Source organism: Wyeomyia smithii, chromosome 1, assembly GCF_029784165.1.
Source record: "Wyeomyia smithii strain HCP4-BCI-WySm-NY-G18 chromosome 1, ASM2978416v1, whole genome shotgun sequence".
Classification (NCBI taxonomy): Eukaryota; Metazoa; Arthropoda; class Insecta; order Diptera; family Culicidae; genus Wyeomyia; species Wyeomyia smithii.
In genome coordinates this window covers 73,679,060-73,967,417 of record NC_073694.1, presented here as the reverse complement: position 1 = coordinate 73,967,417, position 288,358 = coordinate 73,679,060, and the positions used below count along the sequence as shown (strand labels likewise).

Genomic DNA, 288,358 nt, shown 5'->3' with positions numbered 1-288,358 from the left:
GGAAATCTGACTGACGCCGGTACACTGGCAGTGTTGGCAGAAAAAATGGTTTGCAACATAAATTTCGACATACTCAACTTTGAACAGCTCTAGTATTTTTTTGGCTCACCCTAGCTCTTTAGTGTCTTTGGCCAAGTTGTTAGGCATCAAAAAACCTACCATTTGAAGTCATAAAATCTGTTGGGCCATTTTGAGCCCTTTAGAATGGAAAATGCAAAAAAGTTGGTTTTTCCATACAAATCTCCATATTAATTTAAAATGCAATGCGCCAAGCGGAGACAAAACCAATCGACTTGCAATAAATTCAGGATTGTTTGGGGCCCCAAACAGAACAAAAAAAACTTGGTTCTGGCTTTCTGTTATCAAATTTCGTTTTTTCCATATAACGATTCCCCACCCTAATACCCATATTTGTCTCACCGGTCTCACCACTTTTAAATCACTGCTCTCATTTGCCTACTTTCAATGCTTCCACATTAACCCTACTGTATTTTACTCTATACAAAAAAAAAAAAAAAAAAACTAAAAGGTTCACAATACTTTGGGGCAATAATCCAAAGGTACAATGATAACAGAAATTGCAATTGCACAGTGGTTATATGGAGTGGTACTCCATTTATTTTTTTATACTATTTCGTATAATTACGGCGTAAGCGCAGGATTACAGAGTTCACTTTGTCTTAGGACTTTGAGATTATTCTTAGGCCCCTTCCTTACACTAAATACTATAATCGCTTGGTGTGACTTTCTTTCAACAAAATAAGTTCCTCTTATAATACAACTGGTCAGAAGGATGCCCAACGAAACATCTCCAGGGAATTATAATTGGCGATATGTTAGTGTGGTCCCCGTGGCTCTGTGGTTAGCGATGTCGATCGGCTAGCTCTCCCACACGTTTGTGTTTGTTGTGTTGGAAATTTTTCCGACTCAGCACTGCGGCACGGTGTGTATCGTTGTACTTATCTTACACATGCAAAATGTGCAAATATCGATAATGAATTCTCTCAACTAATCTCAAGTTGATCAAGACTGCTATTAGCCCACAGGCTAGCGTGCGATATTGTTTTAGTGTGTCAAAGGAAGTGAAAACACATTTACACACAAACACGGATGAATAAAATGTATGCCACTTCTCATTAGCGGTATTGCCAATAACAAAAGTGCGGGATACAGCAGACACCCGGGCAAATCTCACAAAAGATCAACGATTCGGAAATCCATACAGGAATTTCGAAGAATTAAGATAGCGAGCAGGTTTTGATGTTAAATAAGTAGAATTTGACACATGAAATCACCTATGTCTTCTTAGAACCGGGTTCTGGTTCATGAGAGAACTATTTCACAAATTTATAAAAATAATTCCAGACTTGTTTCAAAAGAAACGAATATGAATATGGCTTGAGTGTGACATCACATTTCAACTCAAAAAAAAAGACAAACAGCCGTACCACAATGTTCAACTCAGAACTCAGAATTGCATCATTCATTCATAGTTCTACGAACACTTTTTCATGAAGGTTCACTTGAGATAAACGAATTAATTTTTTTTAAGTTTAGAAAACATAATGTTCGTTAGTTCTATTTTGCCGTGCATGTTCGTTTATGAATGACAGTGCAATTCTATTCATTTTTAAGTTTCTCTCAATCCCACAAAAATTGTGACATAACGTGAATAAGAATGCTTGGTTATTGTAACATGTGGAGAAAATTTCGGATTGCGAATTGTTTTAAGAAGAGGAACTAAATATGGATGGTCTTTTAGGAATCAGCAATGATATTGCAGTTACTGCTCCGGTTGTATATGCCGTCGATATGCGACTCCATCAACAAAATCCTGGGACTGAGGATTGAACGCCTTTTTTAGTTATCTTTTATAATCTTCTGTTTCTTTCAGTTTTTTTAGTAAAATCGTTCCGAATTAGAAAAAATGCATTTATTACAAATTACTCACTTTTTAGTTAATTATAACCAAGGAAGGAGGGGGGAGGGGAAAAAGTGACGTTATTGAGAGGTGGGGTCAAAAAAGTTATGATAGTTTGTGACAAGGGGGAGGGGGGGCTTGATTTTTGCCAAATTTTGCGTGACATCATCAAGGATGGTCCCTTACTCACCTGCAACGCGAAATGCGAAATTTGTAAGGTACGTCAAATGCCTTTTGGCCGTGTTGCCAACTGCTGCAAATCTGGTTTTTATCGGATTTCGAACATTGTATGGGATATCAGGTAATATGGATGGTGATATGGCCTCGATAGCACGAATCGCCTGATATCAGGTGATATGCGGTGTAGTGTGAACGGGGTATAAGGCAGACTGGACAAGATGTTTTCCGTTGGAATTTTTGGGAAACTCTCTCGCCCCTCCGCATGAATTGAGTTAACCCTCTAGCGCCCAGTGCCGCCTTGAGACGGTTTTCAGTTATTCCTCTAAACAGCTTCAATCAACTGTAAAACCAACGTTGAAAAGAAATAAAAAATACAATCAAATCTTTATAAAAATTCACAGTGATTTTTTCAAAGTCCGTCTGAAAATTAACTTGGGCACTAGAGGGTTAATCTGGCGAGTGTTCCACTATAGGATAATTTACCCTATCATCCGGTTCATTGTATTTCATTTTGAATTTTAGTTTTCAAAGTTATTGCGATACATTACTAGAAAAAGGCAATAAACGAAAATAGAGGAATTATTCATATTAACTCAAAGAATTATTAAAAATTTATGTACGTTTTAGCACGCGAATTGGGATTTTTGGAGTGTAGAAGTTATTTAATTGCATTGAAGTTATAATTTTCTAATAATAATTTCTAATAGTACAGTTTTCAGCAACAAAAATAAGCATTTGTTAACAAAATTATCAGTAATTAGTAGAACTATGGTCGTTTTTCCAAAACCCTTTTTTTGAAGAGGCTTGCGCTGTTTACGATGGGGACAAAAAGATCAACTAAAATCATAAAACCTACACTATTTTATCAGTATAGAGTTGTACCGGGTATTTGAACGATCCTTCAAAATATTTTGTTTTTATTGCAAACGGGAACGTTTTTTTCTGAAAACTTCTGTTTGTGAGTTCTAAAAATTGTACTGAAATTTTTTCCGGCAAAGAAGAACTTTGTGTATCAAAAAACGATCGTTCAACGACCGGTGACGTTAATAACAAACATTTCAGAACAAAGATCCAGAAAATCGTTCAGTAGCATTTCAGGGATCAATTGTCAATTTTAGCCTTATTTATACGATTTAATGATTGACGATTTTACGATTAAAGAACTCAATTGTGGGTTGACCCATATTTTGACTATTTTTGTTACTTTTGCATAATAATGCATCAAGACTGAATGAAATAACTTGTTTTCAAGCAGTTGCAACAATAAAACACTTTTGTGATGGATTTTGACGATTTTTAGGCTAAATGATCTTGAATGCCAAAAGTGGCCCGTAATTGTGTCTTTTGCTATGTAGGTAATTAATATTTTTTCCAATCGATTCATATACGTCAGCTGTACTAAAACTAATTGCTGATGGAAAGTACACATCAGAGCACAAAAAATGGACAGTAAAACATAGGCAGTTGATTATTTTTCCGATTATGACTGATCCATAATTGTAAAGTAATTGTAAATACACTAGGGAAAGTTTAGCTACATTTTTTTTTAAAATATTTCTTTTCAACATTGGTTTTACAATATCCCAGATACGGATACGGATGTTCCGCATTTACGGATGTGGATGCGAATATCCAAAACATCGCTATGTCACAACAAAAATTTCCTACGTAGAAGAACAGAAAATTATGCTGAACAAAATCTGTTGTAATTTTAAATGTTTTTTATCATTTTTGTTTTATTTTCTTTCTACACGCAAAAGTTAAGTGTGAAACTCCATCTATATTATTCATAATTAGAGCAATTTTTGATTGGGTAAATCTGGCTAACGAATATGTTATAGCTATGAGGCATTTGTGCTTTTTCCGGTGTTTTGATATGTGAAAATCACTACAATAACAAAATATTTATCAGGAGTAGTATTGTCTTATCTGCTTCGAACTAGTTCAATGCAATCACTGGATAAACAATGTGTTATGCTTCACGCTCAATTTTGGTGCGCAATCAGATCAAAACATAAGCAAGGTCATAATCATGAGAAATATTGAAAGTTTAATTTTTTAAAACGCATGATTTTCTTCGATCTTAAATTTTAGTTTTGAAAAGAAATATATTTAAATAAATTCATTCTACGTGATTATTGCATTTTTTTTTGTAAAATCAGCAAGATGTACATATTGAATTCAATGCAAATTAACAGTTATTTGAATGTGAATGTGAGATGTGTATTGAAAAAAAATTCATTTGCGGTTTTTTCAAAGCGTATAATTTTTTTCTTGAGTTGGTCATGCAAAGTATTCCCGTTTATTGTTATGTAAACAAATTTTAACGAAAGCCCATTGTTTGCATGAGAATGTTCCGAACATTGGACGTTAGACTCCCAACGACTAGTTGACTACGATTAGCGCGCCTAAAATATGACGGTTAGAACGACCAGAAACATTTCAGCACATTCTGCAGACGACCTCACACTGATTTATTGACAAACAATTGAACCGGGTTTGCCACCATATCGCTTGAATCGCTACTCCCTTGGGGGGTCATTCGTTTTGTCGAACTATTATTCCCGATGTCGAACAAATCTCCACGGGGTGGTCGTGTCACAGTGACGATCGACGAAAGGGTTGCTCCGATCGGTGAACTGTGTACCTAAGAAAGGCAAAGGACTCTGCAAAGTCAAGCAAAGAACTGTCTTTTCCCGGCAGTTTATAGACGCATTTGATGAATTGTTCAATGTGTCAAAAAGAATGGAAGTGAAGGGGCAAGGAGTTCACACCGTTTGGATGGCGCACGCACCACCTGAAGTGAGAATTGACTGTTTATATTTTCGATCATTGCTGGTCGCTGGTATTGTTCCTTCATTCATACCAACTTGAGCGCACAGAACGTCGCCCAAGCTGCTCGCGACAGGAGTCATGCTGGATCAGCCTCCTTATATTAAAAAGGCCAAAAGCCGCAGCGCACTTCTTCCCGGTTCGCCGGCAGTTGCGAGCTCGGTTTCCACTATTGTTCAATTAGAATCGCTCTCTATTCCAGAGTGAATACGACCCGTTAAAAGAGTGAAAAATTGATTGTTGGTACAAAATTACATCAAAGAATGAGAATCCTATTTCTGTGCTTGTGGTTCGTCTTTTGTGCGCTCTTTCATTCAAATCTTGCTCGGCGGGCTGCGCACGACGCGGGGAATGATTTTCGGCTGATTAATGATTTGTTGACTCGAATTAATTAATGGATTGTGTACACTTCTTTGTTGTGCGTATAAAATGATTTTGATGGCTGTAGGCGGCCAGCAGAACCATTCGACGATTATCTATGAGTCCGCTGAGTCTTGCTTTCTTGAACAGAAAACACTATCCCTGGAAACCTAGTACAAATTTACTATTATTTGTTATCAACATTTTTACGAAAACATGATGATGATTTATTATATACAACGATGATGATTTATCCGTCAAATATTTTATTTTTTAGAATCTGTTGCAGAAATGAAAAATAACAACAAAATGTTTATGTTTTGCATGTGCTGTAATCAATTGGGTCCTAAAGCTATACCAGTTTTTATATATCATTTGAAAAAGCGATTTTTAAAAAACGTTTATCGTTTTCCTTCGACTAAATAAAGAATAAAAAAAACTGCTCGAAAGGTCTTAGATGACGTTCCCCGCCCATGCAGGGGCGGATTTAGACGGTGGGAGGCCCGGGGCAAATTTGTTTGCGAGGCCCTCTTTTCTTAAAACATTTACAGGTAACGTTCTGGATGGTGATGAGCAAAAAAAAAGCAAGAAAAAAAAGCAACTAGGGGGGCCCCTTGAATCGGGAGGCCCGGGGCATTTGCCTCCTTTGCCCCCCCTCAAATCCGGGCCCGCGCCCATGTACGGTATATGAGAGAACTGTTATTTAAGGCATTTCGAGCAGATTTTTATCCTTCATTCAAAATCAAAGGAAAATGATAAACATTTTTTAAAAATCACGTTTTGCTCAAAAAATTGCACTTTTCCAGCTGGTATATAAAAATCAGAGAACCGTTTAAAACTTTAGGACCCCATTGGCAAACATGTGAACAATTATGTTATCCAATAATGTATTTGGTTCTGATAGAAGAATTTATTATTGAAATAATTAACCATGTTTTTACAATTATCAATTATACTACTGCTATGGTCAAAACCGGTCCTTCTACCCTACATTCAATCTAATAATATCATATTCGGCATTACGTTGATTGGGTTTCGCCTCACTTTACAGGCAACATTTATTTATTTATACTACATCAATAACAACGAAACTCATCATTTCCATCGTGACAAACGTAATAGTTTTTCGGTCCTGCAATAATGATAAAAAAGGCTAAATAAGATGAGTCCACAAAAAAACTAGTACTAGAATTTTACAGCTTACATATAAGTACCATAAATCTAAATGATTGTTTCATAAAACGGAAATTTGTTATTTTAATTTCCTCCGGGTTGACATCTTAACGTTTCATACGTTCAGGAATATCAGTTAGGTATCTTATCACTTCCATTACCTACGAGTTTATTGAATATCTTCATGGCACTCACATCAAACGCACCCGACGCAACCCAACAATAACAATTATCATTAGCTACTGAATTCTACAAACCAATAAACTGAGACCAGCGGGAGTGCTCCATAAAAAAATGTACTCACACTGTTCGGTGACAAAGAAAAACTCAATGACATTGTCCTGTCTCTGGTACCGACACAGGGACCAGAACTTAGCGCAACATTTCGACCGGGTTCGGCCGAGAAATGGACAACAAAAGTCACCCATTTACTACAACTGTTTTCACGCACCTTCCTTCGCCTGGGCCACGCGGATTGACCGTGTGCGTAGTTAAGGTGCTACTTGCAACGTTACGAATCTTATCTGGACGGTTCTGCGAAATGAAACACTAGTTTTGTCGGTCTTTTATCGATTTGCTTGTGTTTCTTCTATTTTCCTAGACCGCTTCTCCAGTCGGTCGGTCGGTCTTTTTGCAACCTGTCACTTGGGTCGGATCTTTCGGTCGAAGGACCGATCTCGGAAATCGGAGCAAATTTTCGGTCGGTCATGGGAAAAAATTTCTGAGCAGAGCGTAACAAATAATTGTCCGCCTATGCATCAGTTATTCGATAGAACAAAAGAAGATTGTCAACAAGTCATAAAATATGCAGCAATCTGTGTGCACAGAATTCCTTTGTTGTATGCCGACCGGTTACGGGATCTTTTCCCTACGTCGCTCAGCTGTGGAAATTATGCGGACCGATTACGTGATCACAAATAGCCTAACGTATAGTTTTGGTTTTTACTTTTTACCTTTCTTCTAGAAAGGTTAAGTAATTATTGTGAAAACGAAAGTTGTAAATCGATTTTTCGAGACGAAGTTACTTTCGAATTTCAATGTAATCGTAAGTAACACGATTTATTTTGAAGGTGACAAAACACTGTCTATTTTTGTTTGAAAAATACTAATAATACATATCATAGGTAACCTGAATTATGATAAATTAGACGTCGAAAGTAATGCAAGCATGAGTATTTTTTATTATTCAAAATCATCGAAAGGCTAGAAAAAGTTTGTTTTACTATTACATATAAGTCATGACAGAGAATTTCAAGTAAGTTACAGTTACAGGAGTCAACTCAAGATAACCTATTGACGAACTTTATGCTACTTCGATTAAAATAAAATTTTGCACACGCATTTAGCACGGATTGAGAATTTTTCATACAAGCAAGAGTAGTACAGTTCCAAGCAACATCCTAGATAGGAAAAATATTTTTATCGATCATTTTCGATTTGGCTAAAACTTTGCATCGATGTTTCTATGGGCTAAAGATGTCATTTTGTGCTCTAGTATTTTTTTTCCAATCACAAGTAAGTTTTCAAAAAAGCTTGTGTAAAAATAGTATTGCTAATTAAAAGTATGTTAAGTGCCAAAATGGTTGTTTGGTTTGTGTGATGTCATCGGCACAGTTGTATAAAGTAGTTCTGTCCCTCCAGAGAGAATATATTGTAAAAAACCTGAATTAATCCACCTAGCAGTCAGACCCAGCCTTTCTCATTAAAACTTATTATTTGTAAAAATAGCTTTACATGAACGCTTCATTCCGCGTCGAACACTCGACAGAAACGGACGTGCGAAGTGGTCGTTCTATTACAATCCGGTCCGTGTGTACGAATAGCCAAACAAAAGAGTGTATTATTCGCGCTAAAGGCCAACTAGATTGTGAGTTGTGTCGCTACGTTCTGTACCCGGCTCGCAACTTTGGCTGTATTGGTGCAAAATACCAGCTGCAGTTTTGATCTGTGCACAGTGAATAGATCTTTCTAATTCAAGGCCATCATTTGACAGTCGAGTCGTGTCGCTGTGCTTAGTGATCTCACACCCGGCTCACTGCTGGTGGCTGTATTGGTGCTGCTGTACTGGTGCTGCTGGCTGCTTTGGGTGCAGCTTCGAACGATCGGACAACCACTGCTGGAAGGAAGAAGTAAATAGGTACGTGTTCTTGTCGGCGCTAGTGCGCTAGTGCACTACATTTAGCGCGATGGATATAGATCCCTCGCCTCCCGTGCCACCATCCCCGAACCCCCTTGACCCTGACCCTTCTGTTACCCCCTCCCCTGTTCATTCTCCAGTCCCCCCTCGCCCCAGGCTTTACCCGGACGGATCTCAACAGGGCAGCTATACTGTTTATTTTCGTCCAAAGGCAGGAGTGAATTCAAAGCGATTAAACATACTGCAAATTTCTAAAGACCTGACGAAGGGGTACAAGGCCGTGACCGAAATTTCCAAGGTCCGACCTAACAAGCTCCGTGTCGTGGTCAGTGATCTGGCACAGGCCAATGCTATCGCTTGCTCTGAGCTCTTCACACGCGAGTATCGCGTTTACATACCCGCACGAGACGTGGAGATCGACGGTGTCATAACCGATTCGAGTCTGTCTGTCGAGTGTATCCTAAAAAGCGCAACCGGTTGCTTCAAAAATACCGAAACACAGGCGAAGATTTTGGATTGTAAGCAATTGCGGTCCATGTCTCTCGTCGGCGGTAAAAAAGTTTACACTCCGTCAGACTCGTTTCGCGTTACGTTTGCCGGATCTGCACTCCCTAGCCACGTCTCGATCGACCGGGTTCGTCTGCCTGTGCGATTGTATGTACCCCGTGTTATGAATTGCACCAATTGCAAGCAGTTAGGTCACACAGCCGCCTACTGCTGCAATAAGGCACGATGTAGCAAGTGTGGGGAGACTCATGCGGAAGATTCTTGCAGTGTTAATGCTGAAAAATGTATTCACTGTGGGGAAAACCAGCATGAGCTCTCCACATGCCCGGTGTACATGCAGCGCAGAGATAAAATCAAGCGGTCACTTAAGGAGCGTTCAAAGCGTTCTTATGCTGAGATGCCGAAGAAGACCGTGACCACTTCTACCATAACATCGAACCCCTTTGATCTGTTGTCCTCTGATGAAACCGATTCTGACGATTCATCAGCGGGAGCATCTTATGCCAATCCTGCGGAGTCTAGGAAGAGGAAAAATGTTTCTTCTCCTAAACTTCCCCGTAAAGGTCCTAAGATTTCCCAAAGTGTAATGAAAAGTACGAACAAACCAAACAGTGCTGCGGAAAAACCGAAGCAAACTCCTCCTGGGCTTGCAAATTTAAAGTCCCAGAAGGAGTTCCCAGCACTGTCAGGAACATCTAAAACCCCAGTTGTTCCTTTTGCACATCCAGTTGATGAAACAAACTCTGGATTAGAGAAATTTTCTGACATTGTGGAATGGATTTTTGAAAATTTCAATGTACCCGTCCAATTAAAATTTTTCTTACAGCATTCCTCCAAACAGTTAGATCATTTTTGAAGCAGTTGACTGCCCAATGGCCCCTCCTTGCAGCGATTGTATCCTTCGATGCCTAACTCAACTGCGTATATGAAAGATTCTATCTCTGTCTTACAGTGGAATTGTAGAAGTATTTTACCAAAAATTGATTCGTTTAAAGTTTTGATAAATAAAAACAAATGCGATGCATTTTCCCTTTGTGAAACTTGGCTTACTTCAAATATTGATCTCAACTTCCATGATTTTAATATTATTCGCCTTGATCGAGACACCCCATATGGAGGAGTACTTTTAGGGATTAAAAAGTGCTATTCTTTCTATCGTATTAACCTCCCCTCGATTCCAGGCATCGAAGCTGTCGCATGTCGATTGACAATACAAGGTAAAGAGCTTTGTATTGCCTCAATATATATTCCTCCCAGAGCACAGGTTGGGCAACGGCTGCTCTTTGATTTAATAGAACTTCTTCCCTCGCCACGTTTGATTTTGGGAGACTTCAACTCTCATGGTGTGGCTTGGGGTTCCCCTTACAATGATAACCGCTCCTCTTTAATCTATAACCTTTGCGATGACTTCGACATGACTATTTCAAACAACGGTGAAATGACACGTATCCCGAAACCTCCAGCGCGCCCAAGCGCTCTGGATCTATCCTTATGTTCGACGTCGCTACGGTTGGATTGCACATGGCAGGTAATCCTCGATCCTCACGGTAGCGACCATCTGCCTATTCTTATTTCAATTACAAACGGGTCAACTCGCATGCGACCAATTGACATTCCGTATGACCTCACACGGAATGTCGATTGGAAGTTATACGAGGAAATGATTTCAAAAGCGGTCGAGTCGATTCAACATCACCCACCACTTGAAGAATACAACCTCCTCGCGGGCTTAATCCTCGACGCCGCGTTGCGAGCCCAAACGAAGAAATATCCCGGCGTAACGATCAAAGAGCGGCCTCCAACTCCGTGGTGGGACAAAGAGTGCTACGATGTCTACACGCAAAGATCCGACGCGTTTTTGGCCTTCCAGAAGGGAGGTATACCCGACGACTATATACGGTATTCGGAGCTTAATACCAAGCTTAAAAGCCTGGCTAAAGCAAAGAAACGCGGATATTGGCGTCGGTTCGTGAACGAGACGTCGAGGGAGACATCGATGAGCACTCTTTGGAACACAGCCCGAAGAATGCGGAATCGCGTAACGGTCAACGAAAGCGAGGAGTCTTCAAGTCGGTGGATATTTGATTTTGCCAGGAAAGTATGTCCGGACTCTGTTCCTGAGCAAAACATTGTTCGCGAAGCGTCTCCGGGCCACGACACGATAGAATCACCTTTTACGATGGCAGAATTTTCAGTTGCCCTTCTGTCCTGTAACAATAACGCGCCAGGGTTAGATAGAATCAAATTCAACTTGTTGAAGAATCTACCCGGCAATGCCAAGAGACGCTTGTTGAACTTGTTCAATAAGTTCCTGGAGCAAAACATTGTACCGCAGGATTGGAGGCAAGTGAAGGTGATCGCCATCCAAAAACCAGGGAAACCAGCTTCTGATCACAACTCTTATAGGCCGATTGCAATGCTATCCTGTATCCGGAAATTGATGAAAAAAATGATACTCCGTCGTTTAGACCATTGGGTCGAATCAAATGGTCTACTATCAGATACTCAATTTGGCTTCCGCCGTGCCAAAGGGACGAATGATTGTCTTGCGTTGTTTTCAACAGATATTCAGCTGGCGTATGCTCGCAAAGAACAAATGGCGTCTGCGTTCTTGGACATTAAGGGGGCTTTTGATTCCGTTTCAATTGACATTCCTTCGGGTAAACTTCACCGACAAGGATTTTCTCCAATTTTGAACAATTTTTTGCACAATTTGTTGTCCGAAAAGCACATGCATTTTACGCACGGCGATTTGGCAACTTTTCGCATTAGCTACATGGGTCTTCCCCAGGGCTCATGTTTAAGCCCCCTTCTTTACAACTTTTATGTAAATGACATCGACGAATGTCTGGCAAATTCATGCACGATAAGACAACTTGCAGACGACAGTGTAATCTCTGTTACAGGAGCCAAAGCTGCCGATTTGCAAGGACCATTGCAAGATACCTTGGACAATTTGTCTGCTTGGGCTTTACAGCTAGGTATCGAATTCTCTCCGGAGAAGACTGAGATAGTAGTTTTTTCTAGGAAGCATGAACCTGCTCAGCTTCAAACACAATTAATGGGTAAAACGATTTCTCAGGTTTTGGTACACAAATATCTTGGTGTCTGGTTCGACTCTAAAGGCACCTGGGGTTGTCACGTGAGGTATCTGATGAAAAAATGTCAACAAAGAGTGAATTTTCTTCGTACAATAACCGGACAATGGTGGGGTGCCCACCCAGGAGACCTTATAAGGCTTTACCAAACAACGATACTGTCTGTTATTGAGTACGGGTGTTTCTGCTTCCGCTCCGCAGCAAACACACATTTGATCAAACTGGAGCGAATACAATATCGTTGTTTGCGTATCGCCTTGGGTTGCATGCAATCGACCCATACGATGAGTTTGGAGATCTTAGCTGGAGTACTACCATTGAAAAACCGCTTCTGGAGCCTGTCTTCTCGTATTCTAATCAAATGTGAGGTCTTGAACCGTCCCGTGATTGAAAATTTTGAAAGGTTAATCGAACTTAATTCTCAAACCCGTTTTATGACATTGTATTTCAATCACATGTCCCAAAATATTAACCCTTCTTCGAATATTCCAAATCGTGTCGACTTATCAAATACTTCTGATTCTACTGTGTTTTTCGATACATCCATGATAGAAGAAACTCGTGGAATCCCGGCTCATTTACGCGTGCAGCAGATCCCTAAAATTTTTTCCAATAAATATCGAAACATCAACTGCGACAATATGTACTACACTGACGGATCACTTCTTGATGGGTCCACTGGCTTCGGTATCTCCAATAACAATTTAACCGTCTCCCATAAGCTCGATAATCCTGCTTCTGTTTACGTCGCAGAATTAGCTGCAATTCAGTACACCCTAGGGATTATCAAAAAAATGCCCACGGACCATTATTTCATCTTTACGGACAGTCTCAGTTCCATTGAGGCTCTCCGATCGATGAAAGATGTTAAGCACTCACCGTATTTCCTGGGGAAAATATGGGAACAACTGAGTGCTTTATCCGAAAAATCTACTCAGATTACCTTAGCGTGGGTCCCTTCTCACTGCTCGATACCGGGTAATGAGAAAGCGGACTCTTTGGCTAAGGTGGGCGCAACAAACGGTGGAATTTATGAAAGACCAATTGCCTTTAATGAATTTTTCGCATTTGTACGTCAGAATACGATCATCAGTTGGCAAAATTCTTGGACCAAGGGGGAACTGGGAAGGTGGTTACATTCCATAATCCCCAAGGTATCGACGAACCCGTGTTCCAAAGGGTTGGATGTAAGTCGGGATTTCATTTGCGTGATGTCCCGGCTTATGTCCAATCACTATAGATTTGACGCGCATCTCCGTCGTGTTGGGCTCGGGGAGAGTGGTATATGTGCCTGTGGTGAAGGTTATCACGACATAGAGCACGTTGTTTGGTCATGCCCTGTACACCGTGACGCCAGGTCTAGATTAATAGCTTCCCTGCAGGCCGAAGGTAGGCAGCCGGCTGTTCCTGTTCGTGATGTCTTGGCGAGCCGTGACCTATCCTACATGTCCCTTATATACGTTTTCCTGAAATCCATCCACGCCCCAGTTTAGTCCTATCCCCTTCCGCCTACATCCAACCAAACGACAAGAACACGTTAAGACCCCGGATCCGGAAACAGCAATCAGACCCGCACGATACTCTCAAGGCCCGATGGAAACAACCCAATATGCCAGTCCGTAATATCTTGGCCCAGCAGCGGAACAAATTTAATATGCTGCTTACCTATGGCAACGAAAACCATCAAACAGCAAACCTGTGCTTTTAATGCAAAATATTCTAGCTTTAAGTTAGATTTAGTTTCAGCTCGTAGTCGGCAGCGAGGATAAAAAATTTGCTTTTAGTTATTAAGATACTTTAGAAAGTAAGCTACCAGATATAATTGGCGCCGTTAAACATTGAATTGTATTTGTGCCGTGTCAAATAAACTATAGATGAAGAAAAAAAAACGCTTGAACCCAATGAAGGTATCCCAAGTAACAATTTAAGTTGTATTACACTCTTTTAGCGGTTTTCATGACCAATTTCGTAAAACTGCTTTTAAAACTAACAGCACCATCAAAACCTCCTGATAACCGCTATAAATTTGCTACACAGCTAAGTGGCCCACACTTGGAAAGGTTATCAAAGCAATTATAAGAATAACAATAAATCCGCTTTAAAACCAACTGAAAGTTTGTTCGCATTTTTTTAGCTGTTAGCATTACCGCTTTAAGAATGGCATCAAGTTCAAGCAGACTTATTGCGCTTTGCTACTAGCCGCAATAAGCTCAATCCAACTTTTCATTGCTTGACAGCAACCACAATAAATTAGTTTGTTATGCTGTTCCACACAAACCATAACAGCCAGTATAATTTCATTTCCATATGGGAATCTCTTGTAGAAAAAATCCCATGCATTTGTGTTGGTGATAATCGTGAAATTCAATTTGAAATAACGCCATTAATTAATAAAAGATGTTATGTAAATTGGGACTTTAGAGCAGTTTCACCAGTTCTCAAGGATATGCGCATAAAGTTTTGTCGAGTATTTTTGGAAAATAGACGCATAAAATTGATGCGCTCTTGAAATAGTACAGGTTTACAAAAAAAAATCCAGGATTGGAAAAATGTATTCGATTCGATCATCTCAGTTTTCCAGAAAATAAATGTATTTGTATTCTCTCATATGGAAATAGATCAAAATTAACGTTGGGTGTTACATTTCAGTATTAGTTAAATACAAAAAGGGGTTTTAATTTCAAGGTCATAAAAAGTTCCAATGGTATCAATATGGCGCGGCAGGTTAATTATTGGTACACTGTAAAAAAATGTCACGATTACTGCAAGTGTTTTTGCACTTAACTCAATTCGTTACATCCCAGTAAAAGTGATTTAGTGTTGATTTCTCGATGATTAACACTTTCCAATGAAATAATCTTGCGTTGAAAACTGTTTAATGAAAATCACCATCGTATTATAATAAATATCTCTTGTATTATCACCTCTGTTCAAATCAATTGAATTACAGCTGCAATTCCAACTGACAAACGTTAAAACCATAAAGCGAAACAAAAATAGTGACGATGGCGAACGGCGCATGCATTACATTTACCCATAGATCAAAAATTTATTTGAGCCCAAGTTTTATTGAATTCTTCAAATTAAAATAACAATAAAACTACTTTTTTACATATCCTGAAATCGATTGCATCGATACAGTTACAGGAAGCATTTCTGGGATAATCTTGTTATTAAATTAAAAATCAAAATAAAAAGAAGACTTTTGAATTTATTGTGAATTTATATAATTACCGACAACTGACCGACATTCCGTATCTCAACATAAGCATATCAACAAAGAAGAACATAACAACAGAAAATAAAGTGATTTGCTGTTGATTTCATAGTTATTTGCATTAATATATTTCGAAAGAAAATATCGAAAATTAATATATTTCGATTCAACTCTGAAATGTTAGGCAAGTAGTGCAAATTCAACAACAAATCACTTTACTCCGACGTGATTGTTATTTACAGTGTATTACTCATAGCTTCAATAAGTTTAGTTGGCCGAGGTTTCCACCACAGACAAATGAACATGACACTCGACCACATCTTCCACACGCTTTAACAATTATGTTTTTTTTTTGTCTATATTTTTGAGGCTTTCAGCCGGCGGCTGGTTCACCTCATGCAATTATGTGGTTTGAGTTTTTCCTTCACTTTGATTTGGCCGAAAAAGTCAGTTGTTTGGAGACGACGGAAAATCCTACCAGAACGACAGCTGGGAAACCGCAGTTGTGTGCTGAAGCGTGAGTTTATTTATTATGCCGAAGCTTAGCAGGAACAAGAGTTTATGAAATCGAACACTGAAATAGAAGTGGATGAGCAACCGAAGGCAAGAAAAGGCTTGTCGAAGGCAAATTGTAACAAAACAGTTCAATACGCAGACCAGAATTTCTCTGGAGCAGCTTGGGAGAAATAGTTAGCAAAGACTTGTAGTTTCGTTCCATAGAAGCTGTCCGAGGTGACTAAAAAAGCCAAAAAAGATGAACTAAAAGAGAAGTAGGTTGTTAATATGTCTTTTTGTGATTTTTAATATATGTTTAAATCTTAACCTAAGAGCTAAATAGTATGAAGTAAGGGAATAAATACTGTATTTGGTGTGTCGTCTACTGGAATGGGTATCATTTTACACTTGATATCACATAAAAATAAATATATAGCACATTCGATCGAATAGGGGTCGCGAAAAATGAATCCAGGTGCTTCAAGCAATTGCCTTTGATTTTTGTTTCTTCATTTCTGTTCTTAACGACGAAATTCATCGCAACGACCTCGTGCGATTTAGTCAAAAACCATTGGTTTACAAAATTTTTACACAATGAAAGTCGCTTTGCTATTTGCGAAAGTGGATTCCTTCCTGATCTGATCAAGTTCTTAATTTGGAATAATTTATTCTCGAAAGGATACGCACTGAATCTTGACAAAATTCCAAACCGTTTGACGTCGTCAATCAAATGGGTCAAATTGTGAACATTACTTGAAACGTAATCTTCTCCATATATATCTTTGAAGTGATCATGAAAGTGCATGAGCAGCATGTCAGCCAAATCCAGTAGGTGAGTATAACTCTCTGAGGAACAAATAGTTATGGCACAAAAAAAAGAAAGAAAATGCTCATAAACCTCCGAAGAGAGGATTGGTTTAAGTACCACTATCGAGACATAGTTCAGGAAGGTACGAAACTCGAGACCTTTCCAATGCCCTATGCAATCCACTCCTCGAAGTGCTCGATGAATCTCATGTGGCATTCTTAGCTGCAACAGTCTTTTGGAGAGATTAACTGTAACATTAGCGGGCCACTTTGTGTTGTAGCTTCCAAATTTGCCATCCCGCCATCCCAGCAAGAGCTTCTTCATGATACCCAAATCTATAAGGTGAAGAGAGTCTCCAACTGCAAAATCTTTTATCATGTCTATGTTGAGCCTCAACAGCGGGGAATCATTTTTGTGATGACTACCATACTTTTTATTTCGAAAGTCCCAATCTGTTCTTGGAGGACATCTTGCTCGAGGGAAGTAATTAGTATGAGAAACGTAAGAGTATTCTCCGGTTGTGGTACATTTTTGACATCCATTTTGCGCATTGAAATAGGCAGTTCCTAAAATTACATTACGAATAAAATGTATACCCAAAACTACCTGTTAATTACCTTTTATGAAAGCTCTTGCTGGGGAATCACATACAAAACCTTTAATTGCCACTGACACTTTATGACCATTAACGATGATTCCATCTTTGCACACTATCTCCATATCATCAACAAATGGTGTCAAAAAGTTCACGACGCATGCGGGTTTTTGTTTGCCAGCATAAATACCAACGATCATAGGCTCAACTTGGGGGAATTCGTCAATATTTATTAAAATTGGCCAGAATTCGTCCTTTGAACTTTTGTATACTGGCAAACCATCGATATTGACTTTCACAGAGATAGTTAACGGTTCAGTGATTTCCGGAAGCATTCTATCGATGCAGGTTTCGATGCCTTGGTGCCAATATTGTCCGTTATCCATTTGAACAAGCTTTACAGTTTGTACCGTTTTCAATAATGTTCTCGGATCGCGTGGCAAGATGTCAGATAAACGTGTGTTTAAAATCGTCAGCAGCTCTTTCAATGCGGTTTGGCGAATGTTGTATTTAACTGCCCACGACTGTAAATCTGTTAAAAGACGCATGTTGGCAAATGTTTCATCTTCTAACTCCGGTTCAGCAAAGTCTTCCTCGTTGGATATGGTATAGTTGGTTGATGTATCTGTACAATCTGAGGATGGTTTAATCCGACTCGATGATGAGCACTCTGGAGTTATCTCATCCACAGAAAACTCTGGGGTTGTTTTCTGGCTGGAACTGTCAGTGAAGGATTTCAGCGGAATATTTTTCTTATACAGCTGCGGATTTACATTATTTATTTTGTTGAAATTTTTCTTTACACTTCGCTTAAAACTGCCAGAGGTCTTAATTCTTTTCCACGCATCCATTTTTGTATACAGCAAATGTGTTCGAACTTTGCACCTATTACAATCTTATGAGAGATTTTCCACAACCAAATTGCTAATTTTTGAATTTTAAATAGCCACAATAAGATCAGTTTCTAGGTTTTGTAACAGTATGATATGTCGATTTTATAAGAGTCGTGTTGGCTGTAATAAAACCACTAATAAAGCAAAGAAGCATTCGCATCTGTTGGTTTAATTACATGTTTCATTGACTCATTTTTTTAGTGTTATTGAATGCTACAAGTATTTCTTACGGCCTACCTCTTTCGGTAGCGAGGCGGACCGTCATAAGACCTACATCGTCATAGAACTACATCGAAGGGTTCCGAGAAAACATACACGGACTCCGTTTGCTGTGGGATTTCTGAAAACTGAAAAAATAACATTGAATATTCTCGGAAAAATAGTGTAACAGAAAGTCACAAACCTAGTTTTTTGTGCAATGATAACGGAAAACGAACATGCCTTTTTCCTTACGTTTGCAGCTATCACCGGTCATGACTTAATTGATAGGTAATTGTTCACATTTAACATTTTTTGCCGGGTCACTTTTTTCCCTCCGAACTCCTTACGTTTTCATCACTGCACCCGGACAGGATTTGATTGATAGACGATTGTTCATTGCTTATTCACTTATTTCTCTCTTATTTACTTATTTCTCTCGGAACTCCTTACGTTTTCATCACGGCGCATCTCATTAGTATTACCCTGAAACAATCGAATCCATCCGATTTCTGAAAACTGAAGAAAAAAAATATATTGAATGTACAGATAATTGATTAGGTAATCTAGGAAAAATAGTGTAACAGAGAGTCACTACATTTTCCTGAAAAGGTTCGCGTAGAACAAACATACCTCTTTTTTCACGTTTGCAGCTATTGCCGGACAGGATTTTACTGATAGACGATTGTTCATTGTTTATTTAAATACTTTTTCACTTTTTTTTCCTCCAAACTCAGTTGACAGTTATCGTGCCCCGTGCTGCCAAAACAGCAGATAAGGGGTATGACTGCCAGAAAAGCTGAAAGATTATCTTTTGGGGAATATGTCTGGTAGGTGTCGTACCTGTTATTCTAAACCACGTAGTATCACGAACTTGATTAACAAATCGAATATTTGTTGATATTGAACGATGCGATGTCATGCTTATTTACTACACACAATTGAATCCACTTTTCTGAACAACCGGATCTTTGAGAAACCTGAATAAAATTAGCTAAATTTCTAGAATCAATCGTAAATTTGTCTTCTTCATTAACAGAAAAAAAACAGTGGAACAAAAATACATTGATATTTTTTTCAGCACGGCTGGCACCCACTAGCAAAAAAAATCCACAGTGTGTCAAAGCAAAACAACCAATCAGATGGCTGTTAATTTGACAGCGTGATATTTGGTTCTCGTTGCACATAAAAAAAAGTTACAAGTTGTCCACCCTTCTCTTAGAACCAGGGATACCAGATTAGCAGATTTTTTTTTATTTCTATTTTTATATTTAATATATTTCTAAATATAAATATATAGATATAGATATATATTTTTCCGTCTGAGGACATATTATTTCCGAGTTATCTTACATTTGCGCTGATTGTTATTAAGTGTGCAGAGTATTTTTTGTAGACTTTTATCGTAGCAACCTTAATTTTTTTCAAATTTAAAGTCAACATTTGCTGAATTTTTATAAACACATTTGGCATCTTTGGAATAAACTTTGAAAACAAAATAGGAGTTATTATATTTAGAATTCACGTAAATATTTTATCAAAATGCCGTTTAAAATTGTTCAAACAATTGAAAGTAACGAGTTGTGCTTGTGTGTTGTTCCATCGCGCTGGGAAAATGAAGGAACTTTATTTTGGCCAAAAAAATCAGTTGTTTGGAGATTGTGCCACGATGAAAATTCTCAGCCTAGTGAAAACTGGGAGAAAATTAGTTGTGTATTGAAGCGCGAATTTAATACATATGCTGAAGCACAGCAGGAATTGGATTATATGGAACTGAATACTGAGAATGAAATGGATGAGCAACCTGAAGCAAAAAAGGTTTGTCGAAGGAATGCCCCAACATCCATTGAAAAAGATTTTAATGATCTTGTCACTGATCCACAAGAATTGGAAACCGTTACGGTAAGCTACATCGAATGATATTAGAATTGTTTTATTTATCGAATAGCTTTATTCGCATTGCAGGTAATTTCAGGAGAACAAATTGCTTTACCCAATGTTGATGTATCGGAAGATGAACAAAGCGCCATGGAAAAAAATATCACTGAGGCGCATTTAACAGAAATTGAAATAAATGAGATTATTCCAGAAGCTTCACTGACGGCAATTGTTACGAACCAGGTTCTCATGCATAATAACATACTTAAGATAATGATAAGCTTAGCAAAACTGACTGCTTCTATTGAAGTTCTTAACCAAAAAGTTTTGTCAATGGAAAAGAATTATCAAACAGAGCCACATGCTTCAACCAAAGACGTGATGATTAAGAAAGTTAACTCCATTGAAGATCTAGACCGTTTGGAAGCAGAACTGAGGGACGAAAATAACATGGAGCGATATATTTCGAAATTAAGCGCTATTTGTGGAAAAACTGGCAAATCCGATGGAGTCACCAGCGCATATCGGCTGATTGATCATCTAGTGACTCGCGAGATAATGAACAAATGTTCCTGGACGGGCTTAGCTCGGGATATCGATCTGCCAAGCAGTTCTAAAGAACCATGTGCAGGTACACCCAAAATTCCATTGAAGTTTAACGCAAAGTTCCGAGAAATGTTTTTGAGAGTTGTTAGGCTAGCAGACCAGGATTTCTCCGAAGCCGATTGTGAGAAATTTTTGAAGGGAATTATGAAAAACAGCAAACAGAGGTTGACCGGAAAGGTTGTATCGACGCATAAAAACCGACCGAAGAATTTGAAATACGGAGACAAGAAAAATGAGCTAAAATAGAAGAAGTATGTTGATATGCGATTTTTTGTGATTTTTAATATATATTTTTTTAATTCTTAACCTAACTTAAATGGTATGAAACGAAGGAATAAAAACTGTATTTGTTGTATCGTCAACTGGAACGGGTATCATTTCACACTTTATATCACACAAATCGTATTATTAAATCGTTGTTTCTGAACGCAGCGAGCGATACATATAAATTTCTGGAATCTGTTTGTCCATAAGCTCTTCTTTCGCTATCGAGAAATAATTCCTTTTCTCTGACATTAAAATCAGGTGATTGTCGTTTCATAGAATCTGGTTGTTGTTTTTATCGAACCTAAACACGTTCCGAACTCCTGAGATCCTGAGATTGTTTTCTGGCTGGAACTTGCTGTGGAGGATTTCAATGGAACATTTTTCATAGCTTTTCCAATATTTGTTATTTCCATTATCCTTATATCAATTCTTTTGTTAAAATTTCTCTTCACACTTCGTTTAAAGCTGCCAGAAATCTTTATTCGTTTCCGCGAATCCATGTTTGTTTACAAATTTGACAAATTGAAACTGAACACTTATTACAATCTTATGAGATATTTTCCATAGCCAACTTGCTATTCTCAATTTTGAAATGACTGCATTAAAACCGGTTTTATAACGGTTGGCTATGTCGATTTTATAAGACTCGCGCTAGCTGTAATGAAACCGCTATTAAAGCTAAAAAACATACGCGCTTGCTGGTTTTGTTATTGGTTTTATAAAAGTTTTATTGACAGCTTTAAGTGTTTCTTACGGTCCGTTCTTTTAGGTAAGAAGGCTGACCGCCTTAAGATCGTTGGTAATAGCAGTTACCGCAATAAAACCGTTAAGAAAATTGGATAAGGGCAAATAGCTATGAAATTGTTACTTGGGATATTCACTCTTTGAGTTTTAAAATATTGATGTTGTAATTGAAGTATACCCAAGTAACAATATTAGTTTTATCAAAGTTTTATAGTGCATAATACAGCCAAAACAGCGCTTTAAAACTTTGATACAACCAGTTTTGTTACTTGGGATAAAATATGAAATTTGACGTAATGTTAGTGCTTAAGAAAAAGCGAAATAGAAGAAATAACTCTTAATTTCGAACAATTTAATCACGAGCAATACCGGGAACGTTCAAATACACTGGATTCTTTTTTAACGCGATTGATACGTGCGCGCATAAAAAGAATCACGTAAAAAAAATCGCGTAATTTGGAACAAATCGTGTGAATAAAGCTCGCGTCGTTTCGACAAAATCTTTCGCCATGTGGTGTATGTGTGTGTGTGTGTGTGTGTGTGTGTGTGTGTATGTATGTATGCGTATATGTGTGTATGTATGCGTGTATGTGTGTATGTATGCGTGTATGTGTGTATGCGTGTGTATGTGTGTGTGTACGTGTGCATATGTGTGTATGAATGTGTGTAGGTGTGTATGTGTGTATGTATGTGTGTATATTTATGTGTGTGTGTGTGTTATATGTTGGCTCATATACAAATGTTTCCCATGTCAAAAATCGTTAAAAAAATCGCGTAATTTCGAGAAAATCGCGTAAAAAATCGTGTAAAATAAAATCACTTTAAAAAAAGTCGCGTAAAAACAGAATCTAGTGTAGTACGATACCACATTTGTGTCGAATTCGTTTTTACGGCAGGACTATCCTGTCCCGGACAACGCTTTGCAACTGAAAAAAAAACACTTTCCGAGTAATACCAGAGGTAGCTGTCACTTTTGTTTTGGTCATTATCGCCATTGTCTTTTATCGCGTTTGTGCTACTGTACGAAAAATTTGCCAATTTACTGAAAAATGACAAAAAAAATAAAATTCAACCTGATGTTTGACACGCGAAGAACGATAATCAAAGCAAACCGATTTTTACACTTTTTTTTCTTTGATTTTGACACATACGTGTGAATGTGTTGGTGTCTTCAAAACTGCACTCTGTTTCTTGCGCGGACTGTCCGGGACAGTAAAAGGGTAGTCCGGGATAGTCCGGAAAATGTAAAAAAAACAGTGATAGGACAAAGTGTAGTCCGCGGGGTAGCTACACCGCAAAAACGAAAACGACATTAAATTATGTTGAGGCCACATATATTGATCAAAGAAAATAAATAGTCTTTGGTATTCTTTACTTTCCATAACTTTTGAACCACATATCCAATTGTTATGAAGTTTAAAAAAAGCATGCCATGGCCAGAAACGGACGTCAAAATTTTCGCTCGATGAAAATTTGTGTATGATGGAAGAGCTTGTAAGTTATAAGTATAATCGCGAAGTGAATAAGTGTTTTTGTGCTTATTGTTTATTAAAGAAGTAACTGACAGAAGAAAAAGCAACGGGATTGGACTCGCGGCTTCGAATTTTCACGACGAAGCAGCATTACTGAGAAATTCTAGCCTTTAGCGACTACCCGAAAAAATTTAGAGTTGAAGTTTTGAAAAGAAGAATTGTTGAATAGAACTGTTGAATTGTGAAGGCGGCTCGATCGAAAGAATCTCGTTATTTGTCCACCAGCATACGATGTCGAGCGGTTTCGAAGCTTGAAGGAACTAAACTGGAGCTTTTAGTGACCAGCGTTTCTATATTTTATCATTTTGGTTTGATTGCCGAAAATTTGCAAAAGATTAGTGCTTTTTGACCAAGTAGATTTTATATAGTGTTGTGTATTTCAGAGCAAGCGCGTGTTCACTAGCCATTTTGATGTACTTGAAGCATAACTCGCTGATATTCTCTAGATTAGAAGATAGGAAGCTAAGATTGGTAAGATCGTTCCAAAATTTTACCAGATTTTGATCATAATCATCAATTTAACAATACTAAATACGCGTCAGACTAATCAAAATTAGTCTGGATGGGTAAATGTTAAGGGTACTAGAGGCAAGTCCGACCCCCAAAGGAAAAATGGTTTCGAAACCCGAAGATTGGTCAACAAAGGAGTGTACTTTCTTAGCTTTGTCACTCCCAACGAATTATATTACTTCTTACATACGGATCGGTTGGTACGGATTGTCCCCGATCTTAGATTATATTGTATTATATTGCGCTACACAGTAGGCCTGGCCGTTGACAAGAAAAATGTATGGAAACCAAATGGTGGATATCATTTTCCAAGATCCTTTCAAGTACTGGCTGTGTTAGTGTTGACTAGACTGACTAGACTAGACATATCAAATTGTTATGAAGTTTGTTATTTGTAAGTTTGAGAGATGACTCGTGCGTATGACACTAGTTATGTTCAAATAAGTCGTGTAGTCTTCGAGATAATAGACTTTCGTTGTTTTAACAATTTAGTACATAACGGTTGCTTAAGTTCGATTATAATCAAATGAAATGGGAATATATAGGGCAGCCAAACTTTGAAACCACGTGTTCAATCACAATTCATCAGTTAACCCTCAACTAGCCCATTCATCTGATATCAATATTGTTCAAACCGGTTTCTGAAATAATAAAGTTTCGTGATTTTCACATTTCGACACATTTCAGACGAAGTTGTATGGTTCATGATTTTTACATTTTAATACTTAACCTCTGAACTAAAAATCCTATTACAATTAAATGGAATAGGGTCTTATGGGACAACAAAACCTTTCATTTGCAATGAATTTCATGAAAATCGGTCCAGTCTGAGAAAAGTGAGTTAAAATAAAAAGTTGCACATACATGCACACACATACTTTTTATTGTGCTGTAATTTAAACAAATCAAAAATGCCACTTTAGCAATATATATCTAAAATTTACATTTAGTGTCTCTCAATTCCTATGTAGCTGCTGATGATGGTTTAACGTGCGCCACGGTTTCCTAATTCAAGCTAAAGTAACAGTGATTTTTTATTAATACAATTTGATCTACAAAAAGCAATAACATTTTAATAACTTAGCTAACACTTTCCATAAAAAACGACTGTGTTCGATGTATTTATTTTTAAAAAAAATTCATAACTTGTAAACCAGTTAATCGATTTTCGATCTTTTTGGGTCAAATTGAAGGTAATTACGTCTAGTTATAAGAAAAAATACCAAAAAATAAATCTGGGTGCTTTTATATGCATAATGTATAAAATCATCGAAATTTTCGGCTTGTTTTTAAATTGAATTTACTCAAATTTAAAAAATAACATATCTCTAAAAGTTCCTCCATTTATAGTGTCAAGTATGCCCTTCAAAATAAAACTAAGAGATATTTTTTATGTTTGCCCCAAAAAGAATGACATGCAATTGAAAAACGCATATTTTTTCATGAAAAATATTAATAACTTTGAGTAAAATTGAGATATTTACGATGTCAGCATTGCAAATTGTTTCTCTTAAAAAGCTCTAAAAGTCGTTCAAAGACAGTTTTGAGATGAAACTTGAAATGAAAAAGTTAGAGCGTAAACTATGTTTTTTTAATATAAATCGGTTGTTTTCAAAAATAGAGAATAACTTTTTTTACAAAGTTACTTAAAATTAATGGAGCTATAAAATTATAGAACAAATTTTTCTTCTATCTACAAAGATAAAAAAGTTAGATACTTGATTGCATCGAAAATGTTGGTCACCCTAATTTTTGATAATTTTTCAATGAGCGTTTTATTATATGTAACAACTTTGTAGAAGAAAGTTTTTCTCTAAAATGTTGTTATAGAGCTCTAGACCCAAATTTCTCCCTAAATTTGGTTTCTGGACCATTGTGCAATGCGACGCGATCATTTTTCGGCGGTAGAAAAAATGCTTCACCAACATGGTGCGGCTCAAAACAGCAACTGTTCTCCATGTTAGGAGCGGCTGAACAGTATCCTGGTACGATCGTCCCGTGGCGAAACAAAGGGTTCGGGGAAGGCCCAGCAAACCAACCCGCTAAACATCAAACGTTGCAAATATCGAAAAAGTCAACACGAATCGGAACAATCAGCACAGACCTAGGCGACGAAATCGGGACTACGATTGAAAACTCGGTACATGGAACCGCAGATCGTTTTGTTTTTAAAGCTGCGACAGGAGCATATATGATGAGCTCAATCCACGCAACTTCGAAATCATAGCGCTGCAGGAACTTTGCTGGTGGGGACAGAAAGCATGGAACAGTGGACATCGAGAGGCTACATTTTACCAGAGCTGTGGCACCACCAACGAGCAGGAGACCAACTACATAGTGCTGGGTAGGATGCTCTAACGGGTAGCATCCGTTCAGTGCGGAGATGTGTAAGTTGAGAATTAAGAACGTTAGAACCATTTTTCATATAAGTGACGTTAAGGTATGAATTATAAATCGCTCCTGTAGCGTTTTTGTGCTTCTGGCACATACGTCGAAATTCCGGTCCAAGACAGGGCTGGAAGAGATGTTTGATAGCTAACCACAATGGGACGTTAAGATCGTTACCGGTGCAATTACCATTCAGGAAGAAAGGGAAGCAATGTACAGACCGGTTATTCTAATTGACGGTAAAATCTGGTTTAACATCATCCACGTTCACACATATCGCATTGCGAATTCAGCTTTGCATGCGCTCATAACTCTCGACGATGCGCAACACGCGCCAAATTCGCTCTTCGCGATCAACATCGAGCAACTACAAAACGCCGTAGTTGCCCAGGAGTACGCGCAGTAATTGATAGCAGCACTACCAACAGAAGAGCAACTTGGTGTAACTACTCTTAAAGATGGCTTGCTAAACATTCGATCAGCCGTAGGTAATACTGCTGTCGCAACACTGGGTACAATGGCATCGAATAGGAGCAACAGTTGGGTTCAACGGGTGTAAACAGTTAGTGGTAGAGAAAAATGCAGCACGAGCGAGGACACCGGATGAGGGTGAACGTGGTGCGCTACCGATGCGCACGAAACAGGCAAAACTCTGTTTTTCGAAGAAGAAACGACAATAGAGTTGAGTGCGTCTTGAGCTGCCCGACAGATCAGACGTATTTTCGGTTGCTTGTGGACTGGTCTTTGACTGCCTATAGCTTCAAAGTTTGTGTTTTGTCAGTGTGTCTTTTAAAGATTACCTGGAAGTTAACTTACATCAGTCTTTCTCAAGACTACCTATTTCTTTCTTTCTCAATACTTGCAATTTGATATTATTTTTGAACTTTTTTCGTGTCACCTGAAATGGCAGGACGAAAAAAGAAACCACGCATCGCTACGGGGAGGAAAAGAGAGGCATCTCTTTCTGAAACTAGCTTATGCAGTGAAAACTTATATGATATTCTGCCTGAGCAAGAAGCCGGCGAAATTAAAATGTTCGAAAGTAAAACTATTCAGAGTGAAATTTCTGTAAAAAGGAGAAAGTTCCACCTATTGTGGTAACTATTGCTTCTGAATTTAATATTTTTAAAAGAGAACTTTCTACGTTTCTCTCCGACGTCAAAGTTACTTATCAAATTGGCCGAAGAGGCGAATGCCGTTTACTGGCCCAAACATTGAAAGATTGGAATCGTCTTATTCAGTATTTAACTGAAAAGATGTATAAATTTTTTACATATGATACGAAGAGCGCCAAGCCGTTCACGGTCGTATTGAAAGGTCTCACCAACGATCAAACCGTTGATGAGATCAAAATTACTTTGACAGAATTACTTGGTATAGCCCCTACCCAAGTAATTCTGATGAAACAAAAATCACGAGGCGGAAACAGTCAGCGAACTGGAATTTCCCTTGTAAATTATTTCATTCATTTTATCCGCAGTGAGGTTAATTCTTTAAATTTTTTTGAAAAAGCACATGCTTTGTATAACGTGCGTGTAAAGTGGGAATTATATCGAAAGTTTGGCGGAGGTGAAAAGCATATCACCCAATGCCGTGTTTGCCAACGTTATGGCCATGGTTCAAAGTTTTGTAACATGGACCAAAAATGCCTCATTTGTGGAGACTCTTCTCACAAAAAGGATACATGTCCTGTGAAAGAGAGTAAAAATTTTCGCTGTGCGAATTGTAACGGCAACCATATGTCGAATTTTTATCAATGCCCAGCCCGTTTAGCAATTGTTAAGGCAAGGCAAGGTAAACCAACTTCAAAACAAAATTCTCCAAGCGTACCAGTGACGCATAGTTTACCTACTCCTTTGCATACCCGTTTAACTTATGCACAGGTTACAGGTAGTTCGAACATTATACCGCCTAGTGGTGGTAGTTCGAAAATGACCGTTAATATGGGTAAGCAAAACACGCTAGAAAATAATTGTACACCTATTACTAATATTGCTGCCGAAAATATTTTTTCTAATGTCAACTGCCTGGGGCCTATTACGGCAGGTAAACTTTCTTTTTTGCAACAGGCAATGTTCGATCTTATGAACGCCATGTTGCAGGCAAAATCAATGTTTGAAGCCATTCAAATAGGCACAAATTTTACTATTAAAATTGTTTCTAATTAAAAATTTAGCAATGATTTTAAACAAAACAATTAAAATATTAAATTGGAATGCTCGCTCATTGAAGGCCAATGAGAATGAGCTTTTTAATTTTTTAACAGTAAATAATGTGCATATTGCAATTATTACTGAAACATTTTTGAAACAAAAAAATATGATCCCAATTACGTGGTTCATAGATATGATAGGATTCAGGGTTCCCGCGGTGAAGTTGCAATTGTTATTCATCGCCGAATCAAACATCGTGCTCTTCCCCATCTTGAGACGAAAGTTATTGAAACTTTGGGAATTGAAGTTCAAACTAAACTTGGGATTTTATTTATTGCCGCAGCATATTCACCATTTCAATGCACACGCGAGCACAAAAATTATTTTAAAGGTGATTTACAAAAACTCACCAGAAATCGTTCGAAATTTTTTATAATCGGCGATTTTAACGCTAAACATCGTTAATGGAGTAATTCCAATGGTAAAATTTTATTCAATGATTGTTCTTCAGGATACTATTCTATTTTGGCTCCGAATAGTCCTACATGCTTTTCTTCTGTAAGAAACCCTTCAACAATTGATTTGGTGCTAACAGATCAAAGTCATGTATGTAGTGATTTGATCACACATACTGACTTTGATTCTGACCATCTTCCAATAACTTTTTCTTTTTCACATGAATCAGTTTTAAACCCTATGAGCTCTGTTTTTAATTATAACAAGGCTAATTGGGAAAGATACAAAACTAATATTGAGAGAAATTTCAATAATGAGCTTGTTTACAAAACGAAGTGAATATTGATTCCGCTTTGGAAGCATTAAAATGTGCAATTGTTGATGCCAGGAATTATTCTGTTCCAAAGGCTCAAATGAAATTTGATTCACCAATAATTGACGAAAATCTTCAACTTCTAATTCGTTTGAAAAATGTCCGCAGACGTCAATATAAACTTTATCGTGACCCTGTTTTTAAAACTATTTATAAAGATTCACAGAAAGAGATTAAACATAGATTTACTCTTCTGAGAAATCAAAATTTTGAGACTAAAGTTGAAAAATTGAAACCATATTCAAAACCTTTTTCGAAGCTGTCGAATATTCTTAAGAAACCTTCAAAGCCTATTCCAGTTTTGAAAGATGGTGAACGTTTTCTCTTTATCCAATGAACAAAAGTCTCAAAGACTTGCTCAGCAGTTTGAGAGTGTTCATAACTCAAATTTGAATTTTGTTAGTCCAATTGAAAATGAAGTCACACGTCAATTTGATTCAATTTCTTCCCAGAATTTTTTACCTGCAGAAATAATTGAAACTAACTTGAATGAGATTAAATCAATTATTAAAAATTTCAAAAATATGAAAGCACCTGGTGACGATGGAATCTTTAATATACTAATCAAACATCTCCCTGAGAGCACAATGGAATTTTTAGTGAAAATTTTCAATTGCTGCTTCAAAATTGCATATTTTCCCAAATTATGGAAAAATGCAGAAAATTACTCCAATTTAAAAGCCGGATAAGAACCCAGCTGAAGTTTCAAGTTACCGACCAATCAGTTTGCTTTCTTCAATAAGTAAACTGTTTGAGAGAATTATTCTTAACAGAATGATGTCACACATCAACGAAAATTCAATTTTTGCAAATGAACAGTTTGGATTTCGCCATGGGCATTCCACAACTCATCAATTGCTCAGAGTTACTAATATGCTACGAGCTAACAAATCTGAAGGTTATTCCACTGGAGCTGCTCTATTAGACATAGAAAAAGCATTCGACAGTGTTTGGCATGGAGGTTTGATTGCGAAATTGCAAACTTTTAATTTTCCAATTTTCCTAATCAAAATTTTAAAAAATTATCTTACTGATCGAACTCAGCAGGTTGTCTATCAGAATTCAAAATCTGATAGATTTCCTGTCAGAGCAAGTGTGCCTCAAGGTATAGTCTTGGGTCCAGTCCTGTACAACATATTCACTTCAGATCTGCCTGATTTGCCTCCAGGATGCACAAAGTCATTGTTCTGCGATGACACAAGCATTTCCGTAAAAGGAAAAAGTCTTCGTGTCATATGCAGTCGATTGCAGAAAAGTTTAGATATTTTTTCTTCCTACTTGCAAAAGTGGAAAATCTCTCCCAATGCTTCTAAAACTCAAATGATATTTTTTCCGCATAAGCCTAGAGCTTCTTCCCTCAAGCCAAACAATAATCACGTTGTCAAGATGAATGGGGTTATTTTAAGTTGGTCCGACAAGGTTAAGTACTTGGGACTAATTTATGATAAAAAACTTATTTTCAAAGAGCACATTGAGAGTATACAAGCCAAGTGCATCAAATATACGAGATGTTTATATCCTCTCATAAACAGGAATTCTAAACTTTGTTTAAAGAACAAACTTTTGATTTACAAACAAATTTTTAGACCAGCAATGCTTTATGCAGTACCGATCTGGTCAAGTTGCTGTTCAACAAGGAAGAAAACGCTCCAAAGGATTCAGAATAAAATTCTGAAAATGATTTTGAAGCGTCCTCCTTGGTTTGGTACACTCGAATTACATAGACTTACTGGTGTTGAACCATTAGAAACTATGTCAAATAAAATTATTAACAATTTTCGACAAAAATCGTTGCAATCCTTAATTGCTACGATAAGCTTCCTTTATAGCCAATAAGTTAGCAATTAAGTTAGTTGTAAGTTTACTCCCCCTTTTCTGACAAGTAGGTTTAAATCCCTACGAATGATAAGTCCTAATTGCGAAAGCAAACAAATCCTAACAATTAAAATTACAAATTTCTAACAGTGTTGAGAAGTCACCATTTGTGATTGGACACACATACTCATTATTTACTAATATTTATCATAAATACTTAAGCTACTAACAAACCCCCCCTTAAAAAAAAACGACAATAGAGAGACCGAGATTGTGAAGCGATGAAGGAACTGTGTGCAAACGACATACGAAGGTTCTTCAAGAAGCTGAGCAGCATTTGCAAAGGCTATGACGACGACGATGTGGCAGTTGATCTTGGTGTATGCGCGGATGACGGATGAAAATTACAGCCGCCCCTAACATCCAGGAAATTAAAGAGATCTGTCAGCTGAGTGCTGACCAGCTTCCCAGCGACCTGTTGAAATAAGGTTGCAAAGCACTGGGAGATTGCCAAGATTTGGGAGGAGAAGGTATCACCGGAGGAGTGTGTCTCATCTACAAAAGGACGATAAGTTGGATTGCTGCAACTACCGTGTGATCACGCTACTGAGTGGTGTACCTTCATGCCCTTCCAAATTACATGCCGTCGACTATCATCAGATACGAGGGAGTTCATGAGGCAGTATCAGGCAGAATCTATGGGTGTCCATGCCACCACGGTCCCGCAGAAATACTGTGAATACAACGTGCTCACACATTGTTCGTTCATCGATTTTACGTCGGCGTACGACACAAATGATCTACATTAGTTATGGCAGATTATGCACGATAGATTGGGTGATGTGTGTAGTTCGAATTTCGGGGACACTCTTCAGTCCCTTAGTATCTCGAAAAAGGTTACGGAAAGGTGATGGACTATCGTGCTTGATATTCAATAGCGAAAGTGCAATACGAAGCGCGGCTATTGATACAAGTCGCACGATTATCAGGAGGTTCGACCTGCTGTTTGGCTTCTCCGATGACATCGACATCGTAGCACGAACCCTAGAGAAGATGACGGAGTCGTACATCACACTGCAGGCTGAAGCTCGCCGGTAGTCCTCTACGGTCACGGTGTTGGAGGACTAACACGCACTTGGGGTTTTCGAATGGAAGGTGTTGCGGACCATCTGCGGTGGAGTGCAGATGGAAGATGAATCGTGACGGAGGCGGATATATCACGACTTGCATAAGCAGCTGGGAAAACAACACATCGTTCAAACGACAAAAATCTGGAGGTTACGGTGGGTTGGGCATGCCGTAAGGATATCGGAAGAGAGCTCGGTAAAATAGGTCTCGATTACAGCCCGATTGAAACGAGGCGATGAGGCGCGCAAGGTGCCTTGATCAAGTAGAAGACGACCTGCGGAATGATGACGTGTTTGGTAAGCTGCAGCCACAAGAAACACTTCGATCTGGAACTTACTGGTAAAGTAAGTAGTGCTCGATCTGTCCCTTGAAAATTCGTGCTATTGTCGCTAAAAACACAGCGGGTCTCTGCCGCAGGGATGTCATGTAGAAAACTCCATGTAGTTTTCGACAAGTTTTCTACGTAGAATACCTCTGGTAGAATACCTAACCAAAAACGAGTTTTCTACGAAAACCTGCAAAGAGATTTTTGTGGTAAAGTACATGAAGAATAATCGAAATTTATGTTTAAAAATACTATTTTTTTTAACCGTGATGATTATTTTGTGTGAATTGAAAACGAATTTTACATTTAAAATCGTTGCTTTTAATCTCCGTCGATTGAACTTGTATTTGATGTGTTTCTTGAGTTTTCGTATTAGAAATACCTCCCGTTTCCAAAATATTCTAGGGCTTTCTAGCCAGTACAAGCAAAAAACCCCGGTATGTTTAATTTTATCTTCGAAAATTTATATAAATTTGTAAATTAAATTAGGTAGCAATTCAGAACCCAAAAAATGAGTAATTACTTAATTCAAAACTAATGTACCCAAAAAGTGAGTAACTATCACTCAGGTTTCAAAACGCCTTTTTTCTCAATTATGCGTGTTTACGGAGATACTCAGTTTATGAGTTGTTCCAATTTTTACGAAAATGCGTCAAATCTTACTCATTTTAGAGTTATTTTTCCCGAGGGTGTAAGGAATTCTTCCTGCAGCCGTTCAAAGTTGCATGGAATTTTTGGTAGGCTTTTTTATATACGCCAGGGGAACCATGAACCATTGAGATGTTGGGTAAGCTCTAAATATATAAGATTTGACAGCGGTAGCGTAGTTCTGTAGGAATCAAGTATTAGATGCGCCTTTGCTGTTGCACTAATTTGAATGTGACGTATATTATGCGATTTTGCTCTCATTAGCATTTTTTTAAGACAACAAATATGTTGTTCAACCGTGAATTACGATTGAAATTATTGAGTGAAAACTTTGTATGCTTTTTTTGAACTTAAATACACCTTATCAGCGCAGCGAATGGCATTTTACGATTCATACTGTGAATTTTCGAATGTTTGAGAGTTTTCTACTTGCAAGAGGTTTTCTACCGTAGAAAACGTAGAATACAGTTTTCTACGTAGATTACTTACGAGTCCCGAAAAATCGCGTGGAATACCATCTCTCCCATATAACAAAATAGGTTACATCTAAGTTCTTTAATGCTAGATACAACCAAAACATAAAACCTTCAATGCCGACCACGCGGCTATAACAACCTATTAACAACAGCTATATAGACCGTTCCGATAATTATAAATACACTTAAGATCAACCGTCATTTCAAATAACGTGCAGTATTCAACCAAACGTTGGCTGCGTCCTGTTGTTTACATCCAAAAGAAACAGATGCTGTCATTTTTTCTAACATTTAGTGCGAAATTTTAAAAAGGCGTGGCCTTTCTCCCGAGCAAAGAAAGCGAATTGTGCACAAATGGGGCACCGTGAGTGGTCTTTCTATAAGAAAGTTAGCCAGAGAAGAAGGTATAAGTGTCGGAGCAGTTCAAACCGCAAGGAAGTATTGTGAAGAGTGCATATTTACTGATGCCCCAAGACGTGGTAGAAAACCCGGGCCTGTTGATCCCACAATGGACAAAAAGGTTAAGGAATAATACTACAAGCGGCATCCTTCAGTATCAGTACGAGATGTGGCGAGAAAGCTTGGAACCTCGGCGAGTAACGTTATGCGTGCCAAGGGAAGAATGGGTCGGCAGACCCGTCGGAAGCAGAAGCAGCCAAAACGAAATCCAAAACAAGCTGAATCTGGGAAACCGAGAGCTCGGAAGCTTTATGACAAACTACTGACCAAAAAATGGGGTGTGTAATCATGGATGACGAAACCTACATAAAACTGGACTAGATGACTCTGCCAGGACCGCAATTTTATACATCACCGAAGGAAAAGGATGTCCCTGGACCAGTGAAAACCATTTACACCGAAAAATTCGACAAAAAGGTAATGGTTTGGCAGTCCATTTGTGAATGCGGGAAAATATCGCGTCCATTCATTACGAATGACACAATGAATGGTAAAATTTACGTGAAAGAGTGTTTGCAGAAAAGGTTGTTACCCATGGTTAAGCAGCATAACAATCCTCCAATCTTTTGGCCCGACCTTGCTTCCTGCCATTACTCTAAGGATGCACTAGGGTGGTATAAAACAAATCATGTCACATGTGTCCCAAAGGAGATGAATCCTCCAAACTGCCCTGAAATTCGCCCTATTGAAACTTTTTGGGCTTTGACCAAGGTAAAGCTGAGGAAATATGTCAAACCAGCGGACAATGTTGAAAAATTTAAAAAAGATTGGCTTAAAGTGGTAAAAATGGTCGGAGAACACACTGTGCAAAAGCTTATGAGTAGTGTTAAGAGAAAAGTTAGAGAACTCGCGTATCCTACGAAAAATAATCCCAACTTGAATTGAAACTGGAAAGAAAACACTTATTATCTATATTTTAGAATAAAATGACCCGAAAAATCCTGTATTTTCTGTTATATTCAAGAAAGAAGATGTATTTATAATTTTCGGAACAGTCTATATACATTTGTCATGGCTAATTGGCCCAGGTTCATTGCAGTCATAAAATCTTCATATGCGCTCCATCATATGACCAAATGATTTCAACAGGCCGATTTGCTTGCCATAGAATGGCCTCGAGATTTTAACTGAGATATATTATCCAAATTAAGTGTAAAGCAATAAATTTTATCTTGGTTTCATTTTTCAATAACAACATTATATTCCGACAGTGCCGTGAAAACAAAATAGTGTGAGTTTTCTTTCTATAATGATTGATTATTATTGTCAACACATGCCGTGAAATATTTATGGTGAAACCGGCCACGAATTTTATCGTAATTACTGCGCGCCGCCGTAATTCTGTAGACAATGAATATTTAATCAAAATTTAATTCCTCTGAACGATGGAGACGATTGAATAAATGCCATGATTTGTCATATTAAGTTAAATATATAGTTCAATCTATCATTCGGTTTTCAAAGCTACCCTGTGGTATCGGTAATATCGTTAAAGAAAATGGTGATTTAGGATTGAATTGTATAGTTTTGCATTATTTTCATTCAAGGCGACATGTTGTTTTCGGATAAACCCTCGAACGCACCCAGAATCCTTCATCATAACTGATTCTCTTAATTTGATTAGAACGTGTCATACATTAAACCAAACAAGCCTATCATGGTATTCATCTGCCTAAGTTACGATCCTCAAGTTTTATTTTAGCCACAATTATAGTCTGCAGGTTTCTAGTTTCAATTGGCCATCAGAGCGACTATCATACAACATCATGCATATGACGGTTGGCATAGGATGGCTGTAAAGAATATTTGCGGATCATATTTTATGGCTATCAAATAAAACCAAAATATGAACAAAGACTTCAATGTAAGTTAACATAAAACGAAAATAAAACAATCCTAAGTCTTTGAAGCATTTTGATTGTTACTTGGGCTGTCTCTGCGTCTAACGAATCTACGAATGCAAGATAGGCAGGATTCAAAAGACAGAGCGCATGCGGTAACAGCTCGTACCGTCAGGCAGATAAATAATGCGAACCACCGTTTAACATTCGATCTTTCCAGTTCCAATAACTGCTAATCGCGCTAATTGTAATGGAGCCATCGGTGGAATTCTTGGCCAGACGCGGCAAATTTTACAGTGTGGGTAACGACGTTGAATTTTCTTCACTGCTACGCGAAGATTTGAAATACTGAATAACTTGCGCACTTTGTTGACAACCGTTTCATTTTTGCCATGCTATAAGCAATGATTCCTATGAATTAAAAATTCCGTAAGTCCATGTTTCCTGGCAAGATTAGAGGGTGACGTCTCTGCTGCCGGTACCCGCATAACTGTCCCATACTGATTTTGGTCACTTTTGAGTTATCATAGGGAATCGACTTAATTGTTAACATATTTTCTGGAAAAAAATTGAAATTGATACTTTTGTATGGAACAATGTAAAAAATACCAAGTTGTTTTTGTCCCATATTGAAAGTACCCGCATTACAGTCCCACTGCATAGTGGCACGAACTGCAAACATATAATTTTGCTCCAGATTAGTGTATATCGGATTATTTTAGGCATATAGAAGTATGTCATTTAATTAACTAGACTAAAGTTGTTTTTATGTAGTACAATCTACTTTGCCAATGATACTACCGGTTGCTGGCTGAATTTATATGTGATGGGACAAAATATGCGAGTAATTTTAAAATGTACCCGCTTATTTTGTCCCATTTTGTGTTTTTTTTCAAGTTATATCAAGTAAAACCAATTCCATCCATGGTTTTTTGTTCTCAACGATAAACTTGTGGTGCCATGGAACTGTTATGGTTCTTGATGTGATTGCTGGAAAACCGAAAATTCACGGATAATATTAAATCGCCGTTTTCTCAACATGTTGTTTTTCATTATGGGACAGTTATCCGGGTACCAGCAGTCTGGGACGTGAACACTCAGCTTCCAGTACCAGCAAAAAGTGTGGTCCTTGAAACCATTGACTATCGCGGTCAAAGTATAAACTACTGCCCCATTCCGTCGTTTCATTTGCAGGATCAAGCCTCGATAGTACCCAGTGCCAGTTACCAACTGATGTGTGCTCGAACATTCTAGATCTAGAATTTCACCTATTCTACAGAAAACGAACTCCCGATAGTTGCGAAGATCGGCTTTTATCCAAGATAAGGTCGTACTGGAATCGCCCCAAATACCATTCCAGAAACAGCGACATCATGATTCTCTCGAACCAATTTTCACCGCTGCATATCTAAAATGTATGCAGTTCCAGTTGCGGAATTGACAATAGGTTTTTTTTCGTGTTGGGTATTTTCGTCACTGCGATCAATATCTTGATATTTTGTGACATATTCCCCCTTTTTTAATCTTGCTAAGTTAGGATAACGTATCACTATTGGAAGTGGTCGTTATAGTCTGGCCAATAGAATTAGTCCAGTCCGGTATTCTTCGTATGCAGCGCACAACCGCACTGGGATTTGGTCTCCAGATTTCAGAGGGTTCCAGTAGACCTCTTTCGAAGAACTTATATATTTTAATAAAAATTGCCGGACATCGGCATAACAGATGGTCCGAGTCTTCTTTTTCCATGCTACATACTCGACATGTATCATCTTGAAGTTTTTTCATAACCTTCAAATTATAATGGCTCGGACAATGCCCTGTTATTAAACCAGTATACGTGCTTAGATCTTTTTTTGAAAGATCCAGTATTTAACGAATCATAGAAACGTACGGTGTGATGAAACGCTTCGACTGACTACCGATGAAGGTGTTTGTCCAGTTGGATTCCATTTTCAGAATTTCCCATGCTTTTAGTTTCATTCTAAGGGAACAAGCGGATAGCCCACAGAAGGGTTCTGGTCCTATGAATTGATGAGACGATCCAAGTCTTGCCAGTTCATCGGCTCTTTCGTTCCCATCTATTCCACAGTGACCAGGCACCTGAATAAATCTACTTGATTATTACAACCCAGTGTTTGGAGTGATTGAACACACTCCCAAAAGACAATGGCATATGAGGAATGACCTTCGCCTTGGCGGTTACCAGACTAATCTGAGGTTGGCCGGCTTGGTTGGACATTCGTAGGTATTCAGCACAAGAAAATACTGCCTCGATTGCATCCACGGTTTCCGAGTGACGCATGAGAAGTAGCATTTTGGAATTCTAATCATCAAATATTCAATCTGTGAAAGCTGAGATGGCGACCACTAGGAATGTTGGACCGGGACGGAAGAAAAGTACAACTGGGCACCCGGACAACGCAGAAGACATAGTACCAGTGCTTAGAATATTCACTGTCATGATATTCAAAAGCAGCGATTTTTAGCCTTCTTTATATTGATAATCAGCAGGATCGTAGCGCTAGCCCCGAAATTGTCCCGTACACTAAACAGTTGGCTGCGAAGTCTGTGTATGATAAACAGAAGGTCGAGTTCCGAATCGGAATGTAGCACCAAGGCTTTGCTTTGCTTATATTGATAATCATACCACCCATGTGAACGTTGATATTCATATTGATACCAAATAACCGATAAATACCGACAGGATGAACCATAGCGCTCGAGTTGATATTTTGATCAAAACTACCTCATTCGACAATTTATACTGTACTGTGCGGTGTACAGCATCTGAACAGACTTTCACTACTTGGATTGATAATTACCGAAGCTGTAATTGAATATGATAAACGATATTCATGCATCGTCGCAATGAGCATAGGTTACTGAGTTGCATCAGGAAATAAAAATGCTGACACTGAAAACAATTCAATTCATCAACTCGTAGATAAACATTGATATTCTAAGGCACTGCATAGTACAGTGTGACCGTGACGGTTATTTGAACAAGATTTTTTTTAGTTTTTATACAGTGTCTGTAATTATTTTTTTTTTTTTGTTTAAATAAATGCAATCTGCCATTTTTAGGTCATAGTTGCATGTTGATTCGCCCATTTTACAAATATTTTAAATCATGTTCTGAGCTATGCACCCTTTAAAAAAATTACTCATGAGTTTAAAAAAATTCTCATCTGTATAATATACTCCGTTTACTAAACCACAACGTGTGTGCATAATTTCATTCAAATAAAAAATGATCGATTGAAATTTTGCTTATTTTTTCGAGTTATTTTTACTTTTAACTCAACTGGTTGACACTCTCTACGACCTCAAACTAAATTAAATGAGCCTCAACAGTTAGTGTCTTAAAAACATTTAGTTTAGTCTTGAAGAAATGTTCTAAATATTGTTTGACATGCATATCGGGAATGCCATATACATGAACTGTAGACATACCATCTTACACCTGATCTCAGTACTCTACCTTCCAGCACGGTCCAGTGGTACGAATCAGCTTGATTAGCTTATGCACAATTTGCAATACCTCGCTTAATTCAATCGTACGTCGCCTTGAAGTTTATAAACCGTTGTTGAACATGTCAAGGATTTGACGCATGGTGGGGAATTGCTGCAATCGAGTTGGGAGCCCTTTTGGTAAACTGAACGAATGAGTTTGTCTAACCAGTCCATTGGAAGTTTACTTTCACGCACAACTTTTTGAAAGCGACTTTCAAACGCTGGAAATCTCTTATTTCCAGCGGCTTTGAGGTTATGCATCTTGACACAAACTCTCTTGACCTCGTTCTCGGTCGGCCGATCTACAGCTTGTCCGTTGTCCTCAATTACACTCTTGTTCTCGTCTATGACTAAACTCTTTCAAACGTTCAACAATACATTTATTGTACATAGTACAGTCAAACCTGTTTTTGTGCGAGGGATAGGGACCGCAAAATAAATCGCATAAAAAAAATCATTGGAAACTTCACGTGCAGCTTCAAAACAACATTTCCACAAAATTATTAAAAAAAACTTTTTTTATGCGGTGGATAGGGACCGCATAAAAAAAAATTCTCAGTTATAAATAATTCGAAAGTTGTTGATTCTGATTTAGAATACCTATGAGAACAATTTTAAAACATCGGATTGATAAATGTAACTTTTCTAAACATGTTAATCCTTTCAACCGCTTTCCTTCGTAGGCTAGCAATTCGTGACTTTTCCTACGTAAATCTGGCTCAAATAGTATATTTTTGACGCAACACTTATGTAATGCATTGGAATTCATTCCAAGAATCGGAAAAACCATTTATTTTCAGCCATTTAGAAAATGTTGTCGAAAGTGGTCCTTTTTCATATACCGCACCAAAAAAAATTCGCACAAAAACAGTCGCACGAAATAAATAATCGCATAAAAAAGTCGCACAAAATAAATTTCCCACAAAAAAAGTTTGACTGTATTACAGAATTTTTTTGATACCGTAGTGCCCTCTACTAATAGAAGTGCAACTAATTTGAGCGAAATTTCAATTCTCACAGTTTGAATTTATTGATATGTCGAGGTTCATACGTACAAATTATGGTCACATCACAAAGTGGATTTATTGATGTTTTAAAGGTCGCAATATAGTCACAATTAGCTAAATCATTTGCTCGGTACATTATGATGAAAACCATCCAGATTTGTCATCCGCGAAATGCCAATGCTAAGCTCGAATTTCAACATTCATCACACACCAAAAAGTCGAAGTCGTACGAAAAATCTCAGCGCACCCAAACAACCCGCCTGATGATTAGATTCCGCCAGGCGATGCTGTACGTCGGGGTGGAAATGTTACGCTATAAATTATTTGCGCGTGTGCCAGCTAAACCCACGCTGCGGATCGTGAGTCCATCCTCCTACATATGTCTGGTCCATCCATGCTGGAGTGTTTTGCCGTTGTGAATACAGTCAGTACTCCGCTAGTACATCATTCTTACTTTATTGGGCGTACGAACGCAAGATGCAGCATTATTTTATTTGCCGCATATCAAGTATATTTTCGCCAAAGGTTACCCTTTCTGCACACATCCGACCTCTGAATCCAACAGCTCCAACGGCTTTCTTCGATTTGGTGTGTCAACCAGCATATTTTTCTCTTGACCCTGCTTCAAGCGCGGCAAAAGACCGCAAATGTGCCTCGGTCCGATTCAAACGGACGACATGCATGATGCACAAGAACGATGGCAACCGAATATGGTACAGTATTATGACAACTCCATCAGTAATCGGTCACTGCCCACGGAAAACGCCCCCAACGAAGGGTTTGCTTTCCACCATTTAGCAGTGAATCAAAGGGCCAAACCCTGTCAATCGGCGGCCGCCTGTATGCTGGGAAAATTCCATACGTACATTTATTTGCAGTGTACCTTTTAGGAGGCCGAACCGCTCCGGCCTGCGTCCAACTGTCGTCACCCGCTTTGTTCAAAACGAACAAATATCGGCATAAACCCTGAACCGGTAGGTGGACTAAAAAATTAACCTCGTTTTGCAAAGAAATTAGGTGCACAAAAACTGAATTTCTTACCTGTGTGGTTAATGGGGAAATTTTCGAACTACATAACAAGTGTCCTTGGTTCGTCATTTGGGTAAGCCACCGGCTGCATGACATCTTTTTCAACGGACATTTCTCGCTAACAAAAGACCATCTAATCGTCCAGATTCAGTATCTATAAACTGTGACGGATTGTGATCTGGATTTTTATTGCATCTTGCTGTACGGCGGTAACCGTTAGGTTGCTAATCATCGACAGAACCAACAACAAAATGTCTCCCGTCTATCCTTTTTCTCCTGGCGGAATTCGCAAGCATTTTTACAACTTAATTACTTGCCGGTCATAAACGCCTGGAAGCCAACGCGTCCGAAACTGATGCCAATTGAGGGTGAAATCGAGAATACGACCATTGCAAAATGATAATCTGTAACGGTTTTCCATTGTTTGTGCAAAAAGGAGTGACGCGACAAAGGCAAGTGATAGGACAAACTAATAACGGGCAAACTTGAGTTGCGAATAACGGTTAATATTAGTCAGATAGTTTGAATATTTGTCAAATGTTACGAAATAGAAACTCCTTTATGTTCGAAAATTTTCATTAATCAATAGGCAGAAATTGGAAACCAAATATCAGACCACTTACGCTGAAAACATGACCAAGTATTCGTTTATTTTCAAATTGATGAGGTTCAGATCGGTGCCTTGACACCATATACAATTCAAATAAGTAATTAGTGTGAATAGTTAAATCAAGGCTCCAAATGATTAAAGTGAACATAGTCATTCGTAATTACTTTTCGTACTGAACAAGTGTAACGATCAGTACAAATTTGTAAGAACATCTGATCAGATATCTCCAGAGAATAGTTTTCCAAAGAATAGGTATCGCCCGTATCGCCAGAGCATAGTTATCATCACTGACACATGAGAAGTGAAAAAATGGTAAGAAATGAGGGATACATTTGACAGATGTTACAGGTCGACAATAGGAGACTAAAATAAAAGATAAAAACTTTCATTTATGATTAACTACGATGAAGCTGGTTTCCACAAATACCATAGTACTTTTCAGCAACTCAAAAAATGAAGAGAACTTTATAAAAATAAAAAAAAAAAACAGAACGTTGGTTAACCAACTTTTCTAATTTGACATAATTCTCCCATGGCATTTAAAACCCAATGCTTGTTGACAACTGTAACTAATTTGCCTCTTGAATATTCCCGCAACACTGTGAACTTTGACATCAATTGAGACCTCTCTTTCCACAGCAAAGTAACAGATTGCTCGAGGTATTTAGTTTTGCTTTTGTAAAATGATAATAAAAAAAGACTGTGAATTGTAAACGTAAAATGTAAATAAAGTCTAAATTTATATATTAATTCAAGTAAAAATTGTAGAAAACCACAAAGAGTACAAGATATCAAAACTTTTAAAGTATTGGTGAATAAGTTATTGAATGTAGAACGAGTGGCGAATGTTATGTTTTGTTCCGTGGTAAACCAGCCTATGGCTGAAAACCGCTTTGGTCGAAGAAACAAAAAAAAGTTCAATTTATTCTTCAAAGCGTCGACAATGTATTGAGCACTAGGATTGTTATTCAGCAAAGAAACTGACAAGAAGCTTTCTATCTCGCGCGCTAACTGGTGCCAAAATAATATTTTCTTCTTTTCTACAGTGTCATTTCGAGTCTTACGATGTTTTTTTTTTTTTCAAAATAATGGAAATCTGCCAAAAAAAAATATATTTGTTTAGGGTAGAAGCACCAATGTGTTTAATTACTCCGATTTCAGAATCTTCTATTTAAACTTCCAATATTATTTTACAAAGTTATTACAAATTTCTGCAAAATGCTCTATTCGCCTTTGTTGAAAAACAAAACCTGTTCACTGCACAACGATTAGGTAACACGCAACCTGTTTTTGATAGAGCATAACTTTGTTTGAAATTGTCTATTTCTACATGATTTTTCATGGCCAATTTGCACAATTTGCTGCACAACCAGTTTAAGAAAATATATTCGTTATTTGCTTTGCAATAAAGAGGGTTTTGATTACAGCACCGCCATTTATTATAAGAAAATAAGAAGAACAAGCATTTGCGCGTCAGTTTTTGCGTTTTTTGTAATTATAGCTGTGGAATGAAACGATATGCGACAGCAACAACTCCTGAAGACTCGTACCATCGTACACACTGCTGTAATCTCTTGCTTCTTGTCGTTAACTCGGCACGAAGAAGCATTCTCTTGCTGATTTATCTCCCAGCTGTATGCAAACATTCTCTCCTCACACCACGCAATGTGTGCTGTTAGCTTTTGTTAAACAAATGCTTTTTATAATTTCGTTTTGCCAAACCAATAGTTTTTGTTTCAATCAAAACGGTGTTTAGAAACTACACTCAAAATATATTTCACGTTATAATTACCGGAAAAGTTATGAGAATATTTTCCACTATCATTTTTACGTAGATTTTACGGGATTGTCATTTGAGTTCATCATGAATTGGTGAGACGATTTATCCTGTGAATCTTATTCAGCAAACATACATATGCATTTCATGTGAGTTTCACGTAAAATTCAACTACCGCTAAAGTGAAAAGCATTTGATTATCTGATAGCTGCTACGTTTCATACAACGTATAATTTTCAAATGTGGTTTCCCCAATTCTTAAGGTGAAACGGGACGTGGTCGCGATCAACTCGAATTTTGCAATCTAATTTTTTCTTGATTTATGAAGACTACGTACATGAAACTTTGATCAATTGTTTTCACAACTGTTGCATGCCTGAAGTAGCAATTTGAGTGCTGTTTATTTAGTGATTTAGTGGAAGCCGAATTTTTCACGATCAAAATACAGAAGTAAAAATAACTCTAACCTCAAAATTGTATAGGAAAAGGCCACAATCCCGTTTCACCTTAAGAGACAGAAAATAATTTTCAGAAATCATCGAAATATGTTGCTTGACAAATCGCACGGACACGCTTAATCGTCAATTCGAGAATGGATTAAACGACATGAAAATTGATAAAGATTACGACATTTGGCGACGACTTTCACTGTTAGCTGCAATTGTTTATGTTCGGGTAACCTCGACCTTTGAACCTTTGAACTAAGTCTGTGTGAAATCCGTAAGCTGAAGACTCGATGTCAAATTCTTCTGGTTTTTCAAAAGCTCACTTATTGGCAAGTAATCGGGAAATTCGATGTTATGTTCAGAGACTGAATCAGACAACATCTTCACCATTTTGATAAAATATAGTATACATGTGATTTTCACGTAGATGTTATGTATGTCACATAAATCATGCAAAATGACAGAAAATGAGTAAGTACAGGAATTTTACGTAACAATAATGTGAAAAATATTTTGAGTGTACCTTCAGTAATGTAAAAGAGAAGCTCTGTAATCCATTTTGTCATAAGCCCAAATGGTAGTAAACATCAAAGTATATAGTGCAAAGTAAATGAAACACTGTGTTTATATTATTATTTAAAGTTACTAACTTTCGAACAAAAGTTGGTGATATGTTTGAGATAATTTTATTTTCGTATTTTTAATTCACGTAAAGAATCATAATCTTTTTTGGTTTGTTTCTTTGAGCTTTTAAAGTGCTTCCAATTATTGCAGGGAGCGTTTTGGAGTGTTTCAGTTAAGTTAAGTACATTTTTCATGGCTTTATTGTTAACGTAGGCGTTTTTATGCTTTTGAGACTTATTGGAAATCAATTTTTTGTTTACCATTGTCCCTTTAATTTTTTTCCCATTTTTGTGTTAATTCTGGGTCCGAAGCCACTTTAAGCTAGATGCAGTCCATTTCTGCTTTGGTTTATTTTTTCCTTTAAATCCATTTTGGTGTATTTCAGGCTGAATTGTGACCGTTTTAATTGTTTCGTTCTTTAAGATGCCTTTTGGTCATTTTCAGTTGAACATTAAACCATGATGAGTAGAACATGGTGTAACGGTTTGATCAAAAAGTAGGCGCGGGGTGAGGTAGCGTTGTTAGGGGCCATCCACATTCCACGTGGACAGCTGGGGGGGGGGGGGGGGGTTGATGTCCACGGTCTATACAACTTTTTTAGAACTTATATGGGTAGTTGTCCACGGAAGGGGAGGTGGGGTCAAAATCGTTAAAAAACTGTCCACGTGGAATAAGGATGGCTTTTAGGGAGGTTGAAGACGAAGTATCACTATGCCACAAGAAGAAATTTTTCCTTGTTTATTTATGATTCCTTGCTCACTTTGAAAAGCCACGTCCCAGTTTTTAGTGTTTAACTTGTGAGTTGCTTTCGAGAAGCACAAATATTGGTGGCAAGGTATGTAGCATTGTTACATTTACAATATAAATGCATCTAAATGATAACGAGGCGAAATTGTTTTTCCATAGGCTGTTTATAAACATACTACTTTGATATTTTAAACACATTGGAACTTTGATATATCAAAAAAATTGGAAATGACAATGATCTTCCATTTGTAAATTATATGTAAAATTTTTTCACTTTGAAATTATTTTCGTTTTTGGATTTAAATAGCTTTTCGAAGAATTTTTAATTTCTTGGACTAACAACAACAAAATCGCACGCTTAGCCTTGGGGCTAATAGCGGTCTCGATAACTTGATTAGTTGAGATAATTTATTATCGATATTTTTTTTTCGGCACATTTTGCATGTGTAGGATAAGTATAACGATACACCGTGCCCCAGTGCTGAGTCGAGAAAATTGCCAGCTCGAAGAGATCTTTGACTCGATCGGGAATCGAACCCGATATCACAACCGTGTGAGAGAGTTAGCCGACCGACATCGCTAACCACAGAGCCACAAGGACCACTAAATTTAGGTCATATTTTTTGTTTGGGAAACGTTCGACCCGGTTCGAGACAAAATTATAATTAGGTACTTCCATTTTCAATTTTTGTTACCTTTAGAAGCGTTTTTAGCATTTTTGTTTTACCCCTTAACGTGTTTTTATATTCATTATTTTTTTCTTCTCTTTGGATTTCAAAGATGTTTTTCAGTATTGACTTTTGTATACTTTCTTCCTATCTTTTGAAGACATTTTAAAGATTTTTAAGGGTAATCTGATAGTAGCTTTCTGTATTTTCTTGATAAAAGGTAAACTCAAGCCCAATTTATTGCATTTCTCTCTTTTCCTGAAAGCTTGTTGAACTGAAGCTGAAGTTTTGAACATTTGACTTGAGACACGTCTTACATTACACGTCTTATGGCATGCTGTGAAAGTGTAACGAAAATGTGCCCTTTTAAAATGCATATTATGTTACTACCCCTGAACGGATTATAATCGCCAATGTCTTGATCAAAGGTGAAGGTAAAATGATGAAAAGCTGAGTTAAAAATCAATCATTTTGGTTTATTTTCGCAGCATTAGACCAATCAGCTCGCTTCTCTAGATAAGAACAGGATGATTTAGTGTATAATCGCACCTGCGATGTGACGTTTCGATTGCATACAATGTTACATCCACTAAACAGATCCTAGACAGTAATCAATAGCTGAAGTTATTCTCAAACTTTTGGCATAATTGGCATATCTTTTCCATTAAAAACCAGTAAAAAAATTTACTGAAAATCAATTGAAAAAGTAGTGGCTATCTAATCAAGAGCTCGCTTTTCATTCCTGACCGAATAGAGCTTCCACAAACGCACTATATAACACGTATCAAGACGTGTTGCGGCTAGAAAGGAATACAATCAAATTGTTCTCGTGTATGATGTTAGCAGATACCTAAAGTGCAACGGTTGCGTGTTGCATATTGCCGATGTGCGGGGTGAAACCCGATCAGAAGAGCTTAAAAATTACAAAATTCTATCAACGCGAGATACAAATAATATATTTTGATACAATTTTGTATTCTTCCATATAATTTTGATAAAAAAATTGAATCTGAATGAGTTATAATAACAAAACCTGAAATGAAGTAGTTATGAAACAAGTCTAACTAATTTTTCATTTTTATCATAACCTGTTGTTTCTAACTAATGTTTGTTATTATATTGTTCTATATACTTTCTTATTTTGTTAGAAAGCTGATACATTAGTAACAAATTTTGACATGTGTTTGATACTAGTAGAATCATTTCTGTTATAATTTCTGTTATTTTAACACTTAACGGGATCAAATTGAAAGCACCGCCTGTAAGATTTTTCCTGTAACAAACTAACAGCTTCTGTTACAGTTTTGTTTTTTTCTTTCTGATCGGGAATGGACAGGTGCTTTATCTCGGAAAGTATGACTTTTTTGAGCTCCATGTACTACATTGTTTCTTTGAACTACTAAACCCCAACTTACATCAAAATTCCAGGATGTGCTGTGATAGATACACCGCAGTGCCAATGTAAACAAAGGAAACATTAAAACTTGATGTTGCTGTAAGTTTTACGCTCGTGCATTTAAGATTTTTAAGAAGTTCTACGATGTTTTCTATTGTAGTGTCTATTCAGCTATGCAGCCGTGTTTGTCTAGTAACGGGTTACATTTTGATTAAAGATTACGATAAGTTTGATCGAAAATAGTGCAAGAAATTGCACGTCTCAAAACATGTTTAAATTTAATCCGTATAACCTTTAGACAGAAAAGCCGGACTGTAGTTTGGAACAGAAGTTTGTTGGTGAGAAACTAAATGTAAGTTGGTTAGTGTGATATTGTTTTGTGGTTAAGTACAATTTATGTTAATAAATCTTAGTTCGAGTATTGGGAAAACCTTTACTGTGTGGAATCATTTCTCCGAATCGAAGGATCGAAGCAACATTCTCGAAATTTTTAGAAAGGCATCCTGTTTGGGGTAAAATGTATAATTTTTTCAGGTGAGTTTGATGTAAATTCTATTGTCTGAAATGATTAAAGTCCCCGCGGGCTTACAAAAACGGACGGACAGACGGCGGTGTACAAAGGATAAACTGCAAAAAGTATTGCACACAATCCGGGACGAACTACCTATCTGTACACAAAGTATCGAAAGTGTTTTCAATCCCACGCACAGTGGCAGGTTTCTGAACAATTGTCGGAAAACCTAAAAGTCTTTCTAAAATGATGATAATGACCTGAAATGCCGTTAGACCTTTCTTATAAACTTCATAAACTGATTTCTTTTTTGATCAGCGCATGCTCAATATTGGTATACTTATTCCACAGACTAACAGACGTAACACTGGAACCTAGCTGCATCGTGATAAGAAAACGATCATTTCAAATTTCAATCCAATAACAGCCTCCGTGCGACAACGCCGCTTGGGGCGCTGTCATGCAATCTCATACATATTTTGTGGTTCCCCATTTGACACATGCCGTAACGCTAGCGCTGATGTCGAAATACATGACGCAGCGCGAACACGGCAGCAGATGGTGTTAGTGTTACTAACGTAAAGTACTAGAATCGTCCGAACGATGATTTTATTGGAAATTTGTTCGAAGTGTTATGTCTGTTAGTCTGTGCTTATTCTTTATCGAAAAACCTCAGACCTGTATTTTTTTGTTCGGCCCTCAGATTTCGTACACAAATTACTAAACGCATTAGGGGGGGCTGGGGGGGGGTTGAGTCTGCGTTACTTAGCGGGAGAGGGGTTAGTTCAGACAGTTACGTAACTGCGACGTTTGCTCTTAAATGAAAATTGGGACGGGGACGGCAGGTTGTTCAGCGTTACGTAATTTGAGGTGGGGGAAGTCATATCGCTCGTTACTTATTATTCCATAGTGGTGTAGGGGTCTGAAATCTGTGATACACACACGCATACACACACACTGACATACACACACACTAACATACACACACACTGACGCTCAAACTCACACTGACATTGACACTGACACACACACACGTGACACACGATTTGAGTATGTCTAGTTTCGATAATTGGAAAAGGGTATTTTTTTTGGCCTATGGTGGAATCACTTTGCAATGCATAAGAACTACAATTATCATTCCGCATGCCTAATGCCACCTTCTACTGTGTAAAAAGCAAGCATTAATACTATGAAACTCGCTTTTTTACACTGTCCACATCACCCAACGCAACGCTGTCCATATTACCCCAATAGCTGTCCATTTCACACCAAACGATATTTTTACGTCCGAAAATGATTATTTTTAGTTTCGTTATTTTTGTGTTCTTTTAACCTTAATGTTATGATTTTTTTGTGTAAAAACATTGTAAATATTACTATGATACCTAACATTTCTGTGATAGAAAACACGGGCTACGAAATAACAGGTGTTTTTCTGTATTCCGCACTTCATGTTTATGGCAGTATCACTATTAAAGTAAGTGATACGCTTATCATTCAAATCCGTGCTTGTATATAAGTTTTACCTGAGCAATTCTCGCTGAAACTAGGCCACTAGGTGCACAAGGTCTTTCAAATTTGATATAAATGCATATTGTTTTTGGAAATAGAGAAAAAATGATGATGCCATTTTTGTTTGATTGAATTTGTTGACCTCTTGGTCACCAAGGGGCGAAACAGTTTTCAGAAAAGTTGAAATTTTAGCCATTCTGGATGTATTATTCGAGTCATATCTCTAAAATTCGTTATGTAAAGTACTACAAGTAGTACTTTTCTGTAAAGAGGAATGATAGGGCTTTTATTTGAAGTATTTTAATAATCGATTTATAAACGATTTTTTATAATCGCAATACAAGAAAGAGCACTGTGATTCATGGTGCAAAAAATAACATCGAATTGCACATCGTCGATTGAGTGATCACTGATTCAGGCTACTCCGTTCTCGACTGAGTAAAAATTCAATAATTTAATTTAATGATAACGCTAATAGTACTGCGCCTTGTGCATTTCTAATAATACAACTAGACATCTCTATTTAGAATTAATGTATATTATCTATTTTAGTCACAAAATAGTCTATTCTAGTCACAAATTTAAGTCGTTAAAAAACTACTATTATACTTGAACTTAAAAATTTCTATTTAAATTCATGATAAACGTTGATCCGTCAGTGAATTTGTTTGAGCGAATAAATAATCACCTGCTTATTTTAACATTTCGGCATTAAATCGTTGTAAGTTGGTACCGAACATTGAACCTAATCTTTCGATACGGTTAAAGATGGGAATTTTTCTGGGGAATAACTTTGCCAAATATATACGGCTATCTTTTACCCGAACAAAGTTTACCTTCCTAATTATTTTAATTAAGCTTATTTTTAATAACTTATAACTAACATCGAATGAATTTCGATCATGAATTATCAATTTGGGAAAACAATAACTATATAAGGTGGGAGCCTAGCGTGGTTGGTAACGTCTCCGCCAACCACGCTCGACGCCTGCGTTCGAATCCTAACGCCGACATAGGTGTCGATGATTGTGGAGTGGCGTGGTCAAATCGCAACCAACCCAACTGGTCTATTCAATTCTAGCCTGCACCGGGAGATTTTCTGAGGAGAAAAATCTCTGGGATCACGCCTTCTATCACATGAAGCCGTTGGCGCAGGTCCGTTAATTAATGGGTCGTGAGATAGGGTCCTGGGTGGAGTCACCTCCCTGGGCGTCGGTGATTGGCACAACAACAGGGGCGGAACTAGACCGACGGAAAATAAGCGAAAATAAAAAAACAATAACTGTGTTTTCCGATAAGTTGTTTTGCTTTCTACAGTCAGTCACTGAGATAATACTAACCTCAAGTAATTGTCCGAACAATCGAAGATTTCGTTAACAGGGATAAACGCATGTTTATTTGAAGCACGGCAGAGAGATTCGAATATGTACAGAAATGAGATCGCATAAAAATTAATTAAGTAAATATTTTATTCGATATTGTTGTATTTTTTTTTACGATTCCTCGCGATCGATTTCTATATCACAAATGTTGAATAATTGAGAATTGAGTTTGATGAATAGAATCATTTCTAGTCGCACTTTGCCCAAACGAGTACGAAAAGCATAATGAGATCTCTAACATTTTCTATGACATTTTTCGAAAATGGCGATGAAAGAGCTTCTGTCACGACTAGGTTTATGCAATGGGCACCACATTTGACAGAATTTAAAACAAAGTCCAGTTCCACAAACAAGTCCTCCTCTGTTTCTTCAGGAATCTCATCGTCATCGAAATATTCTGGAAGTTCATCAACTTGTGCTTCATCGACAGTCAATTCCGATTGAAACTCTAGCTCCTGCGCCTGAATCATTAAACGTACAAATTTCAAAACATTGCTTCCGTAATCGGTTGTAATTATGTATAATTGAGACTGTGTTATATTAAATTTTGAAAGCAGCTGCAGAACTTCCCGTTGAATGTTAGTAGCATAGTGACGATCAGTAGTTTCTATCAAACCGAGAGTTCGTACGGTCAGTTTTCCATTTCGAATAAATTGGATATTCACACCGATTACCGAGCGACCATGATGTGTCGCAAGATCTAGCTTCATTGAAATCAAACGGATGTGCACTTCTGCAGAAATTATACTTACAAATTATTTTTCAGTTCTCTGGCAAAGTTCTAACACATTTGAGGGATTCATAGCTGGAAGATGCAACTTAGTGGATATCGGATCTATGATACCGCGAAGCATTTCTTCGTAAAAATGTTCAGAGGATAATGGCAAACGGTAACGAGCTCCACGCAGTTCTGCACAAACTCTTGCCTGTTTATCATAATGCTTAGTTTTTGTAATTTACGTTGAGGCTCAGTGGTCATTCCAAGTTTTCGAGCCAAGGCAGAATGTTAGGATATAAACTGTCGTTCAAGATTAAAGCTTGTAATACAAGTAAGGACAGCAGAGCAATTTGCAACACGACACCTCATTCCGATCGTTGTTCCAAGCGAATCTTTCATAGCATTGAACTGCTCTCGAATGTTGTAGGTTTTTCTTTGCTTGGGTTTTTTGGACAGCACAGCTGGCAATGCTTGGTTACTATAAGATATCAATATCTTAGCATATATTCTATACTAAAATAATAAAATATGTTACCTCATGATTAGCACAGGGGCAGGCAGAGCAGAAAAAACACTACTCACTTGGGAGCAGAGCAAATTAACTTTATCTGGCACAAATTATTAGTCAGATGTTACTGTAACCGTTTTTTCTCGTCTCAGTTCACATATAAGCATATGTATAATAGCAAACCTAGAATAAATGCTTCAAAACAACACAGTAGGACGTTGGGCACAAAACATGATATTCCAAAACGATCGATTGCAATATTTTTATCAGCTAACTTGATCGCACTGGCATATTTTTGCATCAGGGGAAAATGATTGGAGAGCCAGTGTATTCGAAAGCCTGCTGACAATAAACCCAAGCTAAAGTCCTTTGACAACCAAATGGCCTGATTCTATTAAGATTCGAATCCACGACCACCCGCTTACCCAAGCGGACTTTGTAACCTTGCGACTACGGAACTCTCCTTATTCCAACACATTCAAATAATTATTTATTTTTCTTCTTATTGTGAAAGAAGTAACTTCGTAGGCGTTTTTCAACATGGACCGTTTTTTGTATCATATTTTGCCAAGAAAATATAGATCGAAAAATTATATGATCAAAACTTCCCGAACATGAAATTCCGATTTTGGAATTACATTCACGTTACCTCCTTGTTAATGAAGTGTTATGAATTTCCTAGAACGAGTTTAGCATTGTTGGCAAAACGTGCCGAACTTTTCTATAGTAAATCGGGTTAGTTTTCTTATATACCGCTGCTTATCACAGTTGCAGTTTAATAAAATTCATTTTTTTTTCAAACACTTTCAATTCGAGGTTATTGAAAAGGCCGATTGATGCAATTGCAAATTTCATTTAGTTATCGCATAAATTCATCATGGTTAGCGTACCGCGTACGATATCCACAAGACATAATTCTATACGTGACGAGTTTGATTAATAATAATTCACGTAGTCCCACGTCTACCATTCGGTCGTGTCTTGGATAGAACCCTCCTAGTTTTTTTATTCGCTGTTTAATATGTATTCAATCAGTTTATGCTTGGCGCATTTGTTTTTTATCTAACTCGTAAAAAAGTTCCGAGCTTTTACATGTTGAGCCTACTTTCGAATTTTTTTATTCTTTGGTCTCTTATTTGGGTTCTTCAAATGGTTCACCTCTATTTTAGAAATCAATTTTCGTTTTGGCCATCGCCGTATTTCAATAGCCCTTCTCAGCTATTTTAACTATTTTCTGGATGGCCTCCAATTCTGTTTTGCTAGAGGTCATTTAATTATTGGAATTATTAAATGAAGTATACAATTTATTGCGCTGATTTCAGGCGTTTAGAAGTTTTTTCGATCATTTGAAGCATAATTTGTGATTTTATAATATCGCCAAAGACCCAATGCTAATGAACCCTCTAGTGCCCAAATTATTTTTAGACGGACTTCGAAAAAATCACTATGAAGCATTTAAAACATTTTTTAAGTTCTATTGAAGCTTTTTAGAGGTTCAACTGAAGACCGTCTAAAGGCGGCACTGGGCACTAACTGTTTTGGCTGTAAACATATTTTGATTCACCAAGAGAACACTCTACTGAATAGTGAATATTTTCTGCACTACCAGGTAGCTAGATTCGCAGAACGCTGTCCAACTGCATTTAGATTATTATTTTATTTATCATCCTAACATAAAAAATATGTTCTTGTAAGTGCAATTCAATTTCATATATGTAGCTAAAAAAACTGCAAACGATGTTCGTTTTAATATAATTGATATGTAAAATAATCCGTACTGAGAGCAACAAACATGTTATCGAGCAAAAAAAAATTAATTAAAAGGTACAATCCACGTATCAATTTCTACCAGATCTTCCCCGGACGAAAGCCCCTCAACGCTAACAGCAAATAAAACGATAATCTCATACATTATTTGCTCGAAACGAACGAGCTCATAATCCGTTAATCCAATTACGATTACCCGTAAAACCAACAAACCGTAGCGTAAAATTTCATTTGTTTCTATGCTAATCTAGCCTAGCGGAGCTCATTGTCTTAGCCTGGGTTTCGCCTTAGTGTTCGTGCGAATTCTTCAACTCCAGAGGGTTCATCGAAAATTCGAAACAGCGTAAACCCTTGCCAGGTTTTGTTTTGCGCGTTTGTTTCCTTGCCTTGCCTCTCGGTTGTGTCTTGCGAAAGTCCAATGTAAATGAGATGACTTTTTAAGCAGTTGCCTAGTGCTGTAAATTTAGGGATTTTACCGATCGCCATCGATTGCTGTTTTCCACAATGGCTCTGTTCTTATCAGCTCTAGCCTCTAGGTATATGCAGAACAGAGGGATCTCTGCTCCCGAGAGCTAACCAATCGTTAATCCAATTTCGCACCCTTGGCTTTTGGCTTAGCCTGTTCTGACCGTTCCTGGGAATTTCGGGAGTGTCATAAATCAGGCTGGAAATAGCAGTTAATTCAATTATGGAAAAATGAGAGAAACATACACGTTTGTTTATTCATAAACTTTGAAACTTCGCGGCAGAGTTAAAATATCAGAAGTACATACTTTGATAAATAAAACTGTATACCTAAATCTACATTTTAGTTTCCAGTGCCCATCATCCGCATCCCACGCATCCCTCCATCAGGTAGAACCCAATCCAATCAATGTCTTCAATGGAATCGTATTCCACAAGGTCCTTTACCTAGAAAGTTGTGAATTCGTATCGATAGAGAATAAGCTGCTGGGAAAATTAGCGTAATTCGATAGTTCTATCCTGTTCGGCAGTTTTATCGTCACATGTGATCATCAGTGAGGATGTAGACCTTTGTTCGTCCCGATCCTTTCAGGCAATGAATGAATTCACCTTGCAACATACAGTGAAATGGATTTTTTTTGCTTCGAATGAAACTACAATATATAGGATCACAATCGGTTTTTGCTGGAAATGTATCGAACTCAAAAGTAAAATCCACATTAAACCCTCACCGATCGATCGAGTCATATCCTGTCTGTAAGATGATACCACTTTCTAGAGGAAACATTTGTGTTTTACAGGGTCCTTTGCACTTCGGTAAAGCTGCCAAACACATGCTTGCTAGCTGACTCCGGGTCTTCTTATCTACTATGTGGGTAGAGGAAAAAAAGCGTGATAATTTCTGCCCACCGAGTGTCCACTGCAGACGCATTCCTAGCTGATGCTGATGCAAATAATCATTCGTCACTTTCTTTCTACCATTTGATTAATGATGCTGACAGTGCGGTGCGGTGTCGAGTGGTTCTGACTGATGATTCCTCCCGCTCCATTCCGCCGCATAATGCGTAGGTAGTTTGCATAATCGCATTTATCAGCTGCCGCCGCCAGTCGGTCGATTTGCATCTGCAAGGAGAGAAAAATAGGATTTTGAAAACATGTCACCGATTTAAAATTGTCTAAAAATATTTGTCAAGATGGAATGTCAGCAAGGCTACTGATTCTTGTATTGAATTACACTGACTTTTTTAAACTATTACATAGACTATTGACTCAATCCGGACCGATCATTTCCGATTTACACTGCATCAACAAATTGTCCGTACAGTAATTATTGTTATATAAAAAAACATTGGTACTTTTTTTAACAGCAATCACACCAGAATTGCTCCATTCGCTGTATAAATAGGTCCTCTTTGTAGATCAACCATAAAAATATCAGTTAATTTACTAGTTAAATAAATATTTTTAACATGCACATGCACATTTCAAATGTTAGTCAAGTAAACAAACTTGTGTCAATCTGTCAGAAGCTAGAGAAGCTATTTTGATTGTACAATTTTAAAGTGAAAGAAACCTCAGCGAAAATTAATTGCAGCCATGAGAATTGAGTATTTCCAGAATCGGAATAATGCCCAGCGGCCTTAAATGTACCCCAAACGCAATTTTTAATTCAGAGATAGTGATTTACAATTTGTGGAAAAACAGCCTAAACAATCAAATACCTTCCAATGTGAGAGCCAGAATAGTACCCAAACGCCAATTTAAAATCTAAGATGATAGCAGTGAAATATATAAAATGATTATAAATTTTGAAACCTTTTAGAGACCGTCTACATTCCACGGGACAATTCTTCAGATATGTTGAAAACATTTTCGAAATTTTGGGTAAAACAGGTTTTTTTATGTTTTCTCTTGTTTGCAGAGGTACTTTTAAGTATTTATGAGACAATTTGAAATAATTTAACTCCTTCAGGTACTTTCCAACTAAGCTCACAGCTAAATTTGGATTGAATTTCGTCATAAATTTCATTTATCTATAAAACTACTTTTAGCAGAATTTTGAATCAATTTCTGCTTTAGTCTTTTCCTTTATTTAGAAGCGTCCCCCAACGATTAGGCTGAATTTGAATTATTTTTCTTTTGGACTTTTCCTCTCGTTAGAATTACCTACTCTTTTAGCTTTTAGCTCCTTTTTCTTGAACTAAGCTCAAAACTTTATTTTTGATAAGAAAATGTTTTAACGTTTCGAAGAAAATTTATATAATTTTTCATTTTCGATTTTTCTTGCCTTTGATGCGTTTTTAGAATTTTTGTTTTTTTTTTCCTTAACGTGTCACTTTATTATTTATTATTTACTATTATTTATATAAAGTTTTATTCATTTTTTTTCTTTTATACTTCTGCCGGATTTGTATGCTCTCTTTCTACCTTTTAGAGACGTTTTCAGTGACTTCTCGATTTTCGTCAATAGGCAATGCAAAGCGGTTTCCGTAGATTTAACTTGTTGATAAGCATATTGATGCTTATGCAAGGGTACCTCCTTCAGAAACTCGCTGCGGATATACAGGGTGACAAAAAAGTCCGGTCACACAGGAAAATCTCAATATTTCGAAGAATAAGAAGAAAATCTGAATCTGGCTTTCATAGCTTTATTCAGTAACTCATAAAGATACTTCACAGACGATATCTCGGAATTACACCACCTTTCTCTGATCGAACCAGCTTCAGACGTTTTGGAAAGTCGTCGCAAGCGGCGCGCACGTGCCTTAATCGGCATCTCGTCCCAGATTTCCGTGATAACTCGCTTGAATTGCTCCAAATTTGTTATTTTACAGTCGTTTAGCTTCGACATTATGTATCCCCACACGAAATAATCCAGTGGATTCAGATCCGGAGACGACGGAGGCTATTCATTCTTCGAAATGAAATCGGTCAAGTTTTCCTCACACCACGCCTGAACAACCTTTGCGGTGTGGGATGGGGCGCCATCTTGCTGGAAGCAGTAGTAATCGTCTTCAAACAATAGTTCAGCTTGAGGCAAAACATTTTTATTCAAAACCGTGTCCATGTAGTACGCTGCGTTGATTTTGACCCCTTTATCGATAAAAGTAAGAGGCAGTTTACCTCTTTTGCAAATGGCTCCCCAAAACATCACTGACGTCTTATTTTGGAACCGAGAAACGTTCAGCTTGTCCGCAGAAGCTTGCTGGAGGCTCACACTCCAAACTGGATCATTTTGGCGATTGACTGTTTGCTTCAAAACGAACAGCTTCTTGTCCGAAAAAATAATCTCGTCATCTGCACGCCAACCGAGCAACTCCCGCGACCGTTGGTACCTCTTGTCCTTTGTAGCTTTGGTAACCCCATGAACCACCTGTTTTTTGTACGGTGTAAGTTTTAAATCCTTGCCCAGAAGTAGGCGGATTGATTTTCGGTTCATTTTAAGGTTCCTGGCCAGCTTCCGTGCAAATTGGGCGGCATTCCGGCGAATCCGGTCTTGTATAATCTTTTTCAGCCTTGGAGTTCTCACAGACCTTGGTCGTCCAGATCGTGCCTTGTCCTCGGTGCCTCCGGTCTCTAGGTACCGATTTATGGTCCGGTACACGAATTTCCGGTTGATTCCGAGCGGTTTTAGGTGTTTGAATATGTGTCCGGGTTTGTACCCTTTCACATATTCAGCGATAACAGCTGCTCTTAACTCTGCCATGGCTCACAACTCAATGTAAACAAACTGCGCAGAAACGAAACTCTGCCACTTTGGGCAGCAAAGTTACACCTTCATTTGGCATATAGATGGCTCCAGAGAGATGCAGGCGACCACGATCACGACAGACTGTCCATTTAATCAACGAACAGGTTACCGTAAAAGCTTCCGTGATCCTGTACTGTAGGTCACTTGCTGCAATGTCCAGTTAAGCTGGAGTTCGAATAGTTTTGTGACAGGATGTTCTCGAGTTAACAAAACGTTCCAAAAAATAGTTCCTGTTGGTTTTCTTTGGATTCTTGAAGTATTCTCTTCTCAGAGGGGTAGCCTCGACGTCAAATCTGATGTGTATATGGTCTGATAAATTTGGTTCAGTAGAGACATGCCAGTTTTTGATTTACTCCGACTGTGTGGTGTGCGTTGGCATCGCAACCGACGATGAGTGGTTTGCTGATGCTTCGGCAGTACCGCATAAGCACTGTAACTTCGGATGGCGGTAGGTCGTCCACGTCCCACAGGAAGTAAGCGGAGACAACGACCATCTCTTGGGTGTCGTTGGTCGTTAGGACTTCCACCGCAATGGCAACCAAATCCCGTTGGATGAACTCTGTAATGGGAACAAATTTAATATTGCAGTCCTAAGATTTGACTGTTGGTTGCAATAGATCAACTAACCGTTTGCGTTGGTTGAGCCAAGGATCCTGGGGTCGTGGACCATGGTTCCTGGATCAGCGTTACGGATAGCTGATCCTTGGTGAATCTCCTGCAAAGAACATTAGAGGCGCCTTTCGCGTAATAAAGATTCACCAGAACGCAGCGTATGCTGCTCACGATGATGACGACGCGTCCCTCATCGGATCTAGTTGAGTTACGATTAGTGAACGACTGCCATCAGCGGCGATGGTGTGTTGGGTTGACCGCGTATCCTCGGCAACATCTCCCGTTGCAACAGACGGTAGCCGACAGAAGTGCGACTCTGCGGCTCTGAGAATCGCAACTGGTCAGGTGCTCATGTTTACTCCTCTTTCATATTGTGCAGGGGAGTCTTCGAACGTACCTTTCCTGCCTTAGCATCAGAGCCTTTTACGCCTGTGTTAGAGGACTTTATGTCAACCTGCCGAGTGCGTGCTTTGCCGTACTTATTGTTCAGCAGGAAGCTCTGTGCCACTATTAGGCAAGCAGACTGTTGGTCCAGCTCCACCAACAGTTCGACAATCTTTCCAGTAACGTTACGATGACATACTTGCCATGCACGTGTGGAGAAATCGTCGTTCTGGTTTTGGAGTAGACGGAGAATTATCTCATTTGTGGTGTCCTGGAAGTATCCTTTTAATCTTAGGGCCTTTGGTAGGTCATCTCACGGTTTGAGAGAAGACACCGTATTCTCCAGCCACCTAACTGTGTCGTTGTCGGCACAGTGAAGTTGTAGAATACCGTTTTTAGACGGCAGCTCTCAAACATGGGCCTGATGCCAGGTGATGCCTGGTCCGAACAGTTTTTACCTGTCCTGGGGTTAGTAGGGAGGCTGAATAGTCGATCTATGTGATTGTCATGCGTATGGCCTCCAGTATCTCCCTATAAGCTACTCTTGTCGCTTGTCCCGTTGCAGGGGCTCCGCGCATGCCATGTCCCGGAGCTTTTTACTGCTCAGGCCCTTAGCACTCGTGTTTAGCGACGCTGTCTCAGTCCACCGTTGTCGCTTGTTTGTGACCTGACATGAGCGGTCAGTCTAGTCGACTGGTTGACGTACTAAGCTAGCAGCCTCCTCGCGTGAGTGTCCTTGGCTTAGCAGTCTCTTTAGACTCCACCGTTGCGATTGGGAGAGCCGTTTGACAAAAGCACGAGATAACTCAGGTTTTCCTTTGTCCTTCGGCTGCGTTACCGGATCGGAAAGACAGTCAGTCGGGCTCTCCTTTTTCTCGCTAGGCGTACCAAGGGTTAGTAACGAAACCGAAGTCCCTCCATCCTGCGATTTGCTATTGAGGTTGAAAGCTTCCTGCAGTTCCATCTCCTCGGTTCTGCCTGCCGTCACAAACGGAGTTAGCTGCGGACAAGCGGAGTTAGCTGTGGACAGGAGGAGTCTGCTTGTCAACTCGTACAGTTTTGTGCAGCCTTCGCAGTATTTATTTTTCGCAGTGTGTACTGAATTGATTTGTGATAACGTGACATAAACGAAGCTTCGTAGTGCTATCTTCAATACAGTTGGCATAATAAATCTTGCTTTATTTTGTGATAACATTTTCAGCTAAACCACGTTTAAAATATAAAACTGTTTATCTTTTGAATAAAGAAACGTAAAAAAATCAATAATTTGGAAATGAAACTTGACACAAAACAACAGAAAAGGTAAATTTTGCCATTGGCCATTTTGGCAAACGTTTTTTTTTTTCGAATTACACCAGCCAGCGGATAACTTCTCAATAAGTGACACTGCAAAAAAGAAAAAAAAAAACAAAAATAGCAAACAACAAGAAACGTTCGAGAAAAAGATTCAAAACTGTTGGTCGCGGTAGGGTTTATACAAAAGCAATTAATATAGGCTAACTATTATACTTTTAGAGGGAAATGAAAATATTATCATTTCTTCATAAAGCGCGGTAGGCAGTCGAAAAGAAATTTGTTTTCCTATCTCAATCTCATGTAAAATTCAGGCACTGAATCAGGCAATGAAATTTCTTCGTATGTACCGTTCAGCTGAAAAGATATCAAAAACCGAAAGTGACAATAAATTTCTCTTGGTGTGAATACTGCTGTGAAGTCAAATGTCACTTTTTTGGAGCAGAATAATGAGCAATAGCATAATTCAGGTATAGAATGAATCAGACAGTTAATTGTTTGCTCATCTGGCATGTGATCGTCTGTCAGTCCCAAGATGTTTTGACTTGCAAGAGTAAAACGGAGCAACCAAGTGGAACCGAGCTCACTGACGACAAAAAACCCTAATGTGAAGAATTCTCAGCTGTCAAAATTCCGTTTGGTAAGAAGGGCGAAATTTCCTGACCCCCTTTTTTTCAACTGCATACCAAGTTTAAAGGCTGAGCAGATTTCTCGGGGAGAAACGACACGCATGAAAACGGGACACTTGGGGTGATCGATTTTTGCAAACTAACAGTAGAGCGTGATTGTTGGAAATAAGGTCCTACAAATTGCCAAAGGGAAAGACCAAAGTTTTTTTCTTTTATCTTTAACAAATTGCTGGCAACTGAAAATATTTTCCATTTCGTGTAATATTTCGACCCAACGGTTTGCAAATCACGGACCCTGTGTTCGTTGAAGCTTTATCTGGAAATATTTTTGGAAGTAAAAAAAAGTACAAAGCGGCAAAAAGATCAAATTTGACCAAATTTGAACCAAATTCACCAGCAGTACGTTTATGGTGAGTTACATGTTTTGCTAGTACGGTGCAGCTCTCTGCCGGTATATAGTATGAATCATCCACTCTAACCAGGATAACTTTTACTTCTCAGAGTCCGTGCTTTTCGTTTAGCTAAGACTCACACCCATGTCCATTACAGCTAAATTATCAAAATAGCGCCTGTTGGTAGGCAACAAAATTGATGTTGTACAAAAAGCTTCATTTTTCCACGCGAGCAGAAATACAACCGTTACGTTAATAGCCATATTTATTATAGCTGATGATCTGTGAGCTTTATTAAATTAACAAGCCAGTTTCAGCAGCAGTTTGCTGAAGCCGCTGCATTGGCGCTGGCTATTCTAAAAATGATAAGCTCCATTTACACCAAATCGATTCGAAATTACAGTGAATCCTTTTAACTATTAATTTTGTTCAATTGGGAGGAAGAGTTTTTTTCATCTGACCGGTTCAGCATGAAGTATTGCTAATTTAAAAATTAGTTTGCAGATCAAGAGTTGATTCTTCAAACAGGGTCACAGGGTGTAGCATTTCTGTTAACTTCTCATATATTTAAAGCAGTTTGCTTGTATAGGGTAGATCTGCTTAATATAGACCACTTCCTTTAGTGGACCGCCTGAACTTCTTACACCAAATTACACATTATAAATATACTTATTTTGATTTATGCTTTGACAACTTCAATAATGTTCTTCATTAGAAATGTTGCAACAAACGTTTACTATAATATTCTTCATTAAAGCTGCAAAAAATGTCTTTTAATAACAGCTACCTAGTTTGCCATGGTTTGTTAACGTTTTCATAGGAAATGGCTTTACCAAAAACTACTGACATCACACTTTCCGAGCGAAAATAATCAGATTTTCGATGAACGGGTAGGATAAGAGTGTCTTTAACAGATAAGCAATAAATTTTACTAGAAAAATAGTGGCTCAATTAAGAGTGAAAATAATACTGTTTTCCTTATTCCGGCATTCTTCATTTCGATCAAGAGCTATCATCGAAATAACGTCGCGAATCATAGTTACCATAGTTACCATTAATTTGTTATGATTGAATTATTGTATAAAATTGCTGCTAAAATGAAATGAAGCAGCTGTTACTGAGTGTCTACAAGCAATAAAAAGTGGTGTTTCGACTAGAGAAGCTCGCAGGCGCTCCAATGTTCCACGATCCACCGTAATGTTCCGTGCAAGCAGCAAGTGGTCAGGAAAACCACGAAAAGGTAAACAAACTGCATTGACTGCCGTGGAAGAGGACTCATTTCTTCGCTGGATAACTCGGATGGCACGTAAAGGATTCCCTATTACGGAAGAACGGATGCAGTCTACAGTTGATCCAGATGCAGAACTCTCAGTGCGTAAGCCAGAGTTAGTTTCATCAGCTACGATTGAAGAGATGTTATATTTAGACCTGGCCCAAATTAGGAAATTGTTGTGGTCCAAATAAGGAAACGGTGGCCCATTAAAGGAAACTGAAGCGATGATTTATTTCTTTTATTCCGAGAAAATAGAGGTATTATCTAGTTGTCTTTCATGCAGAAAAGATGATAAACATGTTACTTCATGTTTATACATAATGAAATACTTAATTCAGTTTAGATATTTACACTTTTTCTTGCAAAATTCGCAGCTACGCTACTAAGTGGTCCATTAAAGGCAGTTATACCCTATTTTCAATGTGTTCATTAAAAATGTTTTTAGTATGGAAATAAGAATTTCTCATACTTTCGTAAATCTGGATAATTTATAAAAAAAAAAAAAACGGGATAATTCAACATCAGTTCTGCCTATCTTGATACATGTTCCAAAATGTGGATATTGTTATCAGTACTATGTAATAAGCACAACTGTTCTTCAATCATGAATAGCATAATCATTAAAACTCTAGAAGTAGTTTAGAGAAAGAACGAATTAATTCAGGTTTAAAGAAATGGTTTAAGAAATGAGTCAATCACTAGATTGATTACAATTTCGAACCTAGGAAAACTTTAAAATTAGAAAATACTTTAAATACTTTCGGATGAGACAGAATAACACAGGCGAATATCTTCCAGTTAAAATAGTGATTTTACTCTCTATGTTCGACAGCAGGATACTCTGTCTCGAACTTCACTACTAAGAACTTACTACACATATGGTTCTGGTTTGTTTGTTTGTTTGCTTGCTTGCTTATATAGGTAGCTGCTGCTCGTATAACTATTCCATTAACAATTTGCCACTATCAATCACTGCTACTCACGTCACATGAGCTCTAGCCTAGGTGGTAGAATATTTGTCTGTTATGTTAGTTGCTGATCTGTTCACTATTATATGAACCTGTAAGTTTAACACGTAGTTACATGAACTTTTGAATTGAGTAACCATCTTAACGCTCGTATGATTGTATGTATGTGGTGAAGTCGCAGGCCAAAAGTGGTCAATGGGAAAAGGGCTGCGGAATATGAATAGTCTGTTCTCATCTAAATACGGGTCGCACTAACAAGGCCGAACACGGGATTCGATAGTCTTCTGGTGCTGTAATCTGTACACTACACAAGTCTCTCTAATCAGGTTTTTTCTGCTCAGTACGGTTTTGATGAAGGTTGAATTGGTGATTCAGTGATGGTGAGGATGCCTTGTTAACTTTCATTGCTTTCTTCGTTACAAGAAGGTGAGTACTTTTGGAATGAAGATTAGAATACCCTTTTTACGTTCTATCAGATTCATCAAGTCGGGTTGAGTATCGCTGATAGCGGTTCCTATATACGTTACTCGGTTAGCTCGTTCTTCGATCAAAAAAAGCAAGTGTCTTCTTGTTTGACCATGGTTTCTTTTTTTTCGGTTATTTTAATATAAAAAATCTGCTCACAATTGACTTACAAACTAAACCAGAACTAAACACTATAATATACGGTATCTGATGCTTAACTGTTTGTTTGCTTTTTTATACTATCTGTTTACGAAAGAAGGATTGTGAGAAGGATTTCCAGAGTGGAGTTTTTCGATCTGTTCGATTCGATACCATCAACAAGGGATCTTTTTCGTTCGGAGATGTCTCTCGTTTATCACAATTTTGCCACAGTAATTTGCTGATCACCGGAAATCCTTCCTCGCGAGCGCGTATCTCTACAAAATAAACACTTTTCCAATTTTATACATGCAACAGATCTTTCTATCTAAAGAGATAATAGAATTAGACATACATATAACTCATTAAAACTACTTAAAGCATGTCGCCTCTCATCTTCTGTTTGCAATTAATTGCATTTATACTTGTAAACTGTACTGTTTCGTTTTGCTGCTCTTGTTTGAATTTATCTAAAATTTTTGTTAAAAAACACACACTGACAATTGGCGCACATTCGACTGAAATGCGTGCCATTGAAGAGTTTTAAAAACACAGAACGGAAATCATTGTAGTCGCTATCACTTGTCTACACATTAAAACTTAACTGATAATCAAAACGAATGATATTGGGTGGGAGAGCTGCTGGGGGGCACGGGGTTAAAATAATTCCGAGGCTCGGGTTTTACTGTGTTTCAACTAAAAGCGACCTCCTGATCGACTACTTATAGACAAAACCAACCGCTCGGGATCTATTTCGAATAGACGGCCGTAGTGGCGCGTAACTTTGCACGTGCGTTCAGGTATTCGGGATTGATGGAGTCGGGTTGGTCCTGCTGGGAACCGGCAGCGGCCGCTGCCAGGCTTTTCTGCTCTAGCCGGGCCGCCCGCTGCATGATTACCCGCCCCAGCTCGTTAGCGATCGTGCTCTCCTGGGCTTGCTGCTTGGCGAGGTTTTGAGCGGCCAGCACCTGACGTTCCTTTTGCTTCTCCAGCGCTCGCTGCAGTTCGGACTTTTGATTAAGCACATTTTTACCCCTGAAAGAAAAAAAGGAGGCAATTAATGAACACCTTTTAGTTTTAGTTTTTTGAGAGCTATTTTGCAATGAATGCAAAAAAACGAAAGAAAAAAGAGGTTAAATACTCGAGAGAGACCAAAAAAGATTATTCAATGTGTCAGAAATTAAGAGCGAAAGCTGTTACAATTGAAGACTCTCAGAATGGTATAAGTCTAGAGTTTACTTTTAGCTTGGCGATAAAAATAAACACGCAAACTTAGTGTGTTTACATTGAATATTTAAGCAGCTTTGGATACCTAAAGTCTTAAAAAAAACATATAGATGTATCTTTAACAAAGGCCGTGTTTTTTCTATCTTTTTTGGCGTAGGACTACGTCTTTCTGAACTATAGCTTGTAACATTTGAGAGATGATTCAAATGCTAATAGCTGTCAGCTGACAGCTAAAAGAAATGTATTAAGGTGGAAGCGTGTTGAAGCCACAAATGGCCGATTTCGAGCCACCACGTGGTCGAATTGGACTTTCAAAGGCATATAACTCAAAACCAGTTAATGCGTCGCCTGTGAAAACATATCCTCATGTTTGTTATGGTGTTGAAAACATAAGATAATTTTTTCATAGGTTAAGGCATCAACTATTTCCGAAACTTTTAGCTTTGAAAATCCGTAGTCGATCACGTGGTGGCTTCTACACACTACAACCTTGAACAAAAAATCTTTGAATAGCCAAAATGTACAGGTTTTCTATGATATGATAAATATTATCACCATTTTCCTAACACGCTATGAAAATTAAGGAAAAGTTTCAAAGTCGATTATCCACATATATTTTTCATACGATTGGATTATATCCCCAACACAGACATCAAAAAGTTACACAAAATTATATTATCGTATTCGAGCAAAACTGTAGGCGAAACCAAGACTTGTTCTTGCTAAAAGAATTGTGACCAAGGACTTTATCGAAGAAGAACGAACAACCGGTGCACTGGGTCAGCCGGAAATCAATCCTAAAAGACATTTTGTCATTCGAAATGGCGACTACTGGTTTCTGAAAAACAGCCTAAAATTGTCAAAATGGTATACTCCGGTACCCAGAAGTCGGCATCTTAGAATTGACAATTGATTGCCGGGTTGTAGGCACCATCCTCGTTTGGGAGATGTTCATATTGGATAGTATTTGATCAAATAAGGTTGTTCACCATCTTTGAGTTGTAAATGGCATCTGGAGTTGATTTCCAGTTTCTGAGTATCATCCGGTTACAAGAACACTCATATGGTATTGATCCGATTTTTAATGTTTTTCAGAAACCGGAAGTTGCCATCTTTCCGGTTTAAATTGGATAGTATTTGGCCATTTGTTGCTGTTTTCCGAAAAACCTTAAATTGCCATTGTTGGGTCGCGACACAGGCTAACAGTCAGTCCTGGAGCGGAAGATTAGAGTAGATGACGCCCAACACTCCTTCTGGGTAGCACCACACGTGTTCCTTCGTGTACCGTGGACAAGTTTCGGCAAATTGATTAAAATGTGTGTTCACAGTTCGATAATTTATTGCTAACTGAGCGGATATCGATTCGCTACACCACTTTTAAGGCTTTAGATGAATAAGAATTGCGTTTGCGTTTAACGAACGCACAATCAAACGTTTCCAAGATAGGCATTTAAAGGTAAGGTAAGTATAATAGATATACGTAAGTGTTATACATAATTTTAAATTTTATACTTTGCATGTTGCATGTGTAATTTCACTTCGAAATACAATTAATAGTTTTTTTCTCCCGAACACACCGGCCTCCGTTGAAATGGCCTATTACAACCATCTTCCTTAGCAATTGGTTGCGTTGCAGCGCCGATTGATGAGTCCGTTTTCTCCTCGTTGTCATCCAATGGAAGCAAATAAACCTCCGTGATTGCTCGCTTGTATAAACCCTTGGCTGTACGAACTTCAACGACCCGCACATGTTGATCTACGCCTGGAGATACTGCCACTATCCGTCCCAGATTCCATGACAGTGGTGGCAAATTTTCCTGCTTCAGCAGAACCAAAGATCCCACCTTCACTTGATCGCGAACCACTTACCACTTGGATCGTTGATGGAGTTCACTAGTATAATCGCGTGACCAGCGCTTCCAGAAGTCTTGGATGCTACGTGTAATTTCCTGGAAACGTTTCAGCTTGTTAGTATTCTGATCGGAATAATCGGGCTCAGGAATAGAGTACAGCGATTCCCCAATCAAAAAGTGTCCTGGAGTTAAACTTGTGAGATCTTGCGGATGGTTGGACAAAGGGGAAAGAGGGCGAGAGTTCAACACGCACTCAATTTGGGCAACAGCTGTACGCATTTCATCGAAGGTAAAATCTCTACTTCCCAGGATTCGTCGAAAATGATGTTTGAATGATTTTACTCCGGCCTCCCACAATCCGCCATGATGGGGAGACCTTGGAGGAATGAAATAGAACGTGATGCCGCTGCACAGTGGGGAATCGCTGGCCATCAGCCATTTTTTCGTTAACTGTTTCATAATATTTTTCCTTTGTTGCTATAACATTCAAGTGTCTAAATCCAAAATTTGGACGCAATATCATAAAATCTAAATTTTTGATGACTTTTCAAAGCTTGGCGAACTGACTGTTTTTGTCTTTTTCTTGAAAAAAAGTACATTACTTTGAAACGCTCTGTAGCTTCAATGATAGCTTGAATTTTTTTGACGTCAAAGGAAAAGTTGTTGTAAATATTGTGCGAAACAAACCCTTTTCATTTGATATTGTAAAATTTGGTCATAGTAGGCCTGACACTAGAAAAAATTAAAAAAAACGTGATTTTTTGTAGAAAAGTAGCTTAAAAGTTTAGTTGCCGCAGTTTGCCACGGTTGTGACTACATTCAATATTTAGGTAAAAACGTAAGCTTTCAAATGCATACTGTCCGCTGCTGCGCAAAACTGCGCAAATTGTCACTTTAGTGAAAAAAGCGATAGCAGATTTTTTTAGTTTTTATTTTTGAAGTTGAAATTTCATCCAAGATTAATTTTAATCATAACCATGATACCCCATTAATAAAAATTTATGATATCGTACTCAATCAGTAAGGATAAAATATAAATTTGGGCAAAAATCACAAAATTTATCAATGAAAAGTTATAAAATAAGTGTTAAACAAGAAAACAGTAAACAAATCTGAAATTTTAATTATCTCAAACTTTATCACTTTCTGAAAATTTAAAACAATACTAAAAACATTCAGCCCTTTCCAATTTATGATCATGAAATTCGTTAAACTGATTGTAGTGTCAAATATTAGCAGCAAATTCATACTATCAAACTCCGGCCAACAATAGCCCGTTTGAAGATTGCTTTTGCTTCGCACTCGTTTGCATACAAAAGTAAAGCACACATTTTGCTTTATGAGAAAAAAAACAAAGAACAGTCGTCGCCCTCCGCATCCTTTCGTATTTATTTAGAACGTTGTGTCATTCCAGTGTCTTAGTTTTCAAGTCCTCTTTAAACCATAGAAGGCCATAGGCAAAATTTGTTTAGTTCGAGGGGTCGTCCATAAATTACGTTTTTTTTTCAATGGGAAGGACGCCCGGTGGCACTACTTGTGGTCAAAGATCATATAATTCTATAAAAAAGGAAAAAAGGGCCAAAAAAATATTAAATTTGGCTTTCGTGCTTTATGGACAGCCCCAAACAAAAAAATGGATGCCAAATTCGTGTTCAGCGCCCCAAAATTATGTAAATACCAAGTTTTTGTCGCATTTATCGACACTTTTTTTGCTTGGCCAGCCTTTGTATGGAGTCGCCCCACTGTGCGCTGTCGAGACAATAGTTGTTCCAAACTTCGGTACCAAATTGTTCTAAATATTGGCGACGCAGCAATTTTAGTTCTCGGTCCGCACCGATAAATGCCGTCGAGTTGTCGCAGTAGAGATTGATTAACCGACCGCGCCGCGAGACGAACCGTTTTACTGCATTGATGCACGCGACGGCGGTGAGATCGTGTACAATTTCGAAGTGTATCGCCTTCACCACCATGCAAACGAACACGGCGACGTACATTTTGACGTTTGCTCCTCTCCCATATAACGGACGCACGTTAAACGGCCCACAGTAGTCCAAGCCACTATTTGTGAAAACTCGTGCTGGAGTCACTCGTACCGATGGAAGAGGTGCCATATACTGCTCAGTTGGTTTGGGAGAGCATCTGAAACAGGTTACGCACTGACGTACAATTTTGCGTGCCAATTCACGTCCACGAATAGGCCAGAATCGCTGCCTCATAGTTGCAAGTAGTAACGCTGGTCCTCCGTGCAACGTTCTCAAATGGACTGATCGAGCTATCATGTGAGTCAAACGATGATTTGTTGGCAATAATATCGGAGCACAACTGTCCAAGGAAGCTGGCATTTTCACAAGGCGTCCTGACATTCGCAGTAAACCGGCAGCATCCAAAAATGGGTTGCAACTTTTTAATAAAAACTTAGTTTTACCATATCTCTTAGCTAGTTCACGACGTGAATTATTCAACAAATATTCAATTTCAGCATTAAATTCTGTAGCTTGTACAGAACGAATAAGCGATTTTAATGTAGAGTCAATTTCGGCAGGTGTGAGCGGACCTACTGTGCGAGCGGGCTGTGTAGCTCGAGAGTTCCGACAAAATCTATGGCAGTAGCTAGCCACCCTAAGTAATTTCCCAAGATCCGAATATCGATTTATCAACAAATTCTCCACTGGCACTGCAGTGAATGCAATTATTCTTCGTTTCTCTGCATCCTTCGTTTCCTCGTCGGTTCGACTGAGCCTTACAATGTTTTTCGGCCACTGTGTGGTAGATTGTATTAGAAAATTGGGACCGTACCACCATAAATTATCTTCTAATGCCTGAGAAGGTAGAATTCCACGTGACACGCGATCAGCTGGGTTCATCTGTGTTGGAACATATCTCCAGTTGTCTATTTTGGTTAGATTCTGGATATCAGCAACCTTATTGGAAACAAAAACTTTCCATGTCGTCGGGGGCGACTTCAACCAGTGGAGAACAATGCTTGAATCGGTTCAGTATGTTACTGTGGCAGCAACCCTCGTAGCTTTTCTCACTTGGTCCATGAGCTGGCTTCCAAGCAAAGCTGCACGCAATTCTAGCTTGGGTATTGTTTCTCCACTTACCTTAGCGACACGAGATTTTGATAAAAGTAGGTGGCTTTGAAGGACACCGCTGGCATCAGGAGAGACAACATATATGCAAGAGCCATATCCTCGTTGAGATGCATCGCAGAAGCAGTGCAGAGTGTAACGATGGTTTGGGTTTGCCAACACATGCCGCGGGACCTGCAGGTTTCGTAATTCCATGATTTCTTCGCGATAGTTGAACCACCATTCTATTTCTCTGGCCGGTAATTCTTCATCCCATGATAGTTTCATCAGCCATAACTGTTGTACAAACATCTTCGCACTTGCTACGACAGGCCCAACCAACACCAGTGGGTCGAACAGTTGCGCCATTTTTGAAACGACAATTCTTTTGGTCAATCTGGGCGGTGGGCGAGAACATCTGGCACGTTAGAACACCATTTCCTCAGTCGAAAGCCGCCAATTTCTAGTAGATCCGACAGCTGCTTACTTGTTTCTATAACCATGTCTCAATCGTCACCTCCTGTGAGTACATCATCGACATAAAACCCTTCACGAATTACGGCAGCACCGAGAGGAAACCGACTGCCTTCATCTTCGGCCAATTGATTGAGTACACGCGTGGCGAGGTATGGGGCACTAGAAGTCCCATATGTCACTGTCTTCAACTGGTACCGTTGAATGGGTTGTGAAGTATCCGACCTCCATAGTATTTGTTGTAAATTACGATCTGCAGGGTGGACCCAAATTTGTCGGAACATCTTTTCAATATCCGCTATAAAAACGAACCTTGGTAATCGAAAGTTCAACACTGTAGCAAGGAGCGATGGTTGAACGATTGGACCCACGAGCAGTATGTCGTCCAATGACAATTGAGCACTGCCTTTACATGTGGCATCAAACACCACGCGTGTTTTTGTTGATGTGCTTTCCGGGCGTTGAATGGCATGGTGTTGCAGGACAAACTGGGGAACTCCGACGCGAGGACTCAACTCCATGTGGCCTAGATCACGATATTCCTCCATAAAAGCCACATAATCATTCTTGAAGTCACTGTTTAGTCTAAACTTTCTCTCGATTGCCAAGAATCTTCGCTGTGCGACGGCTAGACTATCCCCCAACATAGCAAGTAACTCTTCCCGTACTGGAAGACGCACGATGTATCGTCCATGTTCGTCTCTGGATATGGTGCTCATGAAATGGGCTTCGCAGGCTTGTTCCAATGGTGTCATTTCCCTTTCATCTTCGAGACTTTCCGTATCCCAAAAACGCTGCAGAATGGTTTCTACATTTTTCATTGAGCTAACAATGCATATCGATGGCGTAGTAGCGGGTGTAAGAAATTTTCCAGCTACGACGTACCCCAAAGCCGTTCGTTGCAATGTAGGTAAACCATCTGCTAGGTGAACTGTATGGCTTTCTAGTAAGGAATAAAACAACTCGGCCCCAACCAATAGGTCTACACCGGAGCTTATGTTAAACTTGGGGTCGGCTAAAGGTATGTTCTTTGGAAGATTCCAACGAGAAATATCGACGTGATTGCTAGGTAAGGTGACTGTTATTTGTGGTATAACGAGACATTCGAGATTATATACGAATTTTCCAAAACGAGACGAGAGTTTTATAACCACCTTGGACCGTATGTTGACGATCCCTTGGCCGATACCGCTTACCTTCATATTTATTTTGTTACGTTTCAGTTCCAATCTCCTGGCCATGGATTTGGAGATAAAATTGGCCTGCGAGCAACTATCTAAGATACCTCGAACACAGTGAAAACTGCCTCTATTGTCGTTAACCTTTACCACCACAGTTGACAAAAAAACTTTTCCGCTGCCAGCGAAATCGTCCTGCGGAACAACGAATGAGGCCACAGGAGAAGAGTCCAAACCGGAAATGCTACCGCTCGAACGTGATGCGGACGACACAACCGGCGGCGAGGAGAGAGCACCGACGACCGTATACGAATTATCGAATTCCGAGACCGACGCGAAAGGCGCACTCAGCGGCGGAGGTGGTGAAGGGCACGGTTGCAACTCGGATGAGCTCACATGCGACAACTGGCATTGTACTGAAGGAATCATTTCATTTGACGCCGTTGAACATGTTAAAGTTGTTGGTGCTGCGGATCTTACAGCCACGGGAAGTGGTGGAAGATGTAGCAGGGTATGATGTTTCTTAGAGCAGATACGGCAACTTCCATTAGTACAGTTTTTTGCAATGTGTGATCCCTTCAGACAGTTTATACACAGTCCATGCTTCTTCACCATCTCAAAGCGCTGCTTAGCTTCCATGTCAAGAAATTGGTCACATTTAAACAACGAATGAGCTTGTTTGCATAGTTGACATTTAATTGCAGTCTCTGGCGCAATATGCGTAGAAATCGGTTTACTTTTAATAGGTTTCTGTTCGATTGGTAAAGTTTGAGTGTGCAACAGTTTGACAGATTGCAGTACTCTCGACGTTTTTCGTACAAAATCTACTAAGTGTTGATAAGTAGGGCGCTCTCCTCCTTCACAAGAATTCTCCCACTCCTTTAAGGTTAGTGGATCTAGTCGTTTACTTAGAGTTTCAACCAACACCGTGTTTCAAAGGTTAGCTGCTGAGTCTAATTTTTCTAGCATACCCACGTGGTGATCGAACTCATCCACAAGATCGTATAAAGCTGACGAACTTTTGACACTGGGAATTGCGAACAAAGCTGCGAAATGATGTTTGAGCAATAGATTTGGATTATCATATCGCTCACAAACCGATTTCCATGCGATCAAATAGTTATCGGCATTAACCTCCAAATTTGCAACAATACGAGCAGCCTCCTCTCTGAGAGCTGCTTTCAGATAATGCATTTTCTGCACCGACGACAAATGAGCACTACAATGAATCATAGATTTGAAAATATCTCGGAAAGCTATCCATCCAGATGGATTCCCTCCAAACTCAGGAATGTTAATCTCCGGGAGCCTTACCGAATGAAACGACTGCCCGGGCGATCGAGATGCGGATTGCGTTACAACGGGTAAACGCTCCGGTAACTTGCTAGTGAAAGAAGCTTTAAGCTCGTAGTATAAATCTTGGAACTTAACTCTCTCATCTGACATGGTGAATTCGAGATCACCATCGCAACGAGCTTCGATTTCTTCAATCTCGTTCTAAACACACGCGAATTCCGCCCACAGTTGATCGAGCGAATCGATTCTAACCTGTACTTGATGCAACTGGCCATCTTGATATTGTTCGTTGAATCTCTTTATTAAAGCAGCCGAGCCGAGAATGTTTGCTCGCTGCCGCATGAGAGTTTTCAGTTTAGCAGCACTAGTTCTAAACACTTTTTTCTTCGGCGGCGTCATTTTAATCATACTCATTGCAAAGATTAAATAAGGTTGACCCATTTGGACGACTGTATTACCTTCGACGTATCTACTTAACCTCAATTCGGAAGAGTCCCCGTGACGACTTCTGCTTCAGACTTAAACCGGCAGATCACAATTCCAGCACGTGTCTGATGATGGTTGCTGGAGATGTTAAGCTCTTTCCTCTTCAGAAATCCTGGCTAAGTTCGGTCTGCAACGGAATTCCCGGGTTTCGGCACCATTTGTTGGGTCGCGCCACTCGCGACACAGGCTAACAGTCAGTCCTGGAGCGGAAGATTAGAGTAAATGACGACCAACACTCCTTCTGGGTAGCACCACACGTGTTCCTTCGTCTACCGTGGACAAGTTTCGGCAAATTGATTAAAATGTGTGTTCACAGTTCGATAATTTATTGCTAACTGAGCGGATATCGATTCGCTACACCACTTTTAAGGCTTTAGATGAATAAGAATTGCGTTTGCGTTTAACGAACGCACAATCAAACGTTTCCAAGATAGGCATTTAAAGGTAAGGTAAGTATAATAGATATACGTAAGTGTTATACATAATTTTTAATTTTATACTTTGCATGTTGCATGTGTAATTTCACTTCGAAATACAATTAATAGTTTTTTCCTCCCGAACAGCCATCTTGAAATTCATAATGAGTGGAATTCGGCAATTCTAGAGTCGAATAAATTTCAGAAGCGAGGAGAGAAATTCGAATGGTCAGTCGACAACCTGTAAGGAGCGTCAAACTTAGCTCCGGCCCTCACAAGTCCTTATCTCACGGCTCCACGAGCCATATGATTACAATAGACTGCCAGCAGAAACATGGACATAATTGGTTGACGTTGCCAGGGCAATGTTGTCATCCACCAATAGCGAAGTGAGAAGGAGTGACGCCATCATTAGCCCAAAGAGCATCCTTTGACGGTAGAGGAAATACTTTACCAACCCGAGCATCAGTTCATCAAGATGGTGTGGCTGCAAACATCGTCTGATCTCTAGTTAGGAGTTGCTGATCAACGTCCTGGTGTCAGCGTGGGACTCTAAATAGAACTGACACGATGGTGCCCCGGCGCAAAACACCAAAGGTTGCAAATATTGGAACAATCGGCCCAAACCTAAGCGATGGAACTGCAGATCGTTAGAAGCTGAACAGTTCTCGCAAAGGCTGCGTGCGGAAAGCCGACATATGCAGGGATCTGGACGGCAAGCTTCTCAGGAACAAGTATGAAGTGGTAAAATGGCGGAAGCAGTGCTGAGACGACGTAAAATGAGTGCCCAGGACACGACTTCAAGATCGTCATCGGGGATGCGAATGCGCAGGTGATTGGTAGAGAAAGCTTTTACTCTACTACGAACGACAACGGCCTGAGGCTTGTCAATTTCACTGCAGCCAGAAGTATGACTATCTGTAGCACTTATTTTGCACGCCGGAATATACGTAAGCACACCTGGAGGCACCCAAATGGAGAGGCCTGCTCTCAGATCGACCACGTTCTGATTGATGGTCGGCACTTTTCAGACGTTACAGACGTGGGTCGTTAGTGGACCAAACGTTGACTCGGGTCATTATCTCGTGGTATCCAAGATTCGCGTCCGATTGTCCAACGTGTTGAAATCCAGGTTGATGAGCGGTTCGAGGATTAAGTTGGAGGTATCCTGAATGAACAGTGGGGGCATATCCACAGTACAATCAGCACCACAGCGGGAGAAGTGTTGGGTACATCTGCGACAGTCACGTCCAAAGGTTTGATGCTGAGTGCCAGCGGGCGATGGATGAAAAGAACCGCGTCAGAGTTCACATGTTATCCACGGCTGTGACCAGTGCTGAGAATATTCACCTTCTCGATATTCAAAAGCTGCGATTTTCAGCCTACTTTATATTGATACCCTACTGAACCCTATTGAACGGTGACGTTCATGTAACTATACAATCGATGAACACCTCTCGGATGAACATCGCCGTCAAACTTGATGTAATTTTTATCATTCTTCTCCTCTTCACATTCGTGTTGGTATTTCAAACGTCAAAATGAAATTCATACCAGCATAGTGATAATCTAAGAGTGATAATCAGAAAAAAAGCTGATGATAATCAGAACGTGAGGATCAACCCTATTTTCAATTGGAGTCAATCGGTGATAAGTGTTTTACTTTATTTGGTTTATGAATACCGATATATTTGAAGTTATTTTAGCAGATTTTGTCCACCACGTCAAGAATAGCTAGCTGCATGGTGTGAACCGCGCATCTGATGAGATTCAGTTGATCCTGTAAAAACTCTTTCGAAAGTGCATCGGACAACTCTCGATCATGGTTGTTTTCTTCTATTTCGTCGGTTTCGGTCTCAATTAAAGCAATTGAAGCATCTGTGTGTTCTGTTGTGACTTCGTCTGCGTTATCATCGACTTTCAACTGGTTTAAAATAATCGAATCAAATTCTTGCTTCAATCCTCGAACGGCGGCAATCATGTTGGCTGCATTATCAATTGTGACAGAAAATATTTGAGTCACGGATACTCCATACGTTTTCAGAACCTCTAAAATCTTTGTCTTAAGAAAACTCGCCGTTTGTCTTTCCTTGACGTCGTGCATGTCTGAAAGATGAATGAGGAGTGTAAACCAAAACACTAATGCCCGGTGGTAACCGTTTATAGCAATCTAATAACGATTAATAATAAGCTTAATAAGGTGGTTTTATTTTTAAATTTATAGTTCTGTCAATTATTTTTGCTATGAATTGAAAATGATTGTTAGGAATTCCTGTGAAAAATATTTCCGATATTTTGTTGATTCAGCATAAATTAATTATAAAATACATTATTTTCAAAGAAGTGGGTGTATTTCTTTTTGACCATCGAAAGTCGTTATCATTTAGTTACGAAAATCAAATAGTTGTTTAAACCCAAAATGCTTTTATCATATTATGTTTCGACCTATTTCTAAACATTTTTTTCTAAATCAATCATGTTTTTTGTCAACATTTCTTCAGTTCATTCCAAGAAATTCCAAATGCCTCCATCCGAAATTTAAGACTTCAGATTTTATTGGATTTTTGATGAAAAGTCTTGGTTCATACTTACGTACTGTTCTAACGACAATTTTTCCATCCAGACAGTAGGACACAGCTATTCCCAGAATGTGGCGATTGAAACGGGACGCTGAATCAACTTTGAGTGAAATAAGCTTGTTTGCCATTTTTGCCATTTCGGTACTAAGTTCCGCTCGTATCTGATTCGCAACCGCGTGGGTTACATTATTCCGGTTGACAGTAACACCAAGGGCCGAGGAAATCGGGTCCAGTAATTGTTTCATCCCTTCCCACTCAACGAAACATAAAGGCAATGGTATGTGACGAGCCCAATGATTGAATCCATAAATAAAGCCGTATCGATTCCGAAAGGCTTCTTCTGAATTACCTTTGCTTTTTTGCGACATTGATTTCTTGCAACAAACCGCAACTTTTGGCCGCCTCTGGATGCAGCACTCGAAAGTGTCTGATCATGTTATCCACATCCAAGGTGTCCTGGATGTAGTAGGTACATCGGCTGTTGATATCCATCCGGCAAATTCCTTTATTTCCATCGCGTTCGATGAAGAACAACGCGATATCCTGTAAAATGTTTCCGTCATTGCGTCTTTTCCGATTTTTTCGGGATGGTCCAGCTACCGCCATTCTCAAAACAAAGATTTCCTACAAGGATTTTCTTAAACGATTTTCACAACGTTGATAATCACCGACACTGAATATCACTGTCAAGAGAATGATAACACAAAATGAAATGGCTAAACACTTGTGATGTTCATTGAACCTTTTTTTCATTGATAAGGTAAACAAGGTTCATGCATCGTCGCAATGAGGTGAATGAATAATGATGATCTATTCATTCATACAGCATTGGTTGCCAAATTTCATTAGAACCAACAAGTACAACCACTGGAAAAAATTCTATTCATCTCTTCGTGAATAAATATCGAAAAACCAAAGCACTGGCTGTGACTCGTCAGAGCGTAGGAGGATACCGGGTTGCTAAAGCTGCTGAAAAAAGACTTCACCGCCGGCAGAAACGACAGCATTAGGAGCGTATTCTTACGGAGGCGGAAGGTTGCTTCTCAAGGCACGATGCGAGAATCTTGTACAAGAAGATTAGTGGAATCAGAAACCGAAACGTGTAAGCCCCTGTCATGTGCAACGATAGGAGGGGAACCTGATTACCGATAGAACGCAGGTGGCCAGGCGTTAGAAGGAACACTTTAGTGTGCTGTTAAATGGTGAAAAAAGCAGCGAAAAGAGCAGAATGCTTAATCACCAAAGCTGTGAACCCATCATCCATGGACGAGATTGAGAAAGCAGTGAAAGAGCTGAAGAACTGCGAGGCAGCTGGTAAGGACGGCATTCCAGCCGAACTTTTTAAAATCGGGAGCTGTACACCGGATCATGCTGAGAGTGTGGTTGGATGAAGCATTACCCTCGGACTGGTTGGAGGGTCTCATATGCCCGATCTACAAGAAAGGCCACCGCCTGGACTGTAGTAGTTATTGGGGCATAACCCTTCTCAACACCGTTTACAAAATTCTATCCCGTATTCTGTTCCATAGGCTTAGGCCTTTGTCGGAGACGATTACCAATGTGGTTTTCGAGGGGGACTCAACTACGGACCAAATGTTCACCTTGTGACAGATCCTCGATGAATTTCGAGAATTCAACCTGCAGATGTACCATCTGTTCATTGACGTACGACACAGTTAAGAGAAATGAGTTATGGCGAATTATGCTCGAACATGGTTTCCCAACAAAACTAATTAGGCTGATACGTGCCACCCTTGAAGGCTCTACATCATGCGTCAGGATATCCGGTGAGGTGGTGTTAGATGGGGAAACTTTTGAAGTAGTCGACGAATTTATTTTCCTGGGTACATGTTACAACAAGGTTAACCGTGAAATAAAAAGACGGATAGCGGCTGCAAACAGGGCCTTGCGAATAACGTAACCAGCTGAGGTCCCGTAGCCTGCAAACCCGTACCAAACTTGCACTCTACAAAACACTTATTCTACCCGTGGCCCTCTACGGCCATGAAGCCAGACATTGAAAATGGTCGATCGGCGAGCTTTTGGTGTTTTTGAGCGTAGGATTTTGCGTTCAATCCTTGGCGGCAACAGGAAAATGGTGTTCGGCGCAGACGCATGAACCATGAAGTGTACCAGGTGTACAAATCGGCGGATATAGTTTAGCGGATAAAACTCGGCGGGTTGTAGTGGGTTGGGCATGTAGCTAGAATGCCGAAAGAACGACCAGCGAAGACTATATTTAGCGGAAATCCGGATAGACGCCGTCGACTTCGAGGTAGGCCCGCACTCGTTGGATGTGTGCTGTCGACGAGGATGCCCCCATAAAAGGTGTTAGGGGAGATTGGAGGATAGCAACCCAAGACCGAGTGACATGGCGACGTATTCTGAATTCGGCATTCGATAATCGAACTGTCCCCGTAAAAAAAAGTACTATGACGAGCTCCTTAACAGCGATGTAGCAGAGGACGACGACAAAATTGCAGTAGATTGATGATTTATACCCGCGGATGACGACACAATTTCAGCTCTTGATCTCCAGAGAGTTAAAGAGATCAGTCGACTGAAAAACAACAAAGCAGCTCGAGCTAATTAACTCCCACTGATACTGGCTAAGGTGCTACACTCAGTTATTGTTAAGATTTAGGAGAAGGAGGTAGTACCGGAGGAGTGGACGTGTAACGTTTGCCAAATCTACAAAAAGAGTGACAAGCTTTAAATCTTGCAAGAAACGATTCTGACGTAGGACTACGTCTTTCTTCGCTATACTGGGATATATTCTGTGAAAACTTAAATGATCATGTAACGTTTTTCGTTGCTGATAAGGTAGTTTTCAAATGTTATTAGCTCTATAAACATGGAAAAAAGGCAGTTGCCCAGTGGAGCAACAGCACTCCACTGGGTAATCTCTAGGATCTGGGAGGAAGAGAGACTAGCTGGTGGAATGGATGGAAGGAGTTGAATGCCCCATCTATAACAAAGGCTATCGGCTACAATGCAGCAACTACCGCGGCATAACGCTGATCAACGCTGCCTACAAAGTGCTCTCCCAGATTCTACTCCGCCGTCTATCTCTTTTAGCGAAAGAGTTCGTAGGGCAGTTCCAAGTGGGCTTCACACAAACACGCTCTGCTACGGATCAAATTTTCACTCTCCGGCAGATCCTTCAGAAATACCGGGAGTACAACGTGCCCACACATCATGTTTTCGTGGACTGCAAGGCAGCGTATGATACAGTCGATCGGGACCAGCTATGGCAAATAATGCACGACTACGGTTTTTTTGGATAAACTGACAGGACTTATCAAAGCTACCTTTTTTTTCTTCGAAGCGTGCAGAAGGTTGAAACAAGGAGATGGATTATCCTGCAGTTGTTCAAAATTGCCTTTGAGGATGTAATCCGACGAGCGGGAATTGAAACGAGAGGCACGATTTTCAGCACAGGTAGTCAACTCATAGGCTTCGCAGACAAACTAGACATTATTACGAGAAGCTCAGCGACGGCGGAGGCAATCTACGCCAGACTTAAAGTGGAAGCTAGAAGAGTTGGACTAGAAATAAATACGTCGAAAATCAAGTATATGAAGGAATAGGCTCGAAATAAACCAACATTCGCCTCCTACGAACGGTGATCATGAACGGCGACGAACTCGAAGTGGTAGAGGAGTTCGTATACTTGGGATCTCTGGTAACAGCAGGTAACAACAGAAGTGTTTTTTTTTTCTTCTCATATCATTTATTTGACACGGCACAAATACAATTTAATGTTTAACGGCATCAATTATATCTGAAGACTTAAAATCTAAAAGCAAATTTTTTATTCTCGCTGCCGACTACGAGCTGAAATTAAGTCTAACTTAAAACTAGCTTAAAAATCAGTGTTTTGTTGTTAAATGGTCGTCTGATAATCTTCGGATGGCCATGAATATGCAGCATGTATGGATTTGTTCTACTGAGCCACGATGTCGTGAGCTGAACAGTGGAGTGGACAGGGGGTCCTGGTATTGTGCAGGGTCTAGTTGCTGGTTCAAACGTATTCTTGTCGTTTGTTGGGTAAACGTAAACGTATTTAAGGGTCATGTAGGGTAGGTCACGGCTCGCCAAAACATCACGAACAGGTACAGTTGGCCGTTTACCTCCGGCCTAAAGAGAAGCTAGTAATTTAGACCTGGCGTCACGGTGTTTAGTGCATGATCAAACAACGTGCTCTATGTCGTGATAACCTTCACCACAGGCACAGATACCACTTTTCCCGAGCCCAATACGGGCATACGATGGAGATGCGCATCGAATCAATAGTGATTGGGCATAAGTCGAGACATCACGCAAGTGAAATCTCGACCTACATTCAACCCCTTGAACCACGGGTTCGTCGATACCTTGGGTATAATGAAATGTAACCACCTTCCCAGTTCCCCTTTAGTCCAAGAATTTTGCCAACTGATGATCGCACTCTAACGGAAAGTGTTGCGGACAATACTTGGTTGAGTACAAACCGAAAGCGAAGAGTGGCGTAGGCGTATGAACCACGAGCTGCAGGCACTACTTGGAGAGATTCCCATTGTGCGCTTGACGAAGGTCGGGAGGCTACGGGGAAATTCTTGATACGGCACGAGCCACTACTGCTCTAGGCTGCTGAAGTAAGTAGTTGAACGTTAAAGCGATATAAATAATATTTTATACTAAATTAATGGATGAAACTCTTTCATATTAGCACCTTCACTTCATACATATAAAAATCAGAAAAAATTGGGATCGATCGGATAAGAAATGACTTGAAAACAAGCGCTCAAGCCCTGCCCACTTTTGACGTGGGACTACGTCTTTCTTCACTATACTAAGGTACATTCTGTGAAAACTGGATTGCACATGTAACGTTTTTGGTTGGCGGAATGGAAGATTTTAGATGCTAATAGCGCTCAAACAACTGTTTCGATTTCAATAGTTAATATACCGTTGGAAAGCTAAAATACACAAGATTTGTATAACATGATAATTTTAGTTACCATTTTTTTATTACTCCGTGAAAATTGCGGAAAAGTTTGAAGGTCAAATATCCACATACACTTTTCATACGATTGGTATATTTCCTTAAAGCAGACTTCAAAAACATAGACGAAATGATTTCCAGCCGATTGACATCGCATTCATCACCAAACGTAAGCGACGAAGAAAGAAAGCAAAGATGCTTCCACGTGATTGGTTCTTCCCCCAATCACCCAAGTTTCCTACACTAAGTGACGCTATAAAAGGACATTCCGTGTTGAGAGAAGATCAATCCCTGGTCGACCATCGAGGTGAACAGTTCGGCTTCTCTGCGATCTGAGTTGGACCCTACCAGTGGCAATCTAATTCAGATACCGTTGTAGGTATACAGCCCAAAATTGGACGTGGACGGCACTGGGGACCATTGGAAGAAACCATTGGAATACTTGGAAGCCGTTTGGGTGCTGCCGATAGTGTAGGTAATTGGTGATCGCTATTCGTGTAGCTGCCGTCTACCCTCCAGTTCGTGATAAGTCCCGGGCTGCAGAACGTCACATCAATAATCGATTCCGCATGGTTCCTGCTGTAGGTACATTTCGTGCCAAAGTTAGCCAAGTCTAAGTTGAGCTTTTCCAAAGCTTCCAACAAAATCTGGCCCCCCTGGTTTGTATACCGATTTCCCCACTTGCCAGCCCAAGCGTTAAAGTCACCCGCAACTACCAACGGCCCTAGGCCCGTCAGTTCCACGGTTGCTTGGTCGACCATCTGTGCGAACGTTTCAGTAGACTAACTTGGCGGAGCATAGCAACTGCAGTAGAATACTCCATCCACTTTGGCTATCACGTACCTCTCGCTGGAGGTTGACACAATCTCCTGAACCGGGGACCTGCCTGTCGTGCATATGGCCGTCTTCCCAGACTTGTTCGATACCCAGTTACCGTTTCCGGTTGGGATGCGGTAGGGGTCCGAGACGATGGCCACTTCCGACAACGACTCAGCAGCTGCTTGGTGTAGCAACTGCTGCACCGCATAGCAGTGATTCAGGTTTAATTGTATCACCCCCAAGCCTGTGGTTTAGTAACCGGCCGTGCAACCGGACACTTGGGACCTCCCATGGCGTGCTTGGCGTCACGTTTACTGGTGCATACCAAACACTTAAAAGGTGCGCCGCAGTCCCGTGCTTTATGGCCTGCGCCACCGCAGCGGTGGCATAAATTGGACCTGTCGTGCCCTTTGTACGACCAGGATTTATGCCCCCGCTCAAAGCACCTGAAGCAAACATCAGGCTGTTGGAAGGTGCCCAGGGAGCAGACCGACCAACCCACCTTCAACATGGCCTTCTTAAGGACCTTGTTACCCTCCGCTAGTGGATGCTTTATGGTAGCAACCTGAGTCCCGGCCGGGCCTCTGCGGAGACGAACTGCCTCCGCGGTCACCACCACTCCACATTCCCGCTCAAAGGCTTGTGCTATGTCGTACCCTTCGGTGATCTCGTCCAGGTTTTTAAGCTGGAGAGTCACTTCTGGGGTGATAGCTCGGATTTGAACCTCCTCGCCTAGCACTTCTTGGGCCGCCTTTTCATAGGCACAGCCCTTGCCTTTTGCCTCCTTACGGAGTTAAAGGATCATCTCGCCGGTACGGGACCGACGAATTGACCTGTGTGTGTGTGTTTGTGTGTGTATCTGTGTGTGTCTTTGTGTATGTATGTATGTATGAGTATGTGTATGTGTGTGTGTGTGTGTGTCTGAGTAGCGTGTGCGTGTGAGTAGTGTGTGTGTGTGTGAGTAGTGTGTGTGTATTACGTGTATGTGTGTATATGTGCATAACAGGTATGCGCAAAAATGCATTTATCCGTGGTAAAAATATTTATGATAGAATACTTGTATAGGCAACAAGTTATTTATTTTTCCTATTAGTACTTCAATTGGTATTTCTATGATAGTGACCATAATTTTATGCTAGTTATTTTCAGCACTGAGCTTGTTTTGCGTTTATTTGTAACATGGGACTGACCAAATTCATATTTTTCTAATCAATTTAGCAACAAAAAGCTTTTTCTGGCGATTTTTTGAGAACACCGGGTAGGTGAAAAAGTTTTTGAGGTTTAAGCAAAAAGTGATGAGAAATTACATGGGACTGTTATGCATTTATGGGCAGTTCATGTGAGTATTGGTATTTGTATGGTGTAGTTTGTGACAGGTGTATGTGACTTTTTTTCAAATGTTAATGGATTATTGTGTATGGTATTTGTACGTTTGGTGTGTGTTATATACTATGGCTATGGGAGAATTACACCCACCATAATCCCACGGCATGCCTACGTTTGTGCACATACTCTTTAACTTTTTGCATGGTTACTGATTAAAAATTTAGGCGCCTAACTTCCAGATAGACGTAGTCCTACGTAGAAAAAGCGAAAATTTGATTATAAGCTTGTAAGGTTGTTGTATCCGCAACGTTTTGACCAGTGGCAAAAAAATTCAACTACTACTTCGGGGTGCCAAAACGTGCCATTGTGTTCCACAATAGTAACTACACCGGCATGTTTGTTCAACGTATCGTCATGTCGGATGAAGAAATTTCTATGTCAAAAACTCGATAATCAGGCATATAAGCGCTCAAACCCTGACCACTTTTCCGTGGTGGAATAACTAGATTTTCAAATTCAGACGCCTAACTTCGAAATACACACTCAAACTGGATCTCGAGATCGACTAAACAAAATTCGAGTTCACTCGGCAACTTGTCGAAAGTCGTCAGATTATTTTGCTGCTGAGACTTCGCCAAAAAAAGTAAGCTTGACGAGTCTTGCTTGAATTTTTTTCCGAACATATCATTAAACACTGTTGATGCCGAGGTCAGCAAAAACATTACTGATATCACGGCACGAAGTTTGTTTTGGAAACACAGCTGTCATTTTCATGAGCAAGTGGGCTGCCAGTTTTCTATGTACTAATTTGTGCAAACGTGTTTCGTAAGAGTACACAGGAAGAAAATAAAAGTTTTGCTAAAATTTATGCAAACTACAGATGTTTAAAAAAGAATAGTACAGATTCGTGAAAAGTGGTAGGAACTCGGGAAAGTGTAGTTTTAAATCGTGTTAACGCCTCGGGTGCAAACAAGCCCTAAGCGGAATAATGCACCTCAAAGTAAAATGAACGCGGCTCAACAGAAACTGCAAAAGGAGGACGTTAGACTTTTGAATATTCTGTAAACATTCAATACTCGAAATGAATACATTTCTGCACTTACTATAACTAATCTACCTTATAATTTATCGTTTGAAAGAAAACTAATGAATTCTCAGCAAAATTTTTCACTGCGAATGGATTCCGCCTTTTTACTGTGCCGAAACATCCAGCTTATATCACCGAAAGGTAGTTAGACTAGTTTGGCGCCTCTCGGTAAGATTTCCTGCCTCTCGGTTAGATTTGCAGAGAACGCAGTAAAATGCATATCGAGATTCTCGGCATAAAATGGCATCTGTCAAATACTGGTTTCCCGAGATTCTCGGCAAAAGAGATTCAGCCGAGATGGTTGCCGAACACTCGGCTGTGCAATCTCGGCACAAATAATGCCGAGATTCGGCGATTTTATGTAGACATTGGTCAAACGTCAAAACTTTTAATTAATTTTTCTTGAATTTCAAAATGGCATGCGGGGTCGATTTCTGACTTCTGGGTATCATTCTGCCTCCGGAAATACCCCATTCGGCAATTTTGGGCTGTTTGCCAAAAAACCAGAATCGAAAATTGGGTTCGGGTTCGGGGTCGATTTTCGGCTTCTGTGCAGCATCCCGATCATTTCAGGCTAGTGCTTCATTTGTATGGAACCACCTTTCAAGTCGAGGGGGTGCCGAACCATCATAGGGACGTTTGGTTCTTGAGTTATGTAGAAATGTGAGCTTCATTTGAATGGGAGCATTCCCTCCCAGAGGAGAGGAAACTATTATAAGAACCTTTCCCAGGCATATAGTAATAAGAATTTTGAGGTAAAAACTGATTTGTCTCCGCGAGGAGAGGGTTAATGAGACTCAAGAAAAAGCACATTTCCCATTAAGACATCAGTTTTGAGTAGTTTCTAAAAGCAAATCAATCAATTGAATGGGAGGTCACAAACTTCTCAAACAAGCTTCGGTTTCAGAACATTGATTTTGGCTCATGGAAGATTTCATGTCCGCACTAAACGTAGAACAAAAATCGTTTGTAGGAATTCAAAATAACAGTCAAAAACTTACATTTTCTGGTTGAACATCAGTTCCCGGTGCAGGTTCTGTCGGTCCATTGACTCAGCGCAGGGGTTGATCAGCTTCTTGGGCACAATGAGGCCCTGGGCATCCGTCATGACGCCCGGTGTTGCCGAATGGTTGATCGGGGGCATCATCCGGTTCGGGCTGTCCTCCCGCGAGTGGCTGCCGCCGGTGCCGTAGTTACCGAAACGATCCGCTTGGTCCGAGTGTCTTCGCCGCTGACCGTAACCCTCTAAGCTCGCATCTGTGACCGTGCAAACAAGCGATAGAGTGAAAAAAAAAAGGCAAACATAAACGCTCGATTAGATCTCTTGCACGTGTTGAGTTAATTAAAACCATTTCTGGCAGCAAATAGGGGCGGTTAAGATAAGGGCACTAAACATGGACTCTAGCGCGGCACGGACGAAATAGACCAACTTTCGTCTAGTTCAGTCAAGGTGGGCTACTGTGATGAGTGTGTGACGATAAGCCGGGAACGAAGCGCAAAAAATAGTAAAGCCGATAAAAATCGACTGAATGGGGGGTGTTGACTTGATGGACAAAGGCGATCTTGGAATGTGGTGGAAGAGCGTTTTTGCACTTTTCCTTAAATGCTGCGGTGTTTGTATTAACGTTTTTATGTAACTTCGCAGGGCTAGGATTATGTTCCTAGTAAGTTGAACATAAAATTATGAAAATGTTGGTTGAATGAAATGTTACTATTTGTAAACATCGGTTGACGCTGTCTTCTATTCCGACAGGTATGAGATCGAAATTAAAGAAAGCATGTATCTGGTTGGTTTTCAATGGATTGGAATACTTGAAAAAACTTGCGTAAATTAATAACAACAAAATTACTTGAACGAATACTAGCATTACTACATTTATTTTACTAAGACAAAGTCCGCAATAGATGCAATTCAAACCTTGCTCGAAAAGCCTCATTTTCTCACGTATGTTCTCAGTTGGGTTGAGCTGTGGTCGGAACATAATGTCCTCGTATTGAACTGTTTCTTTTACTGCTGAATCTAAAGGGCCAACTGGGTAGAAGCGCTAGGCTACCGGAAGGAAACGCCTATCCTGCGAATAACACCGGCAACAAGAATAATCTTAGTATGCACTAGGTGAGATACACTAACTTTGGATTTTAAATGAGAAAGTTGCAAAAAAATGAAAGCGACAGTGATTAGAGATGTGATTAGATCTCAGTTCCGGTATTATCAATCTATCTGCAAATTTAGCCACTATTAAGGCAACATTAGCCGCAGAACACCAATCGCGGAACCTGACGGTACATTCGTTTTCTCCTGCGAGCGGGCATTGCTTTTCGATGACCCCTCATTTGTTTACAACCACACGCTAATCGTTGACAGGTGGCGAGAAATGTTACTCGGGCCCGGCAGTTGCGGTGCGGCTCATCAGCTTTTAAGAAACCAAGCAAGATATTACCAGTTTTGGGCACAAGCCACCGCACATTCCGTGTCGTGTGCACATGCTTGCGCGGATTAATTTCGGTGAGATTTCCCGCCGCAGATGTGGTTATCGTGCTCAATGATTTCGTATAGCTGGGAATCCTTATCGGCGCACCGGAATTTGCCGACTCAAGGTGCACATTTGGCGCGCAGTTTTCTTTTCATATGTCACTGTTACTTAATTCGCGTGTTATGACAGCTCAATGTATGTCTTGTCGCTTTAGGGTATGCCCATAATTCAAATTTGCGATTTGAGCTGTTGGAGTGGACCAGACCCGGCTCAATTATAGCCCCTAGTGACAGTGACAATCCAGTGTGATTAGGCGCTTGATTCATGGACAAACAAGTATTGCGAGCTCAGACGAAATAAAATGAAAACAAAAATTGTCACATAGGTACTATAGCATAAAACTATCACGAAAATTACCCCATCAAAGCTGACTGCTTTCGAATAACCGTACTGTAAACACGCAAGCCAGCACTTCAGTATTGCAGAGCATTTGTGCTGGAGGCCGGTCGGTGCTCACCTCCGAAAAGTATGCGGAAATGGAAGTGAAAAGTACAAGTTCGCTTTCCTCCGGTCGTTATTGTCGTCTGCTGCTGTCATTTCGTCGCAGCACAACACCGCTGCTAGTTACAAGAGTGCCGATTATGATGCCCTTAACTAGCTTTGGTTACGCCTGTACATTACATACAGTGCTGCTGGTGCTGGACGCTGGATGGTGGTCTGTTTCTGTGCAGAAAACGAGCGTAACTAAATGAAATGGTACCGGGCAGTGGACGTCAAAATGTGAGCAAGGTCTGCGATTATTGTGCGACAGTAAAATTAGTTGCTGTTAATTATTGCATAACCTCTGCTAGGAAGAAAATGTGCAATATATACACTTATGTTACGGTTGAAATGCCGGAATTGGATTCGGATTATCGAATGTACTCGAGTAGATTCATAATTATTCTGCGATATTTATTAACGATTTGCTACGGAACTGTTTTGTATTGATCTATAAATAATACAAAAATACGCCAAAATATTTTTCTTTATAACTTTTATAACTTTTTTTTTCTTTAGAATTAGCGCATATTCTGAAGTTTACTGCACTGATCCATTTCAGATGTGACGAATCTCCTCTTTAAGACCAGTTAATCGCAGCACTGTAAACCCTTCCAAACTTAAGGATGCTCCTAATGGGGTTGGTTAGTACTTGGTATTGTTTGGTGTACACAATATCCTTTTTGTGATCAGACGTACGGTTGTCTATTCAACTTTAAAACCGAGTTGTTCGAGAAATTTATTTTATTTTACAGAATATTATTTTCTCACCCTGTATGAGTAGTCTGGAAACGATTGTCAGTACTGTAAATGGATCGATGTTTCAACTTCGAAAATTCTTTTATTATAAGACTGACGAACATTAAAAGGTTCTAATAAAAAACACAGAGATATAATCCTTTGCATTTATTTAAAGGTTCAAACTAACCTTAGAATAAATGCAAAAGATTATTTCTCCGTGACGCATGCTTTCGCCCCTAAAAAACTTAAGAAACACTGTTTTTGAAACTGCCGATTAGAACGCTCCCTTGAACAGTAAACATAGTTGAAAACCCTTGCACTAGATTTCCTGATTCGAGTATTGAATTTCATCGGAGTTCTCCTCCGAAGCACCAAAGAGCTTTGTGTTTTTGTTTCAAGCCTTAAATCGTAGACCAACTACTTTCAAGAGAATGCTTTAAAGCCGAACGATTCGTTGGGGATGCGGTTCATCAGCGGAGCGATGTGATGAAGTTTCATACGGATAGCGGGAAAATCCAAAAATAGACGGTCAAAAATCTTTTCTAACAATTTAACATGTAGGTGTCTCGCCTAGGATGTAACGATGACTAAAGGACGCTTTCCACGCGCAGCTGGAGCGTGCTTCCCAAAACATGACGTAAAAATCGTTATCGAAGATCTCTACACTCAGGTTGGCCAAGAAAAGGAATTCAGATCGGTTTTTTGAATGCTCAGCGCACACCGGTTCACGACCGAAAACGGACCTCGACTATTGACTATTGATCACCACAACGAACTGAAACACAGTTTTGATTGACGAAAGGCACTTCTCGAATATTGTCGACGTCTGATTCTATTGTGGTGCAAACGTCGATTCTGACCATTATCTCCTGATGGTCAAAACGCGCCAAAGACATTCGATTGTCAACAACATCCGCTACCGCTGTGACTTAACCTCCACAAAGTCACTACCAGTCACACTTGCTGGATAAGGAAAAGTTTACCGAAACCCCTCTGGAGGACTGCTAGAATACTGTGAAAGCAGCCATTAACAACGCAGCGGATGGTGCTGTCGAGAGGATTCAATGTAACGGCTGGTTCGACGAGGAGTGTCAAACGATTCTAGACGAGAAGAACGCAGCGCGGGAATTGATGCTGCAGTAAAGAACCCTCATCACGTGAGCCGATACAAACAGTGTGAGAAAATTGACCATCTCAAGGGCTCTCAAGGAACACGTAGATTCTACAAGGAACTAAACGCATCCCGCGCAGACTTTATGCCGCGAGCTGAAATGTGTCGGGATAAAGATGGTGGAATCTTGCCGAACGAACGTGAGATGATTGACAGGTGGAAGCAGTACTAGATTGAAAACCTGAATGGCGCAAAAGCAGAGGACCAAGACAGCAGGAGGAACGACTTCGTCAACATAGCATCTGGGAAACAGAACAGCTACCGGACGAGTGGAAGGAGGAAGTAATATGCCCAACGCAGCCTACAAAGTGCTCTCCCAGATCATCTTTCGCCGTCTGTTGTCGCTTGCACGAAGGTTATCAAGTCGGTTTTGAGGATGGGCGATCAAATCTTCTTGCTGCGGCAGATCCTCCAAAAGTGTCGCAAATACTAAGTCCTCACTCACCATCTATCCATCGATTTTGAGGCCACTTACGACACTATCGACCTGTAGAGCTATGGAAAGTTATGAACGAAAATGGCTTCCCTGCGAAACAAACAAGACTGATTAAGGCCACGATGGGTGGTATACAGTGCTGGTTGAAAATTTCGGAGTTTGAGGTAGTTGACGAATTTGTGTACTTGGTAACGTCAGACAACAACAGTAGCAGAGAAATCCGCAGACATATTGTAGCTGGAAGTCGTGTCTAATACGAACTCCACAAGACGTTGATATCTGGCAAACTTCGTCCCCGTACTAGGTGCACCATGTATAAGACGCGCACAAGACCGATTGCCTTCTACGGGCAAGAGACATGGACAATGCTCCAGGAGGACTTGCAAGCACTAGCCGTTTTCAAACGACGTGTGCTTAGGACCATTTTTAGCGGAGAATGTGGGAATAGTGTAGGGAGCCGAAGAATTAACCACAAGTTGGCGCAACTCTACGGCGAGCCCAGTATCCAGAAAGTCGCTAAAGCTGAGAGGGTACAATGGCGGGATATATTGCTAGAATGTCGGACAACAATCCCGCAAAAATGATGTTGTTCGTGGACCGGAATGTAACTGTTTTTAGATGTCACACCGTTACATCCACTTCTAACCATTTGATCGGATTGAGAATTTTTTTTGCCTCTCTATTTTTTATTCATACTATCAATCATTTTTTATGCTCATGCTGAGAGATATTGATGTTAGAAAAACAACTTTACAACACGAGGTTTGCTGCACTGGGAAAGTCACTCGTTTACATGGTATACAGGAGGTATTACCTGTAAGACATTGCTCCTATGAACGGTTCAAGTAGAACTGTTCCATACTGATGAGTTGAAGACGAAACGCATCGGATAATCAACTCTACAACACTTTTTGAGCAATCGGATCATAAATTATAATATTATGACGCGCGAAAGAAAAATCAGAAATGGTACTCGAAACAGAATTATTTGATGGTTGTGTGCATCTGAAACAAATTTGATTCTTAGGACGAAATCACGCTTTGGACAGCAAAAAATCCTGACTTTTAAAAGTTTTGCCAGATTAAATCATGCTCATTGATAAATCCAGTCTCATATTATTTCAGGTGCTAGAGCTTTTAAAGAAATATTTCGTAGTTGCTTCTCCATGATGGATCTAAGATGGTGAAGGAGCAGAAAACCACCGTAAGATGACTAATTTGGGATTAATGTACCATCTTCAATGTACAACATCGATAACGTGCTTACGATAAATAAGCGTTACAATCGTTGTTGTCAGAAACCGGGTTCGCCTCTGCATCTCTAACGACTGTTGCGGCAACGGAAAGGAATCCTTCGTCGCCGTAGTAATTGGAGGAATTTTACTCTTCCCTTGAACGCGTGTATAAATCCACTGCTCTTCTTTACCGAGCCTCGTTAGTAAGCCAAGTAATGGGTTTTTCAATAGAAGCGCTACAAAAGTAGACCGATAGGGACAGCAAACAACGCCATGTTTTTTCCCAATCTCTTGATATTTCTCTCCAGTAAGGTTTGTCATTCAATAATGGAAAGATACACCACTAACAGACTAGCAGACGTAACACTGGAACCTAGCTCCATCGTCACAAAAAAAACGATTATTTAAAATTCCCATTCCAATAACAGTCTTCGCGCGACAACGCCGCTTGGGGCGCTATCATGCAATCTCATACATATTTTGTGGTTCCCCATTTGACACATGCCGTAACGCTAGCGCTAATGCCGAAATGCATGACGCAGCGCGAACACGACAGCAGATGGTGCTAGTGTTACTAACGTCCGAACGATGAATTTATTGAAAATTTGTTCGAAGTGTTATGTCTGTTAGTCTGTGGATACACTACAGATTACTCCCGAAATTTGGAGTCAGTGGCCTCAACTTCAAGAACGCTACAATACATGGTTGTCATAATCGTCCTACCGCCTCGGTCGTGCGATTTGACACCGTTAGACGTTCCTGTGGGGCTACGTCAAGTCTATGGTCTATGGCAACAAGCCAGCGACCATTGATGAACTTCGTACGAATATCGAACGTGAAATTGCAGCAGTATCGGCTGATTTATAACTGAAAACCGTCGAGAATTGGGTTCAGCGTCTGGGCTTCTGCAACCGAGCCCTTGGTGGCCTTGTAAAAGAAATCGAGTTCTATACGTAATGCCATCAAATGCACTTTGTACATTATTAAGAATTTCGTTGATATCCAAAACAGTTTTTGTTTCATTTAGAAAAAAAAACTTTTGTAGCGCTCTTATTGAAAGACCTTTTATAAGCAATTATAATTGTGTTCATGGACCTATTTTTTTCTAAATGAGCGCAAGGGAAGAGTCAAAATGGGGGATGGAAAGAGCCTGAAAATAAACCCATGCATAAAAGCAAAAGCACAGTATCACGAAGACTGAGAACTCCACCAGAATCCGACTGACAGTTTTGGCAGCACAGAGGATCCTCACATACGCATACAATGTCTTCGTAGCAATGTAATTACCACCACTTTCATAACAAGCTTCCACCTTTGATAGATGAAGTGCGCCGTTTGATTTGACGCTAGGATCCAGATTTGACGCTAGGATCGAACCAGAGTTGCCAGTCTTCCAGATATGATGTTTTTGGTAAAAGTCTCTCTGATACCGAAATATCTGTTTGTACTAAGATTCGAACTCATGATCTTTCACTTATCAAAGCGGACTTTTTAACCTTGAGGCTGCCGGTTCTACTTCAGCAAAGCGTTCGACCGAATCGACATAATATTCTTCCAGCTGCAAAAAATGAATTGGCTTCTCAAATTGTGTGTTGATCCCAGACATATTTAAAGAAACGCAATCAAATTGTACGCTTTCGAAATAAACTCTCAAAACATTCCCATTTGGGTCCACTTCTTTTCATTTTGTATGTAAATGACATTTCCTTCATACTAAAAAAATATAAAAATACTGACTACCGCAGATGACTTAAAATCTCACGTAAACCAGCGAAGCAGAAGAACTGGGTTGTTTAGCTATTCACGGATTTCTGGTTTTTATATAGGTGTTAGCTAAAGAGTATAATTTTCTGAGCAAAACGTGATTTTTTTAAATTTTATATCATTGTCTTTCGATTTTTAAATGAAGAATTAAAATCACTCTAAATCGCTACAACGACAGTTGATCCCAACTGGCGAGCACATTTCGAGCTGTTTTAATTCGAAAATTTTTGAAAATCAAATTTTGCTTAGAAAATGTAGCCTTTCAGATGATATAAAAACTGATTTGGCTAAACAACCCAATTTCAGGAAGAAGATTTCAAATTTTGTTACTTGCTGTAAGGAAGCAAACAGATAAACTGTTCGCTTTATTAGCATTAGCTGCATGATTCTACAGTATTTGGCAACATTTTTTCTACCTTTTTGACGAATTAAACCGGACAATGTCCTCATTTTTTCACAATATTCAGGGCAAATGCGTTTCAAACGTATTCGTTATATCTAACAGAGCTTTGTTCCGCTGGAAACTACAAGTTCTTCTGCAGCACATCTCTCGAGCGGCGGCTGTGTTTTCATATATCCGACGATGTGACGCAATAACATCGCTGTTTTAACGTCCAATTTTCGCACCTCATCACCAGCGCCACCGCAGCAATCATCCACCGGTTGGTTACCGGTTTGTTGTACACAAAATAACGGTAGTGCGAGGGGTTTTTTTCACAGCCTTTAAGATTACGCGACAGCAATTTCTGCCGAGCTGAGCTGCGTACAAGCGGCACCTAATTGACATCTAGGATTAACCGACATCGGAACGGAGACGTTAGGCATTGTTTTGCTGGTGAGCACACACCCGCACACCCGCACGTACAGTAGTAGGTGATGATGATGATAAAGCCCAAAAAAAATTAGTATACTACCATCATTCTCATACATAAATCATTCTTTTTAACAATGTGAACGACTTTGAAACAGATGTCGATGTAAAATCCAAATGTGTGATGTGGTAGGTTTCTCAATTAATTATGTTTTGTTTTCACAGATTTTCATACATGATTGACAGAAACCATCCAAATGAATGTTTGAACTGCTTAAAATAACCCATAGTGTCCAAATTCGCAATTCTACGTGATTTGTATCTAGAAAACCAGTCGCCCCAACTCAGAAATAGGCAGAATTCATATGCTGTTGTTGGATTCTCTAGTTCAGTGGTTCCCAACCGCAAAGTTCTTTTTGCATAACAAAAAAAAGTTACGAAGTCCAAAATAATGGGAACCACTGCCCTAGTAGGTGCATTAAATAGTTTGGATGTATTTAACATAAATTCTTTGTACATCGGGTCGTTTGGTTCCATCAAATAATTAATAGTATCCTGACAGATCCCAAAAGCATTTTAATTTCACTTGCATACCTTACGTACTATGACAATGTACATTTTAATTAAATTAGTTGAATAATGCACGAAAGGTTCATTCAGCATAACATTCATCAATCAGGATAGTATCCAATAACTCCCATGTGCATGTGTATGTAAAAAAAAGTCAAGCACTCATCTGAAATGACAGTACCAGCATGCCAAGTGAGCCAACAATAACTGTATACATTGATTTTTTTTTTTTAATTTATGTTGTCCACCGGACGGCTAAGACCAATGCTGATCCATTTCGCCTACATTGACTTTATATGTGAGACGTCAATTTTCGGTGCTAAATAGCAAAAATCACATCCTATTCTCACGAGCACATAACAGAGTAATGAGTAGATTACAAAGTTGTGGATCTTCTGCACTACCCAGAAAAGGAAACTGCGCTTCTCTGGAAAGGAACATGTTTTCTTTCAACACATAGATATGCATAGAATTTTCAACGCTGAATTGCGACTGCTACTGGCTAAATCATTGCGGTCACTTAGAGGTTCAATTTTAAGGGAGTTAGCCGAAGCAAAGAGATAGTGGTATCACGCGCTCTGTGCAATTCTTTTGAAAAATAGAAAGCAACACATACTGAATAATTCATGAACATAACGATTCAACAGCTCTCCAAAATAAAGTTGATTAAACTCATGGTTATGGTTTAGGTTGTTTTCACCGACGACAATTTCTTCGAGTCAGTTTTCTTTTGCAAATATTTTCCTTTTCTGTATGTTTAGTATGGTAAAGCTGAAGTAGCTCTTAGGACTGATGAACTTTTGACTTGTTTGATGTCCTTTCGCTTCTCTGTCAGTGTTTGTGGCTCATCGAAGAAGACTTTAGTAGCTTCACCTTTCACAACATTCGTGTTTTCTGTAAGTACGTTTGGTTGTAAAGGCTGACTGACGTCACATTTATAATCGATATCTTCTGTTTTTCCCCTTATCATAACTTCATCAGAAGAAAATTTAGATAGTAAAATTTAGAGATATATATATATATATATATATATATATATATATATATATATATATATATATATATATATATATATATATATATATATATATATATATATATATATATATATATATATATATATATATATATATATATATATATATATATATATATATATATATATATATATTTCGGTCCCCATTTAGCCATATTGAAATTAAAAATTATGTCTGAGGCCGACTTCCGACTTCTATACATTATCTCAATTACGGAAATACTCATTTTAGATTGTAATTGTCCAGGCTGTTTTCCAGGAACCGAAACTCACATAGTCACATCATCTTGGTTCCGGAAATACTCACATTGGCCGGTATTTGATTTACTTTTTCCAAAAACCAAAAGTCGCCATCTTGGTTTTCAAAACTGCATCTGGGGTCGATTTTCGGGCTTTTCTACAGTTAAGTATACCTCAAAAAGAAAGAAACAATATCAATATGACCAAATGCGTTGCAGAATTCCGTATTTATCTATGAGAAGAAGCAGAACTAGATTGAGCTATGGTATCAAGAGATGCAAGGCACTCGACCAAAATAAGTTAAAAAAATAAGGGCTCTGCGTCGGTTTCTCTTCAGACAACAAGCACGCATCAAGCAGCAGCAGTTTTTTATTCACAAATAAAATTTGCATTTCATGTAAAATTGCGAAAACCTTCCTGCAAAAACTTATATCGTTATCCTATCTTTATTATATTTAATCTTGTACGACATATTACTATACACACAAAGAAAATATTACCAAGCGAACGTAAAAACAACGTAAATGCATGTAAACCTGGATGTTTTCACTGGCTTAGGTAAATAATACGGATAAAAAAAGCTGAAAACAACTCAGCAGTCCCATTAAATGCGAAAACTTTAATCTGGGTAAAAATTTGTATGGAGTTTTTGATAAGAATTTCTATGGATAATCATTTTTACCTAAAAGTACCTACCCGCACAGAAGACCTGATTTACGTCAAAATTACGCATATTTGGGTATTTTCTTTCTTCTGTGTAGCATAATCCAACAACACTTCAATATCGTGTGAAGATAACGCCCTACAGGCTCAGCGACTAAATATTTCTCTCGTCTCTAACATTCGATTATTCTACTTATTCAAGTTTTACATGTCAGTAAAAAAAAGAAATAATTATAATTATTGTAACACCAATTCTCTGCATGGAATGCATAAGTAAACGAATACATTCGGAAAAACATTCACACCGTCTGCGTCTGCTGGAGACGCACTAGCAACAGTGAGCACCCTCGCACCGACCCGATACAAATATGCCATCTTGGGGTCCACGTAAACCGAACTCCCAGAGCTGACACCCGCTGGTGGTGCAACCAGAGCGCCAGTCAGTAGCATTTGAACTGTGAGGCCTTTTACGTTCGACTAATTTACAAGTCAAAGCACGCACTCAAGTGGTTATGTTAATCACTTGCAGTCTTGTCATCGGTGGCCTGCAACAATCGCCTGATGGCTTTCCTCATTTGGAGTTCGAGGGGCTGTCGATAAACGAGTGTACACAGATTTGTCGAAACACCAACAGCAGCCTGCAGTCGTTTATTGCAAAAGTCATTACCACCGGTATCGCAATACCTATGCAACTGTGTTCTTGACTGTTGAATTATCGGGCCGTATAGAGGACTATCAACATTTGTTTTATTACTGTCTTTTGTAAAATAACACCGCAACCATGGTTTTAAGGCTGCTGGTGTTGATTGGTTAACCACTCACCTGGTAGTGATATGGAAACCGAACATAAACTAAAGTAAACGAGAATCTCGTTGATCTTTACTAGCAACAAGTATTGGACAAAAGTTGCTTCCAAACAGATACCACATTGATTCAGATGAACAGCAAAATCACAAAAAATATTCTGTACTTTATCTCAGTAGATAGAATGTTAAGCCCGTTGGATGCTTCGTTAAAACCGGAATGAATTAGGCATAAGTTTGAATTAGAGATTGAATTCTAAAGTATATGGTAACAACTTCTCAAAATTTTAGGAAACTTTTTGCGTGTGTAAGCCTTACTTATCCAAGCATGTTATGCTTGAGACTCCTGTCCTCCTACCATCTACTTTCATCCGACACGAGCAAAACTTGATTGACTTCCTTCCAAGCTTTGGTCTCACTGGTTGCTAATACGAAAAAAGTTTTTCATCTCGAATTACATGTTCTATCAAAACATATAAAATTGCAGTTCTGTCTAGTTGACCCTTTAAGGCTTGGAAACTACTGCAGGGAACGGCGTGAAAATTTTTATGCAGTGTTTTTTGAGGCCGGGGCAGGTGATCACTATCAATTACTTCGCAGTTTTTGCGACGCAATTTTGGAGTAGATCTTACGCTTCAGGTTTGCCAAGAATTTTTCGATGGGATGCAGCTGGGGGAGATTGGGCGGGTTCGCCAACTTGGGTACAACATCGATATTCAACCGGCCAGAACACCGCGTTTTCGCCCTTATGGTATTTCTTGATGAATGACGCAACGTCCGACAGGCACTTCGTACTATAAATTTCCCCGTTCACGGCCAGTCTGGAGCAAAAGAATAACGGCTTTGACATCCTCTTCTCACTGATTGTCAGCCAAAGCAGCACCTTCTTTAAGAAATTGGTCTGTTAAAGAAACCTGGAAGCTCACTTCCTTCATGGTATAAATAAAATACGAAGTACCCTACCAGTCGTTGTCATCCAGAGTGAGATAGGTCTCGTCTTCCATCAGCGGGAAAATCGACATGACCATTCTATTCAGCTGCTGCCGTTGCGTCATTACCTGCAGCTCGGAGACCAGTGGACGGTACTGCCGCTTCCTGACATGTATGTCCATGTTCGCCAGGTACTTTTTCACAGTTTGGCTGGTGGCATCGACTCCCCGGCCAAGCACATGCAGCAATGTAGCCACCTTTTCCTCGGTCTTCCTGTTAAGCATCCTACGGAGCTTCTTATCGCTCAGGGTCGTCGGCCGTCCGGAACCGGACTTTCTATCGATACTCTGATTCTTGTGTTTTAAACGGAGTAGCTTCACTGTTTTCGTCACTACGATTAGAGTTCGACTGATCGAACTGTCAATTTTTTCCGCTGATTCTGGAAGGAAGGGGCTCAATACAAATAAAGTACATTTAACCAATTTTGCCAGAAAACAGCTTAACATGATCGGAATAATGCACAAAAGCTGAAATTAGACCTCAGACGCCATTTTTAAATCAAGTGTGGAAACTCCTCTTTTGTTGAAAACTGCCCAAAATTGCTAAATACTATCCAATTTGAGTATTCCTGTAACTAGAATGATTTGTATTTGTGTTTGGTGTAATTCATGCGACAAATAAAGTCTTAATGAATTAAATCAAAATAATGAAAAAATTTAAAAGGTCGAAATTGGACTTCAGAACCCTTTTTGAAATCCAATACGTTAACTTGCGGATTCTAGAGAACAACCCAAAATGACAGATTACCACCCAATTAGGGTATTTCCAGAACCAGAATGATGCGAAAAAGAAGATAAATAGACCCCATACACCATTTATAATTCTAAGATAACGAGTTCCGGTTTCTAGAAAACAGCCAAAAATTGACCCCAGAAAACATTTTGAAATCAAGATGGCGACTTCTGGTTTCTGAGAAAATAGCCAAAATTTGTCGCATACCATTAATACCGGTTTTTCCGAAACCAGAATAAAACCCGGAGGCCCGAAACTGAATCCAGATGTCATTTTAAAGTCGTCTTGGCTTCCGGTCTCTAGAAAACAACCGAAAAAAACCAAATTCCGAATCCACATTGAACAAAAATTGACCCCATACTTCATTTAAAATTCTAAAATGGCGACTTCCGGTTTTTGGAAGCTAAAAATGATCAAATACCTCCCAAAATGGTTAAAAACCATTGTATCATAAGCAATGATACTTCAAGGTCAATTTAAGGGCGAGGAAGTTCTCATTCCGATGAACGCAATTATTCCAAACGAATTGCCTTTTCAATTTAAACGTAACCAATATTCGATTCGTATTGCATTTGCAATGACTTTGATCAAATGTCAACCTTTAGAAGTATGTGGAATCAATTTAGAATGTTTAAAATTCAATTAAATTCAAAAAAAATTAACGGAATGAAGTTGCCGGGTTTCCTAGTACAGAATAAAATGATTGCGTCTTGCGCAACTGGGGTAATGTCATAACTTGAAAAAGGCGGAGCTTCTTCAGCACTCATAATATGCCTTTTCAATACTTAAAACATTAGTGATTGGTTAGCTGCTGCTTTTCCAATTGAATTTTAGCTCATTTTGTTACTAGTTTGCAATTTAAAACATTTACTAATTATTATTATTAAAGAGTTTGGAAAAATCGACTATTGAAAAGATATGCCAAGTTGGGGGCAATTTTTGCCTTTTGATTAAGGTGTAGGTGTTGAAAGTTCGTTCAGTGGTAGTAACTTAATATGCATTTTTAAGGGGTTATAGACCTTTTTAGTTTTCAAAAAATCGATTTTTTGTCATTATTTTTAAGTACAACTTCTTGAGAACATTCTCACAAACTTTCATGAAGATCTGAGCAATAGGGAGAATATTAGAGCGATTTGAAGCACGCCTCGTCACAACCGCATAAGCTGAACTTGAAACTTTATACGCGTTTATCTCGGAATGGTGTTTCTGAAAAAAATGAATTTGGCGTGTTTACAATTGCGGTCAAACTACTGAACTGATTTTATTCATCTTTTTTCAAATGTTCGTTGTGAAATTTCGCGGTTGTTGAACGATCGTGTTTTGGTTATAGTAAAACCAAAAGCTTCACACAGAAACTAGTTCACTAACTCATGCAATAATTTGCTAGTTACTCTAGGATTCAATTCTTATGCGTCACACATATTCAAAAGAGTCATAATAATTGCTTATTAAGCTACCAAATCTAGGTTAACACATGTTTGCACCAACAATCAAAATAAATCTATCAGCAGCTCCATCTATCGTTTAAAATTCGTGAAAAAACCGTGCACTAGTCTTCTGAAGCACAGAGGTGAAAACCAATCAGACGAAAGATGCGAGTGGCAGCCCCCAGCAGAAATGACTTCAGATTGGGTTTTAGTTCATTCTGATTCAATTTCCGCCCAATGTTTAACCGGCTGGAAAGCTTCCGATAGGATTTACCAGCTAAATTAAATCGTGCTTTTCGATCAAGAATTCAAATATGCATACAAATCCAATCTATCTATCTGAGTACACGGATTGAAATCAACGTTGGTTTTTTTCTGCTTACTAGCAATAGGATCACGCCCGCACCAATTCACGCTTGAAGCATACCTCAACCGGAACATTATAAGCAGCATAATGAGTTAATACACATATTTTTTATTTTCAGAAGCATTAAAAGTCTATCACAATTCTGCCGCAACGCACGTGGGCTTCAAGTACGCGTTACAGGTAAGCGCCGTCTGTACTGTTGAAACACTGTCACTTGACATTATCAACACCATCACTTCACTCAATCAAACGAAAACAGACCCCTACACAGTACAGCAACAGTCGGATGGTTAACACAACTGTAAGGCGGTATGTTGCGCCTACGTATGTTATGCAAAAACAATGCCAAAGGGAATCATTGTAAATACACGCATGCAACAGTATCGCTTCGCTCAATTGATAACCTTTGCATTTCGTTTGCACGCACGTATGACATGGCCTAATCGAACAGGTTTCACTGTGCTTTTATTCAATATTGCACTGGCAGCTGAGTGTGTAGGTATTCTTCATTCAAAGGCTGTTTATTCTTCGCTTTGTTATTTTTTTTTTTTTTTTGACTGGTTCGTATTGTGGGTTGATTGCCGGGTCGTTTAGTTTGCATGTATGACGCGCAAAACGGTGTGCAAAAATGTTACGAATTGCGCCCACTGATGAAATTTTCCATAAAACGTACGTGGAACGATTCGTAGAAAAATAACGATTTGTTCGATTACAGCCGAACAAGACGGTTTTGGGTTTGGCTCGGTGGTGGAAAATTGCTTTGTGCTGTTCACAGTTGAATCCGTTTTGTAATTTTATGCTTTTAATTAGTATATCTGTGAATTCACATCACGATTATATCCGGTAGCATATGAGAGTAATTGACAGAAGGTTCCAGGTCCAGCTTTGTTAATCATCCAAATGAGTGGTATAATTAAGCGGGGATATGGCATCGTAAAATTAGGAAACGGCTGCTTCGAAGGCGGATAGCTACAAATTAAATTTATTTATTTCCGCAATCTATCTAACAACAAACAATTTTTTTATTTAAAAAAAATACGATTCCAAGTTTGACGGGTCTTTGATGCATGTGGAAAATTCACATACAAAACAAGGGCGTTAAGTGAAAAGGAAAGTAATGAAAGATTACTACTTGTATGAATGACTATTAACTTTTTACGATTTGATAACGATCAAACTGCGGAGATAAAAAAAACGAACGCCTCTATTTCTCTAGTGAGCGGCACACCACAGCGTTTGACAAGCTGTATATTAGATGTCAGCGCTGTCTCGGAATTTGACATTGCGGTCTAGCCATCTTTTCGAGCAAACTTCAGTGACCAGGATTTTATTAAATACTAGCTGACCCGGCAAACTTCGTCCCGCCTATTTTAGTGTTTAATTTAATAATTTTAAACATTTCAAATTCATTTATTCCTTGCGATTGGATTATATCGTTTAAAATCATTGGTTTTATCGGAATGAAAACATCCTCGACTTTTGGCTTTTGTACATGACCTCTATTCCGGATATATATTGGGTGCATTTCAGTTATTTTCGTTGTTTTCCAGAAACTGAAAGTGGTCATCTTCTAATTCAAAATGGTGTCCAGAGTCAATGCTTTTCTACATCATTTCGATTACGGATATATCCATATGTAGTAGTATTCGGTTGTTTTCGGCTGTTTCCCAGAAGTTGCCATTTTTCAACTCAAACTGTTGTCTAAGGTCAATTTATAGCTCCTTGCATCATTCTGGATCCGGTGATACTCATATTGGGTGATATTTAGTTCTTTGCCACTGTTTTTCAGGAACCGTAAGTCGCAATCTTGGATTTAAACCTGGCGTTTGGAGACAATTTGTGGCCCCTGAGCGTCATTCTGGTTTGAGAAACACCCATATTGGGTGTTATTTGGTCATTTTCGGCTGTTTTCCAGAAACCGGATGTCACCATCTTCGAATTTAAAATGGTGTCTGTGGTCGATTCTAGCTACTGTGTATCATTCTGGTTCCGAAGATACTCATTTGGCTGTTTTTTAGAAACCGGAAGTTGCCATCTAACAATTAATAATGCTGTCTGAGGTCAATTTTCAGCATTCTCGTTCCAGAGATACTCGTATTGGATGGTATTTGGTCACTTTAGGCTATTTTCCGGACACCGGAAGTCACCATCTTACAATTCAAAATGTAGTCTGAGGTCGAATTGTGGCTTCAGTGCGTCATAACAATCCCGGAAATACCCATTTTGGGTGGTATTTGGTCATTTGCCACTGTATTTCATAAACCGTAAGTCGCAATCTTGGATTTCAAAATGGCATTAGGAGACAATTTTTGGCCTCTGAGCGTTAATCTGGTTGAAGAAACACTCATATTGGGTGGTATTTGGTCATATTCGGCTGTTTTCCAGACACCGGAAGTCGCCATCTTACAATTCAAAATGTTGTTCGAGGTCAATTTGTGGCTTCAGTGCATTATAACAATCCCGGAAATACCCATATTGGGTGGTATTTGGTCATTTTCGGCTGTTTTTCAGAAACCGTAAGTCGCATTCTTGGATTTCAAAATGGCATTTGTAAACAATTTCTGGCCTCTGAGCGTTAATCTGGTTATAGGAACACGCATATTGGGTGGTATTTGGTCATTTTCGGCTGTTTTCCAGACACCGGAAGTCGCCATCTTACAATTCAAAATGTTGTCTGAGGTCGATTTGTGGCTTCAGTGCATCATAACAATCCCGGAAATACCCATATTGAGTGGTATTTGGTCATTTGTCGCTATTTTTCTGAAACCGGAAGTCGCCATCTTGGATTTCAAAATGGCATTAGGAGACAATTTCTGGCCTCTGAGCGTCAATCTGGTTAAAGAAATACCCATATTGGGTGGTATTTGGTCATTTTCGGCTGTTTTCCAGACACCGGAAGTCGCCATCTCACGATTCAAAATGGATTTCAAAATGGCATTTGTAAACAATTTCTGGCCTCTGAGCGTCAATCTGGTTAAAGAAATACCCATATTGGGTGGTATTTTGTCATTTTTGGCTGTTTTCCAGACAGCGGAAGTCGCCATCTTATAATTCAAAATGTTGTCTGAGGTCGATTTGTGGCTTCAGTGCATCATAACAATTCCGGAAATACCCATATTGGGTGGTATTTGATCATTTGCCGCTGTTTTTCAGAAACCGGAAGTCGCAATCTTAGATTTCAAAATGACATTTGGAGACAATTGCTGTCCTCTGTGCGTCATTCTGGTTATAGAAACACCCATATTAGGTGGTATTTGGTCATATTCGGCTGTTTTCCAGACACCGGAAGTCGCCATCTTACTATTCAAAATGTTGTCTGAGGTCGAGTTGTGGCTTCAGTGCATCATAACAATTCCGGCAATACCCATATTTGGTGGTATTTGGTCATTTGCCGCTGTTTTGCAGACACCGAAAGTCGCCATCTTAGATTTCGAAATGGTATTTTGAGATATTCCAGAAGAAGGAAAGGTGTCAAAATATTATGGACATGTTTGTTACACCTAAAAACATTCACTTGCCAAATTTGGTTATATTTGCTTGGTTGGTACTCGAGCTGTGCGAAATTTGAGTTTCATTTGTATGGGACCCCTCCCTCATAGAAGAGGGAGGGGTGTCAAACCATTATGGATATGTTTGTTACCCCTAAAAACATTCACCTGCCAAATTTGGTTCCATTTAGTTGGTTAGTTCTCGAGATAGGCAGAAATTTGTGTTTCATTTGTATGGAACCCCTCCCTCACAGAAGAGGGAGGGGAGTCAAACCATTATGGACATATTTTTTACCTCTAAAAACATTCACATACCAAATTTGGTTATATTTGGTTGATTGGTTCTCGAGCTGTGCGAAATTCGTGTTTCATTTGTATGGGACCCCTCCCTTGTAGAAGAGGGAGGGGTGTCAAACCATTATGGAGATATTTGTTACCCCTAAAAACATCCACCTACCAAATTTGGTTCTATTTGCTTGGTTAGTTCTCGGGATGTGGAGGAATTTGTGTTTCATTTGTATGGAACCCCTCCCTTCCAGAAGAGGGAGGGGTGTCGAACCAATGTGGACATATTTGTTACTCCTAAAAATATCTACATGCCCAATTTAGTTCCATTTGCTTGGTTAGTTTTCGAGATGTGCAGAAATTTGTATTTCGTTTGTATGGGACCCCTCCCTTCCGGAAGAGGGAGGGGTCTCAAACCTTCATAGGAACCTTTCTCGGCCCCTAAAACCCCTACATACAAATTTTCACGTCGATCGGTTCGGTAGTTTCCGATATGGATCAGACAGACAGACAGACAGACAGACAGACCGGACTGTCTAAGGCCCATTCACCAAAAATTCGACGCTGCGGCAAGTCGCTCGGCTTCAATTCTTGTACGAGCTGTATTTTGTAAGGCTTTACACCAAGATCCTTTCGTAAAATCTTCCTTGTAGTCGAATACCACGAGCCCAATTGCTGCGAATAGCGTCGAATTGACATTTCACGGTCTTCCACTACACTGGCTGATACGGCAGCAATATATTCTTCTGTACGCACTCTATGTATACGTGTTGGTGGGTTTATGTCCAACAGAGTAAAACTGGTTTGAAATTTCGTCACAATAGCTTGAATAGCTTGCTCAGTAGGTCGATTATGACGACCATAATATGGTCGTAATGCGCGAAAAACATTTTTCACAGAGGACGAATTTTAGTAATAAAATTCGATTATTTGTAAGCGTTGTTCAGGCGTAAGTCTGTTCATGGTGAAATGGCACACCAAACTGAGTACAAGAGACTTTGACAGCTGTCAGAATTCCCGCGTGAACTGTCAAATCTGAATACACGAAAAACCAAATAGCAAAAAAATCATCCTTTACTTACTTACTTTTGTGGTGAAAACCCCTCAGGATTTCAGCTGCGTCACAATGTTATGCCAACGTTCAGGGTAGCTTGTCTGCAGTTTCATAACCATCCATCCATCCTTCCAAGAAATTACTCCATCCTAACTCGTTACACCATGTCTCGCCCATTGTACCCTTCCAGCTTTCAAGAGTTTCTGGATACTGAGATCGCCTTAGAGTTGCGCTAGCTGAGTTCATCCTTCGCCTATACTCCATTTTCACACACTCCACCGAAGATGGTCCTAAGCACACGTCATTCGAAAACAGCCAGTGTTTGCAAATCCTCCTCTAGCATTGTATATATCTCGCGCTCGTAGAGGACTACCGATCTTACAAGCGTCTTGTACATGGTGCACTTGGTACGGAGGTGAAGTTTACCAGACCTCAAGGTCTTGTGGAGTCCATGGTAGACACGACTTCCAGCCACTATACAATACCGATGATCCGAGTTACACAAATTCGTTCACCATTCCGAATTCATCTCCGTCGATTGCTACACTATTGCCTATGCGAGCCCTACCGCGGTTGGTCCCTCCAGCTAGCAGATACTTGTTTTTCTACGTATTCACCTTCAACCCAACCTTTTCTGCTTTACGTTTTAGCTTAGTGTGCTTTTCAGCAATCGCCTGAACCATTCTTCCGACAAGGTCCACACCGATGAACTGGCTGAAACTCAAAGTATCTCGCATCTCAGAAGTCGAAAGTTTCATAACACCTTCAAGTGCAATATTGAACAGAAGGCAGGAAAAACCGTCGCCTTACCGAAGTCACTTGCGTATTTAAAACGGGCTGATAACGCACCCGAGTATACCATCTATCGTAACCTTGATCAGTCTTGTCGGTTTCGCGGGAAAACCACTTTTCGTCCATTACTTTCCACAGCTTTGAACGGTCGATAGTATCGTGAGCGGTCTTGAAATTGTGAGGACTCATTATTTGCGACACTTTTGGACGATCTAAGGATTTGGTCCGTTGGCGCTGTGCTGACGAAGTCGTTCGTACTGCCGTTTTACTTTGCACCATTTAGGTGTTCGTTGTAGTGTAGCTTCCTCCTGTCGATCACCTCACGATCATCCGACAACATTCCGCCGTCCTTCTCCTGATACATTTCGGCTCTCTGCACAAAACCTGCGCGATATGCTCTTTGAGTTTCCAGCTCTTCCAAGCAGCGCTGATTTTGATTTTATTTTTACCGCGTCATATTTTAAGGGATCTTTTGCTGCTCCGTTCGCACCCCAATTTTCTCGTCTAAAATAATCTGACACTGCTCGTTGATTCCTCTCGATGAATTCAACAGCGCCTTCCGCTGCTTCGACACAACTCCAGTAGTCCTCTAGAGGGGCTCTCACTTATCCAGCAAAGCTACCTCAAGGCTTTGCACGTCCTCAGTAACGACTACAGCGTGTTTAACCGTAGACCTGATCATTGCTCCGAAAAGGAATTTTACCAAAACATCACGATTTTTGTGTGTATGATACATATTCTGATTTCGATCCTTGTCGATGTACTCATTGTACAACTGTTGCGTTATGCAAAGCCTTGGTGCTGCATTCCGATTCGGAACTTGACCTTCTGTTTTTTTTTTTGTTTTTTGATACACAGACTTCGCAGCCGACTGTTTAGTGTACAGGACAATTGCGGGGCTAGCACAACGATCCTACTGACACTAACAGTCTCTTCCGAGCCGGGACTCGAACCTACGACGACTGGCTTGTTAGGCCAGCATCGTACCTCGAGACTATCTGGGAGATTTTGATCAGGTGCTCTCTCAAATTTTGTGCCGTCGACTATCACCGTTTTCGAGGGAATTCATGGGGCAATACCAAGCGAGGTTCATGGGTGCCCGCGCCACCATGGACCAAATATTCGTCCTACAGAAGTGCCGTGGATATCATTTGTTTATTGATTTTAAATCTTCATACGACACAATCAATCGAAATCAGCTATGGCATATTATGCTTCTCAGACAACAATAGATGATTTTCCTGTTTAAACTCGTTAAATGAGGCATAGCAAACTCTTTTATTCATACGGATTATCAGAAATAATTTCCAACACGCTCGTAAAAATTATCACATGAACTGGGTTATTTTGACTTTGTTAGCAAACGGTAGTCGAAGGCGTGCAAAACATTGTGAAATATTCTTAGGGAGCTGTGCAACCATCGAGTAACTCGATTCTAAGTTCAAGGTAAGAATTCAAAATAAGAGTAAGGTTATTTTGCAAATGAGCAATGTTTTAAGCAAAAATAAATGATGTACCTAAAATTCGGCAGTTACTTATATATAAGATCAGCCAAATTATTCAAATAAGGATGCTTGCTTATTTACTTTGGTGTTCAGCGGTTCTACATTTCCGCTTTGTCTCATTAATGTTTTGTTTTTTCGTTTTCATATACGTGTTACTTCAAATGGCAGTATCCCTTATAATACATCCCTCGAAGTTTTTTAATCAAAACGACAAAGACACACGTCATCATTATCTAAATTTTACGGTATTTTTCCTACCATGATAAAGCTGCCTTCCCAACGAGTTAAATTCATTTATCGACACGCCCTTCTCCACCTAAAAACCAGTTCAAGGCTGGCCTTGCAAGGTCAAATACACACATACACGTGCCCTACTGCGCCCGGCGACACACGTGACGATCGAATTCCAATTAAATTCCCTCCGGGAATCAATCAACCGTATCATGCCGAAAAACGAAACCATTGCCGGAACAATAAACCAGTTTGTAATATCGGTCGAATTCAGTTAGACACCTCTCACACACGCCCTTCTCTGCCCCTCTTCGAATCGGTAACAACGTCAACAGCATGAAATGCAAATGTAGAATGCCGGAGCCCGCAGTGTTTGTTTGTGTGCCGTTTACTATTTTCTATTTAAGCCAATTAGGTTCGATTAGTGTAGCATATATTAAAGCCGACTCCGAAATCGATCAGTATTGATCACGTGTTCTAATCACGAGCGATGGACGCTTAAGACCGTCTACGTTCCAATACACAATAAATTTGACCAAAAAACCAATCAAAGTTTGGCTAGAGGACTGCTGAATGGGCAACCTCAAAAGAAGAAAAAATAACTAAACCACTCAGTAAAAATCCGGCGTTGGATTTCGTTTCAGTCTACCGTAAATATTCCCGGTGAATGCGGCACGTGTTGAAGGTCTTTGATGGCAAACCCGATGGATGATAAAGCTGTGCAAACAGCCTTCAGCCGACTACATCCCACCGGTGTTCTGCCAGGGTTCAAGAGCAGTGCGAATTTCGATAAAAGCTATATCCTTCTGTCTCTCGACGTTGGATGACATTGGCCCAAGGATGTTGACACACTCCTGCACGGCAGGAGGGGAACGCGGATTTCTCCATGCTGACGCGGTTATAAAAATAACGGTGCTTATGGATGTGAATTGAACTTAAATATATACACAGTAATGTGGCGTGTGTAACGACATTGGATACTAAGCGGATGAAACTTTGTAGCTTTTTTTTCTACCATGGCAAGGGTAGAAAATTGCGACGAAGTTATTGTGAAGCTTCTGACTGCAAGGATGCGGAGCTGATACGGATGAGGGGTAGGGTAACTAAATCGCTTTATCACCTTCCAGCACAGCGGCAGCGCTTTGTTCGCTCAACAACGTCCATCGTGACATCACACGATGTCCTTGGAACCTGCTGTGTAAAAATATCCTATCATGACGAATCGTATTCGTGGATGGAATTTATTTTAAGATTTTTAGTGGGTCGTCTGAACATAATTTAATTTTCCCCGAAATTGATTACATACTCGTCAACGTTATTCGGTAGCTCGATACTAAGTGTGAAAACAGCGACGGCTGATGTTTAAACTATGCATTAGTGATTCATACACTCGCCTAACGGCCGTGTTCTAGTTTTCCAGTTACTAATTGAAATACTGGCTAGGCTGTTGATCTATGCTATGAGAGCATCTGGCTGTTACAGGCTAATTGAAATGGAAATTTTCTTGATAATGCAGCGCTACAATGCTCTGATTGAAAGTACGGAAGCAGAAATAACACGAATAAATAATTAATAACAACATAACTAGATAAGGCAACTGATGCCAGTGTTTATTTATTTGGATGATTCCGACTGCAATCAATCATACCAAAAATCATTGACCACTAGAACGCGGCGGGTGTGAAATCTGTGCTGTCACTCGACACGTACTGATCATAAATCTTCGTCAGAAGTGTCTTTTGTCGGACACTCCATTAGTTGACGCCGAGTGTCCAGGCCGTATATGAATAAAAAGATTATTATTTTTATGTGTTTATTTGACTGTCACAAACTATAATACTCTTCTGTGACTGATAATGGCGTGCAAGTCTACTTGCTGGCTATGTTGTACTGCTGCTGCTGTGGTGTTTTATTAATTTGCATATCCTCGCCGTTGGTTGCTGCTGCTTATTGAGATAGTGTGAATGGTCAAGCAATAATTCCGAAAAGATAGTTCTACGGTGGATACTATCCTGACTGTCACTAAAACGACGGAGGCAACACTCCAGCGAAGAAAAAGAAACACTATCTATTGTGTAATCACCATGCAAAACGTGAAGAGTGTGTTCCATGTACCAAATGGAACTCTATACCATGGTCACTTCAGAGTCTTTAAGAAGCAACAACAAACAACAATATCGCACAACTAGCCTGGAGGGCTAACAACGGTCTCGATCAACTAGATTAGTTGAGAGAATTCGTCATCGATATTGTTTTTGGCACATTTTGCATGTTGCAGGATAAATACAGCGATACAGCGTGTCCCAATGCTCAGTCGAGATAATTTCCAGCTCGAAAAGATCCTCGACCTGATCGAGAATCGAACCCGACATCACAACCGTGTGGGAGAGCTAGCCGACCGACATCGCTAACCGCAGAACCTCGAGAACCACAAAGAGTGGGTTCCCGTAAAAAAACAGGAAACTACTTCCAGATTCGGGCATTAGTTAACAACACAAAGAAGGGCCAAAAATGTACTCCCATCACCGCGAGGATTCCGCAAGGTCCCATTCTGGGTCAAGTGTTGTGGAACGTCGTGTATGATGATGTGTTGAAGCTAAGGTTCTTTGTAAGGGTTTTGATCAATGACTTTGCGGAAAACATAATTCTAGAAGTGATGACGTTGAGTACGTATTGCCGAGGACTGGATGCACTTGAGAAAGCTGAAGTTAGCGCTACATAAGACAGGGGTCGTGGTTGTGAATAATCGCAAGTCAGTGCGACAGTGCAAAGTAATTCTTGGGGGTGATGGTTGACGAGAAACTCACGTTTAGGAGCCACGTCGAGAATGCCTGTAAGAGGACCTCAACGGCTATTGCAGCAATAATTCGTTTGATGTGCAGTGTATGGCAGGGCAGCAAGCGTCCATACTTAGAAACCGGAGGCCAGCGTGGTCCAAACCGCTAGTCACCAACAGCTATCGTTGTAAGCTGAAAAATACCAGCGGGTTCATGTGCCTGAGGGTAGTGAGCGCGTATCGCGCAGTGTCGTACGACGCAATCTGCGTCTTGGCTAGCATAATGTCTGTGTATCTATTTGAATTGTATAGAAATATGGACGTTCAATCAGGTGGAGTTACCTCACAGAAGTCCGATTGAGCTGAAATTTTCCATGGGACCTGCTTTCGTAGAGACGAAACTTTTGAGCCCTGTCGTTAAGCAAGCATATAGCAGATGACCTCTATACAAGCGGACAGCCGAACTCTCAGCCAGAAAAATAAACACCAAGTTTAGAATTTAAAGAAAAATAGTTGAGTTTTTCTTACACATTTTTTTGTTGAAACTTGCAAATTAGAAAATAGAGATAACAAATTTCTGTTTAAATGGAATCTATTTCTCATATAAGGGAAAGTTGTTCAGGCAGATCCACGGAACAGCCATGGGGAACCCGCTCTCGCCAACGGTAGCAGACCTGGTGATGGAAACGCTTCTGGACAACGTTATTAGAAAAATTGATTTTACGTTACCGGTACTGAAAAAATATGTCGATGATTTGATCAGTTTGAATTGTTGCGGATTTGAATGAAGAGTTTGTGTGACTGATTTGAAGTGATTAGTTGAGATTATTGCGGGAATGAATGTGAGGTTTTTGGATGCGTTTTAAGATTTCAAGAATTTTATTCATGCTATGTTATAGATTGACACCATATAGATTAAGAAATAGGACAAAAGATGCTCATGCCGAAGCCTGTTTGACGAGAACGTTTTAATTTTCTGTAAGGGCTTTGTCCCATACTATAGTTTTTGTTTTTTTAATGTTTTCACACTGTTCTTGTTCTTGTCTCAAATCCAGAATTCCCATGAAAAGAAAGCACTAATGCTGCGAAGAGCCACCCGTCAGAACGTGGAGCGGTACAAACAGAAACGGTGTCAGCAAACACAACTCTTCCAGGAAAAAAGCGCCGCCAGAATTTTTATCAGAAATTCAACGCAGCCCGCAAAGGCTTTGTTCCACGAGCCAAAATGTTCAGGGATGCAGATGGGAATATCTTGATACGGATAATCATGAGGTGATCCAAAGGTGGAGACGGCACTCCGATGAACATCTGAATGGCGTACAGGCAAGAGACCAGAACAGCGTCGGTGCAGCAAATAACGGAGATGTGCCACCCCTATCGATAGGCGAAGTTAATAATGCTATCCGGTGGCTTAAAAACAACAAGGCAGCTGAAAAGAACGGTATCGGAGTGGAGCTTCTCAAGATGGGTCCGGGCAAGTTGGATAGTTGTCTGCATCGGCTGTTTGTTGAAATTTGAAAAACGAAATGCCTACCGGAGGGGCGGCAGGATGGGGATATTTGCGTCATCTACAAGAAAGGCGACAAGCTAGATTGTGAAAACTACAGAGATTGTGAAAACTACAGATGACGTGGACGCACATTTGGGGCGAGTGGTGCTGAGCGCGACAGGGCACGCCTAGGTAATGTTGTGATAATCGTCGGTGATGAGTTTGAGGTAGTCGACGAGTTCGTGTACCTCGGCTCAATGGTGACTGAGAACAACGATACCAGCCGTGAGATTAGGAGGCGAATCATCAGCGGGAGTCGTGCCCTCTTTAGGCTCCACAAAAAATACGATCGAAACGTCTAAGTTCCCGCACAAGGTGCACCTTGTATAAAATGCTTATTAGACCGGTTGTTTTCTACGGACATGAGACGTGAACAATGCTTGAGGGAACCTGAAGGCAAGACACGTGGCGAGAACAACGGACAATTACCCTGCAAAATTGGTTCTAACCTCGAATTCGGTTGGTACGAGGAGGTACGAAGAGGAGCGCAAAGAGCAAGGTGGTTAGACCAGGTGGAGCACGATCTGATAAGTACGGAATGCCCGCAGGATTGGAGGTGAGCAGCCATGGACCGATCAAGTTGGCGGAATTATGTCGTGCAGGCCTTGTCTTAGGACGTAGGGCCATTTAAATAAGTAAGTAAGCAATTTGTTAAAAAAAAAAACCCCAGACGTCAAAGATGTGCGGTCCTTTCGAAGACCAAACATCGACTCGGATCACTATCTTGTGGTAAGCAAGATTCGCGCCCGGCTGTCCAACGTATATCAATCGAGATCGGCGAGGAAAATACGTCTGCACATCCAGAGGTTATCAGCGGAAGGAGTCGCTGCAGAGTATACTCGGAAAGTTGATGGACGGATCGATGAACCAGCTGGAGTGGACCTGAGCGAGCAGAGAAAGCACATTCATAATGCGGTCAGCTATTTAACCGGAGCGGCATGACAAAAGGAACCACGCGTAGTGGGTGATTCGATGGTGAATGTCTAGAGGTAACGGAAGAGAAGAACCGGGCCTGCGCCAACACGTTAGTAGCTAATCGTGTGACGTGGCAGATGCGGAAGAAATACTCGGAGGCAAGAGCTGCCGAAAAGAGGCTTCACCGCCGTGAACACTACGATCGCGTCCTCGTGGAGGCGGAGAATTGCTTCACCAGGCACGACACGAGGAGCTTCTATAGAACGATTAACGGAACCGTGCCAATACCTGCCATGTGTAATGACAGAGAGAGAAACCTGATTACCGATGAATGGCAGGTGACCAGGCGTTGGAAACAACATTTTTAAGTGGTGGTGAACGGTGAGGAAGGTAGGAGAGTCATCGTAGGAAACAGGATACAAATTAAAGAAGGAGTGTTAAGCCCCTCTAGAATTTCCCAGATAATGATTGTATTCAATATAAATACATTCCATACTACTTATCAGAGCATCAAAATCAACACAAATTGAAATGTCGTCATTCATTGGCTAAGAACTAGTTCTGCACCCAGGATCGATTCTCAAACCTAGCTCTCTTACTCATCTTATCAGTCAGACAAGAGCTGTAGTAACTCGTGCTGTACCAAGAAGTTGTCGCCATTTTACTCGGTTTTGGGCTGTGTTTCACCAGTTCCCCAGACGTCTCATCACTCGCAAGTCTCTTTCGATCTGGTCGAGCCATCATGCACGCTGCGCCCCTTACTTTCTGGTGCCGGTAGGGTTTGCTGAAGAGAAGTGATTTCACAGGGTTGTCGTCCGGCATCCTTACGACGTGACCGGTCCACCGCAACCTATTGTCTTTCGCCAGGTGCGCAATGGGGTTCTCTGCAAACAGCGCTTGTAGCTAATGGTTCATGCGCTGTCGCGCCGTTATCCGTCGTCCGTTTGTACTCCACCGTAGATAGTCCACAGCACCTTCCGTTCGAAAACACCAAGAGGACTTCCGTAGAGGACTACCGGTTATATCAGGGTTTTGTAGTTTTTTGTATTGAAGTGGTCATGTCCGATCAGCACTGTGATTGGTGCGCACGTATGTAATGTCTGAGAAGAACGGGCCGTCATTGAGAACGTGGTCAATTGTTTTGCTATACGTTGGTCGAGGAAAGAAGGGACTTTGGACTGCCAGCTCGCGGGAAGCTGCGAAATTGGTGCATGGCTGGCCTTTGTCGTTCGTCACGGTGTGCAGGCTGTGCGGGCCGATCACCGGCTTTTATAAGTCTTTCCTTCCGTTCATGTCCCCAATGACGATCTTGATGTCTCTACGCGAACAGCTATCGTAAAGTTTCTCCAGCTGTGCGTAGAACGTTTCTTTCTCTGCATCAGGTCATCCTTCGTGAAGGCAGTGCACATTGGGAATAGTGTAATTGTAGAACCAACCATTTATTCTCAACAAACACAACCTGTCACTGGTTGCCTGCCACTTCATCACACGACTCTGTATCCTGCCCAGCACTATAAAACCGCTACCAAGCTCATTGGTTGTGCCACCGCTTTGGTGGTACTGTGCCTTGCGGTCACAAATCTACCGTACCTTCCCTCCTTTCAGGTAAAGCTCCTGGAGCGCAACGATGTCGAAGTGGCGGGATTCTAGCTGATCCAGCAGAATCCAGTTGACATCCGTTGGCGTTGAGCGATCTACTGTTACATGTACCGAGCTTCTAATCGTCGTCCTTATTTCGTCGGCTGGGTCATTGCCTATTGTTCCAGTTCGTTCTGAATTCTTGATTCTTCGTAGTATGTTTATTTTAGTATGCTGCCTTACTAGGGCGATCAAGTTCCCACCGGTTTTCCCTCGGTTGCTCGTATCCCAGTCGGTAACACGTGGAGGTAGGAATAGGGCATTATGTCTTAAACCACACTGGGGTCTATTTTATTTCCGTACTAGACGGGTGTGCTGTTAAAAAGCAGTGTCCATCCATTTACCAAACCTGGCTCTCCTTGATATGAAATCAGTGTGGCTGAAAGAGGTTGGCGTTGACGCTGTGTTCAAGATATTCAGTACATCTTCGGAGATTCTATCTTGAAGTGACTTTTTCTGCTGTTACGACACTATTTTAAGCGTTTTTAAATAAGCATATTAAAACTCCTTTTTCTGTTTTTTTTAATTACATGCATGAAAACTAGCCCTCCCCAGAAATTTTCCTTAGTTGCGCCCATGGGAACAACTACTTACGGACTGGTTGGAAGGACTCGTAAACACTATCAACAAGAAGGTATATAGACTCGACTGTAGTAATTATCGAGGCATAACCCCTTTCTATTCCGCATATAAAATTCTATCCCGTATCCTGTTCCAGTGACTGCGGCCGTTGCAGGAAGCCTTTGTTGGAGAAAACCAATGCTGTTTTCGAGCGGGACAATCCACAACAGACCAGATGTTCACCTTGAGACAGATCCTTGACAAGTCTCGAGAACCCAACTTGCAGACGCACAATCTATTTATAGACTTTAAGGCGGCGTACGATACAGTGAAACGCAACGAGCTGTGGCAAATAATGGTTGAACATAGTTTTCCAACAACTAAATAAACTGTTACGTGCGACGCTTGACGGTTTCACATCAAGCATTAGGACAGTGGGCGGATGTTAGATGGTCTGAAACCATGTGACGGGCTCTCGAACTTGCTGTTCAACAAGGTTTAGAAGGTGCAATACGAAGGGCAGGTGTGCAGAGGAGCGGCACAATCATCACGAAATCTCATATGCTTCTGGGCTTCTCGGGCGACATTGATATAATTGGTGTTAACGGTAGAGTTGTTGAGGAGCTCTTTACGGCTCTTAGGAAGGGTAACTGCGAAAATTGGATTCATCATAAACTCTGCCAAAACGTAGTACTCGGTGGCTGACAGAGAGCGTGGTAGGTCTAGGGGTGTTAGTGCTGCGGTGGAAATGGATGGGGATACTTTCGAAGTCGTCGACGAATTTGTTTATTTTGGTACTCGCGTTACATGTAACAATGAGATGAGCCGCGAGAGTTTATCACGGATTGCGTAGCCAGCTTAGGTCTCGTAGCTTACAGATTCGTACGAATTTTGCGCTTTACAGGGCTCTGATCTTTCAGGTGCGTTCTACGGACATGAATCGTGAGCGAGAATGGAGGCCGATTGACGAGCGCCTGAGGTCTTCGAGCGTAGAATTCTGTGATCAATACTCAGAGGCAAACTCGAGGTTGCATTTGACTTTATTGAAGACGCGATGATTCCGTCTCATAGCTCAAGCGAGATTTTTATGTTTTGACCTGTCCTGGCCAAAAATGCAACCCCCTCCCTGCAAGAGGGGGAGGACCATGTGATGCCAAATTGTTATTGTATCTTTGAGTATCGCTTACACTCTTGAAATTTTATTAAACAGATTTCGATTAAGTTAATTTAACGTCGAGATGAACCTAATTCAATATTGTAGGGGAATTGGGGTAAAATCGACATGTTGCCAACATTTTACGTAGATCAGACACCTGCCAATCGATTTCTGAGACTTTTTTACTCAATATAAGATATAATTTGTCTACCACTTTTAGATATTAGCGCATTACCATTAATGTTCATACATACTCGATATTATTTTGCTCTGTGAAATATACTAAAACCATGCCAAAACCGGTTTCGTAGAATCACCGTTTTGAGCTCAGTTTTTGTCCGGTTTAAGATCTGTTTTTTTTTTAAAAGATGGGTAAGAAGATGCTAATATGTGGACAAACTCCTGGAATTTTGATATTTGATCTCAAAACAAAATGGCGTTTAAAAAACCTGAAAAATTTTCGATTTCTCAAAATTTCAAAATGGCGCTGTTGTTGCCCCTTAAGTTGAAATATGTTCAAACTCGGGGATATTTGGTTTTGCATCAAAATACACAAAAAAAAATGTGTATAGAAACCAAGGCAGAAAAAAAAGTCAATTTTTGCTGCACTGTGTTATTTTCGAACATGTTTTGTGTTGAATGTTGCATGTTGCTACTGTGCGGCGGGGGACAATCTCGTATCGGAAAGAAGCAGACAACAGAAAATGCAACTGTGCGGCTGGGCGAAAAAAATCTGTTCCGGTCGGATGGAAGCAGATAAGAACAAAGGAAACAAAGGTTGAAAACTCACCAAGTAATACGCATTTGGGAAGGGTACAATGTAGTCCTCTTTTCCGTTTTTATATTTCCATTTTACATCCCAATAGCGGAACTTCCTTAGAGACATAGTTCTACGTCAAAACATTTTTATCAGTATAAAGTTCTTACAAAACATTATTAGTTCTCTAAATCTCGACAGTTTTTATATACAGCCATCGATTTCTGAGCTAGTAGCTTTGAATAAAGTGTATGTAAAAAACTTGCACCCTGTCAGAAAAAAACTACTATAAATGTGAGTTTTTCTCCATCCGCGGAGATAATTTTAGGATTTCAGAAAACTCTGGCGAAAAACTCTCCATTACACTACATTTACCGGTTTTCTGATAGAAAATTGTCCAAAATCTTTTCAGTTATTTTTTTTATGGTTTAATTTTGCATCCACATATTTGGACGCCTTTCTTGTCCTACGTCAGAATTTCTGTTTTATGTAACCAACTTCTATGTATTACGCGAAAGGCTTTTGAGACTGCCCACGTATTTTGTACTGCTCCGTCTAATCGCCATTTATTAGGACAGACTGCTCATGGCCTGGTAGCGCAGCACTTTATTTACGTAAAAGCTGTAAATTGCGTCAAATATTTTATCACGTCAAAAACGATTTTTCTAAATGTAAAAACTGTTCGATGATAATTGGTACTATGATCAAAACACATTATACCAAGCTAGTAAAAAATCAGTAATCCAACATAAGATTTAGCCGAATAAGAAACGGATGAGACGGGCAAGGGTTACCAAATGGAACGGAAACACACACCGCAAATTACCAAGTGCTATTACTCATACCGAGCGCTGATTGCGGTTCTTAGCTCATACACTAAGCCGCAGAATAGCAAGAAAAACCGCATACAGCCAGCCAAGGCTGTTGGAACAAAAATCAATAAGTCAGGTTTATTTTTGTAACGTTTGTACCTACCTAGCACAACACCCATGTCGGTACTGCGGAAGAGAGTAGACTCTTTAGTGCACTTGCGAAAGACGAAATTCGCTGCCGCCGGGTACCGACAGATATTGATGCTGCTCGATGATGATGTCTACATAAGCATATGTATATTTTTGCGGGTTGAATAACTCTTGGGTCTCGCGGGGCCACTTGGAAGCAATCGATAAATATTGTGCCGCGGTGCTTCTAACTGTTATTTTTCCGTTGCACATGCGGTGTACATGAAGGTAACGTTTCTCGACTGAAGTGAAATCACTAGTCATGTTCTAAACGAAACTTAATAAAATAATACATATTGCCTTGAAAGTTCAAGTTCATCCACACACTACTAAAAACCTTGACTTTTGTTCTTTATCGTTCATCTGTACAACTGTAGGTCGATGCGAAGCGAAAGCACGACCTACCAAAACCTCGACGGCAAGCGCAACCTTTAGTGACTTTGACGGTTGTCCGGGTTTTCGCCTTGTCTTGCGATTCGTGAAGATAATATTCTACCAAGATATACTGCTCACAACTCACATCGCCATACCGAAGGCGCACGATTCCCGAAACCAGTTCTTCGCTTAAGAAAAACATTTGGTGCCTTTCAGTCGCGGCAAAATGCAATCGAACATAAAGAAGGAACGTCACGACGCAAAACACGTTCCCGTTGATTGTGGCGATGGTGTTGATGATGATGATGATGATGATGATGATGATGATGATGATGATGATGATGACGGCGACGCACAGTAGTCGGAAAGAACTGAAATCAGGGCGAAATTAATAACTTCTCAGGGTTGCCTCCTATATGAACGATGTCTTCTCGAAAGTTGATCGTGAAAGCATTGGTCAACTTTTGGTAATGGCTATATAGTTCAAAATTTCACCGCTAGGGCGGCGCTGTCACTAATTCCTCAAGGAAGCAAAATAGAATGATAATGTCTAAAGGAAGTTTGTAGAGAATAGTATTTTGAGAAACTCTTTCTTGGATATGAAGTTTGTACCTGATGTATTTTTTGAGAAATTTAGCAAATAATCTCAAAAAACTTGATGTACGGCTACTTATAGCATGTTGAAGAAGAAAACCCCGGAAAATCTCGAACTTCACGATCCAGGTATATCAAACAAAGTTAAGGTATGCGTAACGGCTTTCAACATTTAGGTAGTTTGAATTTTAATTTTATGAGTGGCGTTCTAAGCTAACATTGCTTGCTAAAAAATGTCCGCTTGCGCGTCGCACGCTCGTTTTTGTTTTTAATATTGTGAACGTTTCGGCGAAAATTGCCCAGAAAACTTTTTTGTTCCTGTCTCTATGAACACGAGGGAACATTATAGTCTTTGAATGAGTGCGGGTATCGGCGGGGATACCATTTAAAACTCTACACGAAGTTGGAGTGCCAAGTATTATTTTATACTTATTTTGTGGAGGGCTTATTGTCATGAAACAACTCTAAAAAGGATATCCTAAGTTGTTAGAATGCTAGAACAAGGCCATATAATCAATTTGACACTATTGTAACATTCATTACTACTTCTGCATTCTGTAATAAATCACCTGAGTAAACAACGTAAAAATAGACAAGTCGTGAGTGCACAAAAAGCCAACTTTCTCAACTAAGTTAAATGTATGACAACATCAATCATCCCAACATTCTGATGATTTTTCACTAGCTTAAACTCTGAAGAAATTATTCCCGAATAGGGCTTGCTCGATGCATTAAGTTAAAAAATTGACTTTTTTCCGACTTTATGCAGTTCCAGACCACTGTGCGACGGTGGCTCATCCCATCCTCTCGATTCTCGAAACTTGTTGCTTCCTCGTTGGCGCTGTCAATCCGGTTCACCACCACTTCGGGGTAAAGGATGGACGCCAAGGGCGGTAGTGCGATGACTTTTGCCTATTGCTTCAGTTTGACTTGCCGAGTTGGCAGCAGCCGGGCAAATCCAGTGGGAGCACAGGAATGCGAAAAAAAACTGAATGGTTCAACGGCAAAGGACTTGCACACGTGCGTTTGGTGGTGGTAACTATTGCGGCCCACATGCCGTTATCCCATTCGTGCGTGTCGCGAAAGTGTTGTCGAATGGATGGAAACAGAATAGCGTGGAGCATGATTTGGTTTACGTAAAATTTGCTAAAACTTTGCCCGATTTCTGATCACGCGACAGACAAACTGGCCTCAGAATTTTTAAGAGTCAGATTTTTGCCAGTTTTGCGTTCGTCATGTTACGCTCAAAGGTCATAACGTCAAATTTCTGCGTGTTTCAGGAATTTCAATATGAAGAAAACTATAACAACTTTAGCTAGCTTCTGTGAACTGTGTAAAAGCACTACTCAATAATAACCAATCGACATACAAGTGGAAAAGTATTTGAGTTTTAATAATGCATTAGCAGATAAATTGCAAGCTTTTTATTAAAAAGCTAATTAATTAGACCCTTACAATTACATTCCGTGAAACCGAAGATCTTGTAACAAATATTTATGTAAGTTTGTAATTCATTGCTCTAGAGTCGCCGTAGTTAAGCAAAGAAATTGCTGTTCACGACTGCAGATCGAACATATTAATCAATTTGGCAGACTGCATCGGCAAACCAACAACCAGTTGTACGGGTTGCACGAGTATATACAAATGAAATTCAATCACGGCAATGTAAGCGCTATGCAGCAATGACGAATGGCTTCCGGGATGAAAATTAGTTTGTTTACGGTCATCATTGAGCATTACAGCGGATTTTATAATGATCGTCATAGAACAGAACTGAATTGTTGGTTACTCTCTGCATATCACATCTATCATCATTATAACTAATTCCTAATTGGAAAGGAATTCAGTTTAGGTTGGAAAACTTCCTACTCAATTTGAAATGATGTTGAATAGATTATGACATGTAGAACTTATTTCGCATTTCATTGATATTGATCAGGGCGTTTTTTTTGCGAATTTCAACCATTTGCCGATAAAAACAACAAAGTGAATATTAACATCACTCGAACCGTGAATCAAAAAATCACAATGATGATTTCAATTTCCAATCCTTTAATGAGCTCAAATATCGCTACCATTAATCCCAACATCGAACCATAAACTGGTACCGTGTATTGTTTTCCTCGCCATAAAGCACACCGCGTTTCTTTGAATCAATGAAAATGAAAATAATTTCTTTAACCTATACCACTTACAATGAATATCAATTCACTCTCCTCAAGTACGCAGCTCAACTTTCAATTGTAAATTCGGAACCGGCCAAGTCGTTCCGCTCAGACTACGCTCATTATGACCATAAATGGCAACATCACTGTTGTCGTTATTTCCTCCCATCCCAGGCGGCAGCGCAGTTCCAGTACTCCGCAACGGGGCGGTTGTAACCAAACGAGAGTAAATCTTGTTGTTCACCACATTTGAGCAACGTTTGGAAAGAGTGAAAAAAAAACTTTCATCGGAACCTGCCCTCTATGAAGAAAGGGGTATATCAGGCACTTTTACACATTCGCCGCGGTCGAGGTCTTTTCCTGGTCCACCATCGCGCACCGGGCTGAATCAGCTTCCAAGTTCGATTTGTTTCAGCCTACGCTTTTGAAGAAAGGTTTTACAACTACAATTCGAACATAAACAGGCTCTTTTCAAGACATTGGTTTCTTGATGCAGTTTGAATACGTTTTTAACAGAATGAATGTACCCTGATTATTGGAAAGGTTTGTTTGGATGCTTAATACACTTGTACTTCCCGGAGCAGAACAATCTCGTGAGGAAAAGCACTTGCACTGGTGGGAGAACAATGTCAAGCATGTATCTCCACGATCTAATCGTTGTCAAAAGAAGCTATCGCTCACTACCAGTCAAGCGTGACTATTGCCGGAAAAAAATCACCTAGGAAACCGCATTACGGCTCAACGATGGTCGATTTGATTTAGGTGGCAACAAACAGTGCAACTACTTAGTATCACTACATACTGCAGACGTACGTAACGCTACCGAGGAATCTTTCAAAAACTATGGTTCAGAACTGAGCCCAACATGTATGTAAATAACCTCCTGCATGAGTAGTGTATGTGACCAGTGTACTTACACGCAGCACTTCTCTCCCTTCACTTCGTAGCAATGTTTTCAAAATAAAGGAATATTGCACTGCACTCTTGAAAAATATTGTTTCCTGCATTATTTTACAGCTTATAATGTATTTTATTGAAGGACGAGTAGACTAACTTCACTTTACTTTGCTGGTCTACCACGGAGTCGATGGCCTCTTCCTGGTTCTTTGTTGAAGATAGTTTTGGCTCTCAAAAACTTCCAGCACTCGTCGATCAGCTTACTTTGGTGTCCATGCTCCATGTTCGTAAAGTGCAACCGAGGGGAATGGGCATATACAGACTTTCAACCGGTTGTTCGGCATTTGTTCATCCGCCCATATCTGGTGGATTGCCTCGTACAGCTGTGACGTCACACCCCGCGAAGATTACCCAATGTTCCGTCACGATGTATCAGAATTCAGGCTAGGAACCATAGTTTGCTTCCGAGCTTACTCAATACTGTAGAGAGTCAATACAATTTTAACATGAACTAGAGCATTAGCTTGCCACAGAGTTCACTAAACTCGCAGGAAACACCTTGCAATAACATAGCATTCTGGAGCATTCCTTATTATGAATTGTTGGCTGAACAGAACGACATCAAGGCATTTTCTGTATTATAAACTCAACCGAACAGAACAAAACATCCTTATTATGAGTCGTTGAAAATCAATAACCACGCGTCCTAGTTATAAAGCGTCGAACGATCGGTGGCTAACGAAATGTAAATATCCTAACGAGCAAGCCACACCATGTATACCTTTTTTCAATTTAACTATAATCAAAACAGAAGCCGGAGGCACAACGTCACTCACAGCGCCACTCACGGTCGCTCACGGTTGCGCGCGGTTCTGAGTAAATGCGCGCGGTTCAGAGTAAATACGCGCTCTTGCACGCGCCCTAATGTTCTCAGCAAATAGTCGAATATATGTACTAAAATTCAACTCGAAAACGAAACAGGGTAATAAATACTATAGGTTAGAATAGAACCGCTAGATGAGTTACACAGGTTAATATTTAAGCAAAATTGTAACTTAATAAAATCAATCATCTTTATCTATCATCCAAAAGAGGTGATTCCGCGAATGTAATGTTCGCGTACAGGACTTCGTGTGTTTCATTTCTAAGTGATCACAGGTCCTGGTAGAGCTCTAGCTAGTCCTACCCAGCCGCTTGCTTCCCACTTTCAGAAGTTTGGCTGGGATACCATTCTTCCCAGCGACCCTGCCGTTTTTCAGCTCGCTAATCGCCTTTCACACTCCACAGCTTGCTCGTCGCTTGCAATCCTCGTCTTGTTCCTGTTTTGCTCATCTTGTTCCTCACCGATCAATAGTACTAAAAGTGCTTTTTCCACCTTCGAAAACCGTGCGCGGTTCTCACAAACGACAGCATAACTAATCTCAGAGTTTATATTCGGACCCCAGTTAGTTTAGTTTTAGCTTTTCCGAAACGGTCAAAATATAAAGAATTGGTTGAAAATCGACCGAGGTTCTGGACAAAACGTAGAATTTGTGGGTATAGTATTTGAAAACACAGTAATACTTGACTAGAGCTACAACCACATCAGAAGTTCTTGCATTTTGTATCCATTTGTAGCACCGTGAAATATATGTGCGATGAAAGCCAAAAATTCTTTTTTCCTTAAAAAAATATGTAGCTCACAAATTATAATCGATTTTCACAAAACCCATTTTTTGATCCGTTGTTGAATATGCTTTCAAAGTTCCAGTGTATTTGTAGTATTTTTCTTACAAAAACAGGTGGCAAATTTCAGGTTAAGTTGAAAAATTACGTGAAATAATACAAAGAAATAGATTAAAACACAAATAACTCTACCTACATGGTTTAGTGACATTAGTACAAACCTGTATATATTTTGAAAGCTCCTTTTTTCTCTCCAAAACTATTGAAATATTGGAAATTGGTGGAAAAACGACTAAGTAAAAAAATGTGAGCGCTAGGGTCGAAAAACCCGTATTTTAACCATAACTTCAAATTCAAGGGGTGTTCGGAAAATTTCTAGTATGAGCGAATGTTACACTCAACAAGACTTCAGAAGTTCTTGTCTTTTTTTTTTTCATTTATAGCACAGTACACAGTACACAGTAGTGTAACCATTTTTTTTGCTGTCAGTGAATGAATTGTGTGCTTGGTATATGGCTAGGCAGTGCGTACCAGCAATACACTCGTACTATTTGGAATAAAATAGATCCCAGTGTGGTCCAAAGCAGAATACCCAGCAACTCCCATCCCTACCTCCACGTGGTACCGGTTGGGATACGAACAACCAAGGAAAGATCAGTGAACCGATTGGAACTTGGTCGTGTGCTGACATGAAAGAGGAAGCTGTTCTTCTAAGAGGGCAGCTGGCCTGAGTATCTATTCCTATGTTAGCGGCGGCTCAAACAGCGTCTGATCCGAAGTGGACGGCTGAAATATGAAACGCGGTGTCTCGCCAGCTACACCCAAGAAGGCAACACCGTCGCGAGACTAGACATGCGCCGTCCTAGTGAGGCAGCATGCTGAAGAATTGAAATACTACGAACAATGAAGAATTGAATATGAAGCGTAACAATCGGCAACGATTTAGGCGACGAAATAAGGACGACGATTGGAAGCTCGGCATATGGAACTGTAGATCGCTGAACGCCCCAGGTGGCAGCCTAATTCTGCTGAGTCAGCTAGAACCTCGACACATCGACATCGTTGCGTTCCTGAAGCTTTGCCGGAAAGAAGAGGAGGTATGGAGGATTTGGGGCCGCGGGGCACAGTACCACCAGAGGCACAGCTGGAAAAACTCTATGATAACTGCTGGCTTAGAGATATCAAGATCGTCATCAGGGACATGACCGCTCAGATCGGCACGAAAGACATATACAAGCCGGGGATCGTCCCGCACGGCCGTGATGAACGACAACAACGGCCAATGATGCGTCAATTTCGCAGCTTCCTGAGAACTTACAAGAAGTACCTTCTTTTCTCGAAAGGACGTCCACAAAACCACCTGGAGATCCCCTGACCAACGTACAGCACGGCACGCCAAATTGATCATATTCTCATCGACGGCCGGTTTTTCTCAGGCATTACAAACGTACGCACCAATAATGGTAGAGCGGATATTGGATCGGACCACTACCTAGTTGCGGTATCTTTGTGCTCAAAACTGTTGACCGTATACCACGCATGACATCGTCGAACCCCGCGGCTCAACATCAAGCAGCTCCGGGACCCCCAGACTGCGGAGAAATACGCTCAACAGCTCGAAGCAGTACTACCCACGGCGGAGGGGCATGGTACACTGCCTGTCGAGGGCGGCTTGTGCAGCATTCGTACAGCTATCGGGAAAGAAACGACTAATATGACGGGAAGGGCGATACACATGGCCAGGTCAACGAGAGAGAACAAGGCCAACTACAAACGGGCACAGAACGACATGACCACAATTCTCAGACGAAGAAGCGCCAGCAAGAGAATCGTGAACATGAGGAGCTGGAGCAGCTTTACCGAGCCAGTGTCACGCGGAAGTTCTATGACTCACAGTCTCGCAGATGCTATGTGCCGCAACGACGCGTGCGACGCGACCTGAATGGCGAAACAGTAAACAGAAGCGGAGCTGGAACTGACCTAGGAGCACCAGCAGCAGCTGAGCGCGTACCAGCCTCCAATGTCCATGAAGTTCTTTGTCAGATCCGGAAGTTGAATAACAACTAGGCCGCAGGCAAAGACGAATTGCCGAGCGTGCTCTTCAAACATGGAAGATAGGCGCTGGCTAGAGCGCAGCAACTTCGCCACTCAAGGAACATGCTTCGTAAAATGAGAAAAAGCTTCTTCAAGTCGAAAACCCAAGAAAACCGTAGGGTGCTTCGGAATATGGAAGCTACGTATAAGAATCTTCTTGCTGATACTCACAGGGCGTATTTGCAAAATGTACAACAAAACCTAAGGCAAAATCCGGCCTCTTTCTGGAAATATGTAAAGTCACTTAAGGCTGGCCCTAGAATACCGTCCAGTTTACAACATGCGAGTAAAACCTCAAATACGGCTGATGAAGCTGTTGAATTATTTTCCGACTTCTTCCAAAGTGTCTATAGTACATCGTCCCCTGCGATACGTCCCGAATGCTTCCAGAGTGTAAATTCGTATGACATAAGTCTACCAGAAATAAGGTTTTCGATTGGAGAGGTTCGAAAAGCACTGGAAAATGTCGACACCACAAAAGGCGCTGGGGCGGACGGGCTTCCGCCTCTACTTCTCAAAAATTGCGCAGCATCACTGGCTCATCCTGTTTCATGCCTCTTCAACTTATCGCTCTCTTCGAAGGTCTTTCCAACGGTCTGGAAAACCGCACGCATTGTACCGATTCTCAAAACTGGCAATATTCACCACGTCAACAATTATCGTGGCATATCAATACTATGCTCACTTGCGAAGATATTCGAGTCGCTAGTTCATGTCTTGCTATATAGAGTAGCACGACCGCTTATATCAGAATACCAACACGGGTTTGTGCAACAAAGGTCCACAACCTCCAACCTGATGTGTTATACAAACGCACTATTTCCTGAAATTGAGAACAGAAAACAAGTCGATGCTGTCTATGTCGATTTCTCTAAGGCTTTTGATATTGTACCACACGATTATGCCATCGAAAAACTTAAACGTATGGGGTTTCCAGAGCACATCACCGAATGGCTACACTCATACCTCACTACCCGTAAAGCCTCAGTCTGCGTGAACTCCGTGTGTTCCAAAGAGTTCGTCCTCACGTCTGGTGTCCCACAGGGAAGCGTACTGGGTCCGCTTATATTTGTCTTGTTTGTAAACGACATATGCACTAGACTGAAGTCCCAGAAGCAGATGTTTGCTGATGACCTCAAATTCTATAGAGTAGTATCGGCACCTCTGGACTGTCTGGCTTTGCAAGACGACATCAACGAACTTTCGCTATGGTGTTCACAAAATGGCATGAAAATGAACGCAGCGAAGTGCAAAATTGTCTCATTCACAAGACGCTCTGACTCTGTAAACCATACATATTACATCGATGGTAACGTCCTGGAGCGGGTCACTTCTGTTCGCGATCTAGGAGTCACAATAGACTCTAAACTCCGATTTCATGATCATGTCTCAATCATTGCAGCCAAAGCGTTTGCAGTGCTCGGACTCATTCGAAGGCAGTCGCGCCATTTCACTGATGTATACACTCTAAAAACCCTCTTCTGTGCATTGGTTCGGAGCATCCTTGAGTATGCAGTTCAAGTCTGGGCACCATACCAACTAGCGCACGCCGTGAAATTAGAGCGGATACAAAAGCAGTTCATTCGGTATGCTTTACGCCAACTACCGTGGAATGATCCGGTGAATTTACCTGACTACACCGCGCGTTGCATGCTTCTTAATTTAGAAACTCTCGCAGCCCGTCGAATCAAGCTGCAGAGAACGTTTATTTTCGACATAATAGAAAATGTTATTGACTGTCCAGAACTGTTAAGACACATCAATTTTAATGTACCCCCGCGAGCCCTCCGAAGTTATCCCACGATTAATTTACCTTTCCGAAGAACTAGTTACGGACGTGATAGTGCATATAATGCATGTCTGAAAGCATATAACGATGTCAGTGACCTCCATGAACTGGGTATGACGAAAACGGCTTTTAAAAATAGAATTAGAAATTAGAATAAGCTATGATTAGTCTGTACGATTTTTATTCGAAGACGAGAAACAATAAACAAACATTCCCTGAATTTGGGAGGAGGAGAAACTGCCACACGAATTGATGGAGGATGTCGTCTGCTCCATCTACACGAAGAGCGGAGTGCCGCAACTACCGCGGTATAGCGATTATCAATGCCGCCTGCAAAATACGCTCACAGATCTTGTTCCGTCGTCTATCACCTCCAACCAGGAAGCTCGTGGGCCATTACCAAGCAGACTCCATGTGAGCCCGTGCCTTCACGGACCAGATCTTCTCAATCCGACAGATCTTTCAGAAATTTCGCGAGTACAACGTGCCCGCACATTATATCTTCATCGATCGAGAGCAGCAATGGCAGATCATTCCAGATAAACTGGCTCGACTGATCAAGGCCACCACGGCGCAAGTAATGTGCTACGTGCGTGTTTCTAGGATACTTTCGAGCCCTTTTGAATCTCGCAGCGGGTCAATATAAGGTAATGGACTTTTCTAACATCACCCTTGAGGGTGTGATCCAAAGGGAGAGCATCGACACGAGGGGCTCGATTTTCACAAGGTCTGTTTAGCTTCTGGGATTCGCGGATGACTTTGACATCGTAACAAACTAACAACGCTTCTCGCGGAGGACCTTAACGCTCTTGGAGTTTTCGAACGGAATGTGCTGCGGACTATTTATGCAGGAGTACACACGGATGACGGAGAATGGCAACGGTGCATGAACCATGAGCTGCACGTGCTGCTTGGAGAGATCCCCATTGCACACCTGGCGAAAGTCAATAGGTTACGGTGGGCCGGTCATGTCGTGAGGGTGCCGGACGTCAACTCTGTGAAATCATTTCTGTTCAGCAAACCTTCCGCTACCAGAAACAGAGTGGCGCAGCGTGCTCAACCAGATCGGAGGAGGCTTGCGGCTGATGAGACACCTGGGAAACTGGCGAAACGCAGTCCAAAACCGAGCAACATGGCGACAACTTCTTGATACAGCACGAGCCACCACGGCTCTTGTCTGATTGGTAAGGTAAGTAGAATAGAATTGTGTGATATTGTTCATACATTCCAGTGAGTCTATGCTTGTTGCTGGAAAACCACGACCTACGAAAAAAGTGTATTTTCATAAAAAGCTTGAATTTCCCAACCTAAGTTCTGAATACCTCAAAAACAGATTTATGTATGAATTCTCTATTACAATCATATTTTATCATTGGATTTTTCTCAAAAAAGTTTATACAGTCATACCTCGATGTAAGGCAACTTTATTTTTATTTTCGTTACGTTATATCGAAGCAAAAAAATTTAATTTTATGCAAGAATGTTACTGGTTACTCAAAGATGCGCGAAAACCTATTTTCCATAACCTATCAGTAATTCTAAACCTTTCTTATGCCCATTTAGAAATATTTTCAGAAGCAAAATAAAATATTTTTTTAATTGATACAACAGGTTACTCAAAGATGCGTGAAAACCTATTTCCCATCACCTATTAGTATTTTTAAATCTTCCTTATGCCCATTTCGGACAATTTTCGTATCGGTTTCACTGGTTTCAAAACTTACTACAAACATTTTTTGAAGCAATTTATAGCCTAAAAACAGTTGCTGTATCATTTATTTTCAATTTCAATACATCTTAAAAAGTTACGTTATATCGAGTTACGTTATATCGAGGTTGTCTTATGTCGAGGTTACCTTATATCGAGATATGACTGTATTGGAAAAAAAAAACTTTAAAACTTATCTTTAAGGTAAAAATTTGTCCCACATTTCTCCATGCTGAACTTTTCACCAGTAGTTATGAAATAATATCAAGTTTGAATAAAGAATAAATTTCAAGGGAAATTCAGCTCATTTTTATATTGATATTTAGTGTTGATTTTCTATCTTTCCAAACTTAAATTTAAAATAAATTGAAAATGGATACATTTGGAAAGTTAATCATTGTGAGCTTTTCGATTGGAAATGTCTTGCCAAATCTTTTAAAATCATTAGGATATAAATGTTTTGAAAAATGTTAAAACTGAATTTTTTTACATGTTTAACCTTCAATAAAAATTTATTTTTCATTTCTCCATCCGGGACTTTTTGCCTAAAATTTTGCAATAACCTCAGGTTTCTTTGAAAACAAAAATCAAGAATAAAAAACAATTTTTTCTGTAAATTGAAATTCAGTGTTTATTTATTATTTGGAAGTAAATAATTTTGTTTGTAAATTGTTGTTTGTAAATAATTTTGGTGTATTTTTTAGTAACCATTATTAGTATCTTCATTCTCAGTACGGTTTTCTGTACAACCAAAGGTTTCCGAGCTACTACAATGCTTTGAATAAAACTTATGCCAACTGTTTACGCTGTTTTAGAAAATGACTCTTGAGGCTGAAAAAGATTTTTCACTCACGGATAATACACAGTTTGCTAATTCAAATATGTGTGCAGAGTTTCGTTCGAATCCAAAATGGTCCAACTAACATTTGCATGTTTTCTGCAACTAAATTGTACAAAAGGATTGTAGAAAATGTTGTCCCAACAAAATAAAAATTTAAGTTTTCAAACAGTAACCACAAACAACAATAATTGGTTATAAAGACAATTTAGGATTCGTATTGAGTAGATCTGTTAAAATTATGCTTAAAATAGTAAATATGCAAACCAAAATAATAACTCATAATAGCTCTCCTTCGAAAAAAAACCTTGTACTGTAAACAAAGCATATAACATATTAAATTTGCTTCAACAGTCCGAGTAAGTTTTCCAAACAATAATAATGCATAACAGATTTTTCGATAGCTTTATCTTCAGAATTCAAACTACGACAAAGAATGGTTGTGTGCGTGAGATCACAGCTGGAACAATCGGGTCAGCAGCACGTAACAACTGAGAAGTTGTTCCTGAATTCCAGACAACCTTCGCCGCTTACCTTCGCCCACCTTCTAGAAGTTATTCCGTGCAGGCTGTAATTTTTTCACAGCTGAGACCGCATAACCGCAACCGGTCCGAACAGAACGGTCAGAGCAATAAAAACTCGACACGGAAGAAACTTTCTTTGCCTGTGGTACCTCCTCTCGGACTGACCGCAACAGTAAGCAGGGATGGACTTTTACATCGTAAAACCATGCCCGAAGACCACTGCAGCTCGACGGCTGCGGAGAGCGCTTATATCGGTGTCAAGTGTGCCGCCAGATAGACGCATTGATTTTCGAGTTATTTTTCTCCCTCTCCCCAAACATAAAATTATTTTTCGTGCAGTTTGCACCGAGTCCCCAACAGATATCCGCCGAAGGTTGCCACGTTCCTTCGGCTTGGTGCGACTTACAACAAGTAGGTATAACCTTAGGGTATAACCAAAACATTTACCACTTACCACTAACACGCAGCTCGTGGCCGTCGCACTTTCCACGCGTGCCGACACCCGCTTCGATTAAGGCGCGATTTCGAAAGGGGCGTGAAAAGTTATTGGACCGAGGCTAAAGTTCTGTAATGAAAAGAGGAAAAATAGGTTCTTAGTTTTCGAGTAACTGTTGAGAATAATGTATGATATGCCTAGTACTGAGTGGGACAAGAAAATGTACAAATTGTCATTGAAAAATACTTTCGGAGTCATGAAGCAACTTCATGCCGATTTATCTCGTGTCTTTCTGATGAATTGAATTAAAAATTGTAATTTATTGAAATTCAAATTCTACAATGCCGGGCCCAATTTCTGGCTACGAAAATTAATTTATAACAAACATGTGAAGTGAAAGAGATGTTAAGAAGATTCACTGGTATGCAAATCTGAGTTAGTCTTACGACTCTTCAGGTTGATCGTTCACAATTTTCATGTTTTCTACGATATTTTCAAATGATTGCTTCTTGTGAACAAACTGTCGATCGGCCGAAAACTGTCGATCACAAGAAGCAATCAAATAGATGCGGCGATAACCACGATAAAACAATATTTTCAAATGAATGTATCTTTGTTTCGTTTGTAGTGCTCAACAACACACAAACTCACGTGTTGCTTCATAGTTATGATGTTTCCTTCGAAATTGCTTTTGTTCGATTTTCTGAATTTGAATCTTAACGGGGCTTGACCAATTTTTCTATGTTGTTGAATGAACCCTCAGAATTAATTTTCGGCTGGATGATTAAAAATAATTTTCGATATAATTTCGCAAAGCAACAATCAAAACTCCTGTTTCGTCTCGATTTGACCAAGCAACACCCTTCACTTGCAATACTCGTAGCCACTTGTAAAGGCAGGTCAGATTAAAATCGATCTACGATCCTACCGCCACTGACAGTCGAGAGATTTGATGGATTCGCACATACTGGCTCTTAGACCAGCATCGCAACTCGAGGAAAAATATCAGCATATTTATACCGCACAATCCATCGTAATCCTTCCGGTCCTCTTTTCCTGACTGGTGGCTTTGATATCATCGTCATCAGATTTACGACGTTCCATTGCCGTTATGAAAGCGGATGACTGACGCAATGATCCAAATCAGTTTCTATGTTCATTAGGCATTAATATTTTGGAGTTTTGAAGTAGGTACAAATAAGCAGAATGATGTTGGCAGAATAGCAAGACCCGTGTCTCATATCAAAAATCACGGTCAACTGATTGCTGCCCGATTATCGGAGGGGATAATTGCACAATCTGACAGAACGGCGCATGACAGCAGTTTATCGTGGCCGGAGATAATTACTGTCTGCCTCGGCGCGATTACGTGTCTGTTCATATCAATATCGTATACACACACACATTACCATCGTTAGCCTCTACTCGTTGGTTTCCTTGCTAAGGAGAAATAGACGTTCGAAAAAAGAAGCATCAGTGCACTATCGCTTACCGCAAAGCCATTTAGACAACGTTCGCATCATTGTGGGATGTAGGGTGATGTGCCGTGAGTGGACCCGTCCGAAATACATTTAAATACTCACCAGTACCATGCTATCTCGGTGTTTTAGACGATAGACACCGTAAATATTGTTTGTAAACGAATTACACATAATATGACTAAGAGCCACATGAAAACTCATAAAAGAATTTAAAAATGAGTCGAATGGTCTAAACAAAAAAAAAAACCTAAATTAATCCACCTAGCGGTCAGACTCAGCCTTTCTCATTCAAACTTATTATTTGTAAAAATAGATATATATGAATGCTTAAATCCAAAAAAGTATATTCACTCTTTGGGTTCTAAAATATTGATGTTGTAATTAAAGTATAAAATATGAAATTTGACGTAATGTTAGTGCTTCAGAAATAGCGAAATATAAGAAATGACTCTTTATTTCGAACAATTTAATCACGAGCGATACCGGGAACGTTCAAATAGTACGATACCACATTTAAATCATGTTGAGGCCATATATATCGATCAAAGCAGCTATAGTGTTGAATAGTCTTTAAATTTCTTTTCTTTACAAAACTTTTGAACAGTATATCAAATTTTTATGAAGTTTGTTATTTGTAAGTTTGAGAGATGACTCGTTTGTATGACACTAGTTATGTTCGAATAAGTCGTGTAATACTTGAGATAATAGACTTTCGTTGTTTTACAAATTAAAACATAACGGTTGCTTAAGTTTGATTACAATCAAATGAAAAGGGAACGTATGGGGGAGCCAAACTTTGAAACCACGTGTTCAATAATAATTTATCAGTTAACCCTTAACTATCCCGTTCATTCGATATCAATATTGTTCAAATCTGTTGTGTAGTTTCTAAGATAATGAAGTTTAGTGATTTTCACATTTCGATACATTACAGACGAAGTTACATTCCGATTACAGCAAAATTCAATAGGGTGTTATGAGGCAGCTAGACGTTTCATTTGATACTAATTCTGTGGAAATCGGGTCAACCATCTCTGAGAAAAGTGAGTGAGCCCAAGTAGTCATCAGAATATGTTTCTTTTCATAATTGTATTTCACATTTCTAAACATAACAGGAAAAGTAATAATCCGTTCGCAAAAAAAATCATTAGGGTCTTATGGGGCAACAAGACTTTCCATATGACACTGATTTTATGAAAATCGGTCTAGCCATCTCTGAGAAACATGAGTGAGATTAAACAGTCTCCAAAACACGTTTCTTTCTGTAACTTCTGAACCATATGTTCAATCTCCATAAAATTCAAAAGTTGAGGGTTTGTAGGTAGCCCGTTCATTTGAAACCAATTTTGTTCAAATCGGTTGTGTAGTTTCTGGGATATTGATGTTTCGTGATTTTAACATTTTGATACATAACCTCTAAACTAGAAATCAGATTACAATAAAATTCAATAGGATCTTATAGGGCAACTAGACCATTCATTTGCAATTGATTTCATTGAAATCGATTCAGCCATCTCTGAGAAAATCGAGTGAGATTGGGAGAGCGTTACACACACACATGCAGAAAACGCACAGCTCGTCGAACTCAGTCGAGTGGTATACGACATTCGGCCCTTTTGAGCACTTTTATACCTTTAGTTTTTGCAGTGATTGCTATACCTTTCTAGGAGAAAGGCAAAAAGTGAAATGATAGAAATGACTTTTAATTTCAATTTCAATCCCGAGCAAGGCCGAAAACATTGAAATAGTACAACATCAAATTTAAATGATGTTGAGGCCACATATTTTTATCGTAGCTATAGTTTTAAACAGTCTGCGGGTTTCGTTTCTTTCTATAACTTTCAAACCACATGTTTAAACATTATGAAATTCATTGTTTAAGGGTTTGAAAGCCTATTTATTTGAATTCAACTATGTTCATAGCTTCTGAGATATAAGAGCGTTTTTCACATTCTGACGCAGCGCCAAAACTAAAAGTTTGATTACAATGAAATTCAATAGCAACCTAAGCGGCAAATAGACCCTTCATTTGACACCAAGATAGAAAGAATCGGTCAGACCATCTCTGAGAAAAGTGAGTGCGAAAGAAAGGTGCACATACACACGTACACACCCACACACAAACATATACACCTATACATGCATATATGCAGAAAATGCTCGATTCGTCGAACTGAGTTGAGTAGTATATGACATTCGGCCATTTCAATCATTTTTCTACCTTTTAATTAGCCAGTGATCGTTAGGAGAAAGTCAATATGTTTACTTTCATTATGTGATTTCACATTTTTATGAACAACGGACACAGTTACAATCCGATTGCAATGAAATTCAATAGCAACCTATGAGGCAACTAGACCTTTCATTTGACACTAATTTTGTGAAAATCGGTTCAGCCATCACTGAGAAAAATGAGTGAGTTTAAACAACCTCAGGATAACTTTTCTTTACATAACTTTTGAACCATATGTTCAATCATAACGAAATTTAAAAGTTAAGGGTTCTGGGGACAGCCCAATCATTTGAAACCAGCTTTATTGAAATCGGTTGTGTGGTTTCTGAGATATTGATGTTTCGTGATTTTCACATGTTGATACATGACCTCTAAACTAAAAACCCGATTACAATGAAATTCAATAGCAACCTATGGCGCAACTAGACCTTTCATTTGCAATTAATTTTATGAAAATCGGTCTAGCCATCTCTGAGAAAAGTGAGTGAGAAAAAAAAGTTGCACATACACACACACATATACACACATACACACATACATACATACATACAGAAAATGCTCAGTTCGTCGAAAGAAGTCGAGTGGTATATGTCATTCGGCCATTGGGACCACTTTTATACCTTTGGTTTTTCCAGTGATTGCTATACCTTTCTAGGAGAAAGGCAAAAAGAATACTCATAATATGCACCCATCTCGCGCCATGATGAATTTTTTTGTGAGATGACGCGAATGAAATCTGGCAAAAATCTGGCTCACAAAAATCTGGAAGATTCTGAGGTTTGTCTGACGCGCGATCAGAAATTTTTCAAAATTTAGTTTTATCTGGCATACTGGAAACGTTGTTTATAACGATAAATCATCTGATGTCTCAAAATTAAATAGGTCCACTCACGGACCTATTTACTTTTTTTATTTCTACTTATGATTCACCCAAATTCTATGATAAAAAATAGGACCTATTTACATAAATTTACGTTGAATATGGCATAAATTATTATTTTTGTGAACTGTAGAGCAAGACTGTTTTGATATAAGTAAATCTTGTACGATAACGTATAATGCGACATGCAAATGAGCTAAATTGCTCCACCTATGATACATCACCCTACCTCCGTTTTGTAGGGCGAAGGCGAACTGATTAAACTCGGACTGCTGGGTGCTCCTTGCTATCTCTCCCCGTAGTCTAGCTTCTCGTGACAAGTGATGTTGTTGTACATATGCAAGACAGTTGACGTACATCCACTATATTAGTAATTTATAGTTGCTACAACGTATTGCTTACGTTAGGATCCGGCTAATGTGTGCTTTGCTTTGTATACGTGGGGGCTTATGAATGGTACCGATTGTTTTGGAGCCTTATCTAAACAATTCGTTGAGTAAACAGTTCATTTCAGCCCTGCCGCCGTCTTGCGTGGTCTTTCCCGAAGACGCTATATTATTCCGAAGCTCGCAGAGAGTGCTAGGTATTAACACATACACGTACTAAGCGACGGTAAACAATCAGCTTTCGGTATTATTAGTTCCTGTGTGCAGTGTTTACATTAGGAGCAATCGCATTTCCTCATTACAGTCGAAATAATCAGGTTAAGCCGATAAGTTTCTGGTTCGGCAATTTTATGACATTACTTTGATCTACTTTCGAAATGCACATATGTTGCACTATAATATACTTTCTATTCAGAAACTCAAACTAATCGCCAACTCACAGAATGAGAAGCAACAACCAATTAGAATGAAACTAAGTGTGATATCACAACAATCCTTTTTGTTCGTGATTTCAACATTCTCTCACCATCGTTTTAAACGCTAACGCCATTAGGTGCCCTCGGCGCACACATTCGGAGGGAGGCGCGTGCCCCGAGTTAGAATTCACATTCGTGTTAATTAGATGTTACACTAAATTGCTACACGATTGCGCTGTATAGATATGGTACCACTATCTTTGGGAAGATAGGTATCGAATTTGCACGCACCGGCATGGGACGCCGTACAACTTACAGACAATCAAGAATGAAATGGTGAAGGGTGATGGTCTACTATCGAGGATGAAGAATTCCTAGAAAATGGTTTCGTATACTACGAAATGTTTATAACGTCGTAAAAAGAACGTCGTTGAAAGTCACTCAGATAAAAACAAAGTTTTATATTTCTAAGGTAGCGTCAAAAGCGTACATACCATAGTGAAGAAATTCTTCATTGTGTTCCGTTGTCGTTTTATGGTAAATATAAAGTCATTAGTACTGAAAAGGTGCATTATGCAGTGAAACTTTATCAAAGTTACTGGATATAACTAGACAAGTCAGATATACTGAAAATTCTATTCGCAAACACACTTTTTTGTTTACGACTTTTTGTTGCATGATGAAATTTTGGGTGTAATCTTTACATGTGCAAAATTTCGTCACAATCTGATAAGTGGTTATCGATGTGGCTTCTGAGTAAAAAGAACTTCGAGACTCTTGAATCGTAATAAGTAAATCTTGAGTAATCTTCAGTAAATAGGCGCGGTCGTGAAAAATACATACAGGTCCTACAGGTGGGTCGAAAAACAGGGAATACCCTATTCGACCATGACTTGTACAAGGAGACCCAGACGACCCATCAGCGAACTGACAGCAAAAGAAAAACGAAGATAAGGAGGGTGAGGGATTACTTCAAGCCAAAGAATGTGACCAAGCAGGTCAGTTTTTCGCTCTGATTCTTCCAGCAGACAATGGAACGGGCCGAACTTCATGTCTTCAAGGTAATAAAGGCGCCCGAGTAAACAGAACACATTGGCCAAATCCCGCGTCACAAAACTGCACCACGAGGGGCTAATGCAGCCGCAATGCATCGTTAAAAACGACGAGACGTGAATTAAAACGGACGCCAGGCAGATCTTCGGTTTGGAGCTTTTGTCAGCAAGTTCCGCCTGGATGTTCCGGAAAAGCTCCGGAAGAAAAAGGTCGACAATTATGAGCAAATGGTTCATCGTCACGTTATTATTGACTATCAACATGGTTTAGAGATAAAACGATAGACAGTTTCCAACCTCATGTGCTATGTGACTAAGGTTTTAAAACGCATGGAGTAATGCCAAGTGGATATATACATCGACTTTTGCAAAGCTTACGACAAGGTTCCGCACATGCTAACTGTTAAGAAAATTGAATAATTAGGTCTACCCGAACAGATAACCGATTATCTGTTTTCATATCTGATGGGTCGAACAGCTTCCGTCAATATTCTAGGAAGCCCATCCTATTACTTCCCCATACTTTCTGGAGTACCCCAAGGCAACATATTAGAACCGCTAATCTTCGTACTCTTTGTCAACGATATTTGTGACTGCACTGCTTCCGAAAAATTATTGTTCGCCGATGAACTCTGCAGCGTAATGTAGATAACTTATTGTATTGGTGCCTAGTAAACGATATGGAAGTTAACGCGAACAAATGCAACATTCTTCATTCAGTCGGCTACGCAACTCACAACACTTTACGTACAGAATTGATGAAGGTATCTTGAAGCGATGCGGCTTCATAGAGGATCTAGGAGTCTCAATCTATAGCAAGTTTCGGTTCAACGAGCATATCAACATGCATGCATCCAAAGCATGCGTCATGCTTGGTTTTCTTAGAGAAAACGCCTCTGACTTCGAAGATATCTACGACTTGAAAACACTCTACTGTTCTTTAATTTGCAGCCTTTTGGAGTATGGTGAGCACCATTCCACAAGGGACTTATTGACAAAACGTTCAACAGCAGCGTCCAATGCACAAGGGTCCAATAAGGCAAAAAGTGTCACTGAATTCCAGAGCGCCTTTCACCTTCATCCTGGCTTAATAGTGTCTTCGGAACATGCATAAATGACATAGCTTTATTTTAGGTTTTTGTCAACCCCCCCTCCCCCATCGTAGCATTTCGTCACAAAGTCGGAGCCCCCTCTAAATAATTACGTAACTTCATTCCCCCCTCCCCCCCGGGGAACATTTTTTCGCAAATTTTATTATCAAAAACATGTGTTGCACCATAAATGAACAAGAAAAGACTAGATAGTATTAAAAATGACCCTAAACAAACAAAACAGTGATAAAAAAGAACAATAGGAACAAATCCAATTTTTTTCCTTAGATTTATATTTGCCCAAACCCAGAGAATCAATAAGGGAAGAATTGGACCGTGAGAGAACGGATTCTGACGGATCAGGATTGGCAAAACCAGAGCGTGACGTTTTCCAAACAAGCGACGGTTGATTATAGTCACCAAATAAAGCGTGAAAGTCATGTGCCCGAAGTGCATTAGAAATAGCCGACACGGAATCAAGATTCACCAGATTATCCTGAAGTTCTGACGAGAAACTACCTGTGAATCTTTTGTCTTATTTATAAGAAGGATTACCGACTAGACTATAGCAACTAACGAGGCATAACCCTCCCCAATTCCACATATAAAATTCTCTCCCGCATCCTGTTACATAGACTGAGGCCGTTGGAGCAAGCCTTTGTTGGTGACAGACACATCATCTGTTTATAGTCTTTAAGGCGGCATACGGCCCAGTGAAACACAACGAATTGTTGTAGATTGTGCTTGAACATGCCTTCTCAACAAACTAAGCTGACTCGTGCGGCCCTTGAAGGTTTTACACCAAGCGGCAGGACCGCAGGTGAAATTTCTGAGGCGTTTGTGACGTTGGATAGTCTGAAGTGAGGGGACGGGCTCTTGAGCTTGCTGTATAGCATAGCCTTGGAAGGTGCTGTACAAAGGACAGGGCTGCAAAGGAGCGACACCATAATCACGAAGTCTCATATGTTTCTAAGCTTTGCGAATGACATCGATCGGCGTTAATCGTAGAGCTCTTGAGAAGGCCTTTATGGCTCTAAGAAGGGTTATCCTGGCTATTCCACAGCTTACTGATCCGCAAAAAATTGGCAGTTCACAGGACGGTGATTCTTCCAGTGGCGCTCTAAATAAAAATAATAAAATGAAGTGTAGCGCAGGTGCATGAATCACGAGCTCATCAGCAAACACGCTGATGAAACATGGTAGGTTACAGTGGGCTAACAACGTAGCACGTATGATGAGCGAGCGGCACAGATAATGTTCAGCAGAGACCCTGATAGAGCCCGACGACTTTGAGGCAGACCCCGCTTGCGTTGGATGTATGCTGTCGACGAGGATGCCCGAGCAGTTTTATGGAGACGTATCCTGGATTTGGTATAGGTTTTCTATGATCTGACACCATAAAAGTAAGTAAATAACTTATTTAATGCAAAATTCCGTAACGCAGTTGATCTCATTTAATATTGGCCCCATAATTTCTGATGTGTAATCGATCGTAGAATTGCAAAATCCAACCAAGTAAAATGGCGATATCTGGTTTCTGGAAAACAATCTGGCCTAAAATTTTCAAACACCAGTCAATATGAGTATTTCCGGAATCGAGATGATGTCCAGAGGCCAGAATTCTACCCCAGACGTGAATTTCAACAAATGGTTCAAAAAATTTAATTCAAGCTCACTTATAAAAGTTATAACAATATGAAAATCACAGGTTTTCTGCACGCGATATCAACTTTATCATATTATTACCCCGAATTAATAATGTTCCGACAGAAATATGTTCTTCAATGCTTATTATATTTATTATATTTATTATTATAATTATTAAGTGTTCACATATTTTACATATTTTGAGTCACCGCTAAAGATGAGCGAGTTTAAAAGGATATCGAACCAACAACGTTGTTGAAGCACAGAAATTGCACAGCTATCGGCATAACATTAATACGGACCTTGAGACAAACTGAAAAAGAATATAAATTCACTACATGAGCATTTTTAGTTAGATTATAATCAGGAAAGCCGCAGAAATCTAATGGACCATTCTTTAGACCCAAAAGTAATTTTTTGAATAGGTTTTCTAGAAAACATTGTTTGAAGCATTGCAGTTAAGAAACCATAGGTTGTATAGAAAAAGTGTCTTGGAACATCTTGCAACGCATGACGGTGAGAGGGGGTTTAACATAATATTGAAAGGGGTTCCTATCAAGCGGTACTTTTTATTAAACATGGTAAGATAGGGTCAAAAATCTCGAGCGTACGATGCATAGGGTAACGGGGGTATTTTGGCCCACATGCGTATATTGGCCCACCCGTTAACATTTTACGCATTTTATCTGATAATTTCAATGAATATTAGAAAACTATGCATGCAACATTGAATAACACACCTAAGAATCATACTACACTAAAATTTTCGGCGAAAAACTGGCTCTAGGTAGTGTTATTTTGGAATTAGTTCATACATATTCAGAGTCATGGCTGAGTCAACCCAAAGTCAAGAAGAAGTGGTAATATACAAGTCAACGTCCGGAAGCTATTGTATCAAATAAGTATGCTTATGAAACAATTCGTTGTTGTTGTAACATCAATAAAATATCATAGAAACAGTTTGTATACTCTCACATGTTGGAAAAAGTTGAAAAAGTGGTTAAACGCATGGCCGAAATATGTTTCCCTCTTTCTGAAGCGAACATATTTTGGCCATGCCAAGTTTTGACATCTCTTTGTTTACCGTTCGGCCGTTGCACGTGAACAAAGATGCAGCTTGTGACAATTTACAGGTGATTACTTCTTAATTTATCACATTTAACGATATGGAATTGGATGAGAATGCCTGTCAAACCACTATAAGCCAAATCATTTCATTTTTAAATGCCTAAAATTTACAAAAATTCACAGCAGAAGGATGTTCTCCTCAAACCCATTATTTTTGCTCTAAAAATACCGATGATGATCTCACATATAATTAGGTCGAACTATTTCCATACACGTCTCTAGATATGAAGGTGGGCCAAAGTAAAAATTTGGTGGACCAAAATATGTTTTTAGTACTTCGTAGAAATATTGATATCCCTAAGATATTTTTTAATATACTGCATTGTTGAATGGTGTATATTAAAATAGACACCTAGCTCTTAACAATGGTATATTAGAGTAGGTATTTATGTTGAACAAATTGTGTTTGTTTTTAATGAACTGTGCGAACACTTCCCAAAGCTGGCCAAAATACCTAATAATACCTACGATGAGAAGTAGGATCAAAATTACAAAATTCAGTCTTTGGCGGCAAAATGATTGGATCAATTGGATTTTTTTCTGAACATTTAAAAAAAAAATATAGCCTCGAATAAACTAATTCAGCTTAATGGATGGGATTACAATTGAAATAAACACAACTGAGAAACGTCACAACCTGTACAACTTCGAACTTTGTACGTACCGGCTTACGTCAACCAGCGTCATTTTTTCACGATCCAGTCATGGTGGATGATTACCACTTTGATCAAAACTTACAGAATATTCGATTCGTCATACTTTTCTGCTGAGATCATACTCCGCCGACCCCGCCACAAAAAAAGAATGAAAACTCACGGATATTGCCGTCCGGCTAGTGGTTCTTGCTGGACCGAGCACTCGGGGTGCAACAGAATAAAACATCTGTCAGGTTCATGAAGGAACGAATCGAGCTACAAAAGAATTCCGAGCTACTCGCCGTAGCAGGTTCTTTTCAGATTTTTCCCTGTCTCTCTCGCACTCAGCTTTGAACTGTTTTCGTGTTTTGAATTTCTTCTACTTCTTTACCCTGTTGCTTACCCGGATTCGACCTTCCTATTATGTACAGCAAAGGAGATGTTTCATGCATTATTTTTTATCGTTGTTTATCTCTCGTTTTTTTTCCGTTTCGTTTTTTTTCCGCTGAAAATGTTCTGATCTTAAACTTCACAGTGTTGCTTGCTTCTTTGAATCTCGTTCTAGCAATCAAGAACTTTCATTGGAGGTGGCACCATTAAAACTTACGAGTTGAAGTTTTTACCGTTTAGACCTAAAAGTGACATTCGAAGATCATAACCTATCACTGTTGTGTTGGCAACCTCAACCAACAATAATGTGGAGAAGTAGGAAGCAGAAATGCACTCGCACTGCCGCCTTAAGCCGTGTGGTCCTCCTTGGTTGATCATAAACAACGTTTTTTTTTTCTTGCTCGGCACTGTTCGGCTGGCGAGACGGTCTATTTAGTTTCTGGTTCACATCTGTACTGTGTACCGAGATACGATGGGAATTTTTCCTCCTGCCCAGGGCAACCAATCCCGGATGTGACCAATCTGTACCGACCGGGTGAGCGGTTAATGTGTTCCAGTAATTTGGAAGCTGGGTCGGTTGTTGTCGCCGCCATCGTCGTTATCATCGGACGATGACACCACCTTCGGACTTGGCATTACAACTGGGCGGTCGAGGTCGAACCGGTTCAAGTAGAATTTAGACTAGATGAGAGTGAGTCTATAAAATGATAAAGAGATGATTTTCTTGGTTGGTTGCTCGGTTGTGATGTAAAATAACAAATTTAAATAATAATAGTCAAGGTTGATATTCACCACTACGATACGACAGTTGCAAATGCTGCCACCCTAAAACAGCTCCAGCTTTTTTTGCTTCTGAGGACTACCCTAGAACGTTGATCATCATTCAATCTATGAAACAGCCATGGTACACTAGATGGAATGATAAACCTGTCCAAACGAATCGTCTGAGTTCACCCCACCCAAACAAACTTTGTCGGCAATTTGGTTCGGTTGATGAGAATGAAAATTGGATCTAATGCGATTAGCGGTGGCTGAAATGAGTTTTCCAAAGCATCAGTGCATTCGACGTGCCTACCTGTGTCAGTGTTGACAGCTCTTGACAGAGTATGACAGCTTATGGCGGGCGGCTCGATCAAAACTCATTGGTTTCATTGCCCCGCAAATGTGACGGAAAAGTTTAAGGCGCTACTACCCTCATAATTGATTTAGGAAAACATAAGGAGTAATTTTTTCATCAAGGATCGTTTTACGAAATGTTTCTTTGCAGTACACTATGAAAAATAAGTTGGAGAAAAGTAACATACATCAAAACAATGGGGTCAAGCTCATTTCGTCGAATTAAAAAAAAACTGCTCATCATTGTGATTTCATGAATCAATCATTAATCAACCATCCAAGACCTTGAATTTGCTTGACCGAGTGTAATCGAACATCCACAATGGCAATAAATTCGCAAATGGAAGCTTTGTTGCCGCGAGGCATCTCTTCGGAACGGAGCCAGTGGTAATGGGCGTTAGATTGCAAACGTTCAAAAATTGTGCGTCCATCATGCACATCTCTTCTCCGCATGCTGCCGTTTTTCAAGGTTCGCTAGGTAGTATTGACCACGTCTCTGCCCTGGAGGCGTCGAACCGACCAAAATCACTTGAAATACATATATCTTAAAACGAAAATCGGCAAAAACATTAGACCAGCCGGCCAGCACGCCTAAAGAGTGGAGGTTTTCAGCTTTCGGAAGATATTTCCTAATCTACATCCGATTCACACCGCCAGTAGGGTACTAAATCCAATTTTCGCTATAATCCAATTTTCCAGAAATGAAAAAAGTTGAATACTTTTGCCAGATAAGATTTGACATTGGTGGTTTTAACAGCCCGTATACCCTTTTCGGTCCGCGAGTCGCCGCCTCATGTAGACCTTGAACGAGTAAATCAATGAAACCCCAACCTAACCTCTGAGCCGGACAGTTGGCTATCGGTTCATTTCAAATGCACATCCGATGAAATGGAGAAATAAAAATGTGGTTAATGGAAAGAAAATGCTGATTGATTTTATTGCGTGCAATTATACCAAGATACACCCAAAAGTTCAACGTGTATTGTTTTGCTCCGAATAGTGTGAAATCGCTACTCGCTTTTTGATACTCTGTTACGCGTTGTTATTCGAACGCCTTTTTCTACCACTAATATAAGGTTGTGTTGGCGCATAGAATTCCGTTCGCTTTGTACCATGAATTTGGCATGTGCTGCTACATGCACACACATGTAGAGGAATGGATTGTAAATAGTCATTGAGGTGAAACTATTCGCTAAATTGAGAAACTTTTTGGGGAAACTGTTTCAAAGGAGGTTTAATTTTGATTTCAAGGAAATTATCGTGATGAGTAATCATGATTTTATAATACATTCGACTGAGCAGAGGTAGATTGTGAAATGAATACCTAAACCACAATTGAATGATTCAATGCAGAGGAGTTACTCGAAAGTGGTACCCTTTCTAGAGTTAAACACAATAGACAGTAGAACCGAATAACTGTGATAAATGCTTTTTTTAGTATTGAACAAGGAATACATTCGAAAATATTAACATTGATATAGTGAAAGGTACAGACGGTGTTTTAAACAGATACGCAGAGGGAAAAACTGCAAAAGAGGCAACACTTTTTCCAATGTTTTATTTTTAAGAGAGTTGGCAACCGCAGACTAAAAGGTTCTTCGCGCGTGACTTTTGGTATACACATAAAAATTGTAACAAAGGTGGCAAATATTACTGTTCTGCTTTGTTTAGTCTGTTTTAAAAATTGAAAAATGAGGTGCATCGCCGCTTTTTGCAAGAATAAAACACCAAATTCGTTTAAAAACGTAGCGTTTTTCCGCTTTCCCAAACAACCTGAAGTGAGACAGAAGTGTGTTTTATTTTGTCGTCGGCAAAATGAAGATATCACTGAGAACTCCAGAATATGCAGCGTAAGTATATTTCTTCAACTGCTTTTTTCGTTTATCTTTAACTACAAAAAAATGATTTCTGCTTCACTTCAATTATAACGATTTGAACATTGTCAGACAAGGGGGAAAATTAATGATTAATTCTGGTGCTATCCCAGTGTTTGAAAAAGTCATAAACATTTCTGATGATGATCAAGGTTTTCCGGTATAAACATTTTGGCAATAATTATCCTTGTTATAAGAATTAGTTCATTATTTTTATCAATAGATTACAAATGATGACGGATGCTCTGGTGTTTCATCGAAAGGAATGTTTCATCGTGAAGAGGAAATAGAAAATTCGGCATCGTATTCATCACTCGGTTCGACGGTAACTGCTTGCTCTGACGGTTTTGGAGAAACAGCGTTAGAATACGAAAAATTATCAAAGCAGCCCAAGTGCCGGTACCATAATAAAATGTTTTTTGATTTTATTCACTTTTTCAGTCATGATTTTAGTTTAATTCAAACCATTCAAAAGCTAAAACGACGAGATTGCTTGAAGAACCGCATTTTGAAATTACTCCGTAATCGTATTACACGGTTGGAAAAGAAATGCCATGTATCTAAAGAGGCAGCATCAATTCTGTTTAACCCTGAACAGGTAACTTTAATGAAAAACAGCCTCAAGCGTGTCAGAAAGTGGTCAGATAAAACAATGATTGACAGCTTTGGAGTCCGATTCGCTTGTGGAACTAAAGGGTATAAATATTTAAAGAACGAAAAGAAATACCCGTATCCATCAGTTCGAACACAGCAGAAACACCTCGAGAATTTTCATTTTGATTCTGGGATACTTGATGAAATATTTACTTTGTTATCAAGTTAAGTTGAAAGCATGACTGAAGCTAAAAGAGATTGTGGCCTAGTTCTTGATGAGATGTCCATAGATCAGAGTTTATCATTTTGCAGTAACAACAAAAAAAATTTTTGGGGAAGTAACCATTCCGACACAGTCCGGAAAAGCAACACACGGTCTCGTGTTCTTGTTAGTTGGTATAGCTAGTCGATGGAAACAAATAGCCGCATATCATTTTACGGCGAATACGATTCCTGATGGTTTTCCGATGAACATGGTGCTCGATATCATTCGTATGTCAGAAAAGATTGGTTTGAAGGTGCATTTTGTGACTTCAGATTGTGGACCAAACAATATACGAATGTGGAACAATTTCGGTTTGAAACATGCTAAGTCAAATGTCCTTGACAGTGCCTCTCTCGACCATTCTGTACGGAAAAATGACGCATTTGAGATTATCCCTGATGCGACCCATGTTTTTAAATGTATGGGTCAAGGCTGGGTAAGAAACAGATTCGTTTACCTGTCAGACGAAACTGTTAAGGAAAATGGATTGGCGAATAATACGGTCAATATATATCATCTTGTGAATTTGGTGAACTTTGAAAGGAGAAAAGGTCTTAGGATGGCATCACGTTTAACGTATAAGGATGTGGATTATTTAAACAGCAATAAATTCGATGCGATGAAAGTAGCAACTTCATATAAGTTGGTGAACCATGACGTGGCAGCTGCCTTGCGGTTCATGAGCGCAGAGGCTGATCGTCCCGAACTATTAACAACCGCTTATTTTATAGAAATAGTTTGGCAATGGTTCAAGCTCATGACGTCTCGAAAGCCCGAACTTGCACTGAGTTTCAACAAGAAGGATTCGTATAATCAGTCCATCGGATTTTTGCGCTCATTTAAAAACATCATTTTTAATTGTAAGGTAGGAATACTCAAAATCTGGAAGCCATGGCAAGCGGCATGTATAATGTGCACGAACTCCATTCTTCGATTGCAACATTATTTTCTTTTGGTTGCTAAGTGTCCGTACCTTTGTACAGCTCGTTTTACTCAAGATTGCATAGAAAACATATTTTCTCTTCTTCGATTTAAACGAAAACGACCAACCGCGCTTCAGTTTAAAGACAATCTAAGATTACTAACTATTAGTCAATTTATGATGGAGATTCCATCAGCATCCTGCGATTACGAGGAACGGCCGTGGTTAATAAACCTTTTTACGAATATCAGAAATTTTCATCCGCATACCAGTAGTGATGAAAACAAAAAAGAAAATATTGGAATCGAATTTGATGGCGCCGTGTATGATGACACAAATTTTGATAATTCAGAAAGAAACCAGATATATCACATAGGTGGTTATATTTTGAGAAGTGTGGCTAAAAACTACGCAGTCTGTGAAGCGTGTTTCGCACCATGCGTGTGTCAAACTCCGCATTTAAAACATTATACCAAGTATACAATTTCAAAAGATTATACAGGAGAAGCATTGGTGTACATATCTGAGCCAGTTTTTCTATTTTTTGTGGCACTGGAAAACATTTTTCGCGAAAACATCACCGAAATTATAGTAAACTAGCAGACCCAGCAAACCTCGTCTCGCCCATTTTTGTGTTTAATTTAATAATTTAAAACTTTCCAAATTCATTGATTCCTTGCGATTTGTTTATAGTCTACAAATGCACGACGAATCGGCCATAGAATATGATCAAAGTCAAAAGGCAAATCGTTTGAAATGATTGTTTTTTTTAGAAATGACTTTTGGCTTCTGTACATCACCTCTAATCTGAAAATATCCATATTGAGTGGTATTCGATCATTTTCAGCTTTTTTTTTTATGACAACAATCTGATTCCGGAAATACCAATATTGGAAGGTGTTCAGTAATTTTGTTGTTTTCCAGAAACTGAAAGTGGTTATCTTTGAATTCAAGATAGTGTCCAGGGTCAATGCTTGGCTTCTATGCATCAATTCGATTACGGAAATATCCATATTAAGTGATATTCGGTCTTTTTCGGCGTTTTTTCCGAAACCGGAAGTCGCCATATTGGATGTCAGCATGGCCTTGGAGACAGTTTCTGGCCCCTGAGCGTCATTCTGGTTTTGGTCATTTTCGGCTGTTTTCCAGGAGCCATCTTACAATGCATAATGGTGTTTGTGGTTAATTTTTAGCTTGTGGAGTAATCTTGGATTTCAAAATGGCATTTAGAGAAAATTTCTGGCCTATGAGCGTCATATTGGGTGGTATTTGGACATTTTCGGATGTTTTCCAGACACCGGAAGTCGCCATCTCCGAATTCAAAATGTTGTCTGAGGTCGACTTGTGGCTTCAGTGCACCATTACGATTCCGGAAATACCCATATTAGAAACCGGAAGTTTTCATCTTAAATTTAAAGAATGGCGTCAGGAGTCGAGCTTCGGCTCCTGTGCATCGACCCGATAATTGTAGGCTGTTTTTCCGAAAACCTGGTTGAAATATCTGTTAAGCTTGTATGGGAGACCTGCCTCCCCTTCCAGAGTACGGAGGAGTATCAAACCAACATAGAAATTTGTAGGAAACCCCACCCTTCCAGAAGATGGATGGATGTCAAACTATTATGGATATGTTTGTTATCCCTAAAAAAATTCCCCTGCCAAATTGGGTTCCATTTACTTGGTTAGTTCTCGGGATGTGTAGAAATTTGTGTCTAATTTGTATGGAACCCATTCCTTCCAGAAGAGGGAGGGATCTCGAACGATCTTAGTCACCCCTCTCGGCCCCTAAAACCTCTATATACAAAATTTCCCACCGATCGGTTCAGAAGCTTCCGAGCCTCTATGGATCAGACAGACAGAGCTGCATTTTTATATGTTAAGATTGTTCAACCGATCACCATGACAGTACCCACCAGTCGAGCGTACTTCTATTTCGGTGGTAGCTTTTAAAGGATGATTATAAAATAACTGTCGAGAGTCACCTGTTTTAAATTGCTGTCATATTATTGTTATTCATTGCGCCTTCTGCGATCTCATTTCTTAGTTGTATGGAAATTCTATTTTCGTGAATTCTTCCATTTTCCTTTGAATTTTCCTAGTTTTCTCGCCGTAACAATTTGCCTTGCACAAAGACGAACACAACAAAGCAAAGCCATCTCAAATCAGACGCTCCGTTGTAAAGTTATGGGCGGTCGCACCTATGAAACTTTATTTTATATATAAGAGATAACACGAACATTACAGCTGAGCTGCTCAGATTGATGGATTCAATTCAATGTAAAATTTTCGAAGATTGTCATAGCATACGACGCAAAATAATTGAAAGATTCATTTTATTCCGGCTTAGAATCTACGAACCGTACAAAGTGAGACATAACAAACAAGAAAGCCGATCTATGGCATTGTAATTATTGTAGTTATTCATATCAAAATAAACAAATAAAAATGTTAAAAAAGGAAGGTCGAGAAAAAGATTATTTAATTGATATTTATTTATGTTCCATCAGATTTCCAGTCCTAAGATCACAATACTTGCTCTGCTGGAAGTTCACTTGTGACTTTGTTTATTTTCATTGCACACTTGGAGCCTCGATTTGACGGTTCACTTGGAGTTTTCGACCTCACTCTTTACGTATCTGTTTAAAACACCGTCTGTAGTAAAAGGCATATCTACGAATAAACCAATGACGGAGCATCGATAAATAAAAATAAAAAAATCGACGACACCTTTTTGTCCGTTTCAAATCACAGCTAGATTATAAATAATGTTGATTTTTGAGGCAGCGAAATGGATTTGTTTTCATTTTTACATAAATTGCCTTTCGCGAAAGAAAAATCCTCATCAATTTTTCTCTCTAGCTTTTCAGACGTTACAACTGTCAACTACCTTCACGGTCTATTTATCAACTATTACATTGATCGACAAAAGCGAAAAAAAGTTACCCTAAAACTCCAATTGGTAAAAATGACGGATTATAGATTTTTAACCATCCCTGTGGATTATGGCGCCCTAGTAAATGTCGAAGTGTGTGGCCGCAAAGTAATGGTTTACCGGGTTCATCGCTTCTACGTTTGCCAACGGAAAAAACTTATTTGGGTAATTCTCTGGAAAAAAATATCTTTGCTTGGGGCACCAAAATTCATAGGAACGGTTAAAAATCTTGAGTTTGAGTTCCTGGGCAAAACTAATACTTATTTACTTCAACAGCCTAGAGCCGTGGTATCAAGAATTTTCCTCCACTCTTCGCGGTCCTGGGCTACTTGCCGCTAATTTTCTAGGCGTCTCGACATTCGTAGATGTGCAGCGTCACTTTCAAAGTCCATAGAGAACTACTGGTCTGATTAGGGCTTTGAACTTCATCAGTTACGTGCGGTGCCGCATGCGCCTGGATCGAAGCCTCCTGCGAAGGTCGAAATAGGCCCGATTCCCAGCTTGAATACATCGTATCTTTTTACTTGTGTTATTGTCGGCGGTTACCAAAAATAACCAAGTATACGAATTCACTTACCACTTAGAGTTTATCGCCGTCCATGATCACCATCCGTGGGAGGCGGATGTTGGTTTCACCCAAGTCTTTCCCTTTCACTTACTTGATTGTCAACACAATAATTTCTAGTCCAACTCTCCTAGCCTCCACTTTTAGTCTGGCGTAGATTGCCTCCGCCGTCCCAAAGTTTTCCGTAATATCGTCAAGATTGTCGGCAAAGCCTATTAGTTGACTACCTTTGATAAAAATCGTGCCTCTGGTTTCGATGACCGCTCGTCGAATTGCACCCCCCAGAGCAATTTTGAATAACATGCAGGATAGTCAACCTCCTTGCCCAAACTCTTTGTGCGCTTCGAAGGGATGCGATCGTATCGGGGATACTATACTCACACGTAACTCATCACTCGATCCGAATAGCTTTGATAAGTTGTGTCAGTTTATCTGGAAAACCGCAGTCGTGCATTATTTGCCATAGCTGCGATCGACTGTATCATACGCTGTCTTGAAGTCAACGAAGACGTGATGTGTGGGCCCGTTATGTTCCCGGCATTTCTGAAGGTTCTATCGAAGAGTGAAGATTTGATCCGTAGTAGCGTGTGCTTATCGAATCTTTTTACTAGAGGCGAAAGACGGTGGAGCTCCTCCTTTCATTCATCCCTCCGGTAACCTCTCTTCCTTCCAAATCCTGGAAATTATCCGGTGGAGTGCCATTGCTAGTGGCCCTTTACCGTGTTTATGGAGCTCTGCTGGTAGTCTCCTTACCTGCGACGCGATTGATCCTTAGTAACCCAATTTCCGTTTGATCTCCAGGATATCGGGAATTGAGATACTGTTATCGTTTGCAGTAATTCCAAGGTAACTTGCCTTCCGCCTCCTTCCGTTGCTTCGCCAATAGGGTACTCCTCGAAAAACTGATTCCACCTGTCGATCACCTCGCGCTTGTTTGTGATCAGGTTTCCCTCCTCATTCCTACACAAATCTGGACTCGGAGTATAGTCTATACGGGATTTATTTTTTTTTCTCGTAAAACTTAGCCAGAAATAGTTACTCTAGCCTTTCACGATCTCTGTCTTCCTACTGGCGTTTTTTTCTCCTCAGAATCGAGGTCAACTCATTTCAACTCGGTCAGCTCATCGATATTCGTCTGCGTTATCCCTTATGGCGATGCTTGTATAACTTTTCCAAACTAGTTTTTTTCCTTTCCATCGCTTGCTGGTATTCCGCGTCAATCCAGTCATTGTATCGGCTCGACGTTACCTCATCTAGTGCCACGTTTGCGGCCTCTCCGATGGCTGGCCGTAGCTCGCCCCTACCATCGTCGAGAATAAAATCACAGAGAGCCTCCATGGAAGATAGTGCCTCGTCAAGTAAGCGCTTGTAATTCTCGGCAGCCTATGGGTTGTACTAATACCGGATGTTTGGCCGAGTATAACGGTTTTTCGTGTGTCGCGCACATGTACTGCTACTAGGTGGTGGCCCGTGACGAGCAGGTGTCGTATGTTGTCTTCGTCGTCAGTCCTACGTTCGTGCGGACAGTACGCTTTGAAGAAATGACTTCTCAACAAACACATCCTCATGCTCTCTCCACACCTTCTCACCTTTGCACGCTGTCTCCGACGACAAAATTTAGCGAATTGCAGTTCTAGGCACCGAGTTTCCATTCCTGGTCCGTTTTTCGTTTCCTAGGTCCGTGTCGAATGTTCCGAGTTATATTTTCCTGATTTTCCGTTGTTATATTTGTTTAGGTAGGTTACTTTACTAGGGCCACGCTACCGAGTCTCGTGATGGGGCTGCCGTCTTGGCTACAGCGTTCGGGGCAACACGATTCTTAATTCAGCCTTCCGCCCAGGTCAGACGCTGTTGTGTGCCGCCCCTAACTGGGAAACAGACGCTCAAAAAGGTTAAGATTTCTTTTGAAAAGGTCAGTCCCTTCTCCCCCTTCCCTCACCGCATACGTCCGAAGTCCACGGATAGGTTACCATGATCTTCGCTTGGTTACTCGTATCCCGGCTGGTAACAAGAGGAGGTGAGGAGTGCCATTTTGTGACCGCTTCCAGTTTCACCTTAATTGATTATTGTGAAAGTTTGCCAAATCAGTTTCATAATCTTAGAGTATTTATTAAAAAAGATTTAAAAACATCAACCCTATCCAAATCATCTGAATAAATTTGGGAGAAAATGGCCTTACAGTTGTTCACGTATATGCAAAGTTGTTTAGTAAGGCAGACATACCCACAAAGTTTATTTGAGCTTTGAAAGGGTGCTGCAAACCGCGAAATACGGTATGATTTAACAATTTTTTTCTTATCGAAAAAAATTGTTTTCACAATGTATATTTCCATTCAGAACTGTAATATTAACATCTACAACTTGATCAGATACACCAATAAAACGCACCATTTCTCTCATAAAGTACGACGCCCTCATATTCATCACACTGTTAATCATGAATGAATCACATTATCATGACTGAACGTAGCCGCAGCCCATCGTAGTAGGTTACCTAGATATCCGCTGTAGTTGTTTACGTGCAAAATTGGTAACCTAGGTAACCACTACAGGGAGCTGCGTAGCCGCAAGGTTACAGAGTCCGCTTTGTCAAGCGGATAATCATGGGTTCGAATCTTAGTAGAATCAGGCCATCCGATGTCAAAAAGGACTTAAGCATGGGTTTATTCTCAGGCTCCCCACCAGTTACCCTTCCTTTACGCTGAAACCTACAAATACCTTTGCGTGACTTCCTCTTAACAAAAAATAAGTCCCTCTTATCAATAAAACTGGCCAGAAGGACGCACGACGAAACTTCTCCAGGGAATTATAATTGGTGATATTTGGCAAGAGGAACGAGTATCGGTATAGTAGAACAGTAAGCGTGTAAGGAAGAGTAGCGCATTACACACAAGCACTGATGAACAATAATAATAAGCATGCCACTTCTCAATAGAGGTATTGCTTTTAACAGAAGTGCGGGATACAGCAGACACCCGGGCATATCTCACAATAGATCTATGATTCTGGTCGCAGTGAGGAAGCCCATACAGAAAAAAAAACCACTACAGTGCTGTAGATTTATGTCAATTATGTCGGAATAATTCAACATTTTCGGTATGATTTTTTCGTGTTAACAGAAACTGATTTGGCAACTTTGACTTTCTTCAACGCAGTGAAAACAGATGAAAATACATAAATACATACGGTTGAAATTTGGGAATTGTAGAAATTCATCTCATATATTTCTACTAATTCAAGCTTGTTTTAGGAAATTTGAGGTGAACATTTCAAAGATTAAAGTATTCTTAGTGTAGTGAGTGATTTTGTTTAGTGAATAAAATTAAAAGTGGCCCGCTATTGATGAAATAAACTTTGGCTGGCTGCTGAACGAGTCCCGTTGTAGCCGTATAGAACAATGCGCGGATTTTGTTTTCTGAGGTAGGTGATTGAATTAAATGAGTTTTCGCGTGCAGATGCCCGACTATAACATCAAATTTAGTGCTTTTAAGTGACTTTTTGAGGATCATACTTTATGAGGAATCTAAAGTGAACTAAGAAGAATCCATTCCATGGATTAGCAGATTGGTTTAAGAAGAAAATATGCGTTTTTTCCTGTTTTCAATTGTGTTTTCATGTTGTATGAGATGAATATATGGGCTGAGATGAATAATGGAGCAGTTCCCCTATGTCAAAACCATAGAACTGCGTAGTTCACTTGAAAATCCAATCCAAAATCAAATTTGAACGTTTAATGAAACGTTTTGCGTTTTTTAATTAAATGCATTCGTTTCTATTAAATGCCTCTGGATCAGTGTTGTTGGGGTTGTTTTTAATTTATGGCAAACACAAGAGAAATCCAAAAGGCATTTACAGAAATTGAGCAGAAACGTAACTAATTTGTGACGAATGAAAAGAAACACAAAATCCCCATAATTTGACTGTCGGAGGATATGTAATCGGAAGTATCTTCTCTTTGAACGGAAATTTCTCGTAACTTCGGTGTCTTATTTTACATGTGATCAATATTGATGATAAATTGTTTTGTTGTTCAATTCGAAAAGAGCTAGGTTATGTGAAATGCAACCTATCAGTGCGAACGAATGCGTGCGAGCAGATTTCCCCCTACAACCAATCTTCATCCAATTTTCCTAAATTGGCGACCGTTCAGGCGCAATTGTACCGCAATAACTGCATTGAGTAACTTGAATGATCGCCGCTTGCTGATGCACTTCTAATTGCTATAAAACAATCGATAATTGATGACATAAAATACCAATAACGTGTGTATGTTTGTATTCGCGATCGGAATAATTGGGATGAAAAGTGGTCTGCGAGAGAAACAAAAAAAATCTGCTCTCCACAGCAACCCGGTTCCAATTTTCGCGCATCATCATAAGTCGCGCATCCAATCCATTTGTTGTCAATGCACCGACAGCCGAAGTAATTTCAGCATCATGCATGATGTGTAACGTTCAGCATTCTTCTGTACTAGTTTTTAATCAACAATTGGGCCTCATTGATTCTGGCTCCCAATTGAAGCCACCGCATCGACAAAAAGTGCTTGCTCTTCTGCCGCTCGGCTTGGCAACCCATCGGATTCACACACAAAACGCTCATTATTGCGTTTAACCTAAATCAGTCAGTAACGATTATTGAGCTTTTTTCGCGCACACGCTATTTTTTTTGTTAGGTTCGTTCGTTTTTTTCTCAATGGGAATTGGTAAATGATAATAACTATCCATACAGTGTGTGTGTTCACGCTACCCTGAAGGTTAATTTGAACCTACTGCTGTGAGCTGACGTTAATTTGATACTATACTACTGGTCGAGTAACCTTCATTTTGGAGTTGCTTTTCACTTGTTCAGTTGTGGCGCCGCATTTTCCCGCCCATTTCTTTAACGTTTGCCTCGGCGAAGTCGATTTTCTTTGTTTTTTTATTTTTTGTGCAGATGTACTAACTCTATGAATGATGTAGCAAAAACAGCAAGCATAGAGCTAGTTAATTATACCCAATATTGCTAAAGGATGTTATGTAACATTTAACTCGGCATTCGATTTTTGTTTGTGAACTGTGAAAGGGTGTGATTTTAACTTTTAAGCTCAATTTATCACTTTTAATTCAATTTATCATCTTTTAAGGATTTTATTTAGCGTGTGCATTTGATGACACTACCATCGCTGCTCACAGTGTAAGCAGTAACCGGAATTTCGAGCGTTTCCTGCTATATACAAGACTTAGTCTGCCATCTTAACCAACCTCAATCTGCTTGCAGCTGGTTGTGTTATTTTTTCGATCATCTGTTTTATTTCATATTTTGCTTCAATACACTATTTTGCGGCCGTTTGCGAAAAGCAACACAACATTGTTCAGTTTAGGGAACCTGCAGGCACTGACTGTCTGGAAGAGTATATGGCAGCCCTATTTACAATGGTGTTCTTTTTGTACATGGGAAAGCGAGCCGTCAGCGACGGTTCGGTTGGGGCAAAATTAAAAAGCAATAAATAAGAGATGAATTATGAATGAAAGTTAGGCCACCAAGTCGAGGAGAAAAACGCTAGTTATCCGAGCGCTGAAACAGAAAAAAACGATGACGCAAACCCCAGCAGAATTCAGCTGGAGTAAAAAGTAAGAAGATGCGATTGCGTCGGAAATCGTAGGCTGAGATTTGTAATAGAAAGTTGTATTGACCCAATAATTAACATTCTTGAGCGCATAGACGTTCCATTTAATTCTACTATAAAAAAAAAAAAAATTTTACGGGGTAGAAATACACACACAGGTTTGTAAAAAACAACTAGTTTGTACAATACCTGCAGTTGTTTAGTAGATAGTGGCATGGATCAGCTGAAATTTTCATGGAAAAATAGAAAAACAATTCCAGCCAAAACAAGAACAAATGTCAAACGAAGCTTTAGTTGGGGTATATTTTATTCATGATGTTTAAAGTCGTGGTGCAACGGCAGAGCCGAATATTCGATTGTGGGGGCCCGGGGCCCAGTTTTAATTGGGGGCCTAAAAAATAAAACAAAACCGGTTTTGAAGTAGAATACTTCTCTGAGAAAGTTCGGCTACATAGGGATGTGAAATGAAAATCTAAAACCGAAAAAAGTGAAAAATATGTCCAATTGCAAATGCTAATAAATCGGTTAGTATTCGATGGATTTCCTTCGTTCTTGCAGCAATAGATTGGAAAATCTTCTAAGATTCTTCCCAAATGCAGATAATTGTAATTTTATTTTTCAAACTATTGTACTATTGTAAATAGTCAAGCCTTGTCAAAACGAAAACTTCGGCCTCTGATTGGTCGTTATGTGATTGCTTCCCAAGCACGGTCGACAGAACCCTTGCCATTTGAAATGTGCTATTTGGCCTATATAAGAGCCTGTTTCACCCGAAGCCGCTCATTATAATTCTAGACTGCAACAACAGCAGTCCTCCCTTAGCAGCAGCAGTGAATATAGCAGTAGTAGCAGTGCAGCGGACAACGGCCACAGCTGTGGTATGGCAACGGATAGCGGAGCGCGTCTCAGCATCGATAGCAGGTCCAGGTGATGCAGGGCAGCGGATACCAATGGCAACGGAAGCGTCCAATACTGTGGTACCGGGGATAGCGCAGCGGTTGACGTTGGTCTCAGCATCTATATAAGCAGTGCCAGCTGATGCAGTGTGGCATTTTAGTGAAATGCTGTCTCTTTTCCTTCAGTCATGAGCACAACATCCGAAAAGCTTTCTTTATTAGCATAAAAATTAATTTTTCGCATAATCAAAATTCAAAAATTATCAAGTCCAAATCACGACAAGCAATTATAATTATTGAGAATGGTCAATCCTTGTTGAAGCGCGAAATTTGACTGATCTGAATAGTCGTTAACATGATTGCTTCCCAAGCACGGTCGACAGAATCATAGACCTTGCCATTTTAAATTTACTATTTGTCTGTATAAGAGTAAGAATGGGAATTATCGACTGAAGTGGCTATCGATATTTATCGATGATTTCCTGCTACTATCGATAGGTTTTTCATTCCTATATAAGAGCCTGTTTCAGTCGAAGCCGCTCATAATAGTTCTAGACAGCGACAACAGCAGTCTTCCCTTAGCAGCAGCAATAGCAGTGCAGTGGATACCAGGCGGATAGCGGCAACAGCTGTGGCATGGCAATTAGCATTGGCCAAAAATTGTAGAAGTATCGATACTCGAGTATCGATAATTTCGATAAAATTTGTCTGTGATTTGAAAAATACGTTCGCGCAGGCAAAAGTCTGCAAAAATTTTCTCAGATGTTGAGAAAGTCTGCGTAAATATTAAGAAACTCTGACAAAAATCTGCAGAGACTCTGGAAAAAATATAATTATCTGCGAATCAATAAAAATCTGCACACCGTCTCTAAAAATCTGCGTTCTGAAGACAAATCTGCATATTTTGTATCCCTGCGGTCAATAGACTAATGGTACCAGAATGAGACAGTGACAGAATTATATGTCACACACACAAATCAATGCTATAGCATACGCGCGTCTGCGTCCTTATTTGAAATATAGGGCAGCACGATAATCCTGGGTTCTTATTTTTTATTGCCTGCCTTTTTGCAAAAACTCGGCGCTTACGATTTTGCTCTGCACAGACAGTATTACCGCCTTAGAAATGAGCGGGTATATTCAATCCTGTTGGTGTCTTTTACAAAAAGAGCACAAACCAAATTTCTGCACTGTTTGTAGAAGACTTCAACGCGATGGATCATATCCGCGCACCCCTACAAGGCTTTTCCGTTAGACAATTTGCAGCAATCAACAATATTTCCCGATTTTATAGTTTCTCTTCAGTGTCGAAAAAATATCGGGGTGAAAGTATCGATCCAGCTTGATATCGAAGTCGCTTGCATCGATAAAAAATAACGATACTTAGGCCCCAAGGTATCGATACCGTAAATATCGATACGATATCGGCCAATGCTAATGGCAATGGATAGTGCACTAGTTGAAGCGGATCTCAGCATCGATAGCAGCTGGGCCAGCTGATGCAGGGACAGCGGATATCAATAGCAGCGTATAGCGGCCAAAACATTGGCATGGCTACGGATGCAGCGGGTATCAGCATCGATACCAGCTGATGCAGTGAGGCACTTTAGTGAAATGCAGTCTCTGTGCGATAGCGGGCACTAGTAAATGCATTCAATAAAAAGTTGACTCATTTTGACAACACGTGAGCCGTCTAGTTTTGAGTGTTAAATCAGCTTTCCACTGTTTATTTTATCACAAGGAATACTTTATTCGCACTGTCAGTGATAACGCCAAGATGTGATCGGTATCTTATCCGATATTGAATTGAATAACAAATAAAAAAATGACTGACACGCAAGCAGCCGGGTTTTCTTGTAAAAGTATTCTACTTCATCCTTGCGGTCGTGGCTTTGCACACAACCCTCCTGTGATTTTTTTATCGTACGAGTTGAAAACATTCATTTGTTATTGAAGAGTTACCAAAAATTTGTTAGTTTTTTTTCTTACGAGTTGGTTTTGCAGAGAAACCATTTATTTTTTTCTTCTTGTTAATTAAACAATCAACATTTCACTTCTCCAGCATGTCGTACTCGCAACTTAAGGGGTAATATCTACCAAATGCTCAAAAAACAAGGCTTTTTTCATGATTTTTTTAAAGGACATTTGATCATTGCTATTTTTTTTACAAAATGGCAGCTGTACAGCAATTGCCGTGAACCGCTTTTTTTTAATTCTTCCGCGGCGAGCAGTAGAAGACGTGCCCACCTACAACCGAAACAAAATTTTTTTCATTATCTACATAAGTGTCGCTAGTGAAGTACACATGATTGTATTTTAAGAATTTTTCTTCGCAAAATGGCAACGAATTGAAGAAAAAAATTCATTTTCGACAAAAAAAAATCGACTTTTATCGTTTATAACTTTTGCTGTTGTTATACAATCGCTTAAATCGTGTGTACATCACTAGATAATCTAATGAAGAAGCTACAGTAAAAATTTCAAGTCAATCGGATGTAAACTTTTTAAGTTCTACTGCTCGCCGATTTTGAAAACATGGTTTTGAGAAAAACGTGTTTAAAGTTTCAAAATGCTATAAATCATAAGAATCGCAATAATAAAGCCCCTTATTATTTTTTACCTTCAGTCAGCTATCCCTGCGCCGTAAAGTTGTCATTCCTGGGCTTTATTTTCTTCTTCTTCCTTTTTATTATCTGATGTGAGGCTGCGCCTAGCCTCTTTCGCGATATCAGACATGCGATGCTCAGCGACTTTGACGCGGTTGGCGTCCGATCTCAAGCAAACCTCAAACTTGTCACTCACAATATTTGAATATAACTCACAGTTAAAACATATAGAAAAACTCAAACAAAGAACGTACACAACGAGAATGGCTGATCGACTAAACAAAGGGAAATTGTGAGTAAACACGTGCTGTAAAGACGCTATAACGGTCGAAACTTGATGCAGCGACCTTTATACTTCAAATTTGAATCACTGTAACGATCATAGGTAACTTCTGTTAGTTTACAAAGCCTCGAAATAAAAAGAAAAACGATCATCGCCAAAATAAACAAAAAATGTTATTTTGAAGCATAAAAGTTGTGCGGTAAAAATTGGTTTAAACGAATTTTGAGTATAGATCAGTACTTGGGCGCAGTTTTAGCATGATTTAAGCCAATAAAAAAATGACAAGAAAGATTTAGATAGATTTAGATCTACTTAAATTGTAATGACAATGCTACATACCTACTATCAATAATCGTGCTTCAGAAGACAGAAATAAACAAGGAAAATTTTTCTTTTTGTCGCAAACGATACCTCGTCTCTAACCCTCCAAAGTAAAAGTTGTCGCTAACCCTCCAAAGCAAAATAGAACTCGTCATAATTTTCTTATATAATACTCCAACAGATACCCTACCAAAAAATCACTATCTGCCACGTACTTAACGTCCCTTATTGTGTAATAAAATGTATTGTTACATGGAGATTGGTTTTGAAGATTAGAATTTTAAATTTAAAATGTAATCAGGTATCATTGTTTAGCTGTCATGCGTTCAATCGTAAATTCAGTACTGGTAAGGGTTTAATCACGTAAGAAGTTCATTGTTTATAAGTGATAGGCACCCAAAATTAAGAGCATCCAGGTTGCTTAATCAACAAGTCACGGGAATTGTTAAAAACTCTTGTATACTTGCTTTTCCTAAAGCCAAATGTTATTCTTTAAACATTTTCATCAAACTCTAACTAGATCTGTTTTAAGCGGTTGCCAGATTAACTGAATTCCAACTGTTTGTAATTACTAACTGCTATTTTTGCACTCTGTACCGTTCCCATAGCGACCTCACGGCGGCTTCTTATTTACTTTATTTGCTTTCAACCGACGTGGTTTGGAACATATAACTTTTTAGACGCCACTCAAATTAGACAGTGCACGATACCGAGTACAGCTTGATACACTGAGCAGCACTGAGAGTTGGATGTACTCATGAAAGAAAAAAAAAACACCCCGCGCCAGAGCTTCTGCGGGAGTAGCGAGTAATTTCAATTTCACCAAGCTCAAATTAAAACGTAATTATTCCCTTACCCCGAACAAATTACTTGCCGCTTGGTGCTTCAGCTTGAGGCACTAATTCTCTCAGGTTACCATTAGACGCCGTCTTGTCTCGCGATACGCGATGTTTGGCTTAAAGGTCATCGAATGACGTTTGCGGTATGTCAAATTTGGTAAAAATCTCTCAAACGTCAGGTGCTATCTAATCATTTGCTTTGCAAAATTTTTATTGAGACCCCATCATCGTTACCTAAATAGTTTTCGTTATTTAATATCCCTGAACTGACTATAAAAATGTATTATTGGAAGTGTCAAGCTTTCGTTGCTTGAGAAGACGTACAGTACTATTGAGACCGCTTGTAACTTGATAATTATCAGCATAATCATGAGCTGATGCTGAGTTCGCACTCTCCATTCACCCCATCGTGAACTCGGCTTCGGCACAGAAAAAATGACTAAACACCTTCCATCCATTATGAAATGGTTCACGCGAAACGATAGTCTGTTATTAAATTTTAGGCTTGCTCCACTTTTGCACTTCTCTTCTCAATCTTTGTCATGTCATCTGTCCGCTCTGCTACCGTGCTTCGATGCGAAATGTGTCAACTGTCTATCTTTTGTTTCCCATCTGTGTGACCCCTACAGGGGAAAACGAAAGTACAACTGGTAGATAACCTATACTTCATTTGTGGATTGTACCATGATCATAAAATATTGTGGTACTGTTACAAAGTACCAAAGTAACAAAAGATTAGTTTTATTAGAAAGCAAATATTCTCAGTTTTTTTTTGACGTGGGACTACGTCTTTGTTTACTTTACTGGGATGCATTCTGTAAAATTGGAAATGAAACTGGCAAATGTTGCGTCAGATTTCAAACGTTAATAACAGCATAACCACATGATGGATAACAATAACCAATATGTTGTTGGATAGATAAAATGTGTAACAATTTTATAACATGCTAGTTATCATTATTATTCCACTGCTCAATGGTGAAAAGTGATAAAAAGTTACAGGAAAACTTACGCGAACAATGAACCAATTACATGCGAGCATTCCTAGCACAGACACTGTGAATGGACAACATCCGTTCCCCGTGATATTCTATGTATCAATATCGATATAAAAATTGACAGAATCTCCCCATCCCAATAGGTCAATTTATTTTTGCTTCCATGAGCTTAAACTAAAATGATGTCTCGAAGGTAAAAGTTTTCCGAAAAGTTTGAAACAATCCCCATTCTTGAACAATTTCTAATCTTGCTTTCAGAACCTAATAAAAACTGATGTCTTGAAAGAAAACATGCCGGTAAAAGCAGTACCAGTATCAGTGGAGTAAAGAACCGCGAAGTCGTTTATGATTGCAGCGGTACTCTTCTATTCGTACATTTCAGCGGAACACTTCTATTCATACTGCAGCGGTACTATTCGTATTGCAGTGGTACACTTATGTTCGAACATTTCTATTTGTGTGCAATCGAGGAAAAACTGCAATGCTGCTGTTGATGGTGATTGAAAGTTCATCTCATAAATATGATTACCATAAACTATTCAACAAGAATTGTAAATTTCTGCAACGGATATTTATTCAATTTTATCTTCGTTATTCACTAAATAATTGTGACCGGATGGCGTCGAAAGAGTAAATTCCACATATACACATTTATAGAAGAGTAGGAGCCTGCAAATGCTTGTGAATTTTTGGTTTATTTACTAAGATTCTCTTTTACTTTTTATTTACTAAGAATCTCTTTTTACATTTCAAAATTGTTAGATGATATTTTATTATTTATTTATTATTTACAAATTACCAACAGGCAGAAATAGCCCTAGTGGTTACTAAAGCATTAATAAACTAATACATCAATACAATAAACTACGGAACATTGAAACAAATTTAGACCTGATGACGCGAGCAGACAGATGAAAATCGAACACTTGTGAAACACGATTGAACGCTTTTTGAAGGTCAATAATGGCACTGTTTTCGCTGTAGTTGGTGCGGCGGAATGGAATGTGAAGCAATGAAACTCTGCGTAATACCAAATATCTTAAAATAACAATATAGTTCACTCTCGAATTTCCCATATATTCCCGTGAAGACAGACAGGGAACACCCCCTCTTGTGGTGAAAAAGGTAACTAAACTCATTGCACAGTGGTACAGTAAGGCAATTTAGGCGGGCATAGGCTTTTCGTTGCGATTTTGGTTTGCGGTTTAAAGCCATAGTTTTTGTAAAAAGTTGTTTCTTATACATAGTCCTCGATTCATGTGCGAATGAAAATTAGAGTGGTCCTAAAATCAACGAAATAAAACATTCTTTGGCAAACTTGTAGACCAACTAATTCTAAGTAACTTTGTAAAAAAAACTTTTTTGTTGACATGAAATTTGGTTTCCAAAAACAGTCTTTTCGCTCTATTTTTTCAATTCAAATTTAAAAACAAAGTTTTCTTCGGTAACTTTAATCAAAAATACGCCAATTTTGACGAAAAAACATTGTCGATATATTATACAGATGAAGTTTTCACTATTTCTATTTTAAAAATAGGCCCTTTTGATATATTGATGTCTCCGTTTAGGGCAAACATAAATAATATTTTTTGGTATCATTTGATAGAACAAATATTGTATAAATATTGTGAAGAAATACCGAAAGTTGCTTAAAATTAGTTGATCTACAACTGTGCCGATGAATGTATACATTTATTTATGCAAATAAAAAGTTAGTTTTTTCATTTAGTCGATTTCAGGACCACCCAATTTTCATTTGCACATAAAAAATAGACTAAATATAAGAAACAAGTTCTTAGAAAAAAAATTTACTCTAAAACCACAAAATCGCATCGAAAAACTCGTGTCCGCCTACATTGCCTTACTGTACCACTGTGCGTTGTTGTTGAATTTCTGTGAGCGTGTGACATTCTCACACACGAAACTGAATTTACTCAATTTTAGATTAAGTTGACTCAATTTTAGCTTAGATAACACTTGAATGTTCTATCAATTTAACAATTTAAGTATGGATACATATCATGTTGTAATTGGTTTAAAAGCTTTATTATATTATATATAAAAGATATTCAACAAAACAAACATAATTAGTGATAACAACTGTTATGCAAAAACTATTATTTAATGTTTAGTTTTCTTCGTTTTGAAAGTATTTTTTGTTTTTTTATCCCTCCGAATTTTTTGCTCTCGAGTTCTAATCTTCGTATTCATCACTTGCAGCTTTGCTTTAACCAGCATATTTTTGTATTTACTAGCTGACCCGGCAAACTTCGTCCCGCCTATTTTTGTGTTTAATTCAATAATTTTCAACATTCCAAATTCATTGATTTCTTGCGATTTGTTTATATCGTTTGAAATTATTGGTTTTATCGGAATGACAACATCCTCGACTTTTGCCTTTAGTACATCACCTCTATTCCGAAAACACTCATATTGGGTAGTATTCAGTTGTTTTCGTTGTTTTCCAGAAACTGAAAGTGGTCATCTTCGAATTCAATATGGTGTCCAGGGTCAATGCTTGGCTTCTTTACATTATTTCGATTACGGAAATATTCATATGCAGTAGTATTCGGCTGTTTCCCAGAAGTTGCCATCTTACAATTCAAAATGGTGTCTGAGGTCAATTTTTAGCTCCATGCATCATTCTGGTTAAAGAAACACTCATATTGGGTGGTATTTGGTCCCTTTCGGCTATTTTTTTTGGAGACAATTTCTGGCCCCTGAGCGTCATTCTGGTTAAAGAAACACCAATAATAGGTGTTATTTAGTCATTTTCGGCTGTTCTACAGAAACCGGAAGTCACCATCTTAGAATTCAAAATGTTGTCTGTGGTCGATTCTAGCTCCTGTGTATCATTCTGGTATCGAAACATCTTATATTGGATGGAAATCGGCCGGTTGAAGAAATACCCATATTGGGTGTTATTTGGTTATTTTCGGCAGTTTCCCATTCACCGGAAGTCGTCATTTTACAATTCATAATGTTATCTGAGGTCGATTTGTAGCTTCAGTGCATCATAACAATCCCGGAAATACCCATAATGAGTGTTATTTGGTCTTTTGCCACTGTTGTTTAGGAACCGGAAGTCGCCATATTGGATTTCAAAATGGCATTTGGAGACAATTTCTGGCCTCTGAGCATCATTCTGGTTAAAGAAACACCCATACTTGGTTGTATTTGGGTCATTTTCGGCAGTATTCCAGTCACCAAAAGTCGCCATTTTACTACTCAAAATGTTGTCTGAGGTCGATTTGTGGTTTCAGTGCATCATCACGATTTCGGAAATATCCATATTGGATGGTATTTGGTCATATCTCGCTGTTTCTCTGAAACCGGAAGTCGCCATCTTGGATTTCAAAATGGTATTCAGAGACAATCTCTGGCCTCTGAGCGTCATTCTAGGTAAAGAAACATCCATATTGGTGGTATTTGGTCATTTTCCTCTTTTTTTCCAATCACTGGAAGTCGCCACCTTACAATTCAAAATTTTGGCTGATTTTTAAAAAACCGGAAGTCGCCATCTTGGATTTCAAACTGGCATTTCGAGACAATTTCTGGCCTCTGAGCGTCATTCTGGTTAAAAAAACACCCATATTAGGTGGTATTTGGTCATTTTCGGCAGTTTTCCAGTCACCGGAAGTCGCCATTTTACAACTCAAAATATTGTCGGAGGTCGACAAACGTACAAACCGTGGAACACCACCCATGGATTGCCTTATGCATAGGTGAACTTTATTATTATAAAATATTCGGCCGAGTTCACTTCACAATAAAATGTGAATTTTTTTCAGTGTACCCATTAGGGTAATATTATTGTCAAAAGTTACTCTATTTCGCATGTCGTGTAGAACAAAATCAGAAGTGGCGCACCTAGCGGTCGAAAAGGTGACTAACGCTTCTGTCATTTTCAATTTGTCTTCATAATTTCACGTAAGTGAACTATATTGGTATTTAATATATTTGGTAATACTCTTGAGGGTGCGTTTAAATTGATCTGACGGAGAATTGTAAGGCAATCAATCCTAGCGGTGAGGGCGTCGGAGACCACAATGGCGCGTGCTGTTTCTCGGCGCATTTGAAGTGTGTCAATATGAAGGAGCTGACAACGGTCTTCGTACAGAGTTTTCCGCATAGGCTGTCTCCAAGGGAATGCATAGCGAATAAACCGATGCTGGATGCTTTCGATGCGATGAATTGCGTTGTTGAAATGAGGGACCCAAACTGGACAGCAGTATTCCAGACAGGACCGAACCAGTGAAATGTAAAGAGAAACCAAGCAGTGAATGTTCCTGAAGTCGCGTGTCATTCGAATAATCAGTCCCAACTGCCTGGAAGCTTTCGCAACGATGAAGGAGACATGTTGCTTAAATGTGATATTAGCGTCGAGAATAACTCCAAGATCTTTAACATGGTCTACACACTGTAATGGTGCGCCGTTCAGATTATACTCGAAACTCAGTGGGTTGTTTTTCTTCGTGAAAGTAATTAGTTGGCACTTGGTGTGATTAAGAACCATGCGATTCAGTTCACACCAGTGTGAAAATTCGTTTAATTATTGTTGCAGAAAATTCAAAGCTTTACCATAATAAACGTATGTATATTAGCAGTCTTCGTGATACAGCGAATGTAGTTGTAGGTAAATGAAAAAAATTGTTAAGCAAAAAACAAAAATGGGATTGTTGATTGTTACGGTTTTTTGCTGGAACTTGCTATTAATTTTGTTTAAAATATCTTCTTATGTCTGCCAATTAATGAACCTTTGTAAGGGCTTCTATATTATTTTGAAAGTAAGAACCATATTATAGATTTGATTTAATCAGAGTTAAATAAGACAAAAGCATTTATTATAATAACGTAAGTATTATTGGATTTGGTGTTCGAGGATATAGAGTTAATTCTCACTTTGACGCATTACGAAAAATTCTTGGTGCTCTTTCAACAAGAACGATATGCTTGTGCCTTGTCAAATACATGTTGTTTGCACAAAAAATACTACAGGCTAATACTCATATCGCCAAATATATACGATATTCTTTCGAGTGTTGTTGAATATATTTCAAAAAATTGATTTCCAGGGGAGGCTGTAAATAAAAATACGTACAGTCGCTGAGCAAACACCTTGATTCTGTCAGCATGCTCTGTATATTTTGTAACAAAAAATCACCTAATTACAGTGTTTAGTCCCACGTCACCATTTTATATAACCCTAGGGCTGTATACCTTGTAGTATTTGAATCACTTCACTAACAAATTAGTATAATTTCATACTATAAGTTTCAATTCAATTCTAAACGAAATTCTCGATGCACCATTTTGAAGCACAACTCCTTCAAAACATTAAACGGTGATTAACAGTTTATCACGAGGAAATAGTTCCAGGTAATCCATATTGTCAAAAACAGGGTAAAATTCATAAATCATAAAAATCATTAATTATAAGTTATTTTTCTATAATTTAAATTTGAATAAAAAATTTGAAATACGTAAAAATCTGTAACATGCACATTTTCCCCACATTTTGTTTATTTTTATTATTTTATGCACTAATTTTTGCTCTATGTTTTGCTTTTGCTTATGGCTACTCATTGCTTAATAGATACATTCCACGCTTGTGAAAGCGATAGAAATCCCTTGTAGAATGCTAAATGCTTCCGTTACATTATCCATAAACATATAGTTAGCATTATTTATAAACAGAGAACTAATGCGATGATAATGAGACACTTGAGACACAAAATGCAAAACAATAATACCTATAACTATTTTTTTACGATAAGATACCATTAAACGCGAAATAATCAACGTTAGGTTAGGTTTTCATCTGTTACATTTTCTGCACACATTTGAAATTTATCTGTGATTTACTATTAACAAGTAATTCTATATGAAACTCGTTTTGAATACATTTGTAGCAACAGGTAAAGGCTTTTCCAAACCTTACTCAAACACAAGACGTTTAACGTTCTCCGTTCAGTTTCGTTGCTCAGAAACTAATACAATGTTTACCTGTTGAACCCCACTAACCACAACAACCTAAGGTTTACAGGCACAATTAAATCCGCATTACCACAAATACGACTGCGAAGCGTACCATGATTTTGAGGGTAACAAGCCAACAGCTCAGCCACGTTTGAAGAAAGCCCAAAATTGGGAGAAACGGTTTTGTTTTACACCCCCGCCACGTCAGCTAGTTTCCCCTGTGGAGCTGCTCACTCGCAACTTGATTTCGCAGACCGAAGCTTACACCACACTTGTCTGAATGCTGGGATTTGTGGATTTAAATAGAAGATCAAAAGTGGTCTAACGAACGGTACCTCGGAGTAAACTCCAAGCCGCATTTTGCTTTGTTTTGGTGAAATATTAATTTGGTTTTCGGAGCTCGCGGGCGCAGAGATGTTACACCTCTCGGTATCGTCGTGGAATCATTGAGGCTTTTCATCCCATACCTTCAAAATGTTTTTTTTTTATTTTCCGCCGCAAAACCTCACAAATGCCGCGGTTACTCAATTTTACGCACCATTGTTCGTCCTTCTGTGCGTTTCGCCATACCTCCATCTAATGTCGGGCAACTATAGAGTGTCGTTTTATAATAGTTCCATAAAATCCTCCATAAACCTATCTGGTGTGTCAAAAATGGTCCACTTTCGAACGGAAGCCAGATACTTTTATGTTCGATAACCGACAACCGTTCGCGCATGAAACAAGTAGTAAAAATGGAACGTGTCAAACTTCTACAGTACTACTATAAAGTTGATTGCAGTAGATTGCAGAGAACTATAACGGAGAAAACGCGAACAGAAGGCTCATGTGAGTGTGGTTCAATTCGAAACATGTAATTCAACAAAAACGCCAGCGATCTGTTATTATTGTTTCAAATAACTTCAATTTTGTCTGATTTCAATACTTTCACTTTTCTAGTTGTGTTTGCAACCACTTTAGATTATCTGCCACTCAATGCGCTGCACTGGTTATGAAAATAACGTTCAAAAAGGTGCGGAAGATGTAATAAATTTTACAACATAATGACAATTGTGAAAACACGTGACTTGAACAGTGTGGCCATTTTTTGTACGGTATTCTATTTCTTCCGTTTCGCATAACGATATTTTGCACCCGAAGTGGAGCAGTTTTTTCTCAGAACCTCGAGGTGTAGTCTGGCGGATTTATTCTAACGTCAACGCCGATCGATCGGATATGACAGTTTGTCTGGCAAGCAAGTAAACAGAGCCATTGCAATCATGGCAACAATTTGATGAATAAAAACCAAAAAGTGGGGCGAAGTTTTTCTAGTAATGCTTTCTACCACAATGTAATTCAGTTTGACAGCGCCAGGCTATGCTTTCTGTGACTATAGTTTCACCGGATACCCTAATAACTTGCGCTGAGCAACCAAGCCAACCTGCCGAACCTACCAATTGTCACAGGCGGTCACAGCCCCGTAACTAATGCAATATTAAGAGCGTTTTTCCCATCTTGCCGTGTATGCAAATTAGATTTTTGCCGTCTCTGATTTGCCTGTTTGTCACTGCTTCTTTTCTGTTGTTGTCTGTTGTTGTAAATCAAATTCGTTTCTTTTCGGTGTCGTTGCAGCGGAGTTGCAGCCTGGACGACTTTTACGACCCAATACGATGATGATTGGTAGACGATAGATGAACTTATGTGTTATTTTAAAAATTTCTGGTTAATTATGCAATTATGACACAGTTAATGAAATTTACGACTTTCGTCACTTCTCACGAGCCACCAGCAAAAAACTCGTTTCGGTGTGTTGCATCACTTTATGACATCCGATCATCGAGGTATTGGAGAGTGATATTTTCTGTTTTCTTTTCGTTTTCATTGTCACTGTTTGTTAGTTTACTGAATTCGATGTAACTAGAACCCGGTTTTTCTAGGGCGAATATTCAACACTAAAAACAAAATCAATTTCCCCAATGATATAGCAGAGGAGACATCAGAGTTCGAGGATTTTATTTTCAAGAAAAAACAATTAAAGACATGCAATTCGCCATTAAATTAGAGCGAGCAAGCTTTTTCAGCAATGGCTTAATCGGTTTAGATTCTCTTAGTTACCTGTAAAAAGAGTTGATGATCGAAAACTTGATTCGAAACTGATGTAATCATATTTACTCGTACATATCTTTTGGAAAACTAAATATCACCCATTTTGAACTGTGTTACTATTCTAAACAAACTCAGGACTAGTAGCAAATAACTGTGATTTCGTCACTACAAGTCACTATTCACGCCAAAAAGTCAATAGTCACTATTTAAATGAGCAAAACTGTTTCTCCATTGAAACATACATTGGAAAAAGTGCTTTTTATTTACCGTATGATTTTAAAGTTCAATTCGTTGACTTTTCCATCATGAAAGTTCCATGACACCCAATGTTCTCGAGTCCACATTGGAGTGATCAGTGTAGAATAGAAACGAACAAACTGTCTAGAAACTGTTAACGTAAAGGATTATTCTTAAAGCTGTCCGCCTCTTAAATCAGTGTTGTGCTGAAATTACGTAACTAGTTTGATTTCCTTGTAGCATATCGACTGTACTCTTCTGTCTTCCTCGATTGAAATGGAGAAAGAACTTCGAAGTTATGGGCCGTTTTACAGAAGCCTCGACGAGTAGCTCATCGGTCTATCCAAAAATGTGACTGAAGGATGAAAATTTCTAAACCAGAAAAACGGTTTGTTTGGTTGAAATGGTGTCTCTAGCAAAGTTGTATGTAATAAAGTTGCATTTCTGGAAAAAATATATAAACTGCAAAACAATTTTTTTTTTCTGGGTTAAATTTTCCAAATTGTCATAGGGTATCGAACGTCTTCGTCAGTGGTTTTCTTCGGCCCCCCTTTGCATAAGATTGCTGCAGAAAAACTGCCGAAAAAAACCACTGACGAAGACGTTCGATACCCTATAACAATAAATATCTCAAAAAAATTTGCCAATGGTAAAATGAAAAACAAAAAAGTTATGAACGTTTGAGTGTCTTGAATTTCAAATAGACGTCTGGAGTTGAGTCCCAAACTCTTGTAATCAACCCGATTCCGGGAATACCCATATTTGGTGGTGTTCGGCCAAGTCGTTTTCAGGTCTGTGGACATCATCGCGGTTCTGAAAGTACTCATATGATATATCAATTGTAATTGTAGCAATAATATTGTCAAATAACGTTTGAGGTAAAAAAATGGACAAAAATTGCCGATTTTTCATGGGTTTACTTCCACACGCACTGACGAAACTACCCAGGCAGCATCAGTCATAGTAACCAGTGCTGATAAAAGTCATTTTCCCCAGAAAAATTCTTCGAAAATTACAGCCAATCATTTTCAATTTTCACTTCCAATGATCGCAGCACTCTTTCAGATACACTAGATTTTCGTCCTAGTAACGTGCTGTTATACTCAGATAAACTAGATCGCGCGCATCGTTCACGGTTACGGAATAAAATTTGACGACAAATACAACCAAATGATCTTCACTTCAAAGCGAAAAAGAAAAACAAACAGTCCACTCAACTAAAATGAACCTCACCGAAACACTTTTTCACTGACACTGACCGATGCCTTGACAATCCTCGTTAACTGATAAACTGATTTTGTTGTCTTGCTTTCATCGCATGAAATATAATGAGGTGTTTTGACAGTTGACTTCCATGCAAAAAGCGGGAAGGGAGAACTCTGAAAGGATTGTAAAAAAATAACGTTTATGGATGCTTTTTTTAACTTTCATTCAAGAGTGTCAACAAATATCAACCCTGATAGTAACCCAGGAGTCAACGGAAAAAAATTGACAGCTCTATCAGTCGAACTCCAACCGTTATGGCGAAAACAGTGAAGCTACTCCGTTCAGAAGTGTGCGCGCTCAAATAACGGTACCCTGTCGTGACGAAAACGGACATCGTGCGGCAATTCGTGGATACCGGATACGCCTGTTACGGGAGCTAAAACAAAAAAAAAAAGAATAAAACATCTTGGCACTATTGGACAACAAGCAGAGCATCGAAAGAAAGCCCGGTTCCGGACGGCCGACGACCCTGAGCGATAAGAACTCCAAAGGATGCTGAAATGGAAGACCGAGGGAAAAGTGGCTACATCGCATTGTGCACTTGACCGAGAGATAGGTGCAATCGGCTAAAATGTGAAAAAGTACCTGGCGAACATGGACATACATGTCAGGAAGCGGCAGTCCCGTCTACTGGTCTCGGAGTTGCAGACAATGACGTAGCGGCAGCGCCTGAATAAGATGGTTAAGTCGCAACGTGGCGGTGGTGATGGACGAAGAGACCTGTCTCACCCTGGCACCCTGAATGGCATTGACTAGCAGGACACTTCGTGTTTTACTTCCTCCACGAAGGAAGTGTTCACCGAGGTGAAGTTCATTTCACCCACCAAGTTCCCCAAGAAGGTGCTGCTGTGGCTGACAATCAGTAAGAAAGAAATGTCAAAGCCGCTCTTCTTTCGTTTTGGTCGTATCTGGCGTCGGCCCAGCGATCGTTGGAGGAAATGGAGTGGCTGAATATTGATGTGGTACCCAAGTTGGCGAACCCGCTCAACGTCCTCAAGTTACATCCCATCGAGGATTTCTGGGTAAACCCGTCATGGAAATTCCGTCTGCGATCATGAGATGGATCAGAAGACAACTGGGAATCAACCATACAACTGTGTCTCGGGTGGTAAAATCGTTTAATGAGTCCCAGCCGATCGAGCGGCGGAATGGGAGTGGAAGAAAATCGAAGACAGCAGACCCTGTGAAGTGTTGGATTATTTCAAGCGTAATCCGACTGGTTCGTTCAGCAAACCATGAAACGAGCTGGGCTTCGTGTATTTAAAGTCCGGAAGGCACCAAACCGGCGTGATCAACGAAACACGGCAGCCAAATCCCGCGCAAGGAAGCTGTACCGAGAGCGGTTAACGAAACCGATGTGTGTGGTTATGGATGACGAAACCTACATTAAGGCAGACGCAAAGATACCGGGACTGGAGGTCTACTTTGCTAAATCATGTTCAAGATGGCATATGGAAGAAGAAAGTAGACAAATTCGCCAGAAAATTCTTGTTCTGGTAGGCCATATGCCGATGAGTAAATCGTACATCACAACTGGTACCATCAACAGCAAAATTTACCGCACCGAGTGCCTCCAGAAGCGTCTGATGCTCTTCCTGCAGTCCCACATTATGTTGGCCGGACCTGACATCTTCCTATTACGCGCGATCGACGTTGACTTGGTATAGAGACAATAACGTTGTTTTCATACCAAAAACCGCCAACCACCCAAATTCACCAGAGATTCATCCAGTGGAAAGATTTTGAGCCATGATGAGGGCCAAAGTTCGAAAATCGTCCAAGATGCTCAAGAACGAGTTGGAATTGAAAAAGGAATGGCTGAAAGTGACTAAAAGAGTCAGCTCCAGTATTGCACAAAATGTAATAAAGGGACTTAAGGGAAAGGGGCGGGCTTTCAGCAATGGAAAGGAAATTGAATAAAGTAATTATGCCGAAACATTGTGGTAGTGGTGCGTTTTATTTGAGCACAGGCCTTAGGGTCTCGCAGATAATAGTTTTGTGCTTCAGGAAAAAACACCATATATTTTTTAAAACACATCCTTTTACAAATTTGTTACAGGGATTAATGAGAAGATTTCCAGCTCCAAAATTTGTAAGTTCCAGAAAGTTAATTTTTTTTGAACATTTTTTCTTCCAGATAACACCAAATCTCGACGTTTCATGCGTTTCTGAGACATTTAGCATCAAATTTTTTTTTTATGATAACGACAATTTCATGTACTATACGACCTGCTCTTCTTCATTACTCGAAAAAGTAAACTTTGACCGCTTTGAGGCGCGTGTTCCTGAAGTCCGATTGACCTGAAATTTCGGATGAAGGCTTTTTTCGAGAATATGAAACTTTTAAGCTCTACTTCTAAGCGAAATTCGAAAAGTCGTTTTACATTGTCTGTATTTAGAAGCTGACGTCTTCGCAGATTTCCTTCTGGAGCATACGTGCTCAGTTCTGCGAGAATAGCAGGCAAATCAATTTCGTTGGTCAGGACTTTCGCAACACTGACTTACGCCAAAATTACGCCAAGATCTCTCACTTGACACACGTACGTACAGGGTAAGGAGATTTGGTTGCTCCAGTCACCGAAGGCATCAAGCAACTTTTGTAGTTACAGGCAGGCTATAGTCATGAAAATTTTGACATCGTCCGCAAAGAGGTACCGTGTGCCTCGCGGTAATACAGCAGTAACATCGTTGATGAAGAGTGAGAACAAAAGTTGCAGAGAGAGAGAGAGAGAGAAAGAGAGAGAGAGAGAGAGAGAAAGAGAGAGAGAGAGAGAGAGAGAGAGAGAGAGAGAGAGAGAGAGAGAGAGAGAGAGAGAGAGAGAGAGAGAGAGAGAGAGTAAACAGCTTGTTGAGAGGCGCCTCCAGTCCGTTCGAGCAATTTTATAACATTGATGGCGGAATCCCGTCTGGTCATGGACAAGTGGAGTGTTTTAGCATTCGTATTGCGCTTAAAACGTGCTCTCCTATGACGTAGAATACTCAACAATCAAACCTGTCCTGTTCGGGCGCAGCAACTGCAGATGAAAAGCTGCTTCAAAGTGATCAGCAAATAACTCGCACTTGGATGAAGCTGTCTTAGCGGACAAATCACCGAAAAACATCGAAATTGGTAATCAACTTTCGTACGATATTTTTTATAATTAAAATACGGTCTTTGTCACTATCAACGCGATTTTTAGTCTCTGATTAGACAATAATTAACAACAGTGCTTGCATAACAGTAAAGATACGAAAAAGCAAACAGTTTGAGAAAATTACAAAATAGTAATACAGACGAAACGAATTAGGGTAGGGAACATATTCTAACTAGCTTAAGGAACCGCCTGTGTATTGAGACGAAGTCTCTTATATTCGTAAGACAGCTAGACAATCAAAGTTTTCGTTTCCATCATAAAAATTGTCGATATTGATCAAAGTTCAGGAATTTGAGGCCTGTTTTCTTCGACTGATTAAAATAGGCGCCACTGCTTAAACCGTTCTTCACCCTACTACGTATTCTCTTGAAGAAGGCTTCCTAGCTCATGATGAATAAATTTATTCCAGTATTTATTAATTTATTGAAAGTATAGTACGCAAACTTAAGTTGATTCTTGAGCTAATCTGGCAATACAGAATACATACCTTCGATATTCTAATCAACATGCACATTCTTTTTAATGGCGGAGCAATAAATAATTTGCTTCTCCGGAATTCACCTAAACTTCATCAGTGATGTGAAGGATCAGAGCAACACTGTAGGTAACATTTAAAACGTATGAACAATTTTCATTGTTATCGTATGCCTTCTAAAGACCACACACGTTCTTGTGGCGGTTCGAAGGTTTCGCGGAGTTTAAACAAATACACACACGAACACACATTGTTGCTAGTAGGTTCGAGGGGAGCAACAGTACGCGAACATGCCTGGACACTGCAAACCGTTTTCTTAATTGCTTACTAAATTAGTAGATCAACCGTTGCGAAGCTTCTTCTTACGACTTTTGCACGCCTTGTGAGTTGAAGCTACCGTTTGCACTATACCAGACCAGGTGCTTTGTTGTGGGATGTTGTCTTACCTACTGTTTCATCTCTCTCTCTCTCTCTCTCTCTCTCTTTTTTTTTTTTTCTTACGATATAAATCGTTGACAGAGCGAGGATGGTACCTTCATAATGAAGCTCATTACTGCCGTCAGCAGTTCCTCTGAGTTTTTAAGTCACTGATTAAAAAGTACATTAAACACAAAAACAAGGTAATTTATGATGCACGGTAGAGTAGTATGAGGCAAAAGCTCACCTCAGCCCTTTTGGGATGTAGGTCGGAAAATAATCTGGCAACTTTTTAAGAATTTAAGTTGATGTACCACTTAATAACAAAACCGAACTTCATGAACTTTCCTCCAACGATTATGCTGCAACTTTTGCCTCGCATCACTTTAGTATGCAAAAAATTCAACTGCAACATATGCGACAATCATAGCATCGCAATCGTTGCTTCAGACATGACAAGTACCTTCGATGCCGAACAATTTATTTATTTCCAACACTCGAGAACTGGACATAGGTTAGCTTGCAGTTTTCTTCAAAATTCCGAACTCGTCGATTTGAGCAAATATTTTAAAATAGTCAGCTTTTCGCAACACCGACAAACCACTGCTGGCTGGTGTGAACTTGCCGTTCATCGCCGCCTTGCAGAATAAAACAATGTCGAAACAGTGGCAGCTTTTTCGGAGGTTATTACAACAACTGCATCCCACCCTCTTTCCTCGCGAACAAACTGACGGAATGACGCCTTAACGAATGTTGACTGAATATAATACAGAAAGGGTTTCGTTGCGAATGCAACTTGTATGCACAGTAACAACTCTAGACTGAACAATAGACTGTTTAACTGTGTCGATTGCTTTTGTTCTGTTTGTTGCTTTGTTTTCGTGGAGGTGTTTATAACAGGTTGGGGTGAGTGGTAGAGTGCGACGCTTTGTTACTTGGCTTAGGAAAACTGCAATTCCGTCTCGCCGATCGAGTGGAGATGGCACCGGTCAGAAGCGGTAAAGTTTTTCCCGTACCGATAGCATGGAAGCTTTGGGCCACCTTCAATGTCAATTGCGGTCGTTAGCATTGTTCCACCGACGACGCAGTGGGTAGAAGTGCAATATTCTACTCTATCAGTAGAGCGCGCTTCTCGGTGTCTCGTCTGCTAATCTACTTCTACATTTAAAATTCAGGTCTACTAGATCCTTTCGGTGGCATCCGGGATGTTCTTACATCGCGTCTATTTTCTTTGTTTGTGCAGTCTCGTTGACCTCCGGTGCTTGAGACGTCTGGGGCTCTAATTTCCAGGCCAGTAGCATGTTTAGATAGTGAGTGAAGATGCAACACGAGCGTCGATATGTGACTCTACATTGAACTCGAGATTGGCTATTTACAAGCTCTGGTATAGTGGTATTGTGAAACATTGCTTTCATAGTTTCAGGATGCGTAGATTATTCTACGTGATTTGCGTTCATTCTGAGGGGTTTTCTATCGTACTTCCGTTTTTAAATAGACCATTGCTGTTTAAAACAAGCTCTCATAAATTTGTTTTTTTTTTAATTTTGGAGTGCTTATCATTGTTAACAGTGAAATTAAATTGAGCACTAAAAAAATGGAACCTCTGTAGGTATCACTCAGAAGCAAGAAACAATTTGTATGCTTTTCGATTAAAAAAGCGGTTTTGACTCTTTCAATATTTATATTTGAAGTACAATTAATGCTTTTACAGCTAACCCACAATCCATTTGATGTTAAAGCACACCTCAATTTTTGCATAACATTTATCTACTTTCAAATGATTCATTAAAAAAACTCTCGCTACCAATCGGCCTAAGAATTACAGCTGCTTGAAAAATTATTACTTTTAAGCTACACACTTTGCAAGCAAGTTTTACCTTCAAGACATCAAATTAGTCTCGGCTCATCGAAGCAAACTTTAGTTGCCAGGTTAAGTCGAGAATCTTTTGCCCAACACACAGTGCAACAATTTGTTTTGCCTTGGCTTCTTTGTATGATTTTTTAAGGTATTTTGACACAAAAACAAATTTCCTCGAGTTCGAACACATTTTACCTTGGGTAACAGTGGCACCATTTTGAATTTTCGAGAAAACAGAAATTTTCGATGTTTTTTCGACGCCATTTTGTTTTGAAGCCAAATCTCAAAATTCTAAGAGTTTATTTACATTCTGGCATAGTTTTATTATATTTCACAAAGCGAAATAATATCGAGTATGTATGATTATTAATAGTAATGCGCTAATATCTAAAAGTGGTTAAATTATGTCTAATACTGAGTAAAAAAGTCTCACAAATCGATTGGTAAGTGTCTGATCCACATAAAATGTCAGAAACATGTCAATTTTTCCTTAATCCCTCTACAATACTAAAAAAGTTTTATTTCGACGTTAGATTAACTTTCTTATTATTAACTTCCCCGCAAAATTCTTATTTTAACTTTGAGTATCTCTTACGCTCTCGATATAAACAGATTTCAAATAACATTATTACAGACATTAAACAGATTTCAAATAAGTTAATCTAACGTCGATAAACCTATTTTAGTATTGTAGGGGAATTGTGGCAAAATAGACATGTTACTAACATTTTACGTGGATGAGACTCCAACCAATCGATTCCTGAGATTTTTTTGTTTTTAATCCTTTCTGCTGAATAATTTCGAAAAAGGATCAATTGCAGTGTTATTTCTACCTGAGAATCGAGCTGAAAATCAATAAAAAATATAAAATAAAAAAAAGGTTATGCCAAATCAGTGAATATTCATAAATTCCGTAATTGGAATTAATAAACTCATCGGACACTCTAAATAAACGATTTGAAAATGAAAAACCATTAAAAACATGCCACGTAAAAACGACTCTTCTGGGAAATCCGCGTAAAAAACGCTTCAAAGGATTTCAGTGTATTGTGTTTTTTTGTATAGACTCTACTGCGACCAGTACTTTGATCTTTTGTAGCATAGTCCGAACATTTTGTTCTGCTTTTGAATCGGCCATTTTCATGTTTGCAGTGTCACTTATTGAGAAAGAACCTGCTAGGGTTCGTACTTGTTTTTTTTCCAGACTCACTTTTTTCCTTTATTATAGAGACTTTCAGTCTTCGGACTGGTTCGTCATTCCAGACTTACTATTATCTTATCTTCTTCATCGACCTTCATCTTGAATCATCTCACAAGCTACTGAGGTGTATAGTCGATCAAATTATCAATGGTTCAGTCCAGAAATTTTCAGTCTGGAGAAAATTCTCGTGGAGAAGTTTGAGAATTAACTCACCCCTCTTAAGTCCTTTGACATTGAAAGGCCTGCTTCTATTGAGATTCGAACCCACGGTCACCCCTTTGTACGTATCGTAACGTATTGAGCTTATACTGAGATTTAAAAAAACCATTTGGGTTCACCCTTATATCAAAAACAATATCGCACGCTAGCCTGGGGCTAATGCGGTCTCGATCAACTAATTTAGTTGAGAGAATTCGTTATCGATATTGTTTTCGGCACATTTTGCATGTTGTAGGATAAGTACAACGATACACCGTGCCCCAGTGCTGAGTCGAGAAAATTTCCAGCTCGAAAAGTTCCTCGACCTGATCGGGAATCGAACCCGATATCACAACCGTGTGGGAGAGCTAGCCGACCGACATCGCTAACCACTGAACCACGGGGACCCCTAACCATTATATCAGTTGTACCTATTATTTAAACAACTGCAGTAAATTCAAACCCAGACAGGCACATTTTCAATCCAAGAAACAAGAAATAGCCGCTCAGGGATAAATCTTGCTAATGCGGAGGGTGAGGTACCAGTTACCAATTGAGCAGGAGTGTTGTCTTTGTGTAAAAGTACTCTTTCCTTCGCTATATGCGGTTGGTTACAATAATATTGTTTTGCCATGTCTCTCTTCATACTATACCTGGTGAATCCTAAAAAATACTGGCCAATGTTTTACTGGCAACTGCCCATTCAACTCAGGAGTTTAGTGGTGGATCCGTGTTTCATCCATTGTCACATATCGCCACTGAAACTGCTTTCTATTGCGCGTGTTCAATGTCGGATTCAGTGTCGAAATCGTAATCCTAGCCCACAAACTGTCCTGCTGGGTGCATTTCGCATTTGAAGGCCTGTAGACGCAAAGATTGTCTTATTGGATACATTGGAACACGAAATAGATCTAGCGTATACAAAAAGAGCCTTACGATAGTTTGATAGTTAACATATCGGAACAGAGTTTCGTTTTGCTGGACACAAAAATCAAAATACAGCCAAATGCTGAAACTAGTTACGTTGATTTATTTTGTGACAAATATAAAGGTCATCGCAGGAAAATTCTCCAAATCGTTGCCTGTTTACACTATTGTTCGTAAACCGATGGCTGTCCGAGTCATTCTCAAAAGCACTTTCAATACAATGAACAAGGTGCTGTTTTAAACAAATAATAATAACTTTCTACAACTATCGAAAAAACCTCAATCGGGCAAAGTATCGAACATGAACTTAATGTGAGGTGTCGATAAAATTTGACAGCTGACAGCCGTACACAGTAATGCTGATCAACGAGTGCGTATTGTTCGATTGTTTGATGCTGAAACTCAATAATGAAGCCATTTCGAGTCCACATTAGCCTCCATTGCATGCCACCTGTATGCGTGCTGATGAATCCACATGTAAGTCGGAAGCAGTACGAGTATTACGAAACAAGACGATCGTGTATCATTGCCCGGCATAAAAATGTGGGTCTCGTCCGATATCTTTATGGATGGTGGCCGCCTAACCAGTAAGCTACATAGGTACCAGCGTATGCCAGACATAAGATCACCGGCCTTTTCTGCGGCCGCCCTCCTTTACCTCTTCCAATACAGCACGAGTGCTTGTTTTGGTTGCCGAATGCCTAAGCAATAGATGCGTAGGAGCGGGGGCGGGGGTAAGATGATTGCGCAAAAGTCTGTGCCTATACCGTTGCCGGCATGCTGGCCGAATGTAAGTTCCGATTCGAATCTCGGCACGTCCGCGTAACAGGAGCCACGATCGACTGAGCATCAAACGAATTTTGACGATACGTAAAGAAAAAATATGGGTGAGCAACAGCAGCAACAATAATGGGTCGACCTGTGGCCAATTCGACCACAATTGATTGTTTGATCAACAGTTTGAAGTTTTATTGAAACCACCGACGAGGGCGACTATGGATGGGTGGGGAGTTTTCGCAGTTTTTCCAAAATAACAACAATGACATAAAAGCGGAAGATGGCTACGTAAGACATTGGCTGTTGATTTTCATACGTAAGGGCCAAAAAAAACGATGGAAGATTTAGATTTCTTAGCACGCTAGTATAAAGTCGTAAAAGTGGTTGGAGTGGAAAAATGATCAACAATCGTAGAGCACCATCAAGAGTTGTTACCAGCCTGATTAGTACTAATATAACAGATAATTTTATGCAATAATATCTAGATTATCAGTCACATACTTTATGAATCACTCTTCGGTATGAAAGAATGAAAGTAGTCGGTGAGAAGAGGGACAATTGCTTAATTCAATGAATATATCATGAATGTATGACCTAACTTGAACCATTGAAACAATCGGAGGTATTCGCATTTAAGAGAAACGTTCCGTTTATGAAAGGCTTTCATTCACCATCGGACTGTACATACTGGCTGACAACGGTTGAGCGACTTCGATGACACTAACGACGCTGATGACCCACTCGGTCCACTGAAACCCAGCGTGGTCCGTTGGTGATGCCGCTCGACGCCAATCAGCATTATTTTGTCGTTGAACGACGGTCATCTGCATTCGCAAGTAAAACTGTTGACTCGGCAGAGCGCAGCTCGGCGCACTCGTTGATCACTTTTAATTGAATTAATTAATAACTTGCTCTCGGTGCATCTTGACGATTACTCCCGGCACGCCCGTTTCTGACGCGACAGTAGGAAACCGACGTACCATGAGATGATGACCCTGTCGCAGAATTTCCATACCACATTAGGTTCATCGGTTTGCCTTCTTCGGGCTCATAATTCCTGGATAGAAGACTTGTTCAGTTAAGAAAGTTACGCCGGCTACAAAGTGGAATGATGGATTTCTTGGGAATTGAAACTTATTTCGAGCATCACCAACAGCGTTATTTAATGCCCCTGCCATGAGAAAAATCAGCAGCAAAGTTCACAAAAAATCTCACTTTTGTAATGATCAACAACGTAACTGGCCCCTCAAAATGCACATCAAATGAGAAAGAGATTTCAAACATGTTATTTGACACAAAGGATTGGATTCACCCGAGCTGGTGATGCGATCTGTGAGTATAGAGATCGCATCACAACTTCGGGTGAATCCAACCCTTTGTGTGATAAGGGTATTTTACGATCTATGTGCATCCGACCATTGGAAGACAATAGATCCAATATTGCGTCATGATGATCTATACTGCAGTAATAGTACCCAAAAAATTAATCGAAATACAGTAAAGTATTTTTTACACGATGGATACGTACCGTGCAAAAAACATCGTGTGAAAAACCGCGTTATTTAAAAAAAACGTCGTAAAATGAACGTGTAAAATTGTAACTGTGTAAAAAACACCCTGCTATAGTCTGTTATCATTACTGTTACTTACTGTAACTGTTTTGCGCGAGAACAAAAATCGTGCATGCAAAAAAACGTGTAAAAAACCGCGTTATTTGAATAAACGATGTAAAAACAACCGCGTTATTTGAAAAATTGTCTTTAAAAAACATGTAAAATGAAACCTTATGAAAAAAGACCTAACTGTACTTAAATTCGGTTAGCCATTGAACCTTTAATCTGTTATCATAATCAGAATAGCGCATGTGACATCTTTTCAGCCTTTTTATAAGCATTTAACTCAAAAAAAATCAAAAAGGGTGTAATAAATAACTTCCTTAAAGTATTCACTTTAAAGTTATTTTCAATTAAAATTATTTTGAATTTAAGTTAGAAACACTTAAATAAAAATTGAACAAGAGAAACAAATAATTTTTTTTCTTCAAATTAATTTTTTGTTTAAATGAAAAACCTTCTTTCATATAAATCTGAGATTTGCAAAACCTGATTTTGAAATATCTCAATACGTAATGGAATACAATGGAAAGCTTTATGATTTTAAATTACTGTTAGAATATTTTTGCATCATTAGAATTTAATTATTCTCAAAAATCTTGAATTTGAGAAAAAATCTTTAAAGTTTTACTTTCAATTTTGAACATTAATGCATTAATGCATGCATCCCCCATTCCTAAATGATTCCACATACCTTCAAAGATTCACCTTGCGATTTGTTTAGAGCCTGCAAATGCATGACGAATCTGGTATTGAATACGTTTAAACTCAAAAGGTGAATCGTTTGAAAAGATTTGTCTGGTTTGTGGTTTTTGGATGCTTTACGTTCAATCTTGTTCCAATCCATAATTTTGGTTGGTGCAGGTTTCTAAGCATTATTTGTTTTATGATCGTGATTGTTCTTACAATCTACTTAATTATCATACAATATGTTGATATTGGGTGGTATTCGGCCATTTGTGTCTGTTTTCTAGAAACAGGAAATCGCGATCATAGAATTCAATAGAATAGAATAGAATTCTCTAGGGTCGAATTTTAGCTTCTGTGCATCATCTCGATCATTTTAAGCTGTTTTCCGGTTTTCTGAACATGCCTTATCCCTTGAAACCTTCAAATGTCAAATTTGGTTCCATTTGTTTGATTAGCTATGGAATTATGCATAAATTTGTTTTTCATTTGTATGGGACCGCTGCCTTCCAGAAGATGGAGGGGTTTCGTACCACCAGAAAAATATTTCCTGCACCCAAAAACTTCTACGTGCCAAATTTTGTTCCATTTGGTTGATTAGTCCTTGAGTTATGCGTAAATTTGAGTTTCATTTCTATGGCAGCTTTACCTTCCAGAAGAGGGAGGGGCCTCAAATCAGCATAATAACCCGCCTCGGTCCCAGAAACTCATACAAACAAATTTTCACGCCGATCCGTTGATCCGTTCTTTAGTTAAATCGTGATTTGAGGATTCCAAATAATTTTTATTATATAGATATTAAAAAATTAATTTAGATTAAAAAACAATAAAAAAAATTTTTTTTAATTCTTCAACTTTTTTTACCAAGATCTTGTTATAAATTCAAGTTTCTCAAAAAATTAACTCCTTTTTTTAATTAAATAGGTGATTATTCAGAATTACGACAATATACAAATACAAGTATACTTAGGATTTGACTTTATAACCGATTGGGTGTTGTTGTTTTACTCGCTCTAGTTCACAAAGACAGGCCTACCGGAATGTTAACACTCAGTAGTCACGTATAAAAGCTAGCATGCAGAAATTAAGTCTTCATTGTATAATCGATCACTGCAGTCAGAAGACGGTTGACTCTTACTAGAAACTAGCTCGACGTTTGGTTTTGACGGTGAAGTAGTACTCTACCTAAAACTGTGTTGCATGAACTTTCAACATTATTTTCGAATGATTCAGGTCAATTAGACCACGCTTTTCAGTTCAGTTAATAAAAAAGAGACTTGAAAGAGAATTATCACTGAAGTTTATTGCTTCACACCATTTAATTGATTAACCCTAATCGAGTGTATTCCCAAACCTATTTTAAAACATACATTGACATAAGACAAGCTGTCGTAACTCTACGTTAACCTTGCGATCGTGTCTTATAAACAACCACTTCAACTATATTTTAACTTCATCTATGCAAAATTGGTGCAAAAATTACTTTTTAATTTTTTGGAAGAGCAAATTTTGTTATTTTTTTTTTATTTTCTTATATAAATTATATGTTGACTGCAAACGATTTGAGATTTTATTTTACTTCAAAATGCTCGTAGCCGCAAGGTTACTCAGTCGGCTCTGATAAGCAGGTGGACTGGTAGAGATGGTCGGGTTCAATGTTATTCAAACCCGTATCCGACCCAAACCCGAATTTTCTGTTCGGTTTAAAACCGAACCCGACCCAGAACTTTTTTTTTATCAAACTCGAAACCGAAATGCCTTTAACATTGGTTTATTTTCAGGCTCTCCATTACATACCCTTCCTTCAAGCTAAATTGTATAGTACCCCTGTTGACTTTTCTCCTTACAACGATAAGTCTCTCTCATAATTAAACTGATCTGACTCACGCATAGTAGTTCTCTTCAGGGGAAAATGGTAATGAGAAATAAAATTAAGCATTGACAACAAAATGTTGCACACAGATCAATCTAGAAAAAATCCTTACGTAATTTGTGGATGACGCTTAATATAAGACCTTTATCTGACGTAATCGCTAAGTTATTTCATAAAATTCTAATTCCTTGACCTCAAAAAAGCATATGATACAATTCTAGACCAACATTTCAAAAGGTCCTATCTGCTTTCATCGTTTTTCCGGAGCGTCTTTTCATTTTGGTAATGGTTCAGCTTTAATAACTCTCCCAAGCGTGGCTTTCATTCAGGAGGCTAGACCCAAGTAACACACAAAACATGTTAGAAAATAAGTAACAGCGAAAGTAGTCATATAAGTGTACTACAAGCGCAATTGAAAACTTGTGTTATTATACTGTGTTTGAAGTTGTTTTTCATCAGTAATACAACTGCATTTCGAAAACAAGCTCGTTTTTTTCTGGTTTTGGAGATGTTTTTAATAACATGAGTTCAAGAATGACAATCACTATCACTTGGTCTTTTCGTAAGACTTTACACCATCTAATAACAACACTACGTACCTGTAAAATGATTTTCCTTAGTACAATAGTCATAGCATTCAACACCCAACTTAAAATTACTTAATCAAATTAATATTTAAATTATATGAACGATTTCTATATTTATTCGAAGCGGGTCGAAACGCGCCATCAAAAGATAAACACAACGCTTGCAGTGTAACCAATATCACTTCAGTTTTTTGTTATTGTATATCTAACAACGTTTTCTAATTTTGTTAGATTTTATATCAAGATAACGTACAAACTATGCGAAAACAATTTCAATATTCAAAGGAAAGAAACAACTCTTTTTGAAGAGTTGAATATTAGTTTTTGTCATCATTTTATAATCAATTAAAACTGCCACTGGTAAAAGCAATTGTCGATCTAGTTGCACTGCGCAGACACAACACATTTGCGCATGCGCTTGTTAACAGTTGTCATAGCAACAGATTTGCGCATTGCCGTATTAGTACTCGAGATGTATTTTGCCACTAATTATATCAAGTTGGCTTGCTTTCATGCAGTTATCGGTACTTGTTCTACTAGCCTTCATGTTTTGCGCTTTTCTGATGATATTGCTGTCATGGAATAGGTAACGTCAACTATTCTATACCAACGTGTGTTACTTGGGGAGTGATTCCTCCGCTATCAACTTGGGCAAATAACGTGTCATAAAAAGTGTTTAATAAGTTGGGGTGATTGAATTAAAGTGATCGATAAAAAAATCGACCAAAGCAGATAGGACCTTTTGAAATGTTTCTCTAGAGTTATTCACGAAAGTTTGTTGAAAAACCACAATGATAAGAAATAAAAAGTCAACACTTTAATAGAAAGTTATTATTCAAATCATTAACAAATTGTAACCATGTCCCTCAAGGAAGTAGCACTGACCCTTTATTATCGTTCATGAATGATCTTAAACCTTAAACTTCGTGATACATCAAGACTTTTTGCAAATGCACAGTGGTCTAAAATCGAAAAATCGTGATCGTTTTAGATTTTACTGTGAAAAATTTATTTTATGTACACAGTTTCTTCAGCATGTTTATTCCATATAACAAGGCTTCCTTTTAGCGTTTTCGGTTTTTTGATCAATCCCCCTAGTAGTTAGACATAAAAACTATTTTTTTCTAATTTTCAAAATACCAGATTGCTTTCTTCAGCAAAGTTGTAGGAAAATCTCTAAGAAAAAGAATTGCTGAGTACTGTAATCTTCTATCTGTACGTCTGATATGACGACATAGAGTTTCTTAGAAAATTTCCTGCAACTTCGCTGAAAAAAGCAATCTGGTATTTTGAAAATTAGAAAAAATAGTTTTTATATCTAACTACTAGGGGGAGTGATCAAAAAACCGAAAACGCCAAAAGGCCTTGTTATATGGAATAAACTTGCTGAAGACACTGGGTACATAAAATAAATATTTCACAGTCAAATCTAAAACGATCACGATTTTTCGAGTTTAGACCACTGTGAAATGGCACGGCAAACAAGTACTTGCAACAGGCAATTTGCATCCTTGCGCTAAAATGCTTCTTGGGAAAGACAGTTTTTGCTTTCAACAGGATTCAGCACCAGCGCATAAGACATTGATCGTTCAAAAATGGTGTAAGCAGAATTTGCCTTGTTTCATCAGTTCATCTGAATCTGGGAATATATGCTAGGAAAGTTGGACGACGTTAGGCATTTGAGTTTGTACATATTTGAAAAACGTTTGGTGAAGATTTGGGACGAAATGCCGAACGAAGTTGTGCGTGCAGCTTGCAATAACTTCGAAAAACGTATACGGGCCATCATCAAACACAAAGGTGAAAGATTTAGACTTTTTTATGACATAAATGAAGTGTATCTCATTCACGTTGCCACCCTGTATATTAGATTTCATTTTTAATCGTGAATGCAATCAAAGGAACTAAGTTATACTGGAATTTGTTTGTTGTTTGTTTTGTTATTAATGTCTCCTCGTTTGAATCTTAATCTTTAGTAAATGTAAGGAGGCTCCTAGTGAACCTTTTGGTGTAAGGGTCAGTTGAGGGTATTAAAAAAAGACAAAGAGTTGTAATGATGATGCGATATTGGCTGGAGGAACGAGGTTTCGATAAGACTTCTCCCTCTTGGCAAAATATTAAGTCCTACTTATGATAAAACTGACTAGCGGAATATAAATCCTTTCCGGGGAATTGTAACTGGCGATATTGGCACCGGGAATGAGGTTTCGATATAACTCCTTCTCAACAAAAGCCCCTCTAGAATATGAACCTAATCAAAAAACAACGTTCGGTAAGGTCTCTCTACAAAAAAGTGTGATTTGGTGATATTGGTAGGATGGAAAGAGGCTCGGTGTAGCAGAGCAGTAGGCTTGAAACGGAAGGGTGAAACCTCACACACAAGCACGTATATGAGTGAAAAGCGTATCATTTACTTCAATAGTAATACTGCCAATGTACGGATTACTTTATGTCTCTGATCGCAGTGATGAATTCACAAAGAGGATAAAAAAATAAAAAGCTCTCAGTGAACACATCCTTAAGTGTAGTCGTTTTCGAGAGTTTTCATGTTGTCTTTGAACACTTTTGAAAAAGACTGTAGAGCAAAGAATCAAGGCAAATAATACCAATAAATGTTCAGATATTTGATTTTGGAAGTCTAGATCTCACCATGAATAAATTAATTAAAACAGCAAACGGTTTTATATACAGCCGCGCAAACAGAAAAGCAGTAAATATGCTAAGGGGCCATCCACATACCACGTGGACAGCGTGGGGGGAGAGGTTGTGTAATGTCCACGGTCCCAAAAAAAAAAAAAAATTATATGGGTGATTGTCCACTGGGGGGAGGGGGGGGGGTGTCAAAATCGTTAAAAATCTGTCCACGTGGTATGTGGATGGCCCCTAACTCTTTTGCTAAAATAATCCCTTCAATAATTCCTGGCAACCGCGAAAAAATGATTTAGTTTCGCGCTGTAAAGTGCAAAAAAAACAAGATTGCAGAAGAATACTACTTCACTTTAATGCGTATTCAGCCTCCAACTTACAATATCCGAATTTTTTTAATTGCACTCGTATTATTGAGCTTGACTGACGCATTTTCCGATGAAAATATAATTGCAGCTACGAAAAGTATCCACGCATGAATTTGTTAACTTTATTAACCTGTGGAGCCCTAATATGGCGGTTTATTTGATGGTTTTGGCCTCACTCTTTGCGCGTCTGTCTACAAGACCGTCTGCAGCAAAAACAATAGACTCATCAAAATATTAGAGCTTGAAAGCACGAGTATACGTATCGATTACTGAACCGCGAATAATTTGTCGAACCGTTGTTAAGTGCAATTGTAAAAAAATCCAGTGAAAATTAGCCTGCACTCGGTATCAAACATCGACCCAAATAGCTCTGAATTGTATTCAAAGCTAGTCTACATGTGAGTCTGTCTACAGTTTCTACCGAGATCACTTTTTCCAGCATCCTAGCAAAAAAGGGTTGAATAAAATCGGTAACAAGAGCTGATAGAAACTTACCCTCTGCTAACGAGTATGCGAATTCCCCCTAGTGAGTGTCACGTTCCGAGGATGGTTGTGTATGTGTGGGAAAGAAAGATTCGTCTTTCTTTGTACTTCACTTGTTAGTTTACCGACCTCGGTGGCTCGTTGTTTTTGTTTTGATGATTTGGTCCACACAACGGGATGGTTTCACTACTTACTATCATGCACTCTCTTCTCTGTTTCCGCTGTCGCACAGTAAACCGGGTGGGTTTTCTTTTTCTTAAGTATCTAGAACTTGGTAAGCTTTGCACGATAAAACACAAACACACTGAAATGCACTGAAAAAAAAAGACAAGAACGAATCACCACTACATCCGTTAAACACCGAACGGGATGCGCAAAAACTTGTTTTGGGCCTTCCTTCAACTACATATGTATGCATTTGTTTTGGTTTCTCCTCAGCATCCACCGAAAAAACGGTCAAGCAATACTCCAGCAGACTGGTTCAATTTGTTGACATTTTAGATGTACACAGCCGAAAGCTAAAACAAAGAGGGTTGAGTTTAAAGTGTGAAACACACATAAGCAAACTGCACGGAGCGCACGTGCGGAACGGCCGCATTCGGTGGATGCTAGGAATTCCCTTCATTCACTGAGAACAAGTTCACTTTGTAGGTTATCCGACAGGTCTGACAGATGGGCCCAGTCTAAGTGGATCGGTTTTGACATTCCATCAGGTTCACACGTAAATTGCTTTCATCTCAAAATCGAAAAACAACCGCTACATTATTGTTGCGATTCGCAACGAATGGGCCTTTTTCCGAAAATAAAAGCTGCAGGCCCGTGGGGTGATTGTTTTACCTTCTTCTCGCCTTCCTTTATTTCACCTTTTATTTATCTGGCTCTTCACAGCCACTAGAGCCGCTGCGCAGCAGCTTGTACCAAAACTTTTGTACGCAAGTTTCCAAGTCGAGATGATCCCCAGACTCCACACTCGGAACAAACGCACGAAAGTGAGCGCTTGTGTGAGTATGTTTTTCGAAACACTTGTTTTTGTTGTTTTAATTTGTTTCCAATTTATTTTCACGAAAAGCCTGCAACAGAAACGGGTGTTTTTTGAGATATTAATGGATCAAATAGGAAGGCGAAATGTACGTGCAATTCTTTTGTCTTGGTTCTCTGTTTCTCTCGATTTTTGCTTCCTCCGGTCATCCGTTACCCCGGCAGTTATACACCACATCTTGTCTCCCCCATTTTCCGCCATCGAAGCATATCAATATTGTTTCATTATTTCGGTGTATCCGCGTGAAGCACTGGCACACAGGAAAGCAAAAAACTGGTAATCAAATGTGTAATAATTTCATTACCTGATGTAGCACATCCAGCAGCTTTGTGTGAGGTGCTAGCAGAGCATCTCCACGCCAAATGACCGATCGACCAATTTCTGGTGGCTTCGCTTAGAATAAAACATTGCACACGTATTTGGTCTGGAAATCTGAGATTTTTTCACGACTGGAGAAAGTATTCATACTTAGGAATTCCAATTCTTTTTTATGTTGCTAATTGGTAAAAGGTGAATATAACTCATACTTGCATAGCAATTTTTTCATGGTGTTTTCTTAACTCAAATAAGAAAAGATCGAAAACTTCGTGTGTTTTCAGATGATTCTGGCTGGAAATGCTCAAACGCATCCAGTGATACACAATGAAATTCGATTTTTAGCTCTCTATATAGATATCTTCAGACACGGGTAGGGGGCGCTTCAGTGCGGTTACTTTTTCATTCGCTGCATACGGCACAATACAGCGAGAAGGCCAAGTACACGCGGATAAACAAAAACAGTATATTTCTGAAGAAAGAAAAAAAAACTAACTGCGTTTGTAATGTCATTAAAATATGAATGCACGTCTCACGTTGTGCTGCCTTACGCTTTTTCGCCGTCCTTGGACGGCGACTAATGGTATGCATTTATATTGCTGCATGACGGCACATGCATGACTTCTCAAGATAGGGAAATTTCACTTTCGAAGTTTATCTGGTACAAATGTTACATTTCTTTCACCTTTGCCGCCGCCTAGTGGCCAGACGGATCCGTTTACTGCGCGTACCGCCTCGAAGCCGCCTCCACACCGCACTAAATGCGTGAGACGCGAACTATTCAAACATTTTCCTCTATTGTCTTAAGCTAAACTTGAGAGCTGAGTATATCTATCCGACCGGGGAAAACAGCAATGAACTGTGCAGCCTTATCACCACCGGGTGAAATCCCGTGTTTCACTGCATGCAAGCCCAGCCAGTGAAGACCCACGGCAAGGATCTACCAAATTCGATTAAAAGGCATGTGGTTAGACTGGTTAGCTAATGTTGTTCAAACAACACAATACACCAAGGTCGCTTTTTACGCGGGGGATACGGGCCGCGTAAAAAAACCGCGTAAAAAAACCGCGTAAATTCCGGAATCCGCGTAAAAATACCGCGTAAACACCGGAATCCGCGTAAAAAACCCGCGTAAATTCCTGAGTCCGCGTAAAAAAACCACGTAAATTCCGGAATTCGCGTAGAAAAAACCATCGCTAATTTTGCATTCCGAGTGAAGGGAAACCGAAATCCGAGCGAAAAAAAAAATACCGCGTAAATTCCGGAATCCGCGTAAAAAAACGCGTAAATTCCGGAATCCGCGTAAAATAAACCGCGTGAATTCCGGAATCCGCGTAAAAAATCCGCGTGAAAAGAAACCGCGTAAAAAGCGACCTTAGTGTAATTAAAACCGGTAATGATTCAAAACTTGCAATGATAGTAAAAAAACAGAGAACTTGATATAAAAATGTAAATAAATTAATGAAAAATCGTACTTGGAAACGACAGCACTCTTAAACTGTACAACCAAGAAGCTTTTTACCAGTCGTTTATCATTGCTGGAGCTTGCTCTAAAATAACTGAACATTTCTCGCTAAAACCAGACAACTAACTCACAGGTCTTAAAATTTTGAAATCAATGTGCTTGATTGATTGAAAACAGTGAAAAAAGGAGTTCATAATGATAGATCACTCAATCGACAAGGAGTGGACCCGTTATTATAAGTATAATTTTAAGCAATCCTTGAAGTTCAAATTGAGTTACAGCTTTGAAAGTGTCTATAAAACCTCCTACGGACAGCCCTGATTAGGATTTTATTTGAAGTAACCGAAAGTTTGGCTGCAAACTTGAATTTAATCGCCATCTTGAATTTTCTAAAATAAACAAGGCTCTGACGGCCAATTCGCCAAGACCGCAACCACGTTTCCAAGACAGGTTGTACCGAAGTTCTCCGATCGGGCTGAACCTTTCAATAGTGTTTTATATAATTTCAGATTTTTTGAAAATTAAAATGCCCCTAGAAGTAATATTCAAAAACTGATGAAAACATCAATTTTCTTTAACTTGTCAAAGATAAGTAGGATAAACAAATGGTCTGTAAAGTAAAAGCAGCCATCGAAATAGTAACATTTCAAATGAGGTAGATCTTTCTACAAGAGTTTCGAATAAACAAAAATATCAAGTTTCGACGCTTTACTTTGTGCTAATTGATTTTAACAGGATTAATATAAGGTGAGAAAGGTTTTTATTTATCCTTAAAATAATAATTATTGTAGTGTTTGGACATGTTTTTCGAAAGACATGTATTTCAAAAGTCCAAGAACTGTGTATAAAAAATAGATTTCTACAAAACGAAAATAAATCAAGAAAAGAAATAAGTAGAATGATGCTACATGATACCATTTTGAAAATATCAATCAAAAGGAATTCAAATTATTCAACATTCAAAGCTAAATAATCAAAACAAATATATTCGATACATCACCAGCCCAAAGCCTAGTTTCAAATATGCTGGTGAAATATATATATATAAAAAAAAAATAAACTTCCTCGGCATATTTTGCCGAAGGAAATGTTACAGAAAATCCAACCATACATCGAAATCGAACAGAAATTAAGTAAAATTACGCTACAACATCTCGACAGGCAGCAGCGCGTGTAATCGTTCGTAAGTGTAACAATAATTGTTAATTTCCTCCACCTCCAATAGCCAGATTCGAGAAATTGCAAATCGGCCACATATCGGCCGTGCCACGATACAACCGTAGTGCTGGTGGTCCACACGAAAATTGAAAACAATGAACCCATCGCCTTTCCGCTACTGCCAGCATCCACGGAAGCATCCGAGCGGGAGGAACCTCCAAGATCTTGTTCAACTAATTTCGACAGAGAGGTAGGTAATTTACCTCATTAACAGCCAGCCAGTAGCAGAAGTGAAATTAGGGGCTGATATACTTACGAAGTTTCAGAAACGTTCGAGAAACGAATCTAACAACCCATATCGGGGCTATCGCCAAACTTTGAACTGCTTGAACATTTTATAGAACACTTTTAAAACCTTTTTGGAACCCTGATCAAGTAGCCTTCCTCGGAAGGTTTCGCCGATCGCTGCTCTTTTTTTGTTCACACATTTATTTGACACGGCACAATACAAATTAAAGCTCGCTGCTTTGGATGGCTAGGTATCCTAATTTCATTTTGGTTTCCTTCGATTCAATTTCCGCTATGTCTCATTGGTCGAATGTTTGCGTTGGACTAGCTGCAATAGCCAAGACCTAACTTAGTGGAAAGAATTACTGTCTAGTGAACCTTTTTTCTTATACAACATTCAACGATTTTTTAGTTATGTTAATTTTATATTACATGCAAGTGTGCAACAGTCAATTTGGTACAAAAGAAATGAATCATATTGTTTGATGCTGCATATTGAAAAACACAATTGCCGCCTATAACATATTTGTTACGAACTTCACCAACAGATCTCAAATCAAATCAACCGCCGCTGAGAAGTTTGTAAAAGCGACATAGAAAGGCATGTTTTGGCTAGGTACTGCATTGAAAATATAGTGTTTAAAGTCTATTAAAACCATTCTTAAGTAAAAAAGTGAAAAACGCTGGTTTCATTACAATATTCGCCTTCATACCGTTTTAAACATATGGCTATGCACAATCCAACGTCAATCAAATAATTCACGGCTAAATTTCACCAACAGAGAAAAACAGAGCACCGCAACTTTGACCACTTTTAGGTCTAAATCGTTTTGTTGCGCACTTTTCCACAAAATAGCTTTACAATTTCCTTACACTTCGGAAACAGTAACATCAACCAAGCAAAATATTCCAACCTGGGTAACTTCTTACAGGATGCACTGCCCACCGAAAACCGAAATACCCAAAACGCACACGCGGCGATTGTCTTTTTTTCTTCCACTACTGCGCGGCACAATCGATTGTTTTCCACAGAAAAGTTGTCGGGATATTCGGACGAGTTTCAAAACACACAACCAAACAATGCGAACTTCGAAATGTGACTGACCCGACCAACGCATTTGATCCGGCTTTGAAATGAATAAATACACAACACTGTACTCTTTCTCCAATGTAAGCTCCGCTCCGAGTAGGAGGCTCCGACAAAAGTCGCTCTCGCGCATTCTCTTCTTCTCTCTTGGTTTCTCTGTTTCCGTTGAGCCGCCGACTGGCTAACAGTTTCGCTAAATATTGTCAATGTAGAATATCCACATTTTTCGTTTTGTATGATAGGCATAGGACTATAAAATTCATCTGAACAAATAACGTATAGTCAGAGAAAACAAATACGGATGGAAATGTGTTTTGAACTATTCGTGTCTATGTGAATTAGTCAAATCTTATGCATTTCAGATACTGTTAAAATTCATCGCTCTTATTAAGCATGTTGGCAACCCAGTTACCAACAAACGCGCCTTTGTCTTTCGGAGCGAAAGCTCTTGATCTCCTCGCCGGTCGATAGCGATGCTACAACAGGTACAACAGCTTTTATGCTTTTAAGATTTGGATGCAAAATCAGTGTATAGAGCAACAATTTGCCCACGTTAAATAGGATATGGCATTAACTGCTCCGAGGCTGCTTGTTATTATAGAATGTAACTCAAGAAATACTTTAGATTGAAGTAAAGACAATTTTTCACCGAATATGCTCGTTCTGAAGCATAAAATCCAATGAAATAAGGATCGTGAAATTTAAAAAGGTCAGAAAATTTTGTTTTCTTAGTCTGCTAATACAGTAAAGTATTTTTTTACACGATGGATACGTACCGTGCAAAAAAATCGCGTTATTTGGAAAAACGTCATAAAAAATCGTGTAAAATGTAGGGGAACAACGGGCAACACGGACAGGGCGGGTAAGATGGTCCGTTGCTCTTTTCTATATAAACCATTGAAATTAACACAAATCATTTATGCCAGTTACATACCAACAGCATTCTGTGAGTTTCGAGATATTATGTAGATTGAAACAATAGTTAGTTATTTGAGAAATAATAAAAATAAGCTCACCCTCAACAGCAAAGCAATGTGATGTAGTTTTTGCCGTGCCGAATTTAAGCTACTGCTGCGGTAAAACTTCAGAAAAATATAATCTTCAATGACATTGGAATATTTAAGCATATTTGAAACATGTGGGTGAAGATAGTTTAGTAAAAATATGATTTTTTTAAAAATCACATCGATCCAAAAAATTGTTTGCCTCTTGGGCAAAACGGTCAGCCGTTGTGTTCGCAAAATGGGCAGTCTGAGAAAACGACGATAGCACCATTTAGAAGAAAATATAGAAAATATAAAAGTATAGAAAAGAAATTTGCTATAGTCTTTCATAGGGCCGTCTTACCAGCACAGTCGGTCCGTTTCATATGCACGTTGTGAAATAGTTGTTTTTCGAGACTGTTTTATTTTAGTGAAAACTAATATAAAATCACTCTAAAAAGGAAAGGTTTGCATTATTTTATGAAAAGCACTAGTCAACGTCGGTTGCAATGTTGTGTTTTGAGCAGAATAATGTATAATTTCCTTAGGGTGACCGTCTTGCCCGTTGTTCCCCTAACTGTGTAAAAAACACTCTAGGGTGATTGATCGTAGTTTTCACTATGCAAAAACGTATCCTGGTTCGTGCTATTTAATTAACTCAATCATCGATAAACCATCGAATAGTCAGAGATTTTGAATTAAATTATTTTTCAAGACTGCTTCTATTTTTCAACAATAGGGGGTTTTAATTCGAAAAAATACCTGCTTTTTCTTATACTAATCGATAACCGACCTTTCAGTAGGTATTGCGTAATTTGTCTTAGATCTCTACGAGTTTTCTTTGATTCTAAAATTGAAAAAAAAATTTTTTTTTTAAATTTTCACTAACTGGCAAATAGTGCACAGAGTGACATTGCTGTTGCTGGCTTTTGGCACAGAACAGATATGCAACTTCGAACAAAACTTTGCAGCAAATTGGTTCCCAAGCTTTCACATTCATTTTTTGCTGTTCCATCCTACATTGATTTTACAGTGCATCGTTCGAACAGTTCGCTCCAATAGTTTGAACATGCACCAAAAAACTATTTTTTTTTTTGCTTTAATAACCAGGCAAAAAGGTGATCTTGAATAGTTGAATCTATCAAAATCAAGTTCACAGGACCGACCGCACTTCACACAGGACCGCATTCAAGAGATCTTTGAAGTGGAAATTCAGTAACAATTCACAATCAACGTCAATAGAACAAATTAAACTAAAAATCTTTCAACCATTCAAACATTGTCTAACAAATTTTCTTGGATCGTACACCTCACGACTGTTGAAACTATTTTAACCTGTTAGTTGATTTACTTGAATATTTTCGTTGGATTTGGAAACCGAATTTCTCGATCAACGACAATATTTTTTTCTCGTACCGTTTTTTATACCTAACATTGCTAGAAATGCATATCAGACGCGCTGTACCAGCACTGCTTACGACATTAGGTACAATGTAAAAAAATAATTGTCGTTAGTCAAGATATTCAGTTTTGAACTTGGGCAACAATGAAATTCATTAAAAATATATCTACATAAAAACCGTTGCACGTATGCGGGTGGCACTGTACGTTTATCATGAAAAGGCACCCTCGCTATACCAGCACCGGGGAGAACAAAGGATTCTCTCGACGAAAAAGCGGCGAGAGCTCATACGGTCCTTTTGTTGAATGAATGGAATATAAGCGTGATGAAATTTGAGTGTAAAATGCATTCTCTCCACCGCTAGATGTCGATACTTAAAATAAAGAGATTCTGTCTCGTTTTTGGTTCTTCAGTTGAACAGATGTGCTTTTGGGGAATATAACCCTGATAGTAAGCAAAGTGACATTTCTGCTGCTGGCTTGTGGAAAATATAACCCTGGTTTACGTGTCATGACAAAGATGCCAGTTGTGAAGACATGTCTTAATATCGAAAATATTTGAGCGCGTGTGAATAAGGCAATCCACGAGACAGTTGCGATCAGCTGATTTCAGTCTGTTTTCAACTTATGTATGTTCGATCCGTTCGATCGGTCTCAACTTGGATGCAATCCGGATCCAGAAGCGTGAAAAACAAATGTTATCCGATCGGTAGCTCTAGTATCGCGAGTGCCAATCCTGAATACAACAATATAAAATCACTTTTGATATTATTGCCGACATTGAAAGATTCCGGTTTTGGTCGTGTTTTGATTTTGCAGCTTGAAAAACAGCAACAATAACAAACGTACAAGCAAAAATACGTCACCCGTGGATTGCCTTATAAGTGGAAGCCTAATAGTCGGTTGATTAACCGCACTCGATTTAATGTGTCACTGGAAGTTTTGTAACCTTTAACGGGGACCGTGTTTACTGATTTCCTATGTATAAAGACATTGTTTTGTGGAGTGTGAAGATATTTGAAAAATCACCTGGCCTCCCTGTGTCATGATTTCTTGATGGTAGGGTATGTCTTAAAATTATTTACAGTTGTTAAAATTCGAAATCGATTTTTTCAATAGTTTTGCTGTTTAAATTAAGAAAAGTCAGTACAATATGTATTTCTTTTGACATTTCTCGCGTAATTTTTCAGAAGGACCTAAGTAACAATAAGAGATTCTCTCCTCTCTCACTTTGTTTCGTTAATAACGTCGTCATTATGAATATTTTCCAAGCTTTCTTCCCCTTAATCGAGAGATTGTTATACTGTCTTGCTTACTATGCATTGAGTGTTATGAAATATGGAAAATATAACATAGTTATTGATCAAAGAGAAAGTAAACAAAGAGAGTCTCTCAATGTTAGATAGGTCCTTTTGAAAAATTACGCGAGATTTCTTATCAAAAGAAAAAAAAATATACATACCCCTAAAACACACTGTTGTCATTATAGCGATTTTGAAGCGGTTTTTATTCTTCATTATAAAATCGAAGGACAGTGATATAAAATTTTTAAAAATCACATTTTGCTCAAAAAACTCTTTTAACTGATATATAAAAATCCGAAATCCGTGAATAGCTAAACTACCCAATATGTACATACCTTTGATTTTTTTAAGGAAATTACTTCAACTAGCCCTGATAGTTAAGCTAATAAAAGATGTAAATTTGACTACTCATGTCTCCACCGAAGCAGTCTGTTTAAACTTCTCTACAGTATTTTAACCCGTGATATAAAACTTCAAATTAATTTTAAACATCAATCCATTGTCAGTATTGAAACATTTTATTATAGAATAAAAATCCCCAAATTATTTTAATAATACAATATAAGTTTTTCTGATCCTGGTTCGCATTGCAAACGTTCGTGATTCGTCCCAACAATTTCAGTCAACCGCAACCACCGCAGCCGCTCTGCAAAAAAGTCGTGAAATATCGAAACAAACCGACGGATTTTTCTATAAGCGCAGTATGCAGTTCAAAAAGGAATTCATTTTCCTATCTCAATCCCATGTAAAATTCAGGCACTGAATCAGGCAATGAAATTTCTTCTGGTAGCTAGCTACGCAGCTAAAAAGAAATCATAAACCGAAATGGAAAACAAAGTTCACTTGCTGTGAACACTGCTGTGAAGCAAAATGTCACTTTTTCTTGCACGGAATAATTAGCACTGACATTATTCAGGTACTGAAAGTGTCAGGCAATTGGTTGGTCGTCTCACACCCAGCGATGCCAGATTGGAAGACATTAGCCTACATTCAAAATATTTTTCACGTTATAGTTACCGGAAAAGTTACGTGAATATTTTCCACTATCGTTTTCTAGTAGATTCTACGTGATTGTCATTTGAGTTCATGAAATCAAAAGAAATAATTATCGGTTTCCGACGAGGTAAACGAAGAATTTGCATACCTGATTTATTACGCAACATATTTTGATAATTTCTAAAACCTGTTTCCTAGCTCATAAAAATTAGAGAAATAAATGAAAATTGTACATTTAGTAAAACGTTATTGCTATCAGATATCACTCAGGTATGCAAATTCGTGAATGAATAAAACAACAAAAAACCTGATAAATATTACGACTTTCCCGGGGATTGTTATTATCCGCTGCAGCTGTTTCCGTTCAGGTAACTCTTCCACCTTTGAACTGAAGCTGTGTGAAACCTTTAAGCTCAAGTCTCGAGTTTATTAGGATTTTTCGAAAATTCACTCATTTGCAAGCCATCCAGAAATTCTGTTCTATGTTCATAATCAGACAACAGCTTCGCCATTTTGATTTCTGGTTCATTTCGCACAGAGAATTCACGCGATACATCCTGTTTGACGTTGGTTCACGTAGATGGTACGTGATTAACCATGGTATGCATGAGATTTTCACGTAGATGTTATGTTTGTCACATAAATCATGCAAAATGACAGGAAATGAACAAATATAGGAACTTTCACGTAACAATAACGTGAAAAATATTTTGAGTTCACGATGAAGGCATCCATTTTTGTGACGACAACGTGAAGACATTGGAGAAAACATGTTAAGACATTGAAAAATATGTGAACGACCCGAATTTTGCATTAGTGCATTAGTGGTGACCTGTATTTTTTTGCTCGACAGTTTTCGATTTGCGGGAAAGTTTTTTCAGCCTTCGGGTAGGAAGACATTGTTTTTCGCCTTTTGACTTTGCCTTTCGACTTTTGAAAAAATTACCTGGCATCCCTGCTCTCACACCAGATCGCGATAAACAAGTGTGTTCGAGTGTTCTAGAAAAAAGGAAAAATCATGCGCTCACTCACGTCAGATATCGTTACTGTGAAGCATTCTCAGCTGTCAAAGTTCCGTTTGGTAAAAAGGGCAACATTTCGTGAACCTCTTTTCTTTTCAACTGCGTACCACGCTATGAAACTCATGAATTGGATGAAAACAATAATTTAACTAACAAAGTAAATTAAGCTGGGGTGACATTGTGCAGCTCGGTTCGAACTATTTTTGCTATTTTCAAATACGTTACTGCCATTTTTGCTTCGAGCTCGAATTAAGCTGTCATTGTCATTTGTTCATTACTCATCTAACCTAGAGTGCCTGTAAATATATAGAGTGGCGACACTGTCAAAATTGGAATAAAAATTATCTGTCGGTGTCATTCCAATTGAGCAAACAACCTATTAAACACTATAGTCACTGTAAACTTTACTAGTCTGGCGCTAATACAAGACGTGACAGCTGGTCACCGTTACATTCAACCAATTTGAACCGGCTGCTGATTGGCTGAATTCGATAACGCAATCGTCACGTAGAAAATACAACGAGGTTACTTTTCACTGTAAAGCAGTTATGCTGGAGAGTCATAATTTAGCTATTATAATTGTTCATAAATAATGATGCAATAGTATGCAAGGTACATGATATTTCCGAGTAATGTATTTCACTGTTATAACTTTAAAAATGCATTGATTAATCGTTTATTACTATTTCGGTTGAAATCCAAGAAACTTAGAAAGAAAAAATTTGGGTACCAAGAAACTTAGGAAGGAAAAATTTGATAATAGAAGTATGCTTTATTGAACATAAAATAATAAATAAGAATTTAGTATTATTCGCCTATATATTGCAATTTTAATTTGTTTTATTTTCATTGACCTGCAGAAGTTGTTAAAAATAATCATTCTGGCATCAACGGTATGGAACGTTCAAAAAAATTTCGACGGGGATGACGGCCGTTACGAAAAGAAAAATAAGAAGCCAGCTGTCACGTCTTGTCTTAGGTCTGGCGGACTGGATTTCGGGAACCAGTGTGAACTGTCATAACGGGAACCAGTCGATAGTGCGTTGATTTTTGCATTTGAAGTATTGTAATCGTGCCGTAAAAAGATACAGAATAAATTAGACTCAATAATTGGACTTTTTGTGACAATTGCTGTTTTTTGAGAATAGTTATTGTAATGAATTAACGATATCACAATAATGTTAATTTTATACATGTGAGAAAATCACAAGGAATATTTTCTTTCGTCGCAACAAAAACGTGCTCTTTTTATAAATAATTGTTTATTGATAACATTATACTGCCATAGATTTGCTGTCCTGTCACCTTTCACGCTGTACTATTGTACGGGAAATGCTCAATCGAAACAATATGATTTTTTTATAATTTTCTCTTTCAACGACCTAAATGAATTATCAGGTAACTGCAAAATTTTAGCCATTTTCCTCTAATCTCCGCATTCTTTGGAAACCGGAGTAAACTAGTTTGTTTCTTTGTCCTTCGCCAATTGCTGTTACATTTGTTATAAACGCACTTCATTTTTACATCAATTGTTTACTTTCAAAGAAGTCATATGCAACATGAATTATATCCAGTGGTGTCAGGATTTCAATGTGAAAAAGTGGGTTGCCAGTTGCATGGTTCCCCACTCCGCTAGCGAACCTATACATTAGAGAAATGACAAGACACTCACCGTTAAGGCAACTGTCAACATCAAAACGGGCGAGTTGTATCATTTTGCATTGCCGTTATCCGTTTTGATGTTGACAGTTGCCTTAACGGTGAGTGTCTTGTCATTTCTCTAATGTATAGGTTCGCTACACTCCGCCAGACTAGTAAAATACAGTGACTATAATTAAACACTTGTGGGGAAAAGAGAAAGGATGTTCAGTGTTACCAGCGTTACTTTGGATGACACGGCACCACTCTAGTTATATATAGGCACTCTTATCTAACCTACAAAGTCGAAAAAATATACGAAAACCTAATCATGACGACCATCAGTGATCATTTATTTTTGTTCGAGTTACTCGAAACGAGATGCGCGAAACCCCTGGCCAGAAGGACGTTCAACGAGACTTCTCTGGGGATTTTTTTAAGTTAAGGGGTTTTTAACTGAGCTTTTGGGGATTAAAAGTGGCGATATTTGGCAGGGGGAAGCGGTATTGCTAATAATAGAATTGCGGGATGTAGCAGAAACCCGAGCATATTTTATTGTGGCGCCAGCACTAAATTGGAGTTCGGAACTGCCGTGAGATGACAAAGTGACGTAAAGGCCATTTTTTCGAATATAAGTTTTTTATGCCAAGTTGTTCATTATTCGAAGACCTACCTCTTGGTATCTTCTTTTTGGTTGTTACCTATATTCGTACGTTGTATTAAATAAAAAAAAACAAAGTGACGTAGGCACCCATTTCAACACAAAATTGGCGAGAAATTAATTCGTTTTTGGGCCGTACTGAAAAACTGATCACTTGGATCTACGTCACAATGTCATATCACGGCAGGGAAGTGGAACTTCCGACTTCCGAACTTTCTTTTGACATTACAAACACATAGAACAACTGCGTGTTCACACAACATGGACTGCCGTAATGACTTCAATGTATTTATTTTTGTAAACCGGGCTGACAGCACAGTGACGGCTGAAATGGTTGCAGTGTTGTGAGAATACCCAAAATAAACATCGGAAGTGAGCCTGACTGCCAGTTTATCAGCGACGTTTTGATAACTTTTATTTAAATGCACAATACAATAGATCAACGATTCTGGTCGCAGTAAGGAAGTCCGCTACAATAAAAAAGTGTCAATCACTTACATTGAATTCCTTTTTTGAAAAAAAAAAAAAACTTTAACCATTCCGAATAAGCCAAGCCTAACAGGACTGCAAAATCTTCATGTGTACCGACTTCCGAACTCCAATGTAGTGCTGGCGCCACAATAGTTGGAGGAAAGGCCACATTTCGTTAGGTTTAAGCATCGACTAAGAGGCGACTTAACGACGAAATTTCTACGTAGTTTTAGGGATTAAAGCACAATTGTTAGTTATCAGAAAACCTTCACTTCTTCTCAGACGGGGAACACCCTGGTACACCAACAAACATTTTCGTTTTAAAAAAATTCACATGTCATTATATTTCATTATATAGGAGATTCTACCCAGACCCAGACCCATGTCATAGCAACTGTTTCCTGAAGCCGCCGCCGATGATGATGGCGCTAATGTTGAAAATTTGGTGTTAAGCTACGTTCATTGTGCCGTATGTATTACTGCACGAATTTTTTGTTCGCTTTCAACTATATCGAATATTGAGTTATCCGGAACGTGTTGAAACATGTTTAAACGTGACCATTTATGTCCTGCACAAAATGCGCACAATGTAATTTTATATTCGTTATAGTGTTCGTTAAACTGTTTTTGGCTCAAACTCAAGCGGTATATTTTGATATAAATTATTTTTGCATGCGGACAAGTGTTAGAGTTTTGTTTACGACTTAAAATTACACTTATCTGACAGCAACCATTTGCTATTGAGCAGGAATGTATAAATAAGCTAATTCTCAATTTAAATAACTGAGTGAGTTCAACTATGGTGCAATTTATCTCTTCTAATCACACTGAATTTGAAATTATCCAGAACGTGAAGAGACATAGCAGGTCAGTGATATAACCACAAACTGAGTAGTTTTTATAATTACAATAATGTAGAGTTGTAAGATAAGGGGTTTGATGAGTTTGAAGTTTATTGTATGTTCTAGACCAATATATTCAGGAACATGTAACAGTCATCGGTAATTGGAAAGGAAAACATTTTTGACAGTTATATTAAAGATCAAGCTTTATGTTTTAATAGTAAAAAGTATAATCAACAAGTTAACAAAAAATAAAACTAGTCAATCTCCCTTAAATAATATTAACTTCGTAAGATTTTTTCGCACAGTTTCTCTGAAGCCGGCGAAACTTTTGGAGTAATTTTCCAATCTAAGCTTCAAATAAAGTTCTATCGTTAGCTTGATTAAAAGATTGCGATGGTTCAGTAGAGCATCTTGATCAAGGATGTGCTTAGATAGACGTGAAAAAATATTTTGAGATTCAACAATTTCCCAAACAACATGGTTTACTAAGCGTCCGTAATATTGCGGAATATTGAAATTATTATAGCCGCCTACCAACAATTTGAAGGTCCTTTCTGTTATTTTGCATTTTGAAAAAATGTCCTCTTGTGCAACACCTTGAATGTTCGTCAGTTCAAACAATCATTCGTTGCATTTGACCTTCTTATTCAAGTTATTGTGCACAGTGTGTGCAGAGTTTTTAAGAGCACATGAAAATATGGTGCTGTCCAAATCAATCGATTTTTCGATCGCATTCGGGAAGATCCGTTTCGATTGAAGCAGACTCCTGCCTTCGGCTGTTGGTTGCATCCATATAGTACTGCGCCTTTAATGAGATCAAGAAGAAAATTAGTAGTGCTCAGACTGTAGTATGCAAATGTTTTCGCATCATGTAGTAATACTCGCCTTGTCGTTGAAATGAACCATTTTTATCTCGTCAAAGTCATTGCAATTGGCAGCTGCCGTTGTTGATAAGTAGCCGTTTGTATGCAGCTTTAAATTGTACAGCTGTAGGGTTGTTGTTGAACCCGCCTCGTGATCGTATGGCAGAAAAAAAGTTTCCAGATGATCCTGGCTGATTCTATAAACGTAGATCATTTGGATTTCTTTTGACTCCTCGATGTATTTTTCAAATAAGCCTAGAACACTGTGTGATCGCGCACGGCCCTAAGTTGTGTTGGATTTCGCCCTTTGGCATCACGAGAGGGCAATTAAGGCGCAGGGAGAAGGTTTCTTTCGCGCACCACGAAACGCACAAACTTTACCTAGCTACTGTACATTTATTCTAAGACTGCCGCCGTACGCTTATCGAATGACACCGGATTGAGATGGCAAGTACACTTTTATAGCTGGTCGCAACAATGACCAGTTTGGCGGGAGGCGCAAATAAAGCCTAATTGTTATATACTAACGCGCGCCAACTAGCTTGGCGTAGTTCTCGAGTCACTCACAGCGTTGCGGACAGTCGTTCCTTTTGCAGTGCGGATGGTGTAACTCAACACTGTGCATGTTAATAATTACCCCAGGAATCCAGTGTTGTTGATGGATGTCAAAAGCGGAGATCACACCAAACAATTCGCTTTTTGCCTTTCTCCTAGAAAGGTATAGCAATCACTGGAAAAACCAAAGGTATAAAAGTGGTCCCAATGGCCGAATGTCATATACCACTCGACCCCTTTTGACGAACTGAGCATTTTCTGTATGTATGTATGTATGTATGTGTGTATGTGTGTGTGTGTGTGTATGTATGTGCAACTTTTTTTTCTCACTCACTTTTCTCAGAGATGGCTGGACCGATTTTCATAAAATTAATTGCAAATGAAAGGTCTAGTTGCGCCATAGGTTGCTATTGAATTTCATTGTAATCGGATTTTTAGTTTAGAGGTTATGTATCAAAATGTAAAAATCACGAAACATCAATATCTCAGAAGCCACACAACCGATTTTAATAAAATTGGTTTCAAATGATTGAGCTGTCTCCAGAAACCTTAACTTTTGAATTTCGTAATGATTGAACATATGGTTCAAAAGTTATGTAAAGAAAAGTTATCCTGAGGTTGTTTAAACTCACTCATTTTTCTCAGAGATGGCTGAACCGATTTTCACAAAAATTGTGTCAAATTAAAGGTCTAGTTGCCCCATAGGTTGCTATTAAATTTCATTGCAATCGGATTGTAACTTTGTCCGTTGTTCATGAAAATGTGAAATCACATAATGAAAGTAAACATATTGACTTCCTCCTAACGATCACTGGCTAATTAAAAGGTAGAAAAGTGATCCGAATGGCCGAATGTCATATACTACTCGACTCAGTTAGACGAATCGAGCATTTTCTGCATATAAGCATGTATAGGTGTATATGTTTGTGTGTGGGTGTGTACGTGTGTATGTGCACCTTTTCTCGCACTCACTATTCTCAGAGATGGTCTGACCGAACAGATTTCAATGAAATTAATTGCAAATAAAAGGTCTAGTTGCCCTATGAGACCCTATTGAATTTTATTGTAATCTGATTTCTAGTTTAGAGGTTATGTATCAAAGTGTAAAAATCACGAAACATCAATATCTCAGAAACCACACATCTGATTTGATTAAAATTAGTTTCAAATGAACGGGCTACCTTAAAAACCCTCAACTTTTGAATTTTATGAAGATTGAACATGTGGTTCAGAAGTTATGGAAAGAAACGTGTTCTGGAGACTATTTAATCTCACTCATGTTTCTCAGAGATGGCTAGCCCGATTTTTATAAAATTAGTGTCATATGAAAGGTCTTGTTGCCCCATAAGACTCTAATGATTTTTTTTACAAACGGATTATTACTTTGCCTGTTATGTTTAAAAATGTGAAATCCAGCTATGAAAAGAAACATATTCCAAGACAACTTACTTGGACTCACTCATATTTCTCAGAGATGGTTGACCCGATTTCCACAGAATTAGTATCAAATAAAAGGTCTACCTACCTCATAACACCCTATTGAATTTTGCAGTAATCGGACTGTAACTTCGTCTGTAATGTATCGAAATGTGAAAATCACGAAACTTCATTATCTATCATAATATTGATATCAGATGAACGGGCTAGTTAAAGGTTAACTGATGAATTATGATTGAACACGTGGTTTCAAAGTTTGGCTGCCCCATACGTTACCTTTTCATTTGATTGTAATCAAACTTAAGCAAGCGTTATGTTTTAATTTGTAAAACAACGAAAGTCTATTATCTCAAGTATTACACGACTTATTTGAACATAACTAGTGTCATACAAATGAGTCATCTCTCAAACTTACAAATAACAAACTTCATAACAATTTGATATGCTGTTTAAAAGTTTTAGAAAGAAAAGAAATTCAAAGACTATTCAACACTTTACCTGCTTCGATCAATATATATGGCCTCAACATGATTTAAATGTGGTAGCGTATTATTTGAACGTTCCCGGCATCGCTCGTGATTAAATTGTTCGAAATTGAGAGTCATTGCTTTTATTTCGCTATTTCTTAAGTACTAACATTACGTCAAATTTCATATTTTATACTTTAATTACAACAGCAATATTTTAGAACCCAAAGAGTGGATAAACATTTATTGGATTTAAGCATTCATGTAAATCTATTTTTACAAATAATAAGTTTGAATGAGAAAGGCTGAGTCTGACCGCTAGATGGATTAATTTAGGTTTTTAACCTGGATTTTCAAGGACCTGAAGAGCTGTTCAGCCTTATTGAACAACGCTGTGTGTTCAACATTATCAACCGACATTGGTTTTTTGTAGCCTTCGCTTCCATGATGATTACTATTCATCACGTCGAAGACGTCGTTAACGGTTTGGATATATTCGACTGTTTCTTCAGATCTCGCAAATTGCTTGCGTATCTGGACCTCGTCGCATTCACTCAGCTTCTTTATTCCTTGAGCTACACTTCTACTTAGAGTCTGGGAGGCCAAATCAACACGCATTTTCTCGTTCGTATAACGTATGTGACGATCGGAGAGTCGTCCAGCATACTTGATGCCGCACACATTTTGGGTCTTATTCAGTTCTTCAATATATTTCCATTTAATGACATAAGACATCGATGAAGAGGAGGTTGGCAGCACGGTCAACAATCAGTACGCGGTTCCTGTTTGCTGTAGTTTTATTTTGCAAATTATGAGTGTTATTCACAAAAAGAAATAGCAAAAATAGTACGTTATAGTAGAACTATGTGTGCCGTGTACGAATGTGATGGACGGACCTCGTCTAAGTGGATTATATGGTTAAATTTTATCAAACAAACAATCAAACTTAGGGCCTTTTTGTGTGCGGTTTGGAACTATAGGTGTGAAAAAGATAGCACAAGTGTGTTTTTGCGGAAAGGCGGGTGAAAAACGCTCTAGCTTGCATAAATACAAGCAACATGACCAAGAGAGTGATAAAAAAGTGAGAGCGAGACAGACAAAACCAGCTAAGTATCCTATGCCTTTCTTTTGCATTATCTGCATTTTTTGATTTGCTGCGACGGCTGACGAAAAAAAACTGTCAGCCGACAAAACACTGATGCACAGGTTGATTGCTATGACGGTGTTTTGGTAGTGGTGTTCATGTTCACTACGCCACTAGTTATTACTGTGTTGGGACTCGTGTGTGGGATGACGATTAGTTTTATATGTTCATTTGAATGTTTTATTGACGTGAAACTCATTTTTGATAAGATCTCTTAGAAACCCATTATAGGGAATGGGCATAATTTTATTGTGCCTGCGCGACACTGTTCGTGTTTTGTGAATTCTCTAGCTTTTGAAATTTTTACTCCCCGGTTAGTTTTTAATAATTATGCAAAATTTTCGTCACGAAACAAACCCGGAACGATAAAATGAATAATGATTGCTTTGGCATTTGCAAATAGATTACGAAAGTTGTATTGTATTGTATTGCGTTTCCTACGCATTTTATCTAACTATCGGGCTTTGAATGCATGCATGTTGCCAAATTTTCAATTTAATAGGAATATTTTTTTTTTGCGCCAAAGAAAACGACATCACTTCCGATACGTTGTTACCATCCCTGTCCTTGATAGTAATATTTCGGGCCCCGACAAACACAAATTGTCTACATGAAAAAATTGTTCGTCGGATTTTCTACTCACCAATTTACGCGAAATAAACGGATTTATATAAACTTCGGCCATTATTCGTGTCTATGGCGCGCTTAGCAGTTACGATAACACTATGAATTTGTCGAGCTTGATAGCTTCGGTACGGTAAGGAAAATTTGTTAGATCGTACGCTAGCTAATTTTTTTTTTCTTAATTTAGTTTATCTTGCACTCATGACTACACTTGTTTTTTTCCTTAGTCATTCGTTACTTTTTAGATAACATTCTGTAAATTAATAAACCAGAACCATTTTAACCATAATTCAGATTACTGAAAAATACGTTAAGACCAGAGCAGTTTATATTTGTCGAGTGTGTGTACCTGTGCGCTCGTATAGCTTTTTACCGTCGATACTTTCCAAGAGGTTGTATTATCTAAGGATAGCTCAACAACGCGCAACAGATATCTGTATAAAGATGGTCACTTTACGTGGATGTAATATGAGTGACGAGGCGTCAGCGTGGATATAATTTTGGTAAGATTGTGTAGTCGACTGGAAGAAATAAATAAATGATATCTCTCGGGAGTAGTATAATGACCTCGCGCGGAGATGTCCGAATATTTGAGTTTGTTCAAAATTGGTAATATGACCCGTATACTCGCGCGTGCTTTATTTTTGCGGTGATACATTAGCAAACAGAATCAGTTAGGATCGCATTACGACTTTCGTGGCGGATATAACGGACCCATAGGCGCTCGAACTCAGCGCGCCGTTTACCAAAACGGACCCTGCTGCAAACCCTTCCCTTATCCACAACATCCCAGTGATTTTTCGTGGAAGTGCAGAGGTGTTCTCGGCTTCCAACAAAGCGAATATCACGTCAACATATTCCCATACACAATCCTTCATTGACCTGCATTCGGATGCGGCCGGCGCTGGTATTGCCCAATATAAAGATTGAGGTCATCAGTTTTTACACATTGAGGATGCATGTTAGTCCCAGGCATCATCTGTTGGTTCTCTGTGTAATTACAGCTGATCTGGCAATAACGGAGTAGCAACCGCGGGCGGTCAATCATGCTCATGCTCATGCTCATGCTCTTCAATATATTTCCATTTAATGTGTCCTGTGGGAGTGGTAAACACCGCATTCGCTCCAAGCGTGTTACGAACTAGTTTGAGCATATGTGAAGGATCCAGAATCATATAAACCGGTTCATCGCTGATAGGATGACAAAAGAAGGTTTTCATATCTGGCCCGCTTTTCAGATAGGCACCCAATCTGTTAGCCGTGCTCAAATTGGCACTCGTTCCGTCAAATGTGAATGAAATGACATGCACGTCGATGTTATGCAGATGCGTCAGTATATTCTCGACAATTGACGCTTTCTGCTCCGTATCTAAAGAGTCAGAAAGGAACTATCCGATAGGAGTTTTCCAGCTTTCACTAATTCCGGTTATCATAAAAACCTTAGCTACTTTGGCTATGGGTAGTTGATCTGAGCTTTCGGGCAAAAATCCAAAGTACTGCACAACACCTTCGAAACATTTTTTGACGTCGTTCCATTCAGTATGCCTTTTGATAGCCATTTCATCCATCATAAGCCCAACCAGCAATCGTTTACCCAGAGCTTTGTGCTCCTTAGCTTTGACTTCTAAGGCTGCCATAGTTTCCGAGGTCAGACCTGGTTCCCCGTCCATCGATTCGTACCAGCGAATGATTGTCCTTGGATAAGGTAAGCGGTTACCACAGGAACGGCGTACGAATTCATATGCGCGAGTGGAATAGAAGTGCAACGAAATGGCAAAACTTTTCAACTGATCAGGAAACGGTTGCTTACGCCGGTACGACTGTAGCGCATTAATCAGTGTGTTACTCTTGTCGAAAGCCTATTGGAGATTCTAAATACATAGGGAACACCTAAATTCGCCAAGACCTCTCAACTCGGCCATCCACTCTACTATTTTTTATGTTTAAACACGGTTACAAAATTGAACGCCATATTGCGAGATTTAAAAAAATAAACGAAAGACGGGTAGGCTTATGTTGTGGCGAATCGTGGGGTTGTCACTCTATATTTCAAAAGTGCCTACACTTACTGATCTGAGATGATCTACAGCTAGTTGCGACAGCATGTTTTATCGCGGGTTGCAACATACGAACTTTATGTTTGTATTTCCTTACAATTCTTTCTTCTTTCGGCTCATCTGAGCTGGTTTTTACTGTTGGTTTCTTTAATTCTATTAATTAGCCAGTAAATGTGATCTTCAGCAATACTGATTTATTGATATTGCTATCACAACCAGCAGTGGTGGGCACCGCTAAACGAAAATTTAGCGACGCTAATCGCTAAGCCGCTATCCGGAAAATTTAGCTCGATAATTGCTAAACGCTAAACGCTAAACCCACATTAGCGGAACATTCGCTAATCGCTAACTTTTCAATATGTAAATAGTCATATCGCTATATTTATTGCTCGTGTTTTGTAAGATTAGATGATAAGAATTGGTTGCATGTAACCTAAGACGAGACGCGACAGCTGGTCATTGGTTGAATATAACACCAATTTGAACCGGCTGCTGATTGGCTGAATCCGATAACGCAATCGTCACGTAGAAAATACAACGAGGTCACTTTTCACTGTAAAGCAGTGATGCTGGAGAGTCATAATTTAGCTATTATAATTGTTCATAAATAATGATGCAAAAGTATGCAAGGTACATGATATTACCGAGTAATGTATTTCACTGTTATAACTTTGAAAATGCATTGATTAATCGTTTTTTACTATTTCGGTTGAAGTCCAAGAAACTTGGGAAGAAAAAATTTGGATACCAAGAAACTTAAGAAGAAAAAATTTGATAGTAGAAGTATGCTTTATTAAACATAAAATAATAAATAAAAATTGAGTATTATTCGCCTATATATTGCAATTTTAATTTGTTTTATTTTCATTGACCTGCAGAAGTTGTTAAAAATAATCATTCTGGCATCAACGGCATGGAACGTTCAAAAAAATTTCGACGGGGATGACGGCCGTTACGAAAAGAAAAATAAGAAGCCAGCTGTCGCCCAAGTATCATGTCAGTTCTACAAGGTGATCGTTATGAACTTTTTCCAATTTTGTATGAAATTTGAAATGATTTTGCATTTTAAACTAAACTTATTGAACATTCTTTCCTGAAAAGTTATAGAAATGATGTTGAAACATGTTTTTCTTTTGTGGGGAATACATAAACATGCTGCGGTTTAGGTAAAATATGCTGTTTTTCATCAATTTGCCGGTAACCTTTTTGCACTTTTCGTTTTTTTCTTGTACTCTAATAGCGCTTCTAAATAGAGTCGCTTATGTTTCATACAGTAACAAAAGTCATGAGCTATGACAATGACTAAGATTATGCTCCAACTATTAGAAATATAGCATTTTTGTATATATTTTATTTCGACATATTGTCGCAATTTTTCACACTAAATCTAAATTAATATCAATTTCTAGTGTGTTTCAACTGGAGATTCACTCTCCAACTAAAAAAATCAGATATAAAACAACATAAAACGAGAATTTTCCAAAAATGTTCTGAATTCCATACAAAACGCGAAATTTTTCATAACGAGATTTGTTTGTGTGCGTGGATAGACAAAAGTGTAGCATACCTTGTAGAACTGTCATCATACTTGGAGCTGTCGCGTCTTGTCTTAGCATGTAACGGTGACCAGCTGTCGCGTTTTGTCTTAGGGTTTGACCTTTAATCGAGCCAGAGAGCCAGAGAAAAACGGTTTCAAAGGGATCATTCATATAATACATAACGCGCTCAGGGGTGGGGCGGTATTCAACGAAGCGTTACTTTGCGTGTGTAAAACATGTAAAATTGCGTTATGTGGGGGTGGGTGGGTATTGGAAATTGCCAAGGGCGCCGTCTCCAAAATATGAGCCGTTGCGGAACAGAGTGGTCTATGTACCATCGAGCAAATTGTTCAGGAGAAGCAATTTTCAAAAAATCCTCTGAATAAAACTCTATTCAACGGATTCTTTCAAACAAAATGTTCTAATATAAAGGTCAAACAAAATGTTCTAATATAAAGGTAGTGGTTTAACATTGGGATACATAAAATTACCAGTTTCTTTGCGAAATAGGTGCTTTTATCTCACCAATGTACAAAGACAACTCTAACTTTATATATATATATATATATATATATATATATATATATATATATATATATATATATATATATATATATATATATATATATATATATATATATATATATATATATATATATATATATATATATATATATATATGTATATCTATATATATATATATATATATATATATATATATAAATATATATATATATATATATATATATATATATATATATATATATATATATATATATATATATATATATATATATATATATATATATATATTTATATATATATATGATGTTAACTCGTATAAAATGGCTAGTGTCACATGTTATATGATGTACATGGCATGTCACATGTAACATGTGACGTGTAACATTACATGTAACACAACATGTTACATATTACATGATATTTGACATGTTACATTTTTCGTGTTACATTACGTTTAACATGTTACAAATCATGTGTAACATGTTACAGGACTAATGATAAGTTACATATCACATGTCGATTTATGTACATAGACCACTCTGTTCCGAAACAGAATGGCCATTCTGTTTCGGACGAAATTTCAACATGAAATAAATCAGCTTTAAAGTTCGATTTTTTTTTTAATTTTTCTAGTCTCATAACTTCAGCTTCTTGAGTAGATGCGGTTTATGTAAAAAACTTATTTTTGAAAAAGTGGAAGAGGTTGTTTATAAGAAACGACCGCAAGGTTAACGTAGAATTACGACAGCCTGTATCATACGAAAGCGCGTCGTTTCATGTGGGGAATATCAACAAAAAGAAAAATGATACAACTTTCCCATTAGGCCTCTGCCATAATAGACGCGAAAAGCGACGCGAACCGATTCGCTCGGCTGTAGGTTAATGTACAGCCATCAGTAGAGCTGTATAATAACCTACGACCGAGTGAATCGGTTCGCGACACTTTTCGCGTCTACTATGGCAGAGGCCTTAGAGAAAGTTGCTGGTGATGTATTCACTTCTTGCAAGCCTGCTGCTGATGCTTCCCGCTACCACACTGAAACAGCATTTTAGTGAAGGGAGTGTCGTTGCATCAGCTGACCCTGCTACTATCGATGCTGATATACCCGCTGCAACAGCTACGCTATGCATAGCCATGCCACAGTTGTGGCCGCTATACGCTGGCCCAACTGCTGAGCAACTGCAACGCTATCCGTAGCCATGCCACAGTTGTGGCCGCTATCCGTAGCCATTGGTATCCGCTGTACCTGCATCTGCTGGCCGAGCTGCTATCGATGCTAAGATCCGCTGAAACTGCTATGCTTATCCGCAGCCACGCCACAGTTGTGGCCGCTATCCGCTATCGACGGTACCCACTGCACTGTTCCCGCTGCTGCTAAGGGAGGACTGCTGTTATCGCTGTTCAGAACTATTATAAGCGGCTTCGACTAAAACAGCTCTTATATAGGGATGAAAATAGGAATGAATTATTTTTTGTACGGAGTGGAATGATATAACTTGAAAAATATGTGTGACTTCATTCTGGCTCAGAGCGATCATTTGATAAGCTCCACCTCTTTTTTCAGTTTCTAAAATTTTTCCTCAGTTTCGTAGCACGGATGTACAAAAATGATTTCCTGTGGACATTCTGTCGAGCCGGACCGATAGCACTCTCATTGAAGCAACAAAATAACATGTTTCGTGTCGTGTTGCGCAGCTTGGTTAAAGAAAATGTTCCCGTTCCCGTGTTGCATGGAAGCAGATTATTGCGTGTTTGATATTGCCGATGGTAGACATGAGCTGCTGTGATGTTAAACTTTAACCGTCTTCTACAAGTGAATTTTCTAAAATAGACTCAGCATCGTGAGCAGAACGTGCTGACTGCTGTACATTTGCAGCAGCATTAAACCTCAGTTGCAGTTTATTGATAACCATTCAATATGCTCTTCGAAATACATTTAGTAGCTTTGAAAAAGACCGATTGCTGCAATTGCAATTTTCATTTAACTATTGCATAAATGCTTCATAGTCAGATAGCGTGCAATATCCGCTCTGACATAATAATTGTTTCGAATGTTGTGGAATGATATAACTTGAAAAATATGTGTGACTTAATCATTTCCAGTCATACCATACTACAACGTTCGAAAAAAAAAAATACATCTCTTCATTCTGGCTCAGAGCGATCATTTGATAAGCTCCACCCCTTTTTTCAGTTTCTAAAGTTTTTCCTCAGTTTCGTAGCACGTTTGTACAAAAACGATTTGTTGTGGACATTCTGTCGAGCCGGACCGATAGCACTCTCATTGAAGCAACAAAATAACATGTTTTGTGTCGTGTTGCGCAGCTTGGTTGAAGAAAATTTTCCCTTCCCCGTGTCGTATGAAAGCATATTATTGCGTGTTTGACATTGCCGATGGTAGACATGAGTATGAAGGTCAAAATTCTGCTGAGGTATCAAAATATAACCGTTTTAATTTAAGACGCAAGAGCATAAGTGCTGCATTTCTGTTATCTGCTGCCATCCAGCACGAGAACAAGTATAAATTATAACCGGTCCTTCTCAGGGCCACCAACACGTTCTTGAGGCATTGTTGAATTTTTCCTCGCTTGTAAATGTTGAAATTCGCGGTTTTCCGTCTGTTACACACGATGAAAAATTTTAACTACTTCAATCACATAGTTGAAGAGCACCAAAAGGTGCTATTATATTTCACAACAGTAACAAGACCGGCAAGTTTGTTCAATTATCATCATTCAGGATAACCATCCGCTGATGATTCTAGATCTCCCATTTTCTCTACTAGAATTGCCTGGCATTTCCAATAATTCTGCAGCTCAGCTACCGAAAACTCCATAACAGCCGCCAGATAGTCAGGTGCTTAAGTATCAACGCGCCCAGCGCGATCAGCCAGAAATTGAAACCCGGCTTTTCTTTCTTCTTCATGATCAGCATCCAACGTCCGTGTGGTATCGGCACAATCGTAGAATGAATTATACATAAAACACAAAGCGCGCATTCTTAGTCAACTAGGTATATTCTGTCGACCTTGTTAGGGAAAGAAGCATTGTGCGACCAATCAGAGGTCGACATTTGCGTTTCGACAAGGCTTGACAATTTTCAATAGTACAATCGTTCGAACAATCAGATTACAACTTTTTGCATTTGGACGGGTGCTTGGTTGATTTTCCAATCGATAACTGCAAAAATGACGAAAATCGGTTGGAAACTGACTGAGTTTAAAACGGTTGAAAATGGACATTTTTTGTGACGCTGCCGGTGTTTTTGGTTTTTGAAATTGGATCCCTGTAATGAAATTGGTCCCCTGTATATGTTGCCGTAAAATGGTCCTAAGACCACTCTGTTCCGCAGCGGCTCATATGATTATTCCACGCAACAACACAAGCAACTACTCAAATTCATTTATCGTTCGGGGTGTGGTAAATTGGAACTCCTTACCAACTGTTATCAAACAATCGACATTGGAAGCAGTTTTTAAAAGGGGCTGTCTAGAATTTTGTAACCGTCCTCAAATGTAGTAAAATTGAATGTTAAGATAAGATAGAAGTAGTATAATACCCCGTTCACACTACACCGCATATCACTTGATTTCGGGCGATTCGTGCTATCGAGGCCATATCACCATCCATATCACCTGCTATCTCATACAATCGAGCTGTCATCGGATATCTCCTCGGCTACATGCTATCGCGGATATCATGTTCGAAAACCAATAAAAACAAGATTAGCAGTTGGCAACACGGCCCAGAGACATTTGACGCAACCCTACAAATTTCGAAATTCGCGTTGCATGCGAATAACAAGGAAGGATAAATTTTTGCTCTTGTCATCCCGCACATATTGACAATTGCATATGAGAGTTCGCGTTGGTGCTAGCCAACTAGCGGACATCTCTACTCTAACTGCATTGCTCTTGTTGTCTTGTTCTTGCTTTGACCTGTTTTTGTTTTCTTCTCTTTTCAATTGCCAAAGCAAATGTTATATCAGATCAGCTTGCTGTTGTGTAAACACCCGAGGTGATATTCGATATCATCGTGCGATATCAGGTGATATGCGACGCATAAGATAAATATTGTACCAATAGTAACATTTCGAAGTAGCAGTTAAAAAAGGTTTACCTTACGCTACCATATTATTAAACAAACAAACAAACTCATTTGTGCCCATTGTCAGCTGTCATATGAAGGTGCATGTAAAGTGGTGGTGATATGCTATCTCGTTTACACATACGTTGAGATGTTGGCCTTTGAAACATGGCACGATGCCATAGGAGTGGTTGTATGTAACATATTTTTGGCTCCAATTTCATTTCGAACCGTGGTTCCATAACGTTACATGTTATTTTTGGGTCATGAAAAGATGGCGTCTTTCCATAGGCTTGTTCACTTCCCAATGGAGCGGGTTGGTCTTAACAGTGCGCAATAAACTAGCACACCTTCTCTAAAATTAAGAGCTAAGGCGTTACAACAGTTACAACCGTTACTATTATCCTTGCACGTAACTCTTACATGTTATTAGTCGTTGTTATTTTTTTACTGTTCAAAGAACTGTCAGTGTCAATCGCTCATTTTCATTGTGGAGGTGAGACTATTCTCGTTTCTCGGACTGACCATCCGACGGTGTAATGTGAGCAATTTCACCCCAAATTTTTCCTCCATCCAGTGCCGTGCTTGGTGTCGTCATCGTTTTTTTTACTTCGTCGATAGCAGCCTTATTGTTATAGTGGTTAAGTTGGTGCTTGACATAAGCCGTTCCGCAGAAGTCAGTGTTTGAGCGACGCAGAAAATCGCGAAAATTCTATTCACGGTGGTCGATGTAGACTGTAAAACTTGAAGCAGGAAACAACAGTTATAGTGAACAGAGAAGCGCGAAATAAACAGTGTTGTTTTGTCAGGTTTGCTGCTCACCTGAGGAAAGGGTCCAAAAATGACGGCGTTAGGAGGTGCAAAATTATCCGTATTCAGCTATCTAATGGTGAGTAGAGTACCGGGTTTGAAAACATGATTTTGTATGCGGAGTGTGGGTTGGAATGAAGAGTTTGGCATGGATTGTACCATTTTGCAATGGCTTTAATTATATGTCGTAGGTGTTATTTGCATTAGCGAAAATGTTTTGGCTCGAAAAAGTTGACTTCAAATTGAATAAGCATGAAAAGTGTTTCAGCCAATCCCCAACCAACAACACAATAGTAGTCTCCACGAATCAGCGTTTGACATTTTTCGTATACACCGCATAACGATGCAGCGGAAGTGATACCAGATTGTCTAATATTCCATTTATGTCCTTTTACACGAATCATCAATTATTGTTTGTGTCATCTTTCATGCAAAATGTGATAAGTCTCAGGTGATAAGCTAGATATGATTTTGAACCCTGGAATGATAGCCTGCGTCAATTCGACTCCTCGCATTCAGCGATATTGCCCATGTTTTTACTTTCTAGTTTTTTTTCTAGTTTTTGTTGAACTATTCTGTAAAACGCTAGTTATCATTATTATTTAATTGCTCAGCGGTCAAGATTGATAAAAAGTTTCAAGAACAAATTTACGCGAACAATGTACCAATCCCATGCGAGCAATTCTGCTGCATTCGACATGAACAGCCATTTACTGTGAGTCTGTGATACTCTCTATCTTAGCATAAAAAATGGACAAACTCTCCGGCCCAAAAGGTCAATGCATGTTTGCTTCCATGAATTTAGACTAATTTGATGTCTCGAATATTCAAGTTTTTCGAAAAGTTTGAAACAACCCTCTTTCTTAAACAATTTGTTAACCTGCTGTAAAAAACCCAATAAAAACTGATGTCTTGAAAGAAAACATATTGGTAAAAACAACGGTACCGTGGAGCAGAGCGCCGCCGTTCTATCATTGCAGCAGTACACAAAAACTGCAATACTGCCATGAATTACTCAACAAGAATTGAGCAATTTTGCAACGGTTACAAGTTATAAGTTATTTTCATTTTATTTTCGATGTTCACTGAGTAATGTGACTGGTATAATATCGGAAGAGTAAATGTCTAGAAATACAAATTTATAGAAGAGTAAGAGCCGGTGAATGCTTGTGGTTTTTTTTGTCCATTACTAAGATTTATTCAGAATCTTGTTTCATATTTCAACATTGTTGGATAATTTTTTTCGTTATACTGTAAATATAACTATTGGCAAAAGAAAGAAACTTGTCAAGCAAAAAACAAAAATGAATATTTTTAAACTTCAACTCCGTTGTAATTGTTGATTATTACAATTTTTTGCAGGAACTTTTTTAGAATTTTGTTTGACATATCTTCTAATGTTTCCCTATTAGAGAGCCTATGTAACAGTTTGGATTTTTTTTCCAGAGTAAGATTTATATAAGAACATTTGAATTAATCAGAGTTAAATCAAGACAGAAAAGAAGTTCATTCGTTTAATAAGTATCCTGAAATGACATGTACAATTGAATATTTTATTGGTATATGTTTCTGTATAACATGTTTAAAAAGTTTGTATCAAACTATAACCCGTGATCCATTCGCTATTAGCTTGTTACATTATTTGTTTTTTTTTATCCTCGGTTTTACGCTCATCCCAATTTAAAACAATGCTACAAACAGTAAAACCAAATTAATCAAGAACAATATAGTTGTCAAAAGAAAAATGGGTGTGAAATTAAAATCTCGATAACGAGGAATCATGCCTCGTTACAAACTATTTACAAGGTTTGGAACTTTTGTTAACGCAAACTCTGCTCTATTACCTCAATTAAGGTGCAAATGTGTTCTGTTTGTATCATATTCTCCGCGGTGCAGATAAGGGACAAATTGCTTGGCAGTTTTTTAGTGCCTGAGTACTACTAGCGTTAGTACAACTTAGATCACGCAAGAAACGAAACAAAAAACGAAAACACGGTCATGTCGATACTTATCAGCCCTCGCTATGGTAGCCAGACAAGCAAGTTGTCGCGCATCAAACCTGTTTTGACTGACTGGGGGCGTTATGCTTCTGGAGCATCTTCGCTATTAACCCTCAAGTGCCCAATGCCGCCTTTTGGCGGGCTTCAGTCAAACCTCTAAAAAGTTTCAGTAAATACTTGAAAAGTGTTTATAATGGTTCATAGTGATTTCACCGGAGCCGGTCTAGGAATTAACTTGGGCACTGTTAATTGGGCCTTTTGTGCATGTACTTATTAAACCGGTTGGCCAAAATCGATTTGGAGATTTGCATTGAGGCAGGAAAAATGATGACATAATCATGACCTCACAGTAACATGTGTATAATATGCTTAGACAACATTGCCATAGAAAATCAGATGCCTATGACTACAAGTTTTCCACACAATTTGAAGAAAAGAAGTTTTTTTCTAAGGAGATCAGAATTGCATAGCAATCAGTAAAATATTCCTTACAGATAGGGATGCTTACTTTATCTTAAAATATTCAAGGTTTTCATACACTACACTTGTATTCTTTTCCAATTCCAGGTGGTTTATCTGTTCTACAATCCCACTGATAGCGGCGCGGTTCAACTGACCAGTGAAAATCTAGATATGACTTTAGGTAAGCAAACGACATCGCAGTCTTAGGCGCAACTTAGTTTGACAGCGTTTTCTTGTTTTCCAGCTTCTAATGAACTAATTTTTATCAATTTCTACGCGGAGTGGTGTAGGTTCAGTAACATTCTGCAGCCGATATTTGACGAAGCGGCCGATAAGGTAAGTGGCAAAAATCGTTCAGTTGACGAAAAGCATCTTCATGCCGTGCTATGTTTCTCTTTAATTTTTTGTGGGAGAATGAAAGCATACGAACTTTCGTTTTTGATCTCCATATTCATCAGTTTTTTTACGAATACGTCTATCTATGTCTATAACATTTTTGTTTACATTACTATTGTTTCGAACATCGTTTTTAATGACTTATCAGAGGTTTTGTGGTTAATCAAATTGATTTTTATTAGCAATAGGTATCTACGTTTTTTATGGTCCTTTTTTTGCAAAATAATATTAGGCGAAGTAAAACAAAATCCAAAAGCTACAACAACGTTCCGTGTTAGACTTTGACCTTCTGTTCATTCGACACAGACTTCGCAGCCAACCGTTAACCCTCTAGTGCCCAAATTAATTTTTAGACGGACTTCGAATAAATTACTATAAAGCCTTATAAACATTTTTTAATCCTTATTGAAGCTTTTTAAAGATTTGACTGAAGGCCATCTAAAGGCGGCACTGGGCACAAGAGAGTTAATAATGTACAGGACAATTGCGGAACTAGCGCTACGAATCTGTTGATTCTAAAGGTCCCTTCCAGCCGCGATTTCAACCAATACAAGACGACTGGCTTGTAAAACCGACATCTAACATCTGGGTTGTACCGAGCGTGCAAACGAGCAGCAAGACAGCATACACTTGAACACCAAGTCGACCGAAAGCAGGGTAGCGACTACCGGGAACACCTGGAGAATCAGGGAATTGATTTTTTGATCAGGAAATTTGAATAGTAATCAGGAAAAATTTAACCCAATTTCTACCATGGTTACACTAGAGCACCACAGGTTTGGATGCAAAGTCTTTCCAAATATTTACAAATGCTACTCAGAATTTATAAATATATTCTTGAACAATATACTGATTGTGAAGGAACGTATTCATGCAATTTGAGTAGGAATTGTAAATATTTCTAAAGGCATTTTGCATCCAAAGCTATTATGCACTAGAGTAACTATTGTAAAAAGGGGATAAAGTGGCTTGGGATTTTTTACGCAATTAGACCCGAATTAAATTTATTTCAGATGTTGGACGCTAACTTAAATGATTATCAAAAGTTTCAAAAGTATAAGTGCACCTGGTGACGATGGAATCTTCAACGATTTGAGTAATTTTCAATAATTGTTTCAAAATTGTATATTTCGCCAAATTATGGAAAATGCCAAAATACTCCAATTTTGAAGCCGGATTAGAATCCAGTTGAGGTTGCAAGTTGTCGATTCTTTAATTAGATTTTTTTTATAAGTAAGCTGTTTGAGTGAATTATTATTAAAAAGATACTGTCACGCATCTACTGCAATTCAAAAGTCGTCAAAAGGCAAGTCATTTTACTAATAATCCCAATATGAGTTATTTTTCAATATTCATTTGCATGCAAGTTACAACGTCGTAACTTGTATAAAAATTCTTATGAAAGATATATTTTTCTTCCCGGTGTTTTGACTTCTCCGTGGCTAACTTTGATAGCCTTGGACATAAAATCAATTCAAAATTTGTATCAGCCTAATTAAGGTTTACCGTAAGCAAACAAGCAAGTACAAGCGATAAACCCGGCGAAATATTACTCTAGGGCCTTTGATGAACTTTTGCATTTACTAGAGGCATTAAAATTCACAGGCATTGTTAAAAAACTGCAATATTTTTAGGGCCATTTATTTGAGCTTTAGGGCAACTTTTTTATGATTTGTCGATAAGTGTTATAATTACCTATTTTCAATTTTACCAATCTGGATGTGTTTCTCAACAACAAAATATTCTTGTTCAAGATCCAAGTTAACGAAATAGCTAAACTGTTTAAATGATTGGTGGGAGTTTTAGCAGGAAACAGTTTGAGTCTAATCCATTTTTAGTTTTGTGATTGAGGTATGAGAAGCTTGATAATCGTTAATCAATTCAGTTTAAAATAAATTTCAATAGTCGCCAGCTTGGAAAAAATTGTAGGTGTTTTTATCATAGCAATGTGTCTTGTAGATATGAACATATAAATAATTGAAAAAGTTGTTTATTAGACACGGCCGTAAGTTTACGTAGCATTAAGACAGCTTGGTTTTTGTCAATGTTTTTCTTGCAATAGAATTGGGAATATACTCGATTGAGGTTAATCAACTTGATGGTGTGAAGCGGTAACTTTTAGTAGTAATACTCTTTCAACTCTATTTTTTTAGTAAATGACAGATAACCTTGAAGAGAAGCGTTGTTTATTGACTTGAAGTTATTCGAAAATAACGTTGAAAGTTGCTGGAACACAGTGGTTGGTCACACTCCACCGTCAAAGCAAACTGCTACCTGTGTGCAAGCAGGCGTTGATAGAATGAGAGAATTCGAAAAATAGGATGGAATTGCACACTGTTTGTAACGTTATACGCGAAGTACCGTTACCGTGCCTAATTCTGCGCAGTTCCTAATTCTGCGCAATTTTTGTTATACTTATGTTTTATTGTATTTTTTGTAACTATGAGCATAATATTTTATTTTTTTTAAATAGAATTATTGATTCTGTGTCAGTGGTCACAATAATATCAAGAATACATGCGAATAAAAGAAAGAAAAAAATCTGAATTGTCAATACGATCAACGTCGCAAAAACCTTTGTTCGTAGTAACGAAAAGACAACGGCAGGAAATAGTTTTATTCATTTCCTCTTGAAACGAGTGCAACGATTTAAACAAACATCGTAGTTGGTAATAAAAGTTAGTATTAGTCATGATTTAGGTAAAATGAAATATTAGCTTACGCTAAGTAGCGCATAGTACTGAAAAAGTGCAAAAAATAATGCGCAGATTTACGCACCAAATTTGTTTTTCGTGTTCCTAACTATGCGCAGTTTCACAGAGATGAATTCTGGCAAAATTAGGCGGAAGCACATGCAGTATGAAGAGAACAAAATGCTTGCGAATGTGGACAAGGTAAGAAGAGGCTTTTCCATACGCCGAGCCGCAAGGAAATATGGGATTCTCGAAAGCACACTTTGTGCAAAGTTTTCAGCTGATGTTTAGTTGAACTCAGCGACGCGTTCCGGGAGGCCAAAAGCGTTCACAACGCAAGAGGAAGGCCGGATTGTCGATTGGATTATTCAGATAGCGAGAGCTGGATTTCGGGTGGATTCTCAGAGGTCAAAGACATCTGTGGCAAATCGATTGGGCGACCTAGTTTCGTTGGAACTCGTCTGCCAGCCGAAATCGTCAATAATACTCCGGATAGTTGGTCTATTGAGAAAAATGTATCAATGTTATTTTTTGGCTGCGCAGAATTAGGAACAAAACTGCGCAGAATTAGGAACATGCTCAAGCAAGTGCGCATAATTAGGCACCAAACATAAATGCAAAATTTTCTTTTCATACTGTTGTTTTTGGCTGTACATGTGTCTAACTTTTTTTTTCTGTATTTTCGAAAGTCATACAACATGTGGGACCTATTATTTGTTTGAATGCATGTAAAAAATCTGCGAACTAGGGTTGAACTTTTGAAATTGTCTTAACTGCGCAGAATATGGCACCTTCACGGTAGTACACCGCGGAAACGAAAACGACATAAGGTACATTTCGATTTTTAAGTTGTACTTTATATCGAATTGTACCTTATATCGAATCATGAAACATTTTAAACAATGAGGCTTCAAATATATCATTTTGTTGTCATTTGTCTACGTATAGTTTATTTTGGAAATTGAATCCAACTATAAGTGTTAATCAACTTGTTTTAAGTACAATTTGAAACACATAGTTTTTTTTGGCTTTTAAGGAGACCTTTACTGCCCTGCAGTTTTTCGATTCCTAGAGGGCGAACTGGGTGCACTGCTAAGCGAAATGGTGTATTTTTCTAATTGTGCGTGTTTGGAATGTTTAAAATATATTTTCAACTAGCTGAACGTTCCCGGCGATGCTCGGGATCAAAAGTTTCAAAATTAGAAATCATTTTTTATAATTCATTGCATTATTGGCACAACTCACTTCAAAAATATTTCACATCTTATACGTCCATCATCACTTTAAGTACTTTAACATTCTGAGAACGCACAGAACGGAAATACCCATATTGGATTGCATTTTGTGATTTGGGGAAGTTTTACAGAAACTGGAAGTCGCCGTTTCGGGTTTCAAAATGACATATGGAGTTCGGAAGTTTCGGAAGTATTGAAATGGTTTGCCAAATACCACTTTAGATTATTTTCCAGAAACCAGAAGTCGTTATTTTGGAAAATGTTGTGTGGGGTCATCACAGTTCCGAATATACCACACTCGGGTGATAACCGGATGTTCGTCAATCGTTAACAGTAAAACCTCTTTTTATGTAACTTTCAGAAAAAAGAAATCAAAGTAAGAAGAATTTAGCGTGACCATTCATGCTTAGTTCTCCTCTATAATCATCTCTAGAGATAACATTTGAATTTTTATAACGAAAATATTTGTTGGTGTCCTAGGAACACGTCTGAGAAGAAGTTAACGTTTTAATCCACATAACTACGTAGAAATTAAAAAAAAAAGATTAAACCAATGAAATGGGGCCTTTCCTCCAGCCAAATGTCCCAAAATCAAGTTTTAGAAAAAGTAAAAAAGTATTTCGAATCCCGTAATGTGATACTATTCACAAAACTACGAAAACACCAGAAATGTAATTTTTTTCTGCTCGACTCGCACCAAATTAAAACATAAATTCTTCTGCAAGAAAATATTTGCAGATGTTGAAGGAACAACGAACATTCAATTGAAAAAGAATTACAGGCGAACTAAGCTCATGCTCCAAAAGTCAAAATTTTGCCTGTATTATATGCGTAATAATATATATAAATTCCAAAAAGAGTAATTCAATGTGTTTTTCTGTATCATCTTCAAACATACGTAGTTTTTAAAGTAATATCTTAACTTTTGGCAATAAGATACCTATTATTTTTCCTCAAATGTCTTTCCTGAACATTGACAAACATTTCAATGAAGAACAATTACATATTATTGCTTTGAATTTCGATTTAGAGGTAAATTCAGTTCAAATATTCAAGAATTTGCTCGTTCAACGTAGTGTTGAGAATAATATCTCAATTTTAAGTAATCAAAAATCTGTTATTTTTACTCAAAAGTCTTTCCTGAACATAAACAAACATTTTAATGGAAAAAATCATATATCATCGCTTTGAATTCTGATTTAGAGACAAATTGAGCCTAAAAATTATTGTTTTGAATTTTTCATGTGGTTTTGTGGAAAATATTAAAATTTCAAATAATCAGATACCTATTATTTTTTCCTAACATATGTTTCCCACAATGAACATTTTATTATAGTAAAAATATCAGATTACTGCTTCGATTGATTTTCGAGGAAAATTCAGCATAAAAGTCATGATTTTGCATGTTTCACGTAGTTTTGTGAAGAATATCTCGAGTTTGATTACCAAACAGGTACCTGTTATTTTTTCTCAAATGTCTTTCTTAAACATCAACGAACATTCTAATGAAAAAAGAATCACATATCATCGCTTTGAATTGCGATTTGGAAACGAATTAAGTATAAAAAGTCATAATTTCGCATGTTTTATGTAGTTATGTGAATAATATCTCAAGTTTTAGTGATCAGATTCTAATTATTTTTCCTCACATGTTTTTCCTGAACATTAACAAATATTTTAGTGAAAAAAAATCATATGTCAACGCTTTGAATTTTGATTTAGAGGCAAATTTAACACATAAAGTCATAATTTTGCATGTTTTACGTAGTTTCGTGAATAATATCTCAAGTTTTAGTGATCAGATTCTAATTATTTTTCCTCACATGTTTTTCCTGAACATTAACAAACATTTTAGTGAAAAAAAAACCATATGTCAACGCTTTGAATTTTGATTTAGAGGCAAATTTAACACAGAAAGTCATAATTTTGCATGTTTTACGTAGTTTCGTGAATAATATCTCAAGTTTTAACAATTAGATACCTGATATTTTTTCTCAAAAGTCTTTCTTAAACATCAACGAACTTTGTAATGAAAAAAGGATCACATGTCATCGCTTTGAATTTTGATTTGGAGACGAATTAAGTATGAAAAGTCATAATTTTGCATATTTTACGTAGTTTTGTGAATTATATCTCAAGTTTTAGTAATCAGATACTAATTATTTTCCCTCGAATGTCTTCCCTGAACATTAACAAACATTTTAGTGAAAAAAGAATCATATGTCATCGCTTTGAATTTTGATTTAGAGGCAAATTTAGCACAGAAAGTCATAATTTTGCATGTTTTACGTAGTTTTGTGAATAATATCTCAAGTTTTAGTACCGTAAACTGGGGTGACTTTGATCACTTTTTTTATTGTATCTCAAATATTTTCAGAATATACTGAAAACAAAATTATTCGATATTTTTAAAATTAGTACTGGCATGCATTAAAAAAGATTCAGTCACTACTTAAAAAGTTTAGCAACAATTTTGCTGTTTTTAAATATGCTCTAAAAATTTTACACCAATCATCATTCCGGGGTGACTTTGATCACTTCATTGTTTTGATGAATTAGGTGTAACATTTCGCTACTTTCACTAAATTGAACAGCCTTAAACGACTTAAACGAGTTTATAAATATGGAAAGCAATTTGGGGGCCATTCACATTCTACGTGAACAGTTTATAATGGCGAATGTACAAGATTTATACAAAATTTCTAGAATATATATGAATGATTATCCACTGAGAGAGATGGTGGTCTAAAATCATCAAAAACTAGTCCACAAGGAATATGACTCATGAAATTGGCCAAATTTGCATGTTACTTCACGTCTTGGGTTTTTGTTAAGTAAAAATATGTAATACGCTGTGGAGAATATTGGGACTCAACATTGCCTTTGAGGAAAACCTTGCAAAAATAACAATAGAATGTATTGTTGTAATATTTGTTCATCTTAAGAACTAATCTGGGAACAAAATAAAAAAACTTTACGTATTGCAACTTGTTGCTTTGAATCTGCTTGAACCGATTGTTTGTATGCAACAAAAATCGCCAAAAATACACTTTATTTTCAATTAATATTTCAGCGTGAAAAACACTCTTTAAATAGCAGGAAATGCATGAATAGTAGCAATGCGAACATATATCCACGCAATCAGTGAAGATTACGACAAGTCCCAAGCACTACGAGCGCTTTTTTACCACACTTTCAAAAAAGAGGTACAGTGATCAAAGTCACCCCAGTTTACGGTAATTAGATACCAATTATTTTTTCTCAAATGTCTTTCCTGAATATCAGCGAACATTTTCATGTTGAAAAACCTACATGTCTCCGCTTATTATTTTTGATTTAGAACGATTCAAAATGATGATGATTACTGTACACCTCAGAGACTGAGTGAATAATAGCAATAAGATCAAGCGTTACGGAATTCCATTTTTATATAGTAGATGTGTTGCAGCGCGAGTTGAGGAATATTTAAGTTTTAAATTAGTTTATTTGACACGGCACGATACATTTTCTGTTTTACTGAGCCAAGTACAATTCGTTTTAATTCTACGTTAGCAGGGAAAAGAGGGAGGCCTTTTCTTTATTCTCGCGGCCGACTACGAGCTAGTGGGGATTTAAGGTGAGAGGAGGGGAGATACAATTTTGACTTAAAACTATTTTGGAACTTTGTTTTTCAACTGGTAGAGCAATTGTATTCTTGTTTGTTGTGGGTTCAAAATATTTGTGTAAGCATAGTTGCGGGCTCTTCGTTTCCGTGTCTTCAGCATAGCATATTTGTATCCTTAATCTGACAAATAGACAAAGAAAATTTTAAATTTTAATGTCAGCGTTTTTCAGAAAGCAGTATAACTGTGTCATGTACTGGAGATCACCGCTTCCCAGAATGTCTCTAACGGGTACGTTCGGTTGTTTTCCTCGGGCCCGAAGGGAATCTATAAGCTCGGACCTAACACCACAGTATTCGGTACACGACCAAACAACATGCTCGATGTCATGGTAGCCATCGCCACAAACGCAGTGATTACTGTCTACAAGCCCTATACGAAAAAGATGCGTGTTTAACGTGTAGTGATTGGACATAAGTCTAGACATCACGCGAATGAAGTCCCGACCTACATCCAACCCCTTGAACCATGCTTTCGTCGATACCTTAGGAAAAATGGAATGTAGCCACCGTCCCAGTTCATCTGAGTTCCATGATGATTGCCAACTGTTGAGTGTTCTCTGACGCAAAATGCTATAAAATTCATCATAAGCAATTGGTCTTTCATAAATATCGCCATCAATAGCACCCACCTTAGCTAAAGAGTCAGCCTTTTCGTTACCCGGAATCGAGCAATGAGAAGGGACCCACGCTAAGGTAACCCGGTAATTTTTATCTGTTAAAGCACTTAAAAACCACCGTATTTTCCCCAGGAAATACGGGGTGTGCTTCACAGGCTTCATCGATCGCAGAGCCTCAATGGCACTGAGACTGTCTGTGAAGATGAAGTAGTGGTCTGTGGGTAGGGTTTCGATGATTCCAAGAGAGTACTGAATAGCAGCAAGTTCTGCGACGTACACGGAAGCAGGAGCATCGAGTTTGTAGGAGGCGGTAAAATTTTCGTGGAAAACACCGAAGCCAGTGGACTCATCTAGATTAGATCCGTCAGTGTAAAACCTTTTATCATAACTAACATGTTTGAACTTATTCGAAAAAATCTTAGGGATCTCTTGGGGTCGCAATTGATCCGGGATACCAGAAATGTCTTGTTTCATGGTGGTGTCGAAAAATATAGCATTATTAGAAGTATCTAAAAGTGCGACATTGGAGGAATCGTATGAAGAAGGATTAATATCTTGAGCCATATAGTCAAAATATAAAGTCATAAATCTGGATTGAAATTGAAGGTCGACCAACCTCTCGAAATTTTCAATTACTAATGGGTTCCTAACTGTGCATCGAATTAGCAACCGGTAAGAGAGATTCCAAAAACGATGTTTCAACGGAAGAATACCCGCTAACACTTCAAGACTCATCGTATGGGTCGACTGCATGCAACCCAAGGCAATACGCAAACAACGATATTGTATTCTCTCTAATTTTATAATGTGCGTGTTCGCGGCGGAGCGGAAGCAGAAACAGCCGTACTCAAGAACTGACAATATCGTTGTTTGGTAAAGCCTTAGAAGGTCTCCTGGGTGGGCTCCCCACCAGGTTCCGGTAATCGTACGAAGAAAATTAATCCTCTGTTGGCATTTTCGTGTCAGATACCTAATATGACAAGCCCAGGTGCATTTAGAGTCGAACCAGACCCCGAGATATTTAGCGACTAAAACCTGAGAGATCGTTTTACCCGTTAGTAGGAGCTGCAGCTGAGCTGGGTTATGCTTCCTAGAAAAAACGACCAACTCAGTTTTCTCCGGAGAGAATTCGATACCCAGCTTAAGAGCCCATTCAGACAAATTGTCTAAGGTATCTTGCAATGGTCCTTGCAGATCGCTAGCCTCGCTACCAGTAATGGATACAACGCTATCGTCTGCAAGTTGCCTTAGCGTGCATGAATTTGCAAGACATTCATCGATGTCATTGACGTAAAAATTATATAAGAGAGGACTTAAACATGAGCCCTGGGGAAGGCCCATGTAACTAATTCGGGAAGTTGTCGAATCGCCATGTGAGAAATACATATGCTTTTCTGACAACAGATTGAGCAAAAAGTTATTCAAATTTAGTGAAAGTCCCTGCGAATGAAGTTTCGCGCTTAAAACTTCTACAGAGACAGAGTCAAAAGCCCCCTTAATATCCAAGAACGCAGAAGCCATTTGCTCTTTTCGAGCAAATGCGAGTTGAATTTCAGTAGAAAGCAACGCTAGGCAATCGTTCGTCCCTTTGCCCCGGCGAAAGCCAAATTGAGTATCTGAAAGTAAACCGTTTGTTTCGACCCATTTGTCTAACCGTAAGAGGATCATTTTCTCCATTAATTTCCGGAGGCAAGAGAGCATTGCAATCGGCCTATATGAATTGTGATCAGAGGCAGGTTTCCCGGGTTTCCGAATAGCAATGACTTTTACCTCCCTCCAGTCATGCGGAACAATATTTAGCTCAAGAAACTTGTTGAACAAGTCCAACAAGCGTCTTTTTGCAGAGTCGGGTAGATTCTTCAACAGGTTGAATTTTATTCTATCTAACCCTGGAGCCTTATTGTTGCACGACAGGAGAGCCATTGAAAATTCCAACATCGAAAATGGAGGCTCTTCCGTAGTTACTATAAACGCGTCGCGAAAGGTTTTCTGTTCCGGTACAGAGTCCGGACAGACCTTTTTGGCAAAATCGAGTATCCAGCGATCTGAATACTCCTCACTCTCATTCGAAACGTCACGGTTCCGCATGCGCCTGGCGGTATCCCAAAGAGTGCTCATCGCTGTTTCCCTCGACAACGCGTTTACGAACCGCCGCCAGTACCCGCGTTTTTTCGGCTTTACTAAGCTCTTCATCTGCCTGCCCAGTGCCTCGTACTTTCGTAGTAGGTTGACAGTGCCGTATTCCCGGTAGTCCTTATACGCCGCGGACCTTCGCGCGTACAGCTCAGAGCACTCTTTGTCCCACCATTTGTTGGGAGGGCGTTGTCTAATCGTTACCCCGGGTATCGGTTTCGTCTGAGCTTGCGTCGCGGCGTCGATTATCAAGCCAGCTAAGAACGCGTATTCTTCCTCCGGAGGAAGTTCCTCGTGAGTCTCGATAGATTCCGCTATAATAGACTCATAACGCTTCCAATCAATATTACGTGTAAGGTCGTAGGAAATATTGATTGGGTTCGGGGGAGTTGAACCATTAGCAATTGATATAACGATTGGAAGATGATCACTACCGTGGGGATCGTTGATTACTTTCCACTGGCAATCTAACGCTAGTGATGTCGAGCAGAGGGATAGGTCAAGCACGCTTTCACGTGCCGGAGGATTAGGTACGCGTGTCGCTTCCCCAGTATTCAAAACTGTCATATTGAAGTCGTCGATCAAGTTACAGATTAAAGAAGATCGGTTGTCGTCGTACAGCGACCCCCATAGCGAACAGTGAGAGTTAAAATCTCCCAAAATCAAAAAAGGTGCGGGAAGCAATTCTGCTATATCAAGGAGTTGCTTCTGTTCAATCCGCGCGGATGGGGGAATATATAACGAAACAAGGCAAAGGTCTTTTCCATTCATATTCGTTTGAATGGCAACAACTTCAATATTCGAGATCGAGGGGAGGTCAATTCTGAAAAAAGAATAGCACTTTTTGATCCCTAAAAGTACCCCTCCACCGTGTGAGTCTCGATCTCGACGAATGATGTTAAAATCGTGGAAATTAAGTTGGTCATTTGAATTGAGAAAAGTTTCACAAAGCGCGAACGCATCACAATTGTATGTGTTTATCAAATGTGAAAATAAATCAAATTTGGGGATGATACTTCTGCAGTTCCACTGTAACACAGTGACAAAATTCCTAACCTCTTTCAACGAATTAGTCATCGAAAGATACGATAGCTGAAATGAGGGGCCAAGTTGCTGTGAGTTGCTTCAAAAAGGTTTTCACTGTTGGGAGAAGGGCAAGAAGAATGTTTTGAAGGGGATCTGGTATGTTGAATGTTTTAAATATCCAGTCCACAATATCAGAGAATTTTATGAACCCTGTTTCTTTTATGTCTTCTGATCGAGAAATGGGTGCCCGAGGGGTTTTTGGTGCCCCAGGAAGCGGTGGGTACTCCTGGTTTGATTTGAAATTAAAACCGGGGGGTACTTGCTTCGGTTTTTCTTCACCGCTTCCTTTTTGTGTTGTCTTATTGGTCATTCCGCTAGGGGTTATCTTACGACCTTTACGAGAAAGATTAGGAGAGTTGAGCATTCTCCTCTTCCTAGATCCCTCTGGCAAGGCATAGGAACACCCTTCGACGGGATCGTCAGATGTACCCTCATCGGTTGGCAAAAAGGAAAAGATGTTTCCTGTCGAGGGTGGCTCAGCCCTCTTAAGCATTTCTGCAAAAGAGCGCTTTGATCGTTCCTTAAGGGAACGCTTAATTTTTTCCTCGCGCTGTTTGTACGCGGGACATGCCGGAAGGTCATGCCGAGTTCCCTCGCAATAAAGACACTTTTCAGTATCCCCACTGCAAGCGTTCTCAGCATGATTGCCTCCGCACTTGCTACAGCGTGCCTTGTTGCAGCAGTAGGTGGCTGTGTGACCTAACTGCTTACAGTTTTGGCAATGCATGACCCGCGGTACGAACAGGCGTACAGGTAGACGAACCCTGTCCAAGCGGACGTAGTTCGGCAGCGCGGATCCGGCGAATGTTACTCGGAAGGAATCCGAAGGGAGGAATTTCTTCTTCCCTTCTTCGATGGATACTGAATGCAATTGCTTGCAATCCAGTATCTTTACACTTTGCATCAAGGGGTTTTTAAAGCAGCCAACTCCATGACGCAAAATGTCATCGACAGTGAGATTCCCCTCGGTAACCACACCGTCGATTTCTACATCCTTGGCAGGGATGTACACGCGATACTCTCTCGTGAAGAGCTCGTAGCCAGCAATTTCGTTTGCTTGCTTCAAGCTACTCACGACAACTCGCAGTTTGTTCGGCCTCACCTTCGTAATCTCGGTTACGGCCGAAAAATGTTTTGCCAGGTCTTTGCCAATTTGGATAATATTCAATGGCTTCTTTATGGGCCGGAAAAAAACAACGTAGGGACCGCCAGCGGCATCTGGGTAAGCTTTTACCCGTACTTCCGGTACTCTTGGTACAGGACTTGGCAAAGGGGAGGGCACAGGGGAAGGTAGGGGTGTGCTGATGGGAGAAATTTCAATTTCTTCCCCGTTTGTTTCCACCTCCAGGAAAAGTTGCACCTGCATGTCGTCCATTTTGCGGGAGCGTTACGCTCTACCGCACACAAACGATAAATATTCGAATATGGGGGGGGGTTCAAGTAGTTGATGTTAAATTTTAAAAACAATTTTTCAATCTACAATGGATCAAATAAAAAAAAAGACAGTAATACTAATACTAATAACAATAGTAATAATAATAATAATAATAATAATTATAGTAATAGTATTAATAATAACAATAATAATATCAATAATAATATTAATAATAATATTATAACATAGTAATAATATTGATAATAATAGTAAAAATTCTAAAGGTAATACTTCACCGAACGTCTAAGTCACGACCTCACGGCTGATAGTAGGATTAATCGAGCGTCTCCGCAGAACAAACAATGACGATCCAGCTTTGTGTTGAGACACAGTGGCCGTGTCCTACACGCGACCTTGTAGATGCCACTTGTAGTTGACTTCCACTCGCTCGATCGTATGATGGTCCGTGCTGCTAGCGGGGTAACAGCGGTGCGGGAGAATTATTCTTGCTGATATATCAGCTGCGTATCGAATCACTGGCGGGGTAGCCTGCCCCTACCAGTGTGCAGATGTTTCTGCCGATATATAACAGTCTATTGTTATTGCGCAGCACGAGAACTAATCGACAAAAAAACACCCGTACGATAACTCGTGTATTGTTATTTTGCGAACTCAAACGGAGATAAACAATTTGCGTCTAATCGAGACGAAAGCAAAACAACGAATGAGTTGAGGAATATGATTGTGGTCAAAGTGAAGATCAGTGATAGAGTTTGCTCAGCAAGTTGATGTACTTGCCAAAGTTTTGCAAATAAGTGCTGAAATGTGAAACAATTTTCTTCAGGTTCAAAGCAGCAATTCACAATGGCGGTGGAAACAACGGATAAGTACCTTCCTCTTCAGAACGAGTATTAATGTACAAAACAAACTTGTTGGTGTATTGTATATTTATATCTCATGTGTTGTCTTTTCATCATTGTTGTATCGAGTTTGATTTATAGCATTGGTAGGGCGATCCCAATTAAATGTCGTGCAATATGGTAGTTCCTGCATTTATTCCAACAGGATCATATTTTACCAGCATATTGATTTTTCCAACAGGATCACATTCTTTATCTCGCTCTGACGCGATGAGTTCGATATTGTAAGGTGTGCGTTGCTATTATTTTGTCGACGGCAGCAAAGGAGACTGGTGCCAAAAGGTCTCTCTCTTTTTGCCACGTGTGGATGAACAATATAGCAACGAAAGTTGGCTTCTTTCGCTGTTAGCTTGGCATATAGTACATCAGTCTTACCAGTCGTTTTACCAGATTTATTGAAATTTTTCTACTAATCTTACACGGCGAGTTTTGTTCTTTCTCCAGCTTTGAATATACCGAAGCTGTCTTGCATGATCGCTTGCCGTGTGTGTTGGGGGCGCGGGCAGGAGGATAGTCGAATTTAAGTGTTATGTTTAGTTTTTGCGTTTCATGCGTCTCGTATCACGTGTGAGCAGTGCACTGCCGTCGGCAGGGATATTTTAAACACCCTGCCTGCGTTGTCAGTTAGCCGTTTTGAAAATAATTGGTCTATTTATTTGTTTATTTTTTTTGGTAGATGCACATGCAGATTTTTTTTTTTGCGTGGTTTTGTGGAGTCGTTTCATTTGCTAAAGCTCTGCTTGAATAATCAGAATTGCCTCAATAGGTGAGAGCTTTAAATCTATGTACACGCTGGCTCTCACAACACGGAACTGGTAGCATAAGAATATAATTTGGAAACTTATCGCGGCCTGACCGGACGGTTACGAACATTTGGCCCAGTTTTATACCCTTGTTTTATGATTTTTCTAGCTTTTGAACAAATATTGAAACACATAGACAATTTTTATTAATTATGTGCAAATATTGTTAGTTGGAATAGCAACTAAATTTTGATTGCGATTGCTTTGGCATTTTATCAATCAACTTAGAATTCTGTCTTGTTCGATATGCATATCGCATTTTTTTAAATTTTTGAGCTATGAGTGCATGAACTTTGCCAGTTTTTATACTCAGTAGGTATCTTAAATACAATACAAAAGATTATCGGGGCGAAGCACCGTGTCCTGTCGCGTATGCGTCGGTGAGAGGAAATAAAGCGGTCGGAAAAAATGCTCCCCTGTAAACGTGTCTTCGGCCTTGGTGAGCTTTGCTCATCTAAGGATTATCGGTGTATTGTGATTTCCGAGATGTATTGAATCATTATTTCGGAGACTGTACGCCCATTGGTTCTTTTTTAGCACGTTACGACTCAGAGTAGGTTTCGTTCGTTCGATAAATATTGTAATTATTCAATCGCGACAAAGACAAACCCTGCATGGATGCCAAATCTATTCCCATTTTGCCGGTTCCTTTTTTTTGTTCTCTTTAATAAAGCGGGTGTTTTGGCTTTTTCGTCATACCAGTGGTCGACACGCTCTTGTTTGCTTCCGGAGAAGGCAGTTCAGTTTCGCGCGCGGTATTTTGACTGCGTTCAGTGTGACTATCTTAATACAGCGCTCTATCGGTTATTTGAGCTGGTACCAGTAGTTTGCGTTCGGCGTGCGGTTGTTGCGTTTTACAAAATCCATTCGTTTCTAGGTAAATTTGAACTAAGTTCACGGGATTAAACGCGAAATTCGTTGTGGTACAGACTGTTAACGATTGGTAGGTTGCCGAAGATAACTAGATCGTGGCGCGGTTCTATTTATATCGTCTCTTGGTGGCCGGTTGCCCAGAGACCGAGAAGTAACCATATCGTGCGCGAATTTGTGTAGAAAAGATCGCACCATCAACCTCAATGGATCCAGATCAATTCCTTTCCACTAACACTAATTCCTTCCTTTGATACTTGTGGATGATGCAGAGGATTCCTCGGTCTCTAGGAGCAACAAGTATTAAACTTACACTCCCGATATCTCTTCTTCTATTGATCTGCATTGGGCGTGGCCAGCTACGTTATTGACCAGTGAAAAGAAAGATCACCAGAAATTGTACACTGAAAATGGCTTGCTACTCCTAAGCACCATTTTGACGGTTCTTTGTGCAATTTCAGCTGATTCTGGTCAATCGCGGGCAACACACGGGCGATCAAATATGCTATGCTATGCTTTTTAGGAGACCTTTACTGCCCATAAAAGCATAAGAGTCCCATATGGAAATTCTTACAAATGAGAAAATTGCAATTGAAGTTCTAATCTTGAAATTAAGGCAAATAACTATGCTTTAACAGAGCGGGGGCCTAGTGTGGTTGGTAACGTCTCCGCCAACCACGCTCGACGCCTGGGTTCGAATCCCACCGCCGACATAGGTGTCGATGGTTGTGAGGTGGCGTGATCCACTCACAACCAACCCAACTGGTCTAGATTCAATCCTAGCCGAAACCGGGAGATTTTCTGAGGCGAAAAATCTCTGGGATCACGCCTTCCATCGCATGAGGAAGTAAAGCCGTTGGCGCCGGTCCGTTAATAAACGGGTCGTGAGTTAGGGTCCTGGGTGTGAAGTCGCCTCCCTGGGCGTCGGTGATTGGCCACAACAGTGGCGAAACTAGACCGACGGAAAATAAGCGAGAATTAAAAAAAACTATGCTTTAACTAAAAGTATGTTTTATTCAACTGTATGTTTATGAGGTGGAACATTATATATTCCCATGAGTTCTATGAATTTTTGCATGAATTCCAGGCTTGGAAATGAATGATGGGACTCGTTTGCCTTTATTTTTTATCTATATACAAAAAATAAAAGCATATCAGTCTCCACGCATTCTAAGACGGCATTTATTATTATTCCTACTTGGATTATTCCATTTTTGGATCAAACGATTTGTTTTCAATAGATCAACATGAATTGATGCATGTTATTTACCAAAGAGCAACTCCAGCTGAGAGACGAAAGCTCGTTTGACATAGAGTCTACAATGAAATTGCTACAGAGTCCACGAAGAATTGATGCAGATCGTATGGTTACACTCCTGAAAACTTTAATTCCACTCATCCCAGAGGCTAAGAAGGATTTCTGGAAACGCTTTCCAAGAAAAAACTTCATCTTAACTTTCGAATTTCATATGAGTTTTAATTAGTTTTAATGTCTCTAGTGTATTTTTAAATTGAACCATGCAAACATGAACCATGTTTTAATTTATTAAGTCAATGATTTTTTATGTGAGCCCTTTTCTTTTAACTGATAACAAATTTGAAATTTTAATAACAAATGTGTTGTTTTTAAAAAGACAATTGATAATATACTTAGGATGTGACTTGTATGCCTTTATTTTCAATATGGTACAGGCAAGGTTTGGTATTTTTCCAGTATTTTCCAGAACAAACCTTCAAATTTCATCAAGGCATACGAAAATTTGAACAAAATTAGATACATTGACAGCATAAACCTGAATTTGCCTAAAAGTCATGTGGGACTCTTTTGCTTTTATGGGCAGTTTAGCCGCGTGTGATAGTTTATTTCCAAAAAGTATGTCATCTAGAAAAAAATAAAAAAAAAATCAAGCCATTACGTTTCTATCACTAGTTTTCTTCCAACATTTATTTACATTGATACAGACTTTTTATTGAAACTGCTTCTCTTCTTCTCGTTGTTGTTTATTTTTTGGTCCGCTGTATAAGAACCATGAATATCAGCTTACGGGTTGACAACTTTTTCAATAATTTCCTCGTCCTTCAGGATTTCGGAATCTGCATTTTCTCCGTTGCATTTATAATTGACCGTTTGAACTTTCTTTTCTTTACACATGAGGGTGGTCTAAAGTTGCACTTTGTACACTCGTGAAAAACGTGATCGTCAACCTTTTGAGTGTGAAAATGCTATTTAAATGCTATAGTGTATTCGACAAAGTTTTTGTTTATCTTAAGGGGAAACTTTTGATGTAAATAGATTTTTGATTAATCTGCCTAAAAGTGCAATGAATTTTTTTTTTTAATAACTTATCAAATAAAAGTTAAGTCTTTAGCAAAGTTGTAGGTAATATTATGCAGAAAAATTTTGCTGAAGACGCTTTGATTCTATCTCTTGAATATTGATCACAAACAGGTAGTTTTATACACTCATTCCTTAAATGTTTGAAAACCAAAATATACCAATCAACTTTTTTTGGGTGTGATTTCAGAGGCCTACTATATTCTGCACATTTTTACATATTTGAGAAATACATCATTCTGCCGAACATATCATATTTCCAACCTTTTCATAGGTTTTATGATGTTTTTGATAAAAAATGCACATTTTTTAAGCATTTCTAGCAATCCGAGTTCTAATAAAATTTTGTCTTTTTGTCGCAAAACTAATTCATTTTGCCGAGGATGGCGGAGGCTGTCCGCTGCGGAACTAGTTAGACCTCAACTGCTAGGAATTACATATCAACTCAGGATTCGTATATTAAAATTAGTCAATAATTATATATACTACATTAGGGCATCTTCAGCGGTGATCTATTTTTGAAACAACTTTATACTAGATTTACACCAGCGAAACCTGAATAAAACCAGCTAATATAGACCAACTTTTCGTTCTCCGCACCGGTGTTGTATATCTTGTTGTTTTAAACCGCTGACATATGTCACACTGTCAACAATTCAATACCCCATGCTATCAATTAATGAAACTTGTTATAATAAAAAGCACTTAATATTCAACAAACGGAAATTCGCTAATTTTTCCGCACATTAAACGATTACTTTGGCAAGACACTTTATATCCACAAGACTTTATGGATTTGACGGTTTGACCCGAGCGTCAGTGACATTTCTCAGGATGGATTGGTATGATCGGAAAAATTCTGCTACAAGTAGGGCTTCGGAGGATAGCGAAAAATATTTGATCGCGTAGATGTTCATCTTCCGTTTTCGTCTCATCAATCCTTCAAAATCTTGCAGTTCTTCAAACTTGGGTTGGGTTTTGAGGATATTGGGTGGCATTGCGCAGCTCGATTCGAATGATTTTCGCTATTTTCGAGTAGGTCACATACTGCCAGATATGCTTCAAGCTTAAAAGGAGCTGTCATTGTCATTTGTCCTGCAGCTCATCTAACTCGCAAAGTCGAAAAAATACGAAAAACGAAACATAACGCCCCCCAGCGATCATTTAGTTTGTTCGAGTTGCTCGAAACGAATATTCTTCTTCAGAAAAGCCACAAAAATGAATTGTGAATTGTCATAAAAAATCTTTGTATTTTTTATTCCCCGACACTAGCAAAACGCTTATATGGAAATAGCTAAAAATGAGGTATTCAATAAAAAAATACCACCTATTGGCAGCGTACAAAGGGTTTTAGAACGATCTATTTCTTGTTCCAAAAAGTAACAAAAATAGACCAAAACGTATACCAGTTTCAAATTTTTTCAAGTTAGATCTGATATAAAAAAAAATTTACACCACCGGTGCAGCAGTGAATTTGAGTTTGTTCCAAAAAAAAAAGAACAAAACAACTATTTGGACCACCGCTGAAGATGCCCTTAACGGACATAACGATGAGATTGATATTCAAAGTTTAGATTTTTTTTTTGGATACCGAAGTTTAATCAATGAATTCATGTAATTAGTGTTATTATTTTCTTGACCAATAAACCACATTTTTACAAAAAAAATTGTAACCAGACAAGTTGACAAGATAATCAATATATTGTTTATAGAAGTTTCCAAACCAAATTTCGGAGTTATTTGTAACGTAATAAAAATATGTACCTTATATCGAGGTAAAATGTACCTTATATCGAGTGACGCTATATCGAAGGTACTTTATAACGAGGGTACCTTATATCGAAGTTCGCCTGTATCGCCAGGGGCTTTATATTTGCTTCATTTTGGTCTTAAATCTTAAAAAAGAAAAAGAGTAGAATAGAAAATACTATCGGGAAAAATGATCAGGTCGTCGGAAAAATAACACTGTTTTTTTTATTGATATGGTTGAGTTTTGATTCGAATGGCCACGAAAACGCAAGCCGCTGAGTAATGTGAGCTGTGCTCACATGGGTTATTCAAATCCTAACAGATATTATAAACTAGTTGAACGTTGCTCGGGGTCAACGGGTTTGAAATTTAGAATAAATTCTTATATTTTTTACTATGTCTGTAGCGAAACTCACTTCAGTAATATTATTTTATTTCTTAAAAAATCTATGTTTACTAAAAACGTAATTTACCGTGCTTGAAGAAGCAAAAAAAAAACTTCATTGGACGAATACTTTTTTTTTTCAAACATAACCGCTACTGGAATCTAGGAATATGACAACACAACGCATTTGCGACGCTCGCTCCAGTATGTTATAGAAAGCTACACCCAACGCTTCTGTTTACTGCACTTCTCATACGCTCAACGCTTCACTTCATTTTACGCCTCAGTATGTCATTAGCCTTAGGGCTAGCCAAGCACGCTGGGTCCGAAGCTAAAGCTAAACTAAAGCTGCTACAAAATACAGCTGCTCGAAGTAAATTGTTTTATTCCTCCTGCCAAGTACATATTATTATCGGCCCTCTTCAGGGCCAGAAACACATTCTTGAAGCAATGTTGAACTTTCTTAGCTTGCAAATTATAGAATATGTGGTCGCAGTTCTACATTTTCTCCAGGCGTTCAAAGTGCTCGTAATAGCAGGGTGGCCACCCAACCGGGAAACAACCGGGAATTGTTTAGAACCGGGAGAAACCGGGAATTCCACTGAATATCGCCAAGAGAACACAATACTGCTGAGTAAGGCTTGTACTCAAAAAAACGCACCAGACAAAAGTGTTCGTCGAGAATTTATTTAATTTGGATTTTCTTGTAACTTTCAGGGAATGAACTAATACATATAAATTGTGTTCCGGCATAATTACTTTATTCAATTTCCTTTCCATCGCTGAAATCTCGCACCATTCCCTTAAGACCCCTCATAACCTTTTGCGCAACAGTGGAGTCGACCTTTTTAGTCACATTCATCCATTTTTATCTCAACTCAAACTCGGTCTTAAATAGCTTGGACGATTTTCGAACTTTGGTTTTTATTATGAAATAGGGGGGTGGTTTTTGGTACAAAAAATACGTTATTGTCTCTACAGCAATCCAACATCGATCGCGCGTAATAGCATGATGCCAGGACCGGCCAAAATAATGCCTCGCCTCCGTGGGACCGCAGAAAGGGTAATAGACGCTTCTGGAGGTACTCGGTGCGGTACATTTCGCTGTGATGGTACCCGTTGTGATGTACGGTTTATTCAGTTTACCACCAGAGCATGTATTTTTTGGCGAATTTGTCCACTTTCTTCTTCCTTAGGTCTTCTGGAACATAAAACTGTGATTTGGCAACGTAGAACTCCAGCCCCAGTATCTGCTTTGCGTCTGTCTCGATGTTGGTTTCGTTACCGTTAACCACTCTGTTTTGTTGATCACGCCGGTTCGGTGCCTTCCGAACCTTAATATACGAAGCCCAGCTCGTTTCATTGTTTGCTAAACGAACTAGGCGGAACACTTTGCCTTCAGAGCCGCGCCGTGAATCGAAAGGTTCGGAATACGCTTGAAATAATTCAACATCTTTCGGACAGGGTCAACTGTCATCGATTTTCTTCCACTTCCAGCCCGCCGCTCGGTCGCCTGGGACTCCTTAAACGACTTTACCAGCCGAGACACAGTTGTATGGGTGATTCTCAGTTGTCTTCCGATCAATCTTATGGTCGCAGTCGGATTTCCCATGACGGCGTGCAAAATGGTGCATTTGTTTTGAGTGCAAGCGCTATGCAATCGATGAAGACATTACTGATTTCCTACCACCGTAGCGAGAAGCACTTTAATAGTTTTTGGAGAGATCTGATGGCCGGTTCAGGCAAGAACCTTACTGACTTGACCATATTTATTAAGAGGACTTTGATTGTATCCCATGGCAATGCCACCGGGATAAGTAAAGCCTTGTAGAGCAGCGCTTGGTGTACGATGCAGTACAGGATGCCGGTGAAGTGTACGAAATTGATATCACCAAGTCGTTGATGTTAAATTGATGAAGACAAAGAAGAAGGAGCAGTCAAATCACGATGAAGAAGCCCGGAAAAAAAGCCAGTGCCATTAAAGCGATAGGAGCCAAAAAGGCAAAATTTCTCGCGGACAGCCGTAAAAAGGCAGCACTGATGGATGAGGAGATGCGTGCGCTACTGAAGTAATGTGTTCAAAGGGCTTTGAAAATCTGATTGGCCTGATTAAATTGAGGTTTGTTTTGCAAGAAATGTGTAACATTATTCTTTTATATATTGATTCTTATATGCTTGAGGTAAGAGTGGTTCCTTCAAACTTTATTTGGCCTTGGAGTCCCCGGTATTGAGTATTATATGCGTTGTTTAAAAAATACTCGTAGACAAGATCTTCTCTCGAAAAAGATGAGTCCGTCACATTCCTCGAGTTTTTGCTATTTGATTTTTGAATCCAATAAGGCTGAACACGTTTAAGTAGTGACTTTGAGCATATTATGATGTAAATCGAAAGTCACGTTTTTTTTTTCAATCCTTAACTTGTGGAAAACTACCGAATTCAGAAGTACAATTAATCGGGCAAAATATTTGAACGAACCGGAAAAAACCAGGCAAAAACCGGGTATTTCATATCGGGTTTTGAGTGGCCACCCTGTAATAGAATTTAATTGAATGCAATCATATTTGGATCATATTAAATGCAATCATATTTGGATTATCGAGCTAGTACGAATGAAGTACATTAAAAAGCCATTTTAGCCATTTAGTAATATGTAACTCAAATTAAACCACCAGTTTTATGCGACGACACAACTGGGGAAATTTGTTTAATAAGTATATTTAAAGAAATGTTGCCATAAATCACAAGAAAACGAGAACCATACCGCATCGTATGCAAATGGTTATTCGCAATGACCAGAAAATTAACAGAATCTCCGGGTGACAACACCAAAGGCTCCGAAACCATTTATTTGAAATTGTTTTAAAACTAACTATTACTATTACCAACGTTTTGGCGAACGGCAGAAAATAATAACTACTTCAATTGAATGATTTCGAGGCGCTCAAAAGTACCATTGGTGTGTAACAATAGCACACGCACTATTATTAACTATTAGTAGTGGCCAAGTGGCTAACGCGAACGCGCTAGATTCGGACAGAATCACTAACATGTCCGGACATGTTTAGCAGTGCTACAAACATAACTGGACTAAGGGGGGTTTGGTGGCCCCCACAACCAAAGCCTGATAAAGCCATTTTCAATGGACAATTCTCAAGTTATAATGACGCTTTGACCCGTAGATTTGAATTGAAAAGCATTTGTATCATTTTCGAGCACTTTGTTAGTCACATGAGAACTACTCGAAAGCTCTTGCTTTGATTTTGACAGCTGCAGGGCTTAAGGTGGAAGTGCGTCGAAGCTATAAATGACCGACTTCAAGCCACCACGTGGTCAACTTCGAATTTTCAAATGCTTACTACTCGGTAATAGTCAGCGATGGAAAAAAAATCACCTCTAGCGATTTTGAATACATATAAAGGAAGCCTAAGATGCGTTGACATCGTCGGTGTTGGTTCACTCTCTTTGCTTTCCTTTTTACGATATACTGCTTGTCGTTAGTGTACACCACAACATATGGTTCTCAATGTGCACAACTCGGTATATGAAGTTATTCGTCTCTGTTACACAGAGCGATCAGATCTTGTTATGTTCTTACCCATGATTATGATTTTTTGTCAGAAAAAGAAAAAAAATGACAATGTATGCTCTCCTACTTTCGCTCAAGTCAACTTCTGCCGAAGTAGTCCCTTCCCCCACACTTTCCCTCTCACCGCACCACACCTCTGCTGCTGCTCAGGCGTCATGATATTCTTCTGCTGCTATTCTTTGTTCCCCTAAACCCTATGGAGAGACAAACGCAACGAGCGAATCGCTTCTCAGAGCAGATGTAGTCTAGTCATGTGTTTATTTTGTCTCAGAAACCTACCATATCATCATTTCATTATGGGTTGAGAGGATTCAAGTTTAGTCGCGGTCTGTACACTTCATGATGTGTACATGTGGAGATTAAACGATGATTGCATCATATTCGTTTCGTTTCCATCACTGGAATGCATCACTTGTGAAAACATATCATCATGTTTGTTATGGTGATAAAAACATATAATAGTGTTAGTTCAAGGAAATCGTGACACTATAAAACGGAGGATGCCAGTACCAGTTTCAAACCCCCAAGTTGCTACTGGACACTAGAGATCAACAGGAAAAAAATTCTCCGAAATATTTATCGGAAGAGTCTCTCTCTCCGTCAATTGAAACAATCTTCAATTGAAATATGAAATCGCCGCCTACTGCACTCCTACTTGCCACAGCTCTGCTTGCTACTGGTCGAACCACTTTCCGCATTTTGGTGGACGCACGGCTAATATATTACTGAAAGCATGGACAAAAACCGGAGCAAACTGACTAATTTTGAGCATTTGAAAGTGGAAAAAATTCGTGGCGCTTTCGATGTTTCTGGTTTCACAATTTGCACCCGTATGTTACCGTTAGACGAAATTCATGTCAATAAGTACAGCCTTCAAAGCAAACTTCGACCGAAGTGTATTGGAGCAGTAGATCAGGCAGTGGCGTCGAGTGGAGCTTTTACACCAGATGCGGGAGCATTTGGTGTCGGAAAGCAGATGGAGCTGGACAATTTTCTAGTGCAGCGGTTCTCAACCTTTTATTGTCCGCGTACCTCTTGATGATATTTTCCAAATCAATTGTACCCCCTGCCTTGGTTTGTTATCGCAGGGTGAGAGAGAGTAGTGATAGATCATGTTGTGGTAGTCTGATTCAGGTGGTTTGTTTGATTGCTACAGTCTTGTTTTAAGAGCAAGAATGCAAAACAAATGAAGTGTTATAGGGAAAATTGCTTTATCCGCCATTACTAATTTTTTTCTCGCGTACCCCCTGAAGGCCGTAGCGTACCCCTAGGGGTACACGTACCCCAGGTTGAGAACCGCTGCTCTAGTGAACTGTTGTAACACGGTTTCGAAACACTGACTAAGGCGTAACACTGGGTATTTGCGAAGATTTGGGAGGAGGGAGAAGGTATTGGAGAAGTGGATGAAGAGTGCCGTGTAACCCTTCAAAGAGCTGGATTGTTGAAATCACGTTGCTGAGCGTCGGCTAAATTCTGTGTCGTCGACTATCACCGTTTGCGAGGAAGTTCGTGGAGCAATAGCGGGTAGGATTCATGGGTGCCCACGCCGTACGGCAGTTCCTGCAGAAATTTCGTGAATACAACGTTCCCACAAACCATCTGTTCATCGACTTTAAATCGTTGTCGTTGTCGTTGTCAGCAGTCAACTGTGAGTCTAAGTATCTCGTGATCTCGATCGATTGTGTAGTACACTGATTTAAAGTCGATGAATAAATGGTGTGCGGGCACGCTGTAGTTACGACATTTCTGCAGGACACGCCGTACCGCGAATACTTGGTCCGTGATGGCACGTGCAACCATAAATCCCGCCTGGTAGTTATTGCCCCACGAACTCTCTCGCAAACGGTGATAGTCAACGGTATAGAATCTGGTAGAGTATCTTGTGGGTGGCATTCAGCAACGTTATTGCACGATAGTTGCAGTAATCCAGCTTGTCGCCTTTTTGTAGATATGGATTCGGTACCCTTCATCTTTTCTTCCGGTACTTCCTCCTCCTGCTTCCAAATATTAATAACAATCCAGTGTAGCGCCTTAGCCAGTGCTTCGTCCCCGTGTTGCAACAGCTCGCTGGGAGTTGGTCAGCTCCAGCTGCTTTGTTGTTTTTCAGCCGGCTGAGCCTTTTTAACCTCTTTAATCTCATGGAGATCAGGCGCTGGAAATCTCTCGTCATCTGCGCGTACACCGAGATCTACTACCGCCTCGTCGTCGTTCTCTGCTACATCGCCGTTAAGGTGCTCGTCGTAGTACTGCTTTCACCTTTCAATTACCTCACACTTGTTCGTGAGAAGGTTGCCGTCCAGGTCCCTGCATATGTCGGCTGCACATAGCCTTTGTAGAAACCGTTCAGCTTCTCGTAAAACTTTCGTGTTTCATTCGCACGGTACAGTTCTTCCACGCCTTTGGAATCTCGATCTTCCTGCTGGCGTTTCTTCTTCCGTAAGACCGAGTTTAACCTGTTCCGTGCGCGTTGGTAGCGCTCCACGTTCGCTCGTTCGGTGTTGCAGCATTCTCGCTCGTGCTGCATTCTTCTCTTCCACTTATCGTGTACACTCGTCGTCAAACCAGTCGTTTCTCCTGTTCGGAGCCATTGTACCAAGTGCCGCTACAGCAGTACTACCTATGGTTGAGCGAATGTCCCTCCAGCAATCTTTAAAAGTACTTGCGCCAAGCTGTTTCGAGTACTCCCGTGCAACTTCGGCGCCCGTATTTGTCCGATTTTTGGTCGTGGTGGGCGACTTTCGCACCGTCGAAAGTTTTGAGCGCATGCATACTGCAACAAGGTAATAGTCCGAATTTATATTCGCGCTGTTGTATGTGCGAACGTTGATGGCGTCTAAGAAGAATTTACCGTCGGTTAGAACGTAGTCGATTTGGTTATCCACTTGTAAGTCACGTGATCTACAGGTAGCTTTGTGGATGTCTTTGCGGAGGAAGAGGGTACTTCTTACTACCATACCGCGGGAGGCTGCAAAGTTCACACATTGTTGGCCGTTATCATTTGATGCTGCGTGCAGGCTATTCGGCCCGATCACCAGTCTGTATATTGCCTCCCGTCCTATCTGAGCGTACATATCCCGATAAGGATCTTAACGTCTTTGCTTCAGCTGCACATTGAACACTGCTTTCTCGTCGTCGGGTTTTCCTTCGTGTGGACAGTACACGTTGATGATGCTGTATTTGATTCTCAACTAACGCATCTTCGTACTGACTGGCTGCCCCCCCCCGATCACGCGTTGTCGCATCCTACCCAGCACTGTAAAGCCGGTCTGCAGTTCCAAGTACCGATCCGATCCGTATTTACTGCTTCGATATTTGCAACGTTTGGTGTTTTGCTGGAGGAAGGAAATATCATAGAAAACTGAAAAATAATCAGTGAAATGTTTTTAACCGAAACTCGATTCTGTTTTGAACGGCTCCCTAGCGCTTAAAAATATTTTTTTTAGCGAAAATACTAAAGTGGAACCTTGACTGTTTGATTTCATTTCCGATCGAACACTTTTTGCAGAAGTTTTCAAAGTTACGTTTATCTAAGTTGCACTTTTTTTGTGCTGAATGCTGAAAAATATCAGAGAAATTAATTTTATATTTCAGGGAATATCGAGCAAAATCAGGGAATTTATTTGTGAAAACTTTTTTGGCACCCTGATTGTATCATATCACTCGTGGAAACGTGAGGTAGGAACTTGTGCGAGCCGGAGCTAAATTTAACGCTCCTTCCAAGTTTGAAACTCACTATTTGAAGCCCTCCCCCTACCTCTGAGTATCCTAATTTCCCGTAACTCGCCCTCACACATGTGGTGGAGAGTTGAGCTCCGTACTGAAGGAGCTTTGTTTAGTTTGCTTACTGATGACTTTATGATCCATCACCCAAGCCAAGTGGAAGAGTCGACCTGTTAGGCATAAAGCGCGAGGTCCAGGTGGAGACTTCGCGTCGATACCTTTATTGGGTAGTGTTTTCTACAGATAATATCCCAGTGATTTCTCGTGGAAGTGCAGAGGTTTTCTCGGCTTCCATCGAAGCGAGTATCACATCAGCATATTCTCATACACATGTCTTTATTGACCTGCCTTCGGATGCGGCTGGCGCTAGTATTGCCTAATAAAAAAGATTAAGGTCACCAGTTCTTACACAATGAGGATAAATGTTAGTCATAAGCACCATGCGTTGGTTTCCTGTTTAATTACAGCTGATCTGAAAATAACGGTTCGACAAAAATTACGTTTATTAATAACTAAAACCAAGATTTCTGCAATCGAAACAGAACTGTCTGACACGAATATAACACTTTTCCACCAGGTTCGAGAAGCTTTCCCCGATGCAGGCCGCGTAGTCATGGGCAAGGTGGACTGCGACAAGGAATCTACCGTCGCGAGTCGTTTTCACATTTCCAAGTATCCGACGTTGAAAGTTATCCGAAACGGTCAGCCCACCAAGCGAGAATACCGGGGAGCCAGAACAGTGGAAGCGTTCACCGAGTTCATCAAAAAGCAGTTGGAAGATCCGATCAAAGAGTTCCACAACCTAAAGGACCTGGAAATGTTAGACACTAAAAAACGAATACTAGTGGGGTACTTCGATCGACGCGACATGCCGGAGTACAGCACATTCCGGCGGGTGGCGAGCCATCTAAAGGAGGACTGTGTGTTTCACGCTGGCTTTGGGGATGTTGTTGCTGCCATGCATCCGCCAGGTACACTCGAAAATATATCTATATCCTTAGATTCACAGCAATCAATCTTTCTCAGGTCAACCGATAATTGTATTTCGACCAGATGTGGCGGTCACGGATGGCAACGATGAAGTCTTCAAAGGTGATTTAAATAGCTTTGACGAACTGAATATCTGGGTTCAGGAAAATTGTGTGCCACTGGTGCGAGAAATTACCTTTGAAAATGCTGAAGAGCTTACGGAAGAGGGTCTTCCGTTCCTGATTCTGTTCCATGGTCCAGACGATTTTCAATCGATCAAAGACTACAAGGCCGTAATCGAAGGTCAACTGCTATCAGAGAAACGTATGTAATTTCACATTCGGTGGTGATTGATTTAAATAACGATAGATCACTTCTGTTTACAGAAAACATAAACTTTTTAACGGCTGATGGTAAGCGATTCGCGCATCCACTGCACCATCTTGGAAAAAGTCAATCGGACCTACCGTTGATTGCAATCGACTCGTTCCGGCATATGTATCTGTTCCCTAACTTCAAGGATATTTTTGTTCCCGGAAAATTGAAACAATTTCTCAATGATCTCTACAGTGGAAAATTACATCGGTAAGTTGTCACTTTCTTTATGATTTAAATGACATTTATCATTTTTCTCTTATCCTAGGGAATTCCACTATGGGCCGGAGCGGACAGATGATAACACTATCGAAATTGCTACTAACCAAGATGTAAAAAAAGGAACTACACCACCGGAATCGACCTTCAAGCATTTGGCTCCATCTGACAAGCGGTATACCCTGCTAAAAGACGAACTGTAAAGCAAAGTGATGAGTGCGAAAAATAGCGGCAAAACGTATCCAATTGTAAACCGTTGCGACCAGTGAATGGTTAGCGTAGAAAATTTCTTCTCTTTTCGTCCGATGTGATCACCCAGTATCAGTTTTTTTTTTCTAGATTTATAGAGGCAGCACAGTGAGAAACCATCGAACGAATTCTTAACTTTTTCATTTCCTCGCGCTGATGATGTTTTAAGTCCCATGATTCTACTTTCCACTACAAAATACTTAAGGCTTTAGTCAACAACGCAAATAGTAATAGGAAAATAATCTAAACAAACCAGCGCAATAGGATAATGTAGTACACATTTTGAGGACTCTAATTTATCTGGGTTACGCTTGAACCAAGAAATAGTTGGATTTGATATGAATGAGTGGAAGAATAGAGTGTTTGTTGTGAAGGTTCACTATCTTCTCCTGGATTGGCTGTGACTGTTTTAAGTAATGTATGCGTGACCCTTGCCCACTACCGGAGATAGGTTGATCAAAAATTGTGAAAAAAAAATAAAATTTTGATTGCAGCATGTTCCACTTATTTGGTTGCAGAAAAAATGAAGAATACTGGGTATAATTTTTCCTATTGGTCACAAAAGTAAATAAATGCTGCGGCGAAATGTTCATAATATTCACGCTGTTGATTTATTCGTGTGAGGCAATGCGATAAATTGAACAAGCTAAAATATCATCTAGACTGTCGTCCGGTGTAAGTAGGCAGCATAAATTTTTTTATTCCAGTTTGGTGATGACATTTTCTGTGCTTCATTTAGTGATGTTAAGCGCTACGACCGACTGTAGAGGTTGACTCGTCGGGTGGACACAGAGCTCAAATTAATTGTATTCGTGAAATTTCTGCATAGCTTGCCGAGCCGCGAATATCTGATCCGTGATGGCGCGGGCACTTCACCTAGTAGTGCCCCACGATCTGCTCCGCAAATCATGGAATTCGACGGGCAAGTGTTTTGGAGAGTACCTTGTAGGCGGCATGGAAAAGCGATGGAAAAGCTAGAGTGATTGCCGCACTCTAGCTTTTCCATCCACTCCTCCGCTTGTCGTTCTTCATCCTCAATCTTGGCAATGACCCAGTGCACGGCTCTAGCCAGCATTATTTCATCGTATTTCAACAGCTCGCTGGGAAGTAGGAACGCTCCAGCCTTTCTAGTCCAGTCATTCCAGTCGGCCAAGCTCGTTCTTCACCTCTAGGACTTCAGGGACTGGAATCCTGCTGTCTTCTGCTCGTACCCAAGATCGATTCTCATACCGCCCTCGCATTGTACTGCATCGTTCTTCAGATGCTCATCGAAGTATATATAAGGAGATTGTCAAGCTTCTGCATATATCGACTTGCGGCACGTAGCCTTTGCGGGAGCTGTTTAGATCCTCGTAGAACTTCCGAGTGTTGTTAGCTTGGTACAACTCTTCCATCCCTACGCGATCTTGGGCCTCATTTTAGAGCTTCTTTCTGTGGAAAACTGAGTTATTGCTGTTCTATGCTCGTTGGTATCATTCCAAATTCACCCTAGTACTGTGTTGCAGCATTCTAGCCCGTGCCTTTTTCCGGTGCCCGCTTTTTCATACCTTTCCTGTCCAGCAAAGTTCCTGCAGCGATACGACTTTGAAGTTGGGTGGATATAACTTATCGCAGATTATCCTGTCGCGAGTTGCAGTTCCATGTTCCGAATTTCCAATCGGAGTCCTTATTTCGTTGCTTAGGCCCATGTCGATTGTTTCAATTCGTATTATCCCTTACGTTATTTGTAACATATTCATCAGTAATAGAGACGATTCTCCAAAAATTCACACGGGTTGTATACAAAGCCACAAACGCAAGGGTGACGTAGAACTGCATAAGGTTGTTTGTTGCATTGCTTGTACTGAATATGTTTAAAATTTTGTGCAAAAGAGGAGTTGAAATGCTACCGAATTTTAGTTTGCACATACATCACTGAACAGGAATTAAACAAACACTATACAACGCAACCAAGTTTCAACAGTCAAAGTGCAAGCAGATTAAAATAACATTCTACTCTTAAATCCATCGTTGTCCTTATAAAAACTGTTGTTATTCAGTTTCATATGGGATTTAATGTTGATCGAAATCTGTGTGCTACCCCGACAGAGGAGATTAAGGCATTTTTCTGATAACATTGTTGATAGCTGGTTTCATACTGAAAATTTTACGGCCCATATACTTTGAAAGCCAGCATTCCAAAAATTTTGTGTGTTGTCAAAATACGGCAACTTTTCATTAGAGGAAGTGCCGGCTAGTGTACCTACTACTGATGCTGCTCGCTACTGCACAAAGGCAGCTTTTACTAGAGGAAGTGCCGCTGCACCAGCTGGCCCCACTGCTGCTGCTGATGCTATCCGCTGCCACAACTGCTGCTGTAAAGTAAGGGTTGTTGTAGTCGTTGTCTAGAACTAATATGGCTCTTATATAGGCCTATTAGTACATTCCGAATTACTAGGTCTCTAATTCTGTCGACCGTGCTTGGGAAAGCAATCATATAAAGGTCAACAAGGATTGACCATTTTAAACTATATAGTTGCTTGTCATATTAGGCTTGACAATTTTGAAAGTTTGATTATGCGATAACCTAATTTTTATGCAGGTAATAAAAGCTGTTCGGGTGTTGTGCTTATTCATGAAAGAAAAGATAATTCAGTACGTTCTGAGACATCAAATTTATAACTGTTCCATCATTTTAAGGTGGGATTAGGAGAATATATTACTCTACAATTGGTCATTTTATTTATCCTGAAAAGGACAATTTGCTGTTGAATTTCATATCGGTTAAGATGCTGATCACATCTTTGCGTTATCACTGACAAGACAATGCGAATAAGGTATTCCTTGTGATGGAATAACAGTGAAAGCTGTTACACTCAAAACTAGATGGCTCATATATTTTGAACGCCAGCTTCCTAGAACGTTGGTGTGTTGCAAAATGAGGCATCTTTTTATTGGATGCATTCACTACTGCCTGCTATCGCACAGAGACAGCATTTCACTAATGGAAGTGCCCCGCAGCATCAGCTGACCCTGCTACTATCGATGGTGAGACTCGCTGCAACTGCTACGCCATCCGTTGCCATGCCACAACCACAGACTAACAAACGTAACACTGGAACCTAGCTCCATCGCCACAAAAAACGATCATTTCAAATTTCCAATCGAATAACAGTCATCACGCGATAATGCCGTCTGGGGCGCTGTCATGCAGTCTCATACTAATTTTGTGGTTCCCCGTTTGACACATGCAGTAACGCTGGCGCTGATGTCGAAATACATGACGCAGCGCGAACACGACAGCAGATGATGCTAGTGTTACTAACGTAAAGTACTGGAGCATCCGAACGATGATTTTATTGGAAAGTTGTTCGAAGTGTTATGTCTGTTAGTCTGTGCCACAACTGTGGCCGCTATCCGCTGCCATTGGATTTCCGCTGCACCGCTGCTGTCTGCTTCTAAGGGAGGACTGTGTTGTCTGCAACTAATATGAGCAGTTTCGGCTGAAACAGGCTCTTATATATGCCAATTAGCACATTTAAAATTACTAAGTCGATAATTCTGTCGAACGTGCTTGGAAAGCAATCATATAACGACCAATCAGAGGTCGAATTTTGCGTTTTGACAAGGCTTGATAATCTGCAATAGTTCGAATAAAATTGCAATTTTCTGCATTTGGAAGGAATCTTAGAAAATTTTTCCAATCGATTGCTGCAAGAACGAAAGAAATCCAACGAAAACTAACCGATTTATTAGCATTTGAAATTGGACATATTTTTCACTTTTTCCGGTGCTGGATTTTTATTTTATGTTACATCCCTATGTAGCCGATCTTCCTGAGAGACGTAGTTCTACGTCAAAAATGTCTCGAAGGTTTTCCTTTGTATTGTAGAGTTATATCCCTAACTCGAACATCAGTAAGGAAAAGCAAATATACTCTTCTAGCACAGACTAACACGTCGAACAAATTTTCAATAAAATCATCGTTTGGATGATTCCAGTATTTTACGTTAGTAACACTAGCATCATCTGCTGTCGTGTTTGCGCTGCGTCATGTATTTCGACATTAGCGCCAGCGTTACTGCATGTGTCAAATGGGGAACTACAAAATATGTATGAGATTGCATGACAGCGCCCCGACGACGTTTTCGCGCGATGACTGTTATTCAATTAAAAGTTTGAAATGAACGTTTTTTGTGGCGATGGAGCTAGGTTCCAGTGTTACGTCTGTTAGTCTGTGCTTCTAGTATAAATACGACATCGATTGAGCTCTTGAACTCATTTCGTTTTCGAACGTCGGCAAGGACAGTCGGTGGCAACAAGGAGCCCCATCAGCAATACAAACCAGTGGCAACAAGGAGCCCTGCCACCGATACGAATAGGTGACATCCAGGAGTCCCACCATCGATACGAAAACAAAGAGCCCCCGCCAGCTTTACTTTTAGCCAGCAATGTGGAGCATCCACAAATCGTCGAGTCCGTCGTTCGCAACAAGTAGCGATCGATGGAATCAGAAAGGCGGCTTTTGTTAGCCTTCTCAATCCCCTGTCTTGCCGTTGAACCGCAAGCAAACAGACGTACCATGAAATTTATTTTCGTGGATCAAAATAACGGTCAATTCAAACGAGTTTCAGTTATGCGAAATATTCCCGCCGCAGCTGTGGTGGCTGATGTGCTTTTCATCTTTGAACTCGGTTGACAGTTATTGCAGACCGCACTGCCAAAAATAACAGAAAGGCTGAAAGCACAGACTAACAGACGTAACACTGGAATCTAGCTCCATCGGCACAAAAAAAAACGATCATTTCAAATTCCCAATCCAATAACAGTCTTCGCGCGACAACGCCGCTTGGGGCGCTGTCATGCAATCTAATACATATTTTGTTGTTCCCCATTTGAAACATGCCGTAACGCTAGCGCTGATGTCGAAATACATGATGCAGCGCAAACACGGCAGCAGATGGTGCTAGTGTAACTAACGTAAAATACTGGAATCGTCCGAACGATGATTTTATTGGAAATTTGTTCGAAGTGTTATGTCTGTTAGTCTGTGATTTTAGGCTGGTACATAAAAATCACAAGACCGTGCAAAACTATTGGACCCCGCCCGTATACGATGAATGGGCGAACTGTCATTCAACACATTTCAAGCAGTTTTTTGACGTAGGACTACGTCTAACCTCACTATGTCGAGATACATTTCGCGAAAACTAAAACCAAGATGTAACGTCGGCATGAAAGATTTCAAACGGTTATACTGATGTAACCACATGATGGATCACAATAGTCAATATGTCGTTGAATTGATAAAATGATGGACAATTTTGTGATTCTACAATTTTCATTATCACTTCATTGTTGAACAGTGAAAATTGAATAAAAGTTTCAAGGTCGAATTTTCACCAACAATGTACCAATCATATGCGAGCACGCCTGGCACAGACTTTATCAATAGACACCAACTACCTACTGAGATATCCTGTATAGCAGCGGCAAAAAAAAAAAATTGACAGAATCTCCCCGTCCCAATAGGTCAATTAATATTAGCTTCCATGAGCCTAGAATATTTTGATGTCTTGAAGGTGAAGCTTTTTCGGAAAGTTCGTAACCACCTCCACTATCAAACAGCATTACGTTCTGCTGTTAATATATATATTAATGTTAATGGTAATAAAATTGATGTCTTGAAGGAGAATATGATAGCACAGGCAACAGTACTGCACCGAGCAATTTATGAACAGAGCGCTGGTTACTCGTCGTCTATCAGTGCAGGAAAACTCGATATTCATTTTTGTGCCCTCAAGCCAAGTGAAAACTACATTGGCGCTGTTGACGCACAATGGGGCGTGGAACACAATCGAATTGCCGTTTGAATTGTCTTCTTCTTCTTGTTTCATATAGCAGCAAATATCAGAATTCAATATGATTTTTCGAGTACCGCAAAATACGCTGCGCCGCCCGGGACAACAAAATGCGTTGTTTATTATTGAACTCTACACTCTGCTTTTTCAGATGTATTTAAATAACTGAATATAGGTTTTTTAAAAGACAATAGAAAACCAAAATGCTCCGTACAGATCTTTGAATAGGTAGTAAACGATCTGTACTGATTATTATATTTTTACTAGCTAAATGAATTTAGTCCAATATGACAATACTAGTTGCATTCCGCGGTGGCGGTATAGAGGAAAACCAAATTCATTTCATCTTGATATTAGAGTTCCGACATTAGTATTATTAATTGAACAACGCTATGCAAACAAAAATTGGTGAGGCTAATGTTGCATCACTAACTAGGGCTAGGTTGCATCACTAACTGGACTGCGTTGCGTTGTATTTTCGAAGATAGCAGACATATAACCTTCAAATATGGTATCTTCGTTGTTCTTTGGTATCTTGAAACTGATCAATTTTTTTCTGATTGATTCTGTATACTGATAAAATGTTTAAATTGACCAGAACTGAATGTTAACATGTTCATAAAATTCTATGGCAATTTCAAATTTTCTGTGAATATACATTTTCCACTAAAACTGTAATTCGTTATCGATATTTTTTCCACGAGCTTGTAACTGCAGGAAAAAAAATTTTGTGACATCTTTGCCGCTTTGTGATTGGTGAGTGAGCCAGCTTCAACAAGGCAAATAGTATTCATCAATGGTCCAGAAACCAAATTTAGAGGGAAATTTGGGTCTAGAGCTCTATAGCAATATTTCAGAAAAAAAACTTTCTTCTACAAAGTTGTTACATATGATAAAGCGCTTATTGAAAAGGTATCAAAAATTAGGGTGACCAAAATTTTCGATGCTATCAAGTATCTAACTTTTTTTGACGTAGGACTACGTCTAACCGCACTATATCAAGATACATTCTGCGGAAACTAAAACCAAGGTGTAACGTTGAAATGAAAGATTTCAAACGTTGATACTGATGTAACCACACGATGGATCTCAATAATCAATGTGTCGTTAAATTGATAAAATAATGGACAATTTTGTGATTCTTCAGTTATCATTATCATATTATTATTAAACAGTGAAAATTTCATAAAAGTTTCAAGGTCGAATTTTGACGAACAATGTACCAATCACATCCGAGCACGCCTGACACAGACTTCATGCGTAGACATCAACTGCCTGTTATGATATACTGTATAGTAGTGGCAAAAAAAAATGGCAAAATCTCCCCGTCCCAATAGTTGACCTATGTTTGCTTCCATGAGCCTATACTATTTTGATGTTTATTAACATCTGATCTGATCGAGCGTCTTGATAGAATATTTACACTACACATTACACTTTTTATCCACTTCACTATTTAATTCTATCACTTTTCACTTGCATATACGTATTTCAACGCTTACTTAGCGCCTTCGTCAGTGCTCATTTGGACTGTGGAGAAAATAGCGAAGCCCCTAAATTTTGATACCTAGGTAGGGACAAATTTTAACTCAGAGAACATAAACAACTTTAGGTAGAGAAATGTGCGGCCTGGTGATCCATGCCTTGTCTGCGAGTTTTAGGTAGAAATTTAAAAAACCAAGAGAAGTGATTACCCTGATCTCTGTTAAGGAGGGTAGCTGGGTTTTGTTTGAAAATTTCTTAACTTTCTGCGACATCTAATTTCCAATCGAACTAGACTAATGTTGTCGGTAGTCATAGCGTGATTTTCATGAAAAATATGTTCGGCTATCGATATTTTTTCCGTGAGCTTGTAACTGCAGAAAAAAATGTGACATATTTGCCGCTTTGTTGTGGGGTAAGTGAGTCATCTTTCACAATATAATATAATAGATATAGAAGGAAGATTAATTTCTACTGAATCGTACTCACAAATATCAGAATCGAACTAGTAAAGCATTCTCTAAGATGTGTCGCACTAAAGAGCAATACAGAGCTTTCAAGCAATACGGATCATTAAAATCTTTGGCTATTTTGGTTATAAACCCCAGCTGACGATTAGCCTTAGCAATGACGGCCGATCGATGACTAGCAAATGAGAGTTTCTTATCCATTATCACATCCAAATCATTCATCTCTTCAACCCTGTTGAGCACGACTCCATCGATGTGGTAGTTGAACATTATAGACTGCGAGTTCCGATAAAATGTCATTACAGAGCATTTAGGGATGCTGACAATCAGCTTATTACGATGGCACCATTCTACAAACAGATCCAGTAACTGCTGCAAACGGTGACAATCATCTATGCACTTCACGGCGAAATATAGTTTTAGGTCATCCGCATATGTAAGCTTACATTCATCACCAAGCAAAATACTAACATCATTTAAAAATATAGTAAAAAGCAGCGGTCCCAAGTTACTTCCTTGAGGTACACCACTCAAGTTAACGAACGGAGTTGAGCCGAAGTGATCGATCACACAGGTATGAACTAAGCCATGCAACTAAGCTGTCAGGGCACCAAGCTGGTTATTTTTGCGCAATAGTATACGGTAGTCAATTCTGTCAAATACGGCTTTCAAATCCATATAAATCACGTCCACACACTTAGATTTTATTGCCGAGAACTCAACAGCTGATAAATTCAGCAAAATGTTCTACAAGTTTTCGGCAGAATATTCAAGAGCTTCGGCAAACAAAATGTCAATACATGCTGGTTTACGGTAGATCGATAGATTTGCTTAACGATCGTCGAAATATATTGCTGACATTTGTTAAAAATTTCGCCGAGCTCGATCAGCTGTTGGGAAGTTTACCGAGACAAATTAAGTGTGCACTTGGCACTTTGCTTCCAGTTGTGTAAAACAAGTATGCGTGAATTCCAATAAACTCGTGGTAACCGATCGTCCAGGCATAAAACAATGCTGGTCTGTAGAGATATAACACTTCATTCCAGCCAAAAGACTTCGATTGACAATAATTTCAAATAATTTCGATGCTGCCGAGAGATTTGTAATTCCACGATAGTTACGGATATTACTTTCATCTCCAATTTTAAACACTGGAACCAGAAATGATTGTTTCCATATTTTCGGGAATTTACGCTGTTTGAATGAGCTTTTAAAAATTAAGCAGAGTGGGGAAACTAATGCGGCAATACATCGACGGAGCACAACGGCTGGAATCTCATCAGGAATGAAAGATATTCATCAATGTTAAAGAGAATTATTTTGCTTCTAAAAGAGAGTGCTGCAAATAAATAATCAAAATACAGACCCCATGAACTAGTTTTAGTTCCAAGTCATTTGAGGTGTCGCTTGATGAATTACGGCTGACGACCTAGATACTTGATATTACCACCCGAGTAATTAGGAACATAGTACTGCTTTGTCTATATTGCCTATACACTATATTGCCGGAACATATTCCAGTTAAATATCAGGAACCGTTTTACCTATTCCGGTTATTCGCTCCGGCAACAAAAGGAACCAAAATACCTTTTTTTTGGAGGATGTTGAGATTGAATTGGTTAAAATAAATCAAGAAAACTACAAAATGTGATTAAACGTAACGGCTCATTTTTGGCACATGTGTGCCAAAATCGAACCGTGCCAAAAGTAAAACGAACTCAAATCAAACAGAGCTTCAAAAGGAAATATAAAACTATTGTAGTCCTACGTCATCTATGCCGTCGTGTCTTGGATACCACCCTCCTACTATTTATCCTTCATTTAAAGATCGAAAAACAAAGATAAACATTTTTCAAAAATCATGTTATGCTCAGAAAACGCATCTTTTTCAAATGATATATAAAAACTGGTAAAGTTTGAACACAGACTAACAGACATAACACTTCGAACAACTTTCCAATAAAATCATCGTTCGGTGCTCCAGTTACTTTACGTTAGTAACACTAGCATCATCTGCTGTCGTGTTCGCGCTGCGTCATGTATTTCGACATCAGTGCCAGCGTTACTGCATGTGTCAAATGGGGAACCACAAAATATGTATGAGACTGCATGACAGCGCCCCAGACGGCATTATCGCGTGATGACTGTTATTCGATTGGAAATTTGAAATGATCGTTTTTCGTGGCGATGGAGCTAGGTTCCAGTGTTACGTCTGTTAGTCTGTGGTTTAAGGATCTAACTGGCAGGAGGACCAAGGCTATCATAATAGAGCAGTTAACGTAATTGTAACAGGAAAAAATACACACAAACACGGATAAATAATAAGCGTAACACTAACTTTTAATAGTAATATTGATTATAATAGAAGTGCGGCATATAGCAGACACTCGGGCAAAATCACAATCGATCAACCATTTTAATCGCAGTGATAAAAAAGAAAAAACTCTTCATACGCATCAGAATCGCAAATTGAATCAATTTTGAGCGTGTTTACATCATACTTGTAATGCTTTTCAGTTCATCACACATGTTATTGAGCTTAAATTATTCGACATGAATTTTTCGTAAACTTGTTTCTGATTTGATATGAAGATTTGATCTGTACTGTAGAACTTTTCAGTGTACTGAAGCTAGGACACAATACATATTATTAATTACTTTCAGTAACGTGTGCGTAACTCTACATAACGCAAGTCAGTGATAATGTTTCGTAACGCACAGCTCAGACAGCTATGTAATGACACAACTGTCAAAATAGTCGTTTTCGTTTACAATTCTTTAACCTCGGTCGGTGTGTGAAGCAGTTTTGTGCTTCGTCGCTGATTTTTTCTACCCAGCTTGCATTTCGCGTTCGCGTACACTCAACCGCAAGAGTGTAGGATCGTCGTCGTGAAGTGCGAAGAGAGAAAGTATAGGGCCGCAAGTGCATTTCGCAGTGAAGCGTAGATAAATTGCTAAAAATTTGACCCCTTTCGACAACGGAAGAGTGTAAAAACCGCAAAATACCGCCCGGACGCGGTCGCTTCTAAGTACCACGCAGTGGCAGCGATGGTGACGACTCTGTAGAGCAGGTGTGGAATTGAATTAGTTCTTGGCGACGGAAGTGGGGAGTGGGGCTGGGTGGATCGGTTTTTACTACGCTGCGAGAGAATAACTACTACGAGTGGACCCCACAGGAACGTAACCGCTACCGGATTAGACTTCCGAAGCTGCAAAATGAGTTTCTTCACCTCCTTTCAGGAGCTACTGGTAAGTGATTTTCCCCCGTTCCGCCAGAGCTTAGTGAAAAATACATCGCTCTGGCATGACGGTCGTCGTCAGTCATCTTTGCTTCTATACATCCATCCGTCCGGCCGTTGCCCCTCTCTTTGCTCTTGATTCGACCTCGATACAGTTTATTTCTGTTATTTTTTCCTGCTATGTGAAGTGGGAAAAGGGGGGAGTTCATTTCTCCAGCGCGAGTGTGTAGATGTTGATTCCTGTGCTGGCAGCATTGCCAGTTGAATTTGTAATTCGTAAAAACCTATGATTGTTCTCCTTCAATTTTGATGATTTTGATTCTTGAGAATATCGCTTTAGTCCATTGCCAAGTTACAGTTATTGGCGGTGAAATTATAAGAATATAGATTTCGATGGAATTTCGGTGTTGATGGTAACATTATTTTAAATTAATAATAACTATTGATAGATCGAAATGTTATGAAACTTAATATCAGTTTTGATTCCCTCAGCAATTAAAAAATTAAAATGGGTAAATACCTATGTGAAATTAGGCCACAGGGGAAGATTGTAGTAAAATCGAAAAATCTTTGTGTTGATATTGAGATTTATAGAAAGTAATGCGCCTCAATACAATATGCAAACTGATATATTTTTTCATAACTTGGAATGGTACAAAGATAATGTAAGTGAATTATTTCAATTCAATGTTTAAAAGCTCCGAGTGAAAAATATGCGCAGAAAACATTATCAGAAATGTCCTGTATAGACCAACTCGATCAAGAAATCACATACAATAACTTATTATTTAAAAGGTACATTTGGTACTTTTTTACAATGTGCTGAGAATATATGGATTAAACCATGTGAAACCCGATGTTTGGTGGGGTATCTAACGAGACTCGGCAAAGAAGGGCAGAAAGAAAGTAGAGTTAAGGGCAGAGGAAAGGGTAGTATAGTATAGTAAGTATAGGAATCCGTCATTTATTTCGGGGATAAAGTACTTTCCTTTCTGTCACAGTTGGTAGAGATGCAGAGGTAAACTCCGTCTGTGGTAACAACAATTGTAACACTTTTTTTCTTCTTTAACCGGCCGAAAAAAAGCAAAAGCTACTGAATTGTACATATGAAGGTGGTAAAATAATCCCAAATTAATAACTTCACTAGCCCAGGTCCGAATTCCGATTGGACCGGACCACTCAAAGTTCGATTTTTTTTTCAGACCGGACCGGAACTGAGCAATTCGGACCGGTAAATGCTTTTCGGACCCCGGAAAATTTTGGTGGGATAAAAATTTTTGTTTGGAATTTGTACATTAATTGTTCACATGGTTATTATAAAATTAAAGCGGGCTTGTATTCATATACATTCATGCGATATTGTCATTTTAACTGCAGTACCACGAAAAAATCACGTGAGTGGCAATGCAAAATGTCTTCAGGTTGATACGTATTGTAAATATTGTGTATTGTGCGCTAACTGTTTCTGTTAGATTTCTGTTCTGTTAGATTTCAACATTTTTCCATATGCTTTTATTTCTGTAAGGTTATTTTTGAATATTTTGCATGGTTTAATTCAGCATCACATTCAGCTATTTAACTCACAGAGCCCATTAAACATCACAGAAAAGTTATTTTTTGCCATAATTTTTAGAACCTTCAAAACACTTTAAAAATTCTGGATTCAAGTCCTGGTTTAGAAAAGTACATATTATCTTACAGGTTGGTTTTAAGCACCATTCCCGTTGTTAGCTCGTTGTCAGTAGACACGTTGAGTGACTATAACGACTTACAGAAGCAACATTGCAGAGGTTTAAAAAGTATCTCTGGTACCTGTCAGAGCTGACCATTAGCTTGGATTTTTTTTCAGTAAGACCAATGTTGAGGATAAGCGAAGATGGTGGAGTCACAGACAAACAGACGTAACGTGACGAATTCATCGATCAGAAACGATAATTTCGAAATTTTACTTAGTGGGCAATACCCAACAAACAACTTCGTTGCTTAACAGCTTATTAATCTTAAGTTCAGCAGAAATTCATTCAATAACAGCTTAACAAGCCGTAAATCAACAATATTGTTTGTTGGATAATGCTGCTAGTGTCGCTATAAGCAAGCGTGCACTTTCATTATCAAAGACTAAAAACCATTAGTAATGCCGCTTGTGTTGATTTAAGCAAGCGTGCACATCGTGCACAGAATATCGTAAGAGCAATAAAGCTGAAATTAACGCTTCGTCATTATGTGACGGAAAAATCTTAAGATATCAATATTATATTATATCCAGATATCAAAACCTAGTTTCAACGAATTCACATACCATGTAATTCACAAGTCATCAAGTAGGTCATGAGAAACAATTGAGATTTAAAGCGGTGCGTTCGTTCCGGATACGTTTTCATGAGACGTATTCGTTATCTTGAAAGTTTAGTATCTCCGCAACGGCGCATATTGAATTTTGTGGAAAGGTAATTCTTGTGTAAAATTTACCGTAAACACGGTGGTGATATCAAACTTAGGAAGGAATATGGGTGTTCTGAGATACATGCAATTTTAGTTTTCAAATGCAAAAATAATAATACTGGCAACACTGTACGCGAAATCAGATGATGCCATTCGATTGAAAATCAACAAAACTTAAAAACTGGTGTCTAACATTGTCTTTTGCTCTTACTGTCTCTAAGATATGTTGTTTTTAAAAAAACAAAAAAAAGATGTTTTTAAAAAAATGGAAAAATTTAAAGCCTCGCAATTGCCAAGGTGTTATCCGTTTGACCTAAAACTTTGTATTTTTGTCTAGTTTTGACCTAGGACAAGTCAGTTTATTCATTTTGGATCCATTCGGGGAGGGTCGTTACATTTACCTAATCTTTTGGTATGGGATGACTTAAATATTAGCTTAATAAGCTTTGGTGGTGATTTTCCATTATATATAAAAATGCCAATATCTCAGGTCCCCGCCTAATTATCCAGGATTTTTTTCTATGAAAACTTTCTTCATCAATTCCGCGCCTTGCAAAATTTCAGTCCTTGACTGAAAATGTTTAATTTCATGTGTTTTGAGGGTTTTACCTGAAAATTATGGCAAAAAATCACTTTTCTGTGATGTTTAATGGGCTCTATGAATCAAGTATCTGAATGCGATGCTGAAATAAACCACGCAGAATATTCAAAAATAACCCTATAAAAATGAAAAAAAAAATCAATGGGAAATTGTAAAATTTGAACAGCATTGCAAAAAGTGCAAAAGAGTGGTTTGTAGTTTGAAAAACTATTTTTTTCTGAATTACGTTTGGACAACCTGTAAACATTTTTTTAGAACGTCGAAATTTTCTACGAAAATACTACGGATGACATTTACTTTCAATTTAGGGTTGAGCACCTTGACTTTTTCAACAACGATTCTTTTAGAAACCCTAACCTTAGAATTTCCATATCAATATTTTTGATGTTTTATATTTTTTCGAGGTTTCTTATACTCTTAACAACCTTTATCGAGAGTTTCATGAGAATCGGTTGATATACCGTTTTTGGCAGCACTTTGAATGTTGTTGTGTTGGGCAATTTTTATGTTCGTAAATCACCATTTCAAGCTTAACTTCAAATACCTGTAACTCCCTCAACCTTGATCCAATTTCAAATCAACAAGTTTTATTTTAAAGGGAAATTAATGTTATTTTTTGTCACTTTGAAATGTTTGTCAAGAATACAACCAGTTTGGAAATCAAGTTCAAAACATGTTGCCGGAATACCTAAAACATGAATTTCAGAACACATGTGTACCGTACAGTCTAGTGAAACATTTTGGACCGATTGGATAATCAACAATATATGGAAAATTTACCGTACTTTTGGAATTTTCGGGTCCCGGTTTGCACATTTTCCTTGAAATGCCTATTAATTACCTTCAATTTGTCATAAAAAGATTTTAAATTGGTCAAACGGCTCAAAAGTTACAAATAAAAAAACCCGAATTAATCCACCTAGCTGTGCGACCTAGCCAAATTTGCCAAAAAACTTCAAATTTTCGAGTAAATTACATTTTGATAGTTTCTACTGAATTCATAGTTTACTCTAAATAATAGAATCGGGTACACATAAAAATTACATTCAAAGAAATATTCGAAACGAATATATTAGCGAATTTTTTTTTGGATTGTCACGTCACGGTGGGTGTTTCAGGTAGAGGCCAGGAATCAACTTCAGATTTCATTTTAAAATTTTTTATTTATTATAATATTTTTGAAATTACTTGTGCTAAAGAGGTAGTAAAATGGAAAAAAATGGTTCAACTTAATCAAAAATGATGTTAAGGTTTATTCTAAGCAGTTGCTTTTAAACAGTCTTTGGGTTACGTTTCATACCAAATCTTTTGAACCACATAATAAATTTTTATGAAATAAATTACTTGTTAGAGACAACCCGTTCGTATGACACCTGATATGTGAAGAAATAATTTGTAATCTTTAGGACAACTAGACCTTTTATTTGACTAAGAACGCTGAAATCGATTCAGCCATCTCCAAGAAAATTAAGTGAGTTTAAAAAGTCTTCGGAGAACATTACTTGTCATATCTTTTAACCACATGTCCAATAATTATGAAATTCATTGAATTAAGGGTTTTGGAGGCAGCCCATTCATTTGATTCCAATGTTGTTTAGACCGGTTATGTAGTTTCTGTGGTTATGAAATTTTGTGATTGTCACACTTTATTACATAACGGACAAAGTGGCAGTCCGATTACAATAAAATTCGATAGGCTAGACTAGACCTTCATTACAATACTAATTCGGTCCAATGATTTCTAGAAAAATGAGAGTTTCAACAGATTCCAAAACACGTTTCTTTTAATAACTTTTGAGCCACAACTTTAATCATTATGAAAATCATTAGTTAAGGATTTTTAAGGCAGTTTTTTAATTTCACACCAGTTTTGTAAAAAATGGTTGCGTAGTTTAGGTGAAGTTTCGTGATTTTCACATTTTGGAATACAGTGCACAAACTAAAAGTACGACGACAATGAAATTCGACAGCATCCTATGGAGCCACTAGACCTTTCATTTGCAACTGATTTCGTGAAAAGCCAGTGGCTTTAAGCAGGATTCGAAATATGTTTCTTTTTATAGCGTGATTTCACATGTTTATAAATAACGGACAAAGTTACAGTCCGATTACAATGAAATTTAATTCCAACCTATGGGGCAACAAAACCTTTCATTTGACACTAATTTTGTGAAAATCGGTTCAGTCATCTTTGAGGAAGCCTTTGCTGTTTGAACTTCCGTAAAACGTTTCTTTACCTAGCTTTTGAACCAGATGTTTAATCTTTACGAAATTTATAAGTTAAGGGTTTTGGAGACAACCCGTTTATTTGATGCTAACTGAAATCGGTTGTGTGGTTTTTGAGATATTTTTTTTTTCTTCATCTATAGTTTATTTGACACGGCACAAATACAATTCAATGTTTAACGGCGCCAATTATATCTGTTAGCTTACTTTCTAAAGTATCTTAATAACTAAAAGCAAATTTTTTATCCTCGCTGCCGACTACGAGCTGAAACTAAATCTAACTTAAAGCTAGAATATTTTGCATTAAAAGCACAGGTTGCTGTTTGATGATTTTCATTGCCATAGGTAAGCAGCATATTAAATTTGTTCCGCTGCTGGGCCAAGATATTACGGACTGGCATATTGGGTTGTTTCCATCGGGCCTTGAGAGTACCGTGCGGGTCTGATTGCTGTTTCCGGATCCGGGGTCTTAACGTGTTCTTGTCGTTTGGTTGGATGTAGGCGGAAGGGGATAGGACTAAACTGGGGCGTGGATGGATTTCAGGAAAACGTATATAAGGGACATGTAGGATAGGTCACGGCTCGCCAAGACATCACGAACAGGAACAGCCGGCTGCCTACCTTCGGCCTGCAGGGAAGCTATTAATCTAGACCTGGCGTCACGGTGTACAGGGCATGACCAAACAACATGCTCTATGTCGTGATAACCTTCACCACAGGCACAGATACCACTCTCCCCGAGCCCAACACGACGGAGATGCGCGTCAAATCTATAGTGATTGGACATAAGCCGGGACATCACGCAAATGAAATCCCGACCTACATCCAACCCCTTGAACCACGGGTTCGTCGATACCTTGGGGATTATGGAATGTAACCACCTTCCCAGTTCCCCCTTGGTCCAAGAATTTTGCCAACTGATGATCGTATTCTGACCTACAAATGCGAAAAATTCATTAAAGGCAATTGGTTTTACATAAATATCACCGTTTGTTGCGCCCACCTTAGCCAAAGAGTCCGCTTTCTCATTACCCGGTATCGAGCAGTGAGAAGGGACCCACGCTAAGGTAATCTGAGTAGATTTTTCGGATAAAGCACTCAGATGTTCCCGTATTTTCCCCAGGAAATACGGAGAGTGCTTAACATCTTTCATCGATCGGAGAGCCTCAATGGAACTGAGACTGTCCGTAAAGATGAAATAATGGTCCGTGGGCATTTTTTCGATAATCCCTAGGGTGTACTGAATTGCAGCTAATTCTGCGACGTAAACAGAAGCAGGATTATCGAGCTTATGGGAGACGGTTAAATTGTTATTGAAGATACCGAAGCCAGTGGACCCATCAAGAAGTGATCCGTCAGTGTAGTACATATTGTCGCAGTTGATGTTTCGATATTTATTGAAAAAAATTTTAGGGATCTGCTGCACGCGTAAATGATCCGGGATTCCACGAGTTTTTTCTATCATGGATGTATCGAAAAACACAGTAGAATCAGAAGTATTTGAAAAGTCGACACGATTTGGAATATTCGAAGAAGGGTTAATATTTTGGGACATGTGATTGAAATACAATGTCATAAAACGGGTTTGAGAATTAAGTTCGATTAACTTTTCAAAATTTTCAATCACGGGACGGTTCAAGACCTCACATTTGATTAGAATACGAGAAGACAGGCTCCAGAAGCGGGTTTTCAATGGTAGTACTCCAGCTAAGATCTCCAAACTCATCGTATGAGTCGATTGCATGCAACCCAAGGCGATACGCAAACAACGATATTGTATTCGCTCCAGTTTGATCAAATGTGTGTTTGCTGCGGAGCGGAAGCAGAAACACCCGTACTCAATGACAGACAATATCGTTGTTTGGTAAAGCCTTATAAGGTCTAAGCCCACCCAGGGCTCCCCACCATTGTCCGGTTATTGTACGAAGAAAATTCACTCTTTGTTGACATTTTTTCATCAGATACCTCACGTGACAACCCCAGGTGCTTTTAGAGTCGAACCAGACACCAAGATATTTGTGTACCAAAACCTGAGAAATCGTTTTACCCATTAATTGTGTTTGAAGCTGAGCAGGTTCATGCTTCCTAGAAAAAACTACTATCTCAGTCTTCTCCGGAGAGAATTCGATACCTAGCTGTAAAGCCCAAGCAGACAAATTGTCCAAGGTATCTTGCAATGGTCCTTGCAAATCGGCAGCTTTGGCTCCTGTAACAGAGATTACACTGTCGTCTGCAAGTTGTCTTATCGTGCATGAATTTGCCAGACATTCGTCGATGTCATTTACATAAAAGTTGTAAAGAAGGGGGCTTAAACATGAGCCCTGGGGAAGACCCATGTAGCTAATGCGAAAAGTTGCCAAATCGCCGTGCGTAAAATGCATGTGCTTTTCGGACAACAAATTGTGCAAAAAATTGTTCAAAATTGGAGAAAATCCTTGTCGGTGAAGTTTACCCGAAAGAATGTCAATAGAAACGGAATCAAGAGCCCCCTTAATGTCCAAGAACGCAGACGCCATTTGTTCTTTGCGAGCATACGCCAGCTGAATATCTGTTGAAAGCAGCGCAAGACAATCATTCGTCCCTTTGGCACGGCGGAAGCCAAATTGAGTATTCGATAGTAGGCCATTTGATTCAACCCAATGGTCTAAACGACGGAGTATCATTTTTTCCATCAATTTCCGGATACAGGATAGCATTGCAATCGGCCTATAAGAGTTGTGATCAGAAGCTGGTTTCCCTGGTTTTTGGATGGCGATCACCTTCACTTGCCTCCAATCCTGCGGTACAATGTTTTGCTCCAGGAACTTATTGAACAAGTTCAACAAGCGCCTCTTGGCATTGCCGGGTAGATTCTTCAACAAGTTGAATTTGATTCTATCTAACCCAGGCGCGTTATTGTTACAGGACAGGAGGGCAACTGAAAATTCTGCCATCGTAAAAGGTGATTCTATCGCGTCGTGGCCCGGAGACGCATCACAAACAATGTTTTGCTCAGGAACAGAGTCCGGACATACTTTCCTGGCAAAATCAAATATCCACCGACTTGAAGACTCCTCGCTTTCGTTGACCGTTACGCGATTCCGCATTCTTCGGGCTGTGTTCCAAAGAGTGCTCATCGATGTCTCCCTCGATGTCTCGTTCACGAACCGGCGTCAATATCCGCGTTTCTTTGCTTTAGCCAAACTTTTAAGCTTGGTATTAAGCTCCGAATACCGTAAATAGTCGCCAGGTATACCTCCCTTCTGGTAGGCCTTAAACGCGTCGGATCTTTGCGTGTAGACATCGGAGCACTCTTGGTCCCACCACGGAGTGGGAGGCCGTTCTTTGATCATTACGCCGGGATATTTCTTCGTTTGGGCTTGCAACGCGGCGTCGAGAATCAAGCCCGCGACGAGGTTGTATTCTTCAAGTGGTGGATGATGTTGAATCGACTCGACCGCTTTTGAAATCATTTCCTCGTATAACTTCCAATCGACATTCCGTGTGAGGTCATACGGAATGTCAATTGGTCGCATGCGAGTCGACCCGTTATTAATTGAAATAAGAATAGGCAAATGGTCGCTACCGTGAGGATCAAGGATTACCTTCCATGTGCAATCCAACCGTAGCGACGTCGAACATAAGGATAGATCCAAAGCGCTTGGGCGCGCTGGAGGTTTCGGGATACGTGTCATTTCACCGTTGTTTAAAATAGTCATGTCGAAGTCATCGCAAAGGTTATAGATTAAAGAGGAGCGGTTATCATTGTATGGGGAACCCCAAGCCACGCCATGAGAGTTGAAGTCTCCCAAAATCAAACGTGGCGAGGGAAGAAGTTCTATTAAATCAAAGAGCAGCCGTTGCCCAACCTGTGCTCTGGGAGGAATATACATTGAGGCAACACAAAGCTCTTTACCTTGTATTGTCATTTGACATGCGACAACTTCGATGCCTGGAATCGAGGGGAGGTTAATACGATAGAAAGAATAGCACTTTTTAATCCCTAAAAGTACTCCTCCATATGGGGTGTCTCGATCAAGGCGAATAATATTAAAATCATGGAAGTTGAGATCAATATTTGAAGTAAGCCAAGTTTCACAAAGGGAAAATGCATCGCATTTGTTTTTATTTATCAAAACTTTAAACGAATCAATTTTTGGTAAAATACTTCTACAATTCCACTGTAAGACAGAGATAGAATCCTTCATATACGCAGTTGAATTAGGCATCGAAGGATACAATCGCTGCAAGGAGGGGCCATTGGGCAGTCAACTGCTTCAAAAATGATCTAACTGTTGGGAGGAATGCTGTAAGAAAAATTTTAATTGGATCGGGTATATTGAAATTTTCAAAAATCCAGTCCACAATGTCAGAAAATTTCACTAATCCAGAGTTTGTTTCATCAACTGGATGTGCAAAAGGAACAACTGGGGTTTTAGATGTTCCTGGCAGTGCTGGGAACTCCTTCTGGGACTTTAAATTTGCAAGCCCAGGAGGAGTTTGCTTCGGTTTTTCCGCAGCACTGTTTGGTTTGTTCGTACTTTTCATTACACTTTGGGAAATCTTAGGACCTTTACGGGGAAGTTTAGGAGAAGAAACATTTTTCCTCTTCCTAGACTCCCCAGGATTGGCATAAGATGTTCCCGCTGATGAATCGTCAGAATCGGTTTCATCGGAGGGCAACAGATCAAAGGGGTTCGATGTTATGGTAGAAGTGGTCACGGTCTTCTTCAGCATCTCAGCGTAAGAACGCTTTGAACGCTCCTTAAGTGACCGCTTGATTTTATCTCTGCGGTGCATGTACACCGGGCATGTGGAGAGCTCATGCTGGTTTTCCCCACAGTGAATACATTTTTCAGCATTAACACTGCAAGAATCTTCCGCATGAGTCTCCCCACACTTGCTACATCGTGCCTTATTGCAGCAGTAGGCGGCTGTGTGGCCTAACTGCTTGCAATTGGTGCAATTCATAACACGGGGTACATACAATCGCACAGGCAGACGAACCCGGTCGATCGAGACGTGGCTAGGGAGTGCAGATCCGGCAAACGTAACGCGAAACGAGTCTGACGGAGTGTAAACTTTTTTACGGCCGACGAGAGACATGGACCGCAATTGCTTACAATCCAAAATCTTCGCCTGTGTTTCGGTATTTTTGAAGCAACCGGTTGCGCTTTTTAGGATACACTCGACAGACAGACTCGAATCGGTTATGACACCGTCGATCTCCACGTCTCGTGCGGGTATGTAAACGCGATACTCGCGTGTGAAGAGCTCAGAGCAAGCGATAGCATTGGCCTGTGCCAGATCACTGACCACGACACGGAGCTTGTTAGGTCGGACCTTGGAAATTTCGGTCACGGCCTTGTACCCCTTCGTCAGGTCTTTTGAAATTTGCAGTATGTTTAATCGCTTTGAATTCACTCCTGCCTTTGGACGAAAATAAACAGTATAGCTGCCCTGTTGAGATCCGTCCGGGTAAAGCCTGGGCGAGGGGGGACTGGAGAATGAACAGGGGAGGGGGTTACAGAAGGGTCAGGGTCAGGGGGGTTCGGGGATGGTGGCACGGGAGGCGAGGGATCTATATCCATCGCGCTAAATGTAGCGCACTAGCGAACTAGCGCCGACAAGAACACGTACCTCTTTACTTCTTCCTTCCAGCAGTGGTTGGCCGATCGTTCGAAGCTGCACCCAAAGCAGCCAGCAGCACCAGTACAGCAGCACCAATACAGCCACCAGCAGTGAGCCGGGTGTGAGATCACTCAGCACAGCGACACGGACTCGACTGTCAACTGATGGCCTTGAATAATACACTCTTTTGTTTGGCTATTCGTACACACGGACCGGATTGTAATAGAACGACCACTTTGCACGTCCGTTTCTGTCGAGTGTTCGACGCGGAATGTTTTTGAGATATTGATGTTTCGAGTTTTTTATATTTTGATAAAAATCCGATTACAATGAAATTCAATAGCCACATATGCTGCCGTGAGAAGACAAAGTGACGTAAGTGCCACTTTCTCGAATTTGAGTTTTTCATGCCAATTTGTTCATTATTCGAAGACCTATCTTTTGGTATCTTCCTTTTCGTTGTTACTAATTCATACGTTGTATAGAATCAAAAAAACAAAGTGACGTTGGCATACATTTCCATACAAAAGTGACGAAGAATTCTTTCGTTTTTGGGCGGTACTGAAAAACTGATCACTTGGATCTACGTCACAATGTCATCTCACGGCAGTATGGCGCAACTAGCAATTAACTTCTTGAAAATCGGTTCAGCTATCTCTGAGAAAAGTGAGTGAGAAAAAAAAGTTGCACTTACACATACACACACACATACACACATACATACATACAGAAATGCTCAGTTCGTCGAGTGATATGACATTCGGCCATTGGGACCAATTCCATACCTTTGGTTTTTCCAAAAAAGAAAACTGTTAATGAGAAAGGGCTAACGGAATTTTAGGTGAATAACATTTACTGACATCAGAAATGAGTTCAGCCCCCCAACATTGATATTTTTTGTCATTTTTCCGACTTTCGTTCAGAGACCTGCCACTAAGTCACGATGCGTGTAGCTCACCCAAGTACTATATAACTATTGGTTAAAACAAATATTTTCTAAACAAAAAAAAATGTAGAATTAACCTCGTTTGTTACCATTTGCTATTCCCAATTCGTTTATTGAAAGAAATATTTAACTAATATTAGAAAAACGAATAGCAAAACTCTACAGAAATTTATTTTGAATTGTTCTATTCTAATCAAATACTTGCCAACATACATAAAAGACTCTATGCTTGTTTCTTTCAATGAAATAACGCTTTCACTAAACTGGCAACTTTGTTCCCAGAATCGGAACGGAGCCAATCGGATCGGGCCCAAATCAGACCAGAACGAGCTCGTTTCGATTTTCGAATATTAAACCCAACACCCTCGATTCGAAAAAGCAGCAAATGTCACATACAAATTACGTAAATCCCGAGAGTTTAATCGCAGTCTAAGACATTCACTGTAAATTGTGCCATATTTTAAGTTGAACACTCCGTTGGGGAGTGGAGGAATTATCAACGTATCAATGTAAAGAAACTTTTAACCATGTGATCGCCATAGCTACAATTTTTCAGTTCTGTACAATATACTACAAAACTTCAACGAAAATAATTCATCAAACAAACAGATAGAGTTCATTTTTCATTTGTCATTTTCCTCATTTTTTTCACTCATTTTTAATATTCAATCAATCAATAAGATATAAATTATTTCTCATTTATATTTTTTTAATTTTTCATTTCTGATATCTTACTTCTTCTTTCTCATTTCTTACTTTCGAGTACTTATTCCGCATTTTTTCGTTTTACTCTTCTCGTTTTTGATGTCTGTCATCTGATTCCTACGTACAGATTACTAAAAATTAAGTGATGCCTAATAATTTCTAATTATTGTTTCCCTGTTTCTGATACCTGATCTGTGAACAACAGATCACAAATATGCAGAATCCGAATATTGAAAAAAAAGATCAAAGTTATTGTTTAACGGTAATAGTTGGATTACTGTGTTTTTCATGACGATTTTCGAAATTTACAATTTTGAGCAAGCATTCAAGCGACGATTTTTCACTACTTTTTCTTTTTTGATATTTTCCTAAAAGCATGAAAGATTAGATATTTCAAGTAGAAGAATTTTTTAAACTAAGTGTTGTTTGTAGTAACTTAATTTTAGTGAGATTTATGATTTCTGCATTTTAATAATTACATTTTTACTAAATTTAGGAATATAATTGAGCACAAGAGTCATATATATGGAATAGGTCAACTTTCTTTATGCAAATGCTCAACGAACATATCTTAAGTTAAAGCTTCTTAATTTCGGAGCCTAGACGCTAACATTTTGATACAGAAACATGATCTTTCTGTTTACTTGGTAAAACCTTTGCAATCAGCTATCAGTATATAGGACAATAAGGCAACGTTTTTTCGGATTCGGGGTTCAAATATATGACGACTGACTTGTAACCCACATCATCACTTGAAACCAACCGGAAACTGATATTACACCCTAGGTACAATACCATTCAAACAATTCATCGAGCTAGATCAGTAGTAATCATACAAACCATAGTTTGATTTGGAACCTGAATTAGACTACCACAACATGATTTATCACTATTCTCTCTCACCCTACGATAACAAACGATTTGGAAAATATCACCAAGGGGTACGCGGACAAAAAAAGGTTGAGAACCGCTGAGCTAGATTGACAGATAAAAAAATAAACGAAAGTACCTTGATTACGCAACAATAATCTTCAGGTTGCTTCATTTTTGATTATTTCTCCATAATCCAAAATAAGCGCTACCTGAAATTCTAGTTGAGTTTAATGAAAATTCTATCTTCTGATGTCTTATATCATTCTACTAAGACGCTCAGTAAAATATTTTCAAATTCAAAATAAGCGCGCTTGGTATATTTCTAAAAATGTGTCAAACAGATTGTATTATCCCACAATTTGGTTGCACTGCTTTTCAAGCTCACATCGAGTGAACTTCATTGGCCTTCGTAGTGAAAGCGTAATGTATTTGAATTGGCATGCACTCTCGATATCAGTATTCTATTATAATATTATTGGCTTTAATTACAACCTGTTATAACAAAGCATTAACCACTATCGACAGCTTATAGAAATGTTTAATCTTTACACGATGTTCATGCGGTGTAATCAATAGATCTATTTAGCTTTTGAGTATCACTTCCCCTCTAGCCGGATGAATGTGTTCATTTCAACTCTATCCAGGGGCGCGTGTATGTATGTTTGCCTCAAAAGCTAATAATCATTCTGTTTTTCTCTTTTTAGGATTTCGACCACTCGACAAACTTGAATGGATTTCACTTCTCCAACAGTCTATTCGGGTTCGACTCTAATTCAGTTCCCGCACTGGAAAACCTTCCGCCTCCACTATCACTAGATTTAACGGCGCCACCACTCACTAGTTCGAGAGCTTCTCTTAAAACTCCTTCGCCAATTCCAGAACCTACACCGTTACTTGAAACTCCAAAACACTACCAGTTCGTACAACCACAACAGCCTCATTCGCAACCACAACAACACTTTCAACCAACAACAATACAACAACAACATCAACAACAACAGCAGCAGCAGCATCAGCTACAACAACACCAGCTAACTCCACAGCCACAGCAAACCTCGCCTGTTCCGATAGTGTCCAAGTTTCAACTGAAGGTTACTCCGAATAACGAAATATACATTTCGAACGAATCGGGTACCTTTTGTGAGCTGGCAGGTAGCTTCGTTCCGTCACAGAAACCGCAGTCGAGGTCCGTGCTGCGAATCCCACATCCCATTGTCGAGACGATCCCTGCATCAAATGGTCAGGTTGTTGATCAGTTCCAATCAGTGGCTCACCGTAGTTCACCGTTACCAGAACCGCATGTAGCAAAAACGCTGTTCTGTATCGAAAAAGGCATTAAACGACCACTCTCTCCTTCCGATTATCGCTACAGCAATTCAGGTATCTTCCGATCGTCCTCGGTCGGTGCATCTCCACTAAAGAAAAAATCTACCTCCACTATCAACAGCAACGGACTTTGTAACGGTAACAGTTTGGTTGGATCTGACGATAATCAATCGGCTGCTAAGTTGGTTGTTTCCACTGTCATTAACAATGGGTTAATCGTGAACAAGAAGCATCTGTCCACCAACGAGGAACAATCGGAAACGCCAGTTACTCCAGAGCGGCGAATAATGCGACCGAAAAAGCGCAAGAAAAAGACGGTCCAGAAAGTTGTGCTGGCTGCTAAAGTTGAACCATTAAATGGTGGCATCGTAACACGAGTTGCGCCAGAGCCTATCAAGCCGTTAGTCCCCACCATTAGACGGTTCGCGGTGGAACCGAGCGCAGGGATACGAGTTCCAAGTGCAACAGTCAGTAATTTGAAAGGCAGTTCGCCTGCTACTAGTGGACATTTGCATTCGAGCATCGCAATCTCTAGCTCAGAAAGTACGCTGAATTTTTCCGGTATCAAGGAGAAAGCAGCCCAAGAAGCAATTTTCGTTGAGCGAAATGAGAAAATACCACCGGTAAAATCGGAGATAGAACCAGTTCTAGATCAAAGCAACTTGCGGGTTATCGATTCGACTGAAATTGGACTCGTACCTGGAGAATTAGCTTCCAGTCCGGCACCGGTGGAATTAAAAGTCGTAGCGGATTTGGTGATGGACAAAAACGTATTCGGACATATTTCACTATTGAAGTAAGTTGCCTTGAAATTTGTTCAATCAATCTCAATTTCAAATATTAATTCCTATTTTAGCAATTCTGAAGATCGTGGCAAAACAGTCATATATCAAAATCCAGTGACCAGTACTAACGTAATCTACAGCATTGTGAATCCGAAATCGTTGAACTTAAGCTTAGAAGGCGTGGGACGTGGTGCATCGGCCACTCTTACCTTGCAACCACACCGGGGAAACCGTAAGCCAAAAAAGCGTGGCCGAAAGAAGAAGGTTAATCCGGAAGCAGCACCAACCGTAGACTGTACAGTTAGTGGACAAATTACAGCAGCCGTGAATGTGGATCTCCCAAAACCTCTCGATCCGGACATTCCGATTTCGGTAACACGATCCGGGCGTCTTAGCAAACCACCGCGTTACGCAAATAATTACTTCCAGAATATCAAGCAAAAAACAGAACATTCCCCACCCCCGCCACCACCACTTCCACCACCGGTCAGCAGGTTAGATCTGCCAACACCAGATCCCGAGACGGTCGAAAAATTGCCGAATTTCTCCGCAGCCCTTAGCTCTACCGTAAGTCCTACTATAGCAGTTTCTGCCTTGCCTCCAACACCTTTCTCGTCCACCGCGGATGCTAAACGCAAAATGAAAGTTCCACTGCAATACCGCTGTTCGACATGCAATAAAGTGTTCCTGGGAAAGCGAATGCAAACGCACCTACAGAAAAATCCGAGCCACAATTCGGAGAGGGACTGCGTTGGAACAGAGCGGAAGAAAACAGAAAAGGAAGAAAAATCAACCTATCTCTATAAACATTTGTTCGATTTATTGCAAATGTTTACCGAAAATGACAAGGGACGCGTCATGCTGAAAGAGATAAGCAATTTTGTTGATTTTGTGCGTGCGTTAATTCCCAAGCTGATAACCAACGAAGAACAAAACAGTACTGTGGAATACATCGATCACAACGTGGCGGACGTATTGCGTTTGAACCACGGTAAATATCGATTGAAGCTATCTTCCCTGGCGGAGGAATACGAGAAACTAAACCACACGGTGAGCCTTCTGAACAATAACAATCCCACCAGCAACAACATCAGCAACGGGTTACCGCCCCACAACGGATCGGCTCTCCCAATAACAAGCACTCCGAATGGACACGTTGATCGGCAAACGTTTGGTTTCAACGCCGATGAACTACTGAACCAGTCCAGTTCATTTCCCAGTTTAACAACTCTGGTCACTGAGCATAACCTGTTGTTGCACTCGAACAACAATAACAATAACAACACTCTAAATCATCATCAGCACAACAATCACCACCTGCCACAGCAGAACGGCCACCATGGTGGTGTTCTCTACAACCATCATCATCATCTACCGCTAATTAATTCTAGCTGCCACGACGATGCAATGAATAGTTTGTCCGGGTTGTGCAAGTCACCGGTGCAGCATTCCACTTCAGGAATGGTCAATATGGCGCTGAACCTCTACTGAGGTGCGCATGCAAGTGTAAAGAAAAAAAACGGTGAAAACCACCTTTAAATACAGCAAAAGTACGATAATACAAAATTATGTTCTAACAACACAAAATAAGCAAAGTACTACAAAGTAACAAAGTGGTTTTAAATTGAATCTAATCAGAATACAAAGAAGGATAATAAATTAATTGGATAGTAGCAAACGGTACAGTGCTTTCATTATGTTGCTGTCTACTACGAGTTTAAGCATTCTGTTGTTCACTACCTGGAATGAACTGTGAGTTCTGCGACCAAACGTTCATAAATTATCCCCGAGGTCGCCATAACATGCAAAACGAAACTGAATTTTTACACACTGAATTCATTATTGATTTTTGAAAAGTAGTAATACCACATTTCTTGTTGAATCGGAATCTATTGGATCTATTTTCAGCGAAGCATGAGTGTTAAGTTATTGAATTCGATTTCAAATGATGTTGAAGTGTAGTGTTAGACGTTTGGCTGCACGTCGACCAGTTATAGTAAGGACCAGAGCTGCGAAATTTTGAATCTCTACAACTGTCAACCGATTAAACCTGAAAGTAATTTCATTCCCAGCTCGTTCGTGCTGAAATCACAGCTTTCAATTTCAACTGATATTCTGTTGCTGACAGTGAAAATTCGCAGCTCTGGTAATGACACAGACGTTCAAGCAAGAACAATTGATCGGAAATTTCGTGTAAATTTTCAAACAGAAATACGTTATAAATCACTTATACTCTAGCAGCGTGTGAGGACCTTATTATAACAAAATAATTCGCAGGTGTACGAAGCTATCTGGTAACGTATTGCTTGCTAGTAGGTGTAGTGCTATCTGGTAACGTATTGCTAGTAGTACAGTGAAATAGCACACATGATGGGAATTTAGTTTGGACTATTCTAGAATAACGAAATTTTTTTCCACAGACAGGGTGGCGAAAGTCTGGAAAATCAGGGAATTGTTTTAACGATTAACAGAGCACTTCGTATTTTACCTCCCCTACGAAGGAAGTGAGAACCGAGGTGAAGTTTATTTCACAGACCAAGTTCCTCAAGAAGGTGCGGCTGTGGCTGACAATCAGCGAGAAAGGGATGTCAAAGTTGCTCTTCTTTCGATCCGGGCTGGCTGGGAACGGGGAAATTCATAGTACGAAGTGCCTGCCAGGAGTGGCGTCGTTCATCAAGAAATACCATAAGGGCGAAGACACGGTGTTCTGGCCAGATTTGGCGTCGCCCCACTACTCGAAGCGATCGTTGGAGGAGATGGAGCGGCTGAATATCGATGTGGTACCGAAGTCGGCGAGTCCGCCCAACGTCCCCCAGCTGCTTCCCATCGAGAATTTCTGAGCAAACTTGAAGCGCAAGATCTGTTCCAACAATTCTGTCGCGATTTCTCATTTCCGACTGATGATGAAAAGCGCAATTGCTGATATCGAATTTTTCTAATGCCTAGTATCTTGAAAATGCATGAAACATCATGATCTAGTGTTATCTCGTAAAAAAATTCGGAAAAAAACGACTTTCTGGGACTTAGAAATTTTTGAGCTGGGAAAATCCCTGATTTCACTTGTCCTATTCTTGTTTTCACTTCATTGCCAATCTCACTTTACGGAGCTAATTTTTGTCACCTCACTTTAGGTGGAATCGAAAATAGGTCTCACAAAGAGAAGTGAGCGTGAGCGTGAAATGTATTTCACCTAGAGACTGTGTTATAAAGAGATACGCAAAGAGAAAAGCAGTAAATATGGCAACCCTTTGCTAATATTCTATTCCAAACAATTCTGGGAACCACATTTAATTGCGCATGACTTTTCATACGCACTAGAAAGTGTAATGGAATTCCGAAACTTTGTAAGGATATATTACTGAGTTTCAAAGCTTGTTTATACATTTTCACGTTCACACTACACCGCATATCACCTGATATCAGGCGATTCGTGCTATCGAGGCCATATCACCATCCATATTACCTGATATCCCATACAATCGAGCTGTCAACGGATATCAGCTCGGCTACATGCTATCGCGGATATCATGCTCGAAAACCAATAATAACCACATTTCAAGCAGTATGCAACACGGCCAACAGACATTTGACGCAACCCTACAAATTTCGCACTTCACGTTGCATGCGAGAAAAGGGAAGGAAATATTTTTGCTGTTTTCATCCCGCACTTGTTGACAATTGCATATGAGAGTTCGCGTTGGTGCGAGCCAACTAACTGACATCTCTATCCTAATCCCATTTCTCTTGTTGTCTTGTTTTAGCTTTAACCTGTTTTTGTTTTCTTCTTTTTTCAATTACCAGAGCAAATGTCAAATCATATCAGCTCACTGAAGTGTGAACGCTCGAGGTGATATCCGATATCATCTGGTGATATCAGGTGATATCCGGCGTAGTCTGAACAAGGCATTATACTGATTACAATACACATTCTGTAAGAAAAGTAACACTCCTGAGTTTGTTTACTTTGCACACTTGGAGCCTCGATTTGACGGTTCACTTGGAGTTTTCGACCTCACTCTTTGCGTATCTGTTTATAACACAGTCTGTAATTTCACCGTTAACCGTTATGTACTCGGCAATTTAAACACACGTAAGTACTCGGCAGGGTAGCCGGGTACCCACCAAAATGAAATGCTTTTTACTTCCTCGATTCTTGACCGATTTTCGATCTTGACCCGTCAAAAGATTGAAAAATTTGTCTATTTTTAGTATGTGGGGTCGAAAGAGCAATTGGTCCTAATATGGTTCCCGTAAATCCGGATCTTCGGGGCCGTGTTCAAAGTCTGGAATCTGCTCCGAAATGGCCATTTCGGACAACTCATCAAATGGACTCAAAATTAATAAAAATCAACTCCTGGAGTGTTTTCATGAATTTTGATATCAATGTTGGTCGGTTTTATCGACAATTGTACAAATTTGTTTTAGCGGAACATGCTCCCATAAGATCCGAATTTAAAGGAACCATATGCGGTCACTGGCTCATGTTGGTCTCAGATTCTAATAGTAGACAGATTTTCCAATCTTTTGACAGGCCAAGATCGAAAATCGGCCAAGAACTGAAGAAGCAAGAAGCATTTCATTTTGTTGGTAACCGGGTACCCTGCCGAGTACTTATGGGGTATAAAAATTTGAAGCCTCCCCTATTGACTCCCGCTTGCTGCTATAAACAGTCTGATGATGGGAAATGGTTTATTCCCACTGGTTAGGAGCATTCCATAAGTTTTAGCTGGCTGGGCTGAGCTTATCCTTGTTCTTTAAAGCAATAAAGCCTGAAAAGGTACCCGGGTAACCTGCCGAGTACATAACGGTTAAGTGGTGGTAAAGAGTAGGGCAGTGTCCTGTAATAACTCCCGTGTAGAGCATGGCGTCCAAAGCTGCCGTTGCAACGCGTTGGTGTGGTGTGCATGCCTCTGGTAATAGAGACACGGGCCAGTCTTTGAACTTTATTAGGCTTTGCTTGGGTTGTTACTCCATTTACTTTGGCCACCATACGCGAGCGGCGTAATTAATTCTTGGCCGTGCTATGGTTATGTAGGACCAAAGAGTCAATTGTGGTTTTCATATCCAGGTTTTGCCGAATAGTGTGCTGCAAAGCTCAAATTGCCGCTGTTGCTTTTTTGACTGCGTAGTAAATTTGTGCCATCCTATTCAGCTCTTTGTCCAGAATAATACCCAGGTATTTAATTGTTTTACAGAAGGTCAGTAAACATCCATTCAGTGAAGTAGGAGACAGAGTGTGGTTCCTTCCCTCTTGAGTGCACCGTCTGAAGGCGGTTCGACATTGTTGCGCCACATTTCCGCGAATTATAAGGACTACATCAGCGGTTCTCAACCTGGGGTACGCGTACCCCTGGGGGTACTCGAAAGCCTTCAGGGGGTACGCGAAAGAAAAATCAGTAATGGCGGACAAAGCAATTTTCCCTAAAATTCTGAAATACCCTATTTGTTTTTTAATCTTGCTCTGGAAACATGACTGTAGCAATCAACCAAACCATTGTTTAACTTGAAACCTACACAAGGCTACCGAAACATGATCTACCACTACTCTCTCCCACTCTGCGATAACATTCCAAGCCAGGGGGTACAATCGATATGAAAAATATCGCCAAGGGGTACGCCAACAAAAAAAGGTTGAGAACCGCTGGACTACATCATCGGCATAGCAAACAATCTCATAGCCAAGCTGGGTTAGCTTGCTTAATTGTGCATCGACCACCAGCGACCAAAGCAGGGGGGAGAGGACTTCCCTTTGAGGACAGCCTGTCGTCGCTGAGACAATGATTCAAGCATCACCCAATGGTGCTGTGATTTCTCTGCCCGAGAGCATATTCTGAGTCCAGCTCATTATAGTGTATTCAACTCTCCTCGTCAGGAGAGCTGTATTGATCGAAGCATAGAATGTATTGTCAAAAGTACCTTCAGTATCAAGAAAAGCGCATAGCGCCGTTTCTCAATACTTCAGCGACTTTTCGATAAGAGTCACTATGCCATGAAGAGTAGTTTCTATCGATTTACCAGGTTAGTAAGCGTACTGATGTTTAGGTAGTGGCGAGTCCTTGGGGAAATCATTGGTATGTGGCTATCTGCAATTTTCTCCATAAAATTCAGGAGTGTAAATGTGAGACTCATAGATCTGATGGTCTTAGGTAGTATTTTGTCTTTTTTTCCTGCCTTCGGTATGAAAATCGCCTTGACATTCCGCCAGCTAACAGGAATATAGACCCGGGCCCAGAAATATGTATGAGCTCGGGCATAAAGCCATAAAAATCATAAAGATCCCATCTGATTTTTATATAAAGATGGGTAGAATGCCAACTGGTCCTGAAGACTTTATATGTTTAGGAGCTTAATGCCCAATTGATTGAAGCTTTCGTAAACAACCTTCGAGAGAGCAGAATTGAGTCGCTGGGCGCTGTACGCCTTGGCCTCGGACGCTGTTGCTTAAACGTTGGTTGTTTGGTTATACATGTGGACCCAGAGAAGTGCGTGTTCATTAGAACCTGTGATTTCCAGTGATTACCTAGGCGTGACGGTGAGAATGCCGTCTTCTTTTTTAAACTGCCCTAGACCTTTGGTGTGGTCTATGGAGCGTTTAATTTACCAGGGCACATTAACCATTTGTGTTGCCATTTCGTTTCTTGTCTGTTCGCTATTATTGTTTCGCTTTTTGCTCCTATCTTAGAATATCTGCAAAATGTTTAGTAAAGTCAAAAGTTAAAAAGGTGATATTGGAAAATGTTGAGTATGACATGAGCCGTTGCGAAACAGAGTGGTCTATGTGCCTTCGAGCAAATTTGTCAGGAGAAGAAATTTTCGAAAAATCTCTGATTAAAATTCTGTTCAACAGATTCTTTTAAACAAAATATTTTAATATAAAGGTTATGAAGTGATTTAATATGGGAATACCTACATAAAATAAACAGTTCCTTTGCGAAATAAGTGATTTTATCTCATCAAAGTACATAGACCACTCTGACTTGTTACATGCAGCATGTCACATGTAAGATGTAACACAACATATTACATATTACATAATATTTCACATGTTTCATTTTTCGTGTTACATTACGTGTACCATGTTACATATCATATGTAAAGAACAAGTGGCATGTTACTTATCACATGTAATATGCTACATATTACATGTTACATGATAGTATTACACCGATTTATGTACTTAGACCACTCTGTTTCGAAACAGAATGGCCATTCTGATTCGGACGAAATTTCAACACAGTATAAATCAGCTTTAAAGTTCGATTTTTCGAAATCTTCTTAATTTTCCAACTTCAGCTTCTTTAGTAGATGCAGTTAATGCAAAAAACTTATTTTCGAATGCCTGGATGCCCCGGTTGACAACCTGACGGCACACTCACGCTAATATTTTTAGCGCTAGCCGGGGGGACTTGGTCCAGTACCCATTGCCTTCTTTATTTCTATTTCTCTCACCTTTTCGCAACATTGTGATAAAATGGGCGGAATATATTTTAATATGAGATAATTGTTGTAAACGACTTTCACTTGTGAAAGATCGACAGGTAATCGGTGGAAGACCACCTGGCTCCTCATAGCATCATGCTTGGAGGCGGGCCGGAAGAGTTGATGAGCCCCCAAGAACCTTTATAAATATAGTTACCATAAAAACCATAAACTACTCAACAAGTGTTGAAAATTTTTGCAACGGTTAAGAGTTATTTTTATTTCATTTTATCTTCGATATTCACTAAATAATCAAGACCGGCCTAATATCGTAGGAGTGAATTCCTAAAAATACAAATTTATAGAAGAGCAAGAGCCGGAGAATGCTTGTGAATTTTTTGTCCATTCACTAAGAGTTGTTCAGAATCACTTTTTACATTTGAACATTTGAATTATTTGTTAAGTTAAAAATGAAAAAATATCATCTAAGATATTTTTTCATTTTTAACTTAACGAATATTATACGTATATTAGCATATGGCAGCTGTAATACAGTGAAGCAAACGAAAAAAACTTGTCGAGCAAAAAACAAAAATGAGCCTTTTTAAACTTTAACATTGTTGTAATTGCTGATTGCTACGTAAGTATTGTTAGATTAGGTTTTTGGGCGAATATAGTGAATTCTGGTTTAGACGCATAACGAGAAATTCTTGACGCTTCTTCAACAACAACGGTACGCTTGAGCCTTGTCAAATAAATGTTGTTTGCACAAAAACACTACAGGCAGAATATCGCCAAGTGTAAGTGAGCATGCATAAATGACGTAGCTTATTTTAATTTCGTCACAAAGTCAGACCCCCCTTCTAGATAATTACGTAGCATTATAACCACCCCCCCCCCCCCCTTCTAATTTTTTTTTACAAATTTTACTATCAAAAACATACATTGTATCATAAATTAACAAGAAAAGAAAAGAAAGTATTAAAAACGACCCTAAACAGACAAAACAGTGATAAAAAAGAACAATTTGCAAAAATTCATTTTTTTTCTTAGTTTCATATTTGCTACGTAGCTTGGCTTGACCCCCCACTCTCCCCATCGTCACATTTCGTCACAAAATTGCCAACCCCTCCTCTCCTCATCAAATGCTACGTCATTTATGGATGTTCCCTAAACGAAGTCAAATATATTTCTAAAAAAATTAAGAGGAGGCTGAAAATAGAAATACGTACGTCACTGAACAAACGACTTGATTCGGTCTGCGGATTCTTTAACCTTTTTTAAATTAAACATCCCTCTAAGTACAGTGTTTTGTTGAAGCTCGGAATATCACTTTTAATAGTTAACCAAGCAAACGACAATTCAATTTCGATTGGTGCACTGTGTATATTTTACGAAGAAAAGAAAGAACTGTATATTTTTGGCTCTAGATCTTTTCGGACCAATCATTGTGAATACTTAGGTATTTACTCATGTCCTACCAAAGACTGTGCGGTAGATTCGAACTGGACAAATGTTTAGCCAACAGGATGAATGATAGTGTTTCTAGCAGTTGGCTCTTACCCTTTATGTCTATCGCTCTGTATTAGTTCGTTTTAGTCAAGCTTTACCGTTCCAAAGTGTTCCTCGGGAATCAATGATGAATGGATTCGAACGACGTCCGATTCATCCGTTCGTGTATGCAGTTTGCACATGGGCAAGAGCTTGGCAGGATGCCAGTTCAAATAATTGACTGTTTACGAAGCAGCGTGAGGTGAGCTTGAAGTAATTGAATAAAATATTTTCTGCAGTACCGATAACCATGCGTCCATTTGGCTTCCGTGACCGTTCCAGATTGAAAGTAAATGTGTGCACTCATGAGCATCTGCCCAGTGGCAGTTTGCGGTGCATCAACCGAACCTAGTTATGTATTGTACATCGTACTGCTCTTAGGGTACGTCAGAATTCAATACTCACACACCACACCGGTCGAAACTTTCGGTTGAATTCCTATATCATTGTGATTTTAAATATGTCCCTACCGTTTGAGGCGATGTTCCTTCGCGAGTCCTTTGATAAGACGCTCCCGCTAGCTATCGCTTAACGCGTCGTCTTTACCAAATGGCACATTCTTTCGCTCGTTTACTGGGAACGTATATTGTTAAGTAGGTAGTAACCGTTTATCATGAATTGTACCAAAGGCAAACAGCGTCCTAGTTTCTGGGTCGCAATATATGATCACTGCTAAAAAAGCATCAATGGAACGCGATATTACAATATAACAGCCATGATAACGGCTAGTCTGTTATGTTGTGCATCTATCATAACTGGAGCAAGCACCCAGCTCAACATGATTTCATCCTCCAACTTAATCCATTTAATTTTACTTCTGAATAGTTGACCGATATTTTATTAGGATTTCAGTTCCACTGTTTCTATTATTTAAGCTGCTTAAGTCTAACTTTAAAGTGGAAAATAGATTTTTTTCTCGCATTTCATGAATCATTTTGTGCGATAATTTTAATCTACGGTACACACACGTCAATAGTGAGCCCAATTCAGCTGCTGTGACAATCTCTATTTCTGAATTATTTAATGTGAATTTAACACAATACTCTCACCAAACTGGTTTTGCAATGTGTCATTCCATCACCCTAGTCAATTTCCTATAATATAGTATACGTAGCGTTTCAATGAAGGATTTCTGAATCAATACAAATTTCCACTGTTGAAATATAAGATTTTTTAGTTCCTAGATAAGTAATGTCTCCAGTGTGCCCATTATGTTTGAGGTAAATCATATTGCACAAAAGATCCCGAGCACTAAAGTGGATTTGTCGTGATTCGATTTAAAAACTGTTGTGAGAACCCTGATCTATTAATCCTACCTCTATTTTGAGCTTTCAGGGCAACAATTATCCAACAAAAAAGCAGACTGACGAAAAATGAAAACAACTGGTTCGTTGAACTGTTTTCGAAGCAGAGTTTTATTCTAAATAGGGTATCGGCTCTATTATAGTCAGGTTTGTCCAATTATCATTCGGAGGGGTTAATGAAGTCATAGAGAATTAATCCTTTGCAGGAAGGTGCTCTGCACTATGAAGGACCGATCTTGGACATCATTTACCTCCCTGGCGGTAATGGGTATTTGATCCGTGATGGCGCAGGCACCCATGAGTTCCGGTATTGCCCCACAAACTCCCTAGCAAACGGTGATAGTCGATGGTATTGAATCTAGGAGAATACCAGATTCAGCAGCGTGATTGCACGGAAGTTGCGGTAATCCAGCTTGTAGCTCTTTTTGTGGATAGGGTACACGGAATCCTTCATTCACTTTCACGATACTACCTTCTCCTCCCATCCCAAATCTTGGCAACAGCCCGGTGTAGCGCTCTATCCAGTGCTTCGCCACCGCGTTTCAACAGCTCGTTGGGGAGTTGTTCACATGTTGTTGTTCTTTTGTTTTTCCACCGACAGATCTCCTATTTAACCTTCCGGAGGTCGGGGAATGAAATTCTGTCGTCATCCGCGCGTATTCTTCTACTAGCATTTCATTGTGGTCCTCTGCTACATCTAGCGAACCTATACATTAGAGAAATGACAAGACACTCACCGTTAAGGCAACTGTCAACATCAAAACG

The 288,358-nt window shown here is 39.2% G+C and overlaps 4 protein-coding genes across 13 annotated transcripts; 2 read left to right on the top strand and 2 right to left on the bottom strand.

Moving 5' to 3' along the window:
• Positions 1 to 16,069: 16,069 nt before the first annotated feature.
• On the bottom strand, positions 16,070 to 19,389 carry LOC129716829 (uncharacterized). Its single transcript, XM_055666666.1, has 5 exons — positions 19,048 to 19,389; positions 18,620 to 18,933; positions 17,346 to 18,563; positions 16,413 to 17,294; positions 16,070 to 16,161 (listed from the first exon to the last, which is right to left on the bottom strand). The coding sequence occupies exons 3-5, from the start codon at positions 18,172 to 18,174 to the stop codon at positions 16,070 to 16,072; spliced, it is 1,803 nt and encodes a 600-aa protein (XP_055522641.1). The 5' UTR covers positions 18,175 to 18,563; positions 18,620 to 18,933; positions 19,048 to 19,389.
• A 44,426-nt stretch (positions 19,390 to 63,815) lies between these two features.
• LOC129723171 (protein FAM107B) lies at positions 63,816 to 195,527 on the bottom strand. 10 transcript variants are annotated; one of them, XM_055677214.1, is made up of 7 exons: positions 195,292 to 195,527; positions 190,991 to 191,223; positions 190,166 to 190,467; positions 132,209 to 132,319; positions 87,316 to 87,469; positions 86,399 to 86,654; positions 63,816 to 65,633 (listed from the first exon to the last, which is right to left on the bottom strand). In XM_055677214.1, the coding sequence occupies exons 5-7, from the start codon at positions 87,377 to 87,379 to the stop codon at positions 65,348 to 65,350; spliced, it is 606 nt and encodes a 201-aa protein (XP_055533189.1). In that variant the 5' UTR covers positions 87,380 to 87,469; positions 132,209 to 132,319; positions 190,166 to 190,467; positions 190,991 to 191,223; positions 195,292 to 195,527; the 3' UTR covers positions 63,816 to 65,347. The 10 variants fall into 10 exon arrangements, with proteins under 10 accessions (XP_055533189.1, XP_055533243.1, XP_055533211.1 ...); XM_055677268.1 differs by having other exon boundaries at positions 87,316 to 87,464; XM_055677236.1 differs by having other exon boundaries at positions 191,017 to 191,223.
• A 23,069-nt stretch (positions 195,528 to 218,596) lies between these two features.
• LOC129723161 (endoplasmic reticulum resident protein 44) lies at positions 218,597 to 251,467 on the top strand. Its single transcript, XM_055677203.1, has 7 exons — positions 218,597 to 219,011; positions 221,500 to 221,575; positions 221,639 to 221,730; positions 249,540 to 249,933; positions 249,989 to 250,255; positions 250,318 to 250,516; positions 250,575 to 251,467. The coding sequence occupies exons 1-7, from the start codon at positions 218,964 to 218,966 to the stop codon at positions 250,726 to 250,728; spliced, it is 1,230 nt and encodes a 409-aa protein (XP_055533178.1). The 5' UTR covers positions 218,597 to 218,963; the 3' UTR covers positions 250,729 to 251,467.
• Positions 251,468 to 261,322: 9,855 nt separating this feature from the next.
• LOC129723156 (uncharacterized) lies at positions 261,323 to 279,020 on the top strand. Its single transcript, XM_055677189.1, has 3 exons — positions 261,323 to 261,815; positions 275,913 to 277,330; positions 277,391 to 279,020. Exons 1-3 carry the CDS (start codon positions 261,783 to 261,785, stop codon positions 278,808 to 278,810), a joined length of 2,871 nt encoding a protein of 956 aa, XP_055533164.1. The 5' UTR covers positions 261,323 to 261,782; the 3' UTR covers positions 278,811 to 279,020.
• The last annotated feature ends 9,338 nt before the right edge of the window (positions 279,021 to 288,358 follow it).

Bases quoted from the DNA above. Each gene is read 5' to 3' on its own strand.
- LOC129716829 (XM_055666666.1), bottom strand. From the start codon at position 18,174: ATGGATGCGTGGAAAAGAATTAAGACCTCTGGCAGTTTTAAGCGAAGT. The intron at 17,295-17,345 runs GTAATTAACAGG...ATGTAATTTTAG, and splicing joins AGCAAGAGCTTTCATAAAAG to GAACTGCCTATTTCAATGCG. The intron at 16,162-16,412 runs GCAATTGCTTGA...TGGCTTTTTTAG, and splicing joins TGAAGAAACAAAAATCAAAG to TCACCTCGGACAGCTTCTAT.
- LOC129723171 (XM_055677214.1), bottom strand. From the start codon at position 87,379: ATGTTCCGACCACAGCTCAACCCAACTGAGAACATACGTGAGAAAATG. The intron at 86,655-87,315 runs GTTTGAATTGCA...GCACGGTCACAG, and splicing joins AATGAGGCTTTTCGAGCAAG to ATGCGAGCTTAGAGGGTTAC. The intron at 65,634-86,398 runs GTAAGTTTTTGA...TTTTTCTTTCAG, and splicing joins CTGATGTTCAACCAGAAAAT to GGGTAAAAATGTGCTTAATC.
- LOC129723161 (XM_055677203.1), top strand. From the start codon at position 218,964: ATGACGGCGTTAGGAGGTGCAAAATTATCCGTATTCAGCTATCTAATG. The intron at 219,012-221,499 runs GTGAGTAGAGTA...TTCCAATTCCAG, and splicing joins CCGTATTCAGCTATCTAATG to GTGGTTTATCTGTTCTACAA. The intron at 250,517-250,574 runs GTAAGTTGTCAC...CTCTTATCCTAG, and splicing joins TACAGTGGAAAATTACATCG to GGAATTCCACTATGGGCCGG.
- LOC129723156 (XM_055677189.1), top strand. From the start codon at position 261,783: ATGAGTTTCTTCACCTCCTTTCAGGAGCTACTG. The intron at 261,816-275,912 runs GTAAGTGATTTT...TTCTCTTTTTAG, and splicing joins CCTCCTTTCAGGAGCTACTG to GATTTCGACCACTCGACAAA. The intron at 277,331-277,390 runs GTAAGTTGCCTT...TTCCTATTTTAG, and splicing joins GGACATATTTCACTATTGAA to CAATTCTGAAGATCGTGGCA.